The sequence below is a fragment of the Bos mutus genome, chromosome 14, assembly GCF_027580195.1.
Source record: "Bos mutus isolate GX-2022 chromosome 14, NWIPB_WYAK_1.1, whole genome shotgun sequence".
Lineage (NCBI taxonomy): Eukaryota > Metazoa > Chordata > Mammalia > Artiodactyla > Bovidae > Bos > Bos mutus.
Genome location: NC_091630.1, coordinates 44,373,745 through 44,592,007, shown reverse-complemented (window position 1 = coordinate 44,592,007; position 218,263 = coordinate 44,373,745). Strand labels below are relative to the sequence as shown.

Sequence of the window (218,263 nt, the reverse complement as noted above, 5' to 3'; positions counted from 1 at the left end):
GTGGATTTTAGTATAGTCACAGAATTGTGCAACTACCTCTGATCTAATATCAGATTTTCTCCATCCCCAAAAGAAACCCTGGACCCTTATGGATACTAAGGGAGAAAGGGGAGGTGGGATAAATTGGGAAATTGGGATTGGCATATACACACTATTGATACTATGTATAAAATAAATAACTCATGAGAACCTACTGTCTAGCACAAGGAACTCAGTGCTCTGTGGTGACCTAAATGGGAAGGAAATTCAAAAACGAGAGGATATGTATATACCTATAGCTGATTCACCTTGCTGTTCAGCAGAAACTAACACAACATTGTGAAGCAACTATACTCCAACAAAAACTAAAATAAAAAAAGGAACCCTGGACCCCTTAACAGTCACTCCTCACCACCCACAGTCATTCATCTATTTTCTGTTTCTGTAGATTGGTCTATTTGTCTATTCTGAGCACTTGGTATAAGTTGAATAATACAGTATGCGGGCTTTTGTGACTTGACTTTCACCAGGCATAAATGTTTTCAAAGTTCACCCATGATGGAGTATGCTTCATGCTTTATTTTTTGTAAAATATACATAATACTTATCATTTTCATCATTTGTACATGTACAGTTGTGGTATTAAATACACTCATAGCATATTTAGTGCATTCACTACTATCTATACCCTAAACTTTTTCATCATCCCCAGTGTCAGTTCTGTAGCCATTAAACAGTAACTCCTATTTTTTTTTTTACCTCTCCCAGCAGCTGGTAACCTCCGTTCTACTTTCTGTCTCTCTGAATTGCTTATTTTAGGTACCCCATATAAATAGAATCATGCTGTAGTTGACCTTTTCTGTCTGTTTCACTAGGCATGATTTTTCAAAGTTCATCCTTCTTTTTAAAATTTATTTATTTTTAATTAAAAGTTAATTGCTTTACAGTATTGTGTTGGTTTCTGCCATACATCAATATGAATCAGCCATAGGTACACATATGTCCCCTCCTTCTTGCACCTCCCTCCCACCCTCCAAGTTCATCCTCGTGTGTATATAACACAGTTTGTTTGTCCATGAATCTGTTGTTCAACACTGAGATTGTTTGACCTTTTGGCTATTGTGAATAGTGCTGTTATGAACATTGGTTTAAGATATCTGTTTGAGCTCCTGCTGTCGATCCTTTCAGATATATCCCTAGGAGTGGAGTTATAAGGTAGTTCTATGCCTTACTTTCTTAGACACCACAAACTGTTTTCCACAGTGGCCACACCATTTTATATTCCCATAAGCAGTTCACAAAGGTTTTAACCTCCTCACATTCTCACCAACGTTTGTTATTTTCCATTAAAAAATTACAGCCATTCTAGTAAGCAGAGGTGTGAATTGAGGTGTGTATTTTCCTAATGACTTAATGATTTGAGTATCTTTTCATGTGCTTACTGGTCACTTGTGTGTCTTCTTTGAAGAAGTGTTCAGATGTGTTGCCCATTTTTAAATTGGGTTATTTGTTTTTTAGCTGTTGAGTTGTAACTGTTCTTTACCTTTGTAGATAGAAGTCATTGGCAAGCTGTATGATTTGCAAATAGTTTCTCCCATTCTGTTTTTTTCTAACTTTCTCAATTGGTGTCCTTGAAGAATTAAAGTTTTAAATTTTGATGAAGGCCAAGTTATTTTTTCTTTTGTTGCTTGTGCTATCATATTTAAGAAACCATTGATTGCTTCATCTAAGATCATTAAAATTTATTATGTTTTATTCCAAAAATTTATAGTTTTTGGTCTTATATTAAGTCTCTAATTCATTTTGAGTAAATTTTTATATATGATGTGAGATTGGGGTAAAACATTAAAAAAATTTTTATAAAACAAGAAATTTTTCATTACATGTAAATGGTATATATCCTCTTAGTTTTAGCTCATCTTCCTTCAATAGAGAGTTCTTTATTCACATTTTCAAGTAACATTTATTGAGCAACTGCTTTGTGTCAGGCTCCAGTATAGAAGAATGCAAAGAGGAATAAGGACTAGTCTCTATTTCCAATGAAGTAACAGTGGAGAAGGAACACAGACGAGGCAACCAACAGTTAGTGGATGCGATGGCAACAGAAGGGGCACTTACTTCATCTTGAGAAGGTTCAGGGGATGTTTCTTGAAGAAATAATGATTGACTTGAGCATTGAAGAATGAGGTCAAGTTTGTCAGGTGGACAACTGGTGAGGGAGAGAGATGACATTCCAGGTGGAATCAAAGCACATGCAAAGTAAGTCATGGTGCCCATGAGGAACTGTGGGATGTGTGTAGGCATGAACATGAGGTTGTTATTATGTGAAATACTATATTAGGGGTCTGTGTTACAATTCTGGCAGCAAAAAACCGAAGGTGAGTAGACCTTATTCCTGGAGACCTTTGCTATTATACAGTTATGAGCGGCTCAACTAAATCAGAGACAATGGATATGAAGCAAGAGGTAGATTCAAGGAATATGTCAGAATGTTAAATTAATGAGAGTTGATGGTGGATGAGGTTTGGCCAATCAATGAAAAGGAAAGAGAGGTCCAGGATTATAGCTTTGGGAAACCTGGGGGATGTACAGGGTGTAGTTAATTCACTGAAATGATGAATTTAGTTAGGGACCTAAATATGGTTTATAAACATCTACATTTTTGAGCTTCCCCGGAGGTGCTAGTGGTGAAGAATCTGCCTGCCAATGCAGGAGACCTATGAGATGTGGGTTCGGAAAGATCCCCTGGAGAAGGGAATGGCAACCCACTCCAATATTCTTGCTTGGAGAATCCAGTGGATAGAGGATCCTAGCAGGCTACATTCCATAGGGCTGCAAAGAGTTGGACACGACTACAGCTACTTAACATGCATGTACTACATTTTGAAGTAAACTTGGATCAGGTTCAAAACTTTCAGAAGTCTTCAAAGAAGCTTATGTGTTCAACTCTTCCTACAAAGCCCTATTCAATTTCTTCCATTTGAGCTCTTGAATAAGGAGTTTCTTATACTATTTCTTATGCTAACACGTTGCTGGATCACACTTGTGTGTGTTCTTTCCTTTCTTCCCTCCCTCCGTCTTTCCCTAATTCCCTTCAGTTTGTTGTTGTTCAGTCGCTAAGTCCTGTCTGACTCTTTACAACCCCATGGATTGCAACACACCAAGCTTCCCTGTTCTTCACTATCTTCTGGAGTTTGCTCAAACCCATGTCCATTGAATCGATAATGCCATCCAACCATCTCATCTTCTGTTGTCCCCTTTTCCACCTGCCCTCAGTCTTTTCCAGCATCAGGGTCTTTTCCAGTTTGTCAGCTCTTTGCATTAGGTGGCCGAAGTGTTGGAGCTTCAGCATCAGTCCTTCCAATGAATATTCAGGGTTAATTTCCTTTAGGGTTGACTGGTTTGATCTCCTTGCAGTCCAAGGGACTCCCAAGAGTCTTCTCCAGCACCACACTTCGAAAGCATCAAATGTGTACTATTGCAATGGGGAAGGAAAGAAAAAAGGCAGAACTTCCCAGCACTGCTTTTTTGCTCCGAGTTGTGGTTCCTCTGTTTGTTGGCTAGCTCACCAGATCCCAGTGGATACAAAGGAATTTGCTTTCCTGCTGGTTCCCTTGGTTAGAGTGCCGCATGGAACAAGCAGATGCCTCATAAGGAGGAAAAGCTGTTGTTCGAATAGGAAATGTGGATAATTGGCATGCTTCCTTCATCTGCCAACGCTGCCCTGAAAACAAGCCTTCACAGAGCGCAGCTCTTCCGCAGTGCAGCTGTGGCTCCCAGCACGCAGAGTCTGTTCTTTGGGAACTAGAAACACATTGATCAGAGCTGTAAGAGCTAATGGCTAAAAACAGTCTAATTGCATATGTCATCTGACAATTCACTCAGTGGGGCTATCATGGTGATGATCGAGGTTTTTGCTGCTGTTTTTGCTTTCTGTGACCCCAGTTTTCAAAGGCAAGATTACAGGCCCCTGGGCTTCATCCTCAGCCCCAAGAAACCCAGGGGAGCAGGAGTCCATGCATGTCAGTCTCATGCAAGCTGTTTGAGGCCAGGGGAGGGGAATTTAATTTTGTATTTTCCACAGCACTTAAGCAACATTCTGTCAGAAGAGGTAGTTCATGCCATTCACCCAAGTGTCTTCTGGGAGAGTAACTGACCCCCTCTTTTCCGGCTCACCCTCAGGTGAGCTTGCAGGGCTTGGAACAGGCCGTTGGGTGACCACTTTCCCAGGAACTCTACAGAGAATGGACACGGGCTGCCTTCTCCTTGGTGTCTAGGGAGGACCGAGGGACCAGCTGATGGGGAGAGCCTGCCTTACCTTTGGGCCTGGGACAAACACTGACATTGTATAGTTGCCCAGGAGCCTGAGGGGCTTCCTAGGAGGCTCAGTGTAAAGAATCCGCCTGCCAGTGCAGGAGAGGCAGGTTCATCCCTGGGTTGGGACTATCCCCTGGAGGAGGAAATGGCAACCCACTCCAGATTCTTGCCTGGGAAATGCCATGGATGGAGGAGCCTGGTGGGCTACAGTTCATGAGGTTGCAAAGAGACACGACTAAGCAATAGAGCACGGCCTCTCGGTATAGGTCTGTTGCTTGAGCAAACAACCCCGGAGAGGCTTGGGTATTATAGAGCCAGGCTGCAGATAATGTCGTTGAGGCTGAAAGTAGCTTATCTAAACTGAGCCAGGCAGAATTCCAGCCTGGATTTGAGCCCAGAGCCCATATTGGTCACCTGGAACAGCTCTGCTCCATAGAGAGAAAGGCCAATGCAGCGGGTTTGTATAACCCAGCCTGTGTTGCTGCCTTCAAGGAGTTTACCATCTGGCTGCTTTAGCACGGGAAGTCGGCCTTTGGAGCACAAGCTGCCTCAGGGCTGTGGTGCTAGTAGGCCGGGGAGGAGCCAACCCTGAGGGAGGCTGTGGTGATGGGGGGCTTCTTAGAGGAAGCTGACCTCACTGTGGACTTGGCTGAAGAGAGGGAATTCCAGGGTGGTGGGTGCTGTGAGGTGATGCCTGGAACCCTTTTTAGGAATGAGGGACTTACTCTCAGTTGTCGGGTGTGCTATATGAAGATGGCCCTCAGTTGACGCCAGCTAGCGATTACCTCAGCTGAAGAGGACTGTATCACTCACCAATTCATGGGCCCATCTCCTTCCAGGGGAAGTCCAGGCCCAGTGACTGACCATGGCTGAGTGATAGGCCTGGTCGTTTTCCCCAACTTGGGACAACTCAGAAGGTTAGTTTAGCCCTCAAGTTCTCTGTAGGGTCGGCTGAGCTCCTTCTTGGGGCTGCAGCAGAGCTCAGTCTTTCCCTCTCCTTCTCCCCTTCTCCTCATTCTTCCCCAAGTGATTTGTCTCCATTGGTTTCTTAGAGAACCTCACCTGTGACATCTGGTTTCAGGTGATAACTCATATCTCTGACTGCAGCTGAGTCTACATGATTCTAGACCATTCCCTGGATGTTGTATGGTGAGAGGGCAGGGATCAGTGTGGAATGGGGATGGATTAGTTAGTAGCCCCTGGTGGTACTAGTAGTAAAGAACCTGTATGCTAATGTAAGAAATGTAAGAGACACAGGTTTGATCCCTGGGGTGGGAAGATCCCCTGGAGGAGAGCATGGCAACCCACCCCAGTATTCCTGTCTGGAGAATCCCATGGACAGAGGAGCCTGATGGTTTACAGTCCATAGGGTTGCAAAGAGTTGGAAATGACTGAAGTGACTAAGTACACAGACAAGAGTCCACCAGTGTATGCTCCTACAGGACTTGGGTCTGTCCCCTGCCACTACCTCGTAACTACCCCCTTAAAATTCTTGTCTGGGAGGAACATGCTCTTTAATGCAGGTTGGGTCAGAGTTGAGTGTTTATGTGTACTTGTATGGGGGTGTGGTGGGGCAGTGGCTGGCAGTGGTGCCCCGAGGGGTGGAGGAAGCACCATCTTCTAAATGCCTTTGTGGCTGCCTGGAGAGAGGAGCAGAGCGTGGAGAGGCAAGTTGGGAGGGACTAGCTGAGAATGAGGTCCACCATTGAGTGGGAAGGGGAATTAAGTCTGGGAGGGACACTTAAGTAGTCTCAGTGTTTCTAACCTGCGCCCACTTTTGATGGATGTAGAGATACCTTGTTCAAAAGGATCACCTGTGTGTGTGTGCAGGACACAGGAGCCCAAAGCCTGCAAATCTCCAAGCAGGCGAGTTCCATTAGGATTGAGTTTCTGTAGTTAGGGTGATGAAAGCAGCTTTGTGCATACAAAATTATAATTTGTAAAGCTGAGACTCCCCACTGGAAGTGCTGTCTTAGCATTGAGCACAGTAGCCTGAGGCTGTGTCGATGCAAACCTAGAACATCTATTTGGCAGCTCCCATCATGCACACCAGTGACAGGAGGCTGCACACCTGACAAAATCTCTGGGCTGCCTCATTTGCCTGTGACTGTATACACACACACGTGCACACACGTATAGACACTGGCTTGTCTATAGCCGTACCCACACCCAGACACACAGTCAGTCTCCAGTGAGTTTTCTGGGGGCTCTTCTAATCGAGTTCTCATGGAATTGTCCAGTTGGAAGATCAAGACCCAGAAGGGAACTGGCTCCCACCAGGGGGGCTGTACCCTCCTCTGACAATGCTTCTGACCCAAGAACCTTGAATCTGAAAGGGTCTGACCTGGCCCCATGAACGCACAAAGGCCTATTTCCCTGTTTCTTCTAGTCTTTAAGGCAGCAAAGGAGCTGGTGTACATTCTTTAAGGAGGTCACAGGCTCAGAGCTAAGTCTGAGAAAGCGTTGGCTTCGTGTCTCCGGCAAGTCCTAGCAGGGGCAATAGACAGGGCAGGCTGTGGGCAGAGACCGGTTTGGATACTCTGTGATCCATCTGACCAACCAGTGGTCACGAGGAGCCGAGCTGGTGGCTGTGGGACTGGGAAAGAGGGGATCATCTGAGACACACGGGAGGCAGGGTGTGTGGGCGGCAGTAGTGGGGCCAGCAGACAGAAGTCCGGGGTCAGCCCTGGAGGAAGGATGGCTGATAAAGCCACGAAAAGGAACTAGGAAATCAGTTCTCACAAACCTATGAGACAGGCTTCAAAAATAGATGTGGTTTCAAATTCTAGCTCTGTTGCTATAATACTAGCCGTGTGGGAGCCACTGCATAGACAAGTCACCTCGTGGAGACTGATTAGTTTTTTAGTAAAGGAATGGTTTCTTTCAAAAACATGTATTCACTTATTTAGCTAGCTAGCTAACTGTGCCAGGTCTTAGCACAGGTCTTAGCACATGGGATCTTTGATCTTCATTGTAGCATACGGGATCTTTAACTATGACATGTGGGATCTAGTTCTCTGACTGGGAATGGAACCTGGGCCCCTTGCATTGGGAGCTTGGAGTCCTGGCCACTGGACCACCAGGGAAGTCCCTGTTGTTGTTTTTTAATTGTAAAATCTAGGATAACAACAATAACTTCACAGAGTTGTTTTTTTTTTTTTTGCAAAGAATACATTAAGTGAGAAAATATTAGGAAGCATTTATAGTAAGTCAGCACACATCACACTTGGATGGGACTGACTGGATACGGTCTGATTAGCACAATTGATGATGTTGTAGTGGGGAGACATCTTTCAGAGGACAGTTTTAGTTGAGCTGCTCAGGGAAGGGATGACTCAGGGAGGACTCAAGGGTTTACATTGGGGTTTCTTCAGGCCTTTGATGTTTACAAAGTTCAACTTTCCCAAGCACAGAGATGAACTGATTTAGGAAAGTCTTTTATTTTGAAGAGTCGATACAAATTACAAGCATGAATACTGTTGATAATCTCTTGCATACTTAGATGCATACTTAAATAGTTCAGTTCAATCACTCAGTTGTGTCCAACTCTTTGCGACCCCATGAACACACCAGGCCTCCTGGTCCATCACCAACTCCTGGAGTCCACCCAAACCCATGTCCATTGAGTTGGTGATGTCATCCAACCATCTCATCCTCTGTTGTCCCCTTCTCCTCTTGCTCTCAATCCTTCCCAGCATCAGGGTCTTTTCAAATGAGTCAGCTCTTTGCATCAGGTGGCCAAAGTATTGGAGTTTCAGCTTCAACATCAGTCCTACCAGTGAACACCCAGGACTGATTTCCTTTAGGATGGACTGGTTGGATCTTCTTGCAGTCCAAGGGACTCTCAAGAGTCTTCTCCAGCACCATGGTTCAAAAGCATCAATGCTTCGGCACTCAGCTTTCTTTATAGTCCAACTCTCACATCCATACATGATCACTGGAAAAACCATAGCCTTGACTAGACGGACCTTTGTTGACAAAGTAATGTCTCTGCTTTTTAATATGCTATCTAGGTTGGTCATAACTTTCCTTACTTACATAAGGTTGCAATTATTTTATTACCATTATAAGAACAGCTGAGATTTTCATTCAGCTATTTATTGAGGTATCATTGACACATAACGTTAGTTTCAGGTGTACAGTGTCATGATTTGATATTTATCTGAACTGTGGGATCGTCACCACAATGTGTCTAGTTAGCATTCATCATCGTTCACAGTTACCATCCTTTTTCCTTTTGAGAACTTTTAAGATTTACTCCTTACAACTTTCAAATATATGAAACAGTATTCTTAACTGTGTTCACCATGCTGTACATAATAGTCCCTGTGACTTACTTACTTTATAACTGGAAATTTGTGCTTTTTGACCCTCTTCACTCATTCTGCCCACTCTTCCCTCTGCCCCGCACATCTGGCAACCACCTATCTGATCTATTTCTATGAGGTTTTTGTTTTCGTCTTTAAGATTCCACATATAAGTGAGAGCATTTGGTATTTGTCTTACTTCACTGAGCATAATGCCCTTAAGGTCTATCCATGTGGTTGCAAATAGTGAGATTTCATTCTTTTCTATGGATGAATAATATTCCACTGTGTGTATCTGTATAAAGATACCACATTTCTTTATCCATTCATCCATTGGTAGACACGTAATTTCCATATTTGGCTATTGTAAACAATGCTGCACTTAAGGATACATATATCTTCTTGAATTAGTGTTTTTGTTTTCTTTGAATGAATACCTAGAAGTGGATCATATGGTGATCCACTTGTTGGATCATATGGTGGTTAAGATTTACTCCTCGCAACTTTCAAATATAGGAGACAGGATTTTTAACTATAGTCACCATGTTGTACATAATAGTCCCCATGACTTATTTACTTCATAACTAGAAATTTGTGCTTTTTGACCCCCTCCCCTCATTTTGCCCACTCTTCACTCCTCTGTTCTTTGGAAAAGTTTGAGAAAGATTGATATTCCTTGTGAAGCTGTCTGTTCCTAGACTTTTGTTTGTTGAAAAGTTTTCCATTACAGATTCAATCTCGTTACTAATAATCAGTGTAATCAAATTTTTGAACTGTACGTGATTCAGTCTTGGTAGGTTGTATTTTCCAGGAATTTATCCATTTCTTCTACGGTGTCAAATTTGTTGGTGTGTGATTTTCATAGTTGGCACATACATTTCATCCTTTGTATTTCTGTGGTATCAGTCAATCTCTTATTTCTGATTTTAAGTCCTCTTTCTTGGTGAGTCTAGCTAAAGCTTTGTCAAATTTATCTTCTCATGTATGTCAGGTTGAAATTATTTTTTGTTACCATTTAATACTGAGATTTTTTAATGGGAATTAAATGATAATGAAAACTTAATTGTTTACTTAACTAGAAAGTTCAACAATATTATTAAGGATCCAAGAAATTGTTGGGTTTTCTTGAATTTGTTGCTTCATGTTTATAATATGGTTGCCATTGCATAAAGCATCACATCTACTTTCAAGACTGAACAAAAGGGCAGGTTGCAGCACCACTGAGTTCTGTGCTTTGTATTTTTTTTTTTTTTTAAATCAGGGAAGCAAGGATTTTCCAGAAAATTTGGAGTTTCATTGGCCAGAATTAGATCACATGGTCACCTCCAGGGATTAAAAAAGACCAAAAAAGCAAAAATTTGGTGAAGAGGAGCAAGGTTGCCTGATAATCACTCCCTACACTAGTGGGGAGATTTTTAAGCAGCTGAGATTTTGGAATAAGATTTTTGGCAACTAAAAATTCTGGTTTATCCAGTGAGTTATCATTTAACTGTAGATCGGTAGATAGTCTCATGGTTAAGTAGGTAGTCCCCCTGTTTTCTAGGGCATAATAGAAATCAAAGATATTTTTTGCCTTTTTGGTTTCCTAGGGCCTACAGAAGCTTAAATTCCTTTTCTTTGCATTTTTTTTTTTATTGCAATAAATAGTAGATCTGTCTCGGTAATGACTAAAAATGACTGGTGGACTTCAATGTTAGACTTTGTTGTTGCATTTTAAATTTATCTGAGTGCAACAGTGGGCTCAGTTGCATAGGAAGCTGGAACAACAGGAAGGAGGACAAAGAAGCCAATTCCATCTCGTGCAGGAAGGGGCTTGTGCGGTAGTGATTAGCAGCTGCCCCTTTACTGCCTTCGGGCCTGATGGCAAAGCCTAGGCTCCTCCTTGTAAAGAAAACCTTTCTTGATCCTTCATGGAAGACAAGAATTCAGAGATAGTTACAGTAGTTTTTCAAGTTCCTTGTTATAAAATGAATTTAAAAATTGTGCATTTGATGTGATATTCAGGGACCTCAGACTCAGTGATAAAACAAGTTATTAGAGTAATTTCAAACACCTCTGTATTTAAAAAAAACACCAATTGGTGAAATGAATGACAAAATAGCGATTTTTTTGAAGAAAGGAAAATTTCACATATCTCAAAAAATCTTCTGAAGATGGATAGAGGGAATAGATGTACAGTGTGAATGTACTTAATGCAACTAAATTGTATACTTAAAATGGCTAAAATGGTAAATTAATATACATATTTTGCTGCAATAAAAAAATCGCAATGTAGTTTTGTTAAGGGACCTGCTGTTATGAATAGGTAGAATAATTTGTAAGTGAGTGTATTAGTTACTCAGTCGTGTGCAACTCCTTGCGACCCCACGGACTGTAAGCCGCCAGGCTCTTCTGTCCATGAAATTTTCCAGGCAAGAATACTGGAGTGGGTAGCCATTCCCTTCTCCAGGGGATCTTCCTGACCCAGGAATCAAACCTGCATCTCTTGCATAGTGGGCAGATTGTTTACCGTCTGAGCCACCAGGGAAGCCCTGAATAATCTGTAAAGAGAAGAGCAAATAGTTGCATATCAGTGGGTGTCTTCTCTTTACACTCAGTGTATAACTTGATTACAAAGTGTTCTCTTGCACTTTGGACCTGTATATCCAATGCCATCCTCTCCATTGGGCCTATCTTACCAACACCTCAGGTCTCAAACCGAATTCAGTGTCTTCAGTTCACCTGTGTACATCTGTTCCTCCTCCCACCTTCTCTGTTCTGGTTAAGGCCCCTAACAAGTACCCAGTTGCTCTATCTTGAAACCTGGGTGTCATTCTTGTTGTTTTTTTTTTTAGAAATTTGCTAAGGGAATATTTATTAAGAACATAATTCCACTTTTGTCCATTTCTATTCTATACCACTATTTTTTCTCAGTTTTATATCATTTTAATGTTTTTTAATTCACATATTTAAGGTACATTTGATGAGTTTGGGCATTGGTGTATACTGGGGTTATTCCTGAATCCAACTTTTCCCTTACCCTCCACACCCAATCAAACACGACTTCCAGTTAATGCTGTCTCCTTGGTGTTGCTCTGATCTGTCCAGTTCTCTTCACCTCCACGGTTGCCACTCTAAGGTATATAAGCAATCAGGAACTCTTCTCTTCTAAGGAGCTCCTAGCATTCATTCTGCCATCACTTATTCTAAATGTCTGAAAAATATTCAATGTGTTAAGATACAAATTGTTTTGTTGTGGTAAGACCACTTAAGATCTTCCCTCTTAATAGACTTTAAGTGTAAAATAGAGTATTGTCATCTCCAGGCAAAATGTTGTACAGCAGGTTGTCTAGAACATCTTGTTTGTGTGTGTGATAGTATTTTTTAAAAGAATAATTTATTTTTAATTTAAGGATAATTGCTTTACAATATTGTCTTGGTTTCTGCCATACATCAGCACGCATCAGCCATAGGTACCCACCCTCTCGAACCTCCCTCCCACCTCCGACTCTACTCCACCCCTCTAGATTGTCACAGAGTCGTGGTTTGGGTTTGCTGAGTCATCCAGCAAATTCCCACTGGCTATCCACTTTACATACGGGAGTGTGTGTGTTTCCACGCTACTCTCTCCATTTGTCCTACCCTCTGCTTCCTCTCCTGCATCCATTCGGACGCAGTCTATTCTGAATGTCTGCATCTCCACTGCTGCCCTGCCAATAGATTCATCGGTACCTAGGAGGTCTTGTTTTACTGAAACTTCATGCCTGTTGATTAGAAATCATTTTCTTAACCAAGATAGATGATCTATTGGCTTTCTTGGATCCATCATCAAATTGCTTGGCAATTTTTACAAAGGCATTCAGCCCTAATTTTTGGCAAATGAAAATGACTGTTATCTAAGCTTCTAAAACTATTGAAGACTTCTTACTCTTCCTCAAAATAGTCACACCTCTACTTTAGCATAGTAATATTAACACTTACAAAAAAAAGTAAGACAAAAGAAATTGGGGGAGGTCATATCCTCATGGCGAGTTGTGGAAGATGGCTGCTGCTGCTGCTGCTAAGTCGCTTCAGTCGTGTCCGACTCTGTGTGACCCCAGAGACGGCAGCCCACCAGGCTCCCCCGTCCCTGGGATTCTCCAGGGAAGAACACTGGAGTGGGTTGCCATTTCCTTCTCCAATGCATGAAAGTGAAAAGTGAAAGTGAAGTAGCTCAGTTGTGTCCAACTCTTAGCGACCCCATGGACTGCAGCTTACCAAGCTCCTCTGTCCATGGGATTTTCTAGGCAAGAGTACTGGAGTGGGGTGCCATTGCCTTCTATGGCTACCTTATATTAATAACTAATTTGCCCAAGTGGGCAAGGTTATTTCAGTTTTATTAATTCACTCATTAATCTTACTGAACATATATGTATACCAGGCTTTATTGGGGTAGAGACATGGGACAAATACCCCACCAATGAGGAGCACGCAGCCTTGTATTGGAGACAGATTTGAAAATCAGATGATTTAGGCAGTGAAGTGCTAAGAATCAAGCAAGGTGGTCTGGAGACATTGAGAAGGGACATTCTGATAAGAGTCTGGGAAGGCTTCCCAGAGCTGGAACGTAAAGAAGATCTGGATTTGAGATCCAGAGCTGCCTGCAAATCAAGCCCTTTTTCCATTTCAGCTAAGAATGTAATCAGTGTGGCAGGCACTGGATTTTCAAAAATCTCCTTACTTTAATTTGCATTTCCCTGGTTGTCAGTCAGGTTGAGCACCTTTTTACATTTATTGACGATGTATATTTTCTACTGTGTGTTATCTGTTTTTACCATTTGTGAGAAGTCTTAATGTTGAAAATAAACTGTGTGACAGATAGGGGACTTGTCTGATGCTGATTGTAGGATGGATTTTGTAAGTCCTACACTCATCTCCTGACAAAAATTAGGATCAGGATGTTTTCCTAACCATCCCCCTCGCTGCTTCCTGCCAGTATCTGCCTTCTCTCTGATAACTAGGTTTCCTCTTCTAGCCTGATGGCTGCTGAAGAAGGTCAGCTGGACCTGATGGAATCTGTGTGCAGACACTATCGTCTTTAACTGCACAGTTTCTGCTTCTGTCAAAATGAGGGGAGAAGGTCTACACAGATGGGCAGAGGGAGTTATGTGCAGGCTTGCAAATGTGAGCGCTGTCTGATAAAATGCAAGTTTTTGAGTGTGCAAGTCTTAGAAAATGAGGTCCAATTTTATTTCTGGTTTGTGAGAAATATCTGTAGATAAAATACTGTATGGATTTTTAGAATGCTGTCATTCATGTATTAGAAAGTGCACTGCCTTCAACCTCAGAAGTCAGTGATTCGTCCCAGTTAAGCCTGAGGACTCAGCCATCCTGTGGTCTTCTTGCCTGATGACAGCCAGAAGGACTGTGTCCAGTGCTCCCACCTCTTGATGGCCAGAGGGCAAAGCCGCTGACATGTAGGGGAAGGAATGTCCAGGACTTGGAGAGAGAGGCACTTGGGTGGGAGTCTTGGCTCTGCTCTTTATCAGCTGTGTTTTGTTAAACAATTCTCTTCAACCATCTGGACCTTGGTTTTCTTATGTGCAAAATGTGGAGAGTATGTTGTAGGTTGTAGAGGTAGTTTAAGGATCAAATAACATGATTGCTGGGGCTTCCCAGGTGGCTTAGTGGTAAAGAATCCACATGCCAGTGTAGGAGATGTGGGTTCAATCCCTGGATCAGGAAGATCCCCTGGAGAAGGGGATGGCAACCCACTCCAGTATTCTTGCCTGGAGAATCCCATGGACAGAGGAGCCATAGAGTCTCAAAGAGTCGGAAATGACTGAGTGAGTGAGCATGAGAAACATGATTGCATTACACGTTAAGTATGCAAGTGTTCTTTTTCACTCTTCTTTCCTCTCTTGAGGACACCATACACACAGCCAAGCAAAGGGCTTTGGCAGTACTTGGTGCTTGATACTTGTGTACTGCTTGATTCCATACAGCAGTTGTTCTCAAGAGTACAGTCCCCTGGCCAGCAACATCCTGCACTTGTTAGACATGCAAAACCCGGACCTACTCCATCAGAGACTGTTGTGGGCTCAGCAGTGTTTGACTAATGCTCGTTAAAATTTGAGAACCACTGAAAGTCTCCTGCCTGCCGTGGTCATTATAGTATGAGATTTGGGAAAAGGGAAAAAATAGTGTGTGTGTTTTAATAATATAAAAGCTATTTAAAGTCCCAGAAGGTGACTTTCATCCAGTGTCAGACTGTCTTTAAAATAGTGAATAAAATGTTACAAGCAGGAGCGCTGTTTCCTGTTACCCTTTGGAGGAAAGCACCCAGGTTTAGCTTAATGCAGGATTTGAGATAAGCTCTCTGGACTTGGATGATCACTTAACTGGAACAGATAACTTCTTGCCCTCTTTTCTGTCCTTTTTCTTATAAATATTAATGACAGAACTTGTAAACTAATGGTTGCTACACTAACTACTCAGCTCTGGGAGATGCAACCTGGTATTTTGCCATGCTATTATTTCTGATTAAATATATTTTAATTTAAAGGCACAGCCATTTGCCTGTGTTCATAACCACAATGATTAAACATAATAGGCACATTAACATACTTCTGGGCATCAGTGAAAATCTTGACACTCTACATGCAGCAGGAAGCTTGGTCCTACAACCAACAGTGTAATCATCGTGGCCAGCCTTTTTCCAGCTTGTTTCTCATACATCTTAATTGTACCTTTTCATTATACAATAGCAGACATTAATGAATAATTGTACCTACTGTATATAATGAGTGTTTCGTGTTATTAAATATTCCTAAGCTTCTTATGAGAAATGAGTCAGTACTCATCACTGTACCATCTGATGGTCATTAGGAGCTTTGATTTTTGAGTACCCTTTGCTTTTGGGAAGGAACTCATTTAAAGTGTAAAGTACAACTGATTCTATATGCCAAATATATTCCTTAGGTCAGGACCTGATACTTAAGGATCAAAGAATTTCAACACAGTTAAACATCAATGATCATTAAGAATAAAACAATCTAAGGGATAGAAACAAACTTCATTTTACACTTGACGAAGTAGATAGTTTCCTTTTTAGAGAATTGCAAAATGGGACAGAAGGCAGGAATCTTTTGTCAGATAAAGAACCAGGAACAGAAAAATAGAAAATAGCTAATTGGCTGGGGCCACAGAGTCACCCTTGTTTGGGGTGAGAAGACCCAGGCTGGCTTGATGGTTGGTGGACTGAGTGTGTATATTTATTTTTAATTTTTTATCTTTTGCTGTGCTGGGTCTTTGCTGCTGTGCAGGCTTTTCTCTAGTTGCAGGGAGTGGAGGCTACTCTCTAGTTGCGATGCACAGGCTTCTCATTGCAGAGTGGGCTTCAGTCGTTGTGGCACAAGGGTAGTGTGGCTCCTGGGCTCTAGAGCACAGGCTCAATGGTTGTGGCACATGGGCTTCGTTGCTCTGTGGCATGTGGAATCTTCCCAAACTAGGGATCAAAGCTGTGTCCCCTGCATTGGCAGGCAGATTCTTATCCACTGAGCCAACCAAGGAAGTCCTGGGATGAGTATATATTGCATTTCTTGTCAAATGGAGCATTTGCAGGGACCAGAAGGTATCTGGTTTTGGTTTCCTGACTTGGTATTCCTGGCAGGAGGGGCTCCATCTTGGGCCAAGAAGTTTATCAATGGAGTAAGTGCAAATTGCTAACAAAGGTGAGACTATTAATATTACCTACCATACACTGAATCTAGTAGGTGCTAGGGAGCTGACCGAAATCACCTACTTTGATTTGTAGAAAAACACTATGAGGCAGATTTTATTGTTCCCATTTTACAGACACCAAAACTATCCTTGAGGGTCCCAAATGGACATATGATGTTTGGTGCTGGCATAGCCAAAGAATATAAGGATGAGTCAAAAGGAAGAGTGTGGCTGGTTTCATAAAACCACATCTGAGAAAGTGGTGGGCCTGATGTAAAGCCTTCATAAGTTTCTTCTGACTTCACATCCTCAGTTAGGCTGAGCTGTTTGTTACACCGCACTGGTGCACTCTGTGTGTCTAAGCTTGGCCCTGGTGTGGGGAGACGGATAGGAAACTCTGCTGCCATGAGGTGAAAAGGAGAGCTGGGGTTTCCCAGTACACTGGGCAGTGTACTGAACGCACAGGCAGCAGGAAAACTCCTGAGAGCTTGGAGTAGAAGAGCAAATATTAATAGTTTTGAGTGCTTCCTTTATAATTTACTGAGGTAGTCTTTGGAAGTCAACACAAATATGTATAGATTAATAGTTTGAGTGAAGCAATGAAGACTTTAAAATACCATCTTCTAGGATCTTTTCTGGTTAGTGCTACCCCTTTTGTGAAGGAAAAAAATAGACATGATTATTAGGGGAAAAAATGGTAAGATCTTAGAAATATTCAAAGCCATGGTGGCTCAGATGGTAAAGAATCTGCCTGCAATGCAGGAGACCTGGGTTTGATCCCTGGGTCAGGAAGATTCCCTGGAGAAGGGAATGGCTACCTACTCCAGTAGTAGTCTTGCCCGGAGAACCCCATGAACAGAAGAGCTTGGTGGAATGTGGTCCATGGGGTCACAGAGTTGGACATGACTGAATGACTAACACTTTCACTTTCAATGGAAGAAAGTCAAACTGTACAAGTAAGGAAGTATTAGGCTTCTATTTGCAATTTCTGGGTTAATCCTAGAGATCAGGTTCAAACAAACGCCCACACAAACTTCATTTACAATGTACCTCTTACTCCAAAATACCAAGCAACTTTGTATTTAAGAGCTAAATGTTTATTATTCAGTATTTTTTAAGATTCAGAAATAAATATGTAAATACCTCACTAAAAGTTATGAAACTTTTACATACATTTAACATTTAGGATTTTAAGTACATTTTCCAGAACTTTTTAAAACGTTGGGAGTATAGTTGCTTTACAATGTTGTATTAGTTTCTGCTGTACAGTGAAGGGAATCAGCTATATAGATACATGAATCCCCTCCCTCTTAAGATCTCTCTCCTAACCCCCATCCTCAGCCCTCTGGATCATCACACAGCACTGAACTGAGCTCCCTGTGCTAGCTATGTTTTACACAGGGTAGTCAATCCCAGTCTCCCAATTTGTCCCATCCTCCCCTTGCCCCATCTGTGTCCACAAGTCCATTCTCTGTATCTGCGTCTCTATTCCTGCCCTGGAAAAAGGTGCACCATTTTCTAGATTCCACATATATGCATTAATGTCTCTTTCTGACTTTTGTATGACAGACTCTAGGTCTATCCACATCTCTATAAATGACATTATTTCATTCCTTTTTATGGTTGAGTAATATTTCATCGCACACACATGCACACACACTCACACACTCTCTCTCTCACACACACACACCCCACATCTTCTTTATCAATTCACCTGTTGTTGAACATTTATGTTGTTCCCACATCCTGGCTGCTTTAAGTAGTGCTACAAATGAACATTGAGGTCTATGTGTCCTTTTAAATTATGGTTTTCTCAGGGTATGTATGGGATTTCTGGGTTATGTCGTAGTTCTATTTTTAGTTTTTTTAAGGAACTCCCATACTGTTTTCCCGGAGAAGGCAATGGCACCCCACTCCAGTACTCCTGCCTGAAAAATCCCATGGATGGAGGAGCCTGGAAGGCTGCAGTCCATGGGGTCGCTGAGAGTTGGACACGACTGAGCGACTTCACATTCACTTTTCACTTTCATGCATTGGAGAAGGAAATGACAACCCACTCCAGTGTTCTTGCCTGGAGAATCCCAGGGACAGGGGAGCCTGGTGGGCTGCTGTCTATGGGGTCACACAGAGTCAGACACGACTAAAGTGACTTAGCATAGCATAGCATACTGTTTTCCACAGTGACTATATCAATTTACATTCCCACCAACAGTGCATAAGGGTTCCCTTTTCTCCACACCCTCTCCAGCATTTGTTTGTACATTTTTTGATGATCGTCATTCTGACTGGTAAGAGGTGACACCTCGTAGTTTTGATTTGCAATTTTCTAATAATTAGGGATGTTGAGCATCTTTTCATGTGCCTCTTGGCCATTTGTATGTCTTCTCTCGAGAGATATCTATTTAGGTCTTCTACCTGTTATTTCTTGAGTGGGTTGTTTTTTTGATATTGACCTGCATGAGCTGTTTATATATTTTGGAGATTAATCCTTTGTCCATTGCTTTGTTTGCAAATATTTTCTCCTATTCTGAAGGTTGTCTTTTCATCTTGTTTATGGTTTTCTTTGCTGTGGAAAAATCTTTTAATTAGATCCCACTTATGTTTTTATTCTCATCACCCTAGGAGGTGAGTTGAAAAAGATCTTGCTGTGGTTTATGTCAGTGTTTTTCCTATGTTTTCCTCTAAGAGTTTTATAGTGTCCAGTCTTACATTTAGGTCTTTAATCCATTTTGAGTGTATTTTGCATATACTGTGAGGTAGTGTTCTAATTTCATCCTTTTACATGTAGCTCTCCAGTTTCCCCAGCATCACTTATTGAAGAGGCTGTCTTTTCTCCGTTGTATATTCTTGCCTCCTTTGTCATAGGTGCGTGGGCTTATCTCTGGGCTTTCCATCCTGTACCATTGATCTATATTTGTTTTTGTGCCAGTTACACTATCTTGATTACTGTAGCTTTGTAGTATAGTTTGAAGTTGGGGTGCCCGATTTCCTCCAGTTCAGTTTTTCTTTCTCAAGATCCTTTTGGCTATTTGGGGTTTTTTGTGTTTCCATACAAATGGTAAAATTTTTTGTTCTAATTCTTATGAAGGATGCCATTGGTAATTTGATAGGAATTGCATTCAATCTGTAGACTGCTTTGGGTAGTGGAGTCTTTTCACAATATTGATTCTCCCAATTCAAGAATATGGTATAAGTAAATAGATAATATTTAGTATTTTTAAGGCTCAAAAATAAATATATGTAACTTTTAAATACATTTAACATTTAGGATTTTAAGTGCATTATTCAGAACTTGTGATAGGCTTCTGTAATTACATAAACTGAGTAGAACTCAGGAACTTATGGAAATGGGCTCATGGAACCCACACTGTTACCTTGAATTTCATCATATTGTCTGCCTTTTCATGGCTGGAAAGTACGACAGTGTGGAATAATGGTAGTCAATATACTGAAATGAAAAAGCATAGTCATACCTGGGACTCTGTTACAAATATTTACAACTTTTTGGCTACATAACCTTAGGCAAGTCTACCTGCAGGAAATCTTTCATAGGGACCTTAAAAGACTAATGAGATAAGGAAATTCTTTGTAAAGCAAATGTCACATTCTCTACCAAAAATCACATTTCAGTGTAGAGAAGGAGGTCTGTAAGTATGGTCTTTGATTTTCAGAGACAGGGAGACTCACAGATCACCACTGAAGAACAACCTCTGACCTACGGCATGATTAACCTTTATAAAGAGGCCTTTAGTGGGATCTTACTGTATTTTAAAAATTTGAGACACACGAATTAAATTCTTTCCCAGTTCCTCCCATTAGTAAAAGCTAACGTGGCCAAAGCAGTTTCTCTGCACTAGATTCTATCCTAAGCACTTAATGTAAATAAGTTCATTTCCTCCTCAGATCCACCCTGGGAGGTCAGTGCTATGGTTCTGCCCATTTTACAGGGAGCACGGATTAGTGAAGAATCCACAATCAATCACAATCACAGCCAAAATTTCATTCATACTACTGTTAATCAGTATTCACTGCATTCTATACATTTTGATATTTTCTCTTACTCCCATATATCAGACCCCTATCGAGAGAATGTTAGTCTCTACTCCCATATATCAGACTCCTATGAGAGACTCCTAAGTACTTCTCCAGTATTTGGGGAAAGAAGGACATGCTGGACACAGATAATTCGTAAACCTGGGATAATCAAACATAGCCTGATGAATTGTTACACTTTCCTGGCGGATATGCACGTCCACAGTGCTTGTGATATTGAAGACATGAGTCTACACGTTTTTCCAAAGTCTGGGGTGGCTGGGTAGGGGCTGTGCGTGTGAGCAGAAACCCAGTGAGCTGCTCACGACTCTTGAAATAGTTATTGCATGAAAAGGGCAAATCGAATATTTTCCAGATTTCCCAACCACACAGTCTTCACCCTAGCTTTTGGCTTCAGCCACTGAAATCTGTGGTTTGGACATGAATCTGGAGTCGGTAATTGTTCTAGCACCCTGTGCTTCTCCTGACTGCTTCACAGTAGTTTGTTCTCTGTTCTGTTCCTGGAGGATTTGCTAGGAGAGGAATCATCTGAGTTGATAAATCTGTTAATACCTAGAGCCAATAACTCTGCGCGTTATGTTTGTGGGGATCTTTGATACCTTAGCTCGCAACAGGAGTGACCAATTTGGGATTTAAAGGTGCTGTGGCAGCTTCCTGGGAAGCTGTTCTAGAGAAACCCTTTTTATTATTCCTCATAGGCTGCAAGTTCTATTTGCAGCAGGTTTGTTGAAGTATAAATTTATTCATGCTGCTTGTACCTAAGCAGCAGGGGCTAGAGTAATATATCGATTTCTCTGGCCCACAACAAAAAACTAACTGCAAAGTGCCCGTGCAGGAGATTTACTTCAACTTGATGTTTTCCTTGAAAACAGGAATGGACTTAAAACCTAGGATAAGGCACTAATACAGTTAATGACTCTGGCTGGTGGCTTAGCTGATAGAATCCGCCTGCCAGTGCAGGAGATGCAAGAGACATGGGTTCGATCCCTGAGTTGGGAAGATCCCCTGGAGAAGGAAATGGCAACCCATTCCAGTATTCCTGCCTGGGAAATCCCATGGACAGAGGAGCCTGGCGGGCTACAGTCCATAGGGTTGCAAAGAGTTGGACACGACTGAGCACATACACAATGGAGGCAACGAGCAGAGCCAAGAATCTTATTTTGCAAAATTACTTGAAAGGCCCAAGGTGAAAGAAACATAGAAAAAAAAATGGTGCAGCACTGTGACTTTCTGCCAGGTGGATTCTTTGAGCACTTTGCTGCGCCCACCCCCCCATTTCTATTATTAATTTTTCAGCAGATCTTTCTTTCAACACCATCACCATCAAAAAATTCCACATAACTCAAGACAGTAATTTACTCTTAAAGGAAACACACCTGCAACTTTATTAATAACCAACTTTTTTTTTTTTATTAGAGCAGATACAGTTGTGAAAACTGTACATTATACATTTTGGTTTCAAGGATTATAAATAACGGAACTCGCAGGTAGGGAGTTCTTTTTCACAGCAAGAAACTTTAAATAAACAAAGTCATGTTTTATTAAGTACATTGGCAGACTTCATGTGCTGTCCAAAATGTAGAGTACAGTATAACAACCCATTAGAAAGAGCCTTTCATGTAAAATACAGCTGTGCACATTTTAGAAAAATACCAACAATTTGAGCTTTGTTTTAAAAAAGCTTATAAATCATACATATATTTATAAATGGAACCAACATGCTCACTTTATAAACATATCCTTTATTATCTGTTACCCATTACTTCCAAAGCATTACACATTTGAAATAAACACTTAAGATTAAATATTTTATTTCGGTTTTTTTAAAAAAAATCAGCTTTCCCAGCATCAAGAGCTATGGGGTTAGGAAGGAGCAGTGAGAGTATGGAGACCGACACAGGAACTGAAACGTTTCTTGGGTAAAAACGTACTTCCTAGATTTAAAAGTCAAAGGAAAATGTAAAAAATAAATATACAAGTTGTAATTTTCATTTGCTCTCTTTCTGCTTTCTTCTTTATTCCATATTGGTCACACCCAGGAGTTTCAACATACTGAACTTCTGCAAAAAACACCACTGGGTCACTAGCCTGCAGGTGACATTCACTCCCATCTGTGCTAACATATGACTTCTCTCTTCTGTATTGAAACGGTAGCAAATAAGGTAAGAAGAATCTGATTAAACCATGCAGATCGTGAAAATACTTAGGAATAGCTCCCTCTCCTCAATGTTTTACCAAGATTGAATGGATAACTTTCCTCCCCTGATTTTCTTTTTAAATAATTATATAAAGCCCACATAGTTTCTCTAAATAAGCATGCTTCTGAGTAATAAAGAATAAATTATAAAACAGCAAAAAAAAATCAGTTTATGTCAGACTAACAAAGGACTGCAAAAGACAGATACTTGAAAATTGTCTACGCCTTTAAAGTGTGAAATAAAATTACAAAAGGACTTTGAAAAACACGAAAGGCATAAAATTGAGAAGCACTGATTGAACAAAGCTTTATGCTCTACCTGAATGTATTCAACGAAAATTTGTAAGTTGGGGAAAAAAAAAAAGAGAAGAGCAGTTATTAATAGCATCTTGCTTAACTTTCATGGGAATTAACATAGCCACTGACAAGATTTTATTTGGTTGGTAAAGTACGTCAGCAATGAAACTGAATCCTTTAAACACTGATTACTGCAACCCATGCAACATTTTGACTATACTTCTTAGAATTCTGTTGTCTTTCAGCTTTTAAAATTTAGCACCTCTGAAGTGCATAAATAAATTCATCTCAGTAGCTTTAAAAATGTTTAAGTGATTTCTTAGGTATAATGCCTTCAAATCGCTAAATTTTAAACAGCCTTTTACAGGTTTAGGAAGACTAAAAATGACATGAATGATGTATTGCTATCAAAATAAACACATTTTCTCTAGAATTCTGTTGTTTTCTTTTCCTCGAGATGTGACACGTGTGCTTCCTCCGGCCAGGACCGCACGCTGTAGGTGACCACACATCAGATTTAAGTAAACAGCAGAAATGAACAGAACCGTGCACAAGCCGACAAAACCTTCTCTCCCGGGACGTTCCAGGAGATGAGAAAGCAGCAGGTCGTGGCATAAGACTGGTGAGTGATGCTGCTGCCTACTTCCTCTACTGAGACAGGAGTGAATGTTGGAACCATGGCCGCAGCAACACAGTCCTCCGACCGCATTCCTAGGGCGGTCGTTTGTTTCCCCAGCTCCCTACTAGCAACGTCAGATGGTAAAATAGTAAGGCAGCTGTTGACTTCCATCAAAAAAAAAAAAAAAAAAGCAGCTCCATACATCTCCAGTTTAGTCACACTCTGCTAGGACAGATGGAGTAGCCAATGCCAAGAACTTCGCCGGATGGGGCTGCTTCAGCAGATGTTAAGAAAGAATGATTATTAAGTTTTGCTCTCCAACATGGTTGCCTGCTTCAGCTCCCAGAGGACCCCATAGCCACAACGCCTTCCCAGGGGGACTGGACAGGTCCTCCGGTTGAATTTTCCATCTTTCTCTCTCTCGTGAGCCCATCCTAATTCCAAGCCTCCTTCCCTGTGTCTGAGTCTGCCTGGAGTGTGCCATTTAAAGGGCTGATGACACCACTGCAGAGGACCGTGGGCTCACACCACTAGTTGTCATGACTTCACCGAAGGGTCAAAACAGTGATATCATTAAGTAACTATGTTGAATCATATTCAGGCGCAGCCAAAATTAAATTGAAGGACAATGCACGGTTGTTTAAAAAAATGTAAATCTGAATAGGGGAAAAGAATGTGACAGATTGTGATTTTATATAGAAATTAAGGCTATTCTTACCTTTCCTAATTCCAATCAAGTTAGAAAGTGAACAAAAAGAATGGCCAACCCGATATTCAACAGCATGACGAGGATGATCATGATTGAATTAGGGCCCTGGAAATCAAACAGAACAAAACAGAAAATTCTAAGTGTCACCTTCCCAAGTTAATAGCAATAGTTAAATTAGCTCACAAAACCAATTACCAAAAATACTTGAAAAGACACAACACAGTTGCAGGTCCATATGGTCAAAGCTACGGTTTTCCTAGTAGTCATGTACAGGTGTGAGTTGGACCATAAAGAAGGCTGAGTGCCTAAGAATTGATGCTTTCAAACTGTGGTGCTGGAGAAGACTCTTGAGAGTCCCTTGGACAGCAAGGAGATCAAACCAGTCAATCCTAAAGGAAATCAGCCCTGAATATTCATTGGAAGGACTGATGTTGAAGTTTCAATACTTTGGCCACCTGATGTGAAGAGCTGACTCATTAGAAAAGGCCCTCATGTTGGCAAAGATTGAGGGCAGGAGGAAAAGAGGCTGGGAGAGGATGAGATGGTTAGATAGCAGCACTAAATCAATGGACATGAGTCTGAGCAAACTCCAATGGACAGTGAAGGACAAGGAAGCCTGGCATGCTGTCATCCAAAGGGGTTGCAAAGAATTGGACATAGCTTAGTGTGTGAACAACAACAACACAGTTGCAGTAAATAAAGCATGAATAATGACAACAGTTCTAAAAGGTATAAACTAAAAATAGCTATGCTGTATTTAGATGGAGTCATCTCTGAACTTTCATACAAAAATGAATCTAATACTGATTAAACAGTATTTTAAAATACCTTAAAACACTAGGCAACAGTCTGGGTGAGACACAGCTCACCATAATGGGTTTAAAACTGATGGGAATTAGAGATGTATTTTTGTTAGGTAGGGTGTAATTTGGACTAGGAAGAAATCATTTCCTCATCAAGGCAGCTGGGAACAGGAGAGTGAAATCTGAAGGATGGTGAGGCTGCTCCGGGAAAGTTCAGGAAAAACTCAGGAGGAGGTTCTTTGACTCTTCTTTTTCCTGGTCTTCTTTTTGGATACCATCCTTTCCTTAAGGTAAAAACTACAAGTGGGAAATTGAACCCTTTCGTAAATTACTGTGCAAGATCTAATTTTTAATTTCTCTGCTTACAGCCACAGCATTTCAGAAACCAAGTTATATTTTAACAAATCACAGAATCGTATTTTTTGTAAGTACCACTATAATAAATACCACACAGTCTAAAGTGCCCCAAATTTACTTTCTTTTTTTTTAAATACAAAACAAAACCGTTGTATGACCCATCTGTTTAGATCTGGTTGTGTTTTGCTATCTTTACTATAAAGAGGCATTCTTGGTGTTAACTATTAAAATAGTGTCTAATTCTTAAATAGCATTAAAAGTGCTCTAAAACTTGCCTTATAAGGGAGGTGGGGTAGGTAGTTGTATTCTCATTTTACGGACGAGCAAACAGTTGTACTATAGTTGATTATCCTACGGTGAGACTGTGTCAGTCTTCAGATGTTGTAATGATGTGATTTGTTGGGGGTGGTGAGTGAGTAAGGGAGGCTGGAACTGCCATTGGTTAGTGCTCATCTCACGGGGTCCAGGGCTTTAGTCCCGTGTCCTTCATGGAGGCCTCCTTTCTGGATAAGGCCACATCCTCCCTGGTAGAGGTCAGAGTGCCTCCTCTTTCTGTGTCCTAACACTTCACACTACTGTCCTTTCTTGTTAACTGCCATCTTTTCCCCTAGACTGAGTCCCACAGGGGTCCTCCTTGTTCACCACTGTGTACCCACACATAAGGGCTGTCCAGTTCATCCAGACAACCAGTCTTTAATGAGAACCCACCTTCCACTTTTCCAAGTCCTATACATGTGGTGGCTGAACAGATATATTCACTGTATTAAATGAAGTACAGGGTGATTCATAAAATCAGGGTGACAGAGAGGAGGAATAAAAATGGGTGTTATGGAGGGATTCTTAGAAGAAAAAGCCTAGTTCCTAAACTCCAAGTAAAGGGGAGGAAAATAATTCTTCACAGTGTAATCCAAAAAGGTAAGTATCTTGCCCAAGGTTACTCAGCCAGTTTGAATAAATTAGAACTGAGATTAAACAACTTTGGTTTGTTCACTTCAGAACTACATGTTCTTCATCTCTATTAAAGTCACAGGCCTTAGTTTAAAAATAATTTACCATCAACTTCTTTAAAATGGCATTTTCATCGGTATCCTATAGTATCAGAAAAACATCAGATAATGACCAATGCGTCTTTTAGAATAGTTGTGTTCTAAATTAATAGGAGAGTACTAACCTATGTAACTCCTCAATTATGGCTAACTTAGAACACATAAATAATGTAGGGAAACTCTTAGAACTCAGAAAATAATTGATGATCTTTCAACGTTATTAGTCAGGCTGGAGATGACGGAAATGCTATTAATATACATACTGAACAGACTTTGCTCACTGAATGTGTTTAGATTTTCTTAGGAATGTGTTAAGAATTCTGGGATTCTTTCAACTCTTTTGGATTAGTGGATTTCATTTCATAATTCTTCAAGACAGTGAGTGATAATGAAAGAAGACAAGGGAAAGTAACGTCAAACCAATATGATGCAAAGTCCAGTGACTTACAGGGGACCCTGAGAAAGCAGAATGATAGAGAAAGTACCTTCAGTAAAGGTGTTCCTGGACCTTTCACTCCCACTCTATGAGTCCTTAAAAGGTTCCATGAATTTATCTAACTTTTTGAATTGGTTAGTATTTTGGGTTTGTGTATATTTATACAGACATAATTTTTACTGAATAAGTATTTCTCCCATATATATTCTAATATACACATACATTTATCCTACCAGTATAGATCTACTTATAAAGCTATTTTTAAAGATGACTCAGAGATAAGAGTAAACTGGCAATAGAAGGCTCAAACAGCCAGGTAAAAAAAAAAAATTCTGGGACGCTATGTTTAACAGGTGGATATCAACACATGACCTCTGTGCTCATCAGACACCTGGGCTGGGTACAGAGTGGAAAGCTTTAAGGTGAAGTCTCATAAACATGACTGCAGTGGCCAGTTGTAGCTTAAAATAGCAAAAAGAAAAAGTCAGTCTTGCTTTTGAAGACTGACTGAGACAGGTGTAATACAAGAAGCTGTTGGGGCAGGGCAGAGTACAAGTCTTGATTAGAAGAAACTTTCAGGCAGTTAGAAACTAAAGTGCAGGAAGTCAAACTATGGAAAGAAATTCTAACTCAAGAATTTTTTTCTTCCAGAGACTATCACTCATTTAAAATTATGAAGAATTTTCTGAAGAGTTAGTACAATTTGCTAAACTTCAAGCTTTTCCAAAAACATGAAAAGAGCAAAAGTTAATTATATGTGTTTACTCGTGTGTGTGTGTGTGTGTGTGTGTGTGTATGATTCAGACCTGATTTGACATGGCTGCCTTAGGTTTTATAACAATTCAGAAGAAAGGTTGGGTAAATCTTAAACTTGGAAGCTGATCAGTGTAACTGCTAAGAGAAAAGTGTGGGTTCTCAGGAGTTGAGTCTCCTAACTAGAAGACCCCTCACTAGTCTCTTTGATCATAAGGTTCTCAAGATATCTCCTTACTGCCTTCTACCCAAGTTGCCATATTGCAAAAATCCAACAAAAATCTTGGCATCACATAGAATGTACTTTCCTGGGACATGAGTCCACATGCAACCACTGCCCACAGGAGTCACAGACTGGAGGAAGGTTGTTAAGTAATCCTTGTTGTGGCTTCCCTTCTCCCAAGTGTTAGCCTGTGTCCCTGAAGATTCTATTTCTAGGAATCAATACCCAGGGTGATCCTGAGGATGGATCAAAATCTACTGGAAAATATTTATGAACTGTTTATGCTCCAACTAGTATTGAGGTGAACTTAATAATAGTGCTTTCTGAATACCTACCCTATGCGAGGAACTAAGACCTTTACAAGTATCAACTCACAACCACTGATATTAATCTTCACAATGTTTGATATAGGTACAGATGAAGAAACTAAGTCACAGAGCAGGTTAAGAAACTTGCCTAAAAGTCAAAGAGCTGGTAAGTAACACAGCTGGGATTTGAACCTATGGTCTGGCATAAGAGGCCACACCCTTAGCTAGTAGCCTACACTCTCAGTAAGTTGGCTGACTACAATTCTGCAAATTGTTTGGTGATTCTGACTCAAAGTGGACCTCTCACACTGTTTCACAAAGAGGAACTCAGTCTGGTTTCCCCTCTAATGTCTGCTTTAGTGTGAATGTTTCTATGAGTTTCCAAGTTGTTATTTGTAAACTTCTAACTTAAAACAGTCTTAATTTCAAAATTGTTATGTAGAGCTCTTTTGTTTTAAAGGTCATTCACTGACTACCTTTAGGATGATTCTGTCACTATCCTAACTCCTTGTGAAGAAAATAGTTATCAGGGGTGTGAAAGGCAGCTTTCTGTTATCAAGGAAGGGAAGGTTAATTGTTAAATCTCTTGTTAAATTGTTAAAACTCTTCAGAAAGCGAAAGTGAAAGTGAAGTCGTGTCCGACTCTTTGCGACCCGTGGACTGTAGCCCACCAAGCTCCTCCGTCCATGGGATGCTCCAAGCAAGAATACTGGAGTGGGCTGCCATTTCCTTCTCCATACACAAGCAGGCGCCAATTCAGCCCTGACTTCCAGCTCCTAACAGAGGTACAGAGCTGCTGGCCGCCTCCTATCCTGGGGTGTCCAAGGGAACCCTAGAGACCAGCCTGCAGAGCTGCAAGATGCTTGGCTGACTCCTAGACTCCGAATGTTCTGCATATCCATGAAACAGATGCTGTTTCTAAACAAGAAGGCGCCAATTCACCAAACATACCAATCAGTTTATTACAGGTAAGAACTAGGTAACTCACCTAAGGGACACTGGGGCATGTACTTTCCCTTAGGGAGTTCTGAAAATCAACTGAACCCCACTAACGGGTACCCAAAAGGTATAAACGATATAGCCTTGTATTGTCTGAATTTTCCTCTTGTAAATCAAGCAAACTAATACCAATTTATATGGGAAGCTTGACTAACCCTATGGATAAATGCTGAAAGCCAAAAGAGAAGTTATCACATTTAACAAATTCAGTAGTGATAACATTAACACATATTTAGTATCAGGATACTGATATATCAATGTTAAAAAAATGCTTACTAAACAGTGAGTCTCAAAGTTACTGTTTTGAAAACCACGTATCTATATAAAAGCTTGACTCTTGGAAAGTTAATCATGTTAATTTGATTAATTTATATTTAGATAATTAAAAAGGTGAGAATTTAAAGAAGGTGGGAACCCATGTTAATAGATATTAGCAAAATAAACCCAAGAAATTTCAAACGTAAAAGTTAGTTGAAAAATGAATTTCAATGTTAACCCTATGAGCAGACTGACAGACAAAAGTAAACTGATGGTTATATTCCTATTGGCCAAAATATTAATCTACGCCTTTATGCAAATATGTCTCAGAAATTACTAGTCAATACTGGGTCAACTGTGGCTTTTTCCCTAAATTACAATCTTTTCCAAAGCCATATGACCAGGTGAACAATTTAACAGACTTTTAAATCTTACTGAATATCAATGAGAGCTTTCTGGTTGAATAATAAAAATGGTAAAGACTCATAATAAAACCAGCATCTACGAGAAAACTGAAATTTTAGGAAGATTTATACTCTGAGGAATTAGAAAACCAAAGTAACTTTCTTAACCAATTGAAAATTTTCACTTCTTATACGGGAAAGCAGTAGTTCTGAAAAGCCTGGCTATTAAATAAAATCCAAACTAAACAATTATGAGAATAATTCACAATAGTAGCCAGAAAAGATGTTTTGTCGAAAGATGCTGACTGTTGTGGGGGTGGAGTCTAAAGGCAAGTTAAGAACGTAGCAAACAGCAGTGGAACTCTCCTGGTTAGAGCACGACAGCCGGCCTCTGGGCCAAGGCCCATGATTCCTTCCCAGCCCCAGCAGTCAGCTGTTGTTACAGGCTGCCCGTTTGTGTCCCCTGCCCCCAAATTCACACAATGAAGCCCTAAGCCCTGGAGGATGGACCTTTGGGAGGTGATCAGGTCATGAGGTTGGAGCCCTTTGACGGTATTAGTTTCCTCTTTCTTAGCCCTGTGAGGACTCAGGGAGAAGGTGGCCCGTGGTCCATGGACCACGCAGTGGGTTCTCACCAGACCTCAGATCTGCTGGTGCCTTGATCTTGGGACCACTCAGCCTCCAGAACTGTGAGAAATAAGCGTTTCCTTTTTAAACCACCCAGTTCAAGGTATAGTTTTTTGTTACCACAGCTGGAGCTAATAAGACAGCTCCCATGAAGCTTACCACCACGTGCTGGTAAAGGCTTGTGAAAGTGGAGCTGGGACAAGGTGGTCACGTGAGCCCACCTGTAGGAAGCCTGAGGAAGGTCGCGAATGCTGCCTGGAGAGCCCCTGGTGGCTAGGCTACTGGTGCTAATAAACGCTACCCTTCACAGCCCTGGGCTCCTTATTGTCATCAAGGCATCAATCTCCCCTGATGTCACCCAGAAGAACCCAGAGGAGCAGAGGGACAGGGAACCACATCTCGTACAACTTACTGAATTGGCTTCTTTTTCCAAAGCAGGGCGCGCATCGCTGCTCGCTGGGTTCTTTGGTATAGCAAGTTCAGACTTCTTAGCTTTTGGCTCAGCTTTGCTTTCTTTGGCAACTGGTTTTGTCACAGATTTAGGGGGACTCCACTTGTTGGGTGACGGCTTGTGCACCAGTGCCGAGGAAGACTGGCTCGACCCCTCCTCCTCTGTGTCCTCCGGAGGGTGCTGGGGGGCGTTCAGTTTCACGTAGTAGCCGTGGTACTGAGAGTGCAGCTCCCCGTTACTGGGGTTGGGGATGTGGTGGCGGCCAGAGTACTTGGAGGAGGGCACGACCGCCCCCACCTCCTTGGGGGGGGCCTTGGAGGTCAAGGGCTTGTTGACGGCGGCTGTCACCTTCTCCTCAGCCGCGCTGCGTCTGTCCTGGTTGAGTCTCGCCCCTGAACTGGGGTTCTGCTTCCTTGCGGGCTTTGGGGAGGGACAGCGGCCTTGTCTGGGACTTGGCTCAGGAGACTCTGGGGGTGTGGTGCCTTTGCGGTAGAAGTGAGGCGATTCCTTTGGTGTGGGGGGCTTTTCCGGGACCTTGTCTTCGGGATTTTCTTTAGCATCTACACCTTCCTGAAATCTCTGTTTGATGTAATCTGGGCCTGGGGAGAAAGTGGACAACAGAAGGGGAGGTGATAAAAATAAGGCATAAAGGCTTATTCCTCTCATGGCTACAAACATATAAATATTTGCTAAATCAACTTAGCCTTTCCTCTTTTTCTCTAAAATATATTTATAAGGCTTTGACTAAGCACAAGGATGTTTCATGCCCTGGGAGAAAGATTAAGGTGATTATGTACTTGCCTGGAGAATCCCATGGACAGAGGAGCCTGGCAGGCTATGGTCCACAGGGCCGCACAGATTCGGACACTACTTAGCACGCACACGCACATATGTACCATTAATTTACACTATTTTGATAGCCATAAAAGTGAAACAGTCCTGATTTCCCTTCCTCCTGCTGGCAGAACAGGGAGGCAGAATTCATATGGATGGAGCACTGCTGACAGCACCATAATTAATCTGCATGTTCAAATTACATGGTATAACTAAAATACAAAGTATATGCTCATATACAAAAATAAACTGACTTGTATGCTTAATATTTAATAGAACACTTAAATATATTAAAAAGAATGTTTTAAAAAATCATCTTGGGACTGGTGCACTGGGACCACCCAGAGGGATGGTATGGGGAGGGAGGAGGGAGGAGGGTTCAGGATGGATTTTCTTTTAAAAATTTAGGAAAAAATAATTAATAAAAAAAAAATTCATTGAGAACAAAAAAAAATGTCTTGAAAAATATATACATAAGAATCTAACATCTTTGTTCTGATGAACTCCAAATGATTTTCTATACTAACTAAATTTATTTTTAACAAGAAATTATGAGCTGCAGAGAGCTCAAAGTTATAGAAAATATAAAAAATAAAAAAAAAAAAAATAAATAAATAAAAAAAAATTGCTATTTGGAAAAAAAAAAAATCATCTACATTGGAGGAGGAGAACATGCAAATAACCTATTTTTTAATGACCCTTCATTAAAGGAGCATTTAAACCGCCCAGTTAGAAACAAACACTGCAGTGTAGGTTACACTTCACAGGATAACTTACTCAGAGGCCCTTCAGAGTCTGTCTTTGCATCGGCAGCGTTTCTGCAGGCATCAGAGTTAAGACAAGCCAGCTGTCCTTGGCTCTGCAGTCTCAAGACTTTTTTTCTGAGTACTTTAGAATTGTTTAACAATCACATGTTATTTTTATAAAAAAGAATCATGTTTTTAAAAAGGGACCCTGGTGCATTGTTATTTTATGGGCAGGTTTGGGGGAGAGTAAGGAGAACTTGTACTACAAGACTGTCCCACCAGCTATGAGCGCTTCAGGAGGCCAGCATCCAGAGAAGGAAGTCTCTGCAGACCTCAGATGTGCTCCAAGGCCCAGGCACTCTGCCCTTCCCCAGTAGCCTCCCCTTTACAGCCTTTGGCCACCACTTCACCCAGCCACCATTTCTCATCAAAGGAAATCAAATCAAGGTCACCCAGTCCAACTGGCCCTCTTCTCTGCAAATGGGAGGTAGCTGACTGCATCATCTCTGGAGTATCCAAAGGAGAACTCGCCCATCAACTTGCTTATAGGAACTGACTAGCTCTTGTCAATCCCAGAGCATTGCCTCTATCACTTTCCTTCCTGCCTCCATGCCCAGCCCTCACCCCAGGCGGGGCTGAAAGACAATTATCTGTGATTATTAAAAATGCATACTACTTCCATCAACAGATGAATGGATAAAGGAGAGGTTTAGACACCCAAAACTGACAGACTAATGAAATTTTGCCATTTATGACCACATGGATGGACTTGGAGGGCATGATGCTAAGTGGAATAAGTCAGAGAAAGACAAATACCATATGTTATCCCTTATATGTGGGAATAAAATAATTTGACATATAAGGGATAGCATTTGTCTTTCTCTGACTTATTTCGCTTAGCATCATGAATATGTGAAACTAGCAGACTCACAGGTTTAGAGAACAATCTTGTGGTTACCAGTGGGGAGGGAGGGACAGGCAGTGTATGGGTGGGGGAGTGGGAGATACAAGCTATATAAGTGGTAAGACAGGCTCAAGGATGTACTGTACAAGGAGAACATAGCTAATATCTTGGAATAACTGTAAATGGGAAATAACCTTTAAAATTGTATAAAAATAAAAAATTACCAACTAGTCACTGCTCTTCCTGGGACAATCTAATTATTTATTGTGAGATGGCCATTTATTATACAAGGTGTTTTCCAAAGTGTTAAGCCTTACCAAAATCCTAGCAAGTGGGCATTATCCTGATTTTACTGATACGGAAACAGCTGCAGTAGCTGAAAAACCCAAAGTCACACAGCTCCTGTGGATCCTTAAGATAAAATATCATGCAACATGTAATATATTAAGCCCAGAAGTGAGAATTCCCAAGGGCCCACATTTATAGGTTGCACTAAGGGACAAAAGCATAAGAGTTCTATCTCACAGTCCATCCTGCAGAAGATAAAGCCACCACTCAGAGGTCAAACTTCCCAAACAGGTCAAGATCATATGCCAACAATCGAGATTTCCTTTCTAAACTTAAGGTTAAACACCCTCTTTACAAGAATTGGCAATATTCTTTTAAATCCACTAAATATGGCAGCATGAATTCTTGGCACAGAGAAAGTTATCTTGCTTGGCTATCCTATCCCCTCTCCAGGTGACTCTTCCCGACCCAGGAATTGAACCAGGGTCTTCTGCACTGCAGATGGATTCTCTACCAGCTGAGCTATCAGGGAAGCCTGAAGAAAAAGAGGCAACTGCAATTATTCAAAAGGTGCCGTTTTTCTTTCCAGCTCCTTCCTTGGGGCTCTGACTAGACCATTACCACCAAGAGAAAGCAGCATTAGCAGCAGCCCTGGAAGGACAGGTTTTTCAACAGGTTCGCCCTGACTTTCAAAAACCCATGAAGAGAATTTATCCTGGTTTTTCACAGAGAAGTCCCTCATCTACTGCAGACTCATTTTTATACAACACCCCCTCCGCAGTATGCTGATGGCATATTTCCTCCCACCCTTCAATGCCACATTTCATCAGACTTTGGTTTCACCTGTGCTTCACTTCCATCCAATTTTAGAGCATGACTGAAATACCCACCTAGGCATGGTAGTAAGTGTTCCGTGCAAAGGTAATTAATAGGCAAGACTCTTAAAGCCAATGGATTTTCCCCTTAAAGTCACCTAACTCTGAAACACAAAGTACTTTCAATGTCTTCAATCCAAGGGGTAAGTGCAAAAGTTATTTTTGCAGACCTTTCTATCTTAAGATTGAGGCATATGAAAAGCTAATGTCTGACTTAAATACACACACCAAAAAGAACAGGAACAAAATAGATTCTGGCAGACGTGGCTAGTTATACATTCTTAAAGTTGGAAGGAGAGAGTCACTGAACCACAGGAAATAAAGATGTCATAAAGCCCGGGTGCTTCAATTTGAAAATGTGAGACTGGAACTGCGATGCTTAAGAGTTTAGGGTTTATCTGGGTAACCACTGGTCTTACCTGTGTCTACTGCGGAAAGCAGATGAGAAGCTGAAATGGGAACTGCTTTGACAGGTCCCAGCAACGTGACAGCTGCCAGCAAAGGATGAGACTGCTGAAATGCTAACAGCGGCAAGAGGTGGTTTATTTGAGAGGAAACTCAGTCAATTCAGTGATAGTGGGTCCCAGAAAAAGAATTTTTTAAAAAAAAGTGATATGCTTTAGTTATCTGGAAAAAGAACAAAGACCTATAATACCTGAATACAAAGCCTAGTTTCAAATGCTCTTTGTAAAGAGTAAATAGATCTCCCCCTACCTCTTAATTTATGCCATTGTGAATAGGCCAAGCTGAGACTGATCTGGCCCCTGGAGGATTCTGTATTAATGGCCTTACAAAGCTATATTCTGGATTCCACTGAACATATTTACTATGTTTATTAACTCTTAAATACCAGTGTAGCCAACTCCTTTAGATCTGTAGGCCTCTCGTGCATTGCTTCTAATCTTAAATGTTTTCAGAAAGGCATTTTTCACTTGTGCCCATCTTCTCAGACATGGTTTTCAGGCGTATTCAGTTTTATCTACAGGGCTTCTGATGATACTCAGAATCTGTTGAGCTCAGAGAATTTACTAGCACCATCTTTCAGATTAAAAACACACACACACACACACACACACAACCTCCCAGCTTTATTACCCATTAAAAATTGGCTGAATGAGGGAATAAACGTACTTCAAAGCAGTGTTCCCCATGAGCTGCCTAGCAGAGGCATGTGGGGTGCGATTCCCAGAGAATTTAGTAAGTATTAATTGAAGCCTAGAAATCTTGAGGTTTAATAAATGTTCCAGGTAACTCTAATGTATTCAGAGCTGGCATTTAAAAGCATGGCAAGTTTGGGATGGACATGTACACACTGCTATATTTAAAATAGATAACCAACAAGGAATTCCTGTAGAGCACAGGGAACTCTGCTCAATATTCTGTAATAACCTCCATGGAAAAAGAATCTGAAAAAGAATGCCACTGCTGCTGCTAAGTCTCTTCAGTCGTGTCCAACTCTGTGCGACCCCATAGACGGCAGCCCACCAGGCTCCCCCATCCCTGGGATTCTCAAGGCAAGAACACTGGAGTGGGTTGCCATTTCCTTCTCCAATGCATGAAAGAGTGAAAGTGAAGTCGCTCAGTCGTGTCCGACTCTCAGCGACCCCATGGACTGCAGCCTACCAGGCTCCTGCGTCCATGGGATTTTCCAGGCAAGAGTACTAGACATATGTATATGTCTAACTGAATCACTTAGGTGTGCACTTGAAACTAATACATTGTTAATCAACTATAATATAAAATTAAAAATAAAAGAGAAAAAAAGACACCAGGGTGAGAGACCTTGAAATAAAAGACTGATTTCACACACACAAAAATAAATTTGAACAGTATGGCAAGAAGTATGCTGACCAGAGCCAACCTAACTCCAGCCTTCCTCACCTGCATCCAGCTGGAAATGGTTCCAACATGGCATAGTCAACTGGGGCGGGCCAGCTCAATGAGGGTGTAGACTTAGATTTTCCAGAGTAAGATTAAGTGCTTTTAAAACAAAATATCTAACATACTGTGGAGGGCAGAAGTTTTTCCTGGACAGTTTTCTTGGGGGGCGCATGGTGTGCCTGTGCTTGTTCTGTGTGGTAATGTGCCCATGCCGCGATGCCAGCACCACAGAGCTGATGAGATGCAGCGGCTCACTACAAAGATGGGTCAGAATATCGCCAGGGAGGAAATGATGACAAGTGCTGAGAGTTGCCGCAGTCAGCATTTTGGTCTGTTTTTACAGACAGTATTTCTGAGTCCTTAAGGGATGTTTCTGGGAAGAAGTCAGGTCACCTGCTAACTGACGTGCCACACAACACAAAACAACAACACATTGTTGTTGAGCACATGTCAGGCCCCCACGCGGAGAGGTTATGAGTTACAGTTGGCATGAAGCCTCTGAACAGATACTGCAGATGGAAAACAGCGGGGGCGTTCAGCTAGTTCTTCATATGTGAGCCTCGGTGAAATGGTGGGGGGCACCACGAAGGCCCCCCAGGGCAGTGCACACGCTTCGTAGCAACATCAGAAGTCATTACATGGAATTTTGGTATTTTTGATGGGGACTGTCAGTCACTAAAAGAAGACCAGATTGAAAGGTTTTAAAAAAAGTATACAACTGATGGCAGATCGCTACGTGGACAGAATGACACTTTCCAAAGGACTTCAGGGCCCCATCCAGTACTGTCCTGCAACTTCTGAGAACAGAACCGCAGCACTCCGGTCTGCAAGTCGTAGGACACTCAGCCAGGGCGGTGCACGTGGCAGGCTCTCAGTACACATGTGTGTCGAATGGGATACAGTGGGATACACAGGTGGTAATAATCTGAAGTCCCATGAATTACTAATTTCTCATCAACTAGTAGATTATTCCATTTCCCTTTCTCTATGAAAAAAAGTTATTCCAAAATTTGGGTCTGTAAAGTGAGTTTAGAAGTTATCTATTCCAGGAAACTTTTTTTTTTTTTCTTAACAAAAAGTACTTATTAATAATGTGTGTTAGTGTGTCTGACTCTTTGTGACCCCATGGATCGTAGCCTGCTAGGCTCCTCTGTCCGTGGGATTCCACAGGCAAAAGAACATGGAATGGGTTACCATTTCCTATTCCAAAGCATAGACAATTCTTGGGACTTCTAATTCATACCAGAAGTGTGAGCTTAGTTGACACTGTCTCAAAATAACCTATACCAAAAGACTTCACTTGAAGTAATCAACACATTCTATGCACATGTGTGTAACATACATGCTCTTGTACCTTGAACGCTTATGTCTCCTTGCCCTCACAAATTCAGATGTTGAGGCCCTAACCCCCAGTGTGATGTTACTTGGTGGTGGGGCCTTGGGGAGATAGTTTAGCTCATGAGGGGAAACTCTCATGAGTCTCATGGGCTTAATGTTCTTATAAAAACTGGAAGAGACACCAGAGTTCTCATCCTCCAGGTTCATGGACTGTGGAAAGGCTGTCTGCCAGCCGGGAAGAATCACCTGAACCCAATCGTGTTAGCATCCAGATCTTGCAATTACAGCTTCCAGAACTAAGAAAAATAAATGTCTGTTGTGTAAGCCACCATGTCCATGGTATTTTGTTGTAGCAGCCCAAGTCAACTAATAGACATGCTTAAACCCAGGAAGATGAAGCTTGTGAGGCTGTTGCTTGGGTCACCTCCCAAGAGGGCTCTACATACTATAGTCACCTATACTATGTATATATAATATACGCTATATAAGTATAGTCTACATAATGTAGTCACATTTGCTTTTTCCATCCATGACCAGTCACCCCCACAACTGATAAACATCACTTGAAATAAAAAACAAAATAAGGCATCTTGATGGAAAGGAAACTGAAACAGTGGGAGGAAAAGAGCCATACACAGAGTTTCCCAATTACCGTTCGCCATGTCCAGCTCCCCACCACCTCCTCCGTTGACCATCCCAAGTCCTGTCTCGGCTTTCCTGGCTCAGAAAGCCCATTTCATCAGCCCTTTGAAGCCGTGCCACCCCTCAGGGCCGACTCCCATCGCCGAAGCTCACAAGACTGACATGTGACACCAGAAGAGCAATTCATCAGTTCACAATGAGCGAGGTAAATGTCACAAAGGCCGGGACCAGCACTGATGCCACCAGGGCACACTCTCCCCACTGGCAGACCTCCACGAGAAGCTTCACCAAAATTAGAAGGTTACTGGTGACGGCGGAATCGAGACAGAGGCATGAGATGAATCAAGTATCCAATGGCATCAGGCTGAGCGCGCCTGTTGCATCCATTTCCTCACTTGGATGATCTTGCCAATAAAGCCATACACGCTGGCTACCTCTCCCTGCATCCTTCCCCATAACAAAACGTCCCTGCCAGTGCAACTACAATACTCCAAGGTTCTGGCTGCAGCTTCGCTCTCCTCTGGATAGTGTTCGAATGGACACTGCCTATTTTTGCCTCTGTGACTCTTTTTTTTTTTTTAATACTACTTTGGGTGACCAAGTCTTAGTAAGTTCTAATACACTAAATCAGGTCACAAGGAAATCTTGCTGAACTACAGACATACTACCTATCACGTATGATCATTTTATACATTCCTGTGCTGTCTCTTGGGCTTATTTTAACACTCAGTTGCTAAGTCGTGTCCGACTCTTTGCTACCCCATCGACAGCAGCACGCCAGGCCTCCCTGTCCCTCAACCACCTCCCGGAGTTCGCCCAAGTTCATGTCCATTTAATTCTCAGAGGGCAATCTTACTTCTAAGTTCTGGGGGTATGACTCACTGCGTCACTCTTACTCATGGCAATTTAGGTTTCTGTGTGTGAATGCAATTATCTACATACATGAATTCAACTACACACACGAATGCAATTACCTACATACACGGTCAGATACATCTATTCGAATGCCTTGTACTGTTCTAACCCTGCCCTTTGAATGATTAAGCTATCCCACATGGCCACCGTTTTTACTATGCATTTATTTGCCTGTGCCTGGTCTTAGTCGCGGGATGTGGGATCTAGTTCCTTGACCAGGATTGAACCCAGGCCCCCTGCATTGGGAGCACAGAGTCTTAACCACTGGACCACCAGGGAAGTCCCTTTTCCGTCGTTTTTAATTGAACTGTAGAATAATACAGATTTGAGCTAAAAAGTATAAGATTGAATTAAGACTGGAAACTTCTGAAAATACTGCCGACTCCTGCAAAGAGGTAACTCACCATAAAAGTTCAAAATATTAGCTATGACAGATACCCTTTTTTCCAAGGGTTAATGACTTCTATGCACGACACATTCATTCCCAACAAAGGAAACATTTGTATCTGGGATATGTAAATGAAACCCGCAGTCTGACTCAGAAAAAGTACTTGAAAGCCCTTTCAGAAATGTCTATCTGATTTGATCACCCTGTGAAGAATACACAGTGGAAAGCATGAGTTATGCTCCCTTGAGAAGATCAATAATACTCAGTACAGAAAAGGCTTTCTATACAGTTGCTGAAGGTAGTGCTGGCTGTGGGTCAAAGGGGATCGCTGCCGTCCCCCCTTAGCTCCTGTCTCAAATAGACCCCTTGTCATCTCATGCTACTCTGATGTATTTATTACTGAGGGACAACTGGCTTGTGTGATGTTTTAGCTACGAAAGGGTGGAATGGCATTTTCCCACATTTTCCCCCCTCCTCAAATGCTTTCCCATCACAAAAGGCTTTAAAAAACCTTTTAGTCTGAAAAACTGAGATGACCTCCCCTATCATTTACCTCCTGTTAACACCAACTGGCAATCTCAGGGACCCCATCCCCAGCGGAGTGAACAACAGAACTGAGCAATTACCATCTGCAGACAATAATGAGTTTGTTTGCTTCCACCGCAGCTCAAGGCTAGGGCTGCGTCATGAAGCTGCTTTGTCTCCCCACTGCCCAGCTGCTGCCAAGAGCATCACTACTGCAAAGGGACAAGAGGGTCCCTCCTGGGTGGCTGAACCCCCTCTTCAGCTCTCACACCCTACAACAAGTAGTTCCCAAGGTCCTTAGGCCCAGGGATGTGGGAACTTCCAGAGAAGCGTTTATTCCTACCCCCAAAATGGAAAATTTCCCTTTCCTAATAAAACAAGTATGCATTAAATGATTTCAGTCGACCCAGAGATGGGACACAAATAAAATAAAACACAACACAAAGGACGCATATGAAAGAAAACATCCATTGCCCCTGGTTTTCTCCCTTGAGCTATACAGAACTAGTCACTCTATAGTAACTCAATCACTCTGCACCCGAACCCAGCCCTGTCCCAAAGCGCTCTCATAAAAACTGAGTCTTGCTAACATGGCCTTTTACTGTCTTCACCCTTCACAGAAAAAAAAAAAATCCTGTCCTTTTTTTCTCATTCTCCCATGCTATATTACAGTCAATTTTCTAGCTTTTACATGGAAGCTTGCTCTTCTGTACACCATGACTTACCTTGTTCACGTAGTCACACGGATGCCCTGTGGGTTCCAGTATTTTATCACCCTCACTGGAACCAAACAGGTATTGGACACACGTGTTGTGCAGGGTGCTAGTTATCCAGCTTGATTAACAGAAACCAATGGGGAAAAACTCTTCACCAAGAAAACATAAATTTCGATACTTAGAAATTAAGAACATTTCTTTTAGTCTCTTTGCCTGGAAACCTGTTGATCCCTTCAATCAACAGGAAGTTGTTTCTACAACAATGCAGAATCAATAAAATGGCAATTGCCACCTTTTCCTATAACACATATTAAACATAATCCTATAACATCCTGTATTAAAGAAAGGGATGGTAACAGTTTACTAGGAAAGCTCTAAGGAGTGAGTTAAATATTTAAACCTGCTGTAAATATCTGCTTACTGCTACGGTACAACGTTTGAGAGGCAGATGACCTGGGTTGATTTTGTGTGTGCGTGGTTGTCCCTTTCATTTTTCTATCATGACATACATTCTCCTCTTAGTCTGTGCAGAGGCAACTGTCTTTAAGTGGTGCGTTTCTTTACATCCCAACATTCCTTTGAGCTGTATTAAAAACATGAGCCCAGTACTTCTAGTTTTTCCTTTGCTAATGTGATTGTTACAGGTGCCTGATTTTGAGGCATTTGTTTTAGCACCTGTGATGGACCCCGACACATAACACCATTTCTTGGATGCTCATTTTAGATTCTCATCTTGCTTATGCTATCAGTTGGAAGTTTGCTGCTCTGGGTGGGAGAGCAGAAGGCGAGGGAGACGCACTCGGGAAGAACAAGCCAGAACTCCAGCACGAACACTCAAGACTTCAGACATGTGTTACTCTAAGCTCCCAATTTTACTGTAGTCCTGCTGAAATTCAGGGGGCACAGATCTTCAGATTATAAAGAAAAGCAGGCGAAAGGAAACCAGAGGCCACGTTCCTAGCCCCCCACCCCCTCCTATCTCAGCAGGTCCTACCTGCTCCCCACCCATTGCAGGTCCTACCTGCTCCCATCCCCCCGACCAACAGCATCGCAGGTCCCACCTGGCTGGTAGAAGTCCGGCGACAGCTCTCGGGCCACAGCTCTCGCGATGTCACACTCCTGGCGGGCGGCCAGCGCGGCCTGGTCTGCTGCGTCGGCTTTGGCTCTCGCGTGGGCGGTCCTGCGGAAGCACAGAGGGTTGGTCAGCAAGTGTGCTGCTGCTGCGGTTAAGTCGCTTCAGTCGTGTCCGACTCTCTGCGACCCCACAGACGGCAGCCCACCAGGCTCCCCTGTCCTGGGATTCTCCAGGCAAGAACACTGGAGTGGGTTGCCATTTCCTTCTCCAAGGCATAAAAGTGAAAAGTGAAAGTGAAGTCGCTCAGTCGTCTCCGACTCTTAGCGACCCCATGGACTGCGGCCCACCAGGGTCCTCCATCCATGGGATTTTCCAGGCAAGAGTACTGGAGTGGGGTGCCATTGCCTTCTCCGCAGCAAGGGTGGTGCCCTGGTAATTATACAGGACCTGCAAAAATGGTCTATGGGGCAGGCGGGGAGGGGAAGAAATGCTCAAAGTGACCCTGGCCCCACACCTGCCACAGGAAGTTCTGCACTCATTTCGCTGTGAGACGTCAATGATAAAAAAGGCGGATGAACACCTGTGAGTTGCCTTGATCTTTCTTGCAAGGTTGACGAATGTACATGGAAGTTACGCGCAGCTTAAAGCAAAGCTTACTGTTCAAAACGTACAGGATCAAATCCCCTATTGACTTTGGCTGGGGGTGCGGTTCTTCTTTTCTGTCCCCCAACCATGGAGAACAGAACTGGATCATGCAAATTAGTATAGAGCCCATATATTTCATTTCTCTGGTAGAGTCAATATAAGGATTTGAGTAAGAAAGATCTGCCCAGTGGTGTGCTAGTAAAGAAGCTCTCTGGGGAACAAAAAAAATAGTAAAACTCTGATCTGTAGCATCGACTGACTGCTTTAGAAATATTTTTTTGTTTTTTGGCCATGCTACACACCATGTGGGATCTTAGCTCCTAGACCTGAGATTAAACTTGAGCCCCCTGCACTGGAAGTGAGGAGTCTTAACCACAGGGAAGTGCCAGCACTGGCTGATTTCTGTCGTGTATTGAAGACATGCTCCCAGCACGGCCAGGTCATGCTACCAGTGTGATTTGCTGAATGTGTAGTTGGGAGCAGACCAACACCGTGGGCTCCCCTCTGGGTCTGCTGGGGGAATGGTTCCAAGGATGGTTCCAAGAAGTCCATTTAGTTGCTCTTTAAGCACGTTTCTTGTGTGAAACAAAAGAGGAGGAGAGAAGTGGAGCTGCAGAGGAGGAAAGGGGTCTCTTTCAGTCTACCACCTTCTCCCTGGCCCAATTCCTTACCCACTGAAACCTCTGCTCTTTCTAGAGGACTAGGGCTGGGAGGAAGGAAGCAGGAGTGAGAATGGGCCTCCCTATGGCAAGACTCACGGAGACTGACATCTGCCTGCCCAAGAAGAGGGGCTTGGAGGCTGAGACTGGGTCATCCACTTCCGAAGGAGAAGATCTTGTCCAATTGGTATTTAGATGATGACCCTGTGCACCTACTTCTTATAATTTTATAAACTTCCTATTTTCTTCTATTAGTGCTAGGCAGGGCTATGGTAACTAGTAGTAAAAGCTTAAGAAGAGTTTAAAACAGGTGACAGCACTTATTTCAGAGAGAGCAGGAGAGGAAATGTTGGGAAATGGCATTGTGTCCTAGCCAGGGAGGACAGGGTTTGACCTGAGGATCTGGGGCTAAATGCCGGAGGCCCCATTCTCCAATGACCTTCTCTAACTCCCTGCTTGCACCCTGTGTTCTCAGGCAGGGGCCCCCTTCACTCCTACTTAGGACCTAGCTGAGCTTGGAGGCTTGCTGTACTATAATGTTAAGTGTCATGGAGATTTTTATTTTAGGGATTTTTTTTCTTAATTTTGGTCCTCTACTATATTCCCACCCCTTCATGGATCACAGCCTTGTCATGGGGAAGGGGCTTGCGTAACTCAATGAAGCTATGAGCCATGCTGTGCAGAGCCACCCAAGATGGATGGGTCATAGTGAAGAGTTCTGACACCATGTGGTCTACTGGAGGAGGGAATGACAACCTACTCTAGTATTCTTGCCTGGAGAATGCCACGGACAGGAGGAAAATGCAAGAAGATAAGACACCAGATGATAAGCCTCCAGGTTGGAAAGTGTCCAATATGTTACAGGGGAAGAGTGGAGGGCAATTACTAATAGCTTCAGTAAGAATGAATCGGCTGGGCCAAAATGGAAATGACATTCAGCTGAGGATGTGTCTGGTGGTGAAAGTAAAGTCTGATGCTGTGAAGAGCAATATCGCATAGGAACCTGGAATGGTAGGTAGGTCCATGAATCAAGGAAAATTGGACATGGTCAAGCAGTAGATGGCAAAGATTGAGCACTGACATCTTAGGAATCAGTGAACTAAAATGGACAGGAATGGGTGAATTTAATTCAGATGACCATTATATCTACTTCTGTGATCAAGAATTCCTTAGAAGAAATGGCTTCGAGCTAGGCTTCAGCAGTGTTTGAACAGAGAACTTCCAAATTGTACAACCTGGTTTTCAAAGAGGCAGAGGAACCACAAAATCAAACTGCCAACTTTCAGTGGATCATGGAGAAAGCAAAGGAGTTTCAGAAAAAATCTATTTCTGCTTCATTGACTACACTAAAGGCTTTGACTGTGTGGACCATAACAAACTGCAGAAAATTCTTTAAGAGATGTGAGTACATGACTTTATCTGTCTCCTGAGAAACTTGTAAGCAGGTCAAAAAGCAACAGTAAGAACCAGACATGAACAATGGACTAGTTCAAAATTGGGAAAGGAGTATGACAAGGCTGTATACCATCATGTCACCCTTTTTATTTAACTTATATGCAGAGTATATCATACAAAATGCCAAGCTGGATGAATCACAAGCTGGAATCCAGACTGCCAGGAGAAATATCAACAACCTCAGATATGCAGATGATACCACTCTAATGGCAGAAAGTGAAGAGGAATTAAGAACCTCTTGATAAGGGTGAAAAAGGAAAGTGAAAAAGCTGGCCTGAAACTCACCATTAAAAGACCAAGATCCTGACATCAGGTCCCATCACTTCATGGCAAACAGGAGAAAAAGTGGAAGCAGTGACAGATTTTCTTTTCTTGGGCTCCAAAACCATTGTGGACTGTGACTGCAGCCATGGAATTAAAAGATGGTTGCCCCTTGGAAGGAAAGCTATGACAAACCTAGACAGTGTATTATAAGGCAGAGATATCACTTTGCTGACAGAGGTCTGTATAGTCAAAGCTATGGTTTTTCAGTAGTCGTGCACAGATGTGAGAGTTGGACCATAAAGAAATTTGAGTGTCAAATTGATGCTTTAAACTGTGGTGCTGGAGAAGACTCTTAAGAGTCCTGTGGACTATAAGGAGATCACACCAGTCAACCCTGAATATTCACTGGAAACATTATTGCTGAGGCTGAAGCACCAATATTTTGGCCAACTGATGGGAAGAGCCGGCTCATTGGAAAAGACCCTGATGCTGGGAAAGACTGAGGGCAAGAGAAGGGGGCAGCAGAGGATGAAGATGGTTGGGTAGCATCACCAATTCAATGGACATGAGTTTGAACAAACTCCAGGAGACAGTGGAGGACAGAGAGTCGGGCACGGCTTAAGGACTAAATAACAGCAACACTATATTCCCAAGGCACAGAACACTGCTTGACACATAGTATTTATTGAAGGATCATTTCATAAATAAAAGAATGAAGGATGTTAGGAACAGCTGGGCAGTCACTTAAAAATGAATGGACTGACCAAACTACAGATCAGCAGTTTCCAAGGGTTCACAGTGAAAGCAGGTAAGGGATGAACAAGTGGATCACAAGGAATATTTAGGGGCTGAAACTATTCTGGATAATCCTCTAATGGGGGAGGGGGCACGACATCATGCTCTTGTCATAACCCACTGAACTGTACAAAGAGTGAACCATATAGTACAGACTTTTAGTTAATACTAACATATCCACATGGGTTCCTCAATTGTATCAAATGTACCCATTACTGCAAGATGTTAATAACAAGGGGAATTGGGTGTGGATGTGGGCAGAGGAGGTATTCAGAAACTCTGTACTTCCTGCTCAATTTTTTCTGTATACTTAAAACTGCTCTAAAAAATAAAGTGTATGAATTAAAATCGAATAAATCAAATTCATCAGAATTATTATTTATGAATTACAGAGGGTATTATATATGATCCCTGTTGATAGGGTATGCAGACAAGATCAAGAGGGTTAGAACATATTCCTAAAACCCCCCGAGGAAGCCATCACTGATGAGGCTTTAGTTCCATGTGTTGGGCCTGAGACTCAGTGGATGCCCTCTCTTATGCTCTCTCAGTTTCTCAGAATCTCAACTCTTTTTTGTCCCCAGAATTATTTTCCATTTTATCTGCTATACTTAGCTCAAGCCTAATTATGTCTAGGTACCATAATTAATGAAGCCACAAGAGTATAGTTATCCTGCCCTATAATAAAATCTGCTAGCCTTTCAAAGATAAACTTGCAAAATTCAAGTACTATCTATTCTGACTCAATCACAACCCACCACCATAGAGTGAAATAAATGGCGGAAGTATTTCCACCACTTCTGACAGCAAGCTAAACTGGAAAACAGACAAACACAGCTTAACCCTTCTTCAAATATATTTTGGAAGCACTGCATCAGCAAAGCCTTAACCCTTTACTACTTGTTCTTTCCTGTAAGATCAGACAAAGGTGGCGGGGGCACTTTTCCACTGAGTGCCTCCCTGTGTCAGTGCTTCTGCATGATTGCCATGATGGTCAAAACCATAGTCAAGCCTGAAACCAGGTGTGTGCCCAGGAGCTTCTGGTAATCCTGGACCTGGTAACAAGAAATAGAAGAGAGGGACTTCCCTGGTGGTCCAGTGGTTAAGAATCCACCTGCCAATGCAGGGGACACGGATTCAATCCCTGATCTGGGAAGATCCTACATGCCGCGAGCAACTAAGCCCATGCATGACAACTGCCGTGTGCCTGGAGCCCGTGCTCTGCAACAGGAGAAGCCACCGCACACTGCACCGTAATGAAGAACAGCCCCCACCCCCACTGCAACTAGAGAAAGCCCACACACAGCAACAAATACCCAGCTTAGCCAAAAATAAATAAATAATTTTTAAAAAGTAGGAGAGAACAGGAAGCCATCTGAGTTTGCTGTCATCAAAAGTGCTGTGGGGTCGGGCCACTGATACATCTTGATTTTGTCCAGGGGAAAAATCCGGGCTTGACCCCAGTTCACGTGACTCATGTGTTCCAATCCCAGGCTCAGTTCTCGAGCAACGCACAATCCCTTTAGTCAGTAAGAGATGCCCAAATGCCATCGTTCGTGGGTCAGTGGTGGGGGGTTGGTGGTGGGAGAGAAGACAGGTGGAAACTACTCAAAGTGGATGCCCGGCTGCTTCCAGATGGCTGTTCACGTGAAACACATACAAAGAAGGAGCGCTCACACGTGCCCAAGAAGATTTTGTTTACTCCAAAGACTGCTGACACCCATCAATCTTCAGACCCTCAAAAATCTCCTAATACCATCATCATCACCTATACTTTCTCGTATCAAATGCAGCAAAAAGTAAGGGGAAAACACCATCTCTCAGGCATCAGTGGCTGACTTTCTTTCAGGGTCCTACTTTTACCAATAAACCAGTTTTAACATGTAGAGAGTTACTATTTTGGGGTAAATAGCTACGGAGAGTTCTGGGTCACTGGCTAAGCTGGTATAGCAGGTTAAGTGACCCTCACCCAGACATAAGCCCTGCAAAGGTCACTTGCGAACAGCCCAAACAGCAACAGTGGAAGTTCTGAATGTCAGGCACCACTGCACGCAAACCTTCATTACAGCTTGTTGCTTTCCAATCAGTAGTGATGTTAGTCGCTCAGTCATGTCCGACTCTTAGTGACCCCACGGATTACAGTCAACCACGCTCATGGAATTCTCCAGGCAATACTGGAGTGGGTTGCCATTTCCTTTTCCAGGGGATCTTCAGGGATCGAACCTGAGTCTCCTGCACTCGCAAGTGGATTCTTTACCATCTCAGCCACGAGGGAATTTGATGAGAATTTTTTTTTTTCTTTAGAGACTAAAATACATGTTTCATGAACTCTCAGAAACACCTTACTCAGAACAAAACAATCTGGCTTTCTCAGTTTTTCTTAAACATTATGTTTTTACAAAAAAAGAAAAGCACATAATACATGGAACACGCTCAGCACATACCTACTACTAAGGTACACGCAGGTCCCTCAGACAACTGTTCCAACTTGTTTCCATATTTTATGCACCTATTCACTGACGTAGCAGATAAAGATTTTAATCTAGAATGAACCAGAATTTGACTAAAGGTAAAACTGTATACAATGTTTATAATTTTCTATTTCTACTGTTTATATTTTCTTCCCAACAAAAAACTGCTTTGAGAAAAACATGCTGATTTTGATGTGTCTTCAAATTTGTTATGTTCAAAGTGAAGGTGCCTGATCTGACTCTGAAAATTTGATGGCAGAGGCTGTCATTGATTGGTTCAGGAGCTACACATGTAATCTGCTTTGATTTCCATATACTTACAGGAAATTATTATCAACATTTAAAAACCACAGTAATCAAGGGACTTCTCTGGTGGCCCAGTGGTTAGGAGACACTGCCAGTGCAGGAGACAGGGGTTCAATCCCTGGTCTGGGAACTAAGATCCACATGCCATGGGGCAACTAAGTCTGTGCATTGCAACTTCTGAGCCCACACACCCTAGAGTTCAAGCTCTGTGACAAGAGGAGCCGCTGCAATGGGAAGCCTGCATGCCGCTACTAGAGAGCTGCCACTGCTCTCCACATCTAGAGAAAACCTCCAGCAATGAAGACTCTGTGCAGTTCAACAAAGACCCAGTACAGCCAAAAATTTTTTTTAATGTGAAAAAAAAAAAAAAGCAATGGTGCATAAGACTCCAGCCCTTAGATAATGGCAACTCTATTTTCCAGCTGCTCAGGCCCAGACCCTGTCAATCATCCCTGTTGCCTCCCTTTCTCTCACAGGCCACATTCACGGTCAGCAAAGGCGGCTGGCAGGACCTTCAACACACGCCTGACCCCAGCACATCTCCTTCTGTCACTGCTCCTGACCAGGTCGCACCTCACTGGTTCCCGCAAAGGCAGAATTGATCTCCCTGCGTCTGTCCATGCAGTCCGCCACTGCACTTCCCTTCTGGCTCCCCTGAAACTGCCTGACAATAACCACCAGTCTTGCCTGGATTATGGTATCACGTTCAAGAAAATGCCAACAAATGACCTGTTAGCCTTCCTTTTGGGCTGTGACGTTATTCACTTATGAAAGCTAGCCTTGCAAAATCCAGTTACTCCGTGTATACAATGGTAGTTCTAAAGACATTAGTGTGTTAAGCAAGGAATACTTTTAATATGAACAAGAAATTGGTGTTTCTACAGCTCTCAGCTAAAAAGCAAACGCGTGATGTCTAAGTTCCTGTATCTGAAAGAAACTGCTTTCTCCGTATCGATGTGCTTCTCCACTCAGACCAACTCGATGGGATGCAGCATATACGCCTGGTAAGGCACAGGTGGGGCCCTCAGCTGCCCCTCCTGACTTCTAACTTCCAGTCTTTCACACACAGACCTATTCACTGGCATAGCTGCTGCTGATTTTAATCTGTAACAGGCAGAGAGTCAGCAAAAGCGCCTCAGTAAATTTGGTTTGGAAAAACTACTTCTGACGAGTCCCATCTTTACACTCATTAGTTCCTCAATGTTAATGTTTTCTTCCGAAGTTGCTTTTTTCTTTTGTAAAAGGCAGGACCAGGAATAGTCACTTCAAAACTGTGTTCTTAGGTCCTGGTTTAGAACAAGTGACAGCTTCAGCAAATAGCTGTCTCTTTTGCCAGGGTGGTTCATTGCTTCCTTTTCTAAAGGCATTATCAAGTTATACAGATATAAAATGTAGCTTAAGGGGTGTGCTATCCCCATTGAAATGTGGCTTTGATGTTTCAAGGGCCCAAAGTCTTGCAGAGGTATGATGACATGGGCTTTGAAAGCATGGGTAGCCAGAGACCAGGCTGAGGCCAATCTAGTCACAGATGGTTCCTGTCCATGAGATCAGAAGTTTTAAACCACATTACATTAGTGGCCTTAGAGATGCCTCCACAGAAGCATAATTCATATCAAGCCTTGGCCTTTTATCCAGCGGAGATAGGAGGATGAACCAAGAGAGTCTATGAACCAAGATTCATACGAAGAATGTGAAATGTTGTCCATTATGTGTATTACTGTCACGTTCATAAACATCTAGGCAATATATTTCCTCTTAAATTTAGTGCCAGGAAAAATCTGGTCTGATGACATGCTGGTGTGCTTCCTTGCATCATACAATGAGAACCACATTATTTATTGTTTCTCTTTTTGTTACAGCTACTGGGAAACCTGGAATAAAATTATTGTCAATCTATGTGTATGGTTATCTCCTCTAACAACATGGCTTAACATTCCCTGGTGTCAGGAATGCTCTTATGTATGTGACTTATAGTGCCCTGCAAATCCTTTTTGGAGACTAGCCAGATATTGAAGAAAGATTACAGGATCAATAAGCTCTTATTATACTAAGTTTTCTGAACTCCAGTTCCTGACAGTGTGTGAATGCTTAAGGACATATGTGATTTACTTGGGGACAGAATAGCCAGCCATGCAGTTTTCTTTATATATATATTTTTTATATCCAGAACATTTTCAAGCTTGGAAAATGAGTCTTCATTCTTAAGTACATTACAGGCTCTATTCCCTAACATTTTATCAAACTTAATAAGCTTAAAGGTTATATTCTCTGGACAGGCCAGGCCAAAAGCACATTTCTAATCCTCAGCTGGAATAAGCTAAATAATTGGCTATCTTCTACTTTATTCTGGGTTTTATAAAATTTATCTAAAATTTACCTTGCTGTGTAATTTACACATTAAGACAAATCTGGTATAAAAACAAATTTAAGGGATATTTTATTCTTGAAATAATGTTTAGAGAAAAGTCCTTTTAATGAGTGTTATTCTACAGTTCAAACACATTACACTAAATAAGACTAAAACTTCATTTTATGGGAGAAAATATTTGCTGATCATTTATCTGATACTTGATAGTATCCAGAATATATAAAGAACTCTTACCACTTATATAATAAGAACAACAATTAAAAAATGGGCAAAGGACCTGAAGAGACATTTCTGCAAAGATACACAAATGGCCAGTAAGCACATGAACAGGTGTTCAACAACACTAATTATAAGGGAGATATAAATCAAAACCACAATGAGATACTACCTCATACCCACTAGGATGGCTACTATTGAAAAAAAACCACTCAAGGTAACAAGTATTGGCAGGGACGTAGAGAACTTATAAAGCTGGCGCACTGCTGGTGGGGACGCAAGATGGTGCAACTGCTGCAGAAACAGTATGGTGGGTCCCCCCACAATGAAAAATGCAACTGCCATGTGATCCCCAATTCAACTTCTTGGTATATACCACCCCAGATTGAAAGCAGGGTCTCAGAGAGATATGTGTACACCCATATTCACAGGGGCATTATTCACAACAGCCAAAAGGTAGAAACCACCCAAGGGTGCCTCTATGAAAGAAGGGATAATTGAAACACAGCCCGATTGCACATGCAACGTAATGTGTGTGGGCTCAGTCACGTCCAGCTCTTTGTGAGCCCTGGACTGCAACCTGCCAGGATCCTCTGTCGATGGAATTTTCCAGCCAAGATCATTGGAGTGGGTTGCCACTTCCTACTCCAGGGGATCTTCCTGACCCAGGGATCAAACCCAAGTCTCCTGCACTGGTAGGTGGATTCTTTACCACTGAGCCACCTGCGAAGTCCACATGGAATGTTGCTTGTGTGTGTGAGTGTGTGTTGCCTATGTGTGTTAGTCACTCAGTCGTGTCTGACTCTTTGCGACCTCATGGATTGTAGCCTGCCAGGCTCCTGTGTCCATGGGATACTCCTGGCAAGAATACTGGAGTGGGTTGTTAGAATGTCAACCTTAAAAAGGAAGGAATTTCTGATGTATGCTATATCATGGATGAACCTTCCATGGAACTTAATGCTAAATGAAATAAGCTAGTCACAAGAGGACAAACTTTGTATGAGTCCATTCCCAGGAGGAACCTAGAACAGTCAACCTCCTAGAGTCACAAAGTAGAAGGGTGGTTGCCAGAGGCTGGAGGAGGGAGAACGGGGAGTTGTTATTTAATGGGTAGAGTTTAGTTCTGGAAAACCAAAAAGTTCTGGAGATTGGCTGCATAGCAATGTGAATGCACTTAACACAGCTGAACTGTACATGCAAAAATGGTTAAGATGGTAAATTTTATGCTATGTGTATTTTACAATGAAAAAAAAAATCTAAAAAAATCACCCATGAATAAGTATTTCCAGAACATTCTATGTATCCAGAGGAAGTGAGAAGAAAAGACCAAAGGTTGGGTCATCAGGCAAGATATTGCTTCACTAATACTGGCCAGGGCAAGCTGGGGAAGCTATGTCAAGTGAGGGGAATGGTGCTAAGAAAAGGAAGAGCCAAAGGATCTTTAAGGGAAGAAGTGTCAGAACTTTGAAACATGCAGGCAGCCTCCATATTTGTTTTGCTAGCTCTTACCATAAAGCCTGGCACACCAGCTATCCTCAAATATTGGTGGAATAAATAAATAGGTAAAGGGACTTCCCTGGTGGTCTAGTGGTTAAGAATCTATCTTGCAATGCAGACTGCAGGGGACTCGGGTTTGATCCCTGGGCTTCACTGGTGGCTCAGATGGTAAAGAATGTGCCTGCAATGTGGGAGACCTGGGTTTGATCCCTAGCTGGGAAGATCCCCTGGAGAAGGAAATGGCAACCCACTCTAGTATTCTTGCCTAGAGAATCCTATGGACATTCATGTCAATGTATGGTAAAACCACTACAATATTGTAAAGTAATTAGCCTCCAATTAAAATAAATTAAAAAAAAAAAAAAAGAATCCTATGGACAGAGGAGCCTAGAGGGCTACAGTCCGTAGTGTCAAGAAGAGTCGGACACACTTACGACTAACACTTTCACAGGGAACTAAGGTCCGACATGCCACAGAGCAACTAAGCCCACACACCAGAACTAGAGAGTCCATGGGCTGCAATGACAGATCCCACATGTTGCAACTAAGACCTGAGACAGCTAAATAAATACATAAATACTTTAAAAAATAAATAAAATAGGTAAGAAAGAGAGAAACCTAAAAGATAACCCCAAGGTTTCCAACTTGGTATGCAGATGAACAGCTTTGCTACACCGAGACGTTGTATAGGTGGGAAGGATGGACAGTTTGAAAGGGGATACATTCAAGCAGGATTTTACACGACCTAAGCATTTCAAGCTGGAAATGAAGGCTGCAATGCAAACTTAAGGGTCAAGGTGAGCAATGTGGGTCATGTGATCACAGATGGTGGAGGAGTCCATCAAATGAGTATGTCAAAAAAGCAAAGAACCAAGGATGGAGACAAAATGTCCCAGGGACCTAATGGAGGAAATGAAGTGAGAGGCAGTGGCGTACAGGTAGAAGGTGAACTTCCAATGGAACCTTTCAAATTTCCTGTTCTTGGGTAAGACCTGTGCTCCTCTTAGGAATGAAGTGGGCCACATCTGAATTTGTCTGAGGCAGCTGCACTGGCTGGCTGATTTGGAGGCAGCTGAAATGAGCCAGCATGGTTTAGAGTCTGAGAAAGGGGTCGTCTGTCAACCTTGCTCTGTGCTGGAGAAAGGTGACGGTAGGTTTGTTGAGAACCTCTGAGACGGCAGTTCCAACAGGAAGGTCAGGGGACATCCTGGGTGCCCCAGCAGTTAAGACTCTGAGCTTCCACTCCAAGTGGTGTAGGTTTGACCCTGGTCGGGGAACCAAGATCCCACCATGTGGTCAGAAAAAAAGTTTTAACAAGAAGACCACTGCAGAAACCAGTCCAAAGAGGGTCGGTGAGGAAGGAAGAGAGGGAGTAGAGGAAGCAGGTGTGAGCCACATGCTGGTGACTTCTGACCCAGAAAGGAAGAGGAAATTTGGATAGTAACCAGGGGGATTAGCTGGGCTAAAGGAAAAGGCACTTTACTTGTATCCATGACAGCAGATCCTGTTGGAAGGCGGGAAAGAAGATTCTCAGAGAACAGGAGAAAATGAAGAGGCTTTGAGAAGGTGACAACTGTTTAAGTCGGGTCTTAGATGAAGAAAAATAAAGAAACAGGAAAAAAAAAATGATGGGTTGATTCAATGTTTTAAAATTATTGAAAGGATCCTAAGCTTGCAACCTGATCCAGTATTCCTGCCTAGAAAACTCCATGGACAGAGGAGCCTGGCAGGGGAGTGTATGGAGTGGCAAAGAGTTGGACATGACTGAGCACAGCACACAGCACAGCAAATCTGAAAGGGACAGAGAGTGTGGACTCTGGAAACCAGACAGACCTGGGCTTAAACCCACTGATCACATCCTAGCTGCGTCACTTGTGCCTCACTTTTCTTACCTGTATAATGGCAATGATATTACCTTGTACAGTTGCTAGGGTCAGAACTGAGTTCTATGAAGTACTGAGGACTAATGCAGAGAGGGTATTTAGTTGATAAATGGCCACTATTAGTCTCTGGCTGAAATGTAGGGCTGGTAGGGAAAATCTGGGTGCTTAAAGATTTGGAATCAGTGTTGTACTAAAGTTCTAAGCAAGGAAAACGAATTGCGACACAGGACTGGGAAGACCTGATTTTAGGCTGACATGGCTTTGCATCTCTCTCTGGCAGGGGTCTCTTTTCTAGGAGAAGCAGAGAAGGAAGAAGGGGGCCCTTGATGCAAAGCAGAGACCTGAGCAAGGAGGATGGAGATGAACCCACCTCAGAGCTCTGGGAAGAGGGGAATGGCGCACTGCCAGTGGGAGACTCTGAAATACAGAGGGTTAAGTTAGGAACCACTGACCAATGTGAAGGCAATCAGAAAACTGTAAAGTCATATAAATGCAGACTATTATGACAGTTTTAGGTGCTTTTTAGTTGCTTAAAATAAGGCTTCTTTCCTATGGCCAATTTCATAGAAATGGCCCTATTTTGATTAAATCTCACTAAAGTTATCAGGCCTTTAGTCACAAAAGGTGGGTCAAACTATTTCAAAATGGACGCATATTCAGTAAAATGAAATCAGATATAATTATGACCACATTTCTTTTTAGTGTTGTAATAGAGACATCTGGGCGTGCCTAAAAAGAACTTCACAACCTTCAGGATCTGAGCAGACCCTGTGGGTAGTGATGAGAACTGTCAGGTCAAGGCTGTTTGTATTTCCACGTCAGTGCTGTTATGCTTTTTGTCCTTTACCAATGGTCACTGTGGTGACGGATTAAAAGTATGACTAAGAATCAGAGCAATGTAAGACTATCTAGTGGTCGAAACACATGCTGGCAGCTAGCAGTGTTCAGCCGAGTGACTAATGGAGCCCACTGCAGGGTCACGGGCAGACCTAATTTCCTCTTCACAGGGCAGACGCCCACTGGGTGTGCACTTGCTGGTGCTAACGTGATCCCACTTCATAAAGACTTAATCACCAAAAAAAATAAAAAAGCAAATATTCATGCCTTTAAAATGACACAAACTAGAACTCTCAGTTGAAACACAGTCTCTTAAGTAGTAAGATATTCATTTTGTAAATTACCTAAAATGGCTCTCTAAAGATCCCAAATCAACCAGTTACACTTTGATCTGTCTAGACCTTCCAAGATAGTGACCAGTAAAGGCATCGGCTCCTCTGTTGGGCATGGGACGCTGAATATGAACTTGCTTGGGACTGGCTCCGCAAGCCATTCTGCACCTGAAGTTCCATCATATTCAAAATATGGGTTTGGAAGTTGTTGGGTTTAGGACACCACTGCTTTTCAAGGAATGACAAATAGGAGTATAGTTATTCTCTCAGTAAACCATTTAACAAATATTCCTAGTAGGAATATTTCTTTTTTTAATTTTATTTTTAAACTTTACAATATTGTATTAGTTTTGCCAAATATCGAAATGAATCTGCCACAGGTATACCCGCGTTCCCCATCCTGAACCCTCCTCCCTCCTCCCTCCCCTACCCTCCCTCTGGGTCGTCCCAGTGCACCAGCCCCAAGCATCCAGTACCGTGCATCGAACCTGGACTGGCGACTCGTTTCATACATGATATTATACATGTTTCAATGCTATTCTCCCAAATCTCCCCACCCTCTCCCTCTCCCACAGAGTCCATAAGACTGATCTATACATCAGTATCTCTTTTGCTGTCTCGTACACAGGGTTATTGTTACCATCTTTCTAAATTCCATATATATGTGTTAGTATACTGTATTGGTGTTTTTCTTTCTGGCTTACTTCACTCTGTATAATAGGTTCCAGTTTTATCCATCTCATTAGAACTGATTCAAATGTATTCTTTTTAATGGCTGAGTAATACTCCATTGTGTATATGTACCACAGCTTTCTTATCCATTCATCTGCTGATGGGCATCTAGGTTGCTTCCATGTCCTGGCTATTATAAACAGTGCTGCGATGAACATTGGGGTACACGTGTCTCTTTCCCTTCTGGTTTCCTCAGTGTGTATGCCCAGCAGTGGGATTGCTGGATCATAAGGCAGTTCTTTTTCGAGTTTTTTAAGAATTCTCCACACTGTTCTCCATAGTGGCTGTACTAGTTTGCATTCCCACCAACAGTGTAAGAGAGTTCCCTTTTCTCCACACCCTCTCCAGCATTTATTGCTTGTAGACTTTTGGATCGCAGCCATTCTGACTGGCGTGAAATGGTACCTCATAGTGGTTTTGATTTGCATTTCTCTGATAATGAGTGATGTTGAGCATCTTTTCATGTGTTTGTTAGCCATCCTTGTAGGAACGTTCGTAGGAACTGTAATTCAGTGACTCCACTGATTTCACACCTAATCTGTGACAAGGACACATTCCATAGTTCCATTTTTAAAAAGATACAAATGAATTATCTACAAAACAGAAACAGAGTTACAGATGTTGACAACAAGCGGAGGGTTAACCCAGTAAGGTGGGGAGAGGGGTAAACTGGAAGCTAGGATGCATATACACTACAGTGTACAGAACAGTAACCAATAAGCACTTGCTGTATGTAACAAATGTGTCTCAATCACTGCTGTGTCTCACTCTTTGTGACCCCATGCACTGTAGCTTGCCAGACTCCTCTGTTGGAGAAGGTTTCCATTTTCTCCTCTAGGGATCTTCCCAAACCAGGGACCAAACCCATGTCTCCTGCCTTGGCAGGTGGATTCTTTACCACTGAGCCACCCAGGAAGCCACGGGGAACTCTATATGATACCCTGTAATGGCCAATATGGGAAAAGAATCTCAAAAAGAGTGGGTATATGTGTAACTGATTCACTGTGCTGCACACACGAAACTAACACATTATAAATCAACTCTACTTCAATAAAAATTTTTTTAAAAAGAGAAACAAAGTCCTTGACTGCTTCCACTTCAAATTTTCAGTCTTTTGTTGCAACAGATATTGGGGACACTAATGTAATGAGCACAAAGGATTTACTTGACTTACATTAACCTTCTAGTTTTGAGGAGAGGACTCTTGACAGTTCTGCTTTGCCAGACAGATTAAAAACCACAATTAGAACTGGAAGGGCCTCGGAGAGCCCACGAAGTCTTTCCCCTGTGGTCAGATAATGACTCTCCCTTCTGTAGGAATTTAAAACTCAGAGAGACCAAGCAACAAACTCAAAGTCACACAGCAATCCAGTGGGATGACCAGGCAGATGCCAGGTCTCCAAAGGTTTAGGGCAAAGCTGGTAGCTATGCTGTGAAGAGAGACTTCTGTACTGCTGTCTACAGATCTTATTGTAGCAAATGTCCATGATCTATTTCGTCTTCAAGTTATAAACGTCCCTTTCTGCTATAAATATTCCTTCATACCCACAGTTCTTATAGTCATGCTTTCTCTTTATTGAGTATACTGCCCTCATTTCTTTATTATCTTCAATATTAATAGATTTTTGACTTGTACTAAAAAATGCAGATGAGGTGCTTTCTTCTCTTACATATTTTTTAAACCAGTTTTGGCTGACTTTCAAGTAAAATGCAGCTTAGAAAACATCTTACTAAAGACTAGGGGAAAAAACTGGTTTTCATCAAGGTTATTCTTCAGCAGGAACATTTTAAGTGGTGTTAAAAATACTGCAGATTCATCTAACTCATAGTTGCCTTCCCCAAACCACCAAATTAGTAATTAACGCCTCCAAGTTTAAAAGGAAATATCAGAAGATCATCTAGCTCCTTCTGAATTCTTGAAAAGTTTTCTCTTTTTTTCCCCTCGTGGGAATCTTAAAAAAAAATGTGATTTTATCTGTTTTTAAGTATTTGGCTGTGTTAAACCAAGAACAGGAAACTTTCATCCCATACTCAATGGATAAGATAACAGCTTACTTACCCTAGGACACTGAGAAAAATGGTGGCTGGAACAAATATATAAACCAGGATGGTTGCTTTTTTGCTCAGTACCTTTAAATAACACTTGGTATAATTTGGACTGGGTTGGGGTGGGGTGGGGCAAAGGCGGTTTTGAAGATGAACACATGTATGTTGAGACAAAAAGAACTGTGTGCTTCTCCTTCATTAGAGATGGTGGTGGAAATGCAAGGCAGAATTCAAACAAATTAAGTAAAAGGCTCATGTTAAATTCTGGCTCAAATAATAGGAATCTTTTCCTTCATTCTTAATAGACTGTCAGTGAGCTGCCTCAATAAAATATCCTTGTGGGACTTATAATACTTGGATTATTCTTGACCAAGAGCTGCTGTTGGCTTGAGTTTCTGCTCTAGACACTTTCTGATGAACTCTTAACCTTTACTTTTCTTTATAATGGGATTAACGGACTGCGGGGCCTGGGAGGCAATGCCATGTAGGTTGGTGGGATGGATGAACCGCTGTCACTGGGGAATGTGGGGCTGCCTTCCTGGATCCATTCCTTAGTGACAGATGCACTGATCCCAACGGAAATACCCCTCATCAGTCCGAAATTCAGACTGAGTCTCCAGAATTCCAAGCACAGTGGGCACATTGCACATGCTAAGAATGAGGCAGAACATTTAGGCTCTGAGCTCTGTTTGGGGCTTCTCTGGTGGCTCAGATGGTAAAGAATCTGCCTGCAATGTGGGGGATCCAGGTTTGATCCCTGGGTTTAGGAAGATCTCCTGGAGAAGGGAAGGGCTACCTGTTCCAGTTATTCTTGCCTGGAGAATTCCATGGACAGAGGAGCCTGGTGGGCTACAGTTCATGGGGTCACAAAGAGTCAGATAAGACTGAGCAACTTCCACTTCACTTGGCACTTAGGAAGGGGTTTTCTCTGAGGCCCAAGAATTCAGTCTACTGGCACCATGTAAAGGAGAAAGCAGACTGAACTCGGGAGGGATAGGAAGAATTACCCACCAAACCCTGAAGTCTGCCTGCCCCCTGGCTGAGAGTGGCCCAGTGTCAGCATGAAGGTCCTGGGCCTTCCCTGCTGCTTCTCAGCTCTGACAGTTGCTGAAAGGCTCCAGGTTTACCTTCCAGAATGGGCTACACTTTCCAGGTCAGACTTCCTGAATGTGCTAAGTGTCAGGCAGTGGGAGGAGGACTGCAGACGGTTCTTTTTTTCCGGTATCAGTAGTTTTAGTAGAATCACAGAATTTACTTAGAATGACAACAGATTTGATGACCGAAGGATGTGCCCTTGTCTTACTGGTGCTAGGGAGTAGAAGCATGAGAAATCCACTTTTACTTGAGGCTGAGAACCTTGGAGCCTTGAGAGACTCTGGAGGACTCTGGTGGAAACCTGTAAAGTACGTTTATAATTCTGGACCCCAATGGACTGTAACGGACACAGTGGTGGAGGAGACTTCCAATTTTTAACTCTGCTCTGACATGAATGAGATGGGGCAGGAAATAGAAAAAGCCCTCTTTATAGCTTCATATGCAATCCCTTTGGGCTGACCAGTTACCCTGACAACGTACAGGACATCAAGGAAAGGGGAGGCTAATTAGAGTCGGTCATCAAGTCTGGAGCAAGCCCATCCCGAAGAAGTCACCATCCTTAGAAGGACATGGGGATGCCTCTGCACTCCAGTCTCTCCCAACGAAGAACGGGAATGTCTGCAAAGTGTCATCTGTTCCAGAGTAAGGAGGAGAGGTAAGGATTAGCCTCTTTCCATGCAAGACAAGGAAGCTTGAAGCTGGTGAGCGACTTGCTGCTCCACGACTCTGTTTCTGGGAGCTTTTACTGACAACACTCATGTCCTGCTGTCCCATGTCTTTCTACTGACATGTCTCTGGGTTTCAGATCACGTGTGAATTTGTGCTTTCTAAAATAACCGCTCTTGGCCCGTCTCCTTTCAAGGCTGTCCACATTCTCATTTCATGATCAGCTCCTAATGTCTGCTAAGGCAAACAAAACCTCAGTGTACTCAATGATCTACAAATGCCCAGAAATGCCTTCAAATTATTTGCTATTCCAGGCAACACCCCCAAGTCTACTTAACTCTAAATTCATTTTTCTTCTCCTACTGATTATATTGTCCATGTCACCATCCTGCTCTGACCCTTCTGTAACTCCGGTGGTGAAATGAAAGCTTTTTTTCCCCCTTCAATTTCTCTCTGGCTGGTGATCACTGTTGGCAACAGTTAATTGTAAATAGGAAACTTCTCTGCAATGTTTTTCTTAGACGTCACAACAGCAGCAGCATAAATGGGTGAGCCTGTACAGCCAGACAAAATAAAAAAGGTTCTCATGCTCAGAGAACAGACTCTGTATGATTTCAATACGTTTAGACCATCAAATTTTGGCAACTGGTCTTATGTCCCTGGATATGTTCCAGGGTCTCCTAGTTTATAGTCTAGGGGAACTTGAGTAGAATTTGTATTTTGCTCTTGTGTGAAAACTGTATAAATCTTAATTATGCTGAGTTGGTTCACTGTGCTTTTCAGGTTTCTACTTCTACTTGTCTGTGTGTTCATTCTATTAGTTTTTGAGAGTTTGATATTGAAACTCCAAGTAAAAATCTTAATTTATCTACCTTAAAAAACTGTAATATTCTAAAGGAGATCAGCCCTGGGATTTCTTTGGAAGGAATGATGGTAAAGCTGAAACTCCAGTACTTTGGCTACCTCATGCGAAGAGCTGACTCATTGGAAAAGACTCTAATGCTGGAAGGGACTGGGGGCAAGAGGAGAAGGGGACGACAGAAGATGAGATGGCTGGATGGCATCACTGACTTGATGGACGTGAGTCTCAGTGAACTCCGGGAGTTGGTGATGGACAGGGAGGCCTGGCATGCTGTGATTCATGGGGTTGCAAAGAGTCGGACACGACTGAGCGACTGATCTGATCTGATATATAGTTGAGCTATATATAACCTTGTTCTATATTTTCCAAGTCTCAGGTAAATGTGTTATCATATTTTCATAATTAAAATAATAATAAATTTTTAAAAAGGTTCACATGCTCATCTGAGAGAGAAAAGTTTCTGTTACCCCCTGAACTCTGAGACACTACAGTAAGTCACCGCAGTCACACATTTTAATATGATAAAATAACTTCTTGCTGTTTAATTTTTAAAATATCTCTTCCATAGTGCTGGCATAATTTCAGAAACCAGCTTATCAACCATGGTTCTCAAGGTCTGAAATTTAGATGCTATCAGATGACGAATTCCTCATATCACTAAAAAAGTAGTATTAAACGTCTGCTGGATAGGTTTAACGTGGCAGTTAATTTTGGGGGAAGAATAAAAAAATATATGCAAATATATAATATACATACATTTTAGTTATGTGTATCCTGATTGCTGCTGCTGCTGCTGCTGCTAAGTCGCTTCAGTCATGTCCGACTCTGTTCGACCCTATAGACGGCAGCCCACCAGGCTCCCCTGTCCTTGGGATTCTTCAGGCAAGAACACTGGAGTGGGTTGCCATTTCCTTCTCCAATGCATGAAAGTGAAAAGTGAAAGTGAAGTTGCTCAGTCGTGTCCGACTCTAGCAACCCCATGGACTGCAGCCCACCAGGCTCCTCCGTCCATGGGATTTTCCAGGCAAAAGTACTGGAGTGGGGTGCCATTGCCTTCTCCGATACTGATTGCATGGGCTATCAAATGTCTATCTGCACCAGCAAACATTAACCACTGCTGAGCATCTTTTTTGGCTTGTTCTCAAAGCAAGTATCTATCTAACCGTACTTACTCTCCTACAATGAAATGTGTCTTTGGTGTTGTTCAATCTCAGGGTACATGACAGGTGGAATCAAGAAAGACTAAAAATCAACCAACCAAACAAAATATTTCAGGAATGAATAACTGAACTGAAATATTTGCTGAAACTCTTGTACTGACCACTATCACTGTTCTGATAAACCAGTAAAGGCAGGGCTGTTCATCATATTTTCAAGTTCTAATTTCATTATGTGCAGCACCAGGCTCAAATAAGACTTTATTATACAATTATTACGTAATTCAATTCATGGGCTAAAAACATCTACGCCTGGAAAACCTAGCTGCAATGGTATTGTCCTTGACTTTCGGTAAGATGTCACTATAGGGGGATTCAGGGACCAGATTTTAATTCTGAAATAATCACAGAGCACATTTGGAACAGCCTTCTGGGCTGCTGAGTGTTTTCATCGGCCCTTTCTTTTGGACTCTGCACATTTACGTTGACCTGAAATTGAAGTTTTGAAGTAGGATCCCAGGGTGTCCCGTCTGCTGTTGTTATCTGAGCCCTCACAATCCATCTCAAAAGCCCATTTTCCCGTCCCTTAGCCATCTCCTGGCAGAGAGCCCCGCGCCCTGCCATTTGCCACTTGTTCTGGTCTATTTTAATTCTGGACAAGCTGTGGTAGTAGGCTATATTTAAATTGGCCTGCTCTGTGCAGAAACATGGCAAATTCACGTGGCACCTTTTCCCTTCTCGACATAATCCAATTGTGCTTTGGCTCCGAACTAGCTGCCTGAGTCTGTGTCCTACACACTGGCCTCGCGCCCGCGCCCAGCGTCCCAGGTGTTTACCACCAGAAAGGTGCAGGTAAGCGGGGAACTTCTGCAGGAAGGGAGGAGAGTTGGCCACAGCCCAAGGAGCAGTCACCCAAAACTCTTAATTGAGACACACGAACAATAACGAAAGAAAAAGGAAAGAGGTCTCCAGCTCCTGCCTGCATGCTCCTGGAATATTTGCAGAATGACTTCTCAAAGGCCAAGCTTCCAATAGGAATTTTTATAAAACAAAATGGATCTACTCAAAGAGTCTTAAGAGAAACTGCGTGCCCATAAAAAGCCAGCTTTCTCAGGTTTCTGAGCTTTTAGGGAAGCCCAGTGGACATTCTAAGAAACACTTGGTTCTAACCTGTCCCTCCTGACTGGCCCCATTCCCATCCTCTGTCAACAGTCTATGCACTTCTGCGCTAGACAGAAGGCGTATGTCCTTACTGGAGCCAAGCTCTTGCTTCAGAGAAGAACAAGCCAGAAAAGCCCCTTAAAAACATTGAAAATTAAATAAAATGTAAAACCTTTCTAGAGAACTGCTCTTGAGGTTCTGTAAACTTTCACAGCTCAAAACTACCTGAAAGCCAGAATCTACTATGAAGACTCTGAAGACAGTTAACTTTTAAGGGAGTATTTTACAAGTCTACGGCGTCTGCCTTGAGACCTTAATGTACCAATGCTGTACGAACATACTCATTTTGCTGACAGTGGAATTAAAATCCAGACCAGTTAAAAGAGCCTCTTCATCTAGATGGTCTAGGGAGCTCAAGTACAGAACCAAAATTTCTGCCTATTTACTTTTGAGATGTTTACTTTAACCACTTGGGCCATTAGACTTCACCTGTGGTCAGCTGAGATTCTACTTGATTTTTTGCTGAACAAACTTGACTATCCAAGCAGGCAGTAAATAACAGACTTGGCCTCTCTTTTCTGGAATAAGCAAGAAAAGCGTCTTAGAAATGTCATGTTAAAAAAGCATTCACCCACACAGACTTGTGAATTAATAGGAAACCATTTTTAAACCTCCCTAACAAAGGAGGGGCCCTCTGGTAGACTATTTGGTTACATATAGTCAGGGCTACAAGCTTTCAAATTTATCTACACAGTAAAACAGAGAAGAAGAAAATGGATCAAAACAAGAAATGCTTGTTTTTACTAGAAGGCACACAAGTGTTACTGAATACCATCATGCTCTTAATATCATGGAAACACAACTCAAAATAAATCCCATATTACCCTGAGTGCTCTAAGCTTCTGGAGAACTAGTTCCCAATTACAATAGACAAAATGCCATTTTCTTTCTCAAATGAATTCCCCCAGGCTCCCTGGTATTCTTTCAGGTAATAAAATAACCTAATATCTTCTTACTTTTTCTCTTTTCCTAAAATACTGTTCAAACTCAGTCTTAAAGGCAATACAACAATGAAAAAAAAATGTGAGGGACTCTTCACCACAACTACTCAGAATAAATCATGCATTTATGAGTCAGGATCAAGGACCTGCCATGGAAACGCTGCCAAGGGGAGTATAATTTTGGCTATATCACAAAAGATAATGGGAGCATTATGTCCCTAAAGGACCCTCAAAGCCTTTAATGTGATGGCTCTTACAGTCATTAGGACTTTCTTCACATAACCAGCTCTCCCTGCTCTGAGAACAGAGGGAAGCAAAAAAGCTCTTGATGAGATACCTTCTTAGGTCAGAATCGAGGCAGGAGAGACCAATCTGGCATTAAAGAAATAGTGTAAATGATTATTAGCACTTCTGAAGACCTCTTTTTAATAACTTTCTAAATATCAATTAGTTATTTTAATAACTTTTATTATATTGTGTGCTTCTCTGTGATTATTACCAACTAACACACACACATATTTATCTCATATACTCCAAGATCACAACAGTGGTGGTGGTTTAGTTGCTCAGTTGTGTCTGATTCTTTTGGGATCCCATGGACTATAGCCCTCCAGGCTCCTCTGTTCATGCTTCCCTGGTTGGCTCAGCAGTAAAGAATATGCCTATGATGCAGGAGGCCTGGTTCGATCTCTGGGCTGGGAAGATTAGAATATGGATACATTATTTCTAGGAATGAGAGAGTAAAGGGCAAGTTGAGGGGAATTCTACCACATTTCTTAAGGAGCCTGCGAAAGGAATGAACATTAGCAGACAAAACCACAGGTTTGTTAGCTGAAAAAAAGGGGGGGCGCACAGGCCAATGTCTGGGTTTGGAGGAGAAGAAGTGGGTGAATGAATGGGACACGTCCCAGAAGCGTACACCAGCGATGGGCATGCTTCACACTGCCTGGGTGACGGGCTAAAACACTGAGGCCGGGAAGGTGTGAACAGGGTGGTGACCTGTGAACTCTGCCCTCTGTGGCCTGGAAGCCAGCCCCTGCCTTGGGTCATTACACAATTTGATAGGACAACAGACAAAGTGTAGGCTCCTCTTAGTTGATTCAATGACTCATAAGCTACACAATATGACCACTGGGAAAACATAACCATCTGGGAGATGTATACTGTATTAAGTTAGGCCAGCCTAACTTATAGGTTTCCCTGGTGGCTCAGATGGTAAAGAATTCACCCGCAGTGCAGGAGGCCTGGGTTCAATCTCCAGGTTGGGAAGATACTCTGGAGGAGGGCATGGCAACCCACTCCAGTATTCTTGCCTGGAGAATCCCATGGACAGAGGAGCCTGGTGGGCTACACGCAGTCTCAAAGAGTCAGACACGACTGAGCAACTTATGCTATGCTATGCTAAGTCACTTCAGTCGTGTCCGACTCTGTGCGACCCCATAGACGGCAGCCCACCAGGCTTCCCCGTCCCTGGGATTCTCCAGGCAAGAACACTGGAGTGGGTTGCCATTTCCTTCTCCAATGCATGAAAGTGAAAAGTGAAAGTGAAGTCGCTCAGTCGTGTCCAACCCTCAGCGACCCCATGGACTGCAGCCTTCCAGGCTCCTCCATCCATGGGATTTTCCAGGCAAGAGTACTGGAGTAGGGTGCCACTGCCTTCTCCGACTGAGCGACTTAGCCTACTAGCAAGTTACAAGTATCAATATGATGAGGGTGATGAGTACTGTTGACATTTACTGAGGGATTTTTTATACTTTAGGTTCAACCTGCATTATCTGTTCCAAGAACTTCCTGTGCAATAGCTCCTGCAACCCCCTGGGGATTACTAGCGAGTTAGTGTTGGGAAGCAATTTGCATCGAAGGCAAGAACTGTACACCCCCCTACCCCATCCCATCTTAATTAAGCTGTAGACTTTTCCTATGATGGTCTTTCTTTTCATTCTCTCTCTGAACACCAGGTTTTTTCTCATCATCTGAATTACTAAAAGATGAACGTTCTCTCTCAATTATGATTAAATTAATATACACATTTCTCATTTGCATGAGTGGATTCGTGTATATAATAACCTTTTAGTGATAAACAGCTCTTGGTTTAAATAAATGTAGAATTGACACTGTTAAGACACAAGTGATTATTAGCTGCACTAGCTTTCCCTGTGATTTTGCTCCAAGATAAGGGATTTTGTTTTCCGACAACATCTCCCTGGTAAGATGCTGAGGTGTTGCTGTCTTTCCCTGGGATTTCAGTGGGTAACACACCCCAACCCCTCAAAGTGGGCACCTCACCCCCACACTGGTGGCATATGAAGCTCTGTGCCTGCTGGGCCACCACAAGGCCACCTTGTCATCCATCCTGATCTCTGCTGTCTCCCTCTCCACCTACCACCCTCGACGCACCCTCAGGTATCTCAGTATTTGTGACAATCTGTTGGCACTTAAAGCCCGAGACCTCCATTGACAGCATACTGTTACAACCACAGCATAAACGTAATCCTTGGATTAAATAGCATAATGGAAACTGCACGGTCTCCCTGGACTTGCTCTATAAATGTAGATGTATTATTTAGGATTCACAGACTTCAAAAGTGCCAAACTAAAAATATCTCTTACATCACACTGGAACACCCTCAAAGTTGAGTTTCTTGCTGTTTGTCTAAGCCCTTCCTATAGTGGTTACAAGCATGAGCTCTCCAATCAGATTGCCTGGATATGAATCAGCTGTCACTGCTTGCCAGCCTGGAATCCAGGGCAAGTTCCCTACACCCTTGGGACATCTTTGTTTCTTCTTACGTAAACCCAGAAGAGTGGTAGAACCAACCTTGCAGAGTTATTATGAGGACTACAGATGATACAGGTAAAGTGCTAAAAACAGAAGATGCAAATAAAGCTGGGCACAGAATATTCAACACCATTATAGATAATATCTATGCATTTAGTTAACTCAATAATTTAAAGAGATATTAAGTTTCCAAATAAGCAACATATTCAAATGGATCAATAAAATCTAATAAAACTAGGGAAGTCTCCCTCTTCTCTTGTTCCTTACTCACCCTGATATTAATCCAGCAGAGCTAACCAGTGTTAGTGTTTTTTAAAAAGATATTTCTGCAGTTATTTTTAAAGATATACAAGAAAATAGGAATACAAGTTTCTGTTTTCTCCTTTTCTATAAAACAGGAAGCAATATATATGACACTTTCACCTTCATGAAATGTAACCAGAAAGCTGTGACCAAAGCATTAGGTTTCATATTGTGCCAAATTACTGCATCTGTGACCTTCGTGAGGGTTGACAGCGACTGTAGCTACCCAGGTGAAGCAGCGGGGCTGGGGGTCCTGGTCCCACCTGTGCAATGCTGGGCAGCTTACTTAAAAGTCCTGGAGAAACGGAAGTGGTTGTCAATGTTTGTTATGGGGCTATAATGAGGTATGAAAACTTAAGGACACACACACAGCATTATTTCCAGTTCGAAGCTACCAGAGCCCATAAGGCCACTCTTTCTACCCTGGAAACACCCGCAGGTGAATGTGCAGAGTATACATCCCTATTCCTGGTCCAGTATCGGCCAGCCCGATGATGTTTCTTGTCAAGGGTCACACAGGTCTACTTTTCCTTGAGGAATCAAGAGCTGGCATGGCCTGTGCTCTGTGTCATAGGTCTGCCTAGTCCAACTTTCCCAACATGGATTGGGTTTCTGGAGTTGCTCTAAACTGTCAACAACAGTTTCTAAGTTGTGTCCGACTCTTTTCGACACCATGGACTGTAACCCGCCAGGAATTCTCTGTCCATGGAATTCTCCAGACAAGAATACTGGGGTGGATTGCCATTTCCTTCTCTAGGGAGTCTTCCCTATCCAGGGACTGAGCCCACGTCTCCTGTGTCTCCTGCATTGGCAGGCGGATTCTTTACCTTCTGAGCCACCAGTCCTCTCAGAGCAAGGCCAATGGTTTATAAATATGATCATAAAGCCCAAACATCTTCTAATTAAGCCTGGAATTATTAATCATGATATCAATATATTTCACAAAATCTGTCCCTTCTGTGCTCCTGACATGGTGGGCTGGAGCTTTGTTTTTTCATCTATAAAACAAAGGAGTTAGAATGAGAATTCTAATTCATTCTTGTATCAAAATTTGGCATACTTTTCCCCAACCATATGAAATCAGACAAAAGTGCCTATGTTCTGGCTTGCAAGGACCTATCTCCATCTCCTCAGCTTTTCCCTGCCTCCTACTGACAGCCCTTCCATAAAACCTGAGAACTCCCAGGTCTGAAACTATAAGCTGAAGACCCCTGGGAAAGTAGAGAGTTCTAAAGTTCCCTTCTACCTGAATATTCAGTAACTGTGGAAGCTATACTTTTGTTTCTAGAGAAATTCCCTTATTATATATAAGTAAAATCTAGGCCTCTCTTTATTGCTTTTTAATTTTTCCTAAGAGTGATAACAGTCCTGCTACTAAACCTGCTGCTAAATTTTCTTTGGTAAAGAAAGTTAGAGGTATCAGATTTAAGTAAGACAGGTGAGTATACCTTCTAACTAAAACTTCCCTATAACTTGAACATAAATAAAAGCACCTTACGTAATGGCCTGTACACAGCAGTCAAATCATCTGTGCACAGTGACAAATGAAGTTCTATGTCTTTTACAATCACACAGATCAAAAAGCCTAACAAGAGAGGTTTATAAACATGATCATAAAGCCCAATCATCCTCCAGGATTGATGGCTGATTATTTTTGTAAGTGGATCTCTAACGCTAGACACAGTCTTCAAACATTCTGTAATCTAATTAATCTGGAATTATTAATCATGAGATCAACATATGTCACAAAATCTGGAAACTAAGAAAGAGCTCAGAGATCATCCAGTTCTAACCAAATGATCTGTGCCAATCAGAAAGCTTAGGCCTAGAGGAGTTAAGGTGACAAGACACTCACATGCGTGCACACACATGCACACACACACCCGAGATATATACATTATATGATCCCAGCCTTCCCAGCACCAGCACCCATGGGGACAGCATGGCAGGGGCCATGAGAAAAAGAGCTACACAGGATGCAAAATACTAACATTCCTAAGTAGTTGGGGAAAAAATATCAGTCCACCGGCCATTAGGTGGTGAAATCTGGGGGCCATGCCATTCTCCTAGGACTAAGAATGCATTGTGTGCTGGAGTGGCTATTTGAAATTTGATTGCCAAGAACTGGGCTATTCTTCAGTAGAATATTAGATGCTGCCTAAGTATTCGTTTTTAGTTAACTATACTCCTACTGCATTCATTTTCCTTGCATGCATACATGCTGTTGCTTCAGAATCATGTCTGGTTCTTTGTGACCCACTATAGGCCCTCAGGCTCCTCTGTCCATGGGATTCTCCAGGCAAGAATACTGCAGTGGATTGCCATGCCCTCCTCCAGGGGATCTTCCCAACCCAGGGATCGAACCCTCATCTCTTATGTCTCCTGCATTGGCAGGCGGGTTCTTTACCACTAACACCACCTGGGAAACCCATTCACTTTCCTTATTAATGATGAAATGGATGGGAGGGAGGGAGGAACGACAGCAACTGCCCAGAGAAAGGTAGATGGACAGGGAACGTGAGGAGGAAAGGGAAAGAATGGTGCTGGTGCCCTGGCTACTGTGGGTTCAACACAGCAGAGGCTGACGAAGCAGGGAATATTCCAGAGCTATGCTTAGCACTGACAAACTAACCTAAGTGCCCAAGAGACATGTGAAAATTTTTAATATTTATAGATTACTATAATGTATGCATTGATGCACACACACACACATAAATGATAATAAATGTACACTGCTACCCTGAAACTACCAAACATCCATATTCTAGGAACTCTGTGAAACACTTTATGAACAAAATTACTAGAGTCTCCCTACAACCCTTCAAGGTTATTATTCTATTATGTATAAGGAGTCATGCTCTGAAAGGTGGTGGTCTGTCCAAGTAGACAGAACACAGCAGAATCAGAACTGGGTAAGTTTCATGAAAGAGCCTGTACTCTTCCTTCCACATCATGAAGGAAAATGTGTGTGTGGGGAATCTGCCAACTTGTGATAACTGTTTATTTATTATACTGGTTTTTGTATTTAAGTCACACATAACCCTGACAGAGTAAACTTTCACTAAGTTGACCATTCAGATAAAAAGATTGTCAGCAATTCTGCAACCTACGAACAAAAACCAGGGAATTAAATGGCATCTCCAACCCAATTCTGCTGCCACTGTCCTCCCAAGATCAGAACGTGACCAGCGGTCACTTGGGCATGTCAGTCTTGCCTTAATATAGTAGGAACAAAACCCCTTCCGAGCCGCCAGTGAGCCCATCTGGTGAAGAGAACCGAAAATACTGAGCGGACACATGTGTTTACCCAATTATTTCAGGCAAACAGACCCAATCCAAGGGCCCAACACACTGAAATAGCCCCATTCTTCTCTGGAAGCAAGTGTTTGCGGACACGTTTCTCACTTAAGTTTGATAAGAACATTCTGTTTTCATGAGACTTTATCAAAGCTGTTCAGTGTTCTCTTGATCACCAGAATCCTAGTGCTCAGGCCCTGCTCCCCACGCCAGATCAGCTCCTGTCTATCCTGTGTGGCCAGTGGGATCGACCCCAAGGCTGACTTCACCCAGTCCACAATTATCCCCTCACATTCCTCCTTCGATGATCTTATGTTGTGGGATAAATCTCCTTAAATACAGCTGGACTCCCCCTCCTACACCCTGTCCTTTTCTCATAAGCCCTGGTGCTGCCCACTGCCAGCCTCCGCCCTCCCAGGGGTGCCCTGCAACTGCCATCCTTGATCTCAGGATGGGCTGGAAGACAGGGAGAGGTGACACAGAAATGACCACGCTGGCTCTCAGAAACCCTCAGAAACACACCTGGGTTGCTGTCTAACCCAGGTGGAGGTGAGGACACTTTCCTGATATTCCGGAGTTCCCACTTAACAGAACGCCCAAGACACGTCAGGTGTTACACAAATTCCATCTGTTAGCTCATTCAATCCTTCTGATGTTCCTCTGGGAGGGCTCCATAATTACTCCTATTTTTACTGATGATGAAAACAAGGCTGAGAGAGGTTAAATAACTTGCCCAAGGTGGAGTCAAGACTGCCTGACTCTAAAGCACGTGTTCTTCCCACCTGGCAGGACCTTCAATTACAGAGTGTGAGTAAGTTGTCTCTCTGGCCCATCTACCACCTTCCTTCAAGTTTTGCCTGCCAAAGTCCCAAACTATGATCAGGGAAAACATGTGAATATCTTATTCTCAAACAGAAAACCCAGTGGCTATCTGCCCAGCGCAGAACGCATTCCAATCAGAAAGTTTTGATTTCCTCTGGGTCTTTATTAGGATAGAGATGTCAAAAATACTCATGCTGTGGCAGTGCTCTAAACCGTAGAGAGACATTTTAAATGAAGAACTTTAGAAGGGATATGTCTGAATTTAAACAGGTACCACAAAATTTTACGAAAGGGATTTTACTGAACTGCATCTTGGCTTTTTAAAAGCTAGTTCAATGATAACACTGCTGTGATATGGGGTGTTTGAGGCAAGCTCAATGTCCATCACTAAGTAAGTCAACTGGTGAGTACACTGGGGTGCAGGCAGAGACTGGTATACCATGAAAGTCAAAGTGTTAGTTGCTCAGTCATGTCCGACTGTTTGTGACCCCACGGACTGTAGCTGCCAGGCTCCTCTGTCCCTAGGACTCTCCAGGCAAGAATACTGAGTGCGTTGCCATGCCCACATCCAGGGGATCTTCTCAACCAAGGGATTGAGCCTGGGTCTCCTGCATTGCAGGTAAACTCTTCACTCTCTGAGCCATCAGGGAAGCCCTGGAATACCATGCAACCCTGAAAACCAATAGCCCAGGGGTACATATGGCCAGTGGATAAATCTTAACACAGTATTCTCAAGGGGCAAAAATATAAACAAAACTTAAAGAGTTATATAGGAATGTTACTAATCTATTAAGCATAACTACAAATAAAATCCACCACCACCTACTTGGGCTTCCCTGGTGGCTCAGTTGGTAAAGAGTCCGCCTGCAACGCAGGAGACCCCGGTTTGATCCCTGAGTTGGGAAGATATCCTGGAGAAGGAAATGGCAACCCACTCTAGTATTCTTGCCTGGGAAATGCCATGGACAGAGGAGCCTGGTGGACTAGTCCATGGGTTACAAACAGTCGGACACGACCAAGTGACTAAACCACCACAACAAACTGTGACTTGGTGCCATTCACATAAACTAAAAAAAAAAAAAATTGAAGACGACAGTTTTCCCATTATACAGAATCAAGAGCATGTGATGAAAACATCTATTACTGAGAATTTCTGGAGGGGAAGGGATGGGCCTGGGTAAACAGACAAAGGGGAAGAGGGGAGAGAAGGGGGGCCCTGCATTCAGAAAGTCAGGACCTGAGAAGCGTGATTCCTTCAACCCTCTACACTAAGGGGTTCAGCAAAGAAGAGAGGAGGAGAGGGAGGGATGGGCAGAGGGGAAGGGGCGGGGCAGGAGGGACGGCACAGAAGGACAGTCAGAGGGCGCTGACCCCAGCTCACAGCTTTGCCTCCACTCCATCACTGTAGTCTTGAAGTTCTATTTCCTGGTGGTGTAATACCCCATCAGTAGTTTGGGGAACCTCCAATGTGCTCACGTGTACAGAGTCACCCCTCAACTCTGTACAAGCAAGCCTGGATTAGACCCGGTTTGCAGGCTTGAATACTAACAGGAACTGAAAATGCCATTTGCTGGCATTAGAAGTGGACCCTTGGACTGATTCCTATAAAAAATGCTCTGTTTTCTTTTCATAAATACACAGACTGGTAGAGTATAAACACTGCAGAACACAGAGACCAAAGAAATGAAAAGAAAGGTGAGCCCAAGATCAGATGTGATTGAAAAGTCCCTCCTTTCCCCTCCCCCTGCACCCACTGATTCCATGGGTGGCCGTGATGGTACCTCTCCTTTCCTGGAACCCCAGCCTTGAAGAGCCTGCCAGCCTCTCAACCTCAGGCTGGGTGGGGAGGCACTGGGGTGGTGGGGAAAAAGCTGCAGGGAGCCAGGGATAGTGAATGAACTCCTAAACAAACTCTCCACTGACACATCACTAAAAATAAGTATGCTTACATGCATAACACATTTTTGGAACAGTATCCTGAACTCTCTCTTTTCTCCTCTCCAGGGACTTAACATCTCATATTCAAGCTTTATAGGAAATCAAATGCAGGTACAACAACACTGGGCATGGCAGGTAGGAGCTTCTGATGTCTGGGATCGATGCTCATCTGCCAAGAAGCTAAGGAATTGCAGAGCATGGCCGGGCACCATGTATCAGCTGCTAGCCCGTATCCCGGTCAGACGCTGATAAGGCTCGCTGGGGCATTGCCTTATTTAGTCAGACTTCTGGGCCCAAACACCGGTGCACGGTGACAACTGCGCATGCTATTCCCAGTGCTCCTCCTCTCGGTCATTGGTGCTGACACACCAATTACAAAAAGTGTCGTCATTATTTAAACAGCCCCTTGCCTTTTCGGGCAGCAGCTTTCTACCCAGAACAATGGTAACGATATCACCGAGAAACCTGAACCTCTTCACTGGGCAAAGAATTCCCATAAGGAACACCGACAATTAAAATTCTAATTCTTAAGGCCTTCCACCACCATCGATACCAATATTGAACCAATTATACATGAACACTCTTATTGGCTAAACTGTTTATTTGTTGTAGCAAGGCATATTATGATTCTACTTGGCTAAACTGCCTTTTCCCCCATAAACTAGTATTATTACTAGTTTTTACTAGTTATTACTAGTATTTCTAACTAGATAATTTTTTTAAAAGCAGCTTAAGTGTAGAGACTCATACTTAGAAGTCAATAATTTGATCTGGACCTTACTGTGCTTGGGCTTCCCTGATGGCTCAGTTGGTAAAGAATCTGTCTACAGCACGGGAAACTTGGGTTCGATCCCTGGGTTAGGAAGATCCCCTGGAGAAGGGAACAGCTACCCACTCCAGTATTCTGGCCTGGAGAATTCCATGGACTGTATAGTCCATGGGGTCGCAAAGAGTCGGACATGAGTGAGCAACTTTCACTTCACTTACTATACTCTTAATTGTACCAATAAATATGAATCTTGTTTCAGTAGCTCAGGTGTGTCCGACTCTTTGCGACCGACCCCATGGACTGTAGCATGCCAGGCTTCCTTGTTCATCAGCAACACTTGTTTATCTATATACAAACATGTGTATGTGCATAAATCACTATATGTGTTTAAACTGCTTTCTGCAAGAAATCTAGCACATGAGCAGTTTTAATTGTTTAGATGATGAGGAAGCTCTTTCTGTACTGAGAAGAATTCCAATACATACTGTTAATTAAAAAAACACAGGGTAGGGAATAGTGGGGATTCCAGTTATAATCCTATATCAGCTATTCCAAGACCTAAAAACCTCTAAAAATCATAATTTTGTAAGCTTAGTGTTCAAACATATCTGACAGTAACACCTGAATGCAACTGACATGAGGCTATTTATGGTTCTTATTTATCCCACTTTGGTGTGAATATTCAGTTTCCCTGGAGAATTAATTTATCGCTTAGTGCTGCACAGATCCCCTGGGGGTGTTATGTCATTTATACTCTACGGACCATATTGCTTTTCTAAAATCCAGTAAATTTTGAATTCTACAACCCATCTGCACCCAAAAGGTTTTGGAAAGCAGTTATGGACTTGTGGTATGTAACCATCTGTGTCAAAGGGAATAAAATGTATATCTGTATGTATAAATTATCAGGAAAAGCTTATGAAGTACTAATAACACTGGTTATCTTCAGGGAGGAGAAGTGCTTAGTGGGAGTCAAGTGTGTGAGGGAGTTTATCACTCAGTCTGTTCCATTTTGTAACTTGAAACATTTGAACTGTGAACATGTATCACATATTGAAAAAATAAAGAAAATTTAAAAAATTTTAAATCACCCATTCTATGCATACTACAAGAACCTGATCTTTTTAAAATACATCCTATTAACAAGTCTGGTCGGCAATGTTTCACACCCACTGTCAGTGGGTCCCTTCGACCAAACTTCCTTAGTCACTGTGAACTCTGGTTTCTTTTTACTCTCGTCCTGAACATACTTCCCACTCTTCCTCAAAATACTGTTTGCAGTTTGTTTCTTAAATGAAGGCTTTGTCTCCCTAACCCAGCTGTGGTTACTTCGCTTATCTCTGTACATCTCTAAAATTCATGTAGCTGGCCAGATATGTTTGCTTATTTGTCTTTTTTTCCTATTGTACTGGAATCTCATGAAAGTGGGGATAAAATATGTTGCTTTAAAAACTTTACTTGGCAGTTTTTCTTAAATGAATGGTTAATTATACTGTGTGTATATATAGGGTCTTCCTAATGAACCTTCAAGGGCCTGCCCAAATACTAATAAATATTAGCGAAATGGAATTAAGCCTAGAAAACAAAAATTACTTCACAAGAAAGCTTTATAATGAAAAGAAAACAGAAAACACAATCAAGGCCGGTTTCCGAAGGCTCAAATACCACCTGTAATGACAATTAGAGGTAGAGTTCTGGGATGACAGAGAACTACTCTGAATTTACAGTTTCCAAGAGCAGACACATGCCCGGATGGTAAAGAAAACCCAGTGACATTTTGGTGCTCTTGCATGCGGAAGCAGGGACCTAATAATAAGTGCTCTGAGCTGGGACTTCCCTGGTGGTCCAGCGGCTGAGACTCCCTGCTCCCAATGCCGGGGGCCTGAGTTCAACCCCTGGTCAGGGACCTAGATCCCACATGCCACAGCTAAGAGTTTGAATGCTGCAATGAAGACGTGACACAGCCAAATAAATAAATATATTTTCAAAAAAGCTCTCAGTTAAAGAAACAAGTTATCTACTGATCATGGTAAGTCCTGAGGACCTAAACTAAGAGTCAAAATCTTTAAAAACCATAGGCTACTAAATATAGAAATAACCCAAATCCTTATCTTACAATCCTTGAAATCACTTCAAAAGGATTTCTGAAAAGGTCACTGAACTGCATTCGTACACATACTCATTTTACCAATTAGTCCAGTTTAAGATGGAAAGCAGAGACTTTTGAAGAAGAGTAAATTCCATCCAGTGAAGCTAAATTTCCCCTTATGCATTCATCCAAGTCCACTGTTTTGCATTGGTAACAAACTGTTGCATTTGAAACCATTAAAAAAAAAACATCTTGAATAAAAACTATATATTCTCTCCTTTTTATCCTTGGAAATTAATCCTACTATAGAAATTCACTTTCTCTTTTCAGGACAATTTTTTAAAATTTATTTATTTTTAATGGGAGGATAATTGCTTCACAATACTGTGTTGGTTTCTGCCATACAGCAACATGAATCAGCCACAGGCATATATATGTGCCCTCCCTTTTTAACACAGTTTTCTTTTTTTGGCTGAGCTGTGCAGCTTGTAGGATCTTAGTTCCCTAACCAGGGACGGAACCCAGGCCCATGGCAGTGAAAGTGCTAAGTCCTGACCACTGGATTGTCAGGGAAGTCCCAAGAAATTTACTTTTAAGCCATGTTTATGTAGTCACAAAATAAAGACAGAATGGCTAAATAGTTTTCAATACAAATATGTACTTGTTGTAACTGATAACCACTGAATTTTTTTAAGCCAGAAAAACCTTGGTAAGAATTCTAAGTCACCATTCTCACCTTACAGTTGAAAAAAAAACAAGTCCAGAGAAATCAGTTTATTGGATGTGTTCGATCTGCCATGCACTGTCAGGTATGCAATTATTAAGAGCTAAAAAAAGACACAAGTACACACCTAGGGCTTTCCAGGTGGCACTGGTGGCAGAGAATCCACCTGCCAAAGGAGGAGACGTGAGAGACATGTTATGAGGAGCCTGGCAGGCCACAGCCCATGGGGTCCCAGAAGAGACGACTGAGTGACTGAGCATGCACACACACACAAACTTAGAGCCTAGTAAGTATTGAAACAAGAGGTCTGCACCTAATGTCAAGGGTGGAGAGAGGAAGACTGAGGAAGCTACAAAAGGCAGCCGGGAAGCGGGGAGAGGGAGAGAGACCAGGGCTTTGGCAGGGACAGGTTTCGCTGTTGTCCCTACCCCCGAGCCTCCTGTCACCCTCCTCGGCAGGATTTCAGCTGCACCCGCACTAGCTCCTGTAACCAGCTGTTTACTTGTCTGCTCACCCAAAGGGCCAGGGCTGCCTCTGAAAACCCCTTTTGTGGCCATGTTTAAGGTTGGCGTGGAGCAGGCTCTTGGTCAGCATCCGTCAACTGGACTGGATGGACACACATAACTTTATGGTAAAAACAGGCCAATCTAGAAGGAGGGTGGATGCTGTCTCTGAGAGGAAAAGTAGGAGAAATGGGAAACAGGAGAAGGCAGATGTGAGCAGAAGGCAAGAAAAAGCAAGAGGCAGAAGGCAAGAGATAATTAAGGAACACACACGTGTTCAAGGAAATGCTTTATGAAGATGAAACAAAAAGAAAGTTAAGTTTGTGGACAATTCTCAACAGAGGTGAATGGGTATGTTATTCTTAACCCACCCTAAATAAACAGATCAGGAAACGAGACACTCCTTAGTTATTCGAATAATCTTTTGTTCCTACATTTCCGGCAATGCCTAGTAAATATTATAACTGTGTAGAGCTGACTTGGCCTTAAAAAATGACTTTCAAACCAGGCACTTCTTTTGTGCATGGAGTAGGAATGCTCCCTAAGAGTCTGTTGTGTGGCCAACACGGAGTTGTTCAGCAAAGGGAGTGGATGAGATACCGGAAAGGAGGCTGCTGTGTAAATAATGAAAGACACCCACCAACCAACCCAAAGAAATCCATCTACTCTAAAACCACAGAACTATTAAACCAAGCGACCTTTAAGAAGGAGGAAATAGATTTTCTATAGAAATCTTATTTGAGAAGATGGTGCGTTTGTTTAGTTAGATCTGATAGTCATTTCTTTCTGGGATTGAAAGGACAAAAAGGATCACCAGGGCCTCACATAACCTCAGTCACAGCCATAGGCATCTGTATCCATCACAGGCATGCCACCACCCACAGCATGGTCCTCTAACACCCATCTAACTAACACCCATCTGCTTAGCAAGAACAGTAAGATGGTATAGCAGATTTATAATGGTAACCAGAGCTTTGAGTTTTAAAGGTGATACCTCCAAAAGTACTTCATTGAAAGGTGCACAAGAAGGACTTTCCTGGTGGTCCAGTGGTTGAGAATCCACCTAGCGATGCAGGGGACAAGGGTTCAGGCCCTGGTTGGGGAAGATCCCGCATGCCACAGGACCACTAAGCCACAACTACTGAGGCCGCACACTCTAGAGTCCATGCTCCACAACAAGAGAAGCCCGAATGACACAGCCAAGACCCAGCACAGCGCCGCTCCTCCAAAAACAGTGCAAAACAATCCCCAGCCTTCAGCAGCATTCCAGGAAGCAGGTACGTTATAAGATGCTCCCCACTGCCCTGCTGGTGCTCTCACACCTGCTTCCGTGCCCTGTTCTCACACGCTTTGCTCTGCTTAGAACGCATCCCCATTTCTGCTGCCCAAATTGTTCTAGTGGTTCAAGAACCAATTCTAACCCTCTCCCCGTAAAGCCTTTCCTGACACTCCCCAAAGGATAATTCACTTTGCTCTTTAAAACGTTACGCAGAACTGGAAAGATTCAGAAAAACAACTGCTTATATCCAGGCACAGACTCCCCACCTTGGATCACGGTGACCTGTCATATTCTACCACGGGAGTGGAAGCAGCTGGAGATGCGGGGCTATCCCGGGCTTCCTTGTGAACTCCTGGCAGTACACGCTCATGGAAGCACTGACGGTGTTCACTGTGATAAATGTGTGGGGGGCGGGCGGGGGCAAGCTGGATCTTCCATGAATTTTCACAGTACACATGACACATGGGTCTGTACTGACTTCTCCCAATTTTTTATTTTTCTGATGTCATTTTCCAAATGACAAATGTACCCAACTTTATATGGATAGGAGAGACTGGTTTCAGTTGTCCCTCTAAAGCCTAAGCAGAAACACTCAGAGGAGGCTATAATGAAGAGGTTTTAATAACAGACGCTGCACACTTGTTTTTCTTTGATTAAACAGAGAAGTAGTACACAAAGAATTTTTCTATCTAACTTTAATGTTATTTTCTCATACTTTCGAGTCTGGCTGCTTTCTCCTAAAGCAATATGAGGCCGGAATGCAGAGATGCAAGGCAAGTAGGTGGGCAACTGTGCTGGAAAGAGAAGTTCAATCAAATCCTGTTTAGCAAGGCGAGACCGGGACAAAGACACAGGTGTTCTGCTCAAAGCTGTTTCAACTTCCCTGGCAGACAAAACACAAAGGAGAGTCAGGCTGGTCTCAAAACAGAAAACCTGCGTGACAAAAAACCTGTCTTTGTGGCTTCACAAAGTGGCTTCACACCGTCCATACACACCCTGGAGTGGCAGCCTTCAGGCACCTCACCCAGAGGCCTGGTCACATCCACCACAGGCTGGGGGCTTTCTTCACGTCTGTATGTGATGAATTAGGAGAAAATCCTTCATCCTCTTCTAGAACTGGGTGAACCTCTTTCTCAGAGACCTATGACTGCAATACCTTTCCACTAAACCCAATAACTGAACATGTCTATTACTTGATCAGATCAGATCAGATCAGTCGCTCAGTTGTGTCCGACTCTTTGCGACCCCATGAATCACAGCACGCTAGGCCTCCCTGTCCATCACCAACTCCCGGAGTTCACTCAGACTCACGTCCATTGAGTCAGTGATGCCATCCAGCCATCTCATCCTCTGTCGTCCCCTTCTCCTCCTACCTCCAATCCCTCCCAGCATCAGAGTCTTTTCCAATGAGTCATGCGAAGGCATGAGGCGGCCAAAGTACTGGAGTTTCAGCTTTAGCATCATTCCTTCCAAAGAAATCCCAAGGCTGATCTCCTTCAGAATGGACTGGTTGGATCTACTGCCTTATGCATACTAAGTTGCTTCAGTTGTGTCTGACTCTTTGCGACCCTCTGGACTACAGCCTGCCAGGCTCCTCTGTCCATGGGATTCTCCAGGCAAGAATATTGGAGAGGGTTGCCGTGCCCTCCTCCAGGGGATCGTCCTGATCCAGGGATCGAACCTGCGTCTCCTACACTGCAGGTGGATTCTTTACCAATGAGCCACTGGGGAAGCCTGGCTAGTGTCTCAAAAGGCATCATATCCTCAGATACGCCCGACAAGGCAGCAAGAGAACAACTTTACCGAAAACCTTGCCATGTGCCCTGTGGTAAGAACAAAAGCACACACCTGCTTAGATTTGCTGGCACCAGGCACCCTTCCAAACACCACATTCCAACACATGGGAGTCCTCTCTCCAGCCCTGTGAGGAGGCACTATTAATCATCACACCCAGTCCACAGATGAGAAAACTGAGGCTAGGAGAGGTACAGTTGTTTGCCTGAGACCACTCGGCTGAAAAGTGACAGCCAAGACTTATTGTTGCTCCTACTATATAGGGTGCTGTACTACCATGCCATGTTACAGAAAGACCGCAGAAAAATTCTCTGGGTGAAAATCAGGCTGTCATGTTAAAAGATTCATGTGAATTGCTTCCCTCTTTCCTCCCTTCTGAAATTCTCCACAAGGCAACCAGCTCACCTTCACCTCTTGCTTCATCTTCCAGCAATGATACCTGAATTACAGTTGCCATGTGAACCTTCTCTTCCCAGGCCCAGACTGACCCAAAGGAGGCAATGGCATTTTCACAGAGCTCGAACTGCAGTTCAGAGCCAGGCATACAACACAGCCCTTGCCTGAGATAATGCTGTCAGAAACAGGACAAAAGGGACCCAACTGTTGGAAGATACTGGTGGGGAGGGAGCAGCAGACACTCATTCCCTGTCACCCCACAAGTGACTGGCAGTCCCTGGAGAAACAGGGACTCTACAGAAGGCTGGTCCCCACTGCAGGCAGGGGTTGCACTTAACCTCTGCTCTCGCATACCTGGTTTCCCAGGCCTGTCTGGTCTACCCTGGGGGAGCCATGGAGGCAGCAACCTGCCAATCTTTTTTTTTTTGCCACACTGAGTGGCACGTGGGATCTTAGTTCCCCAACCAGGGATCAAACTCGTGCCCCCTACAGTGGGAGGGCAGGCTCTTAACCACTGGGGAAGTCATGAAACCTGCAAATTTGAGAAAACTCCTCTGACCATGGGAGAAGGCTGAGTCACTGGAACTGACAGCAACAAAGCAGGTGGAGCCAAGTGGCTGGGAGGGAGATCCAGCAATGGGCTCGAGTCTCACCGGAAGCTGACTTGTCACCACCAGAGAGCAAGGCTCCAGCCCTGGCTCTCTCTGTGCCTCTCTCAGGCCGACCACAGACACCTACCTGACAGCTTCAGTTCCACCGGAAGCAGCTGAAGGCCATCCAGGTGGATGGGAGAGGAGCCGAGATGAAGTCGACCACAGGGAATGAAACGAGGCCAAGAGCAGCCTGGACGGACGCCCTAATTGCCACACCACTGAGCCACAGTGAGCCAAAGCGGGCAGCCAACGGAGACTCTTCAGCAATCTCTTCTTCCCAAGAATCCCTCATTTTTCGGGGAAAACCCTGCTGTCGGGGGATGCTCCCACACTCTGCTGCCACCTCCACAGAGCTCTTATTTCATTTCCGGCTGCATGGCTAGTTGCCAACGTGTCCACCTCTGTCCCTTGGTGATGAATGTCCGGGAAGATGGGGCCCTGTCATTCTCATTTGAATCTCTCCCAGGGCACCAAATCTCCCTTGCTCTACAGAGAGCGTGTATTGCAGAGATAGTCAAAATGAAAACAGAACTGACACTAACATGAAACCGTTATCATCCACTTTCCATTTAAACTGATGATCCTCATTCAACCCTGGAGACAATCTTGGGAGAAGACATCACACCCCCATGTGCAGCTGGAGGGGTGTGAGGCCTGGAAAGGTCCAGTGGCTTGCCCACGACACACCATTGGCAGCGCCAGGACATGAACCTGGACTGCAATTGCAGTGTCTGTTCTCGACCACTAATACCTTGAAAGTGAAAGCGTTACTCGCTCAGTCATGTCTGACTCTGTGTGACCCCAAAGACTGCAGCCTGCCACGCTCCTCTGTCCATGGGATTCTCTAGGCAAGAATATTGGAGTGGGTTGCCATGCCCTCCTCCAGGGGATCTTCCTGACCCAGGGATCCAACCCAGGTTTCCTTCATTGCAGGTGGACTCTTTACCGTCTAAGCCACCAGGGAGGCCCACTAATACCTCGGACTGCCTCTCTGTGCCCTGGAACCAGGCGGACATAAATGACAATAACATTTGAGCCGAGGAAACAAGAGAGACCGCTCCATCCGCCAGTCTTCACCCTGACCTTTGCCCTGTGGTTTCCTCGGCTCGAAAAGCCCATCATCCCCTTTCTGTTCCTGGAAAGGCCAACATGTCCTCTCCAATTTGCCCCTTGGTTCCCTGGGCTGTTAAGGACCCTCTGTTGGGCTCTTACACATTCTGTCCTTTGCTATATCACACCGAGTAATATCTGCTGGTTTTCTCTTCAACCTCCTGCCCTAGCATATGAGGCTTCTGAGAGCAAAGGCTGCCTTTTCACAAAATTCACGTGGAAGTATTCAACAACTGTTGGCTGTATTTGTTTTTCTAGCTGAGGTCTAGGAAAGCAGGGTCATGAACCATAAAGACCTTTTAGTAAATGAATGATCATTTCCATTAAACTGAACAATTTTTATACAGTTATCTTAGTATAGAGATTTTAAAAATACATGTATAAAGTATTGTGGAGAAGGTAATGGCAATTCACTCTAGTATTCTCATCTGCAAAATCCCATGCACAGAGGAGCCTGGCAGGCTACAGTCCATTGGGGTTACAAAGAGCTGGACATGACTGGCTACTGCTGCTGCTGCTAAGTCGCTTCAGTTGTGTCCGACTCTGTGCGACCCCATAGACGGCAGCCCACCAGGCTCCCCCGTCCCTCGGATTCTCCAGGCAAGAACACTCAAGTGGGTTGCCATTTCCTTCTCCAGTGCATGAAAGTGAGAAGTGAAAGTGAAGTCGCTCAGTCGTGTCCGACTCTAGTGGACCCCATGGACTGCAGCCCACCAGGCTCCTCCGTCCATGGGATTTTCTAGGCAAAAAGTGCTGGGTGCATGACTGAGCACTCACACACAATACAGGAACTGTTAGATTGGATCTTAGTCTTGTACTGAGGATTCTAAGTCTCTAAGGAAGAATACCAACCTAAAGATGACAGAGCAATCAAAACCAAGTATTTAGAGTGCCGACGTCTTGACACCTGTGCCAGGTTCCATACAAGATTTAAACACTGTATTGTTTTTATTAGCTAGATAGTATATATTGTGCTAAGTCGCTTCAGTTGTGTCTGACTCTGTATGACCCCATGGACTGCCACCCACCAGGCTTCCCTGTCCATGGGATTCTCCAGGCAAGAATACTGGAGTGGGTTGCCATCTCCTCCTCTGGGGAAATATTCCCGACCCAGGGATCAAACCCATGTCTCCTGTGTCTCCTGCACTGCAGGCTGATTCTTTACCAGCTGAGCCATGGGGGAAGCCCACTGTATATATTAATAAGCATCAAATAGTCCTCTAAAGTCTAAAAGAGACCTGCTCATGAAGATCATTTTCTTTCCACGTGTGTAGGATAAGTAAACATTTCATTCCAGGTACAACCCTCAGAGTTCTTACTGAAAATGGTTCTAGCTTGCTTTAGATTTGTGCTTAACTATGAGGAAAAGTAAGACTTTTACAGCTCATTGGTTCAGTGTTTATTGATTCAGACTTCTAAAGATTATTTAGAATTTAAATGAGAATTCACACTAATCAGAGATGCAACATATGGGAGAAAAGAGGAACAGAAAAATTGGGAGGAAAAAAATCCTGAAAATGTCATGAGAAAATCTAGTTTTGCACAGACTACCTTAAATTCCTAAAGGTCCTTATACCTATTTAGTGCAGAAACCATAAACATCTCAATTTGCCTAAAAATTTCATTTTTTTTCCTACAAAGATATCCCTCCTTAATTCCTATGACTTGAAAAGCTTAAACTTTCACATCTCTGGCTAATTCAGAGTCCTCATAGAGACAAAATTATAAAGGGTGATTCAATGTAACCCGTAATGTTGAAAGAATAAATTATCTTTGAAGAGTTTATGATATAAACAACTTTATATTTTGATTCACTTAAGAAATGATCATAGTTTAATTAAGAATATTTTTCTTTTCATATCATCCTGTTTTATGAGCATTAAGAAAAACCACTGACACACTAGAAGCAGTAACTAGTTTCTTCTCAACGGAAAAACCAGACTGCTCCACAGTGACCCTTGCACCTCAGTAAGCACCTCCACACCTGCCTGCTTTCTAGCAGGAGCTGTGATTTCTCAGCTGGTGGGTCAGATTCAGCTGAAGAGAAGGCCCTTTCAAGCAGGGACTTGCTAAGGCTATGCAGGAAGCTTGGACTGGACCCCTGGACACCTCAGCTCTTGAAGACCAGGTGGATTTTCTATTACAAGTTAAGAGAGGCGATCAAACAAAACAAATCCACAATGAGTTAAGAGTGGGGGCCAGAGAAAGAAAAGATGTAGCTGTTATCACCGTGTGCTGTGCACATGCTTAGCTGTTTGCAACTCTTCTGCAACCCCATGGACTGAACACTGGAGTGGGCTGCCATTTCTTCCTCCAGGGGATCTTCCTGACCCAGGTATTGAACCCATGTCTCTTTTGTTACCTGAACTGGCAGGCATATTCTTTACCACTAGAGACAGCTGCGAAGCCCGAGGTGGTATCACGGAACACGATTAACACAAAACGAGCCTCTAGCACTCTCTGGGTTTGGATCCTCAGCTGAGCTTGAGTGCTCTGCTCGGGATTCCTCACTCACTCTCCGTTCTCTGTCCTCCCTACTGCACACGGGGAACATGCCTACTGATGTCCTTCTACAGGTAAACCCTGGACGATAAGGCTGGGGCCTGAAATTATACACTGCAGAGTTTCCACATTTTTAATTATTAAGACATGTATCTTCATGTAGGTCATGTGCTTCTTTTCCTTATTTTGTATACTTATTTTTTGTAACGCAGGTCACATTTTAAACTCAAAATGGATTAAAGATCTAAACGTAAGACCAGAAACTATAAAACTCCTAGAGGAGAACATAGGCAAAACACTCTCCGACATACATCACAGCAGGATCCTCTATGACCCACATCCCAGAATATTGGAAATAAAAGCAAAAATAAACAAATGGGACCTAATTAAACTTAAAAGCTTCTGCACAACAAAGGAAACTATTAGCAAGGTGAAAAGACAGCCTTCAGAATGGGAGAAAATAATAGCAAATGAAGCAACTGACAAACAACTAATCTCAAAAATATACAAGCAACTCCTACAGCTCAACTCCAGAAAAATAAATGACCCAATCAAAAAATGGGCCAAAGAACTAAATAGACATTTCTCCAAAGAAGACATACAGATGGCTAACAAACACATGAAAAGATGCTCATCACTCATTATCAGAGAAACGCAAATCAAAACCACTCTGAGGTACCATTTCATGCCAGTCAGAATGGCTGCGATCCAAAAGTCTACAAGCAATAAATGCTGGAGAGGGTGTGGAGAAAAGGGAACCCTCTTACACTGTTGGTGGGAATGCAAACTAGTACAGCCACTATGGAGAACAGTGTGGAGATTCCTTAAAAAACTGGAAATAGAATTGCCTTATGATCCAGCAATCCCACTGCTGGGCATACACACTGAGGAAACCAGAAGAGAAAGAGACACGTGTACCCCAATGTTCATCGCAGCACTGTTTATAATAGCCAGGACATGGAAGCAACCTAGATGCCCATCAGCAGATGAATGGATAAGAAAGCTGTGGTACATATACACAATGGAGTATTACTCAGCCATTAAAAAGAATACATTTGAATCAGTTCTAATGAGGTGGATGAAACTGGAGCCTATTATACAGAGTGAAGTAAGCCAGAAAGAAAAACACCAATACAGTATACTAACGTATATATATGGAATTTAGAAAGATGGTAACAATAACCCTGTATACGAGACAGCAAAAGAGACACTGATGTATAGAACAGTCTTTTGGACTCTGTGGGAGAGGGAGAGGGTGGGATGATTTGGGAGAATGGCATTGAAATATGTATAATATCATATATGAAATGAGTCGCCAGTCCAGGTTCGATGCATGATACTGGATGCTTGGGGCTGGTGCACTGGGACGACCCAGAGGGATGGTATGGGGAGGGAGGAGGGAGGAGGGTTCAGGATGGGGAACACATGTATACCTGTGGCAGATTCATTTTGATATATGGCAAAACCAATACAATATTGTAAAGTTTAAAAAAAAAAACCAAAAAAACTTCCAAATATAACCATAAATTTAATCAGGAAAAATACCTGAAACATGTATGTTAATTAGTTATTAGTGTGAGAAGGCAATGGCAACCCACTCCAGTAGGCAATGGCAACCCACTCCTGGTAGGCTCCGCAGTCCATGGGGTCGCTAAGAGTCGGACATGACTGAGTGACTTCACTTTCACTTTTCACTTTAATGCACTGGAGCAGGAAATAGCAACACACTCCAGTGTTCTTGCCTGGAGAATCCCAGGGACGGGGGAGCCTGGTGGGCTGCCGTCTCTGGGGTCACACAGAGTCGGACACGACTGAAGCGACTTAGCAGCAGCAGTGTGAGTGCTCAGTCATGTCCAACTCTTTGCAATCCCACGGACTGTAGCCGACCAGGCTCCTCTGTCCATGGGATTTCCCAGGCAGGAATATTGGAGTGGCCTGCCATTTCCTTTTCCAGGGGATCTATCTGACAGGATTGAATCTGTGTCTCCCGCATTGGCAGGTGGATTCTTTACCACTGAGCCACCTGGGAAGCCTATAATTAGCCACCAGTACATTATTTAAAAGAACTTTTTCTTGAATCCTTGGTTTACTTCACTGGATTTATAAAGGTATAAGCAGAAGAGTGGCAAGAATACACAGAAGAACTGTACAAAAAAGATCTTCATGACCCAGATAATCATGATGGTGTGATCACTCACCTAGAGCCAGACATCCTGGAATGTGAAGTCAAGTGGGCCTTAGAAAGCATCACTATGAACAAAGCTAGTGGAGGTGATGGAATTCCAGTTGAGCTATTTCAAATCCTGAAAGATGATGCTGTGAAAGTGCTGCACTCAATATGCCAACAGATTTGGAAAACTTAGCAATGGCCACAGGACTGGAAAAGGTCCGTTTTCATTCCAATCCCAAAGAAAGGCAATGCCAAAGAACACTCAAACTACTGCATGATCGCACTCATCTCACACGCTAGTAAAGTAATGCTCAAAATTCTCCAAGCCAGGCTTCAGCAATACGTGAACCGTGAACTTCCTGATGTTCAAGCTGGCTTTAGAAAAGGCAGAGGAACCAGAGATCAAATTGCCAACATCCGCTGGGTCATCGAAAAAGCAAGAGAGTTCCAGAAAAACAACTATTACTGCTTTATTAACTATGCCAAAGCCTTTGACTGTGTGGATCACAATAAACTGTGGAGAATTCTGAAAGAGATGGGAATACCAGACCACCTGACCTGCCTCTTGAGAAACCTATATGCAGGTCAGGAAGCAACAGTTAGAACTGGGCATGGACAACAGACTGGTTCCAAATAGGAAAAGGAGTATGTCAAGGCTGTATATTGTCACCCTGCTTATTTAACTTCTATGCAGAGTACATCATGAGAAACGCTGGGCTGGAAGAAGCACAAGCTGGAATCAAGATTGCCTGGAGAAATATCAATAACCTCAGATATGCAGATGATACCACCCTTATGGCAGAAAGTGAAAAGGAGCTAAACAGCCTCTTGATGAAAGTGAAAGAGGAGAGTGAAAAAGTTGGCTTAAAGCTCAACATTCAGAAAATGAAGATCATGGCATCTAGTTCCATCACTTCATAGGAAGTAGATGGGGAAACAGTGGAAACAGTGTCAGACTTTATTTTTTGGGGGCTCCATAATCACTGTAGATGGTGATTGCAGCCATGAAGTTAAAAGACAGTTACTCCTTGGAATGAAAGTTATGACCAACCTAGATAGCAAATTCAAAAGCAGAGACATTACTTTGCCAACAAAGGTCCGTCTAGTCAAGGCTATGGTTTTTCCAGTGGTCATGTATGGATTTGAGAGTTGGACTGTGAAGAAAGCTGAGTGCTGAAGAATTGATGCTTTTGAACTGTGGTGTTGGAGAAGACTTGAGAGTCCCCTGGACTGCAAGGAGATCCAACCAGTCCATTCTAAAGGAGATCAGTCCTGGGTGTTCTTTGGAAGGACTGATGCTAAAGCGGAAACTCCAGTACTTTGGCCACCTCATGTGAAGAGTTGACTCATTGGAAAAGACCCTGATGCTGACAGGAACTGGGGGCAGGAGGAGAAGGGGACAACAGAGGATGAGATGGCTGGATGGCATCACTGATTCAACGGACATGAGTTTGAGTGAACTCTGGGAGTTGGTGATGGACAGGGAGGCCTGGCGTGCTGCAATTCATGGGGTTGCAAAGAGTCGGACACGACTGAGTAACTGAACTGAACTGAAGCAGATTTATTTTTCTGTTTGAGTATTTCATACTAAATGTAGTTTTCCCAGCTGATAATTATAAATAAATCCATAGACAAAAGTCATGTTTCAAATAGAGAAAAAATGAAAGATGCCTTTTTCTAAGCATCTGGCAAAGAAAATCATGGGTATTAATTTCATTCTGTGGAGTTAGTTAAAGACACCAGGCAGCATGTAAAGTTAATGAGCTAATGAGATCTATGACTAGGGTATAGCTAATCATCTAGATATTTTGATGACTAGTCTCTTAATAGAATAAAAATATGAGTGAAGTCAGTCAGAGGAGAAATATCGTATGAAATATCATATATGTAGAATCTAAGAAGAAATGATACAACTGAATGTATCTACAAAACAGAAAGAGAGTTACAGACAGAAAAATGAACTTATGGTTGCCGGGGGAAGGTGTCGTTAGGGACCTTGGGAAGGTCATGTACACACTGCTATATTTAAAATGGATAACCAACAAAGACCTATCGTCTAGCACATGGAACTCTGCTCAATGCTACATGCCATCCCTGGATGGGAGAGGGGTTTGGGGGAGAATGGATACATGTCTATGTATGGCTGAGTCACTTCACTGTTCACCTGAAACTACCACAACATTGTTAACTGGCTATACCCCAGTACACAATGTTTTTGGTGTTAAAGAAAATAAAAATTAAAATAAAAAACAAAACAGATTTGCTAATGTGATTTCTGACAGTGGAATTATGCAAATAGAGATGTTAGCTATAACCATAACCAAATCTTGTTCACTATCTTATCTTAGTAAAAAATAATTCCTTGCTTCCCAAACACGGGTCATTATTTCTGACACTTCCTAATAAATTTCTCAACCTCCGCTCTATTCATTTTCCTAATGACTTTGTTACAAATGACAACACAAATCTTTGATTCTCACGCTGTCGTTTCCTTGGAAGCTCTTAAATGCACAAGGCTTCAAAGTGCCATTCTTAAGAGAAATCATCTGTCTGTTTCGTTCCTCCTTGAATGTCCATCAATTGAAAGCTCCTCCCCAAAGTGTCTCCATCATCGTTTATGTTCTTCTTGTGCTCGCTGCTAACTCTGCTCAGATCCTCAGAGCCTGAACTCCCTTCTACACAACCACTTGTATACATGGTGAGTTCTGCTCTATAAATTTCAAGGACCCAGTCCTTTATGTCTGTACTGACTTATTCACGTCCTGATGTTCCCGTCCCAACTTCTGCTGCTTGCAGTCCACGCTGTGCATGGCAGCTAAAATCACTCTCCTCACATGTTGTCTTGCTCATGTTACTAACTTCCTCAGAACTCTGAAACACTTTCCACTTATGTGTTGCATAACACCTGATTAGTGCTTTCAGGCTCCTTTAACAGGCAGCACTCCCCCTTATCTAATTGCTCTCCTTTCTCTCCCACCATGACTCAGCTGTGCTCTACACCACTGCAAAGCAAAACACTTAGATCAAATATGTCACGGGGTAGTGTGAGATACAGAAGGGGCTTGAGTGCATTTTTTTGTACTAACATTTGTAAGATTTCTCAAAAGGAAATGAAGCTCTGGAGTCTGAATCTGATAGCAGGGATCTATCCAGCAGTTCCAGCCTCCTACTTTCCTAGTGTTTTTATTTTTTTCTACAAATCGGCAGCGTTAATTTTTGAGGAATTTCAGGGCAACACCATGACTGCCCTCCCCAAATTTACTAACTTTCTGGATCATTGCTTCTTGTGGTAGGATGAGGGTGAAAGTGATGAGTCTGCCCGCGAAAGAGCCTTGTTTCAGGTTTTATTGACAATGGAACTCATTAGGGGACATGAACACAGATCATTAGATGATTAATAAAGCCATGAAAGATCACTCCAGCAAGCCACAGGGCAGAACTGCACACAGATAATGATTCTCACTGCCTTTAAGCAGTTCTTCTTTCTCTTCAGGCTGTGAATCATCAGATACGCTTTTCTTTCTCCAACTGGCAAAAATCTCTGTTTGCCTCTGTGACAAATCATGCCTTTGTGTCCGTTTAAAATGTTGCTCAGGGCTTCTCTGTGGTTCAGCGGTGAAGAATCTGCCTGCAGTGGAGGAGATGTGGGTTTGATCCCTGGGTCTGGAAGATCCCTGGAGAAAGGAATGGCAACCCACTCCAGTATTCTTGCCTGGAGAATCCCATGGACAGAGGAGACTGGTGGGCTACAGTCCATGGGGTCGCAGAAGAGTCGGATGTGACTTAGTGACTAAAGAGCAACAACGATATGTTGCTCAAGGCTCAAATCCCTTACAAATCACGCCAGACCAGTTCCATCTGGCACGAGGCACACCAGTTACACCAAGAATCCCTACCTCTTTATTCACGCTGCCTAATTTCTCCCCCTTTTCTCCTTACTGGGCCTTCCTTTAGGGCCAGCATTCCTATACATATATGTTTACATAGACACTCTATGGGCTATATCTAAGACTTGTTTTCTTTATTTTGTTGGCTGATGCCTATACTTCCCTGGAAATACCTTTAAAGTCTTATTACTGGGCACTGAATACAGCAGCGGCCCCGTACGATTACAAATATAGCAACTTTAATTTAAAGAAAACTTCTAAACAATAAAGTTTAGTGACTGAACTTCCATGCCACAAAGTGAATGCATTACTGAAGATTCCAAAGCAAAAGAAAGGGAAAACCTTTAAACAAGCTCTTCTTCCCCTTGTTTTCATTTATAGAGCTAAACATTACTGACTGCTCACTTTAAAACCGCATTTTAATAATTCCAACAATGAGTTGAAGGTTATTCTAATTTAGTGAGGAGTAAGAAGAATGGCTTCCCTGGTGGCTCTGGTAGTAAAGAATCTACCTGCAATGAGGGCGCCCCGCGTTCGACCCTTGGGTCGGGGAGCTTCCCTGGAGAAGGGAATGGCTACCCACTCCAGTATTCTTGCCTGGAGAATCCCATGAACAGAGGAGACTGGTGGGCTACAGTCCATGGGGTCACAAAGAGTAGGACAGGACTGAGCGAATGTTTCAGTTTCAAGAATAGCATAATTTTGAAAAGTGCTTTCACTGTCAAATGTATACAGTAACATTAAACAAAAATACAACAAAATACTACTAAGATATGAGGCCAAGTAAAAAGTCTTTGCAACTGCTTTATGAACAGTCAATTTATTTCCTTTGATACCTGTAAGACTAACCACTTGGAGATTTTAATCTACTTCAAAACCTGTATGGAATGGAGGCAGAGTGCTAACAGCTGACTGAACGAATTACTCTGTGCTCTTATTTAACTACTTCCTATGAGTACAGGTTACCTCCCATCAACTCTACGCTTGTGTGTGTGGCAGGGGGAGGGAAGGGTTAGACTCACATTTCCTCTTCCCCTTCAGGGCTAAATGTGTGAGCATCTAACATACCTCTGTCATGACTGAGGCTCACTGGTATGTTAAGGGTGCTTCAAAACAGCTTCGATCTTGGTTAGACACTCCTCACTACAATTTTCTTTCTAACAATTTACACAGTTATGCATTTCCCCTTGCAATCCATCATCTTCTGATTGCGGACAAGTCTAGAGTTGGAAAAGTAAAATGTTACTGATGTTTCACTAGGTTTTTTTTTACTCACGGACAGAGTTCTGTAAGAAGCACTGTTGGCAGAGTGATGGGAAATCAAGGTTCAAAAACAGGCAAAGGGAACTTCCCTGGTGGTCCAGTGGTTAAGAATTTCCCTGAAAATGCAGGAGACATGGGTTCAATCCCTGGCCCGGGAAGACCCCACATGCTGAGGGGCCACTAAGCCCATGTGCCACAACAACTGAAGCCCCGGAACTCTAGAACCATGGAGCCGCAACAAGAGAAGGCACCGCAATGAGAAGCTTCTGCTTTCCACAACTAGAGAAAGCGCACACACAGCACCAAAGACCCAGAGCAGCGGCCCCCCCACCAAAAAAAAGCTGCCCTGTATTTAAAACAAAAAATAGGCAAAGTAGGTGAATTCACTCAATGGTGGAGACCCAGACTGCGGCGTTCTGTGACGGTCTCGTCTCGTTTTCCACTTCCTCACTCCCATTGTATTGGTAAGAACGAGAGACCTGGAAAGATTGCTTGTTCACTATGTTTGAAATAAATCACCCATATTCTGGGAATGAATGAACATTTCTGCTAATGTGATTCAGGGGCATCAGAGCATCAGACACACGTCTTAGGTCTGCATCTGCCTTTCAGCCCCCACTTCCAGTTCATCCACTTCTGCTCATTTTATCCCTTGCTTTACTACTACCCCCGCCCTTGACTGAGTTTTTGTCATCTCCACAGACCACGCCTCCAGTCTTCACCCTACTTAAATCCATCTCAAAGGCAGATGGCTCCCTGCTCGAATTCCTTCAAAGACTCCCCAAGGCCAACAGTTGAAAACTCAGCTCCCAAACCTTTATGACCTTGTTCCTGTGACATCTCAATGTAGCACACGTGAGCAGGCTTGAGGATAACCCGGGAAGTCTGTGAAAGGCAGATCTCTGGGCTTCACCCAAAGGTGTGATAACTCAGTACCAGGTGCAGGACCCGGGGTTTTTTAGCAGCCCTTGGGGTCTGCCCTGTGGTGGATGGAGCACACCTGGGGGAGCACTGCCCTTCCATCCCACTTCCTGGAGGAACTCACCCTGGGCACGTTCCCTACACTCTGTCTTCCCCAAGATGCTCCAGGCAAAAGGAGCTTGCCAGCACCTGCTTCCTGCCTCATCTCCACAGCTCACGCTCAGCCCCACTCCCTGAAGGCCCCACGTGCATTTGGTGTTCTTCCTCTTCTTTCATGTTTCCAGGTTTTTCTCAGAATTTATGATGTTATACTGACATAATCTGTTTATTCTTGTCTCTGACACAAGATTTGTGGCTGCTGAATGAATAATATCTGTTAAATGAAACAGCGGCAAATGCAGTACATGTCTGTGTGTTAAGTCGCTAAGTAGTATCTGACTCTGTGACCCTCTGGTCTGTAGCCCGCCAGGTTCCTCTGTCCATCTCCAGGCAAGAATACTGGAGTGGGTTGCCATTTTCTTCTCCAGAGGTTCTTTCTGACCCAGGGATTGAACCTGCATCTCCTGCACTGGCAGGCAAGGTTCTTTATCACTGAGCCATCAGGGAAGACCAAAATGCAGTTCAGTTCAGTCGCTCAGTTGTGTCTGACTCTTTGCGACCCCATGGACTGCAGCACGCCAGGCCTCCCTGTCCATCACCAACTCCCGGAGCTTACTCAAACTCATGTCCATTGAGTCGGTGATGCCATCCAACAATCTCATCCTCTGTCATCCCCTTCTCCTCCCACCTTCAATCTTTCCCAGCATCAGGGTCTTTCAAATGAGTCAGTTCTTCACATCAGTGGCCAAAGTACTGGAGTTTCAGCTTCAGCATCAGTCCCTTCCAATGAATATTCAGGACTGATCTCTTTTAGAATGGACTGGTTGGATCTCCTTGCAGTCCAAGGGACTCTCAAGTCTTCTCCAACACCACAGTTCAAAAGCATCAATGCTTCGGCGCTCAGCTTTCTTTATAGTCCAACTCTCACATCCATCCATGACTACTGGAAAAACCAAAGCTTTGAGTAGATGGATCTTTGTTGGCAAAGTAATGTCTCTTCTTTTAATATGCTGTCTAGGTTGGTCATAGCTTTTCTTCCAAGGAGCAAGAGTCTTTTAATTTCATGGCTGCAGTCACCATCTGCAATGATTTATATGACTTCACAGTTCTGCTTCCAGACAGATCTTCCTTTAAGAGCCTATAGAGAGAATGTGGGGTAAAGAAAAAATCCCAACCCAATTCGCAAAGTCCAGTGGAGGCTAAAGCCCTGGGTTCTGATGGTGACGCTGCCTGGGATCCTCCCTTGCTAGGCTGTCTACTGGCCTTGTGACCTTCTTATGCCTTGGTTTCCCACATGCTCAGTGTTGCCATGGGGATGAGAGGAGACGACTGATGACAAGGTCGCAGCACGGGTCCAGGCTCCAGGTAACTGGCCAAAAGGTAGCACCCCAACTGCTATCCTCACACCAAAAGGGGAAGGGCGTTTGCACTGATGTGTGATATATATGGGGGACCGTTAAGGAGTATATACACTACTTCCATATCTGGAAACACTGCCAAAAAATTCACTAACTGCTCAACAGCTACCTTTGGTGTCTCTGAATCCATATGCTGCTCATGAGATTTCTGCTACTGTCAAAAATCATACCTTATAGACTCTAGGAAGAATTTTTAATTTAAATTAAAATGTGATTTAAATTAAATCCAGGCAAGAATACTAGAGTAGGTTGCCATTTTTTTTCTCTAGGGGATCTTCCCAACCCAGGGATCAAACTCGCATCTCCTGTATTGGCATGTAGGTTCTTTACCACTAGCACCACCTGGGAAGCCCCACTAAATATTTAAACATCCTGATATTTTTAAAAGAATGCGTATTCATCTTCCCTTCAGCACAATACAATTCTTATATACTCTAGCATATATACTGCTGGCATTCCTACTGTCACATAAGATTACATGTTTGGAGAGACATTTGATCAACTTTTTCTAACTTAGTCCAGGCCTGCTATGGATCTTGAGGGTGATCACAGAAGACAAACGGGCTAGGCAAAGGAAAGGGGCCTGGGAGGGAAGGCATCCCAGGCGGACAAGAGTCGCCTGTGCAAACAGCACAGGAAATTGTCTACCATAAGTGGCCCAGGCTGGGTTAAGTGCTTCTGGTGGGGCCCTCCAAGTTGCAGCCCTGCCTTGCTCCCAGCTCTTGTCCTGGTGCAAGGAGCCTGCCAGTTTCCCCAATCTTCACGACACGTGTTATTTCTTACTCATCTCTCTATTCCTAGGGCCTAGTGCCATGCCTGGACAGAGCTGGCACCAAGTAAATGTTTGCCAAATGATGTTTCTGTAGCATAATAATTTCTGAGAATGATATTTTGTTCTCACGTGTTGCCAAGACAGAAACAGGCCAACAGATCTTGCTCACTGGGTAGGTCCCTTGAGCACAAATCTTAGAAAGCATAATTTCACAAATTCAGGAACAGACATTCTGATACCTGCATTGCATTAAGGCAAAAGGCTCCCAAGCATTTAATGTGTGAATTGCTTTACCGCTACTTCTTAAAAAAAGAGCTGTGTCTAGTATCATGTACAAGGAATTCTTCCTTCGTGGCAGGCCTCATCAATGTCTTTGCTCTTCAGGGCTAGTGTCTTGAGTTCTCCACATACAGTACAAACCCTTTCTGAGTTCCAGGTCCATGTCCCCTTTTGTCTTCGGCGCCGGCAACTCAAAACTCAAGAAGTTAAAAAAATCCCAATTCTTCCTCCTCTCTAAATCTGTACTTTCCTCCCTGGTCCCTATCTCCATAAACTGGACCGGCATCCATCCGGTTGGCCACACCAGAAACTTGAGTCATTGACTCGTCTTTTTCTGTTCTCTGCACCGTCAACCAAACATCAGGTGCTCCTGAGTCAGCCTGGGAGGCTTCTGCCCGTACATTCACCTCTTCCCATCTTCACTGCCATGGCTCAGCTCAGCCCATGGGTGCTCACCAGGATTACTAGTTAGCCGATTACTACTTAATCTGTCTCTAGTCTTATTTCCTGCCCCTTCCACCCTTCAATCTCTATACCACCTCCAAGCAGAGTGATCTTTCTAGAATTTGATCATGTAATTCTTTTGCCTGAAACTATCAATAGCTCTCTCCTGTCTTCAGGATAAGGTCCAAATTTCTCCTTAAAAGTCAGGGAGCCCTTGCTTACTTCTCCACCTCATCTCTCAACACCTTCTACCTAGTACCCTCTTTTCCAACCTTACCAAACATTTTACAGCACCCCCAATACACTGTGCCCACCGTCCTTTTGCACTATCCACCATGTTCTTCTGTAAAATGTCTACACAGCCTTTAGTTCCCAGCTGGATACCACCTGCAGAATCTCGCCTCCAGCCCCAACCTATGATTAAGCTCCTCCTCAATGGACATGGGTTTGGGTGGACTCCGGGAGTTGGTGATGGACAGCGAGGCCTGGCATGCTGTGGTTCATGGGGTCACAAAGAGTCGGACACGACTGAGCGACTGAACTGAACTGAACTGATATACTACCTGGACTTTCCTGGTGGTTCAGATGGTAAAGAATCTGCCTGCAATTCGGGAGACCTGGGTCCGATCCCTGGGTTGGGAAGATCCCCCGGAGAAGGGAATGGCAACCCATACCAGTATTCTTGCCTGGAGAACCCCATGGACAGAGAAGCCTGGCAGGCTACAGTCCATGAGGTTGCAGAAGAGTTGAACACAACTGAGTGACTCTCTCCCTCTCTCTCTGTCTCATACACACACACACACACACTAACTAAACTCATAGCAAGGTGCGAATCATCCAACAGATAACTGCTTTTTAAAATCTGTACCAACCAGACACTATGACTGAATTAGGCCCTAATCATAATTTTATATTTACACAGTAAGAAATCAGTGAATATTACAAAGAACAATCAGAATTAGTATTTCACTGAGATAAGAAACTTATAAAATGGGCTGGTAACCAAGTATCTGGGCTTCCCAAGTGGCTCAGTGGTAAAGAATCTCCCTGCAATGTAGGAGACACAGGAGACATGGATTCAATCCCTGGGTTGGGAAAATCCACTGGAGGATGAAATGGCAACCCACTCCAGTATTCTTGGTGGGAAAGTCACATGGACAGAGGAGTACAGTCCATGGGGTCTCAAAGAATTGGATGCAACTGAACATGCGCGCACACAGAGAACCAAGTATCTTTTCTGGGACTCTAGGCCAGACTGTTAACTAACGTGTTAACTGACAATGGATTGGGGTTAGAGGTACCACTCTTTCAGGGTATTTGTATCTTTTACAAGGTAACTTGTCAGTCCATAGCTCAACTGACTCCGAAATCACTGGGATGAGCTGCAGGAGGTGGGAACTAGTGACCAGGGCTAGTGGAGGGTGGATGGAGCTCCATCGTCTGACATTCTGCCATCCTCACTCTTGAATCCTAAAACCAAGCTCCCATAGGATTTTTCATCATGTTTTGACTAGGAGGCTCCACCCCCATGAATCTCAAACCTTTCCCCTAACAGATGGAAGTAAACAGATGAAATCTTGAAATATTAATTCCAAAAAGCTTCCTCACCAATAATAAAAAAATGAAGCTGACAGAGATATCTAGACCAAGCAACTGAGATCAAAATTTGATTGACCTGATATCGTAGAGAAGCTTCCCAGTGGCACTAGCGCTAAAGAATCCATCTGCCAAGGCAGGAGTTGTAAGAGATGTGGGTTTGATCCCTGGGTTGGGAAGATCCTCTAGAGCAGAAGTGACAACCTGCTTCAGTATTCTTACTTGGAAAATTCCATGGGCAGAGAAGCCTGGTGGCCCCATACAGTCCATGGAGTCAAAAAGAGTTGGACACAAATGAACAAAATTGACAAAAATTTTACCTCATTTCCAGTTTTAAAAAACAACAAAAAAATATAACAAATGATGTGTTATCTCTAGCATAATTGTTTTTAAAACACTAGAAAGTGGATTAATTGTATTTTACTTGGCTTGAATAAGTTTCTTTGGGTGCATAGGGAAATTCTAAGAAGATTTGACTTCAAAGAGCTGTACTACTTTCCAGGCAATCTTGATTCCTCACACCTTAATTAAATTTCTGATAAAGCAGCTTATTCTGAGTTGAGCATATTATACAAATAAATATGAAACACCAACCAAAACAGAAGGGCAAAATTATTAAAAGCTGATTTGGTTGTAGTCTCAAGAGGCCATTGGACTAAAGCTGAGTGACTTACATAAATACCTTTGGCATTTGTTGGATCCTGTTCCTAAACACAATGTTCATATTTCATCTATAATAAGAAAAGCATCTCAAAGATTTGCAAGGCACTGGTCTTGCAAGCGTCCAGTTTGGTGTCTTGAGTAAAGTGAGATTGGCAGAGTCAGCTTAATCCATAATGGAAAGTTGTGAGCAGGGTGCTGGGGCCGCCTGGCAGCTGCGGCTCCCAGGCGTCTGCCGCTAGGTGAGCATGTGCACACAACTCTGCCACTGGCCCCCTAAAAAGAGCTTCTCCAGGGCAAAGCGCAGGTTCACACAGAGCCCATGGGCTGGAACTTGAATGCAATCACACCTCCAGCCTTACGATAAACAGTGTACTAGGGTGGTTTCCATTACAACCAAGTTGTACTAAAAAGTATCTGCTGCTTTCATTTTTCATATTGACTGAATCAGTCAAGTGTCGTATTTCACAGTTCACTGAGATGGAATCTGCTGAAATCTGGGCTGTCTGCAGCAAACTCAGATTTCAGCAGTTAAAACCAGGCCAACATGCGTCCCCAAAACCTAGCTTCTCATCACCCTGGATTGTTTTTTCCCTCCGGTCCTCAGAGCCGGTTTTCACCAAATAGGTCTCTGCAGAACTGACTCACCTCATGGCCCGTCCACTCCATGCACAGCATCCTTCTCCTCACCCTCCCTGCTCAGTCACAGTGGGTAGCCATACCTGCACCATTCAGGGTTTCACAAGGAATGTTTTTAATGGCTCTAGAGTGTGGGTAACTGTGCGGTCATCCCAGGATGACAGCCCAAGACTGAGTTTCATTAAATCGGAATTACTTGGACATACCTGTTAATCATGAAAACTCAGGCTCACCTCAATGCCCCAGGGTTTCTGAATGGGCCTGGCACTGGTAGGGCTGGATGAAGAATTTTTTAAAGAAAGATCTTTAGAAACGAGATGACCTAAGAACACTTTACAAGGTGCGGGTAACAGTGTGTTCCAATGTCACGTGTAATGACCTGTTAAGCCACCAAGTTAAGTAACGTCAGAGCTGAAGGAGAGGAGCGGGCATGGGCCTGCTCTGGGTCCCTGAGTTTGGCCTCTAGATAAGCATTATAGCCAGGCTCAGCCCTCTGTCCGTGGGCACAACAGGGCTGACGCCGAGGTCATCTTCGTGGTTTCAGCTGTCTCTTGGCACGCTGCAGAATTCTCAGTGACTGCTTGGGCCCCTTAAGAAGTCCTGGGCCTTGTGATAGGAAGAAGAAGTGTGTCTTTCAACAGCCTGGAGACGAGCATGAGGAAATCAGAGCGGGCACCTCACTTGCTCCCACGGGAAATGGGCCATTTTTGGTAAAAAGGAGAAACAAGTATTTAAAACTTTTCAAATGGGCAATCCAGGGACTTCCCTGGTGGCCTCGTGGCTAAGACTTGGAGCTGCCAAGGCAGGGGACCGGGGTTCCCTCCCTGGCCAGGGAACTCGCTCCCACATGCCACAACTAAGTCCTAGTACAGCCAAGAAAAAAACTTAAAATAAAAATGAACACTTTTCTGTGCAATATGAAACCATAACACACATTAAGGGTAATGCTGATCTACATGAATATACCCGAACAGTATGAAGTCCTTGCCCTCTTGTCTTCCGGACAGGACCCCGGTCTAGCCTGGCTTCAGAGAAACACATGTGCCATTTCTCTGTTCATCTTCTCTTTGGTCTCAAAAAGTCTAATCTCCTGTTGACGGTATGCTGACTCCAAATCGACTGAGGCTTCTGGGAAAGGGGTGGGGGTGTGGAGACAGACAGACACACACACACATGCAAACGTCTGCACACAGGTGGTCAAGCTTGGTAAACTTAATTCCTTCCCTTTTGCTTAGCCCTATTTCTGCTTCCCAAGCCTTCCTTCCCTTCCTCCTTCTTAGTCTGGCTTCTCAGTCTCCTATCAACCTTCCCTTTTGGGAATGGCACCCGAAAGGGCAACACACTTTCTAAAATGTTAACTAAACATAGTGATGTACAGGTTAAAGTCCCATGACACCCATTCTTTCATTTGACCCTTAAAATGACCCTCCCATACAGAAAAAGTCAAGCATCAATCCCCACTCGTGGTAATTTTTCTGCACCCCAGGGCCTGAGTGTTTTAATCAAGCCTCTGAAATTTGCTTGCAGGGGGCTGGTGAGAGCAGGTGGACGAAGCGTGACAGACAGCAAAAGCAGATATGGAAGAACACAAGAGACACAACTAAAGAAAATGCCAACTCTCTCCCCTGTTGTAAATTCCCATATTTTAGGTGACTTCCCCACAGATTACTTTTTTAACATACTTTTCATTAAAATGACTTATGAGGCATTATAAGAAATTCAGCTTCCTATGAAAAAAATCACTTTTTGCTAATAGTGGAAAATTAACCAGAGCCCCTGTAGAAGAAACAAAACAACTCATGGAAAAGGTAACCTAAAACTGTTTTTAAAGATATGATATGGCCACCAGTATTACTGAAAATACATAAATACAGAAGATAAACTATAATAGTATCAATTTGCAAAAGAGAAAGAGAATCCTCTTATCCAACAGAATTTAAGAATCTCAAATTCCTTGCCCTTCACAATCACTTGGCAGAAATTGAGCTTTTCCCTATAATTGGTGGAGATAAGTTTAATCTGGATCCATAACACACACTGACTCATGGCTGACTTTGGGTTTTAATTACTAATAAGCGAAGTGTGAATCCAGTCGAGTAATCTTGTGAGAGACTGTTCCATTGATTTCGTATTCACTTATTCAAATGAATACGAAAAATGACTCCAAAATCACTGGACAAGAAAAACTTTCAAAAGGAAACAGCTGAATGTTTAGCAAACTTAGATTTCTAAAAGACAATAATAAGCTCTTATGTTCTGCCCTATCACAAGTTTTGGCGATGTCAACTATGAAGGATGAGCCAACATTATTGCAGTTAGTAAAAGCTAACTTTCTGGAAATTTCTCATCTGTTTAGGTAAGTGCTCAAAGGTATTCCTGACCAGCTCATACCAATGAAAAAAGGAGTTAACAGTTAAGGTTAACCAGGAGCTCGTATTCCCTGGCTATGCTTTAGTTTTGACACTTTAATGATGTTGACCTAATTAGGGGAAAGGGCAGCTGTAACACACACCTTTGCATTTTTTGCACTTCCTTTATTGCCAGATTATACGATGATGAATTGTGAGAAGCAGGTTTCCTGCCTGAGAACAGCGGTTTCAAAACGTCCGGCAAAACGGAATTAGAAGCACTGGCAACGTTCAAACCCAAAGCAGTGAGGATTTAATTCACTCATTCATCAAATATTTACTAGAGCTCTTATAAAAGTGCCCTGATCTAAACTGCTGCTGCTAAGTCACTTCAGTGATCTAAACTAGCTGCTGGGAATTACAGATCTGCGCCCAGCCTCCCTCAGGGCCTGGCTCTCCAGTCCAGTTGGGAGAAAAATACAACACAAATATACTGAAACACAATGACAATGCAGACTGATTGCAGGTGCGGAGCGGGGATAGAGTCTGGTCTGTGGGGGATGCAGTGGGGTGGGAGGGGGCGGGAACAGGGAGACCCTCTGTGAAGAGGAGGTTTTAGGTCTAAACCAGAGTGGGGAGCACGCCGAGCGGCTGGCCAGGGGAGCTGGGCAGGGGTGCCAGGCATGGGGAGGGATAAGCGAAGACTTTCCTGAAGGAAAACTGTTGTAGCTGAGTCATCCTGGGCAATGAGGAAAGAGAGAATGGCATGAAATTGTAAGGTATCTTTTTTCTAAAAGCGAAGTATGGGAAACAGATTTTCCTATAGGATTAAAACAAAAATACTATGTCATTTTAATATGGAAGTTCAAAACTGGCAAGTAGGGACTCTAATCTCTGGTTCTGCAAATGGACACAGCAGGCTCAACAGACCCCTTGATCCTGAGGTCGTCCGTGTGCTATCTGGCTGCTTCCACACACCCCCCAGAGTGACTCCTGTGACAAGCACAGAAAGACTGGGCAGGGGACATGGTCAAGGTGCCGCCATTACCACCGGAAGTGGCAGTGATGGTTGGGGAGAGGTTGAGAGCAGATGGTCCCACCCCACTAACTGGATTGTCCCATCAGTGACACTTCAGAGCGGTCCTGGGGGCCTCCCAGCCCACCACCCAACTAGCTGCAGTGAGACTGGCCACAGAGTCAGTGGGTTAGGGACACTCCCATTCAGCTCCATCCTCCCTTAGTTTTCTTTCTTCTGATCTGCCACAATCAGATTACATAAACACCTATGGTTCTCAATTGCTTTAGGCCTTTTCATCGCGGCTCTTCCACCCTTATAGCAGATAGCTACTGTAAGGGGCTTCCCTGATGGCTCAGTGGTAAAGAATCCACCTGCCAATGCAGGAGACGCGGGTTTGATCCCAGGGTCGGTAAATCCCCCAGAGCATGAAATGGCAACTCACTCCAGTATTCCTGCCTGGGAAATCCCATGGACAGAGGAGCCTGACAGGCTACAGTCCATGGGGTCACAAAAGAGTCGACAAAACTTAGTGACTAAATGACAACAACAACTTCCTCTAAGTTCCAGATGCTACAAAGCTGTTTTTTTTTTTTTTGTCTATGCTGCTGCTGCTGCTTCTAAGTCACTTCAATCGTGTCTGACTCTGTGCGACCCCATAGACGGCAGCCCACCAGGCTCCCCCGTTCCCGGGATTCTCCCCCTTCCTAAATTATCTGTTCGTTTCCACAGAAGTGTGGCTCTCCAAGGGTCACTTATTTGCTGTCTTTCAACCAAATGCCTCATGTTAAAATTCTTCCTTAAAATATTTTTCTTGAGTAACAGTCATTTGAACGTCTCTCTTAAGGAATTACTGAAGTCAAGAGTTAGTGGAGTAAAAAAATGACCAAATGAGAAAAGTAAATGATATGACAGGGAGAGTGAGGTGATCCCAAGTAGTGCCTCAGTCTCTGCCTCCAGAAATGAGGAGCTTGAGATGTACAGGGCTGCTCCCCTTCCTCCTGAACGTTTCTTTAAAATCAAGGTTGAGACACTATCTTAATTCCATGTGATGATTTTTACCCTCAGGACCAAGACAAGAGGGGAGCAAAACATTCTGTTACATCTTATAAACATGGAATTAGAACAGAAAAGTTACAGGAGCCAGCGAATTATTAGCATCCCTTAAAGTTCTAACTCTAAATGCTAACCTGCAAGGCAACTCAGTATCTACAGACTGTTGCATCATTTCTATCACCTACTACCTCTTAGGTGATCCTCATATTCCCTGATCTAGAAGAAATAAACAGGGCTCCATAATAAGACTTCAGAAATAAGCTTCTTGTGTTTCCTAGGATGATGCACCACTGCCTACTCTAAGAAGTAAAGATCCAGAGATTTACCATGCTTTCCTGAATCTTTGCGCTGAAGTTGGTTGGTACCATGTCTCCTGATTTTCCTGAGCTGCCATTGTTGGGGAGTACAATTGTTTTCCCTCAAAGGTTTTGCTTCAAGCTAAAATAAGGTGATGTACAAAGGTGGACCCATTTCCTTGGGATTTCAGAAACAAGCAACAATCTCTATAGCACAAGAAATAATAGCAATACAACAGTAATTAACACTACCAGTCAGGCAACCTGAAGTGGTCAGTAACTATTAATACATCATCTCCCTTTGCTGCTAATGGTGAACCAGTGATTTTCAACAGTGGCCGCTGCCAGGAGTCTTACTTTCTAGTTCTTATTCTGCCATCATTGGGGCAGAAAAAGGGGCAGGGAAAGGGGAAGTGTGTCTTTATGTTCTTAAACCTTTGATTATTTTTTAAAGACAAAAACACATTAAGTAAATAACAACTGCTAGAGGGGCCAGGAAGGACTGAGCAAGTTGCAAGTCTCTGTATCTGGAGAAGTCATTAAAGCAGAATCTGGAAAGAGACTAAAAACAGTCAAAGTAAAATATAAAAGGTTAACAGGGTAGTAAACTTTTTTTTTTTTTTGCCTATTGTGTCATTGAAATAGTATTTTTTTTATTGTAGTAAGAATACTTAACATGAAATCTACCCTATTAAACATTAAGCGCCCAATACTTAGACTGTAAACAATCTCCCTGCAATGCAGGAGACCCGGATTCAATCACTGGGTTGGGAAGATCTGCTGGAGAAGGGAATGGTTACCCACTCCAGTATTCTTGCCTGGAGAATTCCATGGACAGAGGAGCCTGGTGGGCTACAGTCCATGGGGTCACAAAGAGTTGGGCACAACTTAGTGACTAACACTTTCACTTATTTTTTACAGTATTATCTCCAGGCACAATGCGGTATAAAGCTCTAGGACTTATTTCTGTTTAACATGAAACTTTATACCTTGGAACAGCACCTTGCAAATGCTCCTTCAGCCCCTGGCAACCACCATTTCATTGCTTCTACGTGCTGGACCATTACAGATCCTTTCTATAAGTAGAATTATGCAATATATTTGTTCTGTGATGGACTTATGTCACTTAGCAAAATGAACTGAGCATTTTTTAAAAAGCCAAGTGAAATCTTAAGAAGTAGTTAACTAGCTAAGTTAACTAGCTAGTTAGTACAAGGTCTTAAGATGTTTGTTGATTATAAACTATTACAACAGAATACTCGCAGACTATTTAACACCCTCCTCCCCCAAAGACTTTCGACAGAGAGATTGTGGCTAGCTAGGACTTGGATAAGAGTTTTATGAAACTGTTATAATCAGAGATCTTTGCATCACAGCCTTTCATTATGTAGGTTCCTCCAATTTAAACTAATCATAAAAGTCAATAATTAAAGTAAGCATAAGAAAGTCATTTGCTAGAATGTCCCTCATAGGTTCATTTTTCACCTGCCAAGATTGAATTACCTCTTGTATATCACTAGGTGACAATAACAGGGAAGAAGCCAAGAGTGCATTTCAAATTAGAGGCTAAGAACTAACAAAGAGTATCTCACTAGCTCTAAAAGTTAGCTGAGGGCCACGAAGGCTAGCAGGGTTACATGTGCCAAGTACCCTATCTACAAGCAAAGTGAAAAACAAGTCAATGCAATGCTCGGTGATCACAGAAAACCATCATCTAAAATAAATGATGCTCAGCAGAGAAGACAGGAAAGACCCTTCCTCAAAGTCTGTGCCTATTAACAGGCAATATTAACTTTAAAACAGGGTCAGTTTGGGATAGAGATGTAAATCTTGAGTACTTTTATATCTAAAAATACTGCAAAACACAAGACGGCTTCCAGTTTCCAGTGTGTCAGACACATAAAAGTAAACAGTAGCCATAAAACAGGAGCATTTTTTAAAAAGAAATTTCAGACGTCTGGAAATATTAAGTTGCACAATATGAAACGGCCATTTTTGTATATTAAAAGTCTGAACATCAAAAATTACACATGATTCCACCAAAGAAAAGGCAGGGCTTATTAATTTAATGTTAAGAATTAAAGTTTGAAGACCTGCTACAAGTCTTTGGTTTCATAAGGAGGTTTACTTCAGTGGGAGAATATTACTAAAGTAAGAAAAGGATTTTCAATATTCTGTGCTAAACGTATATCTCAAATCACACAGAACTGGGGCCTGTCAGTATTTGCTTAAATAAGCCTAAGAATAAAGTTTTCCATGTATAACCAGCCCTTTTTCATTTTTGTCTAACATATGACATTCATCCCTAATAACATTTTCTATTCCCAATCAATTTCTCCATCCTCCTGGGGGAATGCTTGAATCCAGCTATTAATGGTAAAACTTTAGGTGCATGGACCTTCTGTGCCCACATACACCCCACTTCTCAATCTATTATTCACTGCTTTCTCCTACTCACTCCAGCCCTTCTCTACTGCTCTTTCTTTCAAACTTGGCACACTGACAGTCCCATCTGTCCGTGTCAGGCTCTCCCCACCCCCCTTCTTTTAATACACCAGTGATCTAATCTTTCTTGCCTAGAATGGGGGGATTCTGCTTAGCCCCAATCCCTCTGCCTTTCCCATACAGGTGAGTTCTGTTGTTCAAAGAATGCTTGACGGATTTTGTCATATAACTCTCCATTTCTGCCTTATTTAGACCTTGATCATTTGCTCAAAACCAATTTCACCTAGAAGGCATCAATAAACAGAATGTGAATGTTATAAATGAGGATAATTTTCTAGGGAGGAGTTGTACACACCTGCAACTTTAATATTAGAATAAAAAGGTTCACCTACACTGGCTAGGTTTCCATGTGGATGGATATTTTCTTCCCAGTACAGGATGTACTATGTTCTCTCTGGAAGTATTTCAGTGGTACTTTTTTTGTTTTGTCTTTTTTAAAAAAGGTTAACTTTCTGGACTCTGGGAAATGTACACAGGCACTGAGTGAACTCCATCACGTTTAGTATTAAGGAAGTAATTTTAAGAGGAAGGGGACCGCAATGCGCCTTCAACACTTTTTCAGGATGGAGACTTTCAGAAGAGTTTCAGGTACATGTCTGCCTCATTCTATCCGGCTGAATCCTTTTTCACTTCTGGTTCTGGAACCCTACGCCGCCAAAGGACTGACACACACAGATTATCTGATGTTCTACCGTTTCCAAAGACCCGGGCAGTACCACCCTCCGGCGTTTACATACCTGGAGTTTGCTATTTCCACTTTGGTTCTTGCCATGGCGGCTGCCCGTTGTGCGCCTTCGATCGCTCTGTCCACCTTCTCCCTAGTTTTTGTATTTCTTATTGGTATCAGCTGCTTCCTTATTCCACGGACCAGGATATTATTTTTGTATTTTCCCTCTTCCTTGGAGCCATCGGGAAAGACAGTGCAGCCGTAGCCGTGCCTCTTGTTATTTGCCCACTCGCCTTCGTACTTCATACCGTTGGAGCGCTCGCTGATGCCGAAGCCGGTGCGCTTGTCGTTCTTCCACTCACCCATGTAGATCTCCGTGGTGGTGGCGTCCACGTGGTCTTCCACGGGGCAGAAGTCACAGTCGACGTCGCCAAAGCTGATGGTGGAGTTGGCGTCGCTGGAGCTGATCCGGCTCATGGCTGCGTCGCTGCGGACCGAGCTGCGCTTGCTGGAGATGGACGACTTGGACTCGGACTTGCGCAGTTTCATGCTTCCCAGGAGGGAGCCCCGGCGGAAGAGGCCGCCCTTCTTCTTGCCCGAGAGCTCGGCGTCGGCGTGAAAGTTGAGCACGAAGCCGCCGCGGGTGCCGGCCGGGCTGTCGGCGGCGGCCGCGGCGTCGTGGAGCACGCTGCCGTTGCTCTGCTCGCTGCGCAGCGAGGCCAGCGACGTGCGCAGCGGCGAGCGGATCACCGTGGCCATGCCGTAGGGCACGCTCTGGCGCACGCCGTAGCCGTGCCGCATGCCGCCGGCCCACTGGCCCTGGTAGGTACCTTCGAGAGAGCGCAAGAGAGCACAGCGTGAGTCCGGGGCCGCAGATAGGCCGATGGGGGCGTGGGTGTGCACATGGAGAGCCCTGCGCGGGCCCGGGGACTCAAGGCCCAACCCACACACTGCCTAGTCAACTCTAAGCCATGCTTCGGAAATTCCCTTTGTGAATCCCCACCCTGAAGTGTTGTGTCTAGGCCGTTTCTGTAATTGTATATCAGCTTTGGGGATGTATCCCCCAAACGAGTGTGCTGCTTACCTTTGGTAAAATTGAGAGGAAGCCAGAGGAAAATTTCCACTCTTAACCCTATGAAATTCATCTCAGAGCAAAGGTGTGCCTGACAGTGCCCATTAAAACTTTGTTGACACCATTTTTTCAATGAATATTATGCCTTCTCACGAATAGGATAATCTCTAATCTAAATCTACATAGGTTTTTCCGATAGGTATGTGTTTGTTTTGCTTTTCACTGAAAACATTTTACAAAGCACTGACTTCTAATACAAGAGAGTGATCATTAGAAAACTTTTCTCCCCTTAAATTAACACATCAAAACCCCCTCTGAGGAAGGCAGTGCAATAGCAGACGAAGAAATGAGCTCTATTTGTGAGCTGTATTTTTACTAATCTAACTGAAAAATGAAAGACTTCAGGTCTGGCAGTTTGACATTCCAACAAGCTCAAAGACCTAAAATTATTAGTGATCTGAATGATTGGAACATGAGTTGTCAAACAAGTTTTCTTACATTTTCTTTCTACCACATTCATCATGTTCTTTTAGGGCAGGGAAAACTATTTAATATTCAGGATTATTATTTAGTTTTGGGTGAACCTTTTTAAGCTGAGACGGATTTGACAAACAGAATATATATTCTGAATAGAGTGAACCATTATGAAAAAACGGGCAATTTGTTTTAACATTTTGTACTTCCAAGTGAAAAGGTCAAGATCTGTCCCATATTTGCTAAATTTCTGCTTTCTTCTGGCCATTCTCCTCATGGTTTCCCTAGCTTCTGCCACTGTTCTATGAACCACATCATAAACCAGAAACATTCTGAGGCCAGGCATTACTTCATAGGAGAACACAAAATGTCCACACTCCTAGCTGTGTGTCCTGTGGTATGTAGATGTTTGATGACTTTATAACAAACAGCTGTGGTGGCTAAAAAGCATGCACTATTTATTTACCTTTGGGAAAACTAAGATAAGGTCAGAGGGAAACTTCCATTCTTAACATTATGGAATTCATCTCAGAAGAAAGGTGTGTTTGACAGTGTACATTAAAACTTTGTCATCACCAGATCATTTTTTCAATGAATATTATGCCTTCTCAGGAATAGGATAATCTCTAATTTAAAGCATTTGTTTTCAGAAGTTTTTCTATTAAGTAAATTAGCAAAGACATTTAAAAATTAACCTGGAGCAACTTCCTAAATCATTTTAGGAGGAACTGGATGTTAAGATTAGGAACTTAGAATTTTCTAAATTGAGTCCATTTCCTTTTAATTAAAGGCAAATTTTATATTAAACTAGCCCTCCAAAGAAGTTACATGGAAATTTTAAGACATAATTACTACTGTATTCTTCCTAACTCACAAATATTATAGAAAGTAAATCATAACTGTCTTGACTTCTTTCAGTTTTTGGTTATATAGAGTTACTTTGCAGTATACTTTTCATTTCAGATTGCCATGAAAAAAGTTCCATTGCATGGCATACATTTACTTTTAAAATACTTAGAAGTGCTGCTTACTGATTATTTCATGCACTTAAAAGTTAAAGCCATAGTGGCTCCCAAGTCAAAAGTTTTGACTAATTGCAAGACTACCATCTCCCTCTGTTCGTTCTGACATATTTTTGGTATATAAATAGACAGTAGCAGGGTGACAATGACATATTGGGTTGGTCAAAAAGTTCATTCGGGTTCTTCCCCTATATATCTGACAAAAAGCCCAAACAAACTTTTTGGCCAATCCAATACAAAGGGGGTCTGGTACTGTGAATGTCCTACTCTGGGTAGGTCTTAACATCTTAACCTGACATCTTAGAACTTTTGAGGAGGTGGGTGGGCCATGACTTTCCCAAAAGGATAAACCCCAGAGGATAAGACACTCAAATACAACATTTCAGATGAAGAAGCTTTCTACTCAGTATTAGCCATCTCCAAACACCACCACTGTAACCCAGAAGGAAACTGAAATTATTAGAAAATTGCAACTGATTTTCCCTTTGCCTAGATAAAAATTCAAGTTCTAAAAGTTATACAACCTGACTTACATGCACTAACACAAACCACCTTATTTTAAAATATTTTGTTTAAATAAACAAGGAACACTATAATCATTCTCCTCTAACTTTTCTACAAGTTAATTTTGCTAGAACAACTTCCAAACATACTGTTTGATATCAAGAAGTACTTACACTTTTAAAACACAACCACACTATCTTAGGAAATGTTTAACACTAAGCGGAAATTAACTACTAGTTTCCTTAATCTGCTGTCTCCAAAATAAGACTAGTATTTAGAATTTCCAAAGACACATTGCTTGAAAATCTAAGTGGTTTAAGGCAACAGCGATAACTAGAAAGTTTAGGTTGTTGCTTGACTGTAGTAGCAGAGAAGGCAGAACAATGGGATTGCCTATATTCCCATCTTACCCTGTTGAGAAACAGTACATGGAAGAATTCCTCCATAGAATTGCTAGAAACTAATTTACAGTCAAAGTGTTAGTGATTCATCTGAAATTTAAAGTAGGTTTAGTTTAGTCAGTGAACTTAAGTGGGGGAAAAGGGCCTCTTTTTCCTTACGAAGCAGGTGGGTTCCACCTGCTCCCTGCTGCTCAAAGTTCTAATTAGTTCCTCTCACTTTCTTACACATGGATGCATAGTTCATAAGTTTAAAAAATATTTTTACGGATGATCTATGACTTTTCATCTGGGAGCTGATTTTCTAAATACAGCCATTTTCACTAAATAAGTTTGTAGTGGAAGACTTCCAATTCAGAGAGAATTCCAGTCAAATTTAGATTTAATGTGCCAAATTTAAATCTACATGCTATGAATGAAAATGTGCATGGACAGGAATGCATATAATTAACACAACAATGTGTCTTTCTAGATATATTCTAATAGTTTCATGACAGGTGAAAATACGAACCACAGCAGGATCTGAATTTTTAGCGAATATTCTGGGCACCTAGACTTGGATTTTGGGAACACTGTACTAACTATTCTTCCTTAATGTTCAGGGGGTTCTATTTCAGCAACACTTCATACTCAGATCACTAGTAAAATAAACCAAGTGATAGTTGTCAATGGAATTACAACTTCCTTCCTCCTGAGTTAAACGTCACCACAAAATACATGCAATCAGATTTTCTTAAGTCTGACAGAGGCTGCTAGGGATGGACTTGTGGTGGTGCAGAGGCAAGAAGTAAAGCTTGTGGAAGTGATCTGTCTTATTGTGGCCAAAATCTTTGCAGGAAATAAGTTATAGCAATACACTTCCACTTAGAATCCCATTTTATGATTCAGGACTTTCTAATTAACTGATTGACATATGAAAGAAAGTAACAGTAAGAATTCAATAATGATTTTTAGGAGTTCCCCCCTTTCCTAATTGGTCGCATATTTGTTTGTTTTGGTAGAAAAAGAAAACCGCAGTCCTGTGGTAATACCAAATTTTGAGGTTTTTAAAAAATTCTTTTAAAAGTTAGTTTTAAAACAGGAGGCCAATTATCCATAGTCACCCTAGACACTTATTCGAGCTTCTGCAACACATAAACAGAAGACCTCTACTGTGCTATATATATATTTATTGCTAGGTATAATGAATACCCTAAATCAAGAGATTTTGTTTAATGAGTAGTAACTTTAAAAGAAGACTCATTTATTTTTAGCCTTCCAAATACTGAAGTAAAAGAACTATCCACCACCTTCTTGAAAGGTTGTAAACTAATGCACACGTTTGAAAGATAAGATTTGCATTCCACTTTTGAGCATGGAATTTAGTTATATTGTAGACCAGGGCCTCTGATAAAATCCAGTCACAAGCTAACACATTTATACGGGTGTCAACTAAGGTGCTCTGTGCCCATTGAGAACATTTAAGGGCCCTAATTTAACTACTGTGGAACTTGAAACTCATACAGCCCATACACAATTATTAGAGACAGTCCCCCCCCCCTCCACTTTTAATCCATGAGAACTATATCCTTTATTTATACTGTAGGACGAAAAGATGTCCTTTTTAGCCAATCCTACCATGCTGCCGGTTTGTATTTGAAACATGGCCCAAGTGTTCTGAGTAAGTGAAGTGTACAAATTGTTTAAGCTTTTATATAAGCAGTTGCCTGACTGGGGTTGCACTGGGCTGGACAAACTTTTAATTGGACCCCTTTAATATCCTACAACTCTGAGCTGCAGAATTCCGAAATGTGACAACCCTTTTCAATTATGATTATTATCAGAAAATGTGTTTTGCCAAAGCATAAGCCATTTGCCCTTCTCAGTTTATTACACAAGCAAATTCATCAGGTTTTGACACCTGTATCAATAATATATACTTTTCCTGGTTGGGGAAAAAAGTGTAGGGGGGGGGCTCTCCCCTATTGTATACAAAATTTCTTTTGCAAATATTAGTAAATATTAAAATTAGGTGAATTTTGCTCACAGCCAGCGTACGGTTTTCCATCACATACCTTAGGGCAAACCGGCGATTCCCTACTGCTATTCTCAGGAGTGAAGTAGCTGTTAATTTAGCTATTATAGGAATACACCTTTCAATTGTATTTTTTAAAACATAGACTTCACTGTTCGTTTCTAAAATGTTTTCCTAGTAATTTTTCCAGATATCTCCAGATCAACAATGATTACCTTCTTTTGATAGAAAACCGATACTTTAAGAAAGCGAAGGAATACCAGAAAGAAAACCCCGCATTCTTTGAACCCCACCTGCATCAGGTGGCCTCTCCACTCCCATAACTACGATTACTTTCCAAATGCAGCTCCGATAAGGAACAATTCCCCAACATCCCAGTTCTGGGGTTCTGGCTTCTATCTTTAGGCCACTAGAGGACCAGAGGCGAAATACGACTCCACGTGAAACCAATCCCGGGAGCTGTGCGCCGCGACCGCCAGCCTCCAAGCCCAGCGCGCTCGCTCTCACTCCACGGGAGTGGCGATTTCAAACCCGGCCGGGAGAGGGAGGGATCAGGAACGTAATGTGACGGGCTCAAGTGACAGCGTCCTCTTCCCAGTCCAGCCCTCTCGGGCGCGCTCCCTCCCGGGGGCAGCGCGGCGCTGGCGCCGGCCAGGTGTCTTCACGCCTTGTTCCCCCGGGTGTGGACACACCGCCCGCCCCCAGAACCGGGTCAGATCCAACCCCCAGCGCACCCGCCGCGTCCTAACGCCCCCTCCCAGGGAGAGTGGCCGCGGGAGGAGGGTAGGAGGCTCCCCCAGGTGTTTTGGCGGGTTTCCGGACACGTGCGCCTCGCGTCCTCCCCGCGGCCCCGCAGTCAGGGGCAAAGCCCTCCCCCAGCGCCCAGCTCGCGGGGCAGCCGAGCCGCCAGCGACGCAGCTCACCTCCGTCCCCGTAGGTCTCCACGCCGTACCCGTCCTGCAGCCCGTTACTCCAGGTCCCCTCGTAGCGGGCGGGGGTGCACAGGCTCTGCCGGACCCCGTAGCGCCCCTTGAAGCCATGTGACCACTCCCCCCGGTACATCCACTTGCCCTTCGTCTCCACCCCCAGCCCGTGCCGCTTGCCCTGCGCCCAGTAGCCCTGGTAGGTGTTTCCGCTGGGCCAGGTGTAGCCTCCGACCACCTCGAAGCCATGAGACCAGGAGCCTGAGTACTCGCCCTGGCCCTTGGGCCCCGTGCAGATGCCATGCCCGTGCGCCTTGCCCTCCTCCCAGCCGCCGCAGTAAGTGCCGCCATCGTCGAAGTCGAACCTTCCGCCCGTCATTCGGGGGGCAGCCCCGGCGCGCTCCCCGCGGGGGCACGGACGCGGGCAGAGCTGGGCACGGCAGGGTGTAGCTCGGGGGTGGGGGCCCGGCGGGCGAGCTCACGACAGCGCCCCGGGCAGCTCGTGCCGCCGCTCGGCTCCAGTCCGACGCCGCCCCCGTCCTCCCCTCTTCTTTCGTCGCCGCCACCGCCGCCTTCCTCCTCCAACTCCTCCTCCTCCTCCTTCGCCGCTGCCGCCGCCGCCCGGGGCCAGCGCCGCGCGCGAGAGGACAGCCCGGGCTCCGGAGCGGACCTTCAGCTGCTCCTGCCCGCCCACGTGAGCCGGGCGCCGCCCCGTGCCCGCCCCTCTTCCCCTCCCCAGGCGCCGAGGCCCGGCCCCGCGGCGCTCCCCTCCCTTGCCAGCTCCCCCCCGCCCCCGGCCCTGCCCCCAGCCCGGGAGCCACCGCTTCCCCGGCGGGCGGGAAGGGGGACGTGGGGACCGCCCGGCGCGGCCGTGCGGCGTAGCGGGATGCGGGTGGGCGGCGAGTGTGCCCAGGGGCGCGCGCGAGTGCCCGCCTGCCTGGAGACCGAGGCGCGGGCGTGGAGGGCGGCGGAGGCTCCGGTGTGTGTGTGTGTGTGTGTGTGTGTGTGTGTGTGGGGTTTATCACCGTGCTGGAGCGCCTAGAAGTGCGGCCACGTGTGAGTGGAGGGAGAAAACTCCGAGGCGCGTTTGTCTGCAAGGGCTTTTCGTAGTTGCCTGTTTTCCGGCATTCCAACTTGTGTATCGTGGCGTTTGTCATGCTCAGCTGTCACCGTGAATTAACATCCCCCGGATAGATGGTTGCATGTGAAAGAAGTCTGCGACAGCCTAGATATAATTGTGCAGAATGTTCTTTTACACCTACCCGTCTTGAAGCACATGTGTTTGCATTTCTTTAATGAAGATCGGGGGGAGGGCAGTGTAGTTTGAAAAAGCACAAAATACATGGGCTCGGTTTTTTGGTTTCTAATAATAAAGAGGATGTCTTTAATCTCTCTTTGTAGGGATTTAGGTATTCGCGTCCACCTCAGAGCCTGCTCCCTCTGAAGTCTTCTGTATTCTTCTAACAACCCTAGAAATTCTTCAACCCGGAGCTGTGTACTCAACAGGCAGACAGCTCAGCCTGTGTATGTTGTCTAAGTGTCTGGAATGTACACCTGGTTCCTCTCCACTGGCACCCACAATTTAAGAAAGTAAATAGACGCTTTCAAGGAGGAACATGGTAAGTAAAACACTGCTCTAAACTTACAAAGTCTGTGACCTACAAAACCGGGGACAGGTGTCAGCTGGTCTACTTTCCAGCTACAACACTGCTTGGTTGAATTCACTGTACACAACTCTTTTAAACCTCTATTTCATCATCATCCAAATGGGAATGTCAAGATTTACCTTTCACTTTCTCTCTAAGTAATAACTGAATTTATTGTGAGGGCAGTGTCAAGCCAAACATGAGAGATTTGTTAATAGGCGAGTTGAAACGTCTGTATTGCCTCTGGGTAAAAGCAGGCACTGGTTTCAACCTCACCCTTAAAATCCCCATGGGAGATGTCTCTCTGTGGTGCATCAGTTCAGTTCAGCGTAGCCAGGGTCTTAGGTTGGCCTTTCAAGGACAGTATTTATGGTCTCCCTTAGACTTAGAGGCTTTTGCATGACAGAGTAAGCACCAGAAGCTGCCAAGGGTTCTCTCACTAGGTTCTGATAATCAGATAAAAATATAAGGACAGGTGTCAGAGCAGGCAGCAAGGAAAAAAGGAATCTAAACCGCACAGAAAAGGAACTGAAACTGACCTTGATTGGCTCTAGCTCAGGACTGGAGCTGGCCTTTCCTGCTTATCTGGCTGAAATAGTGAAAGAAAAATCTCAGTTTACACAGAACCAAATCACCAAAGAGGATTAGAAACCCTCATCCATGGCGCTGCCTACAGAGTTGCCAGGAATAGTGCTTACCCTAGTGGCCTGAAATAATTACGCACCTTGCTCAGCATCTTGTCCCCGGACTGGGGATTGATTTAGGCCACTGGGAAAATGAGGGCCCAGGATTTCGCAGCTGAACCATAATTCCATTTTTCTGTTACAGGGCACACCAGGATCAGGAGCTACTGTAGACATTTCCATCTATTTTGGGGTTCTGTTTGATATGAGAAACTGTTATTGCTCAGGTCAATATACTTTTTTTCCCCCTCATTTTTGAACTGGCTCTCTTTGTAGAGCAACCTTTGTTTCTTTCCTTTTTTGATTTTTTACCCACTCGTGTGTTAGGATCTACATACATGAATATTTGAGGTTTACACTTTTGTTTGCAAGCAGGGTAGAATCATTTAATACTGTGTGTGTGTTTGCATGTGTGCACTCAGTTGTGTCCGACTTTTTGCGACCCCATGGACTATAGCCCATAAGGCTCCTCTGTCGATGGGATTTCCCAGCAAGAATACTGGAGTGGGTTGCCCTTTCCTTCTCCAGGGGATCTTTCTGACCCAGGGATCGAACCCGCATCTCTTCCATGTCTGGCATTGGCAGGCAGATTCTTTACCACTGTGCCACCTACTCTTCCTAATTAGCTCTCAGGCAGATGATGAACTTTCTGAAATATACAGCACAGAGTGAGTTTCTGGCTAATAAGACGTGAGTGAAGTCCATCTATGGTAGATGGACAAAGGGTGGTGGTATGGACGCATCCTGGGAGAATATGGAGATTTGAGGATGACAAAAGATATGTCCATTTAGCCCTTAATCTCTTCCTCTTGCTATCCCTAATAGATGTCTTCCTTGGAAAGACCCTTCATTAAAAGGAAGACTCCAGCACCAGATGTCTGCTATTAAATTTCAACTAATCAGTCCTAACTCGACTCTGCCACTGACTCTCTTCATGGGTGAAAATTAGTATCTAATTTTTGGTAGCTCACTGAGCAGTTTTTGGCAAAGTAACCACTCAAGCCATGCTTCCATTTGCCTGCTATTGTCCTGGTGGGATGTTTCTCCAGTCTCACTGATGTGTTCATTAATGTCAGTGTTCACGTTCAATGGTGGTGATTGGAGAAGACAGGGAACAAGAACCAGGAAGAAGAAGAGGCGCTGACAGTGATGGCCCCGCTCATAGGAGCAGTAGAATAATGCTGCAGTTTACTAGCTGGGGTTAGTAATGTCCTCATTTTCCCTCTCACTCTGAATCTTTGCCCTGGATAAGGGGGAGTTGAATTTAGCTTTAAGAAGGGATTAGTAAGAAGAGAATGTGAATGTTGGTTTGACAGGTGGGGTGGGGGAGGCCACTAAAGCCCAGGGGCCAACAGCCATGCTAGCACTTGCTTTTCCTCCATGTTCAAAACCCAGCACTAGTAGGTTTCCATTCTAAAAAAACGTATAACAAAAAGTAAGCCATTTGAGTGTGAATGTTACTAACAATGTGGTGGTGAGGATATTTGGCTTAGAATTTTATCTTTTTTTTCAAGCTGAGGCTGTGTTTAAAATTTCATTGGTGATTTCCCTTTATTTACACATTAGAATTATTGAGAATTTTTAATAAAACTACAAACGACAGAAAGCTAACCTGAAGGTGTATGTTGCCTAAAGTGTGTTTATTGATTGAAAATGTAAGAGAGCAAATAGAATTAAAATTGCTTGATTTATAAGTCGAAGCTAGTATTACTACTGTAATATATAGGATGGATAAACAAGTTCCTACTGTATAGCACAGGGACCTATACTCAAGATCCTGTGATAAACCATAATGGAAAAGAATATGAAAAAGAATATATATATATATGTATAATGGAATCTCTTTGCTATACTTCAATAAAATAGAGGACTGCATGCATGCTCAGTTGCTGGAAGTCGTGTCTTGACTCTTGAGACATAATGGACTGTAGCCCACAAGACTCCTCTGTCCATGGGATTCTCCATGCAAGAATAGTGGACTGGGTTGCCATGCCCTTCTCAAAATAGAGGATTACTAGCATATTTATAATAAAGCATTTGTGAAAATTTAAGAAATTTTCCCACAGTAAATGCAAAAGTTAAGAAATGTAGCCAGAAACTTTGTAGACAACATGAAGTCAGAAGAGGAAGCAAATTACAAAATTAATGATTTTTAAAATTTTGAAGGAAATTATATTATGCTAGATTAGGTACTAAATTCTTTACATGCATTAATTAATTTAAATCTCATAATAACCCATTGGTTAGTACTAGTATTATTACCATTTTACAGAAGAAAATCTGGAGAAGGGAATGGCTTCCCACTCCAGTATTCTTGCCTGCAGAGTCCCATGAAGAGAGGAGCCTGGCAGGTTACAATCCATGGGATCGCAAAGAGTCGGACACGACTGAGCAACTAACATGACGACAGAAGAAAATAAAGTTTAAGGACAATTTTGTGCCCGGGATCGGTCGAGGTAGAAATGGTTGAGCTGGAATTTAAATCTGTCTGACTCTATTACCAGTCTTTACTGGCGTGTGGGTGAGAGCTTCCAAATGGGGGAGGAGGCAGATATGTGGAGACCGTAAGGGGTGGTAAAGATGACCTTTTTATTTTATAGAACAGCTACCTGGATAATAGTGATGCTGCTATCTAGAATTAAACAAATGGTGGAAGAAGAGTAAATTATAGAGGTTGGGAAGATAGGTTCATATCGGAACAGATGATCCAGAAATATATCTTAGGGATGTTCAGTAGGCAGTTGTTAATACAGGTCAAGAACTAAAAGTAAATTAGTCAATAAGTAAATATAGTTGTCCTCAGTATCTGTGGAATATTGGTTCCAGAACCACCCCTCTCAATAACAAAATCCACAGTGTTCAAGTCCCATATATAAAATGGCACCGTATTTGTATATAACCTATGCCTCTCCTCCCATATTCTTTAAATCCTATCTAGATTTACTTATAATCACCAATATAATTCAAATTCTATATAAATAGCGGTCAGCATGTAGCAGATTGAAACTTTACTTCATGAAACTTTCTGGAATTTTTTTTTCCCAAATATTTTTGATCTGTGATTGGTGGAATCTGTGGGTGTTGAGTTTCATATAGCATAAGGAGGGCCAACTATAATCTGTGAGGTCTTTTTCTGAAAGCTGTTTTTCAGTAGCCCCTCCTTTTGAGACTTGTACTATTCATGTTAGCCCACTCTTTAGGAAGCCAGAAATTTGCTCTGTGCTGTATATTTCAGAAAATCCATCTTCTCTAGATCAGTCTCCTTGTTCATCCAGGATCAGTGGCTTATCTGCTATTCCCCCACCTCCTGTCACTTCCATTGTCCCAGGCTACCTCAGCCTGGCCTCACCACCCATCGCCTTTTTCAGCATCATGGCCTTTATCTTAAAGCCCTTGCACACAGCCTGGGTTGTCCTCTGATTCAGACATAGGTCAGTGCTGAAGCCTAGAACTTGACAATCTGACTCGTTGAAAACGCTCGCTGGTCTTTTCCATTCACTGAACAAGCATGGACTCTTAGTAAAGTCTTCACTCCTTTGATGCCCTTCATGCCTTCCTGGCCCTTCCCTGTCCTGCCTGAAGAACCCTACTGCATCTTTTGCACTGCATTTTCCTTTCCGTAGTGACCTTCTGGTTCATCCGCCTGCCCAGTCCTCAAGCCTAAATCAGTTTCTCCTCCCTTGCTGATAGGAAGCCCCTTCTGGGAATAATCACAACATTTACCAGTTGCCATTGCAAATCATGGGTGGTAAACCTCAGACCAACCCCTCCACACTGCATGGCAGATCACTTCCCAGGAAACTTCTAGAAGCTCATTACTGTCTTCAAGCCCTTCTCAGCCCCAGTTCTTTCCTATTTGTCTTCTTCCTCCTAGAGAAAAAGTGGTAACCCATGGGAACACCTTTCTCTCTTAAACCTTCCACTGGTTCTCATTTTCTTCCTTTCACCACCACCTCATCCCAGAGGTGAAGATGTCCTTTTTCCTCTCCAAGTTTTGGGTCAATTCCTTCTCTTTTGAATATAGTTTAATTTCTTTCCTTCTACCCAACAGAGGTACTCGTATGTCTACCATGTTAAGACAGCCCTTAACCGGTTCTGCTTTCACCTCGACTCCTGTCCTCAAAACTGCACACCTCCTTGAATGAGTAGGTTACATTCAAGTCTTTCCTCCCCACCTCTCCTCACACCAGTTGATGTGGGTTTTATGCCCACCAGTCTAGGGCAGCTTGTTCAGCCATTAGTGAGTCACTCAATCATGTCTGACTCTGTGACCCCATGGACCATAACCCACCAGGCTCCTCTGTCTATAGAATTCTCCAGGCAAAAATCCTGGAGTAGGTTGCCATTATTTTATACAGGGGATCTTCCCAACCCAGGGATTGAACTCATTGCAGGTGAATTCTTTTCTGTCTGAGCCATTTAGGGACCTCCCAGTTGACAGCTATGATGGCACCTCTTCAATTCTTCTGCTAGGAGTGGCAGCTGCGAATTTGATACTGGTGAACACTTACCTCCCTCGGATTCTGTACAACCCACATCTCTTAGCTTATCTCTGTTCTCCCACCCCCTGTCCTCCCACTTCAGCTGTCTCATTCCCTGTGTGTTTTGCTTCTGATTCCTTTCTAGTCTCCTTAGGCTATCTTTTGTGTCCAAAACATAGCTTCATGGTGTCCAAATTTTGTGTAATTACTGGATACTTGTTGGCTTATTTTATACAACTAGGCAATCCTGCCCTAGGGGCTAAGAGTCTAATTTAGAAGTAGTCTTATTCTGATATAAAAACATCAGCTGAGCCTTATTTAAGTCTCAAGGGCAGTTCTTCAGTTTTTCCTATGATTTGTCCCTTGTGGTCTCTGCCTGTTTTTCCTAGTGGGCAGAGGTCCACTGGACTTAGACAGCATATGTGTCCAATGACAAGGCTCACAGAGGGTTCAGGAAAGGTCTAACAATGAAAAAGGTAATGAAAAATTAAAGAGAGACTTAAAATGGATAGCAGGCTTCCCTGGTGGCTTAGATGGTAAAGAATCTACCTGCAATGCAGGAGACCTGGGTTCGATCCCTGGATCTGAAAGATCTCCTGGAGAAGGAAACTGAAGGTGATTTAAAGCAATGGAAAGTTTTCCCATACTCTTGGATTGAAGAATTAATATTGTTAAAATGGCCACACTACCCAAGGCAGTCTACAGATTTAATGTGATCCCTATTAAATTACCCATGGTATTTTTCACAGAACCAGAACAAATAATCATAAATTTTATATGAAATCACAAAAGACCAAAAGCAATCCTTGGTGGAGAGGGAAGCTGGAGGCATAACCCTCCCAGATTTCAGACAATACCTTAAAGCTACAGTAATCAAAGCGGCATGGAATTGGCACAGAAACAGACATCTGGGTCAGTGGAACAGAATAGAGAGCCCAGAAATAAACCCAGACACCTAGGTCAATCTTTGACAAAGGAGGCAAGAGTATATAGTGGAGAAAAGACAGTCTCTTTAGCAAGTGGTGTTGGAAAAGCTAGATAGTCACATGTAAATCAGTGAAGTTGAAACACTTCCTTACACAGTATACAAAAATAAACTCAAAATGGCTTAAAGACTTAAATATAAAAGAAGGACACCCTAAAACTCTTAGAACATAGGCAAAACATTCTCTGACGTTAAGTTGTAGCAATGTTTTCTTAGGTCAGTCTTCCATAGCAATAGAAATAAAGGCAAAAACAAACAGATGGAACTGAATCAAACTTAAAAGCATTTTCACACAAAGGAAACCATAAACAAAATGAAAAGACAACCTATGGATGAGGAGAAAATATTTGCAAATAATGCAATCGACAAGGGCTTACTTTCCAAAATATACAAATAGTTCATACAACTCAATAACAGAAACCCGAACAGCCCAATCAAAATGGTCAGAAGATCTAAATAGACATTTATTCAAGGAAGACGTACAGATGACTATTAGGCACATGAAAAGATGCCCACATCACTAATTATTAGAGAAATGCAATCAAAACCACAATGAGGTATCACCTTACAGTGGTCAGAATGGCCATCATTAAAAAGTCCGCAAACAATAAAAATGCTGGAGAGGGTGTGGAGAAAAGCCCTCATACACTGTTGGTGGGAATGTAAATTGGTGCAGTCACTATGGAGAAAAGAATGGAGTTTCTTTAGAAAACTAAAAATAGAGTTACTATATGATCCACCAGTCCCACTCCTAGGTATATATCTGAACAAAACCCTAATTTGAAAAGATACATGTACCTCAATGTTCATAGCAGCACTTTTTACAATAGTCAAGACATGGAAGCAACCTAAATGTCCATCAACAGATGAATGGGTAAAGATGCATTACGTATATACAATGGACTAATACTCAGCCATAAAAGACAATGAAATAATGCCATTTGCAGCAGCATGGATGGACCTAGGGATTATCATACTAAATGAAGTAAATCAGACATAAAAAGGCAAATATATCATTTGTATGTGGTATCTAAAATATGATACTAATGAACTTATTTACAGAACAGAAACCAGGCTTGCTGCTCCTGCTGCTAAGTCACTTCAGTCGTGTCCGACTCTGTGTGACCCCACAGACGGCAGCCCCCAGGCTCCTCCATCTCTGGGATTCTCCAGGCAAGAACACTGGAGTGGGTTGCCATTTCCTTCTCCAATGCATGAAAGTGTAAAGTGAAAGTGAAGTCGCTCAGTTGTGTCTGACTCTTCGTGACCCCATGGACTGCAGCCCACCAGGCTCCTCCGTCCATGGGATTTTCCAGGCAAAATATGATACTAATGAACTTATTTACAAAACAGAAACCAGGCTTACAGACATAGAAAACAAACCTCCCAAAGGGGGAGGGGTAAATTAGGAGTCTGGCATTGGCAGGTACAAACTGCTATACATAAAATAGATAAACAACAGGGTCCTACCATAAAGCACAGGGAACTATGTTCAATATCTGAAAATAACCTATAATGAAGAAGAATATGAGAAAGAATGTATATACGTATAACTGAATAACTCTGCTGTACGCCAGAATCTAACACAGCATTATACATCAACTACGCTGCAATTTAAAAAATTATTAACAAGGGAGGTGAACAGTGTTGCTGAAAGCACAACTAAGGAGTAAGTAGTTGCCAAGTGACTGCTCGTTGAAGGAGAGAAAAACACAAAATCCATTATTAGACAGGAAAGAGGTGTATAATATAATTGGGGAATGAATGGTTCCAAGAGATCTGAGATGGGATTTGAAACAATGGCCCATAATAGAAGAGGCAGCCCTCTGACTGAGTGCCACTGGGGAATGCCACATCCTTGCCAAGTGCTGCAGTCCAAGCCCACATACCACCTTGGCACGTACACCTCAGAGACCTGGTGGATTCTTCAGATACTGACTGCATTCCAGATAAAGCTTCAATTCCTCTTCCTTGCCTTAAACACATTCTAGAATGTTTGTCATCGCTTACATCTCACTTATTACTTTCATATGGCAAACACTTTTTAAAGCTTACTCAGAAGGAGGAACACTCCAGGGGGTGGCCTTGGGGGCACACAGCTCAGATCTCCCTCCCAGAGAACCTGCAGCTCAGAGGGAACATGGCAGACAGCCTTCAGCTGCTGTGAGTTCAGATCTGCTGTGGTGTTCACACCAAGTCCATGCTCTGCCTGGGACATCCCCTTCAATGTAAAGGCAGGGCTTCCCTGGTGGTTCAGTGGTGAAGAATCCACTTGCCAGGGTGAGAGACACCAGTTCCATCCCTGATCTGGGAAGATCCCACGTGCTGCAGAGCAATTAAGCTGGTGTGCCACACCTACTGAGCCTGTGCTCTAGAGCCTGGGAACTGCAACTACTGAGTCCATGTGCTGCCTACTGAGCTGGTGCACGTAGAACCTGAGCTCTGCAACAAGGGAAGCCACCACAATGAAAAGCTGTCTACTGCAGCTGGGGAGTAGTCCCCATTCTCTGCAACTAGAGGAAAGCGTGGACAACAACAATGACCCAGCACAGCCAAAAATAAATAAATATATAAAAAGTAAAAGGCAAATGGCTGGATCTCATAAACTCTGATCTATAACTCCCCCCTGACCCCGGCCCACCCCCCAAAAAAAGACAGGAAAAAAATAAAGCAGAGCACCTGGTAGGCCTCTTGGATTCTGGGAGCAATACCACACTTAGAAACAGCTCCAGTCTACATGCTGAATGACATGGAACGAAGGCTGCCAGCTTTGAGAGGGCTCAGAGCAGGAAAGCGTTTTGCAGGAGGCCGGGGCTCTGGTACTAGCAGCCCTTCCTCTTGGGCCATATCATCAGGCAGATCCTTTGGTGTTAGTGTTTGGTGTAGGTGGTGAGAAAAGATGCAATGTGAAGACTGTGGTAAGGCCCAGTGGAGGGATCACAATGCAGGGCTCTGGAGCGCTGACACAAGGCCATAGAATCTGCAGAAGAGAATTATAGAATTTTTGAGAAACAGTTACTGGACTTTAGCAAAAAAAAAAAAGGAATGCTTGACCGTGGGATACCAAGTGACTATTACTTTAGAATTTCCCACTGTGAGCTGGGTCCTGCTAAGACAAAGTTGGATGAAACCATAGCACACATAAAGGGTAATGGTGACCTACACAAAAATACCCAAACAATATGAAGATGGACAAATCCAGTTGCCATCTGTTGTAAGATGAACGTGGTATATCCAAGATCAAGATGAGCAGAACCAAAGGACACAAGAAAGCTGCAAGAACAGGTTGCCCAGAGCCCCATGTGGCCCTAGGATTGCACTAACATTCCTTACCCACCATCACCTATGGGAAAACTAGGGTTCCATTTGACCAGTTGAAGGAGGAAGAGAAGCCACACTTGGTTTATCAATGGACAGGCTATTATGTGGATAAAGCTGAAAATGAATGAAGGCTGCATTATAGCTCCACTCAGGAGGGGTCTTGGGAGTATTCAGAGAGGGAAAATCTTTGCAAGGGACAGAGCCGTGAGTGCTGAACCTGGTCATCTATTTTATGGGAAAGGAAAAGTGGCCTGAGGTGGGGAACATATGTAGATTTTAAGCAATGGCCAACAACCTGGCCATCTGGTCAGAGGTCTGTGAGGGAAAGGACTGGAAGGTGGTAGAGCAGACATGTGGATGAACATGTGGGAATGGGCCCTGAGTGTGAAGAATTTTGCGCTACATGTCAATGGCCTTCATGAAAGGGACACTGAGAACCCAGGACTCTCCAGCCAATAGCTGAGCACAGTGGGACTGCTTGAGCTGGACCATTCCTTCTCAACACAGGCCTCCTCTGCCAGGCTTATATTTTCTCTGCTCCCCACTGACCTGGCTAAAATGTTCCCCACTGACATTGACCTGGCCAAGCTACACAGCAGTCTGAATTCTCCCTACTAAATCCTGCTTTCTTCCCTCTTTCCTTTCATAGGTTTCAGACCTGTGTTGTGACCCAAAGACTCTGCCCACCTACTCCTGATTCCTTTGGTCTTATCCCTCACATGTGTTCACTTCAGTATATCTCTTGTGTGTCTAATTCCATCCTGACATCTGCTTGTTGAAGGATCTAAACTGATACACCCAGTGATCTTTCAAAAATAAGCACATACATAAACATGTTTATGTTTACAGGTGGGCGCCATGGTCAAAGAGAGATGAAAGTCTGCTGTATTATTTGAAAAGGTACATGCACCCCTATGTACCTTTAGTGCTATTCACAAGAGCCAAAATATTAAACAACCTAAATGTCCATCAACAGATGCATTCATAAAGAAGATGTGGTACATATACACAATGGAATACTACTTAGTCATAAAAAGAATGAAATAATGCCATTTGCACCAACATAGATACAACTAGAGATTATCGTACTAAGTCAGAGAAAGCCAGATACCATATGATATCATGTATATGTGGAATCTAAAATATGTCTTCCAAACAAACAGACTCATAGAGAATAGACTTATGGCTGTCAAGGGAAAGATGATGTAGGGGAGAGGATGGGTTGGGAATTTGGGATTGGTAGGAGCAAACTCAACAACAAGGTCCTAATGTATAGCATAGGGAAATATATTCAATATCCTGAGATAAACCATAATGGAAAAGAATATGAAAAAATAATGTATAGGTTTGTATAACTGACTCATTTTGTAGTTTAGAAGAGATTGGCACAACACTGTAAATCAACTATACTTCAATAAAAATAAAAATAAAAAAGTCTGCTTTAAAACTTAACAAAATTGAATTGAAAATCAGATTTTTATGGGTTCTTAAAAAAGAATGAAGAAGCTCTCTGTGTATTTATATGGAAAAATCCCCAAGATCTATTAAGTGGGTAAAAGCAATATACAGAATAATGTATGTAACCTGTTGAATTTTTCTGCACGTGTATCTGTGTAAAAAGCTGTAGGGGAGGATGGGCAGGGGGAGAACCCTCTAAAGATACAAATCAAACTAAAGGGGATGGGAATGGCCATGCTCATTAAAGAATATTTTCATTTGTTTTTTTCTTGCACCTTGAAATTGTGCTACCTGTTAATAACTACACTGAAATGTCAGTCTTCAACATTTTTGCATGTTACTATTTTAAAAAATCAATCCTTTATATGTTATTGAACATAACTTCCCATTGGCATATGAAATAGTAACCTATATACAGCAGTGAGTGGACCTGATAAACCTAGAAAGAAGAAAGAAAGATAGTGCTAAGTTGTGTCTGACTCTTGGGATCCCATGAGCTGAAGCCTGCCAGGTTCCTCTACCCATGGGATTCTCCAGGCAAGAATACTGCAGTGGGTTGCCATTTCCTTCTCCAGGGGAACTTCCTGACCCAGGAATTGAACTCAGGTCTCCCACATTGCAGGCAGATTCTTTACCAGCTGAGTTACATGGGGACCTGATAAACTTACGGACTCTAAAACTTAGTCTCCCAGATGGTAAAAGACTGCGTGATCCAGATGGCTGGAGCAATTTCTGACTTGCCAACTGATGGAATGATTCATAGCTTCTCTGTGTGAGTGTGACAGAGTGGACATTTAGAGACTTCCAACTGTATACTGTATTTCAACTGTATACTGAAAACTAAGATCATGGCATCCAGTCCCATCACTTCGTGGCAAATAGATGGGGAAACAATGGAAACTGTGAGAGATTTTATTCTGGGGGTGCTTCAAAATCACTGTGGATGGTGACTGCAGCCATGAAATTAAAAGACCCTTGCTCCTTAGAAGAAAAGCTATGACCACCCCAGAAAGCATATTAAAAAGCAGAGACTTTGCCAACAAACATCCGTCTAGTCAAAGCTATGGTTTTTCCAGTAGTCATGTATGGATGTGAGAGTTGGACTATAAAGAAAGCTGAGCACCAAAGAATTGATGCTTTTGAACTGTGGTGTTGGAGAAGACTCTTCAGAGTCCTTTGGACAGCACAGAGATCCAACTAGTCCATCCTAAAGGAAATCAGTCCTGAATATTCATTGGAAGGACTGATGGTGAAGCTGAAGCTCTGATACTTTGGCCACCTGATGTGAAGAACTGACTCATTTGAAAAGACCCTGATGCTGGGAAAGATTGAAGGCAGGAGGAGAACGGGACAACAGAGGATGAGATGGTTGGATGGCATCACCGACTCGATGGACATGAGTTTGAATAAGCTCTGGGAGTTGGTGATGGACAGGGAAACCTGGCGTGCTGCAGTCCATGGGGTCACAAAGAGTCAGACATGACTGAGCGACTGAACTGAACTGTATGCCATTGTATTAGTCCTGGCATGGTTGCTGAGCTGAACGAGTTGCTACTTCTGTAAAGAAGTATGCACTACCATTTCCTTCCTGAATGTTACAGCCCACGCTAAATTATGCCTCATTTCCACCTCTGATCCATACTAAATATTCCTTCAGTACAGATACTTCATTAAAGTGCAGGTAAGAGTCCCTTGGCAAGCATTTTCATTGCTTGTCCAGACTCCACTTTTCCCTGGCAAAATCTCCTGAAGAGGCTTAGTCACATACATTCTGAGAGCATCCCCTGCATCCTAATGTATTTCTGATGAAGAATCATGTCTGTAGGACAATTTTCCAAACTCCCTTGATGTCAATCATCAGGGGGTACTTGTTAAATAAACATGCCCAGGTCTCTTCCTTGGTGAATTCTGCTTCAGTGGGTTTGAGCTCAAATCTGTGATTTTAGTAAATACTCTGAGTCTTCAGGGAAACATTACTGTAGGGTCATGTAGCCTCATGTAGGCTACCTTAGATTCCATAAACTGATAAAGTGAATTCAAAGTTTCCTGATACTAGTGATCCTAATATTGGTTTCTCATATGAATTCTTCCTCAAAGTGCTTTGATAATTGTAAACAATATCCTCTACATTGTTTAAAAGGCAAAATTTAAAAGTCCTATGTAAGTGAGTGGTTGCTAAGAGTAAGTGTACAATAGACAGTGAATAATTATCAGTAAAAGAAGTCATTAATGAGGTGATCTTGAAACCCAGAACTTAACAAAAATCTGATAATTCTAAACCAAATCAGTTGGTGGACTTGTGAAGTCTCCATTCCTTTCCCAGTGACTTTAGAGTATAATCCCTTATTGGTCATATCATTTGTAATTATTTTCTTCTATTCAGTAGGTTGTCTTTTTGTTTTAGCAATGATTTTCTTTGCTGTGCAGAAGCTTTTTAGTTTTATTAGCCCCCATTTGTTTATTTTTGCTTTTATTTACTTTAGGAGACAGATCCAAAGAATTACTGCTGTGATTTATATCAAAGAATGTTCTGCCTGTGTTTTCTTTAAGGAATTTTATAGTGTCTACTCTTATATTTAAGTCTTTAATCTTTTTTGAGTTTATTTTTGTATGTGGTATTAATGTTCTCATTTCATTCTTTTACATGTATCTGTTTCAGTTATCCCAACATCATTTGCTGAAGAGATTTTCTTTTCTTCATTGTATATTCCTTTCTCTTTTGCCATAGAATAATGGACCATACATGTGTGGGTTTATTTCTGGGCTGTCTGTTCTGTTGCATTGATCTATGTTTCTGGTTTTGTGCCAGTTCCATGCTGTTTTGATTACTGAATCTTTGTAGTATCGTCTGAAGTCAGGGAACATGATGCCTCCAGCTCTGTTCTTTTTTTCTCAAAATTACTTTGGCAATTTGACATCTTTTGTGGTTCCATGTACATTTTAGGATTATTTACAGTAAAGTGACATGTTAGCTAGGCTCTGAAGGATGAGGAGGAGATGGCCTGGAAAGTAAGCAGGAGATCAGCTGGAGAAGAGGAAACAACTCTGAGGTAGAAAGAGCTTGGCACACTGAAGTAACTGAAGACAGGACAGTATGCTTGGACTCACTGAGCAAGGGAGAAAGAAGATCTTGGTAAGAGACGTTGGTGGAGAGGGAAGCAGCCACCAGGGCCTTGTTGTGGTCGAAGAGCTTTTAAGAAAGGATGACTGTCTAGGCATTTCCCCCATAGCTCGGGGTAGGGCAGAGAAAGGAAACGAGAAAGAAGGGTAGTATTGGAAAGAAAATATGAAAAAGGTATTAAAACCAGCCCCTCCTTACTGATTCTGTGAAGCAAAATGTGACACCCCCCCCCCCCCGCTACAGAACAGTGTTTTTCAAACTTAAGAAATGCATCAACAGTTTTTGAAGAAAAGCAAAAATTTATCCAGACCTCTTGCCCATGGTGGTTTCAATAATTTTGTACGTATTTATATATTCATTATATACATGTACTTAAATATATAAACCATCAGATAAGGTATACCTCTGTCTGCTTAGAATTTATTTAAAACATAAAACCAACATAAATTAAGAACAAGTAATTTTGAAATTAGCAACCTGAATTTAATGTGACAGATGATGTTTTGATGAAATAAGATTACTGCTTGCATTAAAAAAAATTTTTTTATAGCATTCCCCAAGGAGTCACAGTTTCTCCTGATTCAGTAAAGGCATCCTGCCAGATGCTGTTGAGGACTCGTCTATAGGATTTCTTAGGAAGTCTTTCTTTGTATAGAGTACTGGGACGCCATTTGGCTATTAGTTGATGGATATATGTCATTTACATATTAGGTGTGCCTCTCTACTCATTGCTGCTGCTAAGTCGCTTCAGTCGTGTCTGACTCTTTGTGACCCCATAGACGGCAGCCCACCAGGCTCCACCATCCCTGGGATTCTCCAGGCAAGAACACTGGAGTGGGTTGCCATTTCCTTCTCCAATGCATGAAAGTGAAAAGTGAAAGTGAAGTCGCTCAGTCATGTTCAACTCTTTGTGACCCCATGGACTGCAGCCTACCAGGCTCCTCCGTTCATGGGATTTTCCAGGCAAGAGTACTGGAGTGGGGTGCCATTGCCTTTTCCGCTCTACTCACTAGTCAGAAACAATTAAAGTAGAAAGACTCAATGGCAATGTCTGCCTGAACATAAACACAAGCTTAACCACCAAAACCAAGTGATAGTCCAAAGAGATGAAAAATCTAGAGAAAATTACCAGACCCCTTAGAATACATGGGTGAACTCCCATAGGTGTGTGGACTTTTGTTTGGAAAACAGTTTCAAATATGAGAGCCAATTATCCCCAGAGACTTCCTAGAGGAGGGGAAAATAAAAGGACACTATTCATCCCCACATAGAGCCATGGAGACAGAATAAATTGTTCCTTCCAACTTTCTAAAAAGGGATCAGTGGAATCCAAGGTTTGGTAGGGTCAAGAGGGATCATTAAGATTTGAGTGTAAGGAGAGACCAACCTGGGTGTGGTCACAAGTCCCTGTGGTTCCTACTATGGTACTCAGGACAGACAAGATTAAAAAGAGGCGTCTGAGATGTCTCTGCCTCCTGGCCAGTTGGCTGAAAAAGGCTTACAGCATTAGCCTCCCAAGTCAGGTGCACAAACCTATCCAATGGGGTGTGGGAAGAAATTATTAAGAGCCCTGGGAGACCTAAGTCCCAATCTCTGAGCCTCTCTTTACCAAAATCTTTGTAAAATAAATCAGGTTTTTCTGTTGGAACTAGAGAAAGCAATCCAGCCCCCGGGAAATGAAAATATCCCAATGTTTAGAAAGGCAGACTTGGCTGAGATGCATCATTCTAGTTCTCATGGTCCATCACTGGGTTTCTGGATCTAGTGTGCAAACATTAATTACACCAAGTAGAAGAAAGGTTTCCTTGCCAAGCTGGTTCTTAGAACTCGAAACAACAGCTTCCACTTCGGCAATGCTGTTGTAGCACTAGAGTCCTTTGTGCAGAAGACGGTGAGAGGCGCAGTGTGTCAGAGAAAACACCGACGTGTTGCTATTGCAGTGGAATCTGGGGAGAGTTAAGACTGGTTTTTTTTATTTTATAGAAGTGTGTAAAAATATTCAAAGTTGAAAAATTGCATTTGAAGTTATGATCGTTTCATGTATTCATATAACCAAAACGATTGTACTGAAAGTGGTTTCTGTGTTATAAAGTTTTAATTTTACACAAGTCAGGTACTCAAAGTAAATTTTAACCCTTAAAAAAAAAAAAGTGGGTGCTCAGTTGCTTTAGTTATGCTTGACTGTTTGCAACCCTATAAACTGTAGCCTGCCAGGCTCCTCTGTCCATGGGATTCTCCAGGTAAGAATACTGGAGTGGTTGCCATGCCCTCCTCCAGGGGATCTTCCCAACCCAGGGATCCAACCCATGTCTCCTGCATTGCAGGCAGATTTTTTACTCACTGAGCCACCTGGGAAGCCCCCCAAAGGTGGAAATGTATATAGTTATTAACAATGCCATGGAAATATTTCCCTTCTCTTAAGGAAAAGTAAATTTCTTATCAGAATATCTGGTTGGCCCTGTAATTAGATAAAATTTTGGAGAAATAGACCAAAAAAAAAAAAAAAAAAAGAGTAGCTCTAAAAGAAATTTGAGTAGGGGCTCTGTAAAGCTGAGAGCTCTCAACAATTTGTGTAATTTACCAAATGCAAAGAGTAACCAGTAAAAGAAATGTGTATTTTCTGATAAGGTAGAAAATCATGTAGTGTATCACTGTAAATTGATTAGGTTAATATATATGAAACTTCAACCAAAGTTTTACTGTTCCAGGGTGTTAAAGTCTTTCACCTATCAATAATATCCATTACTTCAGAGAGAGGGGTGGGCACGGTACAAAGAACTAAACTTGAAACTCAGCTTGAAATCAAATTTTAACTTTAAGAAAAAGATGCCAAGTCTAATATGTGTACTATTCAGGCTTTGCTGAGAAAAAGAAGTCATTTGTGGGATTCCCCAAAGTTATCCATTGGAGACTTGAACACAAGGTGTTTTCTGTTTTTTTTTTTTAATCTAAAATGAGAGTTATTGCATTTCATGCAGTTTGAAGTCCATGCAGCAAAGGAGACTAGCACAATTTTTAATGCATTTAAAAATAAAATAAAGTTGAAAACGGGGGGAAGGGGAGTTATGCACAAAGTTTTAGTCTCCTTGGGTCCCTGGAAGAGAAGGGTTTGGGAATGAAACCATCCATGGTAAACTCATCTCCATGGCAAATGAGTCTTGTAAATGCAGGGAATGTTCCCACAGCCTCTGGAGGAAAATCCACAGAGCTCTGGGCAGGAGCAGGGCCCAGGGAGAAGAGCGCTAGTGGAAAGGAAGCTACACACATCGCCTAATTTCACCTGAGGGTAGAAGAAGGTGGCGAATCCTGGGGCAGTGGCTGTTCTGAGAGTCGGGAGACTACACACACCCCTGGGGAGATCTGCTCCTAAAAGAAGTGGTGGTAAGAACCCAAAAAAGTAAAACAAAAGAAATATTTCTTAAGCTCAGTCTTTGAGAAAATGCCATAAATATGTTATTTAATATTTTCATTTCATAGCATTGGACACATAGCTCAACATATTGAAATATTGATTCCTTGGAGAAAAAAAAATGAGAAAAAAGGAAATAAAAAATATTGCATCTTTCTGTTGGAGGGAGGATATAGGCTATATCACCCTCCCTGGTGGCTCAGATGGTAAGGAATCTGCCTGCAGTTTAGGAGATCCAGGTTCGATCCCTGGGTTGGGAAGATCTCCTGCAGAAGGAAATGGCAACCCACTCCAGTATTCTTGCCTGGAGAATTCCATGGATAAAGGGAGTTTGGCAGGCTACAGTTCATGGAGTCGCAAAGAGTTGGACATGATTAACACTTTCACTTTCAGGCCATGATACCAGAGCAGTTTGGAGAAGTCTGGGAGAGGATGAATGGGAATGAAAATTCCAAGACATATTCCCAGATATACAGAGACTCAGAGGCGGAAGGGTTGCATATTCTACTTCTTTCCTGGATGTCTGGGGAGAAGGGTGGCAGCACCTCATCAGAGAGTTGGAAGAAACGCTGGACAGGCATTTAGGACAGAGGCATGTTAGACATGATTGACACTGATGTGGGTCAGGTACTTGTTCCCCAGCTCTGTGAATCCTGGCAGCTGAAGCCTCACATCTGAGTCCTTCTCCAAGCATTGTTGTTATTGTTTAGTTGCTAAACTGTGTCTGCTCTTTTGTGACCCCATGAACTATAGCCCGCCAGGCTCCTCTGTCCCTGGGATTTCCAAGGCAAGAATACTGAAGTGGGTTGCCATTTCCTTCTCCAGGAGATCTTCCCGACCCAGGGTTCAAACCCACATCTCTTGCATTGGCAGGCATATTTACTACTACTGAGCCACCAGGGAAGCCTTCTTCACGCACTGCCCTTAGCCAAAGAAGGCCCCTTAGCCCAAGGTCAGGTGAACTCACTGAGCAGCACATATCCAATGATTAGTCCACTGTGGGGGATGTAAAGTTCTAGACCCCATGTCTCAATTGGAACAACTATTAGATTCCCTCCCAGCTCAGAGATGCCAGCAAAATCAGTTTCTTTGCAAGTCCCTGGCAATCCTCACTTCTCTCTCTGCTCAAGCCAGCTTCCCACACTCTCTCACAAGTGTTGTTCTGAAGAACATTTGCCAATAAACCTTCTCTAGGCAAATCTCAAAGTCTGTTTCCTGGAGAACCTTAACTACAACAGGTCTCTTAGGTCTCTCTAGCTCTGCTGCTTGGGGGTTGAAATATGGAGGAAGCCACAGATGAGTTCCCCTGACTCAATGCTGGTAAGAATTATGAGCAAGTGGACTGCTCATGGGTTTCCTTGGTATGGTGAGAGGTAAGGTTTTAGGTGGATGTCACAAAGGCAGGGACTGGATGGAAGATATGGTTGAATTTGAGAGGATCAGTTAGAGGCAAGACAGAGTCAGCATTGTGAGGGAGGGCTGGGGTGGCCACACACTGCCCAGGCCTGACCATGCTGGAAGAACTGGCAAGTTATGAAGCCTTCAGTACATGCAACAAGGCCAGAGGTCAAGTCTCAAAGATCCAGCTGCACAAGACACCTTGTGAGAGACCAGTGAGGACCAGGGGATTGTTTTCAAACCGGATGTCCTTCTCTTGAGGTCAGGTGAACTGTACACCAGCTGAAAATTAGAGCCCTTCCTCGCTCTCCCTACCACCACCAGAGGGAGGGGGAAGAGTGACTGAATATTTCTCCAGAGAGATCTGTATTCTATGAGAGGGACTGAGTTACACCAAAAGGAACAAAATGAAGAGTATTTTCCACTATTGGTGGTAATGAGTCTTCAGAGCTGTTAAATGGTCCTAGAGAAATAAAACAGTTCCATTTTTACATATCTGAGGTGTGATGGTCCAGGAATATGCAACTAGAAAGAAGGAAGAAAGACCAAAATCATATTAGGGCAAAAAAGCCATAATTGTGATATGTGTATGTATATAAGTGAAAGTGAAAGTGTTAGTCGCTCAGTTGTCTGACTCTTCGTGATCCCGTAGACTGGTAGCCCGCCAAGCTCCTCTGTCCATGGAATTCTCCATATATATACATGTGTGTCTGTGTGTATGTGTGTGTTAGTCGCTTAGATCTGTGTCTGACTCTTTGTGACCCCATGGACTGTAGCCAGCCAAGCTCCTCTGTCCATGGAGTTTTCCAAAAAAGAATACTGGAGTGGGTGGCCATTTCCTTCTCCAGGGGATCTTCCTGATCCAGTGATGGAACCCAGGTCTCCAGCTTTGCATGCAGATTCTTTACCATCTGAGCTACAAGGAATGTACATGTCACTTTCTTAAGAAGAAGAACCAGGCCTTGTAAGGGCTTTACTGAACTACTCCCATAATTTATGGACATTTCAGGTGAAAATTAGCTGAGCTGCCAGCTGATAGTGCACTTTAGATACTACCCTGGATGTTGGAAAGGCATTTCGCAGGGAGACAGCCAGAAACGTCCCAGTCTGGAGCACAATTGCATACTGTGATTTTGAGAGTGAACAGACCGTTTGAAGACCAGCTACAGTTGAGCCAAAGGAAACGTGCTAGAGAGAGGTTAAATTTCCCTGCCAGTAAGTGACAGCACAGCTCCTGTCCTCGGGCTTTTAGTTTTTCTAACTGTGTTTACATATGTATTTTTCTCCTATTTAATTCTCACCACAGCTCTAGGAGGCGATTACTGCTATCATCCTAATTTTACAGAGGAAGTGGAGGCTTAACGAGGTCCCACAGCAGCCAGCCAGGGCTCAAACCCAGGCAGCTGGCTCCAGGGCCCACGCACCTACCTCTGCAACCCACTGCCTCCCCTAGAATGTTCTGCTGCCTTGTATGTGACAGAGTGGAATTGCAGCAGGGCACATGAATCCGAAGAGTCATTTTAGCAAAGCCAGAGATAGAACTGTTGCCAAGGGCAGACGATGGATCAGCCAGGTGAGCCCAAACAGAGTGGTCACGAGTTACAGTGGAAGATTTGACCCATCGGTAATGAATAGGGGTCAGGGGTAAAGACAGACTCCCTCTCATTTGGTGCAGCGTGCCACACATGCGGTAATTAGTTATTTATGTACCTAAGTTCTTCATTTAGAAAGTCTGTATATAGTTACTTTCTAGGAGCCCTGTCACCTGTGCCCTGCACCATTGTATCCTTAATAGGAGTTTCTGTGGCTTGTCAATTAGTCCCTTTCACGTCACAAAAGAGGAGTGGCTTAGTAAGGAAGAGTCTGAGGCAAGCAGAAAGCTTCAAGTGTTCTGGTAACATGTGGACACTCCCAAGACTCAACAGTGGAAAATTCAACATTTGCCAAATCTCCAAGCCATGTTTATCAGCCAGATCATTTCCCCACCACCTTTATTCATGTTTTCTTTCCTTAGCAAAGTTACCATCAGTAGCAGCTTATGGTAACAATGGGATGCTAATAGTACCCGTTTAAAATACAGAACGGCAGAACTTATAACTTTTCATGCTGTAAAGCAAATAGGTTCGGAATACTTCAGAACTTCTCGTTTTAACTTTCCTCCTGATAGAATCTATTTGTATCCCTGCTTTTAGCCTCGCAGACTTGGAGGGAGTGGTGAAAGATGAACGGGCTCAGCCACAAGGGGAGAAGAACGTCACCCAGCCCCTAGAATAGCAACAGCAATAAATATGGTCATGTCGCTCTTCTGCTGAGGCCAAAACGACAGACGGGATCACATTTGCGGCACCCAGCGCCTGCTGGCTCTGTGGAGCTGGCTCAGGGCTTTGGAGGAAACATGCACAGAAGTTGATGCTGACCAAGCGGCTTGATTTTGGAGCTGTGACTTAGCGTACAAAGAAGAGGGGTGGGTGGTGGGGTGTACAGAGCCCACCGCAGAGCTAGGGGGCTCAGCACCCTTCTGGTCACAGGGAGGTTTGTTCTAAATCGGCTTTCCGGACAGCTGGCTCAGGGCTCTGGAGAACTGAGCCCAGAACTTCCCCGCATGTCTGCCTGAGAACTCGCTGTTATCTGCAGCTGCCGTGGCCGTCAAGGCACATGCGTAACGAGGAAGGTGAATAAGAGGGCTCTCGTTGGTCATCAGTTATTTAAAGCGCGCCCATCGGATTTCAGCCACTTCATTGTAGAGAATCAGCACCTTTGCCCCAGCAGGTCTTGGAGGAAGCAGCATATCCTTGCCTTCAAACCTTCCTGGTCTCCCTTTGCAGACTGAGCACTGGTTTTTCACCATTTTTTGCAACTCCAAGTGCTAGATCTTCCTATGTCCCTTTTCATGTGTACTTCAGTTTCATATAATATATGGCCACGTCCCTGGGTGGTTATGGTTTTTCCATCTTTACATTCTTTGGCCACGTGGATTTGGTCAAATTGGGCTTTTCCATTTTTGTAACTTGCGTACAGCAATAGTTTTTTTTAGGCTGAAAACAGTTTAAGCTAATATATGGTCCTGACTTTTTTCCATGTGTTTTAAAACTAAACCATCACCTGAATTTGTTGAGTTTTCCTTTTTCCCTTAAACTTTCTTGCTCTAAAAGGATTTCATTTCTTATATAAAGCCCAGCTCCTTCTCTCTGGATCTTTCATTTGGTCTCTCCAACCAGTCCCAAATGTCATGCAATAAGTCATTGGAAACAGGTTCACGGTGGTCATGTGTCGCCTGTCTCCCTCGTGTAGCTTTTTCTTTTAATGTTTTTTAATTTATTTATTTGGCTGTTCAGGTCTTAGCTGTGGCATGCAGGATCTTCAGTTGCAGCCTTCGAACTCTTAGTTGCAGCGTGTGGGATCTAGTTCCGTGCATGCTCAGCCACTCAGTTATGTCTCGCTCTTTTCAAGTCCACGGACTGTAGCCCGCCAGGCTCCTCTGTCCATGGGATTTTTCCAGGCCAAAATACTGGAGTGGCTTGCCATTTCCTCCTCCAGGGGATCTTCCCAACCCAGGGACTGAACCTGAGTCTCATGCATTTCCTGCATGGGAAGGCGGATTCTTTACCACTGAGCCATCAAACCTGGGCCCCCAGCATTGGGAGCACAGAGTCTTAACCACTGGACCACCAGGGAAGTCCCTCTTCATGTCACTTCATGAACACAGATTCGGTTCCCTGCTTTCATCTGTTTCAGTTACTGTACATGCTTAGGATTTAAATGAATCTTTCTCCATGGATCACAATATTGCTTTTATTCAGAAAATGCAGTATGTAAAAAATGAAAGGAAATATTGCTTTAGACTTTGGTATTGGAATGTAAACTTCAGCACTCTTTTATTGTCACTATTATCTCATGCTTCTTTAGGATCTTACTAAGACTAAAGAGATAAATGAAGTAGCTTTTATAGCACTAGCAGTCATGTTTGTTCTCTCAACGTCCCTGGTGACGTTGGGTGGTTAAGAAAAAAGAACCACGCTAGTGTGTTGAAGTCGGTGCCAAAGGAACAGAGATGACAATTTGGTGCCTGGGATCTGCTGCTGCCCAGAACCTTATCTGGTCCTATTTATACATTCACAAAGCAAAATCCGACTTAGAGCAATCCTTGTAACATTAGCTTTTCTTTCTTTAAAGCTCATGTCTCTGAGCTTTAATGCCATTTTTCTCATGTGGCCAGGGACCATGCGGGCATAAATTAACTTCTCTGCTTATTATTTAGTGACTAAAAGAACACAAAAGCAAGGACACTGGAAAAAGAAATTCCAATGTATTATTAAATATTCTAATTTGAATTACCAGGATAAATGCCAAATGATCATAAATGCCTGGAAAGAGTCCTGTAAACATACAAAGAAAGTGACAGAAGAAGGTGTCCTGGAAGACGACTTGAATCATTTATTGAGAAACAGGAAGAAAAGTATCTTCCACTGTGTGTGTGCTTAGTCGCTTAGTCGTGTCTGACTTTGTCACCCCATGGACTGTAGCCTGACAGTCTCCTCTGTCCATGGAATTCTCCAGGCAAGAATACTGGAGTGGGTTGCCATGCCCTCCTCCATGGGATCTTCCCAACCCAGGGATCGAACCCAGATCTCCTGCACTGCAGGCAGATTCTTTACCATCTGATCCACAAGGGATGCCTGTCTTCCATTGAGAGGAAGGCAATTGGTTAGGATGAAAGGATGATCAATATCTAAGCATACTGTCAATTAGTAAGAAAACATTAACTTCAGGAAACATAACTAATCAAAATGTAATTTCATACATAAGCAGTAAGTATCCTCTTTGGAATATGCTTATTTTTTCACATCTAAATATCCTTGAGGCTTTCATCACTGCAAACATTTATGAATAGATCTCTCTATTATTGTAACATTAATGAAAGAAATGTTGGTGATACTATTCAAATACCAGTAGAGCAAGCTGCTAAGTGACTCCTTTTTTTTTTCTCTTTGATTTCTTTACCCTCATAAGTGATATTCACTAATACTAACATAATCACCAAAGTACTTTTTTAGTGACATGCTCCAGTGAGCACAATGTGAAGTCCAGAAATGAACATGGCAGGGTGGGGAGGCTAAGTTGCAGTTTTGGCGCTTACTTATTTGTATGAGTTTGAAAAATTTCCTGACTTCTCTGTGCCTCAATATCCTCATTTAAAACACAGGGAGGATATCTCCCCTGCTCTAGGGGAGTTTGCAAGTGTTACAATAGAGTCCACATACAAAGTCTTCAACATAGGTCCTGATGCTGCTGCTGCTGCTGCTAAGTCGCATCAGTCGTGTCTGACTCTGTGCAACCCCATAGACAGCAGCCCGCCAGGCTCCCCTGTCCCTGGGATTCTCCAGGCAAGAACACTAGAGTGGGTTGCTATTTCCTTCTCCAATGCATGAAAGTGAAAAGTGAAAGGGAAGTCGCTCAGTGGTGGGTCCTGGTGCACAATAAACATGTCAAAAAATACTAGCAACCATATAGTGCAAATGCATCTTTGTTTTAACTGTATGTGTGCGTGCTCAGTTGCTTCATTCGACTCCAACTCCTTGGGACCCTATGGACTGTAGCCCACCAGGCTCCTCTGTCTGTGGGGATTCTCTAGGCAAGAATATTGGAGTGGGTTACTGTGCCCTCCTCCAGGGGATCTTTCTGACGCAGGGATCGAACCATCATCTCTTGTGTCTCCTGCATTGGCAGACAGGTTCTTTACCATCTGGGAAGCCCTTTAACTGTATACTGGTCCATGTTCATGTACATTTATTCTGAAATGTACAGCATTCATCACAATAGAGATGGGTGAGATAGGGTGGACAGATCTGTCAAATCGTTTCCATGAGAATTATGGCTCAAAACAAATTTTCTACTAAAAAATAAAGAATTTAATGCATTGTTAACATTAGTAGTGTTTCTTTGAGAAACTAGGAAACTAATGAAATATAAATTTACAGTAGCCTCATGGTGAGATCCTCTTGAATTAGTAAGTTGCACTTGGTATTAATTATGACTCTTTGCTTCTGGGATGCAAAGAGAGCCAGAGGAAGCACTTTGGAATTTCAGAAGATGGTCTGGTCTATTCTAAGTTCATTGAGGCGTTCGTCTAGAAGCCCACAGCGGGTAATCTACATTCTGGAGGGGAAAGCAAAGGAGTCTTGATATCTTGCACTTGTAAACTCTAACTGGTGGCTTGGATTCCTGGGATTTTACCAGGCTGTTTTGTAGGAGTGGTTCCAAATTATTTTTTTCTTCCAGAAACCATAAGACAGCCTTTGACATACAGGCACTATTCGGCTCTACAAATTTTACCAATGGGGCAAATTGGAGGTTGAGAACTAAGATGGCTCATCAGTTAAACATTAAACTGGTAGTTCTCAGACTTAACGCGCATCAGAAAAGCCTGGAGGGCCTTTAAAAACATTCTGGGTTCCACCTTCAGAGTAGAAAGTGCAGTTCTAACAAGTTTCCAGTTGATACTGATCTGCTTGTCAAGGGACCACACTTTAAGAAGCACAGTAAGTATAGGAGCTGATTAGAGCTTCGTCGGTAAACTAGTTGGAACCATTGCAATTATATGATAAAATCAGTGTATTTTTGAGGAGCCCATCTTTTATCTCATTCAATTAGATAATTAGTTTTGTAGATACTTGAGAATATCAGTTAACAGGAATTGTACACATTTGAGATAAAAATTCTTGAAAATAATTTCTAAATAAGGACCTCTACCCCTTTTTCTTATTGTAATTGTAATATATCAATTACAAATCCTATGCTATTCACATGGGTCAGAAAACTGGCAGGGGTCAGACAGGGCAGGCATAATAGATTGTGGGTGCTTAGTAGCTATTATCAGGAGAAAGTGGAGATATTCTATTTTTTACATATGTATAAAAGATTTTTTCCCCTAATTTTGGAAAATTTCATTTTGAATTAGATAGCTTAATTAGTCATATATATTCTCTGAAGAATATCGCCATTTCAGTTTTCTTATTTGTCAAGGAAAAAAAAAACAATGGCAAGGGATTGATTATTCTTAAAAAGATAGAGACCTCTTGTGGTCATTCATAAAAGTACTTTCAAAAACAAACCTGGAGTATTTCAGTTTGTCAGAAGGTTTCAAGATCTCTGGCTTAGTTGACATACATTAAAAAATGTTTACAAATATGTATGAATTACCTAATACCTGTCAAAATAGGTAATGTCAGTAATAGAACTTTACATAATGACAACTGCATAAATATATATACATCATTCAGCTGTAATAGTTCTATATGATAATTTTAAAATTGACTGAAGCATAAGACATAATGCAAAGTGCACAAACCATTAATTGTTTAGCTCAAGGAATTTTTCCAAACTGAATAGATCTGTGTATCCAGCATATCTGGTAGATTTTCATCATAATTATAGGTAAGGTGACTCAGGTTCAGAGAGAGCATGTCATCTGTTATTTCATAGTACCAATCAAATCCATTTTAACTTCAATCACTCAGAAATATTTAAATGAATAACAAATTTCAATAAATATTAACAGAGGACTTCCCTGGTATTCCAGTGGTTAAGAATCTGCCAGCCAATGCAGGGTATATGGTTCGATACCTGGTCTGGGAAGATTCCACACCCTGAGGGCGAACTAAGCCCATGCGCCGCAACAACTGAGCCCATGCACTGTGATTCCTGAAGCCCCTGCGCCTGGAGCCTGTGCCTCACAGCGAGAGAAGCCACCGCAGTGAGAAGCCCTCACACTGCGACGAAGAGCAGCTCCTGCTTGTTGCAACTAGAGAAGGCTCTCATGCAGCAATGAAGACCCTGTGTAGCCAAGAATAAATCAGTCAAGTTTTAAAAGTTAACATAAAAAAGAGTCAATTTACTGAGCCATGATCCACAGTCCAGATTTGTAAGTACTGAATTTTGTTGAATGAAATTACCTTTACGCAGCATTTTTAGAGCAGTAGATAGGCTATACTTTACTATTGTTGTCTGTCATTGTTTACGGCTGCTATCGGTGATGGTGGTTAGCTACTCTTTTTCTCAATTAATAAGCAGTTTGGGAGCATCTTTTATGTACAAAGCACTATTTCGGATTCTTGGGGATACTAAAATGAATAATACTGAGTCTTTGACCTTCTGAGGCTCAAAGTCTAATGCACAAGAAAGACATGTGAGCAGTAGTTTGATATGGTAGTTTGTGTTCTAATAGACTTGAATATCTATATATCTATGTGGACTACTTTTCAAGAAAGTGGCTATATTTTCCCTAATGTCTACTCCAGCTGTGTAAAGCTTGGAAGTCTACAACTTTCTTTATTTGGTGTAAAGCTAGCATGGTGTTGTAGAAAGCAGTACTTGACTAGTAGTCAAAAAGTCATGTTTGAATTGTAGCTCTTTCACTTACTAGTGAAAACATTTTGAGGCCTAAAGAGAGAAGAGCAAGTGTGATGTCTTCTTAACATCATGAAGGGGCTTTTCCACAAATTCTTTTTGCAGCAACTGCTGTTTTGCAGGCAACATGCTAAGTGCTTTTGAAATGGAGCAGGATCCTGTGGTCTTTGCCCCCCATGTCCTCTGCCTGCCTTTTGTCTGTGGAATAATTTGAGCCAAAGAATAAGTTTAATCAGAGAAGTGAGAACATGTAGAAACAAAGGAAAACAGTCAAAGGAAACCCAATAATAATAATAGTTTAGCCATTAAGCATAGTCAAGGACCTTTAGTTCTTGCTCAAGGGCTATGGATAATATTCTGAGCCATATCCTGGGAGCTGTCTTATACATACTGAAACCCCTACCAGGTGGAAGGAGTTAACTACATGATGACCAGACTATAACCATGACATAAGCTGCTACAACTCTGAGAACTGGTCAAGGAAATGGGAACAAACTGACCCTGAAACTGAAGATTAACTGTACTTAAAACAGTCAAGATGATGTTGGTCAGACCACTGCATGACCAATTTCAAGATGACTATCAGAGATGACTGTGCATGTAGCCACCCCTCCCCACCCCTGCCCTTCTGTCTATAAAAGCTCTTCCCCCTAAAAGGTCTTGCCCCTTGATAGTCCGGGGTGGGAGGTGGGGAGGAAGTTGGCCTTTGGACAGGTGGGCCCCCGTTTCCCACTCCCCCAACTGTTGCAAGCATCCAGAATAAAACTAACTTTCCTTCCCACCAACCTGGCCTCTTTATTGGCTTTTGAAAGGCAAGCAGCTGGACCCCACTTTTGGTTACTCTTTATACACAGTCTCTCAGCGAATGCCATGGCACTCACATATTTTTAGATGCTCATATTTTGCACATGATGAAGTGAAGGCTCAGGAGAGTTCAGGGTAAGAGTGGAGCCGGAGTTTAAACCCCACTCTGACTGATGTCACAATTTTGCTTTTTCTTCTGCTCTGAAGTGTGAATGGATAAAGAACAAGGATCACTTTTGCTGTAGCAGTTGAATTCACGTAAGGGTATAAAGGGACTTCCCTGGTGGCTCAGATGGTAAAGAATCTGCCTGCAGTGTGGGAGACCTGGGTTCAATCCCTGGGTTGGGAAGATCCCCTGGAGAAGAGAATAGCTATCCACTACAGTATTCTGGCCTGGAGAATTCCATGGACAGAGGAGCCTGGCAGGCTACAGAGTGACTTTCACTATAAAAAGGGGCTTCCTAGGTGGCGCTAGTGGTAAAGAACCCGCCTGCCAACAAGAGATATGAGAGACTTGAGTTGGATCCTGGGTTGGGGATCCCCCTGGAGGAAGAAATGGCAACCCATTCCAGTATTCTTGCCTGGAGAATCCCCATGGATAGAGGAGCCTGGCAGACTACAGTCCATAGGGTCCCAAAGAGTTGGACATGACTGAAGCAACTTAGCATGCATGCAAGGGTATAAAGAGATACTATAAAAATCTTTAAACAATAATTACAAAGAACAACAAATAAAGTGTTATAAAGGAGAGGAAGGACCTCGTGAGATTTCTATCTCTTCTAGGGGCCTTTTTTAGACCTTTCATTTCTCTTAGTACTTGTGTTTCCTCTTAAACTGATAGTTCTCATCTCCACTGTGGTCATCTATTTTGTTGTCCCTGCCACCAGACTTATATCTTGGGTGCCATGTATGAAGAGTTATACATCTTTGTATTTCCAGTGCCCAGTACAATGCTTGGAACACAGTAGATACTCAATAAATATTTGCTGGATGAATTATAACAAGCATTCATTTCACGGTCATATTAATACATATTCACTAAAAGAGAAATTCTGCTGATTTACTATTGTGCTGAATTTTGAGAAGTGTATAATAATGACTAGATTATCATAAAATCATGATTTTGACCATGTTTATAAAGAGAATGTTTATAAGGCAACTGAAATTGTACATAATATTTGGTGTCTACAACATGCTAGCCTGTTTTGGGTGTTTAACATTGTATTTAATTCTCACAAAAACCTTATGGGGAAAATAAAACTATCTCTACTTCAAAAATTGGGAAAATTGAAAAACTAGGAAACAAACCCAAGTAATTCTGCTCTAAAAATTCTGTGTTAATTAACAGGTGCAAACTATTGTATATAGAAGGGGTAGACAGCAAGATCCTATTGCATCGCACAGGGAACTACATTTGATCCTGTAATAAACCATAATGGAAAGAAATATGAACAAGAATACACACACACACATACACACACGACTGAATCACTTTGCTGTGCGGCAGAAACACACACAACATTGTAAACCAACAATACTTAAATAAAATGAATTAAATTTTTAAATGGATAAAAAATTTCTGATTTAACAACTAGACTTTTAATTCGCATTGTTAAGGAGATTTATTGTTGTTGTTACATGACCTCATAGTAGCATCTTCTAATGAAAACTGATAAATGTTTTGTCTATCAACCTTCCACCAAAGGCACAGCCTCTCCATGAGGAACCCTAAGTATCTTGGGAAACTGATGCTTTTGTACCTGAGCCATCTCTACTCCATCTACAAAACCCATGAGTAATTTTCAATTAACATGTTTCATTACTCATCTTAAATAATCAGGAACTCATATTTTAGATCATTTCCTCTACAAAACGTCCAGTTGCACCTCCCAAGTGACTTCCGTGCGCAGAGACCCCGCCCCGAGTCTTTGCGGACTCGCCCCGCAGCTTTCTCGCCGGCGAAACTACACTTCCCAGTGATCTGTTCGTCCATCCGCCCGCACGCAACTTTCCCGGCTCCGGGTGGCACCCGGAAAAGCTAAACGGCTCTTTGCAGGGCAGTGTGGCTGGAGGAAGTAAAGGACGGACCGGCGAGGCCCTCCCGCTCTCGCGCACCCCGAAATGGCTCGGAGGCAGGACGAGCAGAGAGGGGGAGCGCCCTTGATGGCGGAAGGCAAGTCGGACGCAGAGGTTAAGCTCATTCTGTACCACTGGACGCATTCCTTCAGCTCTCAAAAGGTAAAGGCCTCGGCCGGGCGGGCGGCGCAGATCGGGTTTCAGCACCTGGACAGCTCCCGCTGGGTGCCGCCTGGGGAAGCCCGCCCACCGAGACCTCCAACTCAACCCCTGCGGGCGGCGCGCCCTGTGGGGCAGGGGTGCGTTTTATATGGAGGAGCAGGGAAAATCAGTCTGAGATGGGAAGGCCGTGACTCAGGCACCGCCACTCATGAAATGCGACAGAAAACATCACTTTCGGCGTTGGGGCGGGAGGCCTCGTCTTCGGGGCCTTTGGAGAGTGAGGCAGAGGGAAGCGCCTTCCGGCAACCGTCCCATCCAGGGTTCCTTCTTTTACTCTTGGTTGATTGACTTTTCAACAGGCCTAGTGTATCTGTTTCAGGTTCTTACTATGGGGACGCATCATAAGGTTTAGGACACAAAGAAAAGTAGTAGTGATGAAGAGGGTGACCGTGCACTGAATATTGCCAGAATCATTCTCATTACGTATCTTTTCTAACTTACAAGATTGAGGTGCGAGAATATGTCTCACTTGTTAATTCCAGGAATAGAGTTGAAAGGGGTGTTGAAAATATTAATAACTCAGGGAAGCACAAAAAGGCTGCTGGCTGGTATCCAGGGATGTCATTTAATTAAAAGCATACCTGCGTTGTGGTAACCAATGTGAACTCTTCCAGGTGCGCTTGGTAATTGCTGAAAAGGCATTGAAGTGCGAGGAACATGATGTAAGTCTGCCCCTGAGTGAGCACAATGAGCCTTGGTTTATGCGTTTGAACTCAACTGGAGAAGTGCCCGTCCTTATCCACGGGGAAAACATTATTTGTGAGGCCACTCAGATCATTGATTATCTTGAACAGACTTTCCTGGATGGTAATGTTAAGGCTATTTGTGATTTCTTGGATTTACTTTCAACACAAATATATGTCTTCCCTCCTTCCTCCCTTCCATCCCTCCTCCCCTCCTTCTCTTCTTCCCTGCTTCCTATTTCCTCCCTTCCTCCCCTCCTTCTCCCTTCCTTTTGGTTTCATGATGGTGGTTTAGTGCTAACAACCTTTTCCATTTCCATAAGCACACAAATAAAAATGGGTCAATAGCATAATTTGTATAAGCCATTGTGACTCCATTGAAATGATTTCATATAAACTACCAATTTTAATGTTGAAATTTCCCTTTTAAATTCATTGCAAGAAACCCTGCAGGTGTATGATTTGTGGTGGTAATTTATTAGCCTTGAAGTCAGATTCATATTATTGACAGCCTATTCTATGTCCGACATTTTGTAATTTCTGTTCTAGTCAGTCTTCAAAAAAAAAAAAACAAACCAAAAAAACCTGAGATAAGCATGGTAGATTAATTATTCCTATTTTGTACACGAGGAAAGAGAAAAAGGTTGCCTAAGGTAACATAGATGTTTTATAGCAGAATGGGCTGGAATGTAAGCCTTTCAAATCCAAACCTTCCTATCACATGGACTGTCGCTCATAGTCATTGGCACTTACGCATTGTCCTTGCTCCTTCCCTAATAACAAGCCTTTCAGGTAAACTGTAGCTTTAATATTTGCCCAAGATTATACAGCTGAGCAACGGCAGAACTGAGAACAGAACAGAGGGCTCTTAGCTTTCAGGCTAACAACTCGTCTGAAAAAGGAACTGCATGATAAGATCCAATTACTCTTCATCTGCTACCAGTTATGCGAATGTTAATTAGGCAGGATAAAACCAGACTATAACCTCAAATTACTGGAAGCTGAGAAAGGAAATTTTAAGGCAGAAAAAAAAAAAGTCTGAGGTACTTAGAAGAAAGATAAGTATAGGACCTAAATAGGGGTGGGGTTTGCCACAGGCAATTAGATTAGCAATGGCCTACCCTTATTCTTAATCTAAGTGTTTAGTTCCCTAGGATTTTGATTGGAGTTGGCCATCTATCTAAACCAAGGAGTTTAACTTGGTGTAATGAACTTCTTTTCCATCCATCATTATTTGCTAGCCCTTATAAGTCTAAATTCTGGGGACTGTACAGAAAATGGGGGCTAATTGATTTAAGATACATTTTCTCAATCTTGAGCTTTTTGGAAATGGAGAAGTCTGTTAAATAATAATTTGTATTTCTTGGGAGAAGTGATTATAGTAATGTGAATAAGACAAAATAATTGCATAAGAATTCTACTATAAGTCATCAAAAACTTTAAAAAGATACAGCAAATGAAAATCATATTTAAATATTTTGTTTAGCATCCCTTGAACTACTATCACTAGCCTTTTCCCGCCTCCTCTTCCTTGCATTGTTTCTACTCTCAATTGTTCAGTAATGTACAATGGTACTTCACAATATAGTCATGTTAATGATGATTAGGCTTTATTAAATTTTTCTTTAGGCTTTTTCTTTTTCTTTGACTATTTCATAGCAAAACTGGAATGTATTCTGAGTCCTGCTCAAGGTGAATACTAAGTTCTTACTACAATTTGTTGAATCAGAGGAGAAAGCATTGTGGGCTAAACATTAAGATGAAAATATGGAAACTAAGAACTTAATTCTGGTTGTACTGATAGAGTAAACAGACAGTGAAGAATCCTAGCTCTTAGTCTGAAACTTGAATTTTCTTTTTGTTCTCTTGGGAACTAGGTGTCATAGTTTTATCAGTTGCAGAGATAAAGCAATCCAAACAACTCTTATTTCACTCTTTGCTGTTTCCCAAGGAGAAGAGTCATTCAGTTGGGAAGGGTTAAATAAAGATTAAGATTAAGGGAACTAAAACCTATAGTAGATATGAAGGCAGTAAGAAAACAATTACTTTATATAAATGAAGGCTACTCTAGTTTCTAGATGAAGTTTATCTAAAATAAACATGTAAGCATTATCACAATGATCATTAACATAATGTATATTTATTATTAAGAATTCATGGAGGTTAGGAAAAGTGCCAGACAAGAGAGAGAAAATGTTATTCATTGATAACATGTTATTTAACATGTATTCCATTGACCAGCTTCCCTGGTGGCTCAGAGGGTAAAGCGTCTGCCTGCAATGCAAGAGACCCGGGTTCCATCCCTGGGTAGGGAAAATCCCCTGGAGAAGGAGATGGCAACCCACTCCAGTATCCTTGCCTGGAGAATCCCATGGACAGAGGAGCCTGGTGGGCTACAGTCCACGGGGTTGCAAAGAGTTGGACACAACTGAGCAACTTCACTTTCACTTTCTTTCTTTCCATTGACCAGCAGCATTGATATCACCTCGGAGAAGGCAATGGCACCCCACTCCAGTACTCTTGCCTGGAAAATCCCATGGACGGAGGAGCCTGGTAGGCTGCAGTCCATGGGGTCGCTGAGTCGGGCACGACTGAGCGACTTCACTTTCACTTTTCACTTTCATGCATTGGAGAAGGAAATGGCAACCCACTCCAGTATTCTTGCCTGGAGAATCCCAAGGACGGAGGTGCCTGGTGGGCTGCCGTCTATGGGGTCGCACAGAGTCGGACACGACTGAAGCGACTTGGCAGCAGCAGCAGCAGGAGTCTATTAGAAAGGCAGAAATCTAGACCCTACTGCAAGTCTATTGAATCAGAATCTATATTTTAATAAGATTCCAAAGTGACTCATACATACATAGAAGTTTGAGAAGCAGTACTACAAATTATTTTGCATTAAGTAATTGCTTAAGCTTTAAGCAGTGCTGTAAAACACTTCTTTATGTATGGCAGAGTTCTAGAATGTGTTGTCAAAAATTAAAAACAATATTTTTGAGTATCTTGATTAAAAGGATCCAGCATAAGTTTTACATTACTGGAGAATGTCTCTAACACTTTAAAAAGTGTGTGCTGGGCATAGTTCTTGGTATAGTGTTTCTTGATTTAAGTAGAGCATTTGAGATTGTGTCATATGATAGCCCTGTGGAATAAAGGAGCACGTATGGCTAGATAAGAATAATGCATATATTCTGATGAATAAACCACCATTCTGAAGAATATTCATTTATAAATTTCTTATACCATGTTGCTTATTTAGCTATATTCTCTCATTTCACTTATCCTATGATAATTCTATCACACCTTAATTATTTCATTTACTGGCAGACCCTGTATGCACTGTGAAGTCAGAGACAGTGTCTGTTTCACTAACAACTATATTTCCAGTGCCTCATATGGTGAATGTTCTCTAATGGGAGCTTAATAAATATTTTTGAATGATTAAAATGAATGAAATATTGAAAATAGATATCAACTTGGACAGGGATCTCTGCTGGTGTTCTTTTAGGCTTCTGTTCTCTGATTTGAGTCTAACAATTCCATAAATGATTTGAATAAAGGCATGGAAGAAATACTGTTAACTTGTGGATGTGTAAACTGCAGTCGTTAAAATGATGAGTAGCTTATGAAATGCTTTGCATGGAACAATAAGATAAAGTTTAACAAGACTAAAAGTAGTATATGAATTTTGTTTGGAAAAATCAGCTTTGTTAATGAAGGATGGGAGCCCTGGCTTGCTAATAAGTTACCAACAACAGCCAACAATGAAATAAAAGACAAGTGTGATCTTGAGTTGTTTCAGAAGTGTAGGTTCTATCCAGAGCATGGCTAATTGTGAGCTGCTACATTTGAACTCGATAGAACATGCAGCATTTTGGTCAATTATGGATGGAACTTTGAGGAAAGTTGACAAATTAGAATGAATAACACTTGAATGAATTTCATGAGGTGTGTAGTTGCCCCTGGTTCAAATGAGAGGCTTTAAGTGTATCCATTCATCTCCAGAACAGAGTGTAGTCGTCAGCAGGCATCACTTTTGCTGTTATTTGTTGGTATCTTTCATTAGTCTACCAAATGAGACTGTACTAAAAATGATGGCTTGCTGGCCTGTACACTTTTCTCAACCTTTCTGTGTAATCAGTATTTACATATTTACATCCTTATGCTTTTGGTATATTGTAATCTCTTTTAATGAACTTTAACATGGCCACTAGATAATTAAAAAAAAAAAAAAGGTGAGCATTAAATAACTACAAAATACTAGAATATATACTATTTATTATTGTCAAATAACTCATTGGTAACCTGGAATCAAGGGTGTTGTATGGTAAATATTGAATTTTGGTAACTTAATATGTTATATAACAGTTCTCTGAAGATTATGTCCCATGTCTTATGTCCATATATGTCATTTTGAATATTCTTAGGAAAAGAATTTGGTTTGGAAAGAATCCCAGTATCCTGGTAGATTAAAGGATCACATATTAAGTCCAATTAGGACATGTAAATTTATTTTATAAATACAGTTTTATCAATAGAAAATTAATTCAGATTTTAAAAATAATATTAATTCTGAAATTACTGTTACTTTAAATAATATATTTATTTATGTAAAGGAATTTCCAATTATTGTTAAGGTCATAGAATAAATAATTTTATGTCTGTTAATAAAAGGCTCTCATATATAATTGAGTAACATTACATACTTGTTAGCACATCTACTGAAATTGCAAATTAGCTCAAAGTGTGTAACTGAATGCAGAGAAAATATGGTATATGGTAAGGAAAAGAAACGGAGTCTTTAAAACTCCTGATTATGCCAATAAAAGTGGTTTTAAAAAGTAATTAAAACCACTTTCTGTGATTTGTTCAATTTTAGTGGATGCTAGGCCCCTCTGTCCATGGGATTCTCCAGGCAAGAATACTGGAGTGGGTTCCACGCTCTCCTACAGGGGACCTTCCCCACCCAGGGATCAAACTTGCATCGCCTATGTACGTCTCCTGCATTGGCAGGCAGGTTCTTTACCACTAGTGCCACCTGGGAAGCTAAACTCTTTTTATTGTTTGCTCTTGGAGAAACAATGTAATTTTTAAAAAAAATTGCTCAGGGCCATTCTTAGTCTACTTAGCAACACAGGGACTTGAGGATATATGGAGCTGATGTCCCCATTAAATGGATTGCAATATGATTTTATCCTTTCTTTCTGATTTCAAATTTCGTGCTTTTGTTTTCTCTCCTTGTTTATCGCCTCTTTCTGCTTTGTGTCTATCCGCTTGTTTCTGATCTGCTGCCTAAATTTAGTCTTGCCTTTGTCCCTACTCAGTGTTTCTACAAAGTCAGTTCTTATGCCAATGTATTTGTTTGTTCTTCCAGCTTAGTCACTAATCCTGGCTTCCACTATGGCAATGCTCCTCCCCAGTGCTGGGAACTTCTTTTATTGCTTTTTCTTTAAAATCCTCTGACTGTCTCTCCTGCCCCTGTAACCCTTCTGTTGTTTTCTCACTCCTGACCAAGATAGACCCAGAAAAGATTTTCTAAGTATCATAACAAAAGTGCTTTATGAAAGGACTGGAAAGTAAAAGAAGATGAGAATGAGAGGGAAGATTTTCTGTATCACTCAAATGAAATTCCCAATTGTGTTTTGAAAAAACTCTTTTTCCAGAGGCAGCTGTCTGTTGCTAATTTGTTGCTGGTGTCAGGAAGATGCTGGTAGTACATTGTCATGTGGACAGGGTGTCCTTGAAGAGAGAAAGTGAGCTTGGAAAAGAACATGGGTTCAGTGGGTATCTGAGCCTCTGTCTGACAAAGTTGTCTTAGGAGATAGTTATATAGTTCATGGTGCACTGAGTAGAAGATTATTTTCAGGCGTTCAAACATTTGGATGTAGGCTTGGCCAGATGGACCTTTCCCAGAAAGCAATTAGACATTATTTTTCCTGCTCTCATTCTCTTTCCAGGAAGGAAGTGGTATGCTCTTCTGAAGTCAAGACCCCAGCCTGGCCCCACAAAGCAGCCAGAGCCAGTAGCCATAAATTTAACAACCTGGGAAGCATTTTAAAATGCTGCATCATTTATGGTTATTAACCTGTGGTTCTTGAACCCCCCAGAGCAGTGGTTCTTAAACTTTTAGGTTTCAAGGCCCCTTTGTTTTAGAAGTTAATGAGGACATTTGAGAGAGCTTTTGTTTATATGGGCTATCAATACTTATCAAATTAGAAATTAAAATTGAGAAAAGTTTAAAATACAAGAACATACAAGCCTCATATCCTGTTAACTGTCAGAGCAATGGAGTTTTTACACATTGTGTAACCTCTGGAAAATACCATTGTACACTCAAGAGAGGTTAAGAATGAAAAAGCAATGAACATCTTAATATTACTATAAAAACAGCTTTGATTTGTAGACCCTCTGAGGGTGTCTTCAGGAAGCCCAGGGATTTTCCTACCATACTTTGTGAACTGTTACCCCTAGTGGTCTGTGAACAAAATCCAGGAGATTTACTATCTTAGAGGGGAAAAAAATTACATCTTTGTTTTTCACTAATTTCCAAAAGAAATGGACCAGTTCCTTCATTTCCAGTGTAGGCAGAATTCAAAGCAGTATCAGAAGCGCCTATGACTTTGTTCATATGTTCACATGATGGTGATGTGTTAATAGCATTATGGTTATTGCAGATGTCTTAAATATCACTTATGCCCCTCACTACATTGAAATTATTGTAGTTATTAGATCTGCTGTTAGATCTTGTTAATGTGTTAATAAAAGACACCCATATTACTATTTTATCATTTAAATTTACTCTGATAACATACTTTAATATAATCAATTTTCTTTGCAATGCTATGTATTTTATGCATTTAAGAACATTATTTTGGAGGTCAGTGGCAAACAAAAAGTTAAGAACTCTTCAGAATTGCAAGCACCTTAGAAAGCTGCCAGTCTGTTATTCTCATGGGAATGTCTACTGTGCATTATTGGGGGTACTGGTGACATTCTGAGATCCTGAAAGGTCCGTAAGGAAGTGTGATCTAGTTGGGCAAACCCACAGTTGATGAGCAGTTTGCAGCTGACATGTGAGCCTTGGTCATTCTAATGCAGACTTCAGAATTAGAGTCGCTAGCAGGGAATTAGACACTTGCCCACTGACGAGTAATCCATCTTCTGTTTTTCTTAGAGAGTCAGAAATAGCCTATTCACTTAAAAGCTTGTTCTTCTTAGTCTGGCATGATGAGATCTTGCCTGAAATGCTCTGCAACCAATTGTGAATTGTCAGTGCTTATGAATGAGTGTAGGATGCTCAAAAGGATTCTAAATTAAATAAATAACCCAAACTAAATAAGTGAATAAGCAAAAAGAAACGTATAGAGTAGAGGCTGTTCTTTTTAACCGTTGGATTAATAAGTTTTTTGGCACTTTTTTAGAGGCAGTTTGAGAGTTAAAAGTGGGAATTGGTTCTGCAGGAACTTATTCCTGGCCTCTGGATCATGTGGTTTATCTTTATTTTTCTTGGATAGTCTCTGAAAAGTATACCCTTCGAAGATGTTATGATGATGTAATACAACAGAGCACTGCATTAGGAGTTCATGACTTTGGTTCTTGTTCTGCCTCTACTTAGCTGTGGGCTCTTAGGAGAATGTCTCAGCCTCTATATGTCAGTGTTGTCATTAACTGCTCCAGAGCTTCTCCAGCGCAAATGTTCCTATAGCTAGCGATTTGGGGACATATTCATTTATTAATTGAAATTTATTGAACACCTGCTATCAGCCAAACATTATATTAGGCAACTGGGGATTCAACAAAGAATAGTACATGATCCCTACCTTTAGGAGTCTATAGTCTAGAGTTTAACCAACAACAGAAGATTTATGTGAAACCCAGTTTCCAGAGATAAAATACCAGAATTTCCTGGTGAATTCCATGAAGACTAGCCATTCACGTTCACATAGCATCAACAGGATCACTCTTTTTTTTTTTTTAATATTTTTAATTGGAGGATAATTGCTTTAGACTATTGTGTTGGTTTCTGCCATATACATCAACAGGATCACTCTTGGTATGTACTGGAACCTTGGAAAGTGTGGTCCCTGATCATCTTTCCATAATGAGCCTTGATTCACTTAACCAACATTTACCAATGGCCTAAAATGAGACCTCAGTTCAAATCCTGGGTTGGGAAGTTCCTCTGGAGAAGGGATAGCCTACCCACTGCAGTATTCTTGGGCTTCCCTGGTGGCTCAGACAGTAAAGAATCTACCTGCAATGCAGAAAACCTGGGTTTGATCCCTGGGTTGGGAAGATTCCCTGGAGAAGGAAATGGCTACCCACTCCAGTATTCTAGCCTGGAAAATCCTCATGGACAGAGTAGCCTGGCGGGTACAGTCCATGGGGTCGCAAAGAGTTGGACAGGACTGAGCGACTAAGGACACATGAAGTGTATGAGACACGATGCTGGACTCTGGATCATATGTTCTCTGCCCTGAAGGAGTTCATAGGGCAAAAAGATGCAATAACTAATTAAGGTGATAAGGGTTATAAAGGAGTTTGTACCAAGTATTTTTTGTGTACAGAGGAAGGCACACTTGATCTAGTCAGATGTTGGTAGTTGCGGCAGGTTGGAGAAGATTTCACAGAGGAGTTGGCATGAAAATCTGGACCTTGAGAATAGTGATTTGCGAGTTGGAGAAGTCTGATCATGGTTTGGAATCTGGTCTAGGACATCAGTTCAATTCAAGTTTTGAATGTTGAGGCTGGGAAAATGTCATCCTTTACCTCCCTTCATATAATATTGTAAATGTTAATGATGAGGGGGCTGGTATTTTTCTTTTTTGCTTTTAGTTGTAACGTCTCATTTGTAACTTTTTCTTCAATGTTTGTGTATGTGTTTGTATGTATATTTTAGACAAAACACCCAGATTAATGCCTGATAAAGGAAGCATGTATTACCCACGGGTCCAGCATTATCGAGAACTACTTGACTCTTTGCCCATGGATGCCTATACACACGGCTGCATTTTACATCCTGAGCTAACCGTGGACTCCATGATCCCAGCTTATGCAACAACAAGGATTCGCAGTATGTAGAGGTCTTAAAGACCTGCACTTCTGCCTCACATTTCTTTTCACTCATTTTTGACACCCAGCACATCTCAGGAAGACCTGGGGGCGGGATTGTTGAGTTTGCTTCGGGGACATACATGTTACACATCGATCCATGTACCAGGCAGATGAATCTGTGCTTCATCTGTTTGGCTGGACATTTGTTGTCTTTAGGATCTGATTTTCCAGTTCTTGGCCTTGAGGACCAAGCATAGATAAAACTCAGAAGAGTGGCCTGTGGAAGAGTAAAGAACGTAACATGTTTACAGGGACAGACAGACTAGGAATCAGAACAGCTGGGGTCTGCAGGCAGTTGTGGACGATGGAGTTCACATTTCTGGTCCTTTAGTTTTGTTTCATTATGTGAAGGCTGTCTCATCATTACTCTGCCTCTAGGTTCAGTGAGTGGTGATCCACTGAGGTTGAACTGTGACCGCTACCTCTCTCCTTCCTCCTATCCTGAGCATAGGGATGGGTCAGTGTATGGGATGAGGAGCAGGAGGTGTGCTTCATGGCCCAGCGGTGGGAAGGGAAGGGGCTGTGGTCAGACTGAGGAGTGACCAGGAACACTTGCACTCAGATCTCCAATTCCGCCAAGCACGTTCTTCCCATGACATCATGCCTCGTTTTTAGGGTTCTCTTACTTGCACTGTTTTCCTTTCTTTCTGATGCCCTCCTGCTCAGTCCTCTCCCGTTCCCCGCTCTCCCTCACTCCATCTTCCTCGTCTCTCTCCTGGCCTCTCACCTTCCTCGTGTTCCTCCTCCTCCTCCTCATAAATACCCATCATATGGTTTGAAGCAAGTATTCTGACCATAGTTCTATCATCCAGAATAAATATTTCTCTAAATAATGCTTTTTCCTTCCCTTCACAAAAAAAGTTTATTACAGAAGACTTGAAAGGGACTGAAAAGTAGGACAACTATTCTGCACTTAGCACTCACGGTGTGCTGGACTTTGCTCTAAGCACTTTCCAAGGGGCCTCTTATTTCATCCTCAACCTGCGTGGCAGATAGTCTCATAGCTGCAATTTAAAGGTGAGGAAACCGAGGCACAGAGAGGGGGAGTCTGGGGCAGAGAGAGGGCGTGACCCCTCAGCGCGTATGTTCTTACCATCAAGTTTCCCTACTTCTCCTTGTTTCTTATATGGAAGGGAGGAAATAATTTTCTGTTTCAAAACTGATTTCATCATCAGGCCAAATTGGTAACACGGAGTCTGAACTGAAAAAACTTGCCGAAGAAAACCCAGATTTACAAGAGGCATACATTGCAAAACAGAAGCGACTTAAAGTAAGTAAACCAGGCTGTCCTCAATTGACATCTGCTATTTGTGTTAAATGGTCCACTTTTTGTAAAAGTATTGCTATTTCTTAGAATATCTTCTATTAAATATCACAAATCATCAGTGCACATGTTACCTTTGGCTCATGCTCTGCTTTTAGAAAGAATTTTTCTTTATTAGATTTGATATTCAGACCTAACGACAATTTCTTGAAGAGCAGATATTGTTCATGCTGGTTGCCAAGGCAAGTTATAAAATGTAAAAGCAGGTTAATAAAATATCATAGGAATCTGTCATTTCAGGTATTTTGCACTTTGAGTCAGCTGGACCTCTGTTTATGACCTTTTTATACCAATAAAGCAATCAGTGGATTTTTTTTTAATACTGTATATCTTCCCCTCACACCTTTCATTTTTTGCCTTTTTACGTTTTGATCACCTTTACCCATTTCTCCTACCTCTTACCCCCTGCCTCTGGCAACCACTGGTCTATTCTCTGCATCTATGAGCTTAGTTCCCTAGTGGCTCAGAGGTTAAAGTGCCTGCCTGGAATGCAGGAGACCTGGGTTTGATCCCTGGGTCGGGAAGATCCCCTGGAGAAGGAAATGGCAACCCACTCCAGTACTCTTGCCTGGAGAATCCCACGGAGGGAGGAGCCTAGTAGGTTACAGTCCATGGGGTCACAAAGAGTTGGACACGACTGAGCGACTTCACTTTCACTTTCAGAACCTTAGTTATTTGTTTGTTTTTTAGATTCCACAAATAAGAGAGATCATATGGTATTTGACTTTCTCTGTCTGATTTATTTAACTTAGCATAATTCTCTCAAGGTTTAACTACATTGTTGTAAATGGCAAAGTTTTTATTCTTTTTTTGTAGCTGGAAAATATTCCATTCTATATATACACATCACAATTTTTTAAAATCCATTAATCTGTTGATGAATACTTAAGTTGTTTTGCCTATTGTATATAATACTGCAAGGAACATAGGATTGCAGGTATCTTTCAGATTAATTTAAAAAATTGTTTTTAACTGGAGGATAAGCTTTACAATGTTGTGTTGGTTTCTGCCGTACAACAGCGTGAATCAACCATAAGTATACACATATCCCCTCCATCCTGAACCTTCCTCCCACCCCCTACCCCATTCCACCGTCTAGGTTGTTACGGAGCAGTGGGTTGAGCTCCCTGTGTTATGCAGCAGCTTCCCATTAGCTGTCTGTTTTACATATGATAATGTATATGTTTCAATGCTATTCTCTCAGTTCATCCACCCTCTCGTCACCTGCTGTGTCCACAAGCCTGTACTCTGTGTCTGTATCTTGATTCCTGCCCTGGAAATAGGTTCATCAGTACCATTTTCTAGAACCCAGATATATGCGTTATTAAGAATTTATGTTTTTGTTTTTGTTTGGCTAAATACCCAGAAGTAGAATTGCTGGATTGTGTATTAGTTCTATTTTTAATTTTTTGAGGAACCTCTACACTATTTTCTATCATGGCTGTACCAGTTTACATTCCCACCAATAGAACACAAAGATTCCCTTTTTTCCACATCCTTGTCAACACTTACAGTTTTTGTCTTTTTGATAATAGCCGTTCTAACAGATGAGGTAGTATCTTACTGTGGTTTTGAATTGTTTTCCCTGATGATCAAAAATGTTGAGCATCTTTTCATGTACCTATTGGCCTTTGCATATCTTTGGGAAATGTCTATCTAGATCTTCTGCCCATTTTTAAATTGAATTGTTTACTTGCTATTGAGTTATGTGTGTGTGCGTGCATGCTCAGTCATGGCCAGCTCTTTGCAACCCCATGGATTGTAACCCACCAGGCTTCTCTGTCTGTGGGATTTCCCAGGCAAGGATAAGGGAGTGGGTTGCCATTTCCTACTCCAGGGGATCTTCCCATCCCAGGGATCAAACCTGGGTCTCCTGCATTGTAGGCAGATTCTTTACCAACTGAGCCACCAGGGAAGTCACACATCTCTGACCCCTCAGTTATTCATTCATTGAAGACTGCTGAATTTCCATTCTTAAACTTCCTTTGTGGTCCGTGGTTGACTCTGTGCTCCCAATGTAGGGGACATGGGTTCAATCCCTGGTCGGGGAAGATCCCACGTGCCACATGACATGGCCAACGAAGCAAAACAAAATCAACACAACCATCTTCAGGACTTCTCTGGCTCTCCAGTGACTGAGACTCTGCACTGCCAATGTAGAGGTTAGGAGCTCCATCCCTGGCTGGGGAACTAAGATCCCACATGCTGCTAGGTGTGGCCAAAAGATTAAAAAAAAAAAAAAAAAAACAACTAAAAAATTGCATTCTTGAGTTGGGCATGAAAGGAATCTCTCTTTTTTTAAACTTTTTATTTTGTATTGGGGTTAAGCTGATTAACAAACAGTGTTGTAATAGTTTCGGGTGAACAGCAGAGGGACTCAGCCATACACATATGCACGCATCAGTTCTCCCCCAAACTCCTTTCCCAGTGACAGGAGTCTCTTTATGCCCTCATATTCTTTGTCCTCTCTGATCCTTCAGTCCCACAGGAGTTGCCAGTGGACAGTGAGTCTGGCCCCTGGGATAGTTTCACAGCCAGGGCATTTCCGCTCAGGTTTGCTTCTGCTTTGGTTATTCTGTTTCTTCTCATTGTCTAATATAAACAGACTCCCACTGTATAAAAATTTATATCTTCTCTGCTCTACACTGATTATTTTTACAGGCATAAATAACCTACTTAGTTGTTTTTGTTAATTAGTCAAAGCTCCTTGACCATGACAATGTCAAATATTTGAAGAAAATTCTTGATGAATTGGAGAAAGTCTTGGATCAGGTTGAAACTGAGTTGCAAAGAAGAAATGAAGAAACCCCAGGTAGGTTCTCATTTATGTTCTTTTTGTCTTTTTCTGTATACCAGGGGTATTTATGGGAACATTCTTAGATTTCACCCAAAACATTCTGTAAACTATCTTTAACTGTTAGTACTCACGGACAGTTTGACTTTATGATAGCAACAATAATACTGAATTCAACAAAACCCAGGTGTCTAGTTGTAACTCTGCATTTATATGAAATATAGCCAGTGAAGAATTTTTTTTTGCATAACTTAAGTTATGGTTGGTAGATTCCTACCTGGCCTGTTTCACAAGTTTTAATTACAGTGGTTAGTTTGGGAGTGTTCTACTTGCTAGAACATTCCCTCTAGTTTTTTCCTTAGGTGGGAGAAAAATTGCAAATTGAAGTAAAGTATAACATGGGTGGGCTTCCCAGGTGGTGCTAGTGGTAAAGAACCCCCTTGCCAATACTGAACACATGAGACATGGGTTCAATCCCTGGGTCAGGAGGATCCCTTGGGGAGGAAATGGCAACCCACTCCAGTATCATTGCATGGAGAATCCCATGGACAGAGGAGCCTGGGGCAGGGAGAGGTGGGGGCTACACTCCATAGAGTTGCAAAGAGTCGGAAACAACTGAAGGAACTTAGCATAACATGGGAGTCAGCCTGTGTGTATGGGCAGGCTGGCTGGTGAGCACCCGTCTTCTGTACCTGTGAAAATGAGTGAATGATGAAGCCCAAGTGCAGACACATGGACTGTTTGCACTATTCTGACTGACCACAAAGTTGAAGACCATGTTACCTGCAACTTGCTTCACAATAGGGATTTTCTTCTGTTTTAAATAAGTAACAATTAACAAAAGCAGCAACTACTGAGTGACGTTTAAATCCTCAAGTACATGTGTCATTTTTTTAACCCACGAGGAAATATCTGTTAACTCTGTTGGCTTGGAGGCATGATAGACAGGCTTTGAGCTTAAGTAGCTCTAGTGACACCTAGGGACCCAGGTGCCTGTCAGGTGTCAACCAAGTGTCCCTTAGCTTTGGGATGGATTATTTTGATGTGGACCATTTTAAAGTCTTTATTGAATTTGTTACAATATTGCTTCTGGTTTATGTTGTGATTTTTTTTTTTTTTTTTTTGGCTGAGAGGCATGTAGGATCATATATTCCCCACCAGAGATTGAACCTGCACTCCCTGCATTGGAAGGTGAAGTCCCGTAGCTTGGGATACATTTGCATGCTGCCCTCCTTTTTTTTAAACATAGAATTACTCACTGAGTGTGATTGTCAAGAAAATGTACCATAGCCTTCATCTTTTGCTATACTCACCCTTGCCCTCAACACTAAGAGCAGAGATGCCAACCAGAGTCTGTCTGTACAATGCGTGCACGTGTGCTCAGTAACTCAGTCATGTCTGACTCTGTGTGACCCCATGGACTGTAGCTCACCAGGCTCCTTGTCCATGGGATTCTCCAGGCAAGAATACTGGACTGGGTTGCCGTGCCCTCCTCCAGGGGATCTTCCCAACCCAGGGACTGAACCCGTGTCTCTTACGTCTCCTGCGTGGGGAGGCGGGTTCTTTCCCACTAGCACCACCTGGAAAGCCCTGTCTGTCGGTACAGGGCTTGCCCTTAACCCACTGTGTCCCTTTCTCCAATTAGAAGAAGGCCGCCAGCCGTGGCTCTGCGGGGAATCCTTCACCCTGGCGGACGTATCACTTGCTGTTACACTGCATCGACTGAAGTTCCTGGGGTTTGCGAGGAGAAACTGGGGAAATGGAAAGCGACCCAACTTGGAAACCTATTACGAGCGTGTCTTGAAGAGGAAAACATTTAACAAGGTTTTGGGACATGTCAACAATATATTAATCTCTGCAGTGCTGCCAACTGCATTCCGAGTAGCCAAGAAAAGGGCCCCAAAGGTTCTTGGCACCACCCTTGTGGTTGGTTTGCTTGCTGGAATGGGATATTTTGCTTTTATGCTTTTCAGAAAGAGACTTGGCAGCATGATATTAGCGCTTAGACCCAGACCAAATTACTTCTAGGTGGGTGGGATCTAGTGGTGGCCATTCATCCAGCCATTCAGCTAGACCCTTCTCCACTCTTCCAGGTCCAGGGAAGAATGGCCCTGGGCGACTAGTAAAAAGCATAATTGACTTTACTCTTTGGCTAGCTTATGTGAGAAAAGGAGGTAATAAAGATGTTTTTGTGCGCTGGTAACTCTGACAGGACTTATTTGCAAACCTCTTCTAATTCATACTTAAAACATGCACAAAGTCAAGATAGGTGAATACCGACAGGTAGAAGAGAGACCTTTAACTCAAAATTCCAGTTCAAGTTCTGGGTTATTTGGGGGAGAACATTATTCTTATGAGCAGACAGTAATGATAACCTATGATTGCCCATAACTCTTCATCTGAGACTATCTGGGTGTGTTGAGTGGTGAATAGTTTGCAGTATTTTCTCCTAGAATTCAGAAGTCATCTTTGTTACTCAACCCAGGTGTTCAGACAGCAGAAGGGCACAGCAGTGCTTCATACTCTCACTGTTAGCTTTAGGCTGAAATAAGGGAGGCAAAGGGACAAAGGAGGGGGGAAAGGGAGGATGAAGCTAAGTAATGAAGGCAATGGAAAGCAACCTCCATGTGCCTCCAATGCCATTCACGGCTGCTGTCCCCTTAGTAAACGTTACATTTGACTGCTTGTGGCTATAGCCCATGCATCCTCGTGTAACTGAGGACCTTGGAAAAAGAGGACTGGAGAGTCACTGGGGGGAGTTGGCTGGAGAAAACTCTGGGCTTTAAACTTACAGCACCTCACTTTAGTGTTAATTTTAAATGCACATAAATCACAGTCATTACTTTAATAAAATTAACTGCTTGTCTCTTTGGGCAAGAGATACCTACTGGAACATGTCTTGATTAACATTTACATGAAAATCTTAAATGACACTAAAATTTCTTCTTGGTTCCGCAATTTGAAGGTACCTATGAGATGTCACTCCCGTGGACTGTTGCAAACAGTCACTGGAAGCCTTGGCCTCTCCAGCCCTTTTGTGCACCCAAGTGGCATTTAGGTGAATGTCCCAGGTAGTCACTGACATGGCATGTGGCTGGGGTGGGGATAGTTTGGTGATCTGGGAGTGATAAGTAGGCTCATTCTTCATTTGGAGAGGCTGGTGGTATGTTAACACAAAAACTGTTGTCTAAGCCTTGCATCTATTTATTGTCTTCAACAGAGCCTTAAAAGGTTACAGGGAGGGAGAAAGTCTAGTTTTGGTCCTTGGCAATGAAATACAGGGAGATGAAATAAGTCAATAGATAGTGACTCCACCTACATTCATTCATGTATGTCTTGGCACTGTGGGGGGCACCTCAGTCCATCTGGAAGGGATAATTCCAGTATGTCCCGTCAACAACAATGGGGTTTGTGCTCAGGAAAAATCTTCCCTGGTGACGGGAAGGTGCAGTTTCTCTGGAGTTGGCCAGAAAGACATGGGGAGCAGTGTTGGGTCTGATGGGAAGTATGCGTAGTGAACAGAGCTAAGGTTCCAGCAAACAGCAAAAGCTTGCTTGGACCGCTTCAGATCGACTGTGCAAATGGCTAAAGAATGTACCGATTTTTTCACTAATAGGAAACAGTCCTACTTACTAAACAATGACTTTGATGGTAAAGTGATTCTATAATTCATGAATCATTTGTTTTAGAAAATCTTGATGAACCTGATATTCCCTATTGACAAGAAATTAATAAAATGTCCCGTGTAAACTCCATCCAACAAGAATTAACAGACTGGCAGCTTTTATAATGTCTTGATTTTGAGCCTTAGTTCACTGTTGTATAGAGTGTTTAATTTTGTTGCTGGGACATTCCAATCCATGTATTCATAAAAGACCCACAAAGCCGATCATTCAGTGGTTCAGAGTGTTTCAGAGTTCTTTATGTCATCCTACAATAAGCAAGAACTCAGACATGAAGAAATCAAAACTGGATTTTTATAAAAATCTACAAAGGCAAAGGGTTGTTGATTAAACATTTTAAGGTCAATGCTGGCTTTTCCTTACAGTTTATATTATTACTGATCAATAGAAAAGATAATGAAAGTATTTGTGATTTTCAGATTCAGTTTCATTGGAAATAGGCTTCTGTCATATTTAAGGGGGATGCATTTGTGGCGATTTCTTCACGGATACCCTTGTTTATACTTTTAAGATATTTGTTTAGGAGTATAATGACCACTAGGTGTCGCTGTTCCTCCAGTAGTTTGAGATTGGGCTTTCTCTAGGTTCAGCAAGCCTTCTGAATGTTTCAAGGGAAGGTAAACATTTATGACCTTAGTTTCTGAGATGAGGGCATCTTCATCAGATCATTCATCTGTAAAAGAGCTTGAGGCACATGTAGTATTGATCTGTAATGCTTGGAAGGGATAACTGTACCACACAATGTCAAGCTAAAGAGCTGAACATATCCTATTAGCAAAATAGGCACTTTTACATATTTTGTCTTTCATGATCATTAGTAGACTGGCCAGTGTGCTCAATTTAATTTCCAAAATTTGTGTAAATACCACAATTAGAAAAATGCCTGAGGTACTACATTTACGTTGGCTATTTATGTCTTAACACAAATACTATTTTATTGTTATTGCTGTTATATGCCTTTTGGATCTGCTTTCCGTAATTGCAGATAGTTGGAAATTGCTTGCTCGATTTTTAGTAATTATTGATATTGACACCAGAGCTGTAGATTTTTTGGTGTTGTTGAATGTAATAGAGATCAAGATACTACTCTGCCTGTAAGATCAATAAAAGTAATTGGAAAATAAACATGTATACTGAAAGTACTAATTTTGTAATCTTTTTAAGAAATCGGATTGTGTTTTTCATTTAATGTCAAAGCATAATGTCATAATTAAAGTAAGAAAAGTAAGCAAAAGTCAGTTATTCAAAATATTTAGCTATAGGATGTTATATTTTATTTGTAACATAAAAATTACTGACTTGATTTACTTAGATATAGATAATTTTCTGGTTAAAATGAATGGTGGCTTAAAGAATAACATATTTAATACTGATTATTAAAGGAATTTTTGCAGACAGCCACCTGACATGGTATGAAGCATGAAAATGAAAAACGCAATATTTTTTTTTTCAAAACAGTTTTGTTACGTGTTTGTGTGCCAGTTCAGTCACTTAGTTATGTCCTATTCTTCCCTACCCTATGGACTGCAGCCCACCAGGCTCCTCTGTCCATGGAATTTTCCAGGCAAGAATACTGGAATGGGTTGCCATTTCCTTTTCTAGGGAGTCTTCCTGACCCATGGATCAAACCTGCATCTCTTGTGTCTCCTGCATTGGCAGGTGAAGTCTTTATACCTGGGAAGTCACATGTTTACTGTCTTTCAAATACAACTCTTTTCATGATATTTACGTATTCCTTTTATTGAATCATGGATTATGAATAGTTCAAATTACTATCCATATTTCTAATCTTGTTGAGCTTAGCCATTATTCTAATCATTAAATAGAAGTCGAGTGCTACTTTTGTTTTACATTGAACAAAACCAACTGAATAAGAATCAAATTGACCTCATTTTTCCCAAGTTTGCAAACAAAAGGCAACAATCTTGAATGTCATGGAATGTCAGATGCATATACCACTCTATAGTCTGCTCAGAAAAGAAAAAAACACTATAAGGACAGAAAAATCAAATTAATACAATGAATAAATTAGTATTTAGACATAATCTTCATCTTGTTTGTGCTAAATATTTGGCCTGTTTATACTGTTGTTTTCTACTTAGTCCTACCAGAATGTCTTGATTTTCTAATTTTCCAGAATACTAGCGATTTGCTCAGTAGGGTGCGTGCGTGCATATCTGCATGCTAAGTCACTTCAGTCATGTCCAACTCTTTGCGACCCTGTGGAGTATAACCCATCAGGCTCCTCTGTCAATAGGATTCTTCAGGCAAGAATACTGTAGTGGGTTGCTAGGTAGGATCGGTTCAGTTCAGTCGCTCAGTCATGTCCGACTCTTTGCGACCCCATGAATCGCAGCACACCAGGCCTCCCTGTCCATCACCAACTCCTGGAGTTCACTCAGACTCATGTCCATCGAGTCAGTGATGCCATCCAGCCATCTCATCCTCTGGCACCCCCTTCTCCTCCTGCCCCCAATCCCTCCCAGCATCAGAGTCTTTTCCAATGAGTCAACTCTTCACATGAGGTGGCCAAAGTACTGGAGTTTCAGCTTTAACATCATTCCTTCCAAAGAAATCCCAGGGCTGATCTCCTTCAGGATGGACTGGTTGGATCTCCTTGCAGTCCAAGGGACTCTCAAGAGTCTTCTCCAACATCACAGTTCAAAAGCATCAATTCTTCAGCACTCAGCCTTCTTCACAGTCCAACTCTCACATCCATACATGACCACTGGAAAAACCATAGCCTTGACTAGACAGACCTTTGTTGGCAAAGTAATGTCTCTGCTTTTGAATATGCTATCTAGGTTGGTCATAACTTTCCTTCCAAGGAGTAAGCATCTTTTAATTTCATGGCTGCAGTCACCATCTGCAGTGATTTTGTAGATTTCAAATCAAGTGATGAAGTATAATTTCTAAGAGGGGATAATAGTTTTGTTTTAAATCGTGTATTACATTATGAAAATGAAGAGAGGGAGAGAGGAGAACTCATGTTACGGGTTAGGAAGGCAGTACACTGGTGAAAACAGTATACTGTATTACTTGTGTCTGAGTTGGGCCCTCAATTTTGTTTTGGAAGATTGGCATATGTGTCAGGAGGCCATGGGGTACAGCAGGCTATGAGCTACAAGACAACACTACCATGTAGAGTTTGAGACATCTCATGCCCACCATGGACCTTAATATACTCTGATTCAAGTAAGGTGGCATATCTCATCCGTGGTACCTTGTCATAAAACTCCTTTGGGAAGGATTGACATTTTTTTGTCTTAAGCCTTTACTTTGAAAAGTGAAAGTAAAAGTACCTCAGTCGTGTCCGACTCTTTGCCACCCAGTGGACTATGCAGTCCATGGAATTCTCCAGGCCAGAATGCTGGAGTGGGTAGCCTTTTCCTTCTCCAGGGGATCTTCCCAATGCAGGGATCGAACCCAGGTCTCCTGCATTGCAGGTGGATTCTTCACCAGCTGAGCCGCAAGGGAAGCCCAAGAATACTGGAGTGGGTAACCTATCCTTTCTCCAGTGGATCTTCCCAACCCAGGACTCGAACCAGGGTCTCCTGCATTGCAGGCAGATTCTTTACCAACTGAGCTATCAGGGAAGCCCAAAGCCTTTACTTTATTCATTATTTATATATTGGCTACTTAATTACAAAGTACTGTCTTTGAACTCCCTTACTAAGAGAAACCAGTAATATGGGTAAAAATATGGAGATGTTAATGCAATGTAGTTCAAAGGGTCAGATAATTTTTCAAGCATATGGGCAGCATGTGTAAGTCTTTGTATTATGAGATTAAGCTGTCCTTTGAATATAAGTTTCTGATATTCAATAAAGTCACACAAACACATCATCAAATATGCATCCTATTAAAAATATAATGAAGATATAATTTCAGAAAATCTGTATTTATTAAGTTCAATGCTCAAAAGAAAGTAAAGGTTTGCATTTAGAAAATTAAATGAACTAAAATTTATTAGCACTAAGAGCAGAGGTAGCTATGCTGTAGAAATAATCACAAATTCTTCTCATTTCTCCACTCATTTCCTTTCAGTCTTCCCTTCAAAAATAGCATCTGCAGAGCATGACTATTAACATAGCTTACCAGAGAGTAACCTACCAGAGATATTAGATGTCAAGTAGTGAGTCAAGTCACTGGAGGTCCATTCCAGGCAGAGTGGAAGGTCTCCTGAACACCTCGTTACCAGGCAGACCATACCCTAGTGAAAGCCCTGAGGTAGACCTGGGCTTTTCGGTGTGGCACTATTGATGTTGCAGGATGGATCATTCTTGTGTAGACCTGTTTCACGTGTTGTAGGCTGTTTAGCACTATCCCTGACCTCCATCCACTAAATGCTGGTAACTCCCCTTTGCTCCCTTGCTGTGTCAACCAAAACTGTCTTCAGATATTTCCGTGTTTCATCTGGGGGGAAAGTCACCTCCCGACAAAGGCCGCTGCTCTATACCCACCCTGTGTGTGTGTGTGCTAAATCACTTCAGTCATGTCTCTGCAACCCTGTGGTCCGTAGCCCCCCAGGTTCCTCTGGAGTCCATGGGATTCTCCAAGCAAGACTACTGGAGTGGGATTCCCTGCCCTCCTCCAGGGGATCTTTTTGACACAGGGATCAAACCCAGTCTCCTGCGGCTCCTGCATTGCAGGCAGATTCTTTTCCGCTGAGCCACTGGGGAAGCCCCACACCCACCCTGACAAAGTCCAAAACCAAGCCTTGATAAGACCTGCAGGGAAGACAGATTTTGGAGGTTGAGTCCTGTCAAGTTAGAGGTGCTTGGGGAACATCATGGGTTTCCACTTATCCACTATAACAGGTTCCCAACCCCCTGGGCCGTGGGTGGACTGGTACTGGTTTGTGGCCTGTTATCAACTGGGCTGCAAAGTGGGAGATGAGTGGCTGGTGAGCAAGCCAAGTGAAGCTTCCTCTCTATAAAGCTGCTCCCTCTCGCTTGCATTACTGCCTGAGCCCCGCCTCTTGGCAGATCAGCGGCGGGATTAGATTCTCATAGGAGCACAAACCCTACTGTGAACTGCACATGCGAGGGATCCAGGTTATGTGCTCCTTATGAGAATCATCCTAAAACCATCCACACCCTCCTACCAGCGCCCTGTCCATGGAAAAGTTGTCTTCATGAAACTGGATCCTGGTGCCTTAAAAGGCTGGGGACTGCTGCCCTATAACAAAGCATAAAAACTGGGCCTATACAACATAAAGGTTATTAGCCGGTAAATGAACTGCCTACTAGAACAAGTCAAAGTCCTTTAAAGGAAACATAACAGAAAAGCTCCAGAGTCTATACTGTATCACTAACAATGTCCAGTGCACAGAAAAAAAAAAAAATTACCAGACATGCAAAAATCAGGAAAATAAGGCCTATATAGTCAACCAAAAAAAAGGCAATTGTAAATAGAAACAGAATGTGATGTGACTCAAATGTTAGATTTTGCAAAGATTTTAAAGCAGCTAAAGACCAATAAATGTTTAATTATTTTAATGGAATTAAAGGAGAATGATGGCTCAGTGGTAAAGAATCTGCCTGTAATGCAGGAGATGCAAGTTTGATCCCTGAATTGGGAAGATCCCCTGGAGGATGGCATGGCAACCCACTCCAGGATTCTTGCCTGGAGAATCCCATGGAATGAGGATTTTGGTGGGCTATAGTCCATAGGGTCTCAAAGAATTGGACATGACTGAAGTGACTGAGCAGATATGTACATAGTCTGTTTGAGTCAATAGATAAGCAATCATAGTAGAGAAATAAAAAACATAAAAAGTACCAAATGGAAATTCTAAAATGGAAAAGTGCTGTAACTTAAGTGAAAAAATTCATTGGATAAGCTTCACAAGCAAATAGGAGATTGTAAAGGAAAGACAAAGGAACAGAATTTCAGGGACAGATGGATAATATCAGCTGGTCTAATATGTGTGTTATTCAAGTACTAGAAAGAGAAGAAGGTAAGGATGAGGCAGAAAAAATATATAATTAAAATAAAATAAATAAATAAAATAAATAAATAAATAAAATAAAATAATGCTAAATTTCCCCAAATTTAATGGAAAACATCAAATGACAAATCTAAGTAAACAGAACGCTATGGAAGATAAATACCAAGAAACCTGTACCTAGACACATCATAGTGGACTGCTGAAAACTAAACATAAAAATAAAATCTTGAAAGCAGTCAGAGGGGAAAAAGGACATATAATATACAAGTGAACAACAATAAGAATGTCTGCCTAGTTTTTATCAGAAACTCTGGAAGTCAGAAGAGAGTAGAAATGTCCTTAACGTGCAAATAGGGAGAAAAACTTCAGAATTCTATACCCACAGAAAACATCTTTAAAAAATTGAGTGAAATAAAGACACTTTCAGATAAATGGAAGCTGAGGGAATTGGATCTAGTAGGCATGCAAAATGAAGATTTTAAAGGAATTCTTGAGACTGATGAGGGAATGACATCAGAATGAAAATCTAAATCTACACAAAGGAGGAAAAATATGTGCCAGAAACAGCGATATATGGGTGATATAAAAGATCATTTTTATCACTTCCTAATTTCCTTAAGAGGTAACATCCAAAAATGACAACATCCTAAGCTGGATTTTACAGTATCAGTTCAGTTCAGTTCAGTGGCTCAGTTCTGTACAACTCTTTGCGACCCCATGAATCGCAGCACACCAGGCCTTCCTGTCCATCACCAACTCCCAGAGTTCAGCCAAACTCATGTCCATTCAGTTGGTGATGCCATCCAGCCATCTCATCCTCTGTCGTCCCCTTCTCCTCCTGCCCCCAATCGCTCCCAGCATCAGAGTCTTTTCCAATGAGTCAACTCTTCACATGAGGTGGCCAAAGTACTGGAGTTTCAGCTTCAGCATCAGTCCTTCCAATGAACACCCAGGACTGATCTCCTTTAGGATGGACTGATTGGACCTCCTTGCAGTCCAAGGGACTCTCAAGAGTCTTCTCCAACACCACAGTTCAAAAGTATCAATTCTTCGGCACTCAGCTTTCTTCACAGTCCATCTCTCACATCCATTCATGACCACTGGAAAAACCATAGCCTTGACTAGATGGATGTTTTTTGGCAAAGTGCTTTTGAATATGCTATCTAGGTTGGTCATAACTTTCCTTCCAAGGAGTAAGCGTCTTTTAATTTCATGGCTGCAATCACCATCTGCAGTGATTTTGGAGCCCCCCAAAATAAAGTCTGACACTGTTTCCACTGTTTCCCCATCTATTTGCCATGAAGTGATGGGACCAGATGCCATGATCTTCGTTTTCTGAATGTTGAGCTTTAAGCCAACTTTTTCACTCTCCACTTTCACTTTCATCAAGAGGCTTTTTAGTTCCTCTTCACTTTCTGCCATAAGGGTGGTGTCATCTGCATATCTGAGGTTATTGATATTTCTCCCGGCAATCTTGATTCCAGCTTGTGCGTCTTCCAGCCCAGTGTTTCTCATGATGTACTCTGCGTATAAGTTAAAGAAACAGGGTGACAATATACAGCCTTGACGCATTCCTTTTCCTATTTGGAAACAGTCTGTTGTTCCATGTCCAGTTCTAACTGTTGCTTCCTGACCTGCATATAGGTTTCTCAAGAGGCAGGTCAGGTGGTCTGGTATTCCCATCTCTTTCAGAATTTTCCAATTTATTGTGATCCACACAGTCCAAGGCTTTGGCCTAGTCAATAAAGCAGAAATAGATGTTTTTCTGGAACTCTCTTGCTTTTTCTATGCTCCAGCGGATGTTGGCAATTTGATCTCTGTTCCTCTGCCTTTTCTAAAAGCAGCTTGAACATCTGGAGGTTCACGGTTCACATATTGCTGAAGCCTGGCTTGGAGAATTTTGAGCATTACTTTACTAGCATGTGAGATGAGTGCAATTGTGTGGTAGTTTGAGCATTCTTTGGCATTGCCTTTCTTTGGGATTGGAATGAAAACTGACCTTTTCCAGTCCTGTGGCCACTGCTGAGTTTTCCAAATTTGCTGGCATATTGAGTGCAGCACTTTCACAGCATCATTTTCCAGGATTTGAAATAGCTCAACTGGAGTCCATCACCTCCACTAGCTTTGTTCGTAGTGATGCTTTCTAAGGCCCACTTGACTTCACATTCCAGAATGTCTGGCTCTAGGTGAGTGATCACACCATCATGATTATCTGGGTCGTGATTAACTGTATTTTGTACAGTTCTTCTGTGTATTCTTGCCACCTCTTCTTAATATCTTCTGCTTCTGTTAGGTCCATACCATTTCTGTCCTTTATTGAGCCCATCTTTGCATGAAATGTTCCCTTGGTATCTCTAATTTTCTTGAAGAGATCTCTAGTCTTTCCCATTCTATTGTTTTCCTCTATTTCTTTGCATTGATCACTGAGGAAGGCTTTCTTATCTCTCCTTGCTATTCTTTGGAACTCTGCATTCAGATGGGTATATGTTTCCTTTTCTCCTTTGCTTTTCATTTCTCTTCTTTTCACAGCTATTTGTAAGGCCTCCCCAGAGAGCCATTTTGCTTTTTTGCATTTCTTTTCCATGGGGATGGTCTTGATCCCTGTCTCCTGTACAATGTCATGAACGTCCGTCCATAGTTCATCAGGTGCTCTGTCTATCAGATCTAGTCCCTTAAATCTATTTCACACTTCCACTGTACAATCATAAGGGATTTGATTTATATCATACTGGAATGGTCTAGTGGTTTCCCCCACTTTCTTCAATTTCAGTCTGAATTTGGCAATAAGGATTTCATGATCTGAGCCACAGTCAGCTCCCGGTCTTGTTTTTGCTGATTGTATAGAGCTTCTCCATCTTTGGCTGCAAAGAATATAATCAATATGATTTCGGTGTTGACCATCTGGTGATGTCCATATGTAGAGTCTTCTCTTGTGTTGTTGGAAGAGGGTGTTTGCTATGACCAGTGCGTTCTCTTGGCAAAACTCTATTAGCTCCTTCATTCCGTACTCCAAGGCCAAATTTGCCTGTTACTCCAGGTGTTTCTTGACTTCCTACTTTTGCATTCCAGTCCCCTATAATGAAAAGGACATCTTTTTTGGGTGTTAGTTCTAAAAGGTCTTGTAGTTCTTCACAGAACCATTCAGCTTCTTCAGCGTTACTGGTTGGGGCATAGGCTTGGATTACTGTGATATTGAATGGTTTGCCTTGGAATTGAAGAGATGATTCTGTCGTTTTCCATGATGGAAAGGTCTGACAGAATGTGGTCCACTGGAGAAGGGAATGGCAAACCACTTCAGTATTCTTGCCTTGAGAACCCCATGAACAGTATGAAAAGGCAAAATGATAGGATACTGAAAGAGGAACTCCGCAGGTCAGTAGGTGCCCAATATGCTACTGGAGATCAGGGGAGAAATAACTCCCAAAAGAATGAAGGGATGGAGCCAAAGCAAAAACAATACACAGTTGTGGATGTGACTGGTGATAGAAACAAGATCCGATGCTGTAAAGAGCAATATTTCATAGGAATCTGGAATGTTAGGTCCATGAATCAAGGCAAATTGGAAGTGGTCAAACAGGAGATGGCAAGAGTGAACGTCGACATTCTAGGAATCAGTGAACTAAAATGAACTGGACTCTCCGATATACATCACAGCAGGATCCTCTATGACCCACCTCCCAGAATATTGGAAATAAAAGCAAAAATAAACAAATGGGACCTAATTAAACTTAAAGCTTCTGCACAACAAAGGAAACTATAAGCAAGGTGAAAAGACAGCCTTCAGAAGGGAGAAAATAATAGCAAATGAAGCAACTGACAAACAACTAATCTCAAAAATATACAAGCAACTCCTGCAGCTCAATTCCAGAAAAATAAATGACCCAATCAAAAAATGGGCCAAAGAACTAAACAGACATTTCTCCAAAGAAGACATACAGATGGCTAACAAACACATGAAAAGATGCTCAACATCACTCATTATCAGAGAAATGCAAATCAAAACCACTATGAGGTACCATTTCACGCCAGTCAGAATGGCTGCGATCCAAAAGTCTACAAGTAATAAATGCTGGAGAGGATGTGGAGAAAAGGGAACCCTCTTACACTGTTGGTGGGAATGCAAACTAGTACAGCCACTATGGAGAACAGTGTAGAGATTCCTTAAAAAACTGGAAATAGAACTGCCTTATGATCCAGCAATCCCACTGCTGGGCATACACACTGAGGAAACCAGAAGGGAAAGAGACACGTGTACCCCAGTGTTCATCGCAGCACTGTTTATAATAGCCAGGACATGGAAGCAACCTAGATGCCCATCAGCAGATGAATGGATAAGAAAGCTGTGGTACATATACACAATGGAGTATTACTCAGCCATTAAAAATAATACATTTGAATCAGTTCTAATGAGATGGATGAAGCTGAAGCCTATTATACAGAGTGAAGTAAGCCAGAAAGAAAAACACCAATACAGTATACTAACGCATATATATGGAATTTAGAAAGATGGTAACAATAACCCTGTATACGAGACAGCAAAAGAGATACTGATGTATAGAACAGTCTTTTGGACTCTGTGGGAGAGGGAGAGGGTGGGATGATTTGGGAGAATGGCATTGAAATATGTATAATATCATATATGAAATGAGTCGCCAGTCCAGGTTCGATGCACGATACTGGATGCTTAGGGCTGGTGCACTGGGACGACCCAGAGGGATGGTATGGGGAGGGAAGAGGGTGGGGGGTTCAGGATGGGGAACACGTGTATGCCCATGGCGATTCATTTCGATATATGGCAGAACCAATACAATATTGTAAAGTTTAAAAATAAAATAAAAAAAAATAAAATGGACTGGAATGGGTGAATTTAACTCAGATGACCATTATATCTACTACTGTGGGCAGGAATCCCTTAGAAGAAATGGAGTGGCCATCATGGTCAACAAAAAAGTCTGAAATGCAGTACTTTACAGTATAGGTAGAAGAAAATATATGACAAAAAAGCAAAAAATGTTGGAGTGATGGATAAATGGAATTATATCATTATAAGACTATTAGATTTGTGGAGTGTGAAGTATGAATTGTGAAAAGGGATGTTTCAAGTGTCAAGGAACAAGTGAACAGTGTGAGGAAGGAAGTGCTGTCAAGTGTAATGGGTGAAATTGTACAATTTTGACTCTAACCAGACTCTATTAGAATGCATTGTTAGCCCTGAAAGAATACTAAAAATTAGTAAGAAGGGCTAAGAAACCAATAGAAACAAAATATCAGTGAAATGAGAAACAAAATGAAAAAACAAAAGAGAGAAATAGAAAATAAATAGCAAGGTGTAGACTTAAACACTGGAGCAGGAAATGGCATCTCACTCCTTTATTCTTGCCTGGGAAATCCTATGGACAGAGGATCCTGGTGGGCTACAGTCCATAGGGTCACAATAGAATCAGACAGAACTGAGTGACTGAGCACAGCACAGCACAAACTTAAATGTACTGTAGCAATAATTATATTAAATGTATATGTAGTGTTGCTGCTGCTGCTGCTGCTAAGTCGCTTCAGTCGTGTCCGACTCTGTGCGACCCTATAGACGGCAGCCCACCAGGCTCCACCGTCCCTGGGATTCTCCAGACAAGAACACTGGAGCGGGTTGCCATTTCCTTCTCCAATGCATGAAAGTAAAAAGTCAAAGTGAAGTCGTTCAGTTGTGTCCGACTCTTAGTGACCCCATGGACTGCAGCCTACCAGGCTCCTCCGTCCATGGGATTTTCCAGGCAAGAGTACTGGAGTGGGGTGCCATTGCCTTCTCCATACAAGGACTGCTGCTGCTGCTAAGTCGCTTCAGTCGTGTCCCACTCTGTGTGACCCCATAGACGGCAGCCCATCAGGCTCCCCCGTCTCTGGGATTCTCCAGGCAAGAACACTGGAGTGGGTTGCCATGTCCTTCTCCAATTCATGAAAGTGAAAAGTGAAAGTGAAGTCGCTCAGTTGTGTTCGACAAATGTAATTTCCACTGAAGGTCAAAGACTGTCAGATTAGATAAGAATGAAAGACACAAGTATATGCATCTATTAGATATACATTTTGCATTTAAAGATATATATATAACTTGAACATAAAAACACAAAAAGCAATATGCCAACCAAATGGCATAAGAAAGGTGGTACAGCTATGTTAATTTTAGAAAGAGTAGACTTTAAGACAAAGTCTTTTACAAGAGATAAAAGAGACATTCACAAATCAAAAGAGGACCAATTCATTCAGAAGACATAATCATAAATGTATACATCTATTTAAAAAGCTTCAAAATTCATGAAGCAAAAATTTGACAGAACAAATGGAAAATCATGGGAGTGTGGAACACCACTTTCTCAGTGATTAGTAAACAAGTAGACAAAAATTAGTTAGATATAGAAGATTTGAGCACACTATCTTGAGCAAATTGACATTTACAAAACATTTTACTGAACTGTGGAATAAACATTCAAGTGCATGTGGATCGTTCATCAAAGTAGGCATATACCAGATCATAAAAGAAATCTCAATACACTTCCAAAGATTTGTGTATTACAGATTGTATTCTGTGATCATAATAGAATTGTATCATAAATCAATAATTAAACTATTTAGAAAATGTCCAAACATATGGTCATTAAATAGTACATGTCTAAATAACCCGTGTCTCAAAGATGAAATCACATGAGAGTAATAAAATATTTTGAGTTGAATGATAGTAAAAATAAAATATCAAAATTTGTGGGATACAGGGTAGGTAGTGCTTTAGAGGGAAATAGCTTTATAGCTTTTATATTTATAAAATTTATATTTTTATAAATTTTAAAATTTTATAAAATTTTTAATTTTATAAATATATATACAATTTTATATTAATAAAATTTATATTTATAAAATATTTATATTTATAAAATTCCCTTTATATTCAGAGGGAAATATCTTTATAGCTTTAAAAATTTATAATGGAAGAGAGGAAAAAATTTTAAAAATTGACATAAGTTTCCATTTTAAAGGGTAAAGAAAAAGTAGATTAAACCTAAAATAAGTAGAAGGAAAAAATAATCGAGTCAGTACAGAACTCAATGATTTAGAAACAGAAAAATTTATATAGCTCAAATTTCATTTTTTGGAAGATTAATACAATCAGTAAGCCCCAACAGGACAAACCAAGAATTACCAATATTACAAATAAAAGAAGAAATACTATTACAAACCTTAATGATTTTGATAGGAAAATAAAAGATTAGGAACAAATGGTGCCAACAGATTTGGCAAGTAGATGAAATAAATAAGTTTTTTGAAAAGCAAATCTTTTCAAAAATGACTCAAAAAGAAGTGGACAACTGGAATAGCCATATAACTATTCAATACATTGAATTTATAATAGTAATCAAAGAACTTTTCACAAAACTCAAGGCCAGATAGTTTCACTGTTAAATTACATAATGCACAAAGTAAGAAATAATAACAATAATGTATAAACTCTCCTTCAGAATGTAGAGAGAGGAATGCTTCCCAAGTCATTTTACATGATCAGTATAATCCTGATACCACGATCGGACAAAGGTTTATAAGAGAAGAAACCAGAGACTGTAATGGATAGACTGTCCTTCTCCATTCCCTGTTCAGATTCATATGTTGAAGCATTATACCCCTGATGTGACGGTACTAGAAGGTGGCCTTTGGGAGGTAATTAGGAGGAAAGGGGTCAGAGTTTGCATAATGTCTGCTTTCCACCACATGAGGATACAATGAGAAGTTGGCACTCTGCAAATGTAAGAGGGCTCTTGCCAGAACACAGCCATCTGTCATCTTGACCTTGAACTTTCAGCCTCCAGAACTGTGAGAAGTAAATTTCTGTTGTATACAAGCCACTAGTCTATGGTCTGTTACAGCACCCTGAATTGAATAAGAGACAAGTATCCTTCATGGAAAAAGATTAAAAAATCCTCAGCCAAGTATTAGCAAATAAACCCAGTTCAGTTCAGTCACTCAGTTGTGTCTGATTCTTTGCAACGCCATGAACCTCAGTATGCCAGGCCTCCCTGTCCATCACCAACTCCCAGAGTCCACCCAAATCCATGTCCATTGTGTCGGTGATGCCATCCCACCATCTAATCCTCTGTCATCCCCTTCTCCTCCTGCCCTCAATCTTTCCCAGCATCAGGGTCTTTTCAAATAAGTCAGCTCTCTGCATCAGGTGGCCAAAGTATTGGAGTTTCAGCTTCAGCATCAGTCCTTCCAATGAACACCCAGGGCTGATCTCCTTTAGAATGGACTGGTTGGATCTCCTTGCAGTCCAAGGGACTCTCAAGAGTTCTCCAACACCACAGTTCAAAAGCATAAATAAACCCATTATATACACAAAGGATACATCTACATTATGGCCAAGTAGGGTTTCAGGAATGCAAGCTTGTTTTAATGTTTGAAAATCACCCAACATAGCTAATTGCATTAACTGAATAAAGATGAAACATTATATGGTCATCTCAGCAAATATGGAAAAAGATTTTGGTAAAATTCAATACATATTCAAGATAAAAACATTCAGCCTAGTAGAAAGAGAAGGAAACTATCAACCTGAAAAAGGCATCTACAAAAAATCCAAGTTAATACCATTTAGTGGTGAAAAATTGATATTTTCTCTCTTAGATCAGAAATAGAAATAAAGTAAAGATGTCACTGCCATCATTTCTATTCATTATCCTACTGGAATAATAGCCAGTGCAATAAGGCAACTTCTAAATGAAATAAAAGGGATAAAATTGGAAGGGAAGGAAAAAAAAACTTACTTCTGTTTGTAATGGATATGATTGTCTATATAGAAATTCCTAAGGAATTGTCTAAAATAAAAATATTAAGTGACATTATCAAGGTCACAGAATGCAAGATTAATATGAAAAACTCAGTTTTATTCATATGTACTATACATTTGAAAATGGAATAAAAATTCTTGTTATAATAAGTCTAAAAGATAAATACTTAGGTTTAACAGAAGATGTGCAAACAGCTACACTGAAAGCCTCAAATATTTGATAAGAGAAGTTATGAAGCTGTCATTCAATATTGTTAAGAAGTCCATTCTTCCTAGATTTGTCTATAGGTTCAATGGAGTACCAGCTGACATCCCAGTAACCTTTCTCCCCTGTTAAAAAGGAATTGATAATCTTACTCTAAAATTTGTACAAAAATGTAAAGGACCCAGAAGAACCAAAACAATTTTGAGATAGAACAAAGTTGGAGGGAGAACTTACATGATCTTTTTCACAAATAATGAGAAAAGTACAGCTTCAACTTAGTGTGGTGTTGGCATAAAGGTAGAAATACAGATCAGTGACACAGTGTAGAGAATCCAGAAGATACTTTCATGTATGGCCAACTTTTTTTTTTTTTTAAAGCATAGGAGCCAACACTTTTCAATGGAGGAAAACAGTCTCTTCAAAAATGATGCTGGAATATCTAGATAAATACATAAAATATATACCTCAACACTAATCTCAAGCAGTACACAAAAATTACTTTGCAATGTATCACAGACCTAAATATAGAAGCTACAAACTATGAATCTTCTAGATAAAGATACAAGAGAAAACTTTTGCTACTTTGGGATGGGCAAAGACTCATGAGAGAGAGAGAGAGAGAGGACACAGAACACTCATCACAAGAAGTGATACATTAGACTTCATCAAAGCTAAAACTGCCTGCTTCCAAAAGATACTGTTAACAAAAAAAAAAGGCAAACTACAAAATGGAAGAAAATATTCACAATATTTGTATCTAAGAAAAGACTTAAAGCAAGAATATATGAAGAATTCTTACAATGCAATAGCAGCAAATAGTTCAATTTGAAAATAATTGAAAAAATACTTCATAAAAAATACATGAATGGTCAATAAGCACATGAAAAGATGCTCAACATAACTTCATCAAATCCAATGAGAGAGTTGGATTCAATTGGAAATAAAATAAGCCAATTATTATACCAATTATGCCATTATACTAATATATAGAAACTATTAACATTTTACAATCTAAGCCAAATCCAAATTAAAATTACAAGGAGGTACTACTTCATATCCCCTAGAAGGACCAAAATTAAGAAGACTGATGATACTGATTCTTGGCAAGGATATGGAACAACTTTTATAAATTATAATTTGGAGGTAAATTTTACATCCACTTTGGAAAACAGTTTCATAGTATCTTATATATTAAACATGCACTTTACATACCTAACAATTTCTTTCTTAGGTATTTATCCCAATGAAATGACAACCAATATCCACATTTATGTAGGGGATCTCAGGTGGCTCAGTGGTAAAGAATCTACCTGCCAATGCAGGAGATGCGAGTTTGATCCATGAGTTGGGAAGATCTCTTGGAGGAGGAAATAGCAACCCACTTCAGTATTCTTGCCTGAGAATCCCATGGACAGAGGAGCCTGGTGGGCCACAGTCCATAGGGTCACAAAGAGTCAGACATGACTGAAGCCACTAAGCATGCACACATGCACACATCCAGATTTATGGACAAGGCCTAGACACAAATGTTTATAGCAGCTTTGATAATCCTAGCCAATTATGGGAAACCATTGAAATAGATGTCATAGATGGATAAACTGTGCTATATTCACACACTAGAATATAATTCATTAATAAAAAGAATGAACTGATACATACACTAACATAGATGATCTCAAAATCACATTATGTGAAAGAAGGCATGGGCTCACACTTGTGACTTAACCAAAGAGTAACCATCACTGGCCAAGAGCCCTGAACTTGTCCTGTGTCTGACGTGAGTGAGGTCACCTCAAGTCAGTGTGTCAATACTATTCTGGTGACCCGACCTCAAGTGATCCTGTGGAAGAAGAACTGTACTGGTCAGTGGGGATCACTGGCCTTGTAGGCCCCTCTCCTAGAACTGGGATCGGACCTGGAAAATCTCACAGGTCTGGACTATGGGGCTTCTCAGGGCATCTAGTTGTCCTACATGTAGAGTAGGTGGTTGGAGAGTGTCTCGAAACAGGAGAAAGAGGGATATAAGTCCAGCTCCAAGCGGGAGGTTCTCCACCTGTATGAAACTACTGGCCATGGCCAGTTACAGGCACTTGAGGAGAACTCAGAAAAATCTGAAGAAACCCCTCTAAAGTGCAGGCTGTCCCAGGTCTGTACCCTGGAGGTATCCAGACTGCTTGCTTGTGTTTAAGGGCAATGCTGATAAGATGTTTGAGAATTTCAGGAATGGCTATCCTTGATTGATCAGGCTTTACAGTATTTTGAAGATACTGCCATCAAACTGTCACAGTGTCCTCAAATTAGTATCAATTCCAAAGGATTCTGAACTAACAGAGGCTCAGTTCAGTTCAGTTCAGACGCTCAGTCATGTCTGACTCTTTGCGACCCCATGAATCGCAGCACACCAGGCCTCCCTGTCCATCACCAACTCCTGGAGTTCACTCAGACTCACGTCCATCGAGCCAGTGATGCCATCCAGCCATCTCATCCTCTATTGTCGCCTTTTCCTCCTGCCCCCAATCCCTCTCAGCATGAGTCTTTTCCAATGAGTCAACTCTTCACATGAGGTGGCCAAAGTACTGGAGTTTCAGCTTTAGCATCATTCCTTCCAAAGAACACCCAGGGCTGATCTCCTTTAGAATGGACTGGTTGGATCTCCTTGCAGTCCAAGGGACTCTCAAGAGTCTTTTCCAACACCACAGTTCAAAAGCATCAATTCTTCGGCGCTCAGCCTTTTTCACAGTCCAACTCTTGCATCCATACATGACCACTGGAAAAACCATAGCCTTGACTAGACAGACCTTTGTTGGTAGCATTTAACCAATGGAGGAAAAGGTATACATAATTACCAAAATGGGGAGCAATTTGGAATCACAGCTGTTGACCCACAAGGATCTGTTGTGTAGCAAATAGACCACGTGTTCCCAGAGGATACTCTAAGGGAAGCCCACTAGGGGGTCACTTTGCTTGCATAACTAGAAAAAATTGAGAGCTGGTGAAAGTCTAACAGCTATTGTAGTGGAAAATCATGGCCTTTCACTTAGATTCCATAGCTAAAGAAATTCTCAGAATCAGAGTTTGTATCTGAAGGAGATGCTATGGTCCTTTAAGAAAGAAATTTGCAGTTTCACCTTAAGAGTACATGATAAATATTTTGGGACCTGTGGCCAGGCCTACTTCTTTCCTTACAAAAATGTATAGAAATATAGGTGGTGCTAGTGGTAAAGAGGCGATGGCACCCCACCCCAGTACTCTTGCCTGGAAAATCCCATGGATGGAGGAGCCTGGTAGGCTGCAGTCCATGGGGTCGCTAAGAGTCGGACACGACTGAGCGACTTCACTTTCACTTTTCACTTTCATGCACTGGAGAAGGAAATGGCAACCCACTCCAGTGTTCTTGCCTGGAGAGTCCCAGGGACGGGGGAGCCTGGTGGGCTGCCATCTATGGGGTCGCACAGAGTCGGACAGGACTGAAGCAACTTAGCAGCAGCAGCAGCAGCAGTGGTAAAGAATTCACCTAGCAATGAAGAAGACATGAGAGGGGCGGGTTCGATCTCTGGTTTGGGAAGATCCCCTGCAGGAGAGCATGGCAACCCACTTTAGTATTCTTGCCTGGAGAATCCCATGGACAGAGGAGCCTGGTGGGCTACAGTCTGTAGGGTGGCAAAGAGTTCGACACGGCTGGACCAACTTAGCACACTCACACACAAATAGTTAGAGCAAGTATGCAAATGGTAGCTGTTGGGTCATGGTCCATCCTTCTTAAAAAGTATTTAAGTACTTCAATTTATTACAGTTTACTTCCTTTTTTTGGTATTCAAAGCTTAAAGTCATTTGACATTGTTCGAAAGATAAAATAAGAACAAGAACCTACTATATAGCACAGGGAACTCTGCTAAATATTCTGTAACAAGCTAAATGGGAAAAGAATTTGAAAAAGCATACTTGTATATGTATAACTGAATCATTTTGCTATACAGCTGAAACTAACACAACATTGTGAATCACTGTGCCCCAGTATAAAATAAAAATTAAAAAATAAGGTCTTGATTTATGATTTCATATAATCAAGATAAAATACATAGCACAATTTTTCTATTCTAAGTATTGTATTTGTTTCCTAAATTTGAATGCCTTTTTCTTCTTAAGGTTTTCTCTTAACAGGTGGATACAGACTAATTGTCTGTATCCCTCCCTAAGTTCATACATTGAAATCCTAACCCCAGTGTGGTGGTATTAGGAGGCGGGGCATTGAGGAGGTGATTTGGTCATGAGGGCAGAGTCCTCATGAGTGGGATTAGTGCTCTTATAAAAAGGCCTGAGCAAGCTTCCTTGTCCCTTCTACCTTGTGATGCTACAATGATAAGATAGTCTTCAATGAAGAAATGGACTCTCATTAGTCATTGAGTATGTTAGTGCCTTGATCTTGGACTTCCCAGCCTCCCAAACTATAAGAAATAAATTTCTGTTGTTCACAAGCCACCCAAGCTACAATGTTTTGTTATAGTAGCCTGAATGGATTAAGGCAGAAACTGGTGCTGAGAAGTTGAGGTGTTGCTGTAACAAATACCTAAAAATGTGGAAGAGGCTTTGAACCTGGATAATGGATAGAGGTTGGAAGAGTTTTGAGGTACATAGTAGGAAAAGCCTTTATTGCTGTGAACAGACTGTAGAGGGCAATTTTAGTGAGAGCCCAGAAATAGAAGAGGAAGCCTGTAGACAGTCTTAGAGAATACCTAAGTAATCTTAACAGGCTTTTTTGTAGGCATATCGACAGTGAAGACCACTGCAATGAGGTCCAGGTGGAAATATGCTAAGGTGCTAAGTCACTTTAGTCATGTCCGACTCTTTGCGACCCCATGGACTGTAGCCTGCCAGACTCCTCTGCCCATGGGATTCTCCAGGCAAGAATACTAGAGTGGGTTGACATTTCTTTCTCCAAGGTGGAAATGAGGGGTGCCTTACTGGACAGTAGAGGAAAGGCCATCCTCATTATAAAGCAGCCAAGAACCCGGCTGGATTATGCTTGGGTTCTCATAGTTTTTAGAAGGTGGAACATGTGAGCAATGAAATTGGTTATTTGCATGAGGAAATTTCTAGGCCCAGTGTTGAAGGTGTGTCTTGGCTTCTCTTGACTGCTTACAGTAAAGTGAGAGAAGAGAGAAAGGACCTAAAGATATAATTGTTAATAAGAAAGGAAACAGACTTTAAACACTTGGGAAATTCTCAGTCTGTTCATAATGAAAGGAATGAAAAAGACTGGGAGAGAACTCAGAGAATGTGTACAAAAATCCATCTGAGACAATGGGTTTATGTCAACCACACCTGATGTAATTACTTTAAATAATTGCCATTTAGAATCTCTTAATTTTCCACCGTTTTTCTCAGCAAATGCATCACAGACTTGAGAATGCCACACGGCATTTCCTCACCCACAAACATATGTAGCCAGTTGATTTTTGACAAACATTCAGAAGTAATTCAGTGGCAATATAGTCTTTCAACAAGTGATGCTGGAATAGTGGATATCTGTGTGCAAAAAAAGCACTTTGCTCCAAACCTCATACATATAAAAAAATCAGCTCAAAATAGTTTATAGTCCTGAACATACAAGCTAAAACTATACAACTGCTAGAAGAAAACACAACAGAGAATCCTTGTGACATTGTATTTGGCAAAGAATTCTTAGTATTAGTAACTATCCAAAGCACAATCTGTAACAGAAAAGTTGATAAATTAGACTTCATCCAAATCAAGAACTGCTTTAAAAAAATACTTTTAGAGACTTCCCTGGTGGTCCATTGGCTAAGATGCTGCACTCCCAATTTAGGTTCTATCCCTGGTCAAGGAACTAGATTCCACATGCAACAACTAAGAGTTCATAAGTGAAGTCGCTCAGTCGTGCCCGACTCTTTGTGACCCCATGGACAGTAGCCTGAACCAAGCTCCTCCATCCATGGGATTTTCTAGGCAAGAGTACTGGCGTGGGTTGCCATTTCCTTCTCCAGGGAATCTTCCTGACCCAGGGATCGAACCCAGGTCTCCCGCATTGTAGACAGACACTTTACCGTCTGAGCCACCAGGGAATCTCATACTGCAATGAAGATGGAAGATCTCAACTGCTGCAGCTAAGACCCAGTGCAGTCAAATACATACATATTTTTAAATGTTTACAATTTTTAAAATATTTATATCAGAATGGAAAAATAGGACCCAAACTGGGAAAATATTTGCGACTCTCATATCTTGTAAAGGATTTCTATCCTAAATATTCAAAGTTTTAAATGAGAAAACAGTCCAACAAAAATAAGAAAAAGATTTTAACTGACATTTTATCAAAGAAGATATATGGATGATAAATAACTACACAAAAAGGTGTTCAATGTCATTAGTCTTTAAGGAAATGCAAAGTAAAGCCACAATAAGACACTTTTATGCAACTCCTGGAATGTCTAAAATTAAAAAGACTGATAATACCAAATGGTGGTGAGGGTGTGGAGCAACTGGAATTTCATATACTCCTGGTGAAAATATAGAGTAAACGCTGTTTGACAGTTTCTTAAAACATATGGTAGGTATGTACCAACTGTTTGATTCCTACGTATTTAACCAGAAGAAATTAAAGTATATTCTTTACAGTTTTCATGTACAAAGACTTGTACATGAATGTTTATAGCAGCTTTATATGTAATAATAGCCCCAAACCAGAAAAGATCTAAGTGTTCAACAGTAGATGAATGGATAAACAAATTGTGTTGTGTGGATACAATACAATGCTACTCAGCAATACAAAGGAACAAATTATCAATGCATACAGCAACACGGATGCATATAAAATATTTAAGCTGAGTAAAAGCCACCAAAGAAAAAGTTTGCTTCTTTTATGATTCCATTTATATAAAATTCTAGAAAACTCAGACTAATCTATAGCATGACCAAGATGGCCTTAATGTTTCCTCTCAGTATGATGAAACTTTTAGATTTCTTCCTGACAATAGGCTCCTGACCTTCCTTTTTCTGGAGAAGATAATGAAAGACAGGGAAGCCTGGCATGCTGCAGTCGATGGGGTTGCAGAGAGCTGGACACAACTGAGTAACTGAACAACATACTGTAGAAACTTGTAATTAAAAAAAATTTTTCCCCCCTTTGGGATATAAATCTTCTCCTAGCCTCTCATCACTTTTACAATCCAGGACTAACTATCTCTCAAAGACCTGGGTGCCACCTCTTTGAAATATAATCATCAAGAAAGACAGGACTGAGGGGTGTCTTTTAATCTTGTTTATGGTTTCCTTTACTGTGCAAAAGCTTTTAAGTTTAATTAGGTCCCATTTGTTTTTGTTTTTATTTAAGAGGTGAGTCCAAGAGGATCTTGTGACTTATGTCAAAGAATGTACTGCCTATGTTTTCCTCTAAGAGCTTTATAGTTTCTGGCCTTACACTTAAGTCTTTAATCCATTTTATTTTTGTGTATGGAGTTAGAAAGTATTTTAGTTTCATTCTTTTATATATAGCTGTCCAGTTTTCCCAGCACCACTTATTGAAGAGGTTGTCTTTTCTCCATTGTATATCTTGGCCTCGTTTGTCAACGATAAGATGCCCATAGATACACTGGTTTGATAATTGCAAATGAAACAACTGCCAAAGGATTAGGCTTCAAAATGTATAAGCAGAGCATATAGCTCAATATCAGAAAAACAAACAGCCCAATCAAAAAATGGGCAGAAAACATAAACAGACATTTCTCCAAAGAATACATACAGATGGCCAAGAGGCACATGAAAAGACGTTCAACATCATTAATTATTAGAGAAATGCAAATTAAAACTACAATGAAGTATCACTTCATACCAGTCAGAATGGCCATCATCAAAAAATCTACAGACATAAATGCTGTAGAGAATGTGGAGAAAAGGGAACCCTCCTGCACTGTTGGTGGGAATATAATCTGATAACAGCCATTACAGGAAACAGTATGGAGATTCCTTAAAAAACTGTGAGTTAAAAACCATATGACCCAGCAATCCCACTACTGGGCATATACCCTGAGAAACCACAATTCTAGAAGACACATGTACCCCAATGTTTACTGTAGCAGTATTTATGATAGCTAGCATATGGAAGCTATTTACAACAGCCATTTACAGATGAATGGATAAAGAAGATGTAGTATATACATACAATGAAATATTAGCCATAAAAGGAACAAATTTGAGTCAGTGGTAGTGAGGTGAATGAAGCTAGAGCTTGTTATACAGAGTGAAGTAAGTTAGAGAAAAACAAATATTGTATATTAACACATATATATGGAATTTAGAGAAATGGTATTGATGTACCTATTGGCAGGGAAGGAATGGAGACTCAGATGTAGAGAATGGACTTGTGGACCCAGTGGCGGAAGAAGAGGGTGGGATGAATGGAAAAGTAACATTGACACATACACACGATCATGGAAAGGGGTGGGACTGCTGGAGTGGAGGGAGGCTTAAGAGGGAGGAGATATGTATATACATATATTTATGCTGATTCACATTGTTGTGTGGTAGAAACCAACACAACATTGTAAAACAATCTTCCAGTTAAAAAAAAAAAAAGACAGGGCTTTATCTCTCAGTCCTTTTAGGAGGGCAGAAGCCTGGATTGGGTAAGCACCACTTAAACACAGACAGACTAATCATATTAACCAGCCTCCCCTGATCTTCCTTTAGTATTTTTCTACAACTTACACCAATGCTTAAAAAAATCCTGCCTTTTTCAGTGGGATTGTGTTTAATCTCTTTTCACTACTGAAATAATTCTTACCCCTATTGCAATACTCTTGAATAAACCCTTCCTAGCTTGTTTAACTCAGTCTGATGCAATTTCATTTGACAAGTGACAGAAAGCAGATAGTGACCGCTTGGGGACTGGGGAAGGCATGAAAGAAAGGGATTACCAAGGGGCATGAGAAACATGGCGGTGATGGATATGTTTTGCATGTGTTTGTGGGTATTGATGACTTCATAAGGGTATTCTTATGTCAAAAAGTATTAAACTGCATATTTATTTATATTAATTATATCCAAAAAAGGCTATTAAAAGGCTATTGCAGGTAGCATCTAACCCAATTATTTGACTTTTAAGAGTCCATTTTATTAAAACAATTGCATATGAATACAGATATGTATGAATAAGGGTTTGCATCATAGCAGAGTTTGATGTCTTTAAACAGTCTTTAAAAGGACTGAAAACAATCTTGATTATCAATAAGAGAATTAGTAAACAAATTATGGCACATCTGTAATAGTATGAGTGGAAGAATATTCAAGAGTAAACTGAAGATAAGTATATGTATATTACCATGTGTGATTCCATTTATGTACAGAAGTATGTAAGCACGTATGAAAAAATTTATACTAAAGCTCTTAATAGTGATTGAATCTGCAGAGGTAATTGGAATTGTGAAAGGGTATGTGAGGGAGATGAAGAAGGAAATGGCAAATCACTCCAGTATCCTTACCTGGAAAATCCCATGGACCAAGGAGCCTGGTGGGCTGCAGTCCATGGCGTCGCAAAGAGTCGGGCATGACTGAGAGACTAACGGACAGATGTGAGGGAGAGGACTTAAACTTTTTACTTTACCTTCTGTATTTTATATCAGTAGCTTGCTTATCTTTGAGATCTGTATTCTCTGCTTGTCCCTTCATGTCCTAATATTGGCTACCATGCTGGAGTGCACATTAACAACTAAAAGCTTGGTTCTCAATTATTTTCCAGTTTTCAAAATAGTGGATTTGTTTCCTAGTATTCTCCAAAGATGAACAATGAAGGATTTGGGTAATATTATGTAGGTGTTTAAACATATTACCTGCATTTTAATTCATTGCCTTTATTATCTTACTAATGCTCATATTGTTCTGTTATTGGCCACTGTAAACCTATTCAAGTTGGCTTCTAAGTTCTTATGTATATAGTATAATTTGATAGTTCCCTTGATTTGTGACATGATAAAATGCTTCAAGTATATATTTTATATTTCCTGCCCCAGATATGGAATCAGCCTTATTTTTTTTTAAAGAGCCATAGATCCTGTTAATAAGAAATTTATGTGAGAGTTGGTTATTGCCATTCAATTGATATTTTTTTTCTAGATCCTTTCAGTGGACAGAACTTGATATGTTCTAGGTATGAAGTCCAGTTAGGATCTGGTATCTTGCTAACACCTTGTTAGATATCTTGAGTACTTCAAAAATGTCCTCAGTAAGCTTAACAGTTTAATAGGAGTTTACTTATTATGCCTAAGAATTAAAAAATAACATGCTTTGTATTAATCCCAATTCCAGTTGAGCTATTTCAAATCCTGAAAGATGATGCTGCAAAAGTGCTGCACTCAATATGCCACCAATTTGGAAAACTCAGCAGTGGCCACAGGACTGGAAAAGGTCAGTTTTCATTGCAATCCCAAAGAAAGGCAATGCCAAAGAAAGCGCAAACTACCGCACAATTACACTCATCTCTCACACGCTAGCAAAGTAATACTCAAAATTCTCCAAGCCAGGCTTCAGCAATATGTGAACTGTGAACTTCCAGATGTTCAAGCTGGTTTTAGAAAAGGCAGAGGAACCAGAGATCAAATTGCCAACATCTGCTGGATCATGGAAAAAGCAAGAGAGTTCCAGAAAAACATCTATTTCTGCTTTATTGACTATGCCAAAGCCTTTGACTGTGTGGATCACAATAAACTGTGGAAAATTCTGAAAGAGATGGGAATACCAGACCACCTGATCTGCCTCTTGAGAAGTTTGTATGCAGGTCAGGAAGCAACAGTTAGAACTGGACATGGAACAACAGACTGGTTCCAAATAGGAAAAGGAGTACGTCAAGGCTGTATATTGTCACTCTGCTTATTTAACTTCTATGCAGAGTACATCATGAGAAACGCTGGGCTGGAAGAAGCACAAGCTGGAATCAAGATTGCCGGGAGAAATATCAGTAACCTCAGATATGCAGATGATACCACCCTTATGGCAGAAAGTGAAGAGGAACTCAAAAGCCTCTTGATGAAAGTGAAAGAGGAGAGTGAAAAGTTGGCTTAAAGCTCAACATTCAGAAAACTAACATCATGGCATCTGGTCCCATCACTTCCTGGGAAATAGATGGGGAAACAGTGGAAACAGTGTCAGACTTTATTTTTCTGGGTTCCAAAATCACAGCAGATGGTGATTGCAGCCATGAAATTAAAAGACGCTTACTCCTTGGAAGGAACGTTATGACCAACCTAGATAGCATATTCAAAAGCAGAGACATTACTTTGCCAACAAAGGTCTGTCTAGTCAAGGCTATGGTTTTTCCAGTGGTCATGTATGGATGTGAGAGTTGGACTATAAAGAAAGCTGAGTGCTGAAGAATTGATGCATTTGAACTGTGGTGTTGGAGAAGACAGAGAATCCCTTGGACTGCAAGGAGATCCAACCAGTCCATCCTAAAGGAGATCAGTCCTGGGGTGTTCATTGGAAGGACTGATGCTGAAGCTGAAACTCCAATACGTTGCCCACCTCATGTGAAGAGTTGACTCATTGGAAAAGGCTCTGATGCTGGGAGGGATTTGAGGCAGGAGGAGAAGGGGACGACAGAGGATGAGATGGCTGGATGGCATCACTGACTCAATGGACATGAGTTTAAGTGAACTCTGGGAGTTGGTGATGGACAAGGAGGCCTGGCACGCTGAGATTCATGGGGTTGCAAAGAATCAGACATGACTGAGCGACTGAACTGAACTGACTGATCCTTTTTTTTATAGATGAATATAGCTTTTGAGTTTTCTTTATCAGTGTTGGGTTCAGATAGTTATAATAATGATTTAGTTAGAAAAATAGTTAATGAGGGGAAAATGACAAGTTGGATTTTTGTTATCAATAATCTAGATAAATTGTAACAAATATTTTCTGTTTCAGTTCAGTTTAGTTCAGTCACTCAGTTGTGTCCGACTCTGCAACCCCATAAATTGCAGCATGCCAGGCTTCCCTGTCCATCACCAACTCCCGGAGTTCACCCAAACCCACGTCCATCGAGTCGGTGATGCCATCCAGCCATCTCATCCTCTGTCATCCCCTTCTCCTCCTGCCCCCAATCCCTCCCAGCATCAGAGTCTTTTCCAATGAGTCAACTCTTCACATGAGGTGGCCAAAGTACTGGAGTTTCAGCTTTAGCATCATTCCTTCCAAAGAAAACCCAGGACCGATCTCCTTTAGAATGTTCTGTTTAGAATTTTATTATTTTCTTCTATGTATGTATCTGCTTGGGAATTGAATTATCAAAATGGAGAATTTTTAAATTATTAATTCGGCTCACTTTTTATTTGAATTATTCTCTATTTGTAATCTCTTCTTTCCAGCAGTTCTAAGCTTTTCACTCCCAGTTACTAAATTAACAACTTGGAATTTATGGAATCTGACTTACATTTAAACTAAAAAACAAAACAAAAATAGGCTTCTTCCTCAATTTACTTAAAAATCAATCAGCTCACAAAATGTAAAACCTGCCTTTTACAAACCTGGATTAAGCTTGGGTCTTTTCAGGATATGGCTTTCAAATAAAGCAAAGTTTCACAAAACGGGAGAGTTTGTTTCCCTGGGTATTTGCATACAAACTTATTCAAACAAACCCAAATCCACAAAAAGCATTTAATACTTCAGCTGGTCCCTCCAAAACTGGGTCAGGGGAAATCTTAAAAAATCAATTCAAATTAGCTTATTTTGTTAAATTTCACCTGTTTGCAGGTTTCTGATGGCTTTCATCCCTTCCTTTAACCCAGTCCAGCTTTATTTGAAAGCCAAATGCACTACCTTTAGAACTGACCTGAGCTTGTTCCGAATGGCTGTCACTCAAATTGCAGCCCAGATCAGATCAGTCGCTCAGTTGTGTCCGACTCTTTGTGACCCCATGAATTGCAGCACACCAGGCCTCCCTGTCCATCACCAACTCCCAGAGTTCACTCAGACTCAAGTCCATCGAGTCAGTGATGCCATCCAGCCATCTCATCCTCTGGCGTCCCCTTCTCCTCCTGCCCCCAATCCCTCCCAGCATCAGAGTCTTTTCCTATGAGTCAATTCTTCGCATGAGGTGGCCAAAGTACTGGAGTTTCAGCTTTAGCATCATTCCTTCCAAAGACATCTAGGGCTGATCTCCTTCAGAATGGACTGGTTGGATCTCCTTGCAGTCCAAGGGACTCTCAAGAGTCTTCTCCAACACCACAGTTCAAAAGCATCAATTCTTTGGCACTCAGCCTTCTTCACAGTCCAACTCTCACATCCATACATGACTACTGGAAAAACCATAGCCTTGACTAGACGGACCTTTGTTGGCAAAGTAATGTCTCTGCTTTTGAATATGCTATCTAGGTTGGTCATAACTTTCCTTCCAAGGAGTAAGCATCTTTTAATTTCATGGCTGCAGTCACCATCTGTAGTGATTTTGGAACCCAGAAAAATAAAGTCTGACACTGTTTCCACTGTTTCCCCATCTATTTCCCATGAAGTGATGGGACTGGATGCCATGATCTTCGTTTTCTGAATGTTGAGCTTTAAGCCAACTTTTTCACTCTCCACTTTCACTTTCATCAAGAGGCTTTTGAGTTCCTCTTCACTTTCTGCCATAAGGGTGGTGTCATCTGCATATCTGAGGTTATTGATATTTCTCCCGGCAATCTTGATTCCAGTTTGTGTTTCTTCCAGTCCAGCGTTTCTCATGATGTACTCTGCATAGAAGTTAAATAAACAGGGTGACAATATACAGCCTTGACGAACTCCTTTTCCTATTTAGAACCAGTCTGTTGTTCCATGTCCAGTTCTAACTGTTGCTTCCTGACCTGCATACAAATTTCTCAAGAGGCAGATCAGGTGGTCTGGTATTCCCATCTCTTTCAGAATTTTCCACAGTTTATTGTGATCCACACAGTCAAAGGCTTTGGCATAGTCAATAAAGCAGAAATAGATGTTTTTCTGGAACTCTCTTGCTTTTTCTATGATCCAGCAGATGTTGGCAATTTGATCTCTGGTTCCTCTGCCTTTTCTAAAACCAGCTTGAACATCTGGAAGTTCACAGTTCACATATTGCTGAAGCCTGGCTTGGAGAATTTTGAGCATTACTTTACTAGCGTGTGAGATGAGTGCAATTGTGCAGTAGTTTGAGCTTTCTTTGGCATTGCCTTTCTTTGGGATTGGAATGAAAACTGTGGAATGTGGAAAGAAAATTGCAGCCCAGGTAAGTCCAGAATGTATCTCTAGAAATCTCTCTCTCTTTTTTTTTTCCTCTTGGGAGACAAGAATCTGATTGTATCTTGAGGAGTAGAACTGATTTCAGAAATTTTAGATTTAATAGCCCATTTTTGAATTTTTGGAGTTTCCCTCATAGCTCATTCGGTAGAGAATCTGCCTGAATGCAGGAGACTGGGGTTCACTTCCTGGGTTGGGAAGAACCCCTGGAGAAGGAGATGGCAACCCATTCCAGTATTCTTGCCTGGAGAATCCCATGGACAGAGAAGCCTTTTTAACAGCTATTTCCATTCTTAATTTAAAAATCTGTTTTGCTGGCAAAAGTCAACTCAGAACACAGTAGTGTGTAAGCCACAACCGAAGTCTTCTAATTTCTAAGTCTGTCCCTTCTCTTCCCCAGGTGGGGGAGGTTAATCAACCCTTTAACTATATCCTCTGACACACTCTCTGCATATAATTGGAAGAAGTTATTTTTTTTCTCTTAGTTTTCCAGTTTACCAGTTTTTTTTCAGCTATACCTCTTAAAAATTCACTTCTTCCATGCAGCTTTCCAATCAAAATCTATAAAAAGCCAAAAGAAAAAGCATAAGCTCACAAATGTAAGTTTTCTTCAACCATGTGAATCAACCCAGATCGTGGTAGTAGTTGTTGTCTGAGCAAGAAGGTTGTAAGGTTCATATTATCACATAGCATACACAAATTCAACCCTTAACACAAAGTAGATTTCCTGTCTTTGAAATGATGAGAATAATTATTTCATTTATTTACCTCCCAGGAATTTATTATTTGGAATACAACCAGCTGAATTCAGACAATGCACTGATAACTGTTTGCTTTTCAAAACATTCTGCTTATTTTAAAAGCAACTTGTTAAATTTTGTCTATTAATATATGACTTATATTAACATTTTCTTGCTCAAGATTATGTGCATCAACACCTCTTATAGCTTCTGGGAATTCATTTCAGTAGTGAGCATAACAACCAGTGGTAACATACTGTATTACACAATTTCTTTAAATTCCTTTCAAGCAACCTCTTCTCAACCATGATGTTTTGTTCCAGAGCCCATGCATGAACAGTTTTTATATTTTCCAAAGTAAAAGTTGTTTTCTCCAGGTCTTTCCGCTAGGAAGTCATGATTTCCCTGTGAATGGATGGAACTTAAAGCCCAATTGTTCAATTCAAAATTCAAAAGCCACAGAATTTGGCCTAAAGTAAACAAAGCACGTTTATTCTCTTGTTCCTAATTGCTTGAAATTTTATCCAGGTTTTCTAAAAGTTGATTGAGTCTTACCAACATTTTCTATGAACCACACATGGATTTGGAGTTTATAGAAAACCCCAAAACTTTAGAAACCAAACCCCACATCAAGAAAATTTCATTTGGTTTCAAGTTTCAGTACAAAAATCTAATATAACTGTATTAAAAAAAAGCACTAAGCAATACTAGATGAAGTGATCTGTTTCCAGCAAAATGCCATGCTTACATATCATTGCATACTGGTACTAATTTATGTCTTTAAGTCTTGAATGAAGTCCTGTCTATGTTTTGAAGTAAATGCAACTATGCCCATTTTATTTGTAGATAAAATTCAAATATTGACTTTACATCTTGAAATTACACAAAACAGAGTACTAAAGAACAGCATTATATGGATGTGGATCTATTCTAAACCATAGTTGAATGATTAGATCTAGAAAGACAAGGGATACAGATGGTAATTTTTGTTGTTTAGTTGCTCAGTCATGTCTGAAGTCAGCCAGGCTCCTCTGTCTATGGGATTTTTCAGGCAAGAATACTACAGTGAGTTGCTGTTTCCTTCTCCAAGGGATCTTCCTGATCCAGGGATCAAACATGTTTTCTGCATTGCAGGTGGATTCTTTACCACCGAGCCACTTGGGAAACCCATGGGTGCTAACTAGCTAAATATTAATCTATCAACTTTCAAAAGACCTAGAACCACAGAAGTAAAAGGGATTGTTTGGTTTTTACCATGGTACTTCTTCTGCAGATAGGTTATATATTACCAAACACAAGTGATTTACGCCACAAAGAGACTTGGCCTTCACAAATCTTCCTTGATCCTTCCCACATACTTTCTCCTCTTATTGGAACAGACACAGATGTTAAGCTGAGAGAATGGCAGAGTCAAAAGACAGGAGAAGATGCACAGGCTGGAGGAAATTTGCTGCTGATCCGGACACCCACACTGAACTTATTAGCAAGAAAAATCTACAGGGTTAAGACATGAACATTTGGGTGTTTCTTTATTGCAGAGGCTTCCCTGGTGGCTTAGAGGGTAAAGCATCTGCCCACAATGCAGGAGACCCGGGTTCAATCCCTGAGTTGGGAAGATCCCCTGGAGAAGGCAATGGCAATGCACTTCAGTACTCTTGCCTGGAAAATCCCATGGATGGAGGAGCCTGGGAGGCTGCAGTCCATAGGGTCTCAAAGAGTCAGACGTGACTGAGAGACTTCTTTTCGCTTTTGTTGCAGATGTTAGCCTTATTTTTATGAATACAGGAGGTATTTTGACACTGTCTTTATGTGAGTTATTTTTAGCATACCAAAAATATTAAGGCATTAAACAGAACTTTAAATTTATAGGGAGAAAGTTTAATATAATCAGCAGTATCTTAGAATTGCATCATCTAAGGTAGTATTTTTAACAACCATGAGAATTATAGTGCCTAGACCATCTTTAGATATCCTAGTTCATCTTTAGATATCCTAGTTGGAGCTGTATAATTTAAGCAATTTAAGTAATGGCTGCTTTCTAGTAAAGAGCCTGACAAAAACATGAAAGAAAAACTACAACTTACTGTCTTAGACAAAAAGTGAGAGAAAACCTATTTTTTTACCCCTTCTCTCCACTTTCTCCACAACTTGCTTTAAAAACTTGCCTTACTGTTTCCCTCTTTTTTGCTGTGTGAGCTGAGTAAGTTTGGGACAAGCGATAATGGGCATACGGGATGAATAAAAGGCCTCAGGAAATTGTAGACGAAAAACTTTGGCCCCCAATTTTTGTTTAATGCGTATAAACTATGTAAAATATTCTGGATTAAAATGTCCTGAACAGCCTAAGAAATATGGTTAGGACTATTTTAGGTCTTTTTATTGGTACCAAAGAAAGAAAAAAATATGGGGCTGAAATAAAAAACAAATTTCCATGTATTTTGACTGTTCAAGTATCTGTTGATCTAGGAAATAACAAAATGTATTTTGATTTAAAAAGTAAACTCCTGTCAACAAAAAATAGATCATTAAATATTGCCATCACCAATTACTTAAAAATTATTATAACCTTCTCAATTAACACAAGTGCAATTAAATGGGGGCTAAAGTCATTCAACAAGATGCATGTATTTGTGAATCCTTTCACGTGTGAAATAACTCTCTAGCTACTGAGAGATGTACCCGAAGAAAGTAGAACCATCAAGTGGTGATCACACTATTGGATATTTCTTGAAGTCTATTTTTCTCCTCCTTGCATTCCCCCTTCTCCCTCACTCTTCTATGACTGTGCCTTTTCCAAAGCACATTCTGATATAATCGTCATGTGAATGTTCACCTTGAATGATGTGAATCATCTAGTCTAGATAGAATCTTCTTGTCTTTGTTCTGCAGTGTGTCTTCTTACAGGTCCTCTTTTCCTCAGCCTCATTGTTCAGGTTAAGTGCACTCTTTGACTTTCCCAGGCAGAGTTAATCATTCCTTCCTCTGTTTCTATAGTGTTTGATTCTTTTCTTTTTTAAAAAAAATGTATATATTTACTTGGCTGCACCAGGTCTTAGTCGTGGCATGTAGGATCTAGTTCTCTGACCAGGGCTTGAACCCAGGCCCCCTGCATTGGGAGTGAGGAATCTCAACCATTGGACCACTAGGGAAGCCCCTAAAACATTTGATTCTTGCCTCTATTATCCACACACTCCCACATGTATGTTGATGTTGACTGGAGCATTGGTTCCAAATGAGGTGATGACTCAGAGAGAACACTAAGAGGTCGGTAGAGTTGAACTGAGCTGGGGACCAGAACTGATACTGCTGGCGAAGAGCCAGAAGACAGAAGAGCCCAGTTCCATCTGGAAATAGGGATTCAAAGAATGTGCAAACCTGGAGAAGCTGTCATGATAACAGGGTCAGGTCAGGAAGTAAAATCGTGAAACCCAGAATGGAACAATCCCTGAAGTTCTATCAATTGCAGAGAAAACGCATGCATGGAGTCCAGATATTGCTTAATCAGGCTTTGCTTCCTGGTTCATCCCTGTTGGGTGTCCTTTGATCACATGTCTTTTCTGCTAGCCTGTGAACTTCTACTGCATCTTCTGTTCACAGTGCTTATTTTACAGGTGATACACCTAGAGGTTGATCAAAGCTTTTAAGCATGTTAGTGAGTATGGACATGGCTTCAGTGATACTTTAGTTAGAATGTGATGCAACTTTGTGACTTCCAATCTTACTTTTAAGTACAGGGATCTAATTTTGCCTTATAAGTACTGTATCTAAGGGGGGACAGAGGATGAGATGGTTGGATGGCATCACTGACACAATGGACATAAGTCTGAGCAAACTCCAGGAGATGGTGAAGGACAGGGAAGCCTGGCCTGCTGCAGTCCATGGGGTTGCAAAAAGTCAGACACGACTGAGCGACTGAATGACAATGTTTATGTCACGGCACCAGTATTTGTCAGTGAAGCATCCAAAGTCAGAGGCAGATTAAATGCAGAGAAGACAGGAATCTTAATTTGATGTCCTCCCTTCTTTCACAAAGCAATGACTGAAATGGTTGAGGAGAAAAATTAATCTCTTTTGTACACAAGAGTTTCACTGTGCAGCAAGTCCTAAGACCATGTTGTTGAGAGTGTAGATGACACTTACGGTCACATAATCCTGTTTTCCAATGAATGATACTGGTACATTGCCTTTGGTAATTTCCTGATGCCATATTGCATGTGGTCATAAGACTCCAATGCTTTGACCACAGCAGTGGGTTTAATTGCATCTTCAGTCAAGCCTAAATAAAGCAATTTTTTTTTTTTTACCATGCCTGTACTTGTTTCTCTAGTCATTCAGTCTTAGGCTTATTGAAAGTTTGTTTAAAAAACTATATATGCACACATGAACATAGCATCTATATATGTACCACACTGTTTTAGATTTTATAGTGATAGAGAAATAGCTTAAAAGAACTAAAAGACATAGTTCAGGTGTAAGGCAGCATTTTCAAGCCAGTGGTAACAACCCAGTACTGAATAGTGAAAGTTATTAATTCACTAGAATGTGATTGGCATTAAAAAAGAAAGGAAACAGTATAGAATAAAACAGAAGAATAAACAGAGAGCCTCCCATGTCATAAGGAGAAATGTTGTTTTCTGGAGTATTTTTTCCATATATGCATGCCTGTGTGCACTGGGTCATAATGTAAGATTCTTCAGTGTATATCATAATCAAAAGAGTTTAGGAGTCACTGCTTAAGAAGTTCTGCTAGAGAAACCCTAGAATTTACAATACATGACAATAGTTTGGGTACTAAAGACTCTCTATCCAGGTATTTATTGTTGAAATTCCTAAGAAGATTTTTATAATGTCAAATTGAAACAAAATCCACGCAATTATTGTTTTTCACAATTTCAATGTAAAATTCTCTCATAGAATAAAAAAAAGATTTCCATTTTTGTGCTAAAAGCAAAAATAATTTTTCCTCAAAAATATAAATGAGTTCTGCAATGAAATGTCTTCAAATTAATCTTTAAAACTTTTAATTTAATATAAGTCAATCTGCCATGAAATTGTCTATCAAAACATATCTGAAAGGATACATTGTCCTTTCCTCATTCTTTTTTTTTTTTGATTGAGCTTGGTTTAAGTAAAGAAAGTTTTGGCCTTAATGTACAGATTCTTCAAAAGCTCATGGAAAAAAGAGTCAGTAAATATGTAGAAATTTATATGAATAGAGAAACCTCTATAATATAGTGATAGACATTTTCATTACAAATATTAATACATATATGACCATACTGGCAAAGAATGTATTAAAATATAAGACATTTTATTCCTTGAAATCGTGGGAGAGAGTCATTTACTGAGTATCTGTTGTTTATCAAAAACATTTGAATATTTTAAATTTGGTTGCATTTAGGTATTTTTTAATGGTACATATGCATGCTTAGTTACTCAGTCTTGTCCAGCTCTTGAGACCCCACAGATTATCTGCCAGGTTCCTCTGTTCATGGAATTTTCTTTGCAAGAATACTGGAGTGGGTTGTCATTTCCTCCTCGAAGGAATCTTCCCAACTCGGGGATCAAACCTGTGTCTCCCATGTCTCCTGTATTGCAGGCAGATTGTTTACTGCCAAGCCACACAGGAAGCCCAATGATACATATGGTTTAGCTTAATAGTTTCAGTTTTATTAGTGTTTGATTCTGCATCTATTTTTGTGATAGTATGGAAAACATTTTATTGCTTCATTTGAATAAAATTTAAAAGGAAGATATATCGGAAGGAAACGTTACAAATAGATTTAAAAGTTTAATTCTTAATTTTTTCCCATCCAGTCAGGAAAAAGCACAATGCATGTTTACATGTTTTGTTTGGGTGACTCTCTTGATCTACCATTCTACTTGGGAGAGGGTTAAAGCTGCAAACCAACCCAGAGAATGGAATTTCCCTTCTAAACAAGGCTGCCAAATATTTATGTTTTACATGATTACATTTTAGCCTTTGCTGATGAAGCATATCCACTGAATTTCACCAGAACTTCCAGTAAAAGTACATGGATTATGGTTAGCAGGATTTGGGTAAGACGTTTGGGCACGTTTCTCAGGTTGCAGCTCTCTGTTGTGTGTGCTTGAGTAACTCTTAGAGACTACCTGATAGAAGAGGCAGGATGAACTGACTGGTACAGCCTATGTTTAAATATCAACCTTGATGGAGCTGCTTTTTAATTCAAATTCAACTGAGATTTAACAACTCAACACCTTAACTAACGAGGTGCTGTGTATAAGGTTTTAAGACCTATGATACCTGGAAAATTTTGATTTTTAGTCTCTTTATTAAACATTTACAATGAGCAATCTTTAAATATGAACCATTTAAAAGAAAAAAGATAGGGAGTGTTTGGAGTTTATACAGTATAAATTGCTAAGAATGTAAGAAATCTTTATGAAGATTAGGAGACAGTGAGATATTAATTTGTGATCGATAAACATGACAATGGCCGTTTCTTTTTTTAATTGACATATAGTTGACTTATAATATTGTGTTAGTTTCATGTATATAGCAAAATAGCTCAGTTTCATATATTTGTATATATGAATATATGTACATGTGTAATTGAATCACTTTGCTGTACACCTGAAACTAACATTGTAAATCAATTCTATCCCAATAAAATTAAAGTGAAAAAAAGGAATTTTATTTTAAAAAGTTTACTATTGCCCATGTTGGCCTTGGGGCCCTTTTTAAATGCTTTTTTATGTCTTTAATATCTGCATTTACCAGTGTTGGCTGTTGTGGTATGTGGACTTCATTTCTTTGAATTTTCAAATGATATTCTTTTAAAGTAAGTAGTCACATTATTTTAAAAATTGCTACACCAGTCTTGATTGATAGAGCAAAGCTGAAATATTTTAGTAAATCCTGACATTGAGAAGGGAAGAGATTGAAGGACTAATACATGAGTGAGCTTCTTAATGGCAAAAATCTACCCAAAGGAATATAACTTTAATATTTCAGCACTGGAGGCCAGTCATGAATATGACATGGGGAACATTAGAAGGAGCTGTTGGGGTACAAGATGGTGTGTTCTGGCAAAGAATAGATGTCTGAGGAGGAATTCCAAATTGTGAAAATTTACACATGGGATACTTTCCAAGGAGCCAAAAATATATTGGAATCAATAAATGTCAATTGCTTACACAGGCTTTTAAACCATTTTTTAAACCATTTTAGTGTAGGAATACAAAGCCCTTGGCATAAACAAAGCTGATTGCTTAGCGGTTACATATGCCTTGTATCATCCAAGACACTCACCTGACCTTGTCTCGGTTGAAATCCTGTTTTTAATCACCACTGAGTTGCAATTCTTAGATGCTGAAAGGCAGATGAGGTAAAAATGTGCAGAGCACATGTCTTTACAGCAACATGGCAATACATTGAGAATATTTGTGGCTCAAATTAAAGTTTAGGACAGTCAGTGCCATTTAATGGATTTTCTGTTAGTAATGATACGTAAACAGTGACTCAGTAACAATGTTTATTTTCTATGCTTGAGACTTTGTTTTGGAGTGGGTGAAAGGTTGTTGAATCACGCGAAGACACCAGGATTCTTGGCCCCCGGAGGAGAAGAATTCAATCCGGGGCCAGAGACGAGGCTTGATCACTCAGAGCTTTTGTGTAATGAAGTTTTATTAAAGTATAAAGGAGATAGAGAAAGCTTCTAACATAGGCATCAGAAGGGGGCAGAAAGAGTATTCGCTTGCTAGTGTTAACAATGAGGTTATATAATCCAAAAAAATGACATTACAAATGAGGTTGTAATGTCATCAGACATCAGAATGTCATCAGACCTACTCCCATAATTTACATTTTAAGATAACACTGTCCTCAGGCAAGATACATCCTTGTAAAGACCAGGTCTACTCCCATAATTAACATTTTAAGATAACAGAAGGTTTAATCCAAAGACTGTCCTTAGGCAGGATACATTATTGTTATATTATCCTAAGGAATGTGGAGAAAGAAAAAATGTTTGTCTTTTCTTCCACCTTGAGAATTCCAGACCCCTCTCTCTTTGGGAACCCCTAGACTCCCTATCAACCTGCCTAGGAAATGACTCTCTCATTCCCCCCTTTTCTTTTAGGAGAATTATGTTGCCTAGGGAAAAGGGGCATCGTTCTCGTTCCATAACTGCTTCCCAGCTGACAAGAGGTGTTGTCCCTAAATTGGTGAGGCAACATATTCTCCTAATCCTCATATTGAGGATATCTGATCCAGGGGCCCAAATAGTAGTTGGAGGAAGCTACAGCAGTAGCAGGAGTTTGAACAATCATTTGTAACTTAAAAGCTTTCATGCGGCTAGAAACAAATCCAGTTATACAGTTACAGATGCAGGCAACATAGTCATTAAAACAAGTTAAAATCGAAATTAAAAGTCACATTACGTACATAGTTAAAGTGCAAAGTGTTGCACCAGTCCATTTTAGGGTTGGTAGATGTCATCAGATGAAGAAGAGGCATAGCATGTGATTGTTGTCAAAGGTATTCACAGACTTGGAGAAAGTTCTTCTTTTCCTTGAAGTGGGGATGTCCACCACGGGAAGCCTTCCACTGATGAAGAGGGGAGTGCTCCACAGACCCAGCAGTTAGACCGATTGTGGAATGCAGCATAGGAGTGAGCCCAGGACAAGAAGGCATTGTCTTGAGGCTCAAACAGCAGACTCAGGATTTTTGGAGTCAGCAGAAGTAGACTCACATAGATTATAAGGCCCATCCACTGCCTTTTGCTTAATTCTAGAGCTCGGGTCAGAGCCACAAGCTCCGCTAACTGAGCACTGGTTCCCTGGGGGAGAGATTTTGCTTCCAAAACCTGTTCAGCAGTCACCACAGCATAACCTGCTTTACGCTTTCCATCCTGAACAAAAGAACTGCCATCTGTAAATATTTCCATGTCAGGATTGTCTAATGGGGTATCCTTTAGATCCTCCCGAGCTGCATAAAGTTAGGAATTGAGAACAATCGTGATCAGGTGTTTCATTTTTCCTTTTCAGGAAGGAAAGTGGCAGGATTTAGATTTCCACAAACTTTAAGCTTAGTTACTGGTCCTTCTAACAACAATGACTGATACTTAAGAAGCCTACTGTCTGTCATCCAAATATTAACCTTAGAATTTAACATTCCACTCACATCATGAGAAGTCAATACAGTAAGGTTCCGTCCATTAATTATTTTTAAAGCTTCAGGTGCTAATAAAGCCGCTGCCCCAATTACTCTTAGGCAGTGGGGCCACCCACGTGAAATTACATCTAATTCTCTGCTTAGATAAGCAATAGGTTGCTGGTGAGGCCCTCGGGGTTGTGTCAAAACTCCCAATGCCACACCTTTTCTTTCAAATTAAATTCTGACCCTGTGGGCAAGCTCAGAGCTGGAGCTTGCAGGAGAGCAGTCTGAAGAACCTTAAAAGCCTTTTGAGTTTCTGGAGACCAAACCAGTTTGTCGGTTTGGGCCTGCTGAGTTTCAGCTATAAGTTTATATAAAGGCCGGGCAAGTTCCCCGTAACCTGGAATCCAAATGCGACAGTAACCTGTGATTCCCAAAAATCCTCTCAATTGTCTTAAAGTCATAGGTAGGGGATGATTTAGTATAGGTTTAATTCTCTCAGGGCCTATGGCCCTAGTCCCTTCTGATATGATTAGGCCCAGATATCTAACAGATTGTTGACAAAGCTGAGCCTTTTCTCTTGATGCCTTGTAACCACAGCCTGCCAGAAAGTTTAAGAAATCTTCTGAGGCTAGCGAACAAGCTTCCTCTGTCTCAGCACAGAGCAAAATATCATCTACATATTGTAACACCACTGCTTCAGAGCTATTAAAGTTTTGTAGATCCCGTGACAAACTTTGTCAGAATAAGTGAGGACTGTCACGAAATCCCTGGGGCAAAACTGTCCAGGTTAACTGAGAAGCTGGCTGCGTAGGGTTTTCAAAGGCAAATAGAAATTAACTTTCTTCCACCAAAGGCACTGAAAAGAAGGCATCCTTAAAATCAATTACTGATAAATATTTGGCCCGTTCAGGAATTTCAGACAATAGAGTATAAGGATTAGGCACCACGGGGTGTAAAGGAACTACAGCCTCATTTATTATGCGTAAACTAGTCTCCATTTACCATTCGATTTCTTTATACCCAAAATAGGAGTGTTGCAAGGACTGTTACAAGGAATTAATAGTCCCTGCTCCTTTAAATTTTCGATGATGGGTTTTAACCCTTCCTTAACTTCAGGTTTCAGTGGATACTGCTTCTTATGTGGAAATACGTGTGGGTCTTTGAGCTTAACAACTACAGGAATAGCATTTTGTGCTCGACCCACAGATTTTCCATCAGCCCATACTCTAGGATTTACATTTTGTTCAACTAAAGGGAGAGAAAGGAAGGGCTCCATATTCATGAAAACAGAGGCATGGACCTTGCTCAGTATATCCCTTCCCAAAAGGGGTGAGGGAGATTCTGGCACGATCAGAAACTCGTGTGAAAACAACACAGAATCCCAGTTGCAAGATAAAGAATAACTGAAATAATACCTTTTGGCTCGTCCAGACAGTCCCATTACGGAAGCGGATCGGGAAGAAAGTGGGCCAGGGGCTTCAGTAAGCACAGAATAAGTTGCCCCAGTATCTAAAAGGAAATCGATGGATTGGCCCCCCACAGTTATTAATACCCGGGGTTTCTCAGGTGTAATGAGGACGGGAGCTTGTGTGGGGGACCCCCTGGCATCTTTCAGTCCTGATTGTCTAGAGAGTCCAACCCTGGAGACCTATGCCTCTGGGGGCAGTCTCTCAGTGTGGTCTTTTGCAGACCGGACATGAAGCCGGGGGCGGCTTAGATGCGTGAGGGCAATTCCGCTTGAGATGCCCCTCGTTTCCACAGTAATAGCAAGCCCATCCCTTTTCACCTGGGCCCCTCTGGGCATTTTTCTCAGGCTGTTTAAGAATGTTTTTCATAGCCATGGCGAAAGCTTCCGCCTTTTCCTTTGTCTTTTTTTGCCTTTCTTTCTTTTCCTCATATTTCCTACCATCATAGACTGTCTGAGCCAGTTGTAACGGAGTATCTAAAGACTGATTTGGTCCATACGCCCATTTTAATAGCTTACGGTGGATATCTGGAGCCGACTGAGTGAGAAATCTATCCTTTAAGATCACTTTTCCCTCTTCACTTTCATGATCAATCTCAGTGAATCTGCGAAGGCCTTCTCTCAGTCTATCTAGGAATTTACCAGGAGCTTCCTTCTCCTCCTGTTCTATGTCTGCCAATTTGCCATAGTTTAAAGGCTTAGAACGAGCCTGCCTAAGTCCTCCAAGTACACATCTAACAAAATGACTCTGATCCCATCTTCCTTTAGCTGTGTTGTAGTCCCAATCTGGATCTATAGTTGGGACCGCCTGATTCCCAGTAGGGAGGGCCGCTATCTCGTTCTCCCTCTTCCCTACTGATTCATTACCAAGCCATTCATGTCCATAAGCAACCACTTTTCCCAAAACTCGAGTCTTTGACTCGGGAGTCAGCGTTTGTCCCAAGATATACATCACATCCTTCCAAGTGAGGTCATAAAGCAGAGTAACACCTTTAAAAGCTCTAATATAGGAGGAGCCAAGATGGTGGAGGAGTAGGACGGGGAGAACACTTTCTCCCCCACAAATTCATCAAAAGAGCATTTAAACGTCGAGTAAATTCCACAAAACAACTTCTGAATGCCGGCAGAGGACATCAGGTACCCAGAAAAGCAACCCAACTCTTCGAAAGGAGGTAGGAAAAAATATTAAAGGAAAAAAAAAGAGGCAAAAGAGGGAGGGACGGAGTTCCGTCCCGGGAAGGGAATCTTAAAAGAGAGAGTTTCCAAACACCAGAAAACTTCTCACTGCTGAATCTGTGCCAAGCTTTGGAAGCACAGAGGGCAACATAACAGGGAGAAAAAATAAATAAACAATTAAAAATCGCAGATTGCGAGCCCCTACGGTAACTCCCCAGTGGAGAAGCAGCGCGAGACACCTGCATCCGCCATTAGCAAGCGGGGCTGGGCAGGGAGGCGGCGCGGCGTGGGCTGCATCACTGAGAGTAAGAATCTGGCCTGAATACCCTGAGCGCTATCTGAGCGAAATAATTTGGGCTAGCAAACCAGACTGTGGGATATCTACCACGCGAAAAGCCAGCCCTAACCTAAGACCGCCAGGCCCGCGCCGACGGAACAAAGGACTGAACAGAGATAGCCGGCTGCAGACCTTCCCCCCGGGTGACAGGCAGCCAGAGCCGGAGGGGGCAATCGCAACCCCAAGAGACATTATCTATAAAACTGTAAGCAGGCTTCTTTGCTAACTAACACTTCTTGGGGGTCTGGACGGTCAACATCTGCCTGAGAAGGTGCGCCGGTTTTACACCCAGATAACCGAGTGGCGGGGAGGCGATAAGTCGCAGCATTGGCGCTCGCCAAACACCTCATCACCTGAGTTGCTCGGACCTGGGAAGAGCACAAAACGCAGGCCCAACTGAGTCTGCACCTCTGAGGACTACCCGAGTGCCTGAACCTGAGCGGCTTGGACCTGGGAGGTGCATGCAGCCCAGGGCCGGCCTCGGATTGTTCCCCGGCGGAACAACCTAGAGTCCGAGCAGTGTGGACAGGGAGGCTACACGTGCCGTGAGCGGGGGCAGACCCAGGGTGGCTGAGGCACTGCGAGCCCACGCCAGTGTTATTTGTTTGCAGCATCCCTCCCTCCCTCCCCACAGCGCGACTGAATAAGTAAGCCTAAAAAAAAAAAAAAAAAAAATGTGCCCTCCACCGTGCCCTTTGTGTCAGGGCGGAAACCAGATACTGAAGAGACTAGCAAACAGAAGAAGATATAACAGAGGGAAACGCCTTGGAAGCTACAGGCAATAGATCAAAACCCTGTGGTTACTACGGACTACATAGGAAGGGGCCTATAGATCTTGAGAAATATAAGTCTGACCAAGGAACTAGCCAAAAATGAACTGAACCCACAACACCCACAAAAAAAACAAGAAAGTCCTAGATATATTTTTATTATTTTTATGATCTTTCTTTTTTGTTTTAATTAAAAAAAAAAATTTAAGTCCTCTATTGTTCCTTTAATTTTCACTTTTATAACCTATTACTTTGCAAAAAAAAAAGACCTATTTTTTTCTTCTTCAGCAAACTTCATATATATATATTTTATAATTTTTTGACCTTGTTTTTTTTTTTTTTTTTTTTTTTTGTTTTTGTTTTTTTTTTTTCTTTTTTTTAACATTGTATTTTTGAAATTCCAAACTCTACTCTAGATTTTTAATTTTCGCTTTTTTGGTATATGTTATCAATTTTGTACCTATAGTTTTTTTATATAATTTCTGTGACTTTTTTTTTCTTTTTTCTTCTTCGTCTCTGTTTCTTTCTCTTCTTCTTTTATATAAAATTGTATATCTGAAATTCCAAACTCTACTCTAGATTTTTAATTTATGCTTTTTGGTATTTGATATCAGTTTTGTACCTGTATTTTCTTTATAATTTTTGTGACATTGTTTGTATTGGTTTGTTTGTTTTCTCTCTTTATTTTTCTTCTTCTTCTTTTTTTTTTTTTAACATTGTATTTTTGAAATTCCAAACTCTATTCTAGATTCTTAATTTTTGCTTTCTGGTATTAGTTATCAATTTTGTACCTGTACTTTCTTTATAATTTTCACGACCTTGTTTGTTTTTGTTTGTTCGTTTTTCTCTCTTTCTTTTCCTTCTTTTCTTTAACATCGTATTTTTGAAATTCCAAACTCTACTCTAGATTTTTAATTTTTGCTTTCTGGTATTAGTTATCAATTTTGTACCTGTACTTTCTTTATAATTTTCGCGACCTTGTTTGTTTTTGTTTGTTCGTTTTTTCTCTCTTTCTTTTTCTTCTTCTTTTCTTTAACATCGTATTTTTGAAATTCCAAACTCTACTCTAGATTTTTAATTTTTGCTTTTATGTATTTGTTACCAATTTTATACCTTTAAGGACCCAATCTTCAGGACCCATTTTTCACTAGGGAGCGAGATTACTGGCTTGACTGCTCTCTCTTCCTTTGGACTCTCCTTTTTCTCCACAAGGTCGCCTATGTCTCCTCCCTAACCCCTCTCTACTCTACCTAACTCTGTGAATTTCTGTGTGTTCCAGACGGTAGAGAACACTTAGGGAACTGATTACTGGCTGGATCTGTCTCCCTCCTTTTCATTCCCCACTTTTATCCTTCTGGCCACCTCTGCCACCTTCCTCCTTCTTCTCTTCTCTGTATAACTCCGTGAACATCTCTGAGTGGTCCAGTTTTGGAGTGCACATAAAGAAGTGACTACTGGCTAGCCCACTCTCTCCACTATTGATTCACCTCATCTCATTTGGGTCATCTCTAACTCCCTCCTCCCTCTTCTCTTCTCCATGTAACCCTGTGAACCTCTCTGAGTGACCCTCACCGTAGAGAAACTTTTCATCTTTAATGTAGATGTTTTATCAATGGTGCTGTATAGAAGGAGAAATTTTGAAACTACTGTAAAAATAAGACCGATAACTGGAAGCTGGATACTTAAGTCCAAACCCTGACTCCAGGGAACTCCTGACTCCAAGGAACATTAATTGACAGGAGCTCATCAAATGCCTCCATACCAACACTGAAACCAAGCACCACACAAGGGCCAATAAGTTCCAGGGCAAGACATACCAAGCAAATTCTCCAGCAACAAAGGAACACAGCCCTGAGCTTCAAGATACAGGCTGCCCAAAGTCACCCCAAAACTATAGACATCTCATAACTCTTTACTGGACATTTCATTGCACTCCAGAGAGAAGAAATACAGCTCCACCCACCAGAACACCAACACAAATTTCCCTAACCAGGAAACCTTGACAAGCCACCTGTACAAACCCACACACAGTGAGGAAACGCCACAATAAAGAGAACTCCACAAACTGCCAGAATACAGAAAGGACACCCCAAACTGCAATTTAAACAAGATGAAGAGATAGAGGAATACTCAGCAGATAAAGGAACAGGATAAATGCCCACCAAACCAAACCAAAGAGGAAGAGATAGGGAATCTACCTGATAAAGAATTCCGAATAATGATAGTGAAATTGATCCAAAATCTTGAAACTAAAATGGAATCACAGATAAATAGCCTGGAGACAAGGATTGAGAAGATGCAAGAAAGGTTTAACAAGGACCTAGAAGAAATAAAAAAGAGTCAATATATAATGAATAATGCAATAAATGAAATTAAAAACACTCTGGAGGCAACAAATAGTAGAATAACAGAGGCAGAAGATAGGATTAGTGAATTAGAAGATAGAATGGTAGAAATAAATGAATCAGAGAGAATAAAAGAAAAACGAATTAAAAGAAATGAGGACAATCTCAGAGACCTCCAGGACAATATTAAACGCTACAACATTCAATCATAGGGTTCCAGAAGAAGAAGACAAAAAAAAAGACCATGAGAAAATACTTGAGGAGATAATAGTGGAAAACTTCCTAAACTGGGGAAGGAAATAATCACCCAAGTCCAAGAAACCCAGAGAATCCCAAACAGGATAAACCCAAGGAGAAACACCCCAAGACACATATTAATCAAATTAACAAAGATCAAACACAAAGAACAAATATTAAAAGCAGCAAGGAAAAAACAACAAATAACACACAAGGGAATTCCCATAAGGATAACAGCTGATCTTTCAATAGAAACTCTTCAAGCCAGGAGGGAATGGCAAGACATACTTAAAATGATGAAAGAAAATAACCTACAGCCCAGATTATTGTACCCAGCAAGGATCTCATTCAAGTATGAAGGAGAAATCAAAAGCTTTTCAGACAAGCAAAAGCTGAGAGAATTCAGCACCACCAAACCAGCTCTCCAACAAATACTAAAGGATATTCTCTAGACAGGAAACACAAAAACGGTGTATAAACTCAACCCAAAACAATAAAGTAAATGGCAACGGGATCATACTTATCAGTAATTACCTTGAATGTAAATGGGTTGAATGCCCCAACAAAAAGACAAAGACTGGCTGAATGGATACAAAAACAAGACCCCTACATATGTTGTCTACAAAGAGACCCACCTCAAAACAGGGGACACATACAGACTGAAAGTGAAGGGCTGGAAAAGATTTTCCATGCAAATAGGGACAAAAAAAAAGCAGGAGTAGCAATACTCATATCAGATAAAATAGACTTTAAAACAAAGGCTGTGAAAAGAGACAAAGAAGGTCACTACATAATGATCAAAGGATCAATCCAAGAAGAAGATATAACAATTATAAATATATATGCACCCAACACGGGAGCACCACAGTACGTAAGACAAATGCTAACAAGTATGAAAGGAGAAATTAACAATAACACAATAATAGTGGGAGACTTTAATACCCCCACTTACACCTATGGATAGATCAACTAAATAGAAAATTAACAAGGAAACACAAACTTTAAACGATATAATAGACCAGTTAGACCTAATTGATATCTATATGACATTTCATTCCAAAACAATGAATTTCACCTTTTTCTCAAGTGCACATGGAACCTTCTCCAGGATAGATCACATCCTGGGCCATAAAGCTAGCCTTGGTAAATTCAAAAAAATAGAAATCATTCCAAGCATTTTTTCTGACCACAATGCAGTAAGATTAGATCTCAATTACAGGAGAAAAACTATTAAAAATTCCAACATATGGAGGCTGAACAACACACCGCTGAATAACCAACAAATCACAGAAGAAATCAAAAAAGAAATCAAAATTTGCATAGAAACGAATGAAAATGAAAACACAGCAACCCAAAACCTGTGGGACATGATAAAAGCAGTCCTAAGGGGAAAGTTCATAGCAATACAGGCACACCTCAAGAAACAAGAAAAAAGTCAAATAAATAACCTAACTCTACACCTAAAGCAACTAGAAAAGGAAGAAATGAAGAACCCCAGGGTTAGTAGAAGGAAAGAAATCTTAAAAATTAGGGCAGAAATAAATGCAAAAGAAACAAAAGAGACCATAGCAAAAATCAACAAAACCAAAAGCTGGTTCTTTGAAAGGATAAATAAAATTGACAAACCATTAGCCAGACTCATCAAGAAACAAAGGGAGAAAAATCAAATCAACAAAATTAGAAACGAAAATGGAGAGATCACAACAGACAACACAGAAATACAAAGGATGATAAGAGACTACTATCAACAATTATATGCCAATAAAATGGACAACGTGGAAGAAACGGACAAATTCTTAGAAAAGTACAACTTTCCAAAACTGGACCAGGAAGAAATAGAAAATCTTAACAGACCCATCACAAGCACGGAAATTGAAACTGTAATCAAAAATCTTCCAGCAAACAAAAGCCCTGGTCCAGACGGCTTCACAGCTGAATTCTACCAAAAATTTAGAGAAGAGCTAACACCTATCCTGCTCAAACTCTTCCAGAAAATTGCAGAGGAAGGTAAACTTCCAAACTCATTCTATGAGGCCACCATCACCCTAATACCAAAACCTGACAAAGATCCCACAAAAAAAAAAAACTACAGGCCAATATCACTGATGAACATAGATGCAAAAATCCTTAACAAAATTCTAGCAATCAGAATCCAACAACACATTAAAAATCATCATACACCATGATCAAGTGGGCTTTATCCCAGGGATGCAAGGATTCTTCATTATCCGCAAATCAATCAATGTAATACACCACATTAACAAATTGAAAAATAAAAACCATATGATTATCTCAATAGATGCAGAGAAAGCCTCTGACAAAATTCAACATCGATTTATGATAAAAACTCTCCAGAAAGCAGGAATAGAAGGAACATACCTCAACATAATAAAAGCTATATATGACAAACCCACAGCAAACATTATCCTCAATGGTGAAAAATTGAAAGCATTTCCTCTAAAGTCAGGAACAAGACAAGGGTGCCGACTTTCACCATTACTATTCAACATAGTTTTGGAAGTTTTGGCCACAGCAATCAGAGCAGAAAAAGAAATAAAAGGAATCCAAATTGGAAAAGAAGAAGTAAAACTCTCACTATTTGCAGATGACATGATCCTCTACATAGAAAACCCTAAAGATTCCACCAGAAAATTACTAGAAATAATCAATGACTATAGTAAAGTTGCAGGATATAAAATCAACACACAGAAATTGCATTCCTATACACTAATAATGAGAAAACAGAAAGAGAAATTAAAAAACAATTCCATTCACCATTGCAACGGAAAGAATAAAATACTTAGGAATATATCTACCTAAAGAAACTAAAGACCTATATATAGAAAACTATAAAACACTGATGAAAGAAATCAAAGAGGACACTAACAGATGGAGAAATATACCATGTTCATGGATTGGAAGAATCAATATAGTGAAAATGAGTATACTACCCAAAGCAATTTATAGATTCAACGCAATCCCTACCAAGCTACCAACAGTATTCTTCACAGAGCTAGAACAAATAATTTCACAATTTGTATGGAAATACAAAAAACCTCGAATAGCCAAAGCGATCTTGAGAAAGAAGAATGGAACTGGAGGAATCAACCTACCTGACTTCAGGCTCTACTACAAAGCCACAGTTATCAAGACAGTATGGTACTGGCACAAAGACAGAAATACAGATCAATGGAATAAAATAGAAAGCCCAGAGATAAATCCATGCACATATGGACACCTTATCTTTGACAAAGGAGGCAAGAATATACAATGGATTAAAGACAATCTCTTTAACAAGTGGTGCTGGGAAATCTGGTCAACCACTTGTAAAAGAATGAAACTAGACCACTTTCTAACATCATACACAAAAATAAACTCAAAATGGATTAAAGATCTGAACGTAAGACCAGAAACTATAAAACTCCTAGAGGAGAACATAGGCAAAACACTCTCCGACATACATCACAGCAGGATCCTCTATGACCCACCTCCCAGAATATTGGAAATAAAAGCAAAAATAAACAAATGGGACCTAATTAACCTTAAAAGCTTCTGCACATCAAAGGAAACTATTAGCAAGGTGAAAAGACAGCCTTCAGAATGGGAGAAAATAATAGCAAATGAAGCAACCGACAAACAACTAATCTCAAAAATATACAAGCAACTCCTACAGCTCAACTCCAGAAAAATAAACGACCCAATCCAAAAATGGGCCAAAGAACTAAATAGACATTTCTCCAAAGAAGACATACAGATGGCTAACAAACACATGAAAAGATGCTCAACATCACTCATTATCAGAGAAATGCAAATCAAAACCACTATGAGGTACCATTTCATGCCAGTCAGAATGGCTGCGATCCAAAAGTCTACAAATAATAAATGCTGGAGAGGTGTGGAGAAAAAGGGAACCCTCTTACACTGTTGGTGGGAATGCAAACTAGTACAGCCACTATGGAGAACAGTGTGGAGATTCCTTAAAAACTGGAAATAGAACTGCCTTATGATCCAGCAATCCCACTGCTGGTCATACACACTGAGAAAACCAGAAGGGAAAGAGACACATGTACCCCAATGTTCATCGTAGCACTGTTTATAATAGCCAGGACATGGAAGCAACCTAGATGTCCATCAGCAGATGAATGGATAAGAAAGCAGTGGTACATATACACAATGGAGTATTACTCAGCCATTAAAAAGAATACATTTGAATCAGTTCTAATGAGGTGGATGAAACTGGAGCCTATTATACAGAGTGAAGTAAGCCAGAAGGAAAAACATAAATACAGTATACTAACGCATATATATGGAATTTAGAAAGATGGTAACAATAACCCTGTGTACGAGACAGCAAAAGAGACACTGATGTAAAGAACAGTCTTATGGACTCTGTGGGAGAGGGAGAGGGTGGGAAGATTTGGGAGAATGGCATTGAAATATGTAAAATATCATGTAAAAAACGAGTTGCCAGTCCAGGTTCGATGCACGATACTGGATGCTTGGGGCTAGTGCACTGGGACGACCCAGAGGGATGGTATGGGGAGGGAGGAGGGAGGAGGGTTCAGGATGGGGAACACATGTATACCTGTGGTGGATTCATTTTGATATTTGGCAAAACTAATACAATTATGTAAAGTTGAAAAATAAAATAAAATTAGAAAAAAAAAAAAAAAAAGCTCTAATATATTTTTCTGGGTCCTCTAAATAGTCTCCCAGATCCTCCTTGATTCTTTGTATTTCTTGATAAGAGAAAGGCTTATTAACTCTCACAGTCTGATTATTTCTCTTGGTGGGTGTTTCATAAAGAGACAACAGCTTGTGTGGCTGTTCCTCAGTCTCTGGCTGCTCCGTGCATATGATCCCAGGGATAGATTGGAGAAACCTGTTTTTCCTCTTCTCTTTGTCTCCTGTCCTCCATCTCATTTCTTACTTCGATGGTCTGAGTTTCCACTGAAACCGGAGTAGTCTGAGGTCGTACTGAGACAGGAGTTGTTTGGACCTCCACGTGGGCAGTTTGAATCTCAGTTTGGATTTCCAGGTACGGGAGCAAAGTAAGAGGACAGGAGGGAGCTGAAGGTTTCACGCCCAAATCTATACCCTTAGGACATAAGTCGGGCATATTTTGCAGAGAGACAAAGGGCAACACATATGCTACCTCTACCCATTTCCCTTGTTCCTTACAGAACCAGTCTAATTGTAGAATAGTATTATACTTAAGAGACCCTCCAACTGGCCACCGTTCGCCATCCTCCAATGGATACCGTGGCCATGCAGTATCACATAGGAAGACCAGGTGTGTCTTCTTTAAGCCCTGGGGATCAAATCTACCCCAGTTTTTCAGGATAAAGTTCAAAGGAGTGAGGCTGGAATTGTTAGCTCCCATCTGTAAGAGAGAAAAAAAGCGACCAGCGCCATTTTTTCTACTGGAGGCGTCCCTCCCTGCTCTAGATGGGGGTGTAGACAGACGTTACGCCAAAAGCTTTTCCTTCCTGGTCGGACTTAGTCTGTCCCTTACCAACGCAGGCACAGTCCGCATACCTCCCGGTTCTACCACCAAGATGGGGTGAAGATGTACCAGGGGTAGACCTGATAGCATCCCTACTTGACGTCCAGCTCTTCACCCTTAACCTTGCTTGCCTCTGAAGCCACCCGGGGTGCAATCAGAGTAACCTTCCGGAATGCCTCCCAAGCTAAGACTGCTGGGGAAAAACATTTGTCACCTGAGTGCCTGTGCACGACCCTGAGTATTTCCTGACCACAATAAGACTGACACGAACATAAAACTGAGATGTTCTTTCCAAGCATCACCACAGCAGTATGACAGCCTCCTCTGATCCACTACGAGCCGGCGTTACCAAAGAAAAAACCCATTGCAGTCCCAATCTGAGTAACCTTTAACCTCAGAGATGTTCTTGGAGCTAGAGTTCCATCTAGCTTCCTAACTTCTGATTCCTAGCGAGGCTAGGCGCTTTCTTGACTACCAATCCAAATTTGGGACCTAAGCCACAGTACACAGTAACAGTATAGATCACAAGTCCCTTGAAAGTCTATGATCTGATAGATTAGGTTAGTACTTCTAATTCCCAAGGAGTTCTGAAATGGTCAAAGAGACCGAAAAGTTTGACCGAGAAAGGAGAGTTCAGTCCACACGCTTTGCCCATTTCTGGTCGGTTCCTGAAGGAGACATTGGGTGCCTCTTGGCATTGGCAGGTCGGTATAACCCCCGACAGGTTTCTGCCATAAGCCGTATGAGATCACCGTGGAACTGCAGAGCCGGGCTCCTTACTTGCTTCATGCAGGGCATGCCATTCATTCACACAAGCACATGGTAGAGTTAGTAAAGCACAGCAGAAAACGTGTTCGCTAAGAGAACAAAGAACTAAAGCTCCAAGCATCCTTACCTTGTCCTGAAGGATCCTGGACGAGCCCCCAAGATGAAAGGTTGTTGTTGAATCATGCGAAAACACCAGGATTCTTGGCCCCCGGAGGAGAAGAATTCAATCTGAGGCCAGAGACGAGGCTTGATTGCTCAGAGCTTTTGTGTAATAAAGTTTTATTAAAGTATAAAGGAGATAGAGAAAGCTTCTGACATAGGCATCAGAAGGGGGTAGAAAGAGTACCCGCTTGCTAGTGTTAACAATGAGGTTATATAATCCAAAGACTGTCTGGAGGTTGTAAAGACCTCATCAGACCTATTCCCATAATTTACATTTTAAGATAACACTGTCCTCAGGCAAGATGCATCCTTGTAAAGACCAGGTCTACTCCCATAATTAACATTTTAAGATAACAGAAGGTTTAATCCAAAGACTGTCCTTAGGCAGGATACATTATTGTTATATAATCCTAAGGAATGTGGAGAAAGAAAAAAAGTTTGTCCTTTCTTCCTCCTTGAGAATTCCATACCCCTCTCTCCTTGGGGACCCCTAGACTCCCTATCAACCTGCCTAGGAAATGACTCTCTCATGGGTCCTATAAACAGACATGCACTTCTCACAGGACCGGCATTAGCATAATATTCTGTGATACCAAGAAAGACTGGTTTGAAACATCAGCCCTTCCTTAGATGAACAGCTCCCTTCACTTCTTATTATAAGAAACCATGGGAAATTATCCTTACAGCAGCAGCCTGATTTCAAGAGTTTCTATATTAGGTATACCTTTAGATTGCTTAATAACATCTACAACTATATCTCAGATGGAAGATAGAATGCGTTGTCCATCTCCTAATTACTTTTAAACTTGGTGAAGGTTATAAATGGTGGAGAACTTTTCACGATAATTCAATACTGCTTCGCCCTTTTTTAGATCTACCTCTGATTCTCATAACGAACTGTGACTTTGACCAATAATTGTCCAAACTGGTACTCATGAAGTCAAGAAGTTAACTCACTATGAGATAATTCATGTTTCAAAGCTATAGCAGGGTTTTCATAAAGTACCAGTTGGTAACTGTGTGCAATTCATTTATAAGGAAAGTTTTGATTAGAATCATGATTGTTGATCAGGTCCACCAGGTGTCTTGGCTGCTTATTTATAAAGTCATAATTGAGAGAAAACTTATGTATCAGTTCCTCTTGTGTCATGACATTTTAAGGCTTTGATCAATAGAAAATACCTAGGAAAAGTGCCTATATTCCATTCAATCAGAGAAATTGTAGCTCTTAGAAATATCTTTCTAGAACAACTGCAATGGTGACACCTGGACCAATGGAGTCTTTATCCCCAGGAACAACTTCTGCCTTCCTTCCCTGTTCCTTTATTTTGCTCGCAAATTGGTGGATACAATAAGAAAAGTACTTCTCTCTTTATCTCTTTCCTTAAAATCAGAACTGATTGCTTAAAAGCTTCTATTGTTCCTCTGGATTTGAGCCTTAGCAACTTTCTCAGCTTTCCAGAATCAAATAGACTTTCCCAAGTCCATTCAGACACATCCTACGAAAACCACTGCAGATATTTTATCAATCCCAAAGAAAGGTAATGCCAAAGAATGATCAAACTACCACACAATTGCACTCATCTCACACACTAATAAAGTAATGCTCAAAATTCTCCAAGCCAGGCTTCAGCAATATGTGAACCATGAACTTCCAGATATTCAAGCTGGTTTTAGAAAAGGCAGAGGAACCAGAGATCAAATTGCCAACATCCGCTGGATCATGGAAAAAGCAAGAGAGTTCCAGAAAAACATCTATTTCTCCTTTATTGACTATCCCAAAACCTTTGACTGTGTGGATCACAATAAACTGAAGAAAATTCTGAAAGAGATGGGAATACCAGACCACCTGACCTGCCTCTTAAGAAATCTGTATACAGGTCGGGAAGCAACAGTTAGAACTGGACATGGAACAACAGACTGGTTCCAAATAGAAAAAGGAATACATCAAGGCTGTATATTGTCACCCTGTTTATTTAACTTCTATGCAGAGTACATCATGAGAAACGCTGGGCTGGAGGAAGCACAAGCTGGAATTAAGATTGCCGGGAGAAATATCAATAACCTCAGATATGCAGATGACACCACCATTATGGCAGAAAGTGAAGAGGAACTCAAAAGCCTTTTGGTGAAAGTGAAAGAGGAGAGTGAAAAAGTTGGCTTAAAGCTCAACATTCAGAAAACTAAGATCATGGCATCTGGTCCCATCACTTCATGGCAAATAGATGGGGAAACAGTGTCAGACTATTTTTCTGGGCTCCAAAATCACTGCAGATGGTGACTGCAGCAATGAAATTAAAAGACGTTTGCTCCTTGGAAGGAAAGTTATGACCAACCTAGACAGGATATTGAAAAGCAGAGACATTACTTTGTCAACAAAGGTCCGTCTAGTCAAGGCTATGGTTTTTCCAGTGGTCATGTATGGATGTGAGAGTTGGACTATAAAGAAAGCTGAACGCAGAAGAATTGATACTTTTGAACTGTGGTGTTGGAGAAGACTCTTGAGAGTCCCTTGGACTGCAAGGAGATCCAGCCAGTCCATTCTAAAGGAGATCAGTCCTGGGTGTTCATTGGTAGGACTGATGTTGAAGCTGAAACTCCAGTACTTTGGCCACCTCATGCGAAGAGCTGACTCATTGGAAAAGACCATGATGCTGGGAAAGATTGAGGGCAGGAGGAGAAGGGGACGACGGAGGATGAGATGGTTGGATGGCATCACCGACTTAATGGACATGGGTTTGAGTGAACTCCAGGAGTTGGTGATGGACAGGGAGGCCTGGTTCATGGGGTTGCAAAGAGTTGGACATGACTGAGCGACTGAACTGAACTGAACTACTAAGTATCCTTCCTATTTTGAATCATTTTACAAGTCTGAGCAACTCAAATCACTCACAGTCTAGACCTGTGATGCTTCAGAATAAGACAAGATAGGAAGAGAGGGGAATATATCTGCTTCTTTATTTATTTTTTTACATTGAAG

At 41.8% G+C, this 218,263-nt stretch overlaps 2 protein-coding genes and 1 long non-coding RNA gene across 21 annotated transcripts; 2 read left to right on the top strand and 1 right to left on the bottom strand.

Annotated features, from left to right (window-relative positions):
• Positions 1-11,124: 11,124 nt before the first annotated feature.
• JPH1 (junctophilin 1) lies at positions 11,125-114,369 on the bottom strand. 11 transcript variants are annotated; one of them, XM_070382228.1, is made up of 6 exons: positions 113,799-114,358; positions 107,462-108,221; positions 41,937-42,055; positions 30,785-31,422; positions 24,168-24,263; positions 11,125-11,143 (listed from the first exon to the last, which is right to left on the bottom strand). In XM_070382228.1, the coding sequence occupies exons 1-5, from the start codon at positions 114,175-114,177 to the stop codon at positions 24,183-24,185; spliced, it is 1,977 nt and encodes a 658-aa protein (XP_070238329.1). In that variant the 5' UTR covers positions 114,178-114,358; the 3' UTR covers positions 11,125-11,143; positions 24,168-24,182. The 11 variants fall into 11 exon arrangements, 8 of the variants coding, with proteins under 8 accessions (XP_070238329.1, XP_070238327.1, XP_070238328.1 ...); XM_070382226.1 differs by lacking the exon at positions 11,125-11,143 and adding an exon at positions 21,859-23,992; XM_070382227.1 differs by lacking the exon at positions 11,125-11,143 and adding an exon at positions 21,859-23,723.
• On the top strand, positions 28,188-32,797 carry LOC138990695 (uncharacterized). The gene is made up of 3 exons (XR_011466761.1): positions 28,188-28,250; positions 28,696-29,052; positions 32,638-32,797. It is a non-coding gene; the product is annotated as an uncharacterized lncRNA (long non-coding RNA).
• On the top strand, positions 114,370-164,539 carry GDAP1 (ganglioside induced differentiation associated protein 1). Of its 9 annotated transcripts, XM_070382234.1 has the most exons (9): positions 114,511-114,777; positions 115,200-115,417; positions 141,880-142,221; positions 145,567-145,748; positions 146,423-146,615; positions 155,388-155,561; positions 156,778-156,872; positions 159,624-159,738; positions 161,366-164,539. In XM_070382234.1, exons 4-9 carry the CDS (start codon positions 145,632-145,634, stop codon positions 161,746-161,748), a joined length of 1,077 nt encoding a protein of 358 aa, XP_070238335.1. In that variant the 5' UTR covers positions 114,511-114,777; positions 115,200-115,417; positions 141,880-142,221; positions 145,567-145,631; the 3' UTR covers positions 161,749-164,539. The 9 variants fall into 9 exon arrangements, with proteins under 9 accessions (XP_070238337.1, XP_070238338.1, XP_070238335.1 ...); XM_070382236.1 differs by lacking the exons at positions 114,511-114,777; positions 141,880-142,221 and adding an exon at positions 114,370-114,492; XM_070382237.1 differs by lacking the exon at positions 141,880-142,221 and having other exon boundaries at positions 114,510-114,777; positions 161,369-164,539.
• Positions 164,540-218,263: the final 53,724 nt, after the last annotated feature.

Excerpts from the sequence above, each read along its gene's own strand:
- GDAP1 (XM_070382236.1), top strand. The coding sequence starts at position 145,632 with ATGGCTCGGAGGCAGGACGAGCAGAGAGGGGGAGCGCCCTTGATGGCG. Across the intron at positions 145,749-146,422 it reads ATTCCTTCAGCTCTCAAAAG|GTGCGCTTGGTAATTGCTGA; the intron begins GTAAAGGCCTCG and ends GAACTCTTCCAG. Across the intron at positions 155,562-156,777 it reads TGCAACAACAAGGATTCGCA|GCCAAATTGGTAACACGGAG; the intron begins GTATGTAGAGGT and ends TTTCATCATCAG.
- JPH1 (XM_070382228.1), bottom strand. The coding sequence starts at position 114,177 with ATGACGGGCGGAAGGTTCGACTTCGACGATGGCGGCACTTACTGCGGC. Across the intron at positions 31,423-41,936 it reads GCCGGACTTCTACCAGCCAG|GCCCAGATTACATCAAACAG; the intron begins GTGGGACCTGCG and ends CTTTCTCCCCAG. Across the intron at positions 24,264-30,784 it reads TGGAAAAAGAAGCCAATTCA|GGCCCTAATTCAATCATGAT; the intron begins GTAAGTTGTACG and ends TTTGATTTCCAG.